Source organism: Engystomops pustulosus, chromosome 8 (genome assembly GCF_040894005.1).
Source record: "Engystomops pustulosus chromosome 8, aEngPut4.maternal, whole genome shotgun sequence".
In the NCBI taxonomy this organism is placed as follows: Eukaryota; Metazoa; Chordata; class Amphibia; order Anura; family Leptodactylidae; genus Engystomops; species Engystomops pustulosus.
In genome coordinates this window covers 31027291-31267851 of record NC_092418.1, presented here as the reverse complement: position 1 = coordinate 31267851, position 240561 = coordinate 31027291, and the positions used below count along the sequence as shown (strand labels likewise).

The window sequence follows — 240561 nt, the reverse complement described above, 5'->3', positions numbered from 1 at the left end:
TAGTGAAGCATTTTAAGAGTAAACAGAAAATAGGCTAGCAAGAGTCCCAAAGTCTGTACACATCGCACCACTACTCCTGCTCTATAACACACTACCTGCAGATAGGACACTATGTATAATCTGCTCAGCTCCTCTTGATCTATATCATACTGACTGCAGAAGGACACTATGTACAAGCTGCTCCTTCTGTTCTATAACACACTACCTGCATATAGGACAATATGCACAATCTGTTCATCCTGCTCTATAACATGATTCCTGCAAGTAGGACACAATGTGCAATCTGCTCAGCTTCTCCTGCTCTATAACAATCTGTCTGCAGATAACACATGTTTTATTGTGACAAGTTTACTTTAGGTTCTCTTGCTAGGTTAGTTGTTGATAGAGAAAATGTATTTGTTGTTCATGAAATATTACAATGCTATTATCATCTGACCATCACAGATTTTTTTTTAATGACTAAAAGTAAATGATAGATATTCCTACTAAATATCAGAAATCATAGATCTATATTCTTCAGAACAATATGTATACTTATACAGGCGGTCCCCTACTTAAGAACACTCGACTTACATACGACCCCTAGTTACAAACGGACCACTGGATATTGGTAATTTATTGTACTTTAGTCCTAGGCTACAATAATCTTCTGTAACAGTTATCACAGGTGTCTGTAATGAAGCTTTAGTGTTAATCCTGATTCTTATGACAACCCAACATTTTTAAAATCCAATTGTTACAGAGACCAAAAAAGTTCTGGCTGGGATTACAATGATAAAATATACAGTTCCGACTTACATACAAATTCAACTTAAGAACAAACCTACAGACCCTATCTTGTATGTAACCCGGGGACTGCCTGTATATTGCATTCATGTAATATACAGAGGATTATGTACTTTACAGTATGTAGCCCTATTTATGTGCTGTATAATAATATTCATCCTCACTGGCCACAGCATAAATAATTCCCTATAGAAGGGATGTCCTACTTCAATAGTCAGTGGTAGGAGGATCCTGCATACATTAGTAATACTCACAAGGCTATAGGTATCCAATGTTCTGCCTGTATGTAAATTTCGTAGAACATCACAGGAGCAGGAGGACTAGAGAAATAAACAGGGACTGGTGGACTCGTGGCCTAGGAGGTAGTGTCAGTAACTATTAACTATTGTTCTGCTGCAAAGTTAATAATAGTAAATAGCTAACACTCGGGGTGAATAAATAATAATCTGGGTGATGTAGTATATTGCAAATCTTTTTTTTATTTAAGGCTACATTCAGATCTTTGGGCACGTATACATCAGGAAAGCTCCCGACATACATGCTGAACGGGTCCATAGACGTATACTGGTTGGTGGAGGTATCCTATTTATCTCTGCTTGATCAGTATATTCACTGAGGATTGTGGTGTATGGCAGTGATGTGTCATTCACAAAGGAGCCAGCTACCATGAGAGAGCCAGTGGCTCACTTAACCCCGCCCCCAACCGGCTCACCAAGCTTCCTTTAACCCCATACAATCAGGTTAGAAGTGGAGTGTTGTTGGGTGATTGACTGGCCAGCAGCTCCCTATTATATAATTAATAGGGAGCCGTTCAGGAGCCAGAAGAGGAGCCGGCTCTTCTTAGTCAGCGGAGATTAAAGAGCCATAATTCCCATCACTAGCGTATGGAGGGTTAAAACAGTTGGACCAACCTCTCGCTACTAACATGCCGCCTCTGGAGTGACGCCCCTATGAGTGTCACGATTGTATCCATATGCATATTAACAGCTGATGCACATTTGTGGCCAGCCTCCTGTGGTTCTCCTAATCCCACCCAATGAGCGAGCCAACAATGGACACCGGGTGCCCATGCACGGCTGACACACTTCCAGGCAGGTCTCACAAGATCTCTCACGGGTTCACCTGATTTGGGCATACGCCAGCATCTGGAATGACCAATTGGTCTCCTGGTGTTTTAGGAGTCGCTGCCTCCCTGGATGTGCCACCACATGAATTTATTTAAACTAGACCGTAGTATGCTCTGGTATGCCGGGGCAGAGGCGCTCCAAACCCGAGCACCCCTAACAGGACCACTGTGTGTAATGATGCTTTAGTTTGGAAGCGTTGGCACCGCTGCACTTTTAGTACCATTGCCAGCATTAGCAAAGTAAGATGAGTACATTTCCTAATGCACATTGGCACATTACCAGATTACTGGCATGGCCTATTCACTTTACACGACCTAATTCTACTCTATGGTTTGTTTTGTCATGTTTGGTGGACCTGACATTTATTTTGTGTCCCCTGATGAGCCTAAATTAAGGTGAAACGTGGCATGTCAGGACACGTGCCACCTACTCTTCTGAGATTTTATGTGCCTTCCCTTTCCCTTTTAGGCTTGTAATAGGTCAGTGAAAGGTTCCGCTCTGTGTGGCAGCCACTTTGGGCTGTGGCTCCTAGGTTCGGTTATATAGGGTGTATTAGCTGTCTGTCATATCAGGGTTGAGTAGGGATAGTACTTTACCCACTTATTACCCTCCTTTATTGCAGTTTGACTACACACCCCTTCCCCCAAAACGTATACACTTTGTTCTACCCTGACACTACATCCCAATTGATCCCAGAACAACTATTGCTCCCAATTCATCTACAGTTGTGGGGCTCTACATTGGTGAGAATAGTCTAGGAGACGGTGTTCCTTTTCCGAACTACGACCACTACAACAGATTACATGGCAAGTTTTCTTTTATTCAGGACCATACAAAATCTAAAAAAACCTATACTTTATGTACTTATATTTGCCTATTACATGTATTACTCACATACCTTATAACAGTGATGGCAAACCTTTTAGACACTGAGTGCCCAAACTCTAACCAAAACCCATGTATTTTTTGCAAAGTGCCAATGCGACAATTTAAGCAGTAACTTATTACTCCCTGTTCTTTCACAGGTTTGAATTGTATAGGCATCTGAGGACACCAATACAGTAGAAAGAAGGAGAAGAAGTTTGAATTAACATTGTAGCTTCCTTGGTAGGTAGGTGGATGGATGGGACGTGAAGATTAGCCCTTTTTTGGGCTAATCCTCACGTCCCGGGTGTCTTTTACAAAACTTTATTACATGTATATGCTAATTTTTTTATGCGGCAACTGGGGACGCGCCCTCGTCCGAGTCCCCCGGCTACTGCGCATGCGCAGTAGTTCCGGCCCCGGAGCCCAAAAAAGGGCTATCCTCACGTCCCACCCATCCACCTACCACCCCTTCTACCTTTATAGGTAGAATCGGGGTGGTAGGTGCCCTTTAAGTCCAGTCTGACAAACACTGCCCTGGGGTGATGGCAAGGGTGTCCATAGAGATGGCTCTGAGTGCCACCTCTGGCACCTGTGCCATAGGTTTGCCACCACTGCCTTATAGCCTAAGTAGTTGATGGTCAATTTGATTGTAGGTTCTTGTTTTAGATTGATATAGTCCAATTCATGTCTAGTCATTTTCCCATTGTCATTATTTTATATACATATGAATATTTTAACTAATTAAAGTAAAAGTTATATTTTATTCACCGCTTGTACTTGTTTTATATACGGATGGTGAATTAGTATTTTAGGTTCTGCCTATATGTAACTATTGCAGAACATCACAGGAGCAGGAGGACTAGAGAAATAAACAGGGACTGGTGGACTCGTGGCCTAGGAGGTAGTGTCAGTAACTATTAACTATTGTTCTGCTGCAAAGGTAATAGTAAATAATAGTAAATACCTAACACTCGGGGAGAATAAATTGTAATCTGGGTGATGTCTTAGATTTTAGATTTTATTTAAAGGAAATCTACCATTTGCTTTTATGCATTACAAAGCAAACTTACCCTGAGAATGCTGTAGCTACACTGAAGCAGAAACATATTTTGTTTAATCCCTGAACTGACTGGTTTTGCTGAAAAAAATGTCAAAAAAGAATTACGATAATGAGGTTCTGTTACTCCTGTGGCTGCCCTGATGGTCTCCTGTTACCCTAATTATGCACTGCTCCAGCCTTGTCCTGCCCAGCATAAGTTGAGAATATGTATTCACTGTGTTGTCCCTGACAGGCAGAAGTAATCAATAGCTACACCATCGCCCAGCTGCTGTGTATGAGTCATCCAGCTCAGTTGATTAGTCCTGTCTGGACAGTTCAGGCAGCTCCTGTGTATGTGGAAATGGTAGCCATCCTTCACCCAGCTTTCCAAAGGTCCTGAATTTTATTATTGTTTTTAAGCAAAATCAGGGATTAAACAAGATATATTCCTGCATCAGTGTAGCAAAAATTTATGTTTGGTTCACAATGCATAAAACAAATGGTAGATTTACTTTAAGGCTACATTCAGATCTCTGGGCACATATACATCAGGAAAGCTCCTGGCATACATGCTGAACCTGTCCATAGACATATACTGGTTGGTGGGGGTATCCTATTTATCTCTGCCCGACCAGTATACATCTAATCCAGCATGAAACACTGGATGAAGAAGAGCAGAAGTCTGCAAGAAGGAGCAGTTGTGTTGAGTGTACACTGGTGATGTCACAGTTCATGTAAGGACAGTTGAGTCATTCGGGAGAGACTTGGAACATCAGCAGCTTTCAATCACTTCCTCCTGCCGATGCTCACGCCCACTTTTGGGGAGGAGCTAAACTGAAGGACGAATCCAACTGTATCAGCACACAGAGGATATTCGGCTTCCCCATGTTGTAAGGACCCTCCTGTAAGCCCCCTCAAGCAAGGCCCCCATTCCTATTATTTCATATGGCCAAAGGAAAAAAGCAGCACACCAAAAATAAGGTGAAAAAATGTTGTGGTGGATTTATCCCATATACAAACAGTGAGCCTTCCCCCAAGCTAAATATAAGTGACTATAAACAGGTTTTTATACAAATTGGAGGTCATCACATGACATAACAAACTCCACCCCTATACAAGTTCAAAGTGCAATAGTGTTGACAAAAATGCCTGACATACAGAATACATGTACACCGATCATATTTATTAGCGCCCAATAGTGAGATATATCTAATAACCAGTGTTTGCTCGTGATCAGACTGCGTACACTTTAAAAACAACTATTCAGCACATAATGGATGCTCACCCTGTCGTCTGGAGAATCCAAAAAAACTGTAAAGGCAATAGATGATGTGATCCCCAAGAAAAAAATCTTTAATTGTTACAGAAAAATATGAACAATATATGAAAAAAAGTAATGGTTATAATTAAAGAGACGAAGAGGAAACAGTATCTACAAGCTTGATAATGATCTCATGGGTTTCTATATATGTGTGTGTGTGTATAAATAACTAGAAAAAATATTCACAATATTTAATGTATTTCACCTAAACTCGCTTAGATAAATCAGTATTCACCAAGTTAAATTAAGGGAATAATACCAGATCATATAGTACTCAGTGTTTAATTCTCTGTGCTTAAGTATAAGTTCATGATCTCCTCCTCTATGTAAGGGAGGAATATGATCAATGAATTTGAATCTGAGATGCATCCAAAAAATGTTTGAGGACAGGTAAATTCTTTCTTCTAGAATGAATACTGTAAAAATGTTGTGTGAATCGTACTTTATATTCTTCATAGAGGAGACCACATTTAACAAGTAGATCACATAATTACTTGTACAGTACACATCAGGGGCGTAACTAGGAGAGGCAGGGCCCCCTTTACCCCTTTAAAAGATATACATATTTATATACTTACACATGGGAGTTACAATCACACACATTTATACACTCACTTATATATACACACATGTATTTACCTTATATAGATACACATATAGCATATACACGCCACATACAGTATAAGCATATATACAGTATATATACACACCACATATACATACAGCATAAACATACATACAGTATTTACACAGCACATACACATATATTATAAACATGCATACAGTATTTACACAGCACATACACATACAGCATATAAAAACATATATACAGTATATACACAGCACATACACATACAGCATAAACATACATACAGTAAACACACCACATATACATACAGCATAAACTTACATACAGTATACACACCACATATACATAAGCAAATACACATATTCACACAGCACCATATACACCCGTGCAGAATATACACATCACATATGCACACACATATAAAGTATATACACATTGTAACATACATCCTGTAAATACACAAATAGATACAAAGACTTAAAGTTATACAGAAACATATATCATATACACCCAGTACTTCAGATTCCAAGGCCCCGGACACTGTGGGCCCCATTGGGACTGCTATGGCTGCTAACCCTGTAGTTATGGTCCTGCTATAAATACTCTTCTAATATTGTATGTCAGATTCTACATCATTATTGTGTGATATTATTGTACAATGTTACTAGGATTACTAAAAAGAACTGAATACTACTGAAAATTTGTTTATGTAGATCCATGCCAGTTTTTACCATTGATACCGTTCCAGTCTTTTTAACTCCTTCGTACTCCGGTCTGAAGTTTACCGGACACTGAGCGCAGTGACTTCCAGGTTCTGTGGTTTGCGAGACAGGGTGACGAGTGCATGAGGTGGGTGGGGATCGCAAGGGGAAACCTGTGATGTTGATCACTGACCAATAAGACTGGCCAGTGACAGTGATCTCAGTCATGACATATTGAAGTCAGAACAGATCCCCTCCCCCGTTCTCCATCGCCACCATTCTGCATTTGGTGGTGTTGGAGAACTACATGTGATGTGTCCTGTAGGTAATGCTGCACAATCACCATTACACCCCCCCCCCCCCATCAACCATTTTCCTTGTGTTATTTCCAGCACCGTCCATTTTTCCTTGCATTATGCCCCCCATTGTTCTCCCCCCCGCGCCCAAGCGGACATGTAAGTGCATTGTGATAGTAGAAGTAGGAGTAGTGCACGCGGTGTGTGGATTCATGATTTCTGGCGCACGTTCTTAATGAATCTGGCGCAGCATCATACACTGGCAGAGAACATTTAGTGCAGTTTGCTACATTCTTAGTAAATGTGCCCCACACATATGGGGGTTATTTATCAACGCCAGCGCTCTTGCAGCCTGATACATCCTCCCGATCTATACGGTGGGGTCCTGCGCAGCGTTTGAAAATTTGCCGGCTGCAGCAAGTGCGCAGGCGTGGGGACGATACAGCCGCAGTAGAGGGACAGTAAAACCTCTGCACGTCTGGTGCCCCCCCCCCCTCCCTCCCCTCTTCACGGTCCTCTGGTGTAAAGGTGGCGGATTGGAGAAAATAATCGTAAGTGCTTGCAATAAGCTAGAATTTGCAATTATTTCAGGGCTTCTACACCAGTGACGTGGCGCAGAGGCCCTGATACATATCCCCCATATAGTATATATACATCTTATACTTAGACATGAAGTATATAAAGACCGGCCAACCCGGCACTTTCTTAGGCAATAAAACTCTGTTATCCCAATAACATAATATCCCCACATAATACTTAAATATGTAAATCAGTAAACACCGAGGCTCATGTTGGGTGGTAGAAAACCAGTCACAGCATTTATTAGCATAATATTTTCTTTAACAATTTTCAAAACACGTAAATCTTAAAACGGTAGGCACTTGTATTGTGCATCTCTCTATCCAAAGGAAAAACGGCTCAGGACTGCACTACACCCATCTGGACTCCCAGGTGACAAGTCGGCCAGACGAGCAAAGCAGCATTCTCTCATCTTCAATTTTACTCCGCCAGCTGTGACTTCAGAACTATAAGACACAGATACTAAAAACCGTAAAAGGAAACAATAAATTAGGGAGGGAGGGAGGTTCTGCTTCCGGTGAGTGCCACAGTCCACAGAGGGAGAGGAGGAGACCTGCTAAACAGGAAAAGGGGGAGGAGGAAAGTGCACTGCAGCAAACACTCTCTTAATAAACTGCATGGCCTCAAATTAACCCCTTCCACCACTACCCGCCTCCACCACATCCAGGGGAACCCTTCATATACAGTTGGGCGTACACATACTATGTATAGAACATATACACACATATACAGCCAATACACACACATCCAGCATATGCATATACGTGTATACACACATCATATTCACACATACAGCGTATCCACACACACCTACAGAAAATAGACACACACTTACAGCAGATACAGACATAGGGCATATACATACACATACATGGATGTAGTCATTGTCAGCCGGTCTTCTCATCCCATGGGGACTGTCACAGATCTGGCTCCATGCAGTCCAGTAACTTGTGACCTCATGGGGAAGTTGTTCCTCCGTCCTGCAGCCCCTTCCATGACATTTCCCATCTGGGCTGATGGCTCCGCTCTGTGCTGTGAGGATGTGCCCTGTTATATACATATTATACTGTACAATGCGCAGCATGTAACATGGGGCAGGGGGAGACGGCCTTCCCAGCATGTGATATGGAGGTACTGAGGTCTCACACTACTGGCTGAGTAAGTGACACCACCACCTTATTGTCACCACATGGAAAGACTTATCTCCAGCATCACCTACAGTACTTACCTAATCATCATCTGCATATGGAAATCTATCTCTATCCCCAGGAATAATATATCCCATCATGTCTGTATATACTACTAGATGTGACTATGTGTGAGCACAGACAGAGGTTGTATCATTGGAGCTTTTGTGCACACTTTATACTTACACTATAACAGACATTATCCCCCGTCCAAATCTGACTTTTACCTTGTGGTTTATACATCATGGGCCCAGATTTACTGAAGCCCCTGTGCCAGTTTTCGGTCGGACTTTGCAGCTTCTTTATGTGTAAACTTCTTCCACATGTATATAAGAAGTGTTTGCCGCTGAAATGGGCGTCCGGTGCTCAGTCGGGCCATGCGCCACATTTATAATGCAAAGTCTGACAGAAATGTGTTGCAATGCCTAAGTTAAAGGTGCACCAAAAAAAATGGTGCACTCTGCCGGAGCAGTGCAGGGGGCACCAGACTCATGAAAAACGGGCGAAAGAAATCCTGAATCTGGCGCCCCCTGAACACTACACAGGACACTGCACATAGTACAGACTGCACTGGTTCTATAAGCAGCAATCACTGGCTGATTACCAACCGCTCTATACTTATTCTGTTTTATAGCTTTAAGGTTTTTATTTTACGTTATTTTATTCATACCAAATCAGCTCATCCTGTGCAGCGCATGTTCCAGTATTCTATGTACATAACGACTAGAAAGATCTACAGACCCAGAAGTTACTGGAACCAGTTCTGGAGAACATCATGAGAACATTTCTTATCCTGCTAAAAGACTAAAACTGCAACAAAAACAATAGAGGAATGAGCACCTACCTCCTGTCAGCAAGGGATGACACTCTGCAGCAGACATCTTCTTATCTCCTCTTTTTATTTTATTTTTACTTTCTTTTCTTTCTTAGTCCATGAAACACTTGATGGTGTTGTATTTCATTGACTGAAAACTGCCTCAGATACAGGTGGAGGATATACTTTATCTCTAGGTGACAGTAAGATGATCTCTATTTTTACATTTTCCTTTCTTTTTAGTTACTCTCTTTGTGTTTCTTTTCGTTATTTTTCTCAGTCCATGAAACACTGGATGGTTTGGATGGTGGTTGTATTCCATGGACTGAAAACTGGCCCAGGTACAGTAGGAGGATAATATACTTTATTTCTAGTTGACAGTAAAATATTCTACAGAAATTACATGATTAAGGCTTCTTTCTTTTGACTTTTTTTCTGATTCTCTATTTTTACATTTTCTTTTCTTTTTATTTTCTCTCTTTGTTTTTCTTTTCGTTATTTTTCTCAGTCCATGAAACACTGGATGGTTTGGATGGTGGTTGTATTCCATGGACTGAAAACTGGCCCAGGTACAGTAGGAGAATGATATACTTTATTTTTAGTTGACAGTAAATTATTCTGCAGAAATTACATGATTAAGGCTTCTTTCTTTTGACTTTTTTTCTGATTCTCTATTTTTACATTTTCTTTTCTTTTTATTTTCTCTCTTTGTTTTTCTTTTCGTTATTTTTCTCAGACCATGAAACACTGGATGGTTTGGATGGTGGTTGTATTCCATGGACTGAAAACTGCCCCAGGTACAGTAGGAGGATAATATACTTTATTTCTAGTTGACAGTAAATTATTCTGCAGAAATTACATGATTAAGGCTTCTTTCTTTTGACTTTTTTTCTGATTCTCTATTTTTACATTTTCTTTTCTTTTTGTTTTCTCTCTTTCTTTTTCTTTTCGTTATTTTTCTCAGTCCATGAAACACTGGATGGTTTGGATGGTGGTTGTATTCCATGGACTGAAAACTGGCCCAGGTACAGTAGGAGGATGATATACTTTATTTTTAGTTGACAGTTAATTATTCTGCAGAAATTACATGATTAAGGCTTCTTTCTTTTGACTTTTTTTCTGATTCTCTATTTTTACATTTTCTTTTCTTTTTATTTTCTCTCTTTGTTTTTCTTTTCGTTATTTTTCTCAGTCCATGAAACACTGGATGGTTTGGATGGTGGTTGTATTCCATGGACTGAAAACTGCCCCAGGTACAGTAGGAGGATGATATACTTTATTTCTAGTTGACAGTAAATTATTCTGCAGAAATTACATGATTAAGGCTTCTTTCTTTTGACTTTTTTTCTGATTCTCTATTTTTACATTTTCTTTTCTTTTTGTTTTCTCTCTTTCTTTTTCTTTTCGTTATTTTTCTCAGTCCATGAAACACTGGATGGTTTGGATGGTGGTTGTATTCCATGGACTGAAAACTGGCCCAGGTACAGTAGGAGGATGATATACTTTATTTCTAGTTGACAGTTAATTATTCTGCAGAAATTACATGATTAAGGCTTCTTTCTTTTGACTTTTTTTCTGATTCTCTATTTTTACATTTTCTTTTCTTTTTCTTTTCTCTCTTTGTTTTTCTTTTCATTATTTTTCTCAGTCCATGAAACACTGGATGGTTTGGATGGTGGTTGTATTCCATGGACTGAAAACTGCCCCAGGTACAGTAGAAGGATAATATACTTTATTTCTAGTTGACAGTAAATTATTCTGCAGAAATTACATGATTAAGGCGTCTTTCTTTTGACTTTTTTTTCTGATTCTCTATTTTTACATTTTCTTTTCTTTTTGTTTTCTCTCTTTCTTTTTCTTTTCGTTATTTTTCTCAGTCCATGAAACACTGGATGGTTTGGATGGTGGTTGTATTCCATGGACTGAAAACTGCCCCAGGTACAGTAGGAGGATGATATACTTTATTTCTAGTTGACAGTAAATTATTCTGCAGAAATTACATGATTAAGGCTTCTTTCTTTTGACTTTTTTTCTCTGATTCTCTATTTTTACATTTTCTTTTCTTTTTATTTTCTCTTTTTGTTTTTCTTTTCTTTATTTTTCTCATTCCATGAAACACTGGATGGTTTGGATGGTGGTTGTATTCCATGGACTGAAAACTGCCCCAGGTACAGTAGGAGGATGATATACTTTATTTTTAGTTGACAGTAAATTATTCTGCAGAAATTATATGATTAAGGCTTGTTTGTTTTGACTTTTTTTCTGATTCTCTATTTTTACATTTTCTTTTCTTTTTCTTTTCTCTCTTTGTTTTTCTTTTCGTTATTTTTCTCAGTCCATGAAACGCTGGATGGTTTGGATGGTGGTTGTATTCCATGGACTTACAACTGCCCCAGGTACAGTAGGAGGATGATATACTTTTTTCTAGTTGACAGTAAATTATTCTGCAGAAATTACATGATTAAGGCTTCTTTCTTTTGACTTTCTTTTTCTGATTCTCTATTTTTACATTTTCTTTTCTATTTTCTCAGTCCATGAAACACTGGATGGTTTGGATGGTGGTTGTATTCCATGGACTGAAAACTGCCCCAGGTACAGTAGGAGGATGATATACTTTATTTCTAGTTGACAGTAAATTATTCTGCAGAAATTACATGATTAAGGCTTCTTTCTTTTGACTTTCTTTCTCTGATTCTCTATTTTTACATTTTCTTTTCTTTTTATTTTCTCTTTTTGTTTTTCTTTTCTTTATTTTTCTCATTCCATGAAACACTGGATGGTTTGGATGGTGGTTGTATTCCATGGACTGAAAACTGCCCCAGGTACAGTAGGAGGATGATATACTTTATTTTTAGTTGACAGTAAATTATTCTGCAGAAATTATATGATTAAGGCTTGTTTGTTTTGACTTTTTTTCTGATTCTCTATTTTTACATTTTCTTTTCTTTTTCTTTTCTCTCTTTGTTTTTCTTTTCGTTATTTTTCTCAGTCCATGAAACGCTGGATGGTTTGGATGGTGGTTGTATTCCATGGACTTACAACTGCCCCAGGTACAGTAGGAGGATGATATACTTTTTTCTAGTTGACAGTAAATTATTCTGCAGAAATTACATGATTAAGGCTTCTTTCTTTTGACTTTCTTTTTCTGATTCTCTATTTTTACATTTTCTTTTCTATTTTCTCAGTCCATGAAACACTGGATGGTTTGGATGGTGGTTGTATTCCATGGACTGAAAACTGCCCCAGGTACAGTAGGAGGATGATATACTTTATTTCTAGTTGACAGTAAATTATTCTGCAGAAATTATATGATTAAGGCTTCTTTCTTTTGACTTTCTTTTTATGAGTCTCTATTTTTACATTTTCCTTTCTTTTTATTTTCTCTTTTTGTTTTTCTTTTCTTTATTTTTCTCAGTCCATGAAACACTGGATGGTTTGGATGGTGGTTGTATTCCATGGACTGAAAACTGCCCCAGGTACAGTAGGAGGATGATATACTTTATTTCTAGTTCACAGTAAAATATTCTTCAGAAATCACATGATTAAGGCTTCTTTCTTTTGACTTTTTTTCTGATTCTCTATTTTTACATTTTCCCATTTCTCAGTCCATGAAACACTGGATGGTGGTTGTATTTCATGGTCTGAAAACTGGGCCAGGTACAGGAGGAGGAGGATGATATACTTTATTTCTAATTGACAGTAAGATACTCTAGATACTATAGTTTGTATCTAGTTGACTCCCAACAGTAAGTGTAGGAGGAAGAGGTTTTTTTCTTTTCTTTTATTTCTATTTTTTAGTTTGTCTTTTTTCTGTCATTTTATTATTTTCTTTGTTTCTTTCTTTCCTTCTGCCTTATTTTTCTTGTCTCTGTTTCCTCCTTCCTATCCTCCTTCCTTTCATTCCTCCTCGCTTTCTTTCTTCCTTTCTCCCTTCCATTCCTCCTTCCTTTCCTCCTTTTTTTTCTCCTTCCTTTCCTCCTTTCTTTTCTCCTTTCTTTCCACCTTCATTTCCTCCTTCTTTTCTTCCTTCCTTTCCTCCTTCCTTTTCTCCTTCCTTTCTTACTTCATTTCCTCCTTCCTTTCCTCCTTCCTTTCCTCCTTCCTTTTCTCCTTCCTTTTCTCCTTCCTTTCCTCCTTTCTTTTCTCCTTTCTTTTCTCCTTTCTTTTCTCCTTCCTTTCCTCCTTCCTTTCCTCCTTCCTTTTCTCCTTCCTTTTCTCCTTTTTTTTTACTTCATTTCCTCCTTTCTTTCTTCCGTCCTTTCCTCCTTCCTTTCCTCCTTCCTTTCCTCCTTCCTTTCCTCCTTTCTTTTCTCCTTTCTTTCCTCCTTCATTTCCTCCTTCTTTTCCTCCTTCCTTTCCTCCTTCCTTTCCTCCTTCCTTTTCTCCTTCCTTTCTTACTTCATTTCTACTTTACTTTCCTCCTTTGTTTCTTTCTGTTTCCCCATGTGTGAGCATGGCCAAAAAGAACAAATTACATAAATAGTAGGACTTATATCAACCTTTGCTCTGTATAATGTCTACCTCTTGTAACACATCCTTCTGTTGAGCTGTTTGATGTCATAGCTATGGCTACTCATGTTCAAATATTCTATTACATCAATAGTGTCGCCATGTAAAAATTGCAGCCTTTAATAATCACTGGCTGACTAAGACCGGGCTGTGCTCTAATACATCCTGGGTGTTACAGGATATAGTGGGAGGATGTGTTACACTACTGTATTGGCACTAGTAGTGTCCATAACTATTTGGAAGAATAAAAATGTACATTGCAAATCAGTGTTCAGTCAATCCTACAGCAAAATGAATCTATCAGTATAATTAGTACAATAAGTTCAGGGCCTTGCACTTAAATATTCCTAATTTGCACAGTATGAGCCAATTCAATATGGATAAAATAACATAAATTAAATAAACGGTGTTAACACAAAATTAATATAGAGCAGTTGCTAAACAGACAACAATTGGCTGAATATAATAATTTTGCATCACATCATAAAGGCCACATTGCACCGGATAATCTGGCGATTCACAAATTTTTGTAATTATTCCAGGGCTTGTAGCTGGATAAAGCTCTTATATATATATTCCCCATTATGTTTTATAAGACATTGGGTGAAAGTCAGATTTGTACATTGGATACAGTCAGTTATCATCTACCTATAAAGCCTGCATGACAGTAACAATGATTTCCCCTGTGGCTGTGATCACTAATAGTCACATCTAGTAGTATATAAACACTATATATGTAATGGTGAAGGTTTAGACTTGTGACTGTAGGGGCTATTCTGTCACCAAGGTCCTGTGCTCTGGTGTAAATGATGGGCGGTGGATTTGGAAGGAAGGGGCCTATTGTCTTATCACCCTGGATAAGGGGCCAATGCTTCCGGATGATTCATTCCATCTTGTTATGTTTATTCTTAAATTGTAGTAAAAGTTTTGTTTCTCTTAGAGTTTTACATTTCCCATCTGTTCTATGGAAGAAGGATGAGCTCTCCGATCACCACGTCTAAACCTTTACCATTCACAATGTGACTTTCTCTGAAGGAGCAGCTGTAACTGCACATCCTTATAGGAAGAGAGAAAATCCACTGGAAATGAACATAAAACAGATGAATTCCTTACCTGTTCCTCCCGGGGGTCGTCTGCTTTGTAGAATGTACCTGCAAAATGTAATCCATGGGGCGCACCAGGAGACGCCTCAGACATCACATTAATGACCATATTGTGATCATTGGGGAGGGTTTTAAGAAACTTTCTCACTTCACTATAAAAAGTCCATAACTGCATCCCAAATCTCTCAGGATCCATGTTATATCAATTAGTGATAACAGAATGGGGGGGTCTTTTTTATCCAAAACGTCTACGGGGGAATCTCACATTATTTTATTGATTCGCTGTCACAAAAGGGTCTTGATACTGATTTAGGGACCTTTGGTTTTCTTTAAAGAAGACCTCTCACCCTTAGAAAATGCACTAGGATCTGCTTAACAAAATCAGCAGTTTCTAGCGCTTCCCCTTTTTGAAAACCCTCCGATAAATCTAGAAGACTATGCAGCGCCGTATCCTCAAATAACCGAATCGAGCCCACAGTGGTCCGACATATTCATGAGGGGGCGGTCCGAGGCGCTACCTTTTCCCCGGACTGCTCCTCCCACGCCATAGGCTGGTGGTGACTGCCGGGCTTCATGCTGCAGTCACCACCTTCACAGACCATCTTATAAATCCGCCGGACCACTGTACGCTCAATCCGGCTTATACTCGAGTATATACGGTAATATAATATTTATATATATGTATGTAGTTTGACACAGAATGGGAAATTTAAAAAGACTACTCAGTTTTAAAATTCCCCACTGCAGCACCCATCTCTACTAAGGGTGATGCCACACATGGCGTTTTGAACCCGTTTTTGGTCCGTTTTTAAGCAGTCCGCTAAAAAAAGTATGCGTTAAAAAATGCATCCGTTCTTTAAACACGCATGCGTTTTTTGAAAACGGATCCGTTTTTGACCAGTTTTAATTAAGACAATTGGTAAAACCTGTCAAAAACGGATACGTTTAACAGACTGCTTAAAAACGGATCCAAAACGGGTTCAAAATTAAGGGTGCAGCCACACATTCAGTTTTTCAGACGCAGTTTTTCAAGCCAAAAGCAGGTGTGGATGATAATGGTTGAGGACTTAACATTGAGGGTGCGGTCACACGTCGCGTTTACCGCATGCGTTAAAAAACGCATTGGAATAGCTGGAGAGTGATTTGCCTAATTAAACACCTCTTAACACTTGTGTTTACAAAACGCATGCGTTAACCGCGATGTTAATGCATGCGTTAACAATGCATTAACAACCGCATGCGTTAACCGCGATGTTAACGCATGCGTTAACAATGCGTTAACGGTTGCGTTTTGTAAACACAGGTGTTAGCAGCTGTTTAATTAGGCAAATCACTCTCCAGCTATTCCAATGCGTTTTTTAACGCATGCGGTAAACGCGACGTGTGACCGCACCCTCAGGGTGCAGTCACACACCGCGTTTAAAAACACATTGCAACAGCTGAAGAGAGATTTGCCTACTTAAACAGCTGTTAATGCATGTGTTAACATCGCGTTAATGCATGTGTTTGTTAACACAATGTTAACACATGCATTAACACAAGTGTTAACATTGGAGTTTTGTAAACGCACGTGTTAACAGCTGTTTAATCAGGCAAATCTCTTGTTAAATGCGGCGTGTGATTGCACCCTTAAAGGTCGGGCTGTGGCGCACCCCAGTGAGCATTGATTCAGCTTCTAAATTGAAGCAATGCAGTGTGTGTGACCACATCCTTAGGGCGCTGTCACTAAGTACGTTCTTTGACACGCGTTTTTGTTTGTGTACCATGCGTTTGGTTTGGTTTAACCCTGTTTTATATTCATTTCTAGGCAGCTGTGAAACAGATTGAAACCAGCCAAACGCATGGTAAACATACAAAAACACATGCGTTTTCAGTCCGTCAAAAAACGGTCCAAAATATTTTATCTGTGTGTATGGGTGCAGCGCACTTTATATATATGTGGATAATTATAGGTAAATGTGTAAGGTGGCCACTGACTGTATATAGATCTATGAGTAAGGGTACATTCACACTAACGTGTGCTCGCCCAGCCGTAGTGCGCTGCTCACCCCTCCCCTCTCCATAGGAAGCAGCGCCGCACGGCCAATCTTACAGCCAGTGATAGAGCTTCTTCTATCATATCTGCAGTGACGGCAGAGTACAGTGACCATATGTTGTACTCCCCGTACCGCGCCATAAGCGTCTATGCCGATGTATATCATACGTCCTTACAATGTCTGAATGTGGCCTCTTACTGTTTATAGGTATTTAAAGGAAACCTACCACCACAGATATACCTATTAAAGTATGTAAGGAGAGCCCTTTTAAGCACTTTTTCCCTTTATCTTTTTTAATCTTTAATTGTGGTAATATGCTAATATACCAAAGAGGCTACTGGGACGTGGAGTAGCTGGAGCTGAGGCTACATGGTGCGCTACTCCAGGCCCCAGTAGCCACCTTGATCCTCCTACCCGGATGTCTTCAGGGCACAGCTACGAGAAGCAGCACTCCCTCATCCACGAAACCGGCTTACTGCGCATGTGCAAATTGGCAAATTAGCATATTACCACAATTAAAGATTAAAAAAGATAAAGGGGATTAAAGGATTAGCCCTTAAAAGGGCTCTCCTTACATACATTAGAGTGACCTACCACCGGATCTACCTAATAGGTAGATCCATGGTGGTAGGTCTCCTTTAAGGGGGCTCTGACTGTCTACGTGTATATACACTGTCTTTATATACATAAGTACAATGGGGCCACTGATTATATATAGGTGATTGTATATAGGTATATATGTATTGGGGCCACTGAGTGTATATAGGTATATATGTATTTGGGCCACTGATTGTATATAGGTATATATGTATTGGGGCCACTGAGTGTATATAGGTATATATGTATTGGGGCCACTGATTGTATATAGGTATATATGTATTGGGGCCACTGATTGTATATAGCTCTATATATATATATATATATATATATATACACCTGTATATATGTATTTAGGATATATATATATATATATATATATATATATATATATATATATACAGGGTTATATACAGGGCACATACCATATACAGTCTTGCGGAGAGTCCCAAATCTGTCCCTCAGTTTATATGTTCACAAAATTGAAATATAAAACCGTCTGTAACTTTACGCTTACGATCTTCGCTCTTCTATGAACCAGCGCTCTCCCCGTGTGGTAAAGCAGGAAGACTTCATCCAGGAATAGGCTCACATTCACACCTCCGGATACTGGCGCTTTTCTTCCCTCCAGCGATCACACGGACATGTATCAGTGTCCTCACTATAGGAGATAATACACAGATAGCGCAGCCTGTACGGGGGAAAGCTTCTTTACTAGTCGTATAATCACATCTGGTACAAAGAGCAGAACTTTTATATCCCCCTCAATGTGACAGCCAGTCATCCACGCCCGGCCCTGGGTTACCCCAATATGGCTTCTCCCGGGGGCTGCGCTATTATCAGAATAACATTACATTGGGGAAAACATTATTTATAATAAGTCATTGGGATTGTCCTTCATACACTGCACTATGTACATATGGAGGCAGTGGGTTTAATATTTGTAATTTTTGTGGGTGGGTTGTTTATGAATAATTAATTTAGGGGGGGTTGTAAATATATTAATGACATTGGGGGATCATAATTTGGGACAAAAAGTCAGGAAATCGGCAAAGATAAAATAATGTAAAACCAAATAGGGAGATTTTTTTTTAAAAAAGAGTTTTAGCCGCACTTTTCTATTCCAAAATCTATGAGCCCCTCTGGAGGGGTAAATGTAGAGCGGATAGTCTCACCCTGCATCAGCCTCCTCCTCCAGCATTAGACATCACTACAACTAAGGCGTTTTATTACCTTACACTGACTTGTAGATAATGTTAGTAAACCTGCCCATCACCTACAACCTAGAGAGATATTTCTGCCTGATAATTGTAATAAATGCCCAGATAATCACAGCACAAACACATAGTATACATGCGGTTTCCCCCAGCGATGTGTGAACAAGGCCAAAAAGAGCAGATCCCATGCGCAGCAGGACTTCCATGGAGCCGTCTCCTCCCAGATGTCTCCTCTAGTAACACATTCTGCTTCTGTTCAGCCGTTGTGATGTCACAGCTCCGGCTCCACGTGTCCCAATATTCCATCACGTGACTTATGTAGCCCTGGTAGAAGTGCAGCCCACAATCATTATTACTATTATTTTATCACAAGTTTTACATTAAAATGAAACATCTAATTTTGTAATTTCTTCTGTCACTCATACAACCGCTGTCTAAGATTCATTTCCCTGATAACTTGATGTTTAATCAATAAATAAATAATTACACTTTTATGCTGATAATTTGGTTACATCTTGGTGTCAGGTGGATGAATAAATCTCACTACTAGATGGTGATTTGGGGCTTTCTACATTTATATGGGAAATGCAATAATACAACAGTTTGCAGTAAGATTTTAAAGTTCTTCTAGAGCAGGGGATTCATTTCCAATTTGGATTGGTTTTAGTGGTCCGGACTGATATACATAACTCTACCCAATAACTACCCTGTTTCCCTGAAAATAAGACCTAGTGCAATTTTTTTCACCCTTATTAATATAAGACCTCCCCTGAAAATAAGACTTAGCGGCAGCCAATACTACGGCTCAGCACACGCCATACATTAGCATTAGTAGATCATTTAGATACTGCAAGCAGAATGGCGGCTTCACGGACGAGGGTGTGCAGCTCCTCATAGCTCCGTGCTGAAGATATCCGGGTAGGAGGATCAAAGACGCCACTGGGGCGTGGAGTAGCAGCGCAGTGTAGTCTCAGCTCCGGCTACTCCACGCCCCAGTAGCCTCTTTGGCAAATTAGCATATTACAACAATTAAAGATTAAAAAAGATAAAGGGGACTAAAGGATTATCCCTTAAAAGGGCTCTCCTCACATACATTAGAGGCACCTACCACCGGATCTACCTCAATAGGTAGATCCATGATGGTAGGTTTCCTTTAAGGAGGCTCTGACTGTCTACATGTATATACACTGTCTTTATATACATAAGTACAATGGGGACACTGAGTGTATATAGGTATATATGTAATGGGGTCACTAATTGTATATAGCTATATATATTTATACCTGTATATATGTATTTAGGATATATATACAGGGTACCTGATACTGTTGCTGTATTGTGTTGGTACATACCTATATACAGTCTTGCGGAGAGTCCCAAACCGGTCCCTCTGCTCATATGTTCACAAAATTGAAATATGAAAATGTCTGTAACTTTATGCTTACGATCTTCGCTCTTCTATGAACCAGCGCTCTCCTCGTGTGGTAAAGCAGGAAGACTTCATCCAGGAATAGGCTCACATTCAGACCTCCGGATACTGGCGCTTTTCTTCCCTCCACCATCCACACGGACAAGTATCAATGTCCTCACTATAGGAGATAATACACACATAGCGTAGCCTGTGTATCATCCACGCCCGGCTTTGGGTTACCCCAATATGGCTTCTCCCGGGGGCTGTGCTATTATCAGAATAACATTACATTGGGGAAAACATTATTTATAATAAGTCATTGGGATCGTCCTTCATACACTGCACTATGTACATATGGAGGCAATGGGTTTAATATTTGTAATTTTTGTGGGCGGGAGTTGTTTTGCTAAGATTGAATAATTAATTTAGGGGGGATTGTAAATATATTAATGACATTGGGGGATCATAACTTGGGACAAAAAGTCAGGAAATCAGATAAGATAAAATAATGTTAAACAGCATTACTCCAACATTCTACTCCAAAATATCTGAGCCCCTCTGGAGGGGTAAATGTAGAGCGGATCGTCTTACCCTGCATCAGCCTCCTCCTCCAGCATTAGACATTACTACAACTAAGGCATTTTATTACCTTACACTGACTTGTAGATAATGTTAGTAAACCTGCCCATCACCTACAACCTAGAGAGATATTTCTGCCTGATAATTGTATAAATGCCCAGATAATCACAGCACAAACACATAGTATACATGCGGTTTCCCCCAGCGATGTGTGAACAGGGCCAAAAAGAGCAGATCCCATGCGCAGCAGGACTTCCATGGAGCCGTCTCCTCCCAGATGTCTCCTCTAGTAACACATTCTGCTTCTATTCAGCTGTTGTGATGTCACAGCTCCGGCTCCACGTGTCCCAATATTCCATCACGTGACTTATGTAGCCCTGGTAGAAGTGCAGCCCATAATCATTATTACTATTATTTTATCACAAGTTTTACATTAAAATGAAGCATCTATACAAGTAATCTTAAATCTCTTATTTGCTGTAGAATATAAACTGTAGAAAAGAAACAATAAAAAAAGGATATACCGTATATTCCGGCGTATAAGACGACTTTTGAAGACAGAAAAATCTTCTGTCTTGTCTGGGGTCGTCTTATACGCTGGTAATCGCGACCGCCCGCCGTGTATTCACGGCGGCGGTCGGTTCGCGCTGCATGGAGAGGGCTCACGGGCTGAGTCCTCTCCATAGCCGGTAACTCTTTGCTGCATATTGCAGCAAAGGCTTACCCGTAACACCCGCGATCGGTGCTAGCACCGATAGCGGGTGTTTTCACAGCGATGGCTGCCGTCAGCCTCAAAAAGATAGCGCCGCATGGGCGAATACTCACCCTCCGGTGGCCCCGATGTCTGCGCGGCTCGTCTTCAGTCTTCCGCGCCGTCTTCTTTCTTCTGCCTAGTATGACGTCAGCAGCGGCGCGTCATACTAGGCGCCTGCCGGGGAAGATCAATGGCGGCGCCCAGCAGAAGAAAGAAGACGGAGCGGAACACTGAAGACGAGCCGCGCGGACATCGGGGGAGCAGCGCAGCACATCGGGGCCACCGGAGGGTGAGTATATAAGTTTATTTTTTTTTTAATGCTGGGCTGGGCTGTGCTGTATACTACTGGGGACAGTGCTGTATACTACTGGGGGCAGTGCTGTATACTACTGGGGGCAGGCTGTATACTACTGGGGGCAGTGCTGTATACTACTGGGGGCTGTGCTGTATACTACTGGGGGCTGTGCTGTATACTACTGGGGGCTGTTCTGTATACTACTGGGGGCTGTGCTGTAATGGTAATGTTGTTGTTGCATGCCTTATGTTTATGAGCGACAGTTTTCCTGCTATATACCTGCATGTCATAAGAATTTAAATTAAAAAAAGGACCATGTTAAATTCAAATCTGTTTTTTTTTTAATTTTTACCGATGTTTTGTATGCGTTGGAAAAGGGGTAGTCTTATACGGCGAATATATCTTAAACTCTATATTTTAAACAGGAAAGTAGGGGGGTCGTCTTATACACCAGGTCGTCTTATACGCCGGAATATACGGTATATATTGAAGCCAATTGGAGGCATTTATCAAGCCTTGTATGCAATTTTTCTGGCGTACAAGGCAAGTCCGAAATCCCGTATATACTACACCCTCATAGCTCAAACATTCCTACCCCTGCTCAGTGCATTTACTATAGCCCTATACAAAACAATACAATGTAGTATCCCCCATACCACTTTGGTTGACAGGGTCCTTGAATTCATATTACATACCAACCGTCATCTAATGGTCACCAATAGAACCGAATTATCAGGGATAAACAGGAATTACAGGGAGAGAGTGTATTTATTATAGGTCAATATATGAATGGTCCAAATCAAAAGACCCGGGGACACTGTCTCCGTTTGGAGAAAACAAGGTTTAATCACCAGAGGTCAATCTGTGGAATAGCCTGCCTCAGGCGCTGGTCACAGCAGGGACAGCAGAGAGCTTCAAGAAGGGTCTTGATGCCTTTTTACACATAAATAACATTGATGGTTATGTTATATAGAATTGTGTGGTATAGCCCCGATACCCCCTGATGATGTTACAAATTTGTGAAACATGTTGAAGGGCTGTCTCTTTGTGTGAAATCTTTAATTGCACCAGTGTGTTGCTAAGTAGGAATAGTAACTGAATATAAAATAGACAAGTAGACAGTGTGTAACTTATCAGGATGTATTGTCCCCTTCATTAGGGGTATATAATTATTGCGCTTTATATAACAACTCTTAGGAGTAATAGCTAGAGTTTTGCCTGGCATTCGCCCCTCCCCATTGACCTATAATAAACACACTCTCTTCCTGTAATGCTGATAAATATTAAGGAAAACATAGTTTACTACAATACTATCGCTGCTGCATAACTTTAACCATATCTCGGGTATATATTCCCACTTTGAATAGTGTTGTATTAAAGACTTATAACAAAGGTTATATTTTAATTTTGACTAATGGGTTGTATTAGTCATCATTAGGTGACTATAGGTATGTACTATACCCCTCGTACAGGTTATGGCAGAATCCTATGCCAGGCAGAACCTGATGTCAAATGTATCCAGATATACTAATAGAATAGTCTATCTTAGTATATAGTATACGGTGCGTCATGTGACAATGGGGGGAGTGTCAAGACTGGCGCATGATGTAGTTCATGATGCATGACCTACAGTATAAGAGAACATTTCTAACATGGCAGTTTAGATACAGAAGTTCATCTAGACGTACTTTATGTTGTATAGATATGTGATATTGTTTAGGTAAAAGTTATATACAGGCAGTTCCTGAGTTATGGACATGATAAGGTTTGTTCTTAAGTTGAATTTGTATGTAAGTCAAAACTGTATATTTTATAATTGAAGATCCAGACAAAAAAATTCTTTGCCCCAGTGACAAGCGGAGACCAAGGAGTATCAATAAAACTTCATAACAAGCACCTTACAGCTGAACATTACAGCCAGGGAGTAAAGTAAAGCATCTAGAGAGATTCACCAGAGGTCACAGTGGGCAGAGGGGTCCATCTTTAACTAGGGGTCGTCTGTAAGTCGGGTGTCCTTTGGATAGGGGATTGCCTGTACAGTCAAATGATTTTACAGTCCAGTTACATCCAGTGAATGGAGTAAAATCTCCTTTATGGCTCAGAAGTCTCATCCATACAGACATCTACTGAGAAAAATAGTCTAACTTTTTCAGTTTCATTTTCCTCCACAACCTCCCTTAATTGATGACATACTGTAATTACTAGAGATGAGCGAGCACTAAAATGTCGAACTTTTCCCGATGCTCGAGTGCTCGTATCGAATAACGAACCCCATTGAAGTCAATGGGAGACCCAAGAATTTTTCACATTGAAAGAACACTGAAGAACACATTGCAGATGTTTGCAGATGTTTTCACTGAAAGAAAACATTGAAAGAACACAGTGAAGAACACACTGCAGATGTTTCCGTACATCTGCTAACATATCCGAAGTTACGCACGCCGAACGGTGTTCTTCACAATAGTATATGAAGAACAATATGTGTGAAGAATACATTGCAGATGTTTCCATACATCTGCAATGTGTTCTTCACACATAATGTTCTTCACATACTATTGTGAAGAACACCGTTCGGCGCGCATGTCTTCCGATAAGTTAGCACTGTTGGTCCTGCTCCAGCCCGCTGCGCTCCAGCCTCCACTTCAGCCCCTGCTCCTCTCCTCCAGGCCCGCTCCGTGATGCCTGCTCCAGCCCCCGCTCTGCTCCTCCATGCCCGCTCCTTGATGCCCACTCCTCCATGCCCGCTCCAGCTGCCGCTCCGCTCCACTTCAGCCTCCCCTCCTGCATGCCTGATCCAGCATTGGTGCTCATGTCTTCGGATAAGTTAGCAGATGTTCGGAACATCTGCAATGTGTTCTTCTCTTAAATGATCCTGTGTTCACTGTGTTTTCTTAATTAAATGCTCAATCTCGAGCAGGGGAAATACTCATCCGAGCAACGAGCCGTTCCGAGTACTCTTAAACTCGAACGAGCATCAAGCTCGGACGAGTATACTCGCTCATCTCTAGCAATTACCTACTGCTACCTTTTTTAAAAGATTAATGATCTTCTGGCAGGCAAGGCTTCGCTAAGCCCTCTGCTGCACGAAATAAAAAGACAAATGGCAACCTCCACCTGTGCTGTATATATAGGTATATACACACACAGATCTGGTTATATACATATAGCTGACATTTAACATTCTACATACCACTCATTTCAATAGTACACATTGAGGTAAGGGTTTTACACATGCAATACAAAGATGCACACCAAAACAGTTGAATTATGTAAAGTTGAATGGGATGGAACATAAAACTTGGACCATTTTAGTATTACTTGTCGGGACTTTTAACTAGTCATGTGACCTGAATTAGCAGGACTTGGCTCTAATTTACTGCACACTGCCACCCTTAGACCAAAGGCTCAACTAGCCTCAGTGTGGAGGTGTACCTGCTGAAAGGTAAGGAGGACTTAGTAGGTAAATATCAGATTGATGGGTTCCTTTACCTGACACTCTTGCACATCAATTGTTCTTCTTTGCCTCCAATGCCAGGACTAACACATAGAATGGATCTTATGGTAGGGGCCAGACAAGGCATGTGTACATCCTTGCTTACGTTTACTCTTAGCTGGGTATTATTGGTCAAGATTAGAAGTCATCACGTTTATTTTTCACAGCAACAAAGCGATATATATATTTCCTGGTTTTTCATTTCCATTTTTCACTCCCCACCTTCAAAAATCTATAACTTTTTTTTTTTTAAACGTAAAGAGCTGTGTGATGGTTTGTTTTCTGCGCAACAGATTGCACTTCATAGTGATGGTATTGAATATTCCATGCCATGTACTGGGAAGCGGGAAAAAATTCCAAATGCAGTGAAAATGGTGAAAAAACGCATTTGCGCCATTTTCTTGTGGGCTTGGATATTACGCCTTTCACTGTGCACCCCAAATGAAATGTCTACTTTATTTTTTGGGTCGGTACAATCACATGGATACCAAATTTGTATAGGTTTTATAATGTTTTCATACATTTACAAAATTTAAAACCTCCTGTACAAATTTTTTTTTTATTTTGCCATCTTCTGGCGCTAATAACTTTTTTATACTTTGGTGTACGGAGCTGTGGGTGGTGTCATTTTTTGCGACATTTGATAATATTTTCAATGATATCATTTTTAGGACTGTGCGACCTTTTGATCGCTTTTTATAATTTTTTTTTATATTTTTCAAAATGGCAAAAAAGTGCTTTGGGAGCTATTTTCCGTTACGGGTTTAAATGCACTGAAAATCCGTTATGATATTTTGATAGATCAGGCATTTTCGGACGCGGCGATACCTAATGTGTTTATGATTTTTACTGTTTATTTATATTTATGTCAATTTTAGGGAAAGGAGGGTGATTTGAATTTTTAGGTTTTTTTATTATAATTTTTTTTTAAACTTTTTTTTATTTTTATTTTTACTATTTTTCAGACTCCCTAGAGTACTTTAACACTAGGTTGTCTGATCGATCCTATCATATACTGCCATACTACAGTATGGCAGTATATGGGGATTTTCCTCCTCATTCATTACAATGTGCTATCAGCACATTGTAATGAAGGGGTTAAAACGAAAGACCCTGGGCTACCATAGAGACCCATGAGCCGCCATCTTTTTGAGGCTGCCGGCAGCGATTGCTGTAATAACACCCGCTATCGGTGCTGGCAGCGATTGCGGGTGTTACCGGTAAGTCTTTACAGTATCCACTGTATCTTACAGATAGATACTCAGTGTAAGTAACCTGGAAAACCCCTTTAACTCCTCCTCCCCTTGTGCCCTGCATAGAATCATGGGATAGACATGTTCTTTTTTCTCTTTTTCTTGATTACAGTTTAGGTTGAATTTACAGAAGGTTAAAATAATAGCTAAATTAAGAAATGTAGTTGAAGAGAAGCAGCAGCACTCTCATAGTGAATCAAAGCTGGGTGATCTTTATTTCAAGGGTGTGACGTTTCGGTGTGCCCACCTTTTTCAAGCATTGATTTCCTTGGATTTCCTGTCTTTAAATTAAGAAATAAATACACATTATCTTGCTTTTTGGAAGATTGAATCTTTCATCTAATCTTCAAACATAGAATTGATGTGGCAGTGCAGCTTTTAATATATGCTGTCTTATATTTTATATAATTTTAATGTTTAAAATGTTCCGATAAACTAATCTCACATACAGCGGAAAAGGGAAATGATGACTTCTATTCAAAGCGAAGACACCTTGCAGAACTTGCAGCAAAGGGAAGCCTGCCTTTACATCCGGTCCGTGTGGAACAAGAAAGATCCTACAGCCCTGAAGGTGGTACTCTTAGTGGCACAATGAGTGGCACTTTAGGTGACACTCTCGGAGGCTCAATTGGAGGTACACTTGGTGGGTCATTAGGAGGCACCCTTGTTGGCACGATGGGTGGCACACTTGGTGGGTCACTGGGTGGAACCATTGGTGGTGGTACACTGGGTGGCACACTTAGTGGTGGTACGTTAGATGGCACACTGAAATTAAATGGACACATATCTAAAGTCACCAAAATACATAATCATCCACTGGCCTCATCATACAACCCTGACTACAAAACCTGGGAGCACACTGAGCATTCCCTGCGGAGGCAGGCCTATGCAACAAAGAAACATTGCCCGGTGGAGTCAGTAAATGAACAAATGCCATCGGAAAATCGGCACCATGTTCCTCCACAGCCATACTTTGTAACAAACAGCAAAACAGAAGTAACTGTCTGAAAAATAAAAAATTTACCCTACTGGAATCAAACACCATTGAGGGTATAGAAATGGAGGTCCTTGTATGCTGAAGATCGTGAAGAGCAGATTGGGTTTTTTCGTGTGCAGCAATACAGTAGAGGAAAGCAATTAGGGACTGCATTTTTTACTTCACAATGAAGGATAAGAAAAAAAAACCTTTTGCCTATGCTTTTCTAAAGGAAAAAAAACAAAAGATTTCAATTTTATGTTATGGAGTAGCACAACAGAGTCTTCATCTCTGCAAAAATTAACACGGTTGTTCTTAATTGCTGAAGAGGATGTGCTGAAGTGGAAGTTACCAAGGGGGTGGGGCAATATTTTTGTAAAAAAAACAAACAAAAAAAACAAAAAGCCTAAAAAAAGGGAAAATGTTAAAAGAGTGATTACTTTCATTATCATCTCTTTGCACATCTGTGAAAATCCATCCGAACCAAGGCCTTTCCATCTATAAGAAGCAAAAAAAAAAAAACAAATGGTCAAGAACCTCAATAAGACTGTTACATAAAAATGGGAATGGAGCCTTTCTTATTGATGGAAAGTTCGGGTAGGTTTAAAAATGGACAATTTTACATGTTAAGGTGAGAAAAACTTTCAGCAAAAAAAAAAAAAAGACAATAAAAGTTTCTCCATTTGAGAAGAGATTTCGGAAGAGGAAAAAAAAATCAATATGTTCTTCCTTTCCTTGCGTTCCACATGTAAGCAGTTGGGGGAAAGTTTTCTGCACTGTCTGTTCTAACTTCTAATTCTTCTAATTTTACATGTTAAGGTGAGAAAAACTTTCAGCAAAAAAAAAAAAAGACAATAAAAGTTTCTCCATTTGAGAAGAGATTTCGGAAGAGGAAAAAAAAATCAATATGTTCTTCCTTTCCTTGCGTTCCACATGTAAGCAGTTGGGGGAAAGTTTTCTGCACTGTCTGTTCTAACTTCTTTATCAGTCTCTGTTTGCCTATTTTCACTTGCTTATGACTGGAAAAAACATACAAAGTGGGCGGTGCCTTTAATGTATTTCTATTGTTGCAATGAAAAGTCTCGTTTGTTCCTTTTATCTTTTGGCTGAACTCCTTACATTTTACTAGTCTTTTCTTTGTAACATAGTTTAAAATGTGTTCTTCTTTAGTTATGTTGTGCATAAATATAATTGCAGTGTTTTAGGTTCATGTTTTATTCATTTTTTTTTTTTACTTTACCTTTTTGTCCTTATTACAGTTTTTTTTTCATTTTGGATCAGCAAAAAAATTGATAAAAAAGGAAAAAATATCAAATATAGTTTACCTCTTTGGGTCATTATGTGAATGTTTTGCTTCAAAATGCATGGGGCTGCCACATCTGATATATTCAGTGTACACACATCCCTTGGATATAAAATCATATAATAACAAATCAAGAGTATAAATCACAGTCATACAGTGTATTATATTCCCTGCATATGCCAGTATAGTAAAAATGGAAATATAGCTATACAATATATATAATATAGCTATATAATAAACATTTGTGTTGTGCTGTCAAATAATGCAAATGTGTTAACCCATTAGATGAACTTGTTCTTGTACAGGCAGTCCCCGGGTTACGTACAAGATAGGGTCCGGAAGTTTGTTCTTAAGTTGAATTTGTATGTAAGTCGAAACTGTATATTTTATAATTGTAGATCCAGAGTGACAATTGTAGCTTCAAATTTTTTTGCTGTAATGGGACCAAGGATTATCAATAAAGCTTCATTACAGACCCCTTACAGCTGATTATTGCAGTCTGGGACTATAGTAAAGCATTCAGAAAGCTTCACCAGAGGTCAGAGGGGTCTGTCTGTAACTATGGGTTGTCTGGTGTCCTTAAGTAGGGGAGCACCTGTATTGTCTTTTTTTAGACATTTGTGCACTTAATGTGCCTTAAATTATGTAAACATTAGAGTTGTTCGTATACTTCTTCCCACCAACCATATGGAGAGATGTTAGAAGGTGTTATTTAAAAAAAAAAAAATATATATATATATATATATATAGAGGATAGACCTGTCTACTGTTGTCATTCGGCTACATTACTAATGAAGGAAATAAACAATTTGACACTTTTGGTTCCCTTTTGATGAAGCAACTGTGTGAACAAATCATTTCCAAATCATATATTTCCACTCATTGACTTGTGCGACATGTTCTCTATAACAGCAGTAGGGAATGGGGTATAAAATGTTCTACTATTTCCTCTTTTATGTGAAATGTCATGTTTATCTATAAAAAAAGTAACCTCCAAAATCATATGCAAATGAACACATGCTTATTTTGCCTGAGATGAGTCACTTTTAGAGGCTGAAGGGGGAGCATCTCTTCATATGCCTCTATCTTCGGATCTGTAACACCTTGAATAATGCTTTTGGTGTAATATTAAAGATACGGATCTCTAATACATGACCTATTAATGTATATGCTCTTTTTGAAAGGACATCTTCTTCCTGGCCCTCAGATGCCCTAGAGCTCTGGATATCTTAGTATTAGTATAAAACATTTTCTATGCAAAGGTAGACTAAGCTTTCCCTTCATGTGGCCATACTTTGCATTTCAGCAGCTAGCAGCTAGTGGTAATGGGGACATCATTCCATACAGATATGTAAAGTTCTATTTGAATTTGACAATCCATTTGCAGTAAGCTCCCTCCAGTGGGGGCTGTAGGCCAGCCTATAGACATAACAATAACCTAAAATAGTGGTTCAACCCTCAGATTTAAAAAATGACCAAACATAATTTTATTATAATCCGATGTTCGAGCCAACAATGGACACCAGCCCATGCACGGCTGACACACTTCCAGGCAGGTCTCACAAGATCTCTCACGGGTTCACCTGATTTGGGCATGCGCACAGTGGTTTATCATACGCCAGCATCTGGAATGACCAATTGGTCTCCTGGTTTTTAGGAGTCGTGGCCTCCCTGGATGTGCCACCACATGAATTTATTTAAACTAGACCACAGTATGCCTCGGTATGACCCACTGGTCACACAGGGCAGAGGCGCTCCAAACCCGAGCACCCCTAACAGGACCACTGTGTGTAATGATGCTTTAGTTTGGAAGCGTTGGCACCGCTGCACTTTTAGTACCATTGCCAGCATTAGCAAGGTGAGATGAGTACATTTCCTAATGCACACTGGCACATTACCAGATTACTGGCATGGCCTATTCACTTTACACGACCTAATTCTACTCTATGGTTTTTTTTGTCATGTTTGGTGGCCCTGACATTTATTTTGTGTCCCCTGATGAGCCTAAATTAAGGTGAAACGTGGCATGTCAGGACATGCTCCACTTACTCTTCTGAGATTTTATGTGCCATCCCTTTCACTTTTAGGCTTGTACTAGGCCAGTGAAAGGTTCTGCTCTGTGTGGCAGCCACTTTGGGCTGTGGCTCCTAGGTTAGGTTATATAGGGTGTATTAGCTATCTGTCATATCAGGGTTGAGTAGGGATAGTACTTTACCCACTTATTACCCTCCTTTATTGACAGTTTGACTACACTCCCCCCCTCCCCCCAAACGTATACACCATGTTCTACCCTGGCACTAAATCCCAATTGATCCCATAACAACTATTGCTGTGAATTCATCTACCGTTGTGGGCATCTATATTGGTGAGAATGATCTCGGAGACGGTGTTCTGAGCTACGACCACTACAACAGATTACATGGCGAGGTTTCTTCATACAAAATCTAAAAAACCTATACTTTATGTACTTATATTGGCCTGTTACATCTATTACTCACATACCTTGTAGGCTAAGTAGTTGATGGCCAATTTGATTTTGGGTTCTTGATTTAGATTGAAATAGTCTAATTCCTGTCTAGTCATTTTCCCATTGTCATTATTTTATATACGTATGAATATTTTAACTAATTGAAGTAAAAGTTATATTTTATTCACTGCTTGTACTTGTTTGATATACGGATAGTGAATTAGTAACACAAGACTATAGGTATCCAATGCCGATTTGCTGTTCTGCCTATATGTAACTTTTGCAGAACATCACAGGAGCAGGAGGACTAGAGAAATAAACAGGGACTGGTGGACTCGTGGCCTAGGGGGTAGTGTCTGTAACTATTAACTATTGTTCTGCTGCAAAGGTAATAGTAAATTATAGTAAATAACTAACACTCGGGGTGAATAATTTGTAATCTGGGTGATGTCTTAGATTGCAAATATTTTTTTATTTAAAGGAAATCTACCATTTGCTTTTATGCATTACGAAGCAAACATACCTTGAGAATGCTTTAGCTACACTGATGCAGAAACATATTTTGTTTAATCACTGAACTGACTGGTTTTGCTGAAAGAAATGTAAAAAAAAATTATGATAATGTGGCTGCCCTGACGTTCTCCTGTTACCCTAATTATGCACTGCTCCAGCCTTGTCCTGCCCAGCATAAGTTGAGAATATGTATTCTGACAGGCAGAAGTAATCAATAGCTACACCATCGCCCAGCTGCTGTGTATGAGTCATCCAGCTCAGTTGATTAGTCCTGTCTGGACAGTTCAGGCAGCTCCTGTGTATGTGGAAGTAATGTGTTAATGGTAGCCATCCTGCACCCAGATTTCCAAAGGTCCTGATTTTTATTATTGTTTTTTAAGTAAAATCAGGGATTAAACAAGATGTATTTCTGCATCAGTGTAGCAACAGCATTGTTAATTTATGTTTGGTTCACAATGCATAAAATCAAATGGTAGATTTCCTTTAACCCCTTAAAGAGAACCCGTCATGCAAAATAACCCCCCTAAACTAAATATATTTTCATAAACTGCCATTAGAGAGCATTGCCTCTATCCCTGCATTGTCCCTCTACATGCCTGTAAACCTAAGCAATGAGGTCCTAAAGCTGTATGCAAATGACCTGTGAAATGTCCAATGAAGCATTAGCATATTCAAGCTGTCCACCTTATTCATGAGTGGGAGGCACAGCCACACCCCCAGTGCATGACTGACAGCCTGTGTAATGGTGTGAGGCTGTATAATGATGTGCTTCCTGGTGCTGGTGGCCACGCCCCCTGCAGCCTGTGTGTGCATGTGTGTGTGTATAGGAGAGATACAGCAGCTCCAGGTTGCAGCCATGTTATAGCAGAACATGTCAGATTCATGTGTAGCTGATGTCTGTGTCTCACAGGACGCAGTCTGTTTGTACGTTAAGGCTCGGTCCTTTTTTTAAAAATTTGACCAGTGTCTCTTCCTGTGGTAATAACTTTTCAATGCTTTAAGATATCCTTGTGATTTTGAGATTGTTTTCTCGTGAGACATTGTAGTTTATGTTAGTAGTTTCATTTTGGTCATCCGTTCCTTTTTTGGGGGGTAAAAATTCACAAATTTAGGAAAAATGTGAAAAAAAATTACAATTTTCAAAGTTTCAAATGTTATACTTTTTAGACAAAAAGTGACACCGCAAATTTTTTTTTTTGTAGAAACCTTTTGCCATTGGTCTTCTTTTTATTTCCATTATTTGTTTTACGTTTCCATTTTTTTTTACGGATCTGAGAAGGTTTAAAGTTTTAGTAGCAAATTCTCAGATTTTCTTGAAATTTGAAAAACGCTAAATTTTTGGTGACCTATTCAGTTTGGAAGTGCCCTATAAAGGCTTATGTACTATATACCCCCACAAGTAACACCATTTTATGAACCTAACATCTCAACCTATTCATATCAGCATTTAGGAAGTCTGTTAACCCTTTTATTATTTTTCTGGAAGCAAACAAAAATGGATTGGAAATTTTGAAATTTCAATTTTTGATTACGAGTTTTCTCATTTAACCCTATAGTGGACACATTCAGAAGAAATTTGAGGTAAATATACATCCCAAAATTATTGCCCTTCTTCCTCCGAGTACGGCAATACCAGACACGTGTATGTCAACTGCTGCTTTGTCGCACAGCGATGTCCAGAACAGAGTATGTACTATTGCGTTTTTGGAGGGCCAATTTGGCTGCAAATGTTTTGTGGTGCCACATTGTAATTGAAGAGCCCCTGAAGTAACAGTACAATAGAAAACCCCCAAAGATGTCACCATTTCAGAAACTATTCGGGTTGTGGTGAGAATTTTAACCCCCAACATGCAGGTCAAAATTGAATGCAAAGTAAATGGTGCATAGTAAAAATGGCGTTTTTATCACAAAAATGTCATTTTAGTGCCTAATATATTGTGACCAACCCATGGCAATTTAGACAAACACCCCAAAAATCATTCTGCGGGTTGTTCCGAGTACGGCAATATCACCCATGTGCCAATAGTTGACAGGCTGGGCACACGGTAGGGCTGAGAAGGGAAGGAGTGAAATTTAGATTTTTCAGCTCTGTTTTCACACGTTTGGATTTGGAGTGCCATGTCATGTGCGCAGGGCCCGTGAGGTACCAGTGCAATAGAAACCCCCGAGAAATTATACGATTTTGGAAACTACACCCCTCAAAGAATTCATCTAGAGTTGTGGAGAGAATTTTAACCCCCAACATGCAGGTCAAAATTGAATGCAAAGTAAATGGTGCATAGTAAAAATGGCATTTTTATCGCAAACATATAATTTTAGTGCCTAATATATTGTGCCCAACCCATGCCTCTTTAAACAAACACCCCAAAAATCATTATGCAGGTTATTACAGGTATGGCAATGTGTTGCAATAATCTACAGGCTGGGGACACGGCAGGGCTGAGAAGGGACAAGCAAAATCGAGCTTTTGGAGCACCTTTTCAATAGACTGATGTTTGGGTGCCCCTAAGGCACCAGTGCAATAGAAACCCCCGAGTTGTGACCCCATTTTTGGAAAGGGCACACCTCAAAGAATTGATATAGGGTTGTATGAGCATTTTAACCCCTGAAATGCTGGCCGAAATGTAATACAAAGTGAATGAGTCAGTTTAAAAATTGCATTGTTTTCTCAAATGTGTCATTGTAGTGAGAAATGAAATCAGCCCAACTCATGCCACTGTGGATAAGCACCCCAAAAATCATTATGCGGGTTATTACGGGTATGGCAATACCCCATGTGTGGCAATAATCTACCGGCTGGGGACACGGCAGGGCTGAGAAGGGACAAGCAAAATCGAGCTTTTGGAGCACCTTTTCAATAGACTGATGTTTGGGTGCCCCTAAGGCACCAGTGCAATAGAAACCCCCGAGTTGTGACCCCATTTTTGGAAAGGGCACACCTCAAACAATTGATATAGGGTTGTATGAGCATTTTAACCCCTGAAATGCTGGCCCAAATGTAATACAATGTGAATGGGTCAGTGTAAAAATTGCATTGATTTCTCAAATGTGTCATTTTAGTGACAAATGAAATCAGCCCAACTCATGCCACTGTGGAAAAGCACCCCAAAAATCATTTTGCGCGTTATTACGGGTATGGCAATATCCCATGTGTGGCAATAGGCTACAAGATGGAGACACGGCAGGGCTCGGAAGAGAATGGTATTTGGAGCACAGACATGTAAAAAATTTTTGGCATCATAAAACAATTGTGGATGCCCTTAGGGATCAGAACAGTAGAAACCCCTGAGAACTGATCCTATTTGAAAACTACAACCCTCCATGAATAAATCTGGGGGTGTAGTAAGCATTTTAACCCCACAGGTGGACCCCAAGGATGATGCATAATGGATAGTGCATAGTACAAATGATCCATTATGTCATCTTGTGCCCAGCTCCTGCCACGGGAGATAAACACCCCAAAAATCATGATGCGGGTTCTCCCGGGTACGGCAATACCCCATATGTGGCAATAATCTACAGGCTGGACACACGGCAGAGCTCAGCAGGGAAGGTACGGCATGCGGCATGATGTATAAGCTGTGTGAGCTGTGTGCATCAGGGTACAATTATACATCCAGGGATGTGTGGTATATGTGGAAACAATCTTTCATGCATAACCCTGGTTTCTCGGGGCATGTGTCACAATGGTAGATAGTTTGTTTTTTTATACCCCTTTTTGAGCACACCCTGCATCTCTTCTGTGTCCTTCCCTTGCTGGCAGTTTGGGGAACTTCTCCTGGAAAGTGCTGCCCTGGTACAATACGTGATGTGGCCTCGCTTCCAGATGTGCTAGCACTCCCCCCTTCCTGGTCTCTAAAAATCAACTGCTTCACTACCACCTCTTGAAATTCCAGGAAAGTTCCCCTCTTGCTGGCACATCGATGTAGCACGTAAGCATTATACAATGCCATCTGCATGATGTGCACGGCCAGCTTCTTGTACCACACCCTCGACTTCCACATGGCGTTATATGGCTGAAGCAACTGGTCCGACAAATCCACCCCTGGATTGTTAGTACAAGGACGTCCCTCTTGTTCTTGTACCTAACACACAATACTGAGTCGCTGCTCAGTGCTCGGCTCTCGTGCCTCCTGAGCTTTTCCCCTAGCAGCGACTTTGGGAGACCTCTCTGATTTCTGTGTACAGTGCCGCATGCCGCATTTTGTCTGGAAGCGAGGCACTTGAACAGGGTAGTACTAGTATAAAAATTATCCAGGTAGAGATGGTAGCCCTGGTCCCATAGTGGGTGCACCAAATCCCAAACTATCTTTCCAGCTATTCCCAAGAAGGGTGGGGCATTCAGGGGGCACTATCCTAGAGTCCTTCCCTTCATATACCCTGAACCTAAAAGTGTACCCTGATGCACTCTCACACAGCTTATACATCTTCATGCCATACCTTGCCCTCTTATTGAGCAGGTACTGGCGGAACTGAAGTCTCCCTTTGAAATGTACCAGGGACTCGTCCACTGATATGTGCCTCTCTGGAGTATACACATCCATAAATTGGGCACTCAGGTAGTCTAATATGGGTCGGACCTTATACAGCCTATCATAACTAGGGTCATCTCTGGGTGGGCACTGAGAATTAACGGCAAACTGCAAAAACCTATGGATGGCTTCAAAGCGCATCCTACTCATCGCCATGCGAAACATCGGGGTGTGGTACAGTATGTCTGTGCTCCAATAGTCCCTAATAGAGGGCTTTTTGATGAGTCCCATAAGAAGTACTTTGCCCCAATACTTCTCCATCTCTGCTGCACTAACAGGGGTCCACCTGTGGGGTTGCGCATAAAAAGAAGTGGGGTTTTGGGCAATGTATTGTGCAGCGTAAAGATTGGTCTGGGACACCATCAAACTAATTAGCTCCTCACTAGAAAAGTCCACTAGTAGTCCACTGGTCCGAGCCCTGCCGTGTCTCTGCATATCCCAGGACTGGCCGTAAAATCAGGGACCTGAGGGGCATAACTACTGGGGGTCACCCATGTGGGGTCAGAAGTCTCGGGCACTCCAGCAGAAGTCCCGGACACTCCAGCAGAAGTCCCGGGCACCTCGGCACTACGTAAGCGCCTTCTCGGGGGTTCCTCAGAGTCGCTTTGTGAGGAAGGAGGACAAATAAAGCGGACACTCGTCCCCACTAGCTGACTCCGTATCGGAGGCCATATAGTTGTAGACCTCCAAGTCAGTGTATGTTTTCTGTGACATGATGGGGGGATAGTACAGAACCTACACTACACTACACCTACTCCACTACACTACACCTACTCCTCTGCAGAACAACGCCTACTACACTACACTCCACTACTCCACTCCACTACTCAACTCCACTCCACACCTTCTCCTCCTCACTCCTTCTCCTGCACACAACGCCTGTTCCTCCACACAACGCCTTTTCCTACTCCACACAACGCCTGCTCCTCCTGCACACAACGCCTTCTCCCCCTGCACACAACACCTGCTCCTCCACACAACGCCTGCTCCTCCACACAACGTCTTCTCCTTCACACGCCTGCTCCTCCACACAACGCCTTCTCCTCCTCCACACGCCTGCTCCTAAACGCTACTCCTACTCCTAAATGCTACTCCTCCAACTCCTAACTGATCGCACTGAAAAGTGCGGTTGTGGGAGATAGAGAAAACGTAAAGGGAGGGGGGTAAGTGAGTGTTTTTAGGATACAGTAAGGAACAGCACACTAGCACAACTCCAACACCAAAATGGAGCTGTTAGAGAGGGTTGTGTGAGCTAGATCAGCCCCCCAGCATCACAGATCACTGTCATTGACCAATGGCAGCGATCGATGTCACAGGACCAATCAAAACGGTCCTGTTCTGTCATCGGTGGGGTGTCGGCAAGTGATGCCAACACCCCACCGCTGTGTGAGCCCGGGAATGAACGGATCGCTGTCATTGGCAAATCGCGATCGATTGGCCAATGGCGGCGATCGACATCACAGGACCAATCAAATAGGTCCTGTGATGTCATCGGTTGGGTGTCGGCTAGCGATGCCGACACCTCCCACCGACGTGTCACCCTGTCTCGCGACAGGGTGACGTCCTAAATGCAGGAAGCGCTCGCATTCGATATATCGGATGCGGAGCGTTAAGTCACCTCGCTCTGCGTCCGATATATCGGACGTGGATCGCTACAGGGTTAAGGCTACATTCAGATCTTTGGGCACATATATATCAGGAAAGCTCCTGACATACATGCTGGACTTGTCCATAGACATATACTGGTTGTTGGGGGTATCCTATTTATCTCTGCCCGACCAGTATACATCTAATCCAGCAGGAAACACTGGATGAAGAAGAGCAGAAGTCTGCCAGAAGGAGCAGTACAGTTGAGTTTACACTGGTGATGTCACAGTTCATGTAAGGACAGTTGAGTCATTGGGGAGAGACTTGGAACATCAGCAGCTTTCAATCACTTTCTCCTGCCGATGCTCCCGCTTTTGGGGAGGAGCTAAACTGGAGGATGAATCCAACTGTATCAGCACACAGAGGATATTCCGCTTCCCCATGTTGTAAGGACCCTTCTGTAAGCCCCCTCAAGCAAGGCCCCCATTCCTATTATTTCATATGGCCAAAGGAAAAAAGCAGAACACCAAAAATAAGGTGAAAAAATGTTGTGGTAGATTTATTCCATATACAAGAGCCACAGTTCGGCTCAAACAGTGCGCCTTCCTCAAGCTAAGTATAAGTGACTATAAACAGGTTTTTTTTTTTTCACATAACAAACTCCACCCCTATACAACTTCAAAGTGCAATAGTGTTGACAAAAATGCATGACATACAGAATACATGAACAACGATCATATTTATTAGCGCCCAATAGTGAGATATATCTAATAACCAGTGTTTGCTCGTGATCAAACTGCGTACACTTAAAAAACAACTATTCAGCACATAATGGATGCTCACCCTGTCGTCTGGAGAATCCAAAAAAACTGTAAAGGCAATAGATGATGTGATCCCCAAGAAAAATATCTTTAATTGTTAAAGAAAAATATGAACAATATATGAAAAAAAGTAATGGTTATAATTAAAGAGACGAAGAGGAAACAGTATCTGCAAGCTTGATAATGATCTCATGGGTTTCAGGGGAAAAAAAAAAAAAATATATATATATATACACTCACCGGCCACTATATTAGGTACACCATGCTAGTAACGGGTTGGACCCCCTTTTGCCTTCAGAGCTGCCTCAATTCTTCGTGGCATAGATTCAACAAGGTGCTGGAAGCATTCCTCAGAGATTTTGGTCCATATTGACATGATGGCATCACACAGTTGCCGCAGATTTGTTGGCTGCACATCCAGGATGCGAATCTCCCGTTCCACTACATCCCAAAGATGCTCTATTGGATTGAGATCTGGTGACTGTGGAGGCCATTTGAGTACAGTGAACTCATTGTCATGTTCAAGAAACCAGTCTGAGATGATTCCAGCTTTATGACATGGCGCATTATCCTGCTGAAAGTAGCCATCAGATGTTGGGTAGATTGTGGTCATAAAGGGACGGACATGGTCAGCAACAATACTCAGGTAGGCTGTGGCGATGCTCAATTGGTACCAAGGGGCCCAAAGAGTGCCAAGAAAATATTCCCCACACCATGACACTACCACCACCAGCCTGAACCGTTGATACAAGGCAGGATGGATCCATGCTTTCATGCTGTTGACGCCAAATTCTGACCCTACCATCCGAATGTCGCAGCAGAAATCGAGACTCATCAGACCAGGCAACGTTTTTCCAATCTTCTACTGTCCAATTTCGATGAGCTTGTGCAAATTGTAGCCTCAGTTTCCTGTTCTGAGCTGAAAGGAGTGGCACCCGGTGTGGTCTTCTGCTGCTGTAGCCCATCTGCCTCAAAGTTCGACGTACTGTGCGTTCAGAGATTCTCTTCTGCCTACCTTGGTTGTAACGGGTGGCGATTTGAGTCACTGTTGCTTTTCTATCAGCTCGAACCAGTCTGCCGATTCTCCTCTGACCTCTGGCATCAACAAGGCATTTCCGCCCACAGAACTGCCGCTCACTGGATGTTTTTTCTTTTTCGGACCATTCTCTGTAAACCCTAGAGATAGTTGTGCGTGAAAATCCCAGTAGATCAGCAGTTTCTGAAATACTCAGACCAGCCCTTCTGGCACCAACAACCATGCCACATTCAATGGCACTCAAATCACCTTTCTTCCCCATACTGATGCTCGGTTTGAACTGCAGGAGATTGTGACCATGCCTTATGCCTAAATGCACTGAGTTGCCGCCATGTGATTGGCTGATTAGAAATTGAGTGTTAACGAGCAGTTGGACAGGTGTACCTAATAAAGTGGCCGGTGAGTGTATATACTGTATATGTGTGTGTGTATAAATAACAAAAAAAAAATATTAACAATATTTAATGTATTTCACCTAAACTCGCTTAGATAAATCAGTATTCACCAAGTTAAATTAAGGGAATAATACCAGATCATATAGTACTGGTAATGTTTAATTCTCTGTGCTTAAGTATAAGTTCACAATCTCCTCCTCTATGTAAGGGAGGAATATGATCAACGAATTTGAATCTGAGATGCATCCAAAAAATGTTTGAGGACAGGTAAATTCTTTCTTCTAGAGTGAATACTGTAAAAATGTTGTGTGAATCGTACTTTATATTCTACATAGAGGAGACCACATTTAACAAGTGGATCGCATAATTACTTGTATACATCATATTCTTTATCGTTTTGTGTAAACTGTGAACCTTTATCCATATTGACATAGTTGCAGCCAGGAAAGATTCCCTTTCTACATTTTCAAAATGTAGAATTTGCATGTTTTGTCACAGATGTCACCCTAAGAAATTCCTTTCAAACACAGATATTTTTTCTTATAACAGGGATCTCTCTGGATTCATTTTTTTACCAATTTCTTTATTTCAGTTTTCACTTAAAGGGGGTTTCCAAGGTCTAAAAAAGTGATATGTGGCCGGGATGGGGCTGCTTAAAACAATAAACTATTACTTCCCTCTGCGGTCCCTCTCGTTGTCCCACACTGTCGTTTTTTTACAGGGGCACGGAAGCCAGCCGAGGTGGCTGATCATCCCCAGCCATCCCTATTCCCAGCACTGTATCATTGGCCAAGGTATGGGGACGGGAGGGCACTGCTTCCTTACCCCTGTAAACAATTGCAACACCCATGCCGATGCAAGGCAGAGGGGTTGTTGCGAATACATCCCACCATGTAGCTTGCAGCCTGTATCAAGGGTGATATCTGAAGCAACGCAGGACAAGCTGAAGCATCCTACTAGGACACAGCTACCTCCCAGCCTGCCCTTGCATCCAGGCTGGTGATCTACTCCTGTGGCTCTCTCCAACTGCATCTCCAACATTCTACTATTTGTCAAGGCACGTTGCTACTGTTCCAATAAAGAACTGTAAGTTATTTTTGTTCAACGTCTGCCTCCGTCTGGTCCCTGCTACTACAGCTGTCACCATCACAGGCACCCTATCCACCACACAGAGACTCATACTTTAGACATCAAAGGGTTGCCCCAGGGAGAACCGCTATAGCTGCCTCTCCCTCATCATTTCTTGCCAACACCACCCTGCTGGAGACCTGCCAGGGTGTAGGACAGCCCTCCGGTTCCCCATACCAAGCACCGTGACACTAGCGTGCCTAGGCCGCAATCGCCAGCCACTCAGGTACTGCGGGCCCAGGCTGTCTCTAGGCCCCAAGAAAAGGCTAGGCCCCGGTGGGGGATGTTGCACAGTCAGGACCAGAGAGACAGTGGTGCAGGACACCGGGAGGGACCGCTGAGGTAAGTAGTAGTTTATTGTTTTAAGAAGCCACATCCCGGCCACATGATACTTTTTTTAGGACTCGGACAACCCCTTTAAACGACAAAAATGGAAGCCTAATGGACAGTAACAAAAAACATCAAAAGTCCATTCAAATGAATGGACATTGTAATGGCTTCCGACTTCCATTATCATCCTATATACAAGATTTATCCACAGTGAATCAGAAAATATGTCAATTTGATTCGTACTAATTCTACAATCAAACGATAAGACCATTTGGTACAATTTGATCCATTGTGCAGGAACAATTAGACTACAAAGCAGATTTTGTTTATCCTCAATATGTGGACAGAATATCTGGAGCATATCCATTCTATGTAGAAATAATAAAGCTTGGGTTTTGTTTGTTTTCTATGTAGTTTTTATTTTACAGTTGTTTTATGTTAAAAGTTTTCCACTTTGTTTTTTTATAGTCTTCTTGAGTATAAGCCTACTATATGATCCTGACTGAGATTACTGAAAATCCAATTTTTATTTTCAGGCAAACCTTCAGCTTTTGATATTTTCTCGATGTTAGGACTCCTGCTATTGAACAAAATACTTCTGTAAAGAACCTGAACTTCCTTTTATACAGCTACCGGCATTAGAATTGTGAATCTACAAATTAACATTATTGTATTTATGGGTTTAAAATTTGGAAAATGTTAATTTTAAATTTCAAGTAGTAAAATTGTTGTTTTGAATCTGTTTCCATAGTTTCCTCTTTGCTATTGTATCGATATAGTAAAGTTATAATTCACTGAGTGGATCACAGAGTACAATGTGATGCAAATCTCAGCATGAATATTATAACATTACAGGTCATTAGGAAATATCTTCTCTTTTGTATTTGTATTGTCTTATTTAGTTGGTAAAATGGTTTATAATTGAAAAACATTTTTTTTGTTTTGTTTTTATTAATTTTCCTTATAAACAAACTCTTGATCACTGATTAATAACGATAATGTACTGCAGTGTAAAGCATTTCACCTGCGGCTATACCACTAACAGCCACCAATGGAACTCCCACCATTCACCCTTCCATCCATACTGCTTCATCATGTTGTGGTAGTTGTGACTAACCCCCCACTCCCATTTCATGTCACAGGGTAGTATTATAGTAGTTATATTCCTGTACATAGGGGGCAGTATTATAGTAGTTATATTCCTGTACATAGGGGGCAGTATTATAGTAGTTATATTCTTGTACATAGGGGGCAGTATTACAGTAGTTATATTCCTGTACATAGGGGGCAGTATTATAGTAGTTATATTCTTGTACATAGGGGGCAGTATTATAGTAGTTATAGTCTTGTACATAGGGGGCAGTATTATAGGAGTTATATTCTTGTACATAGGGGGCAGTATTATAGTAGTTACATTCTTGTACATATGGGTCAGTATTATAGTAGTTATATTCTTGTACATAGGGGGCAGTATTATAGTAGTTATATTCCTGTACATAGGGGGCAGTATTATAGTAGTTATATTCTTGTACATAGGGGGCAGTATTATAGTAGTTATATTCTTGTACATAGGGGGCAGTATTATAGTAGTTATATTCCTGTACATAGGGGGCAGTATTATAGCAGTTATATTCCTGTACATAGGGGGCAGTATTATAGTAGTTATATGCCTGTACATAGGGGGCAGTATTATAGTAATTATATTCTTGTACATAGGGGGCAGTATTATAGTAGTTATATTCCTGTACATAGGGGGCAGTATTATAGTAGTTGGCTTGCATATGGGAGAAAGTATTGTAGTACTTTTATTTTGTATATAGAAGGCAGGATTAAATGTGTTATTGTAGCATTATTCCTGTACATAGGAGGCAGTATCAATATATTCTTTCTCTGAATTGTACATGTATGGCACAGGGGAAAGGTATTTAAGGCTTATCCGGTCATGTGTTTGCATCATTTACTGATCGACAGGTCACATTCTTTGCGCATTAGATTTACTTACTAGTAAAAGATGTTCTTGTTTTGCATTAAGGCCATCTACCAACAATTTGTCTGCAAGAACCCCACCCACATTATCTGAAGAACTCCCACTTGTTTTGACTCCGCCCATAAAATGGGGCCACTTTTATAGTTTTTTCTAGGGCCATTTTAAATTCCCAGTCCGCCCCTGTACTTGGGCTCCTGGAACAGCTGTAAAGTCAAATACTTGGGGGACATAGGAGTTTGTGGGAAGCCAGTAACTTTCACGTGGAGGTAAAACTGGATTTATGGCCCTCCTAGCCCTGCGAGGAGGTTATTCACTATCAGATGAGGAAGAAGAAGTGGAGGACAGAACAGATTCTGATTCTGTGTCTGAGGATAACATAGCATACGCCTCTTCAGCACTGTATGTTCTTTGTGTCATTTTGTCTAATGCACTTTATTTGCTACTGTAACAATGTGTAATGTACTTTACTTGGGACTGTAACAAGCGTACACACTGACAGCTGGAGTGACACTGACGAACTGTCACTGCTCAAAACTGTCAGTCCGACAATGGATAACGCTGTGGGACTTACGCTGACAGTGACGTACGCTGACTGACTCTCACTGACTCTGACTGACACTGATACTAACTAGCACTGACTTTTATTTAATTAGTTTTTTAGACAAAAAAAAAAGAAACTGGGAACTCCCTTAAAGTGTGGGAGAAATCTATCACAGAGGAGCAGCTGTGATCAAGGGGTAAAAATGGCAGGTTCTAACTCTTAGGGGATTGCATGAGGACACAGGCTCCGTTCTCTTCACTTCACAACACGGACTGAGGAGAACGGGGCGTGTAGCCCTCCTCTGCCCTCCTCTTGCCACTTGATCGCTGTCTGATTGGCCATTCTGTACAGATTGCAAGGGCCCGCTATGATAGGTCCCTTGCCGGTTACTAGGTTACCGGACCCAAAATCGCAAGTTCTGCCGTAACTCTACGTCAAGGTGAGGGAACTACACGCGTCCTATGATGTAGAGTCAGGAAGGAAGGAGTTAATATGTACTTGTTTATACACTGACCTTCTCACTAATACCTATTAATGAGGGGCGTAACTAGGAGTGGCAGAGCCCCATAGCTGACTTCTTAATAGGGCCCCGTTTACCCCTTTAAAAGATATACATATTTATATACTCACACATGTGAATTACAATCACACACATTTATACACTCACTTATATATACACACATATAGCATATACACAACACATACAGTATAAGCATATATACAGTATATATACACACCACATATACATACAGCATAAACATACATACATTATATACACACAACATATACATATAGTATAAACATACATACAGTATATACACAGCACATACAGCATATAAAAACATACATACAGTATATACACAGCACATACAGCATATAAAAACATACATTCAGTATATACACAGCACATACAGCATAAACATACATACAGTATATACACAGCACGTACACATGCAGCATAAACATACATACAGTATACACACCACATATACATACAGCATAAACATACATAAAGTATACACACCACATATACATACAGCATACACATACATACAGTATAAACACCACAGACACATACAGCATAAACATACATACAGTATACACACCACATATACATACAGCAAATACACATATTCACACAGTACCATATACACCCATGCAGTATATACACATCACATACATATAAAGTATATACACATTGTAACATACATACTGTAAATACACAAATAGATACAAAGACATAAAGTTATACAGAAACATATATCATATACACCCAGTACTCCAGATGCCACGGCCCCCGGACACTGTGGGCCCCATGTGCTAACCCTGTAGTTATGATCCTGTTATAAATACTCTTCTAATATTGTATGTCAGATTCTACATCATTATTGTGTTATATTATTGTACAATGTTACTAGGATTACTAAAAAGAACTGAATACTACTGAAAATGTGTTGATGTAGATCAATGCCAGTTTTTACCATTGATAGCACTCCAGTCTTTTTAACTCCTTCGTACTCCGGTCCGATATATATTGGACCCTGAGCGCAGTGACTTCCTGGTTCTGTGGTTTGCGAGACAGGGTGACGAGTACATGAGGTGGGTGGGGATCGCAAGGGGACACCTACCCACTGAAATTTGATTGGTCCTGTGATGTTGATCAGTGACCAATCAGACTGGCCAGTGACAGTGATCGCAGTCATGACTGATCACGTCATGACATATTGAAGTCAGAACAGATCCCCCCCCTCTCTCCCATTCTGTATTTGGTGGTGTTGGAGAGATACGTGTGATATGTCCTGTAGGTACACATTGTTGCACAATCACTATTACAACCCCCCCCCCCCATCAACCATTTTCCTTGTGTTATTTCCAGCACCGTCCGTTTTTCCTTGCATTATTCCCCCCATTGTCCTCCCCCCCCCCCTAGTGGACATGTAAGTGCATTGTGATAGTAGAAGTAGGAGTAGTGCACGCGGTGTGTGGATTCATGACTTCTGGCGCACGTTCTTAATGAATCTGGCGCAGCATCATACACTGGCAGAGAACTTTTAGTGCAGTTGGCTACATTATAAGTAAATGTGCCCCTCTATATACACATATGGGTCGTTATTTATCATACGCCAGCGCTCTTGCAGCCCGATACATGAAGAGGCTCCGGCTACGGTGGGGTCCTGCGCAGCGTTTAAAAATTTGCCGTCTGCAGCAAGTGCGCAGGCGTGGGGACAATACAGCCGCAGTAGAGGGACAGTAAAGCCCCTGCACGTCTGGTCGCCCCCCCGCCCCCCCCCCCTTCACGCCACACTGGGGTAAAGGTGGCAGATTTGGGAAAATAATCGCAATTTGGGAAAATAAGTTAGCATTGGCAATTATTTCAGGGCTTCTACACAACTGATGTGGCGCAGAGGCCCTGATAAATATCCCCATATAGTATATACACATCTTATACTTAGACATGAAGTATATAAAGACCGGCCAACCCGGCACTTTCTTAGGCAACAAAACTCTGTTATCCCAATAACATAATATCCCCACATAATACTTTAATATGTAAATCAGTAAACACCGAGTCTCATGTTGGGCGGTGAAAAACCAGTCACAGCATTTATTAACATAATATTTTCTTTAACAATTTTCAAAACACGTAAATCTTAAAACGGTAGGCACTTGTATTGTGATCTCTCCATCCAAAGGAAAAACGGCTCAGGACTGCACTGTACCCATCTGGACTCCCAGGTGACAAGTCGGTCAGACGAGCAAAGCAGCATTCTCTCATCTTCAATTTTACTCCTCCAGCTGTGACTTCAGAACTATAAGACACAGATACTCAAAACAGTAAAAGGAAACAATAAATTAGGGAGGGAGGGAGGTACTGCTTCTGGTGAGTGTCGCAGTACACAGATGGAGAAGAGGAGACCTGCTAAACAGGAAAAGGGGGAGGAGGAAAGTGCACTGCAGCAAAACCTCTCCTATTAAAGTGCATTGCCTCAAATTAACCCCTTCCACCACTACCTGCCTCCACCAGTCCAGGTGAACCCTTCATATACAGTTGGGCGTACACATACTATGTATAGAACATATACACACATATACAGCAAATACACACACATCCAGCATATGCATATACGTGTATACACACATCATATTCACACATACAGTATATCCACACACACCTACAGAAAATAGACACACACTTACAGCAGATACAGACATACGGCATATACATACACTGACATGGATGTAGTCACTGTCAGTCAGTCTTCTTATGGCATGGGGACTGTCACAGATCTGACTCCATGCAGTCCAGTAACTTGTGACCTCATGGGGAAGTTGTTCTTCCGTCCTGCAGCCCCTTCCATGACATTTCCCATCTGGGCTGATGGCTCCGCTCTGTGCTGTGAGGATGTGCCCTGTTATATACATATTATGCTGTACAATGTGCAGCATGTAACATGGGGCAGGGGGAGACGGCCTTCCCAGCATGTGATATGGAGGTACTGAGGTCTCACACTACTGGCTGAGTAAATGACACCACCACCTTATTGTCACCACATGGAAAGACTTATCTCCAGCATCACTTACAGTACTTACCTAATCATCATCTGCATATGGAAATCTATCTCTATCCCCAGGAATAATATATCCCATCATGTCTGTATATACTACTAGATGTGACTATGTGTGAGCACAGACAGAGGTTGTATCATTGGAGCTTTTGTGCACACTTTATACTTACACTATAACAGACATTATCCCCCGTCCAAATCTGACTTTTACCTGATGGTTTATACATCATGGGCCCAGATTTACTGAAGCCCCTGCGCCAGTTTTCTGCCGGACTTTGCACCTTCTTTCATGTGTAAACTTCTCCCACATATATATAAGAAGTGTTCGCCACTGAAATGGACGTCCGGTGCTCAGTCGGGCCGTGCGCCACATTTATAACGCAAAGTCTGACAGAAATGTGTTGCACGGCCCAAGTTAAAGGTGCACCAAAAAAAATGGTGCACTCTGCCGGAGCAGTGCAGGCAGCGCCAGATTCATGGAAAACCGGCAAAAGAAATCCTCAATCTGGCGCCCCCTGCACAGTACCCAGGACACTGCACATAGTACAGACTGCACTGTTCTTGGTAAATGTGCCCCATAATATTTCTATAAGCAGCAATCACTGGCTGATTACCAACCGCTCTATACTTATTCTGTTTTACAGCTTTAAGGTTTTTATTTTACTTTATTTTATTTTATTCATACCAAATCAGCTCATCCTATGCAGCGCATGTTCCAGTATTCTATGTACATAACAACTAGAAAGATCTACAGACCCAGAAGTTACTGGAACCAGTTCTGGAGAACATTATGAGAACATTTCTTATCCTGCTAAAAGACTAAAACTGCAACAATAACACTAGAGGAATGAGCACCTACCTCCTGTCAGCAAAGGATGACACTCTGCAGCAGACGTCTTCTTATCTCCTCTTTTTATTTTCTTTTTCTTTCTTTTCTTTCTCAGTCAATGAAACACTGGATGGTTTGGATGGTGGTTGTATTCCATGGACTGAAAACTGCCCCAGGTGCAGTAGGAGGATGATATACTTTATTTCTAGGTGACAGTAAGATGATCTCTATTTTTACATTTTCCTTTCTTTTTAGTTATTCTCTTTGTTTTTCTTTTCGTTATTTTTCTCAGTCCATGAAACACTGGATGGTTTGGATGGTGGTTGTATTCCATGGACTGAAAACTGCCCCAGGTACAGTAGGAGGATGATATATTTTATTTTTAGTTGACAGTAAAATATTCTGCAGAAATTACATGATTAAGGCTTCTTTCTTTTGACTTTTTTTTTTCTGATTCTCTATTTTTACATTTTCTTTTCTTTTTATTTTCTCTATTTGTTTTTCTTTTCGTTATTTTTCTCAGTCCATGAAACACTGGGTGGTTTGGATGGTGGTTGTATTCCATGGACTGAAATTACATGATTAAGGCTTCTTTCTTTTGACTTTTTTTCTGATTCTCTATTTTCACATTTTCTTTTCTATTTTCTCTCTTTGTTTTTCTTTTCTTTATTTTTCTCAGTCCATGAAACACTGGATGGTTTGGATGGTGGTTGTATTCCATGGACTGAAAACTGCCCCAGGTACAGTAGGAGGATGATATACTTTATTTTTAGTTGACAGCAAAATATTCTGCAGAAATTACATGATTAAGGCTTCTTTCTTTTGACTTTTTTTCTGATTCTCTATTTTTACATTTTCTTTTCTATTTTCTCTCTTTGTTTTTCTTTTTGTTATTTTTCTCAGTCCATGAAACACTGGATGGTTTGGATGGTGGTTGTATTCCATGGACTGAAAACTGCCCCAGGTACAGTAGGAGGATGATATAATTTATTTTTAGTTGACAGTAAAATATTCTGCAGAAATTACATGATTAAGGCTTCTCTCTTTTGACTTTTTTTCTGATTCTCTATTTTTACATTTTCTTTTCTATTTTCTCTCTTTGTTTTTCTTTTCTTTATTTTTCTCAGTCCATGAAACACGGGGTGGTTTGGATGGTGGTTGTATTCCATGGACTGAAAACTGCCCCAGGTACAGTAGGAGGATGATATACTTTATTTTTAGTTGACAGTAAAATATTCTGCAGAAATTACATGATTAAGGCTTCTTTCTTTTGACTTTTTTTTTTCTGATTCTCTATTTTTACATTTTCTTTTCTTTTTATTTTCTCTATTTGTTTTTCTTTTCGTTATTTTTCTCAGTCCATGAAACACTGGGTGGTTTGGATGGTGGTTGTATTCCATGGACTGAAATTACATGATTAAGGCTTCTTTCTTTTGACTTTTTTTCTGATTCTCTATTTTCACATTTTCTTTTCTATTTTCTCTCTTTGTTTTTCTTTTCTTTATTTTTCTCAGTCCATGAAACACTGGATGGTTTGGATGGTGGTTGTATTCCATGGACTGAAAACTGCCCCAGGTACAGTAGGAGGATGATATACTTTATTTTTAGTTGACAGCAAAATATTCTGCAGAAATTACATGATTAAGGCTTCTTTCTTTTGACTTTTTTTCTGATTCTCTATTTTTACATTTTCTTTTCTATTTTCTCTCTTTGTTTTTCTTTTCTTTATTTTTCTCAGTCCATGAAACACTGGATGGTGTGGATGGTGGTTGTATTCCATGGACTGAAAACTGCCCCAGGTACAGTAGGAGGATGATATACTTTATTGTTAGTTGACAGTAAAATATTCTGCAGAAATTACATGATGAAGGTTTTTTTCTTTTGACTTTTTTTCTGATTCTCTATTTTTACATTTTCTTTTCTTTTTATTTTCTCTCTTTGTTTTTCTTTTCTTTATTTTTCTCAGTCCATGAAACACGGGGTGGTTTGGATGGTGGTTGAATTCCATGGACTGAAATTACATGATTAAGGCTTCTTTCTTTTGACTTTTTTTTCTGATTCTCTATTTTTACATTTTCTTTTCTATTTTCTCTCTTTGTTTTTCTTTTCTTTATTTTTCTCAGTCCATGAAACACGGGGTGGTTTGGATGGTGGTTGTATTCCATGGACTGAAAACTGCCCCAGGTACAGTAGGAGGATGATATACTTTATTTTTAGTTGACAGTAAAATATTCTGCAGAAATTACATGATTAAGGCTTCTTTCTTTTGACTTTTTTTCTGATTCTCTATTTTTACATTTTCTTTTTTTTTTATTTTCTCTCTTTGTTTTTCTTTTCATTATTTTTCTCAGGCCATGAAACACTGGATGGTTTGGATGGTGGTTGTATTCCATGGACTGAAAACTGCCCCAGGTACAGTAGGAGGATGATATACTTTATTTTTAGTTGACAGTAAAATATTCTGCAGAAATTACATGATTAAGGCTTCTTTCTTTTGACTTTATTTCTGATTCTCTATTTTTACATTTTCTTTTCTATTTTCTCTCTTTGTTTTTCTTTTCTTTATTTTTCTCAGTCCATGAAACACTGGATGGTGTGGATGGTGGTTGTATTCCATGGAATGAAAACTGCCCCAGGTACAGTAGGAGGATGATATACTTTATTGTTAGTTGACAGTAAAATATTCTGCAGAAATTACATGATGAAGGTTTTTTTCTTTTGACTTTTTTTCTGATTCTCTATTTTTACATTTTCTTTTCTTTTTCTTTTCTCTCTTTGTTTTTCTTTTCATTATTTCTCTCAGTCCATGAAACACGGGGTGGTTTGGATGGTGGTTGTATTTCATGGACTGAAAACTGCCCCAGGTACAGTAGGAGGATGATATATTTTATTTTTAGTTGACAGTAAAATATTCTGCAGAAATTACATGATTAAGGCTTCTTTCTTTTGACTTTTTTTTTTCTGATTCTCTATTTTTACATTTTCTTTTCTTTTTATTTTCTCTCTTTGTTTTTCTTTTCGGTATTTTTCTCAGTCCATGAAACACTGGGTGGTTTGGATGGTGGTTGTATTCCATGGACTGAAATTATATGATTAAGGCTTCTTTCTTTTGACTTTTTTTTCTGATTCTCTATTTTTACATTTTCTTTTCTATTTTCTCTCTTTGTTTTTCTTTTCTTTATTTTTCTCAGTCCATGAAACACTGGATGGTTTGGATGGTGGTTTTATTCCATGGACTGAAAACTGCCCCAGGTACAGTAGGAGGATGATATACTTTATTTTTAGTTGACAGCAAAATATTCTGCAGAAATTACATGATTAAGGCTTCTTTCTTTTGACTTTTTTTCTGATTCTCTATTTTTACATTTTCTTTTCTTTTTATTTTCTCTCTTTCTTTTTCTTTTCAATATTTTTCTCAGGCCATGAAATACTGGATGGTTTGGATGGTGGTTGTATTCCATGGACTGAAAACTGACCCAGGTACAGTAGGAGGATGATATACTTAATTTTTAGTTGACAGTAAAATATTCTGCAGAAATTACATGATTAAGGCTTCTTTCTTTTGACTTTTTTTTCTGATTCTCTATTTTTACATTTTCTTTTCTATTTTCTCTCTTTGTTTTTCTTTTCTTTATTTTTCTCAGTCCATGAAACACGGGGTGGTTTGGATGGTGGTTGTATTCCATGGACTGTAAACTGCCCCAGGTACAGTAGGAGGATGATATAATTTATTTTTAGTTGACAGTAAAATATTCTGCAGAAATTACATGATTAAGGCTTCTTTCTTTTGACTTTTTTTCTGATTCTCTATTTTTACATTTTCTTTTCTATTTTCTCTCTTTGTTTTTCTTTTCTTTATGTTTCTCAGTCCATGAAACACTGGATGGTTTGGATGGTGGTTGTATTCCATGGACTGTAAACTGCCCCAGGTACAGTAGGAGGATGATATAATTTATTTTTAGTTGACAGTAAAATATTCTGCAGAAATTACATGATTAAGGCTTCTTTCTTTTGACTTTTTTTTCTGATTCTCTATTTTTACATTTTCTTTTCTATCTTCTCTCTTTGTTTTCCTTATTTTTCTTTTCTCTGTTTCCTCCTTCCTATCCTCCTTCCCTTCGTTCCTCGCCCCTTTCTTTCTTTCTTTCTTTCTTTCTCGCTTCCTTTCCTCCTTCCTTTCCTCCTTCCTTTCATCCTTCCTTCATCCTTTCTTTTGTTTTGTTTCCCCATGTGTGAACATGGCTAAAAAGAACAAATTACATAAATAGTAGGACTTATATCAACCTTTCCTCTGTATAATGTCTACCTCTTGTAACACATCCTTCTGTTGAGCTGTTTGATGTCATAGCTATGGCTACTCATGTTCTATATATTCTATTACATCAATAGTGTCTCCATGAATAATTGCAGCCTTTAATAATCACTGGCCGACTAAGGCCGGGCTGTGCTCTAATACATCCTGGGTGTTACAGGATATAGCGGGAGGATGTGTTACACTACTGTATTGGCACTAGTAGGGTCCATAACTATTTAAACTATTTAAACTTTAACTTAAATAGTCCTAATTTGCACAGTATGAGCCAATTCAATATGGATAAAATAACACAAAATGAATATAGAGCAGTTGCTAAACAGACAACAATTGTCTAAATATAAAAATTTTGCGTAACATCATAAAGGCCACATCGCACCGGATAATCTGGTGGTTCATAAATTTTTGTGATTATTCCTGGGCTTGTAGCCATATAAAGCCGTTATATATATATCCCCCATTATGTTTTATAAGACATCTGGTGAAAGTCAGATTTGTACAAAAATACATAGATACAGTCAGTTACCATCTACCTATAAAGCCTGTATGATAGTAACAATGATTTCCCCTGTGGCTGTGATCACTAATAGTCACATCTAGTAGTATATAAACACTATACATGTAATGGTGATTGTTTAGACCTGTGACTGTAGGGGCTATTCTGTCACCAAGGTCCTGTGCTCTGGTGTAAATGATGGGCGGTGGATTTGGAAGGAAGGGGCCTATTGTCTTATCACCCTGGATAAGGGGCCAATGCTTCCAGATGATTCATTCCATCTTGTTATGTTTATTCTTAAATTGTAGTAAAATTTTTGTTTCTCTTAGAGTTTTTCCTTTTCTCATCTGTTCTATAGAAGAAGGATGAGCTCTCCGATCACCACGTCTAAACCTTTACCATTCACAATGTGACTTTCTCTGAAGGAGCAGCTGTAACTGCACATCCTTATAGGAAGAGAGAAAATCCACTGGAAAAGAACATAAAGCAGATGAATTCCTTACCTGTTCCTCCCGGGGGTCGTCTGCTTTGTAGAATGTACCTGCAAAATGTAATCCATGGGCCGCACCAGGAGACGCCTCAGACATGACATTAATGACCATATTGTGATCATTAGGGAAGGTTTAGAGAAACAATTTCTCACTGCACTATAAAAAGTCCATAACTGCAGTCCCAAATCTTTCAGGATCCATGTTATATCAATTAGTGATAACAGAATGGGGGTGGGGGGGACAATTATATATCCAAGACGTCTACGGGGGAATCTGACATTATTTTATTGATTCGCTGTCACAAAAGGGTCTTGACACTGATTTAGGGATCTTTGGTTTTCTTTAAAGAAGACCTCTCACCCTTACAAAATGCACTAGGATCTGCTTAACAAAGTCAGCAACTTCTAGCGCTTCCCTTTTTTGAAAACCCTCCGATAAATCTAGAAGCCACTGCAGCGCCGTATCCTCAAAAAAACGAACTAAGCTCACAGCAATCCGGCATATTCATGAGGGGGCGGTCCGAGGCGCTGCCTTTTCCCCGGACTTCTGCTCCCACGCCATAGACTGGTGGTGACTGCCGGGCTTCATGCTGCAGTCACCGCCTTCACAGATCCCCTTATAAATCCGCCGGACCACTGTAAGCTCAGTCCGACGTTTTGAGGGTACGGTGCTACAGTGTGCGCTAACTTTATTGGAGGGTTTCAGTAAAGCTAGCAGTTTATCACTGCTAATAATGGGGTAGCGCTAGCAGCTCCTTACTTTAGGAAGCTGCTCCTAGTGCGATTTTTAAGGGTGACAGGTCCTCTTTTCTTATTATTTGCAACTTTCCATAATTATTACATGAGTCTTTATGTTACTTTATCATTATTTTTCTCAGTGTTTGTTGATCCCTGTAATTTTTACCATAATATTTGTATCATATTGTATTTTATTATTCTTTACACAAATGTTATCATTCAGAAAAATCTTTAGTACATTCTGATACACTGAACTACTGATAATTTCTTACTAACATTTAGTAATACTGATCTAATATTGTATGTCAGAATAAATGTCATTATTGTTTGCCAATATTGTATAAAATTTCTAGTATAACCCAATAGAACAGATTACTGCCGAAAATGTGTCTATTTTATCATTATAATCCTGCTACCATCTGGATTGGCCGATCCTGAGCTCTGCCTAATCATAGTTCTTGCTGCTGTTATTGAAATATCTACAACAAGGATTAGGGTCATAGGAAGCCATTAATCACAAGAGCGGCTAATTTGGAGACTGTCTGCCCAACACCATAGACCACTTTGCCCTTAAAGGGGCACCCACCAAGTGTGGGCGAATCACTGCCTATAGGTTCAGGTCCAGCTCTGGCTCCCCAGGTTTCTACTCCAACTGTTCAGAAGTTCCATGCTCTGCCATAGACTGTGTATTACTTTGTGCTGTATAATATAATATTATATATATATATATATATATATATATATATATATATATATATATATATATATATATTACATAGCCCCCAGTAATATATATATACCCCCCTGTAATATATATTTATTACAGGGGGCTGTATATATAGTACTGGGGGCTGTATATATAGTACTGGGGGCTGTATATTTATTACTGGGGGGGTGTATATATTTATTACAAGTAACATTTACTTTTTTGAAAACAATCGTGTGTGCACCAGAGCCCTCCACCACCCTTATTCCATCACTTCCCAATGTATCATCTCTAGGACCCTGCACATTTTCTTGGTTTGAGGATGCAAAGCGCAAGGATCTTTATGCTGTATATGTTTATGTGTACTGTATATTTTCATATGTATATGTTCATGTGTATAATGTGTATTTGTATCTGTGTATAGTGCATTCGCTTTAAATGTTCATGTGTATAATGTGTATGCAGTATGTTTTAATCAGGAAATTGTGTGTCAATAATTTATAGATGTGCATGTATATGGATATGTATGTATATGTGTATATAATGTGTTAGTAATCCACAATTTAGTGTTCAAAAAAGTTTGGGGCTGCAACATTACATGAACCTGGGTATATAAAGTAGGTGACTTTTTCATCACAAAGTTTTGACTTTATTGAAGTCTTAGGATCTAAACTCGATAAGATCCTATCGAGTATAAGCCAACTCGGGTATAAGCCGAGGGTGGGAAATGCATTGGTCACAGCCCCCCCCCCAGTATATAGCCAGCAAGCCCCCAGTAGTATATAGCCAGCAGCCCCCCAGTATATAGCCAGCCAGCCCCCAGTAGTATATAGCCAGCCAGCCCCTGCCCCAGTATATACCCTGCCAGCCCCTGACCAGTACATAGCCAGCCCCTGTGCCCCAGTATATAGCATGCCAGCCCCTGTGCCCCAGTATATAGCCTGCCAACCGCTGTGCCCCAGTATACAGCCTGCCAGCCCCTGTGCCCCAGGATATAGCCTGCAAGCCCCTGTGCCCCAGTATATACCCTGCCAGCCCCTGACCCAGTACATAGCCAGCCAGCCCCGGCCCCAGTATATAGCCTGCCAGCCCCTGTGCCCCAGTATATAGCGTGCCAGCCACTGCCAACCCCAGTATATAGCCTGCCAGCCCCTGTGCTCCAGTATACAGCCTGCCAGCCCCCGTGCCCCAGTATATAGCCTGTCAGCCCCTGTGCCCCAGTATACAGCCTGTCAGCCCCTGTGTCCCAGAATACAGCCTGTCAGCCCCTGTGCCCCAGGATATAGCCTGTCAGCCCCTGTGCCCCAGTATATACCCTGCCAGCCCCTGTGCCCCAGTATATAGCGTGCCAGCCCCTTCCCCAGTATATAGCCTGCCAGCCCCTGTGCCCCAGTATATAGCATGCCAGCCCCTGTGCCCCAGTATATAGCCTGCCAACCGCTGTGCCCCAGCATACAGCCTGCCAGCCTCTGTGCCCCAGGATATAGCCTGCAAGCCCCTGTGCCCCAGTATATACCCTGCCAGCCCCTGACCCAGTACATAGCCAGCCAGCCCCGGCCCCAGTATATAGCCTGCCAGCCCCTGTGCCCCAGTATATAGCGTGCCAGCCACTGCCAACCCCAGTATATAGCCTGCCAGCCCCTGTGCTCCAGTATACAGCCTGCCAGCCCCCGTGCCCCAGTATATAGCCTGTCAGCCCCTGTGCCCCAGTATACAGCCTGTCAGCCCCTGTGTCCCAGAATACAGCCTGTCAGCCCCTGTGCCCCAGGATATAGCCTGTCAGCTCCTGTGCCCCAGTATATACCCTGCCAGCCCCTGTGCCCCAGTATATAGCATGCCAGCCCCTTCCCCAGTATATAGCCTGCACGCCCCTGTGCCCCAGTATATAGCATGCCAGCCCCTGTGCCCCAGTATATAGCCTGCCAACCGCTGTGCCCCAGTATACAGCCTGCCAGCCCCTGTGCCCCAGGATATAGCCTGCAAGCCCCTGTGCCCCAGTATATACCCTGCCAGCCCCTGACCCAGTACATAGCCAGCCAGCCCCGGCCCCAGTATATAGCCTGCCAGCCCCTGTGCCCCAGTATATAGCGTGCCAGCCACTGCCAACCCCAGTATATAGCCTGCCAGCCCCTGTGCTCCAGTATACAGCCTGCCAGCCCCCGTGCCTCAGTATATAGCCTGTCAGCCCCTGTGCCCCAGTATACAGCCTGTCAGCCCCTGTGTCCCAGAATACAGCCTGTCAGCCCCTGTGCCCCAGTATATAGCATGCCAGCCCCTTCCCCAGTATATAGCCTGCCAGCCCCTGTGCTCCAGTACATAGCCTGTCAGTCCCTGTGCCCCAGTATATGGCCTGTCAGCCCCTGTGCCCCAGCATACAGCCTGGCAGCCCCTGTGCCCCAGTATATAGCCTGCCAGCCCCTGTGCCCCAGTATACAGCCTGTCAGCCCCTGTGCCCCAGTATATAGCCTGCCAACCGCTGTGCCCCAGTATACAGCCTGCCAGCCCCTGTGCCCCAGTATATAGCCTGCCAGCCCCTGTGCCCCAGTATATAGCGTGCCAGCCACTGCCAACCCCAGTATATAGCCTGCCAGCCCCTGTGCTCCAGTATACAGCCTGCCAGCCCCCGTGCCCCAGTATATAGCCTGTCAGCCCCTGTGCCCCAGTATACAGCCTGTCAGCTTCTGTGTCCCAGAATACAGCCTGTCAGCCCCTGTGCCCCAGGATATAGCCTGTCAGCCCCTGTGCCCCAGTATATACCCTGTCAGCCCCTGTGCCCCAGTATATAGCATGCCAGCCCCTTCCCCAGTATATATCCTGCCAGCCCCTGTGCCCCAGTATATAGCCTGTCAGTCCCTGTGCCCCAGTATATGGCCTGTCAGTCCCTGTGCCCCAGTATACAGCCTGCCAGCCCCTGTGCTCCAGTATACAGCCTGCCAGCCCCCGTGCCCCAGTATATAGCCTGTCAGCCCCTGTGCCCCAGCATACAGCCTGTCAGCCCCTGTGCCCCACTATATAGCCTGCCAGCCCCTGTGCCCCAGTATACAGCCTGTCAGCCCCTGTGCCCCAGTATATAGCCTGCCAGCCCCTGACCCAGTACATAGCCAGCACCTGCCCCAGTATATACCCTGCCAGCCCCTGACCCAGTACATAGCCAGCCCCTGACCCAGTATATAGCCTGCCAGCCCCTGTGCCCTAGTATATAGCATGCCAGCCCCTGCCCTAGTATAAAGCCTGCCAGCCCCTGTGCCCCAGTATATAGCCTGCCAGCCCCTGTGCCCCAGGATATAGCCTGCCAGTCGCTGTGCCCCGGTATACAGCCTGCCAGCCCCTGTGCCCCAGGATATAGCCTGCAAGCCCCTGTGCCCCAGTATATACCCTGCCAGCCCCTGACCCAGTACATAGCCAGCCAGCCCCGGCCCCAGTATATAGCCTGCCAGCCCCTGTGTCCCAGTATATAGCGTGCCAGCCCCTGCCCCCCCCAGTATACAGCCTGTCAGCCCCTGTGCTCCAGTATACAGCCTGTCAGCCCCTGTGCCCCAGTATATAGCCTGCCAGCCCCTGTGCCCAAGGATATAGCCTGCCAGCCCCTGTGCCCCAGTATATACCCTGCCAGCCCCTGTGCCCCAGTATATAGCGTGCCAGCCCCTGCCCCAGTATATAGCCTGTCAGCCCCTGTGCCCCAGTATATGGCCTGTCAGCCCCTGTGCCCCAGTATATGGCCTGTCAGCCCCTGTGCTCCAGTATATGGCCTGTCAGCCCCTGTGTCCCAGTATATAGCCTGCCAGACCCTGTGCTCCAGTATATAGCCTGTCAGCCCCTGTGCCCCAGTATATGGCCTGTCAGCCCCTGTGCCCCTGTATATAGCCTGTCAGCCCCTGTGCTCCAGTATATAGCCTGTCAGCCCCTGTGCCCCAGTATATGGCCTGTCAGCCCTTGTGCCCCAGTATATGGCCTGTCAGCCCCTGTGCCCCAGTATACAGCCTGTCAGCCCCTGTGCCCCAGTATATAGTCTGCCAGCCCCTGTGCCCCAGTATATGGCCTGTCAGCCCCTGTGCCCCAGTATATAGCCTGTCAGCCCCTGTGCTCCAGTATATAGCCTGTCAGCCCCTGTGCTCCAGTATATAGCCTGTCAGCCCCTGTGCTCCAGTATATAGCCTGTCAGCCCCTGTGCTCCAGTATATAGCCTGTCAGCCCCTGTGCTCCAGTATATAGCCTGTCAGCCCCTGTGCTCCAGTATATAGCCTGTCAGCCCCTGTGCCCCAGTATATGGCCTGTCAGCCCCTGTGCCCCAGTATATGGCCTGTCAGCCCCTGTGCTCCAGTATATAGCCTGTCAGCCCCTGTGCCCCAGTATATGGCCTGTCAGCCCTTGTGCCCCAGTATATGGCCTGTCAGCCCCTGTGCCCCAGTATACAGCCTGTCAGCCTCTGTGCCCCAGTATATAGTCTGCCAGCCCCTGTGCCCTGGGTCATTTTTTTTTTTTACTCGAGTATATACTGTAATATAATATTTATATATATGTATGTAGTTTGACACAGAATGGGAAATTTAAAAAGAGTACTCAGTTTTAAAATTCCCCACTGCAGCACCCATCTCTACTAAGGGTGATTCTACACATGGCGTTTTGAACCTGTTTTTGGTCCGTTTTTAAGCAGTCCGTTAAAAAACGCATGCATTAAATAATGCATCAGTTTTTGACCAGTTTTAATTAAGACGATTGGTAAAACCTGTCAAAAACGGATGCATTTTCAAAAAACGCATGCGTTTAACAGACTGCTTAAAAACGGACCCAAAACGGGTTCAAAACTAAGGGTGCAGCCACACATTCAGTTTTTCAGATGCAGTTTTTAAAGCCAAAAGCAGGTGTGGATGATAATGATTGAGGACTTAACATTGAGGCCGCGGTCACACGTACCGCTACACGCTGCTAGCGCACAGGGGGAGGTCCTCAGCCCGAACGCACATGCGTTTCCAGAGAAACGCATGCGATCGGCTTAACAATCGCATGCGTTTCCCTGGAAATGCATGTGCGTTCGGGGCGAGGACCTCCCCCTGTGCGCTAGCGTCGCGTTATGACGGACGCTTAGCGGTACGTGCACAAGTTCAGTTTTTCAGTTGCAGTTTTTGATGCCAAAACCTGGAGTGGAGTGAAAATAAAGGAGGAGTAGCACCTCTCAGGGTGCGGTCACACACCGCGTTTAACGCATGCGTTTAAAAACACATTGCAACAGCTGAAGAGAGATTTGCCTAATTAAACAGCTGTTAATGCAAGTGTTAACATTGCGTTAATGCATGTGTTTGTTAACACAATGTTAACACAAGAATTAACACAAGTGTTAATTAACATTTGTGTTTTGTAAACGCACGTGTTAACAGCTGTTTAATTAGGCAAATCTCTCTTCAGCTGTTGCAATGCGGTTTTAAACGCAATAGTTTAAAACGCGGCGTGTGACTGCACCCTGAGAGGTGCTACTCCTCCTTTATTTTCACTCCACTCCAGGTTTTGGCATCAAAAACTGCAACTGAAAAACTGAACTTGTGCACGGACCCTCAGGTGTATTCACACATGGCACTAAAGTTGCATTTACAAACGCAATGCTAGGACCCAGGTGCAGGTCTTCGCCAGAATGCATAAGCGTTTTCAGTAGTTACCAATCACAGGCGTTTCCACAGAAATGCATATGCGATCGGGCTATAGCGCGCCCCCGTGCGCATTGATTCAGCTTCTAAACCGAAGCATAGCAGTGTGTGTGACCACATCCTTAGGGTGCTGTCACAAAGTACGTTCTTGGCCATGCGTTTTTGTATGTTTACCATGCATTTGGCTGGTTTGACCCTGTTTTATCTTAATTTCTAGGCAGCTGTGAAATGGATTGAAACCAGCCAAGCGCATGGTAAACATACAAAAACGCATGCGTTTTCAGTCCATCAAAAAACGGTCCAAAATATTTTATCTGTGTGTATGGGTGCAGCGCACTTTATATAAATTTGGAATATTATAGGTAAATGTGTAAGGTGGCCACTGACTGTATATAGATCTATGAGTAAGGGTACATTCACACTAACGTGTGCTCGCCCGGCCGTAGTGCGCTGCTCACCCCTCCACTCTCCATAGGAAGCAGCGCCGCACGGCCAATCCTACAGCCGGAGATAGAGCTTCTTCTATCATATCTGCAGTGACGGCAGAGTACAGTGACCATACGTTGTACTCCCCGTACCGCGCCATAAGCGTCTATGCCGATGTATATCATACGTCCTTACAATGTCTGAATGTGGCCTCTTACTGTTTATAGGTATGTATTTAAAGGAAACCTACCACCACGGATCTACGTATTAAAGTAGATCCGGTGGTAGGTGCCTCTCATGTATGTAAGGAGAGCCCTTTTAAGCCCTTTTCCTCTTTACCTTTTTTAATCTTTAATTGTGGTAATATGCTAATTTGCCAAAGAGGCTACTGGGACGTGGAGTAGCTGGAGCTGAGTCTATTCGGCGTGCTACTCCACGCCCCAGTAGCCTCCTTGATCCTCCTACCCCGATGTCTTCAGGCGCAGCTATGAGAAGCAGCACCACCTCATCCGCGAAACCGGTGTACTGCGCATGTGCAGAACGCAGGCCGCCGGCTGTGTGATCTCGGGTCCAAAGCCGGAGCTACTGTGCATACGCAGAACGGCGGCTTCACGGACAAGAGCGCGCAGCTCCTCGTAGCTGCGTGCTGAAGATATCTGGGTAGGAGGATCAAAGAGGCTACTGGGGTGTGGAGAAGCAACGCAGTGTAGCCTCAGCTCCGGCTACTCCACGCCCCAGTAGCCTATTTGGCAAATTAGCATATTACCACAAGGGGACTAAAGGATTAGCCCTTAAGATTGCTCTCCTTACATACATTAGAGGCACCTACCACCAGATCTACCTTAATAGGTAGATCCATGATGGTAGATTTCACTGTCTTTATATATATAAGTACAATGGGGCCACTATTTGTATATAGGTATATGTTTAACGGGGCCACAGATTGTATATAGCTATATATATACCTGAGAAAAAGGAAAAGAGCAGCACTCCAGATCGTTGATTCAAAAAAACGTGGTCATTTATTTCATGTGTAGCAGCGACGTTTCGGCTCGCTTTGAGCCTTTCTCAAGCCAAATCATCAGTGTATTACATGGACATATATACAAACACTTATTAGTCACGTGATTAAATGGGCTCCTCCCCTTACATGCTATAGCCAATAAAGTGGTGTCTTACATATATCCAGTGATATTCATACATATGTATACAAAATAAAGTGCAAATGCTATATTCACAAAATTATGTTAGTGCCGAACATTTTTGTTTATAATTACAATAATTGTGACAATAGTAAACCATCTAACATATACATGATTCCAGTGTTAAAGTGCATCGTATTAAAAAACCACCTCCTCCGGTGGTTAGACGTACCCCCGTATGTTTCAAATCCTCCGATCTTCACTCCGAATGTCCGCTAAGTGTGCACAGTGTCCAGCATATAGCTGGAACGCATCTTTGGAACGCAAACCCTGGTTCCCGGCCGCACTTCCGTTCAAGGTGCCGGAAGTACCTCACCGTTGCCATGGGTACGTATGCGCTTATCATTTCGCAAACCCCAAGCGCTTGTCTGCGATCATCATGGGGTAAGTATCTATGTACAAGGATCCTTATAGATCCATAGGAACATCATGGTTGGCACACAATTGGTTATCAATGAATACACAGTGTCTCCAATATAAGGAGGGTTTATTAAAAAACAGTGTCTATGGGGTCTGGGTGACCACTGTATCAGTGGTCCCAACTTTATGACCTCCCTTTGTAGCTTAAGTACCACTCCTGGTAGGCACTGGTAAGGGACAAAATTAACCTCTACTTGACACAATTGTGGCCCATATAATACAAAAATGGTGATCAGGCATATCAGGCATTAATATGTGCACACCTTTATAGCGTAAGAGATGAGTGATCCAGTCGGGGAATAGAACACACTGAGGCCGTCGTAAAGCTTAAGAACTCTTTGTAATTCATTATCTGAAAGAATAGAAGAAGAGATTTTAGTTTGTATTAGTATACATACATAATATACACCAATTATGATTATTTGCGTAAACCTCCAGGGCCGCGGAGAACCGCAGGATCCAATGGGACCCTCGCAAGCCTCCCATTCCCTAAATTGCATTTAGTTTGTAATCTACATTCAATCCATTTGGTTTTAGTGCATTGAGCGTAAAGATCCATTGTAACTCCCGTCTTTTTAATAAGCGTTCCCTATCACCACCACGTCTTAAAGCTGGAATATGATCAATTAACCTAAAACGTAGGTGTCTTTCTGTGTGACCAGCTTCATGGAAATGTTTGGGAACCGGGAGGTCCCTCCGACCTGACCTTATCGTGTACCTGTGTTGATTGAAACGTATTTTAAAAGCTAGGGTTGTTTCACCAACATAAATCAGCCCGCATGGGCAATACAAGATGTAAATTACATATGAACTGTCGCAAGTTAAAAAGTGTTTGATGGTGTATTGAACACCCTTATGTGTGAAGTTCGGCCCCTTGTCCATCAATTTACAATTAATACAGTTACAACAGGGGTAACAGCCGCGTCGGCTGCTTCCTGTTAGTGTTAACTGTCTGCCCGTTTTGGATGGGCCTACATCAGATCTCACTAATCTGTCTCGAATACTTTGAGACCTGCGGTACGAGAAAAGAGGAGGATTTTCAAGCTCTGGGATCATTCTGTCACTTCCTAATAGTTTGGACCAATGCTTTCGGATGATTCCTGCTATTGCATCACTCTGATCACTGTAAGTGCTCACAAAAGGTACTCTTTGAATATCGGTTCTCTTTCTTTTGTCCTTAAGTAGAACCTCTCTTGTTCTTGTTTCTGTCTTGTGTAAATTGTGTGCAATTACAGTATCTGGGTACCCCCGTCTTTTAAATTTATGAGCCATTTTGTGCATGTTGTTCGTCAATTTTGTCGGGTCACTGGTTATTCTTTTAACTCTCAACATTTGGCTATACGGCAAGGATTTAATGGTACTTCGGGGATGGTTGCTCTCGTATCTTACTAGAGTGTTCCTGTCCGTTGGTTTAGTATAGATGTCTGTATCAAAGTGATTGTCTTGTCTGGTTACTAATACATCTAGAAATTGGAGGGAGGTCTCAGAGGATACAACTGTAAACTTGATGGTCCTGTCTATGGTGTTCAGAAAGGTATGGAACTCCTCTAATTGAAATTGTGTGCCTGTCCATAAGAGGAAGACATCGTCTATAAACCTCCACCACTCCAAGCAGTGCTCAAAGAGTGGGGAGGCATAGATAATGTTCTCCTCCAGATGTCTCATTACGATATTGGCGTATGTGGGCGCCATGTTAGCGCCCATGGCCACTCCTACTTTCTGAAGAAAAAAATCATCTCTGAATAAGAAATAATTGTTTCTAAGGACAAAATCTAGTAATGTCATAATCAATTGTTGTGTATCTAGAGACAATTGTTTAGTGCCAAGCAACCCGCGAACTGCTTCTAGACCCATTTCGTGGTTAATTGAAGTGTATAAAGAAACAACGTCAAAAGAGACTAAAAGCACCCTATCGTGTGCCAAGATGTTTACTGCATTTAATTTGTTAATAAAATCTGCCGTGTCCCTTATATATGACATTCCACTAGTTGCCAAATCTCTCAGTGCCTTGTCCAAAAATGTAGCAATATTGGAAAAGATAGACCCAGTCCCTGACACAATTGGCCTGCCAGGGGGTGAAATTAAGGACTTATGGATTTTGGGTAAAACGTAAAAAACAGGGGTAGTAGGATGTTCTATTATAAGGTATTTGTATAGATCTTCATCTATAATTTTTCTACCTAACGCATCATTCAAAATCTGTTTAATCTTTTTACATAAAGAAAATTTTGGATCAGAAGGGATTTTTTCATAAGTATTCATATCAGAGAGTTGTCTCAAGATCTCTGCAAGGTATGAGCTGGTATCCATGACGACGACTGCTCCGCCTTTATCGGCTGCTTTGATGGTAATGCCGTCGTCATGGGCCAGCTCATCCAATGCAGTGATCTCCCCAGTGGTGAGGTTAGCACGCTTCAATGGGGTATCTAGGTTAGCTAAACGCAACCTTTTCAGGTCATTTTTCACAGATGAAACGAATGCAGTGATTTGTGGAACTTCAACCTCAGGAGTGAAGGTGCTCCTATTGAATAATCCAAAGTCTCTTAACCTTAATTCAGATTGGACGGGTAATGGACATGACATTTGATTAGAAAAATGATATTTCAATTTAATTGCACGAAAAAACTGATGTAAATCTATTTCTAATTGAAACCAATCAGGTCTAGCACATATACAATAGGAAAGTCCTTTCGATAACACTGATATTTGATCGTTAGTTAGATTCTTAGAGGAAATATTTACCACCAAATGAGTCAGTTCCGTTTCCTCAGGGCCATTTTGGGTATTGTCCCACTCGATTTGTTCTGAGTTGATCTTCCTACTTCGGTGATACCTTCTCCCTCCTCGCCGTGTTTTAGCTCTCTTGTGGTCATATTTTGTGGTGTCCCTAAAAAAGCAGCATCGTCCTCCGTTTCGTTGGATGTAGAAGTTGGTCTCTGTGCAGATCGTTTGTGGAAAACTTTATTCCGTTGTCTGGAATTCTCCCTCTGATTTGGCTGTGAGCGGGCTCCCTGCCAATGATATACGTGGCCACTTTTATAATCCTCGGAGTCTCTCAACCACTTACTCCTTTTTATAGCCTCTTGTTCTTCTTTAACTGTTTTGTTAGAAGATTGGATCCGTGTCATGAACTTGGTGAATTCCTCAGCTGTTAAGGCATCTTGTAATAGGGTCTCGGTTTCTTGCAATTTGGTTTTCAAGGAGGTGACTTCATTCCTGATGAACTCGATATTTAGCAACATTAAATCCATGGCATATTTATTAGAAATTTTAGCAAATTTGGTACAAAAGTCCTGGTCATGGGCAAAGAAAGTCGGTGTGATTCGGGATCGCATCCCTCTCGGGACCATGTGAGCCTTGTAATATTCACTTAGTGTGACAAGGTGTAATTGTAGTGTCACCAACCTCTTGGAGTCATTGCCGTACTTCTTCTTTAATTCTGGTATAGCTGGGGTCGTGAGGAATGCGGCGTCTCCCTCTAGGTCCTGCAGGATTCTCTCGCCGTCCTCGGCGGTGTACGCAAATACATGAAATTGATCCACAAGTGCGGCGGTGTCCATCTTGTCACGAAAAAATCTTGTGCAGTGCAAGCCAATAGGTACCCAAAAAGTACAAGTAGAAAGTCCAGGCAGCACGTGCAAGTCAGTACGGGTGCTAGCTAATCAGGATTGGGTAAGCGATCCTCCATATATAAGAAAAAGGAAAAGAGCAGCACTCCAGATCGTTGATTCAAAAAAACGTGGTCATTTATTTCATGTGTAGCAGCGACGTTTCGGCTCGCTTTGAGCCTTTCTCAAGCCAAATCATCAGTGTATTACATGGACATATATACAAACACTTATTAGTCACGTGATTAAATGGGCTCCTCCCCTTACATGCTATAGCCAATAAAGTGGTGTCTTACATATATCCAGTGATATTCATACATATGTATACAAAATAAAGTGCAAATGCTATATTCACAAAATTATGTTAGTGCCGAACATTTTTGTTTATAATTACAATAATTGTGACAATAGTAAACCATCTAACATATACATGATTCCAGTGTTAAAGTGCATCGTATTAAAAAACCACCTCCTCCGGTGGTTAGACGTACCCCCGTATGTTTCAAATCCTCCGATCTTCACTCCGAATGTCCGCTAAGTGTGCACAGTGTCCAGCATATAGCTGGAACGCATCTTTGGAACGCAAACCCTGGTTCCCGGCCGCACTTCCGTTCAAGGTGCCGGAAGTACCTCACCGTTGCCATGGGTACGTATGCGCTTATCATTTCGCAAACCCCAAGCGCTTGTCTGCGATCATCATGGGGTAAGTATCTATGTACAAGGATCCTTATAGATCCATAGGAACATCATGGTTGGCACACAATTGGTTATCAATGAATACACAGTGTCTCCAATATAAGGAGGGTTTATTAAAAAACAGTGTCTATGGGGTCTGGGTGACCACTGTATCAGTGGTCCCAACTTTATGACCTCCCTTTGTAGCTTAAGTACCACTCCTACCAGCCGCATTATACTCTAACATCCCCCACCAAAAAGGCATAGAAGCAGTCAAACATTTTCTATACAATGATCCCAACATGCCTGAGATACAAAGTGATTTCATTTTAGAAGCCATCCAATATATATTGACTCATAATTATTTTATGTTCCAAAACACCACCTATAGACAAGTTAAGGGAACAGCTATGGGGACACGTTTTGCCCCGAGCTTCGCCAACTTATATATGGGGAAATTTGAGGAGGAATACATCTACAACAATGAGCTATGGAAACACAATATCATCCTCTATAAGAGATATATAGACGATCTCTTACTAATTTGGAATGGTTCACCCACTTCTATCGAAGAATTCATCAAGTACCTCAACAACAATGACTGCGGTCTATCTTTTACAGCTAACTTTTCTCCAGTTGAATTAGAATTTCTCGATCTCCATCTTTCTTCAACCAATAACCAGATTTCCACTAGCACATTTTTTAAACCAGTCAATACAAACAGTTATCTGGACTTTAAAAGCGCACACCACAACAAATGGAAGTCCAATATTCCATTCAGTCAATTTAGAAGGATCCGCAGAAACTGCACAGACACGAATATGTATAAACAACAAAGCCAACTGTTAAAAAAGAGATTCAAAGAGAAAAATTTTCCTAAACCCTTGGTTGAGGCAGCTTTCGATAGAGCTCTTTCCCTCACCCAAGAAGACTGCTTGAAACCATCCACTAATAAAACAAAAAATGACTCCACTAATACCACCAATATTCCAGCTTTTATCACTAATTACAATACGAACCACCACACCCTCACCAATATTTTCAAAAAACATTGGCCGATCCTTCTAAATGACCCCTTTTTGAAAAAAGATCTACCGAAACAACCAAAGATTATCTACAGAAGATCCCAAACACTCAAAGGTCTAATTGCTCCCACCAAACTACGGGAAAAAAGGGATACCACTAAACAACTGAGCCTCTTTCCACATACAGTAGGCAGCTACAAATGTGGCCGTGCAAACTGTAAATGCTGTCTCAACATTCAGCATAGGAAAAAAACATTCACCAGCAACCAAACTGGGGAGGTATTTAAAATCCAACAATTTATAAATTGCTCCTCCACATTTGTAATTTATCTCCTAGAATGCACTTGCGGACTTCAATACGTTGGTCGGACCTGTCAGAATTTAAATTTAAGAATGAACGGACATAGAAGCAAGGTGACCAACGGATACACAAAACATAGTGTCTCCAGACACGCTTTAACATGCCACAATAAAGACTTCACCACATTCTCTGTTATACCGATCGAGAAAATTATAGAAACACAACATGACCGACATCAACAGTTAAGAAAAAGGGAGATGTTCTGGATCTATAAACTTAATAGCCTACACCCAGCAGGCTTGAAGGAGATGTTTGAAGATAACTTTTAGTAATTTTCAATAATCTTTTAACAACATTTATTACCTTTTATTTCTATATATTTTTATATATGCTCTACATTTATGTCATCACTTTTTAACCTATAAGCTTACAGTCATTCCCAATTATATATATATTTTTATAATCTTTTTTATTCCTAACAAACATCCCCCCTCCTCTAATAAATAAAAATATTTATTCCCCCGTTTTATGACTTTTGTATTATACTAAAAAAGGGAAAACCCTTTCCCCCACTTCCTATCTTATTAGCTAGTTACACATCAACCTGACTCCAAAATTTCCTTATTCAATACCCCCTTTCTCAGCGGTATCCCATACACCGCTCTTCGTTCCACTACTATCCGTCCCCCTTGGTATCGCTTTTTCTGTTTACATCACCAGGGCAACGGCCCCACGTGCTGACACACTTACTGAACGGCTCCCGTCATATTGCCAGCCTCTATCACGCAGTGCGCACGCGCGCTTTCTCTCCCTGCAGGTATATAACTCAGTGCGCCGCTACGCGCGCTCACACTCCGGACACACGCCTCATTAGCATCCGGAGACCGGTAAGAGAAACATCGCTACTCTCACCTCTTATCAATTACAGGCACATCATTTCTCTCACCACCATGCCGTCCCACAGGGAATCCTTTATCCTACAACTCAGGCTTATATGTGTATTTTTATATATATACTTTCTCAATTACCAAAGGATTATTTACAACTAATGAATTCATCATTTTACATTTATATTTATGTTTATTACTTTTACTTAGGTTGATATATATATATTGTATATATATAACTCTCTACTTGAATTTTGATAAATTATTTTATTTACGATGAACTTATTAACTATTTATTATTAAGTATATTTATATTCAATTTCACATCTATTCATAGTCATGTTTATATGTATTTGTTCTATTCACATATATATGCAATTCAGCTACTACAGTCCTCTCATTATGTTATGCATTTCTGTGATATACTAGTACATTGTATATTTTGACCACTACTTTACACTTTTATTCTCTTTTTATGTATATACACATTTTTATCCTACTTTTGATGTATTACAGAATTTTCTTTCATTTGAAAAAGGGGATCTGTATTCCCCGAAACGCGTTGTGATGTTTTTTGTGACCTTATATACCTTCTAATAAACCATTTTGGAGAATATCCACATCCGGTCCTTTGTGCGCCAATCGCTTCTATCCTCCCTTACCCGATCCTTAGACTCCAAACAGCCTAGTCCCCTGCGACTGGAGACCATATCGAAGCACCGGCAGCCACTGACCTTGATATTGCACACTATCACTGGAGTTGTGCCCTACTAAGCACAACCCGACCAGGTGAGCAAATTCCTTAACCATATAAGTGATATACCACCTTACAATATTACCCTATGAGCGCTTCTTGTTCCTACTATCACCCTCTGCATAGAATCATGGGATAGACGTGTTCTTTTTTCTCTTTTTCTTGATTACAGTTTAGGTTGAATTTACAGAAGGTTAAATTAATAGCTAAATTAAGAAATGTAGTTGAAGAGAAGCAGCAGCACTCTCATAGTGACGTTTCGGTGTGCCCACCTTTTTCAAGCATTGATTTCCTTGGATTTCCTGTCTTTAAATTAAGAAATGAATACACATTATCTTGCTTTTTGGAAGATTGAATCTTTCATCTAATCTTCAAACATAGAATTGATGTGGCAGTGCAGCTTTTAATATATGCTGTCTTATATTTTATATAATTTTAATGTTTAAAATGTTCCGATAAACTAATCTCACATACAGCGGAAAAGGGAAATGATGACTTCTATTCAAAGCGAAGACACCTTGCAGAACTTGCAGCAAAGGGAAGCCTGCCTTTACATCCGGTCCGTGTGGAACAAGAAAGATCCTACAGCCCTGAAGGTGGTACTCTTAGTGGCACAATGAGTGGCACTTTAGGTGACACTCTCGGAGGCTCAATTGGAGGTACACTTGGTGGGTCATTAGGAGGCACCCTTGTTGGCACGATGGGTGGCACACTTGGTGGGTCACTGGGTGGAACCATTGGTGGTGGTACACTGGGTGGCACACTTAGTGGTGGTACGTTAGATGGCACACTGAAATTAAATGGACACATATCTAAAGTCACCAAAATACATAATCATCCACTGGCCTCATCATACAACCCTGACTACAAAACCTGGGACCACACTGAGCATTCCCTGCGGAGGCAGGCCTATGCAACAAAGAAACATTGCCCGGTGGAGTCAGTAAATGAACAAATGCCGTCGGAAAATCGGCACCATGTTCCTCCACAGCCATACTTTGTAACAAACAGCAAAACAGAAGTAACTGTCTGAAAAATAAAAAATTTACCCTACTGGAATCAAACACCATTGAGGGTATAGAAATGGAGGTCCTTGTATGCTGAAGATCGTGAAGAGCAGATTGGGTTTTTTCGTGTGCAGCAATACAGTAGAGGAAAGCAATTAGGGACTCCATTTTTTACTTCACAATGAAGGATAAGAAAAAAAAACCTTTTGCCTATGCTTTTCTAAAGGAAAAAAAACTAAAGATTTCAATTTTATGTTATGGAGTAGCACAACAGAGTCTTCATCTCTGCAAAAATTAACACGGTTGTTCTTAATTGCTGAAGAGGATGTGCTGAAGTGGAAGTTACCAAGGGGGTGGGGCAATATTTTTGTAAAAAAAACAAACAAAAAAACCAAAAAGCCTAAAAAAAGGGAAAATGTTAAAAGAGTGATTACTTTCATTATCATCTCTTTGCACATCTGTGAAAATCCATCCGAACCAAGGCCTTTCCATCTATAAGAAGCAAAAAAAAAAAAACAAATGGTCAAGAACCTCAATAAGACTGTTACATAAAAATGGGAATGGAGCCTTTCTTATTGATGGAAAGTTCGGGTAGGTTTAAAAATGGACAATTTTACATGTTAAATTTTCCTTGCGTTCCACATGTAAGCAGTTGGGGGAAAGTTTTCTGCACTGTCTGTTCTAACTTCTAAAATTCTTCTAATTTTACATGTTAAGGTGAGAAAAACTTTCAGCAAAAAAAAAAAAAGACAATAAAAGTTTCTCCATTTGAGAAGAGATTTCGGAAGAGGAAAAAAAAATCAATATGTTCTTCCTTTCCTTGCGTTCCACATGTAAGCAGTTGGGGGAAAGTTTTCTGCACTGTCTGTTCTAACTTCTTTATCAGTCTCTGTTTGCCTATTTTCACTTGCTTATGACTGGAAAAAACATACAAAGTGGGCGGTGCCTTTAATGTATTTCTATTGTTGCAATGAAAAGTCTCGTTTGTTCCTTTTATCTTTTGGCTGAACTCCTTACATTTTACTAGTCTTTTCTTTGTAACATAGTTTAAAATGTGTTCTTCTTTAGTTATGTTGTGCATAAATATAATTGCAGTGTTTTAGGTTCATGTTTTATTCATTTTTTTTTTTACTTGACCTTTTTGTCCTTATTACAGTTTTTTTTTCATTTTGGATCAGCAAAAAAATTGATAAAAAAGGAAAAAATATCAAATATAGTTTACCTCTTTGGGTCATTATGTGAATGTTTTGCTTCAAAATGCATGGGGCTGCCACATCTGATATATTCAGTGTACACACATCCCTTGGATATAAAATCATATAATAACAAATCAAGAGTATAAATCACAGTCATACAGTGTATTATATTCCCTGCATATGCCAGTATAGTAAAAATGGAAATATAGCTATACAATATATATAATATAGCTATATAATAAACATTTGTGTTGTGCTGTCAAATAATACAAATGTGTTAACCCATTAGATGAACTTGTTCTTGTACAGGCAGTCCCCGGGTTACGTACAAGATAGGGTCCGGAAGTTTGTTCTTAAGTTGAATTTGTATGTAAGTCGAAACTGTATATTTTATAATTGTAGATCCAGAGTGACAATTGTAGCTTCAAATTTTTTTGCTGTAATGGGACCAAGGATTATCAATTAAGCTTCATTACAGACCCCTTACAGCTGATTATTGCAGTCTGGGACTATAGTAAAGCATTCAGAAAGCTTCACCAGAGGTCAGAGGGGTCTGTCTGTAACTATGGGTTGTCTGGTGTCCTTAAGTAGGGGAGCACCTGAATTGTCTTTTTTTTAGACATTTGTGCACTTAATGTGCCTTAAATTATGTAAACATTAGAGTTGTTCATATACTTCTTCCCACCAACCATATGGAGAGATGTTAGAAGGTGTTATTTAAAAAAAAAAAATATATATATATATAGGATAGACCTGTCTACTGTTGTCATTCGGCTACATTACTAATGAAGGAAATAAACAATTTGACACTTTTGGTTCCCTTTTGATGAAGCAACTGTGTGAACAAATCATTTCCAAATCATATATTTCCAATCATTGACTTGTGCGACATGTTCTCTATAACAGCAGTAGGGAATGGGGTATAAAATGTTCTGCTATTTCCTCTTTTATGTGAAATGTCATGTTTATCTATAAAAAAAATAACCTCCAAAATCATATGCAAATGAACACATGCTTATTTTGCCTGAGATGAGTCACTTTTAGAGGCTGAAGGGGGAGCATCTCTTCATATGCCTCTATCTTCGTATCTGTAACACCTTGAATAATGCTTTTGGTGTAATATTAAAGATACGGATCTCTAATACATGACCTATTAATGTATATGCTCTTTTTGAAAGGACATCTTCTTCCTGGCCCTCAGATGCCCTAGAGCTCTGGATATCTTAGTATTAGTATAAAACATCTTCTATGCAAAGGTAGACTAAGCTTTCCCTTCATGTGGCCATACTTTGCATTTCAGCAGCTAGCAGCTAGTGGTAATGGGGACATCATTCCATACAGATATGTAAAGTTCTATTTGAATTTGACAATCCATTTGCAGTAAGCTCCCTCCAGTGGGGGCTGTAGGCCAGCCTATAGACATAACAATAACCTAAAATAGTGGTTCAACCCTCAGATTTAAAAAATGACCAAACATAATTTTATTATAATCCGATGTTCGAGCCAACAATGGACACCGGGTGCCCATGCACGGCTGACACACTTCCAGGCAGGTCTCACAAGATCTCTCACGGGTTCACCTATTTTGTGTCCCCTGATGAGCCTAAATTAAGGTGAAATGTGGTATGTCAGGACATGCTCCACTTACTCTTCTGAGATTTTATGTGCCTTCCCTTTCACTTTTAGGCTTGTACTAGGCCAGTGAAAGGTTCTGCTCTGTGTGGCAGCCGCTTTGGGCTGTGGCTCCTAGGTTCGGTTATATAGGGTGTATTAGCTATCTGTCATATCAGGGTTGAGTAGGGATAGTACTTTACCCACTTATTACCCTCCTTTATTGACAGTTTGACTACCCCCCCCCCCCCCAAACGTATACACCTTGTTCTACCCTGGCACTAAATCCCAATTGATCCCATAACAACTATTGCTGTGAATTCATCTACCGTTGTGGGCATCTATATTGGTGAGAATGATCTCGGAGACGGTGTTCTGAGCTACGACCACTACAACAGATTACATGGCGAGGTTTCTTCATACAAAATCTAAAAAACCTATACTTTATGTACTTGTATTGGCCTGTTACATCTATTACTCACATACCTTGTAGGCTAAGTAGTTGATGGCCAATTTGATTTTGGGTTCTTGATTTAGATTGAAATAGTCTAATTCGTGTCTAGTCATTTTCCCATTGTCATTATTTTATAAACATATGAATATTTTAACTAATTGAAGTAAAAGTGATATACGGATAGTGAATTAGTAACACAAGACTATAGGTATCCAATGCCGATTTGCTGTTCTGCCTATATGTAACTATTGCAGAACATCACAGGAGCAGGAGGACTAGAGAAATAAACAGGGACTGGTGGACTCGTGGCCTAGGGGGTAGTGTCTGTAACTATTAACTATTGTTCTGCTGCAAAGGTAATAGTAAATAATAGTAAATAACTAACACTCGGGGTGAATAATTTGTAATCTGGGTGATGTCTTAGATTGCAAATATTTTTTTATTTAAAGGAAATCTACCATTTGCTTTTATGCATTACGAAGCAAACATACCTTGAGAATGCTTTAGCTACACTGATGCAGAAACATATTTTGTTTAATCACTGAACTGACTGGTTTTGCTGAAAGAAATGTAAAAAAAAATTATGATAATGTGGCTGCCCTGACGTTCTCCTGTTACCCTAATTATGCACTGCTCCAGCCTTGTCCTGCCCAGCATAAGTTGAGAATATGTATTCTGACAGGCAGAAGTAATCAATAGCTACACCATCGCCCAGCTGCTGTGTATGAGTCATCCAGCTCAGTTGATTAGTCCTGTCTGGACAGTTCAGGCAGCTCCTGTGTATGTGGAAGTAATGTGTTAATGGTAGCCATCCTGCACCCAGATTTCCAAAGGTCCTGATTTTTATTATTGTTTTTTAAGTAAAATCAGGGATTAAACAAGATGTATTTCTGCATCAGTGTAGCAACAGCATTGTTAATTTATGTTTGGTTCACAATGCATAAAAACAAATGGTAGATTTCCTTTAACCCCTTAAAGAGAACGCGTCATGCAAAATAACCCCCCTAAACTAAATATATTTTCATAAACTGCCATTAGAGAGCATTGCCTCTATCCCTGCATTGTCCCTCTACATGCCTGTAAACCTAAGCAATGAGGTCCTAAAGCTGTATGCAAATGACCTGTGAAATGTCCAATGAAGCATTAGCATATTCAAGCTGTCCACCTTATTCATGAGTGGGAGGCACAGCCACACCCCCAGTGCATGACTGACAGCCTGTGTAATGGTGTGAGGCTGTATAATGATGTGCTTCCTGGTGCTGGTGGCCACGCCCCCTGCAGCCGGTGTGTGCATGTGTGTGTGTATAGGAGAGATACAGCAGCTCCAGGTTGCAGCCATGTTATAGCAGAACATGTCAGATTCATGTGTAGCTGATGTCTGTGTCTCACAGGACGCAGTCTGTTTGTACGTTAAGGCTCGGTCCTTTTTTTAGAAATTTGACCAGTGTCTCTTCCTGTGGTAATAACTTTTCAATGCTTTAAGATATCCTTGTGATTTTGAGATTGTTTTCTCGTGAGACATTGTAGTTTATGTTAGTAGTTTCATTTTGGTCATCCGTTCCTTTTTTGGGGGGTAAAAATTCACAAATTTAGGAAAAATGTGAAAAAAATTACAATTTTCAAAGTTTCAAATGTTATACTTTTTAGACAAAAAGTGACACCGCAAATTTTTTTTTTGGTAGAAACCTTTTGCCATTGGTCTTCTTTTTATTTCCATTATTTGTTTTACGTTTCCATTTTTTTTTACGGATCTGAGAAGGTTTAAAGTTTTAGTAGCAAATTCTCAGATTTTCTTGAAATTTGAAAAACGCTAAATTTTTGGTGACCTATTCAGTTTGGAAGTGCCCTATAAAGTCTTATGTACTATATACCCCCACAAGTAACACCATTTTATGAACCTAACATCTCAACCTATTCATATCAGCATTTAGGAAGTCTGTTAACCCTTTTATTATTTTTCTGGAAGCAAACAAAAATGGATTGGAAATTTTGAAATTTCAATTTTTGATTAAGAGTTTTCTCATTTAACCCTATAATGGACACATTCAGAAGAAATTTGAGGTAAATATACATCCCAAAATTATTGCCCTTCTTCTTCCGAGTACGGCAATACCAGACACGTGTATGTCAACTGCTGCTTTGTCGCACAGCGATGTCCAGAACAGAGTATGTACTATTGCGTTTTTGGAGGGCCAATTTGGCTGCAAATGTTTTGTGGTGCCACATTGTAATTGAAGAGCCCCTGAAGTAACAGTACAATAGAAAACCCCCAAAGATGTCACCATTTCAGAAACTATTCGGGTTGTGGTGAGAATTTTAACCCCCAACATGCAGGTCAAAATTGAATGCAAAGTAAATGGTGCATAGTAAAAATGGCGTTTTTATCACAAAAATGTCATTTTAGTGCCTAATATATTGTGACCAACCCATGGCAATTTAGACAAACACCCCAAAAATCATTCTGCGGGTTGTTCCGAGTACGGCAATATCACCCATGTGCCAATAGTTGACAGGCTGGGCACACGGTAGGGCTGAGAAGGGAAGGAGTGAAATTTTGATTTTTCAGCTCTGTTTTCACACGTTTGGATTTGGAGTGCCATGTCATGTGCGCAGGGCCCGTGAGGTACCAGTGCAATAGAAACCCCCGAGAAATTATACGATTTTGGAAACTACACCCCTCAAAGAATTCATCTAGAGTTGTGGAGAGAATTTTAACCCCCAACATGCAGGTCAAAATTGAATGCAAAGTAAATGGTGCATAGTAAAAATGGCATTTTTATCGCAAACATATAATTTTAGTGCCTAATATATTGTGCCCAACCCATGCCACTTTAAACAAACACCCCAAAAATCATTATGCAGGTTATTACGGGTATGGCAATGTGTTGCAATAATCTACAGGCTGGGGACACGGCAGGGCTGAGAAGGGACAAGCAAAATCGAGCTTTTGGAGCACCTTTTCAATAGACTGATGTTTGGGTGCCCCTAAGGCACCAGTGCAATAGAAACCCCCGAGTTGTGACGCCATTTTTGGAAAGGGCACACCTCAAACAATTGATATAGGGTTGTATGAGCATTTTAACCCCTGAAATGCTGGCCGAAATGTAATACAAAGTGAATGAGTCAGTTTAAAAATTGCATTGTTTTCTCAAATGTGTCATTGTAGTGAGAAATGAAATCAGCCCAACTCATGCCACTGTGGATAAGCACCCCAAAAATCATTATGCGGGTTATTACGGGTATGGCAATACCCCATGTGTGGCAATAATCTACCGGCTGGGGACACGGCAGGGCTGAGAAGGGACAAGCAAAATCGAGCTTTTGGAGCACCTTTTCAATAGACTGATGTTTGGGTGCCCCTAAGGCACCAGTGCAATAGAAACCCCCGAGTTGTGACCCCATTTTTGGAAAGGGCACACCTCAAACAATTGATATAGGGTTGTATGAGCATTTTAACCCCTGAAATGCTGGCCCAAATGTAATACAATGTGAATGGGTCAGTGTAAAAATTGCATTGTTTTCTCAAATGTGTCATTTTAGTGACAAATGAAATCAGCCCAACTCATGCCACTGTGGAAAAGCACCCCAAAAATCATTTTGCGCGTTATTACGGGTATGGCAATATCCCATGTGTGGCAATAGGCTACAAGATGGAGACACGGCAGGGCTCGGAAGAGAATGGTATTTGGAGCACAGACATGTAAAACATTTTTGGCATCATAAAACAATTGTGGATGCCCTTAGGGATCAGAACAGTAGAAACCCCTGAGAACTGATCCTATTTGAAAACTACAACCCTCCATGAATAAATCTGGGGGTGTAGTAAGCATTTTAACCCCACAGGTGGACCCCAAGGATGATGCATAATGGATAGTGCATAGTACAAATGATCCATTATGTCATCTTGTGCCCAGCTCCTGCCACGGGAGATAAACACCCCAAAAATCATGATGCGGGTTCTCCCGGGTACGGCAATACCCCATATGTAGCAATAATCTACAGGCTGGACACACGGCAGAGCTCAGCAGGGAAGGTACGGCATGCGGCATGATGTATAAGCTGTGTGAGCTGTGTGCATCAGGGTACAATTATACATCCAGGGATGTGTGGTATATGTGGAAACAATCTTTCATGCATAACCCTGGTTTCTCGGGGCATGTGTCACACTGGTAGATAGTTTGTTTTTTTATACCCCTTTTTGAGCACACCCTGCATCTCTTCTGTGTCCTTCCCTTGCTGGCAGTTTGGGGAACTTCTCCTGGAAAGTGCTGCCCTGGTACAATACGTGATGTGGCCTCGCTTCCAGATGTGCTAGCACTCCCCCCTTCCTGGTCTCTAAAAATCAACTGCTTCACTACCACCTCTTGAAATTCCAGGAAAGTTCCCCTCTTGCTGGCACATCGATGTAGCACGTAAGCATTATACAATGCCATCTGCATGATGTGCACGGCCAGCTTCTTGTACCACACCCTCGACTTCCACATGGCGTTATATGGCTGAAGCAACTGGTCCGACAAATCCACCCCTGGATTGTTAGTACAAGGACGTCCCTCTTGTTCTTGTACCTAACACACAATACTGAGTCGCTGCTCAGTGCTCGGCTCTCGTGCCTCCTGAGCTTTTCCCCTAGCAGCGACTTTGGGAGACCTCTCTGATTTCTGTGTACAGTGCCGCATGCCGCATTTTGTCTGGAAGCGAGGCACTTGAACAGGGTAGTACTAGTATAAAAATTATCCAGGTAGAGATGGTAGCCCTGGTCCCATAGTGGGTGCACCAAATCCCAAACTATCTTTCCAGCTATTCCCAAGAAGGGTGGGGCATTCAGGGGGCACTATCCTAGAGTCCTTCCCTTCATATACCCTGAACCTAAAAGTGTACCCTGATGCACTCTCACACAGCTTATACATCTTCATGCCATACCTTGCCCTCTTATTGAGCAGGTACTGGCGGAACTGAAGTCTCCCTTTGAAATGTACCAGGGACTCGTCCACTGATATGTGCCTCTCTGGAGTATACACATCCATAAATTGGGCACTCAGGTAGTCTAATATGGGTCGGACCTTATACAGCCTATCATAACTAGGGTCATCTCTGGGTGGGCACTGAGAATTAACGGCAAACTGCAAAAACCTATGGATGGCTTCAAAGCGCATCCTACTCATCGCCATGCGGAACATCGGGGTGTGGTACAGTATGTCTGTGCTCCAATAGTCCCTAATAGAGGGCTTTTTGATGAGTCCCATAAGAAGTACTTTGCCCCAATACTTCTCCATCTCTGCTGCACTAACAGGGGTCCACCTGTGGGGTTGCGCATAAAAAGAAGTGGGGTTTTGGGCAATGTATTGTGCAGCGTAAAGATTGGTCTGGGACACCATCAAACTAATTAGCTCCTCACTAGAAAAGTCCACTAGTAGTCCACTGGTCCGAGCCCTGCCGTGTCTCTGCATATCCCAGGACTGGCCGTAAAATCAGGGACCTGAGGGGCATAACTACTGGGGGTCACCCATGTGGGGTCAGAAGTCTCGGGCACTCCAGCAGAAGTCCCGGACACTCCAGCAGAAGTCCCGGGCACCTCGGCACTACGTAAGCGCCTTCTCGGGGGTTCCTCAGAGTCGCTTTGTGAGGAAGGAGGACAAATAAAGCGGACACTCGTCCCCACTAGCTGACTCCGTATCGGAGGCCATATAGTTGTAGACCTCCAAGTCAGTGTATGTTTTCTGTGACATGATGGGGGGGTAGTACAGAACCTACACTACACTACACCTACTCCACTACACTACACCTACTCCTCTGCAGAACAACGGCTACTACACTACACTCCACTACTCCACTACACTTCACTACTCCACTCCACTACTCAACTCCACTCCACACCTTCTCCTCCTCACTCCTTCTCCTGCACACAACGCCTGCTCCTCCACACAACGCCTTTTCCTACTCCACACAACGCCTGCTCCTCCTGCACACAACGCCTTCTCCCCCTGCACACAACACCTGCTCCTCCACACAACGCCTGCTCCTCCACACAACGTCTTCTCCTCCTTCACACGCCTGCTCCTCCACACAACGCCTTCTCCTCCTCCACACGCCTGCTCCTAAACGCTACTCCTACTCCTAAATGCTACTCCTCCAACTCCTAACTGATCGCACTGAAAAGTGCGGTTGTGGGAGATAGAGAAAACGTAAAGGGAGGGGGGTAAGTGAGTGTTTTTAGGATACAGTAAGGAACAGCACACTAGCACAACTCCAACACCAAAATGGAGCTGTTAGAGAGGGTTGTGTGAGCTAGATCAGCCCCCCAGCATCACAGATCACTGTCATTGGCCAATCGCGATCGATTGACCAATGGCAGCGATCAATGTCACAGGACCAATCAAAACGGTCCTGTTCTGTCATCGGTGGGGTGTCGGCAAGTGATGCCAACACCCCACCGCTGTGTGAGCCCGGGAATGAACGGATCGCTGTCATTGGCAAATCGCGATCGATTGGCCAATGGCGGCGATCGACATCACAGGACCAATCAAATAGGTCCTGTGATGTCATCGGTTGGGTGTCGGCTAGCGATGCCGACACCTCCCACCGACGTGTCACCCTGTCTCGCGACAGGGTGACGTCCTAAATGCAGGAAGCGCTCGCATTCGATATATCGGATGCGGAGCGTTAAGTCACCTCGCTCTGCGTCCGATATATCGGACACGGATCGCTACAGGGTTAAGGCTACATTCAGATCTTTGGGCACATATACATCAGGAAAGCTCCTGACATACATGCTGGACTTGTCCATAGACATATACTGGTTGTTGGGGGTATCCTATTTATCTCTGCCCGACCAGTATACATCTAATCCAGCAGGAAACACTGGATGAAGAAGAGCAGAAGTCTGCCAGAAGGAGCAGTACAGTTGAGTTTACACTGGTGATGTCACAGCTCATGTAAGGACAGTTGAGTCATTGGGGAGAGACTTGGAACATCAGCAGCTTTCAATCACTTTCTCCTGCCGATGCTCCCGCTTTTGGGGAGGAGCTAAACTGAAGGATGAATCCAACTGTATCAGCACACAGAGGATATTCCGCTTCCCCATGTTGTAAGGACCCTTCTGTAAGCCCCCTCAAGCAAGGCCCCCATTCCTATTATTTCATATGGCCAAAGGAAAAAAGCAGCACACCAAAAATAAGGTGAAAAAATGTTGTGGTAGATTTATTCCATATACAAGAGCCACAGTTCGGCTCAAACAGTGCGCCTTCCTCAAGCTAAGTATAAGTGACTATAAACAGGTTTTTTTTTTTTCACATAACAAACTCCACCCCTATACAACTTCAAAGTGCAATAGTGTTGACAAAAATGCATGACATACAGAATACATGAACAACGATCATATTTATTAGCGCCCAATAGTGAGATATATCTAATAACCAGTGTTTGCTCGTGATCAAACTGCGTACACTTTAAAAACAACTATTCAGCACATAATGGATGCTCACCCTGTCGTCTGGAGAATCCAAAAAAACTGTAAAGGCAATAGATGATGTGATCCCCAAGAAAAATATCTTTAATTGTTAAAGAAAAATATGAACAATATATGAAAAAAAGTAATGGTTATAATTAAAGAGACGAAGAGGAAACAGTATCTGCAAGCTTGATAATGATCTCATGGGTTTCAGGGGGAAAAAAAAATATATATATATACACTCACCGGCCACTATATTAGGTACACCATGCTAGTAACGGGTTGGACCCCCTTTTGCCTTCAGAGCTGCCTCAATTCTTCGTGGCATAGATTCAACAAGGTGCTGGAAGCATTCCTCAGAGATTTTGGTCCATATTGGCATGATGGCATCACACAGTTGCCGCAGATTTGTTGGCTGCACATCCAGGATGCGAATCTCCCGTTCCACTACATCCCAAAGATGCTCTATTGGATTGAGATCTGGTGACTGTGGAGGCCACTTGAGTACAGTGAACTCATTGTCATGTTCAAGAAACCAGTCTGAGATGATTCCAGCTTTATGACATGGCGCATTATCCTGCTGAAAGTAGCCATCAGATGTTGGGTAGATTGTGGTCATAAAGGGACGGACATGGTCAGCAACAATACTCAGGTAGGCTGTGGCGATGCTCAATTGGTACCAAGGGGCCCAAAGAGTGCCAAGAAAATATTCCCCACACCATGACACTACCACCACCAGCCTGAACCGTTGATACAAGGCAGGATGGATCCATGCTTTCATGCTGTTGACGCCAAATTCTGACCCTACCATCCGAATGTCGCAGCAGAAATCGAGACTCATCAGACCAGGCAACGTTTTTCCAATCTTCTACTGTCCAATTTCGATGAGCTTGTGCAAATTGTAGCCTCAGTTTCCTGTTCTGAGCTGAAAGGAGTGGCACCCGGTGTGGTCTTCTGCTGCTGTAGCCCATCTGCCTCAAAGTTCGACGTACTGTGCGTTCAGAGATGCTCTTCTGCCTACCTTGGTTGTAACGGGTGGCGATTTGAGTCACTGTTGCTTTTCTATCAGCTCGAACCAGTCTGCCGATTCTCCTCTGACCTCTGGCATCAACAAGGCATTTCCGCCCACAGAACTGCCGCTCACTGGATGTTTTTTCTTTTTCGGACCATTCTCTGTAAACCCTAGAGATAGTTGTGCGTGAAAATCCCAGTAGATCAGCAGTTTCTGAAATACTCAGACCAGCCCTTCTGGCACCAACAACCATGCCACATTCAAAGGCACTCAAATCACCTTTCTTCCCCATACTGATGCTCGGTTTGAACTGCAGGAGATTGTGACCATGCCTTATGCCTAAATGCACTGAGTTGCCGCCATGTGATTGGCTGATTAGAAATTAAGTGTTAACGAGCAGTTGGACAGGTGTACCTAATAAAGTGGCCGGTGAGTGTATATACTGTATATGTGTGTGTGTGTGTGTATAAATAACAAAAAAAAAATATTAACAATATTTAATGTATTTCACCTAAACTCGCTTAGATAAATCAGTATTCACCAAGTTAAATTAAGGGAATAATACCAGATCATATAGTACTGGTAATGTTTAATTCTCTGTGCTTAAGTATAAGTTCACAATCTCCTCCTCTATGTAAGGGAGGAATATGATCAACGAATTTGAATCTGAGATGCATCCAAAAAATGTTTGAGGACAGGTAAATTCTTTCTTCTAGAGTGAATACTGTAAAAATGTTGTGTGAATCGTACTTTATATTCTACATAGAGGAGACCACATTTAACAAGTGGATCGCATAATTACTTGTATACATCATATTCTTTATCGTTTTGTGTAAACTGTGAACCTTTATCCATATAACCACAGTTGACATAGTTGCAGCCAGGAAAGATTCCCTTTCTACATTTTCAAAATGTAGAATTTGCATGTTTTGTCACAGATGTCACCCTAAGAAATTCCTTTCAAACACAGATATTTTTTCTTATAACAGGGATCTCTCTGGATTCATTTTTTTACCAATTTCTTTATTTCAGTTTTCACTTAAAGGGGGTTTCCAAGGTCTAAAAAAGTGATATGTGGCCGGGATGGGGCTGCTTAAAACAATAAACTATTACTTCCCTATGTGGTCCCTCTCGTTGTCCCACACTGTCGTTTTTTTACAGGGGCACGGAAGCCAGCCGAGGTGGCTGATCATCCCCAGCCATCCCTATTCCCAGCACTGTATCATTGGCCAAGGTATGGGGACGGGAAGGCACTGCTTCCTTACCCCTGTAAACAATTGCAACACCCATGCCGATGCAAGGCAGAGGGGTTGTTGCGAATACATCCCACCATGTAGCTTGCAGCCTGTATCAAGGGTGATATCTGAAGCAACGCAGGACAAGCTGAAGCATCCTACTAGGACACAGCTACCTCCCAGCCTGCCCTTGCATCCAGGCTGGTGATCTACTCCTGTGGCTCTCTCCAACTGCATCTCCAACATTCTACTATTTGTCAAGGCACGTTGCTACTGTTCCAATAAAGAACTGTAAGTTATTTTTGTTCAACGTCTGCCTCCGTCTGGTCCCTGCTACTACAGCTGTCACCATCACAGGCACCCTATCCACCACACAGAGACTCATACTTTAGACATCAAAGGGTTGCCCCAGGGAGAACCGCTATAGCAGCCTCTCCCTCATCATTTCTTGCCAACACCACCCTGCTGGAGACCTGCCAGGGTGTAGGACAGCCCTCCGGTTCCCCATACCAAGCACCGTGACACTAGCGTGCCTAGGCCGCAATCGCCAGCCACTCAGGTACTGCGGGCCCCGGCTGTCTCTAAGCCCCAAGAAAAGGCTAGGCCCCGGTGGGGGATGTTGCACAGTCAGGACCAGAGAGACAGTGGTGCAGGACACCGGGAGGGACCGCTGAGGTAAGTAGTAGTTTATTGTTTTAAGAAGCCACATCCCGGCCACATGATACTTTTTTTAGGACTCGGACAACCCCTTTAAACGACAAAAATGGAAGCCTAACGGACAGTAACAAAAAACATCAAAAGTCCATTCAAATGAATGGACATTGTAATGGCTCCGACTTCCATTATCATCCTATATACAAGATTTATCCACAGTGAATCAGAAAATATGTCAATTTGATTCGTACTAATTCTACAATCAAACGATAAGACCATTTGGTACAATTTGATCCATTGTGCAGGAACAATTAGACTACAAAGCAGATTTTGTTTATCCTCAATATGTGGACAGAATATCTGGAGCATATCCATTCTATGTAGAAATAATAAAGCTTGGGTTTTGTTTGTTTTCTATGTAGTTTTTATTTTACAGTTGTTTTATATTAAAAGTTTTCCACTTTGTTTTTTCATAGTCTTCTTGAGTATAAGCCTACTATATGATCCTGACTGAGATTACTGAAAATCCAATTTTTATTTTCAGGCAAACCTTCAGCTTTTGGTATTTTCTCGATGTTAGGACTCCTGCTATTGAACAAAATACTTCTGTAAAGAACCTGAACTTCCTTTTATACAGCTACCGGCATTAGAATTGTGATTCTACAAATAAACATTATTGTATCGATATAGTAAAGTTATAATTCACTGAGTGGAATGAGTACAATGTGATGCAAATCTCAGCATGAATATTATAACATTACAGGTCATTAGGAAATATCTTCTCTTTTGTATTTGTATTGTCTTATTTAGTTGGTAAAATGGTTTATAATTGAAAAACATTTTTTTAGTTTTGTTTTTATTAATTTTCTTTATAAACAAACTCTTGATCACTGATTAATAACGATAATGTACTGCAGTGTAAAGCATTTCACCTGCGGCTATACCACTAACAGCCACCAATGGAACTCCCACCATTCACCCTTCCATCCATACTGCTTCATCATGTTGTGGTAGTTGTGACTAACCCCCCACTCCCATTTCATGTCACAGGGTAGTATTATAGTAGTTATATTCTTGTACATAGGGGTCAGTATGATAGCAGTTATATTCCTGTACATAGGGGGCAGTATTACAGTAGTTATATTCCTGTACATAGGGGGCAGTATTATAGTAGTTATATTCCTGTACATAGGAGGCAGTATTATAGTAGTTATACTCTAGTACATAGGGGGCAGTATTATAGTAGTTATATTCCTGTACATATGGGTCAGTATTATAGCAGTTATATTCCTGTACATAGGGGGCAGTATTATAGTAGTTATATTCCTGTACATAGGGGGCAGTATTATAGTAGTTATATTCTTGTACATAGGGGGCTGTATTATAGCAGTTATATTCCTGTACATAGGGGGCAGTATTATAGCAGTTATATTCCTGTACATAGGGGGCATCTGTGTCTGAGGATAACATAGCATACGCCTCTTCAGCGCTGTATGTTCTTTGTGTCATTTTGTCTAATGCACTTTATTTGCTACTGTAACAATGTGTAATGTACTTTACTTGGGACTGTAACAAGCGTACACACTGACAGCTGGAGTGACACTGACGAACTGTCACTGCTCAAAACTGTCAGTCGACAATGGATAACGCTGTGGGACTTACGCTGACAGTGACGTACGCTGACTGACTCTCACTGACTCTGACTGACACTGATACTAACTAGCACTGACTTTTATTTAATTAGTTTTTTAGACAAAAAAAAAAGAAACTGGGAACTCCCTTAAAGTGTGGGAGAAATCTATCACAGAGGAGCAGCTGTGATCAAGGGGTTAAAATGGCAGGTTCTAACTCTGAGGGGATTGCATGAGGACACAGGCTCCGTTCTCTTCACTTCACAACATGGACTGAGGAGAACGGGGCGTATATACACAGCACATACAGCATATAAAAACATACATTCAGTATATACACAGCACATACAGCATAAACATACATACAGTATATACACAGCACGTACACATGCAGCATAAACATACATACAGTATACACACCACATATACATACAGCATAAACATACATAAAGTATACACACCACATATACATACAGTATAAACACCACAGACACATACAACATAAACTTACATACAGTATACACACCACATATACATACAGCAAATACACATATTCACACAGTACCATATACACCCATGCAGTATATACACATCACATACATATAAAGTATATACACATTGTAACATACATACTGTAAATACACAAATAGATACAAAGACATAAAGTTATACAGAAACATATATCATATACACCCAGTACTCCAGATGCCACGGCCCCCGGACACTGTGGGCCCCATGTGCTAACCCTGTAGTTATGGTCCTGCTATAAATACTCTTCTAAAATTGTATGTCATATTATACATCATTATTGTGTTATATTATTGTACAATGTTACTAGGATTACTAAAAAGAACTGAATACTACTGAAAATGTGTTGATGTAGATCCATGCCAGTTTTTACCATTGATAGCACTCCAGTCTTTTTAACTCCTTCGTACTCCGGTCCGATATATATTGGACCCTGAGCGCAGTGACTTCCTGGTTCTGTGGTTTGTGAGACAGGGTGACGAGTGCATGAGGTGGGTGGGGATCGCAAGGGGACACCTACCCACTGAAATTTGATTGGTCCTGTGATGTTGATCAGTGACCAATCAGACTGGCCAGTGACAGTGATCGCAGTCATGACTGATCACGTCATGACATATTGAAGTCAGCACAGATCCCCCCCACCCCGCTCCCCAACGCCACCATTCTGTATTTGGTGGTGTCCCCCCCCAAGCGGACATGTAAGTGCATTGTGATAGTAGAAGTAGGAGTAGTGCACGCGGTGTGTGGATTCATGACTTCTGGCGCACGTTCTTAATGAATCTGGCGCAGCATCATACACTGGCAGAGAACTTTTAGTGCAGTTGGCTACATTATAAGTCAATGTGCCCCTCTATATACACATATGGGGGTTATTTATCAACGCCAGCGCTCTTGCAGCCCGATACATGAAGAGGCTCCGGCTACGGTGGGGTCCTGCGCAGCGTTTAAAAATTTGCCGGCTGCAGCAAGTGCGCAGGCGTGGGGACAATACAGCCTCAGTAGAGGGACAGTAAAGCCTCTGCACGTCTGGTCGCGTCCCCGTCCCCGTCCCCCTTCACGCCACACTGGGGTAAAGGTGGCGGATTGGGGAAAATAATCGCAAGTGCTTGCAATAAGTTAGCATTGGCAATTATTTCAGGGCTTCTACACCAGTGACGTGGCGCAGAGGCCCTGATAAATATCCCCCATATAGTATATATACATCTTATACTTAGACATGAAGTATATAAAGACTGCCCAACCCGGCACTTTCTTAGGCAATAAAACTCTGTTATCCCAATAACATAATATCCCCACATAATACTTTAATATGTAAATCAGTAAACACCGAGTCTCATGTTGGGCGGTGAAAAACCAGTCACAGCATTTATTAACATAATATTTTCTTTAACAATTTTCAAAACACGTAAATCTTAAAACGGTAGGCACTTGTATTGTGATCTCTCCATCCAAAGGAACAACGGCTCAGGACTGCACTGTACCCATCTGGACTCCCAGGTGACAAGTCGGCCAGACGAGCAAAGCAGCATTCTCTCATCTTCAATTTTACTCCGCCAGCTGTGACTTCAGAACTATAAGACACAGATACTCAAAACAGTAAAAGGAAACAATAAATTAGGGAGGAAGGGAGGTACTGCTTCTGGTGAGTGTCGCAGTACACAGATGGAGAAGAGGAGACCTGCTAAACAGGAAAAGGGGGAGGAGGAAAGTGCACTGCAGCAAAACCTCTCCTATTAAAGTGCATGGCCTCAAATTAACCCCTTCCACCACTACCTGCCTCCACCAGTCCAGGTGAACCCTTCATATACAGTTGGGCGTACACATACTATGTATAGAACATATACACACATATACAGCCAATACACACAGCATATTCACACATACAGTATATCCACACACACCTACAGAAAATAGGCACACACAGCAGATACAGACATAGGGCATATACATACACTTACATGGATGTAGTCACTGTCAGTCGGTCTTCTTATGGCAGGGGGACTGTCACAGATCTGACTCCATGCAGTCCAGTAACTTGTGACCTCATGGGGAAGTTGTTCCTCCGTCCTGCAGCCCCTTCCATGACATTTCCCATCTGGGCTGATGGCTCCGCTCTGTGCTGTGAGGATGTGCCCTGTTATATACATATTATGCTGTACAATGCGCAGCATGTAACATGGGGCAGGGGGAGACGGCCTTCCCAGCATGTGATATGGAGGTACTGAGGTCTCACACTACTGGCTGAGTAAGTGACACCACCACCTTATTGTCACCACATGGAAAGATTTCTCTCCAGCATCACTTACAGTACTTACCTAATCATCCATCTCTATCCCCAGGAATAATATATCCCATCATGTCTGTATATACTACTAGATGTGACTATGTGTGAGCACAGACAGAGGTTGTATCATTGGAGCTTTTGTGCACACTTTATACTTACACTATAACAGACATTATCCCCCGTCCAAATCTGACTTTTACCTGATGGTTTATACATCATGGGCCCAGATTTACTGAAGCCCCTGCGCCAGTTTTCTGTCGGACTTTGCACCTTCTTCAATGTGTAAACTGCTTCCACATGTATATAAGAAGTGTTCGCCACTGAAATGGGCGTCCGGTGCTCAGTCGGGCCGTGCGCCACATTTATAATGCAAAGTCTGACAGAAATGTGTTGCACGGCCCAAGTAAAAGGTGCACCAAAAAAAATGGTGCACTCTGCCGGAGCAGTGCAGGCGGCGCCAGATTCATGGAAAACCGGCAAAAGAAATCCTTAATCTGGCGCCCCCTGCACACTACACAGGACACTGCACATAGTACAGACTGCACTGGTTCTATAAGCAGCAATCACTGGCTGATTACCAACCGCTCTATACTTATTCTGTTTTACAGCTTTAAGGTTTTTATTTTACTTTATTTCATTTTATTCATACCAAATCAGCTCATCCTGTGCAGCGCATGTTCCAGTATTCTATGTACATAACGTCTAGAAAGATCTACAGACCCAAAAGTTACGGGAACCAGTTCTGGAGAACATTATGAGAACATTTCTTATCCTGCTAAAAGACTAAAACTGCAACAATAACACTAGAGGAATGAGCACCTACCTCCTGTCAGCAAGGGATGACACTCTGCAGCAGACGTCTTCATATCTCCTCTTTTTATTTTCTTTCTTTTTCTTTCTTTTCTTTCTCAGTCAATGAAACACTGGATGGTTTGGATGGTGGTTGTATTCCATGGACTGAAAACTGCCCCAGGTACAGTAGGAGGATGATATACTTTATTTTTAGTTGACAGTAAAATATTCTGCAGAAATTACATGATTAAGGCTTCTTTCGTTTGACTTTTTTTCTGATTCTCTATTTTTACATTATCTTTTCTATTTTCTCTCTTTGTTTTTCTTTTCTTTATTTTTCTCAGTCCATGAAACACGGGGTGGTTTGGATGGTGGTTGTATTCCATGGACTGAAATTACATGATTAAGGCTTCTTTCTTTTGACTTTTTTTCTGATTCTCTTTTTTTACATTTTCTTTTCTTTTTACTTTCTCTCTTTGTTTTTCTTTTCATTATTTTTCTCAGTCCATGAAACACTGGGTGGTTTGGATGGTGGTTGTATTCCATGGACTGAAATTACATGATTAAGGCTTCTTTCTTTTGACTTTTTTTCTGATTCTCTATTTTTACATTTTCTTTTCTATTTTCTCTCTTTGTTTTTCTTTTCTTTATTTTTCTCAGTCCATGAAACACTGGATGGTGTGGATGGTGGTTGTATTCCATGGACTGAAAACTGCCCCAGGTACAGTAGGAGGATGATATACTTTATTTTTAGTTGACAGCAAAATATTCTGCAGAAATTACATGATTAAGGCTTCTTTCGTTTGACTTTTTTTCTGATTCTCTATTTTTACATTATCTTTTCTATTTTCTCTCTTTGTTTTTCTTTTCTTTATTTTTCTCAGTCCATGAAACACTGGATGGTGTGGATGGTGGTTGTATTCCATGGACTGAAAACTGCCCCAGGTACAGTAGGAGGATGATATACTTTATTTTTAGTTGACAGTAAAATATTCTGCAGAAATTACATGATTAAGGCTTCTTTCTTTTGACTTTTTTTTCTGATTCTCTATTTTTACATTTTCTTTTCTATTTTCTCTCTTTGTTTTTCTTTTCTTTATTTTTCTCAGTCCATGAAACACTGGATGGTGTGGATGGTGGTTGTATTCCATGGACTGAAAACTGCCCCAGGTACAGTAGGAGGATGATATACTTTATTTTTAGTTGACAGTAAAATATTCTGCAGAAATTACATGATTAAGGCTTCTTTCTTTTGACTTTTTTTTCTGATTCTCTATTTTTACATTTTCTTTTCTATTTTCTCTCTTTGTTTTTCTTTTCTTTATTTTTCTCAGTCCATGAAACACGGGGTGGTTTGGATGGTGGTTGTATTCCATGGACTGAAATTACATGATTAAGGCTTCTTTCTTTTGACTTTTTTTCTGATTCTCTATTTTTACATTTTCTTTTCTATTTTCTCTCTTTGTTTTTCTTTTCTTTATTTTTCTCAGTCCATGAGACACTGGATGGTGTGGATGGTGGTTGTATTCCATGGACTGAAAACTGCCCCAGGTACAGTAGGAGCATGATATACTTTATTTTTAGTTGACAGTAAAATATTCTGCAGAAATTACATGATTAAGGCTTCTTTCTTTTGACTTTTTTTTCTGATTCTCTATTTTTACATTTTCTTTTCTTTTTATTTTCTCTCTTTGTTTTTCTTTTCATTATTTTTCTCAGGCCATGAAACACTGGATGGTTTGGATGGTGGTTGTATTCCATGGACTGAAAACTGACCCAGGTACAGTAGGAGGATGATATACTTTATTTTTAGTTGACAGTAAAATATTCTGCAGAAATTACATGATTAAGGCTTCTTTCTTTTGACTTTTTTTCTGATTCTCTATTTTTACATTTTCTTTTCTATTTTCTCTCTTTGTTTTTCTTTTCTTTATTTTTCTCAGTCCATGAAACACTGGATGGTGTGGATGGTGGTTGTATTCCATGGACTGAAAACTGCCCCAGGTACAGTAGGAGGATGATATACTTTATTTTTAGTTGACAGTAAAATAATCTGCAGAAATTACATGATTAAGGCTTCTTTCTTTTGACTTTTTTTTCTGATTCTCTATTTTTACATTTTCTTTTCTATTTTCTCTCTTTGTTTTCCTTATTTTTCTTTTCTCTGTTTCCTCCTTCCTATCCTCCTTCCCTTCGTTCCTCGCCCCTTTTTTCTTTCTTTCTTTCTCGCTTCCTTTCCTCCTTCCTTTCCTCCCTCCTTTCCTCCTTCCTTTCCTCCTTCCTTTCCTCCTTCCTTTCCTCCTTCCTTTCATCCTTCCTTTCATCCTTTCTTTCATCCTTTCTTTCGTTTTGTTTCCCCATGTGTGAACATGGCTAAAAAGAACAAATTACATAAATAGTAGGACTTATATCAACCTTTCCTCTGTATAATGTCTACCTCTTGTAACACATCCTTCTGTTGAGCTGTTTGATGTCATAGCTATGGCTACTCATGTTCTATATATTCTATTACATCAATAGTGTCTCCATGAATAATTGCAGCCTGTAATAATCACTGGCCGACTAAGGCCGGGCTGTGCTCTAATACATCCTGGGTGTTACAGGATATAGTGGGAGGATGTGTTACACTACTGTATTGGCACTAGTAGGGTCCATAACTATTTAAACTATTTAAACTTTAACTTAAATAGTCCTAATTTGCACAGTATGAGCCAATTCAATATGGATAAAATAACACAAAATGAATATAGAGCAGTTGCTAAACAGACAACAATTGGCTAAATATAAAAATTTTGCGTAACATCATAAAGGCCACATCGCACCGGATAATCTGGTGGTTCATAAATTTTTGTGATTATTCCTGGGCTTGTAGCCATATAAAGCCCTTATATATATCCCCCATTATGTTTTATAAGACATCAGGTGAAAGTCAGATTTGTACAAAAATACATAGATACAGTCAGTTACCATCTACCTATAAAGCCTGTATGATAGTAACAATTTCCCCTGTGGCTGTGATCACTAATAGTCACATCTAGTAGTATATAAACACTATACATGTAATGGTGATTGTTTAAACCTGTGACTGTGGGGGCTATTCTGTCACCAAGGTCCTGTGCTCTGGTGTAAATGATGGGCGGTGGATTTGGAAGGAAGGGGCCTATTGTCTTATCACCCTGGATAAGGGGCCAATGCTTCCGGATGATTCACTCCATCTTGTTATGTTTATTCTTAAATTGTAGTAAAATTTTTGTTTCTCTTAGAGTTTTACATTTCCCATCTGTTCTATAGAAGAAGGATGAGCTCTCCGATCACCACGTCTAAACCTTTACCATTCACAATGTGACTTTCTCTGAAGGAGCAGCTGTAACTGCACATCCTTATAGGAAGAGAGAAAATCCACTGGAAATGAACATTAAACAGATGAATTCCTTACCTGTTCCTCCCGGGGGTCGTCTGCTTTGTAGAATGTACCTGCAAAATGTAATCCATGGGGCGCACCAGGAGACGCCTCAGACATGACATCAATGACCATATTGTGATCATTAGGGAAGGTTTAGAGAAACAATTTCTCACTGCACTATAAAAAGTCCATAACTGCAGTCCCAAATCTTTCAGGATCCATGTTATATCAATTAGTGATAACAGAATGGGGGTGGGGGGGACAATTATATATCCAAGACGTCTACGGGGGAATCTCACATTATTTTATTGATTCGCTGTCACAAAAGGGTCTTGACACTGATTTAGGGATCTTTGGTTTTCTTTAAAGAAGACCTCTCACCCTTACAAAATGCACTAGGATCTGCTTAACAAAGTCAGCAACTTCTAGCGCTTCCCTTTTTTGAAAACCCTCCGATAAATCTAGAAGCCACTGCAGCGCCGTATCCTCAAAAAAACGAACTAAGCTCACAGTGGTCCGGCATATTCATGAGGGGGCGGTCCGAGGCGCTGCCTTTTCCCCGGACTTCTGCTCCCACGCCATAGGCTGGTGGTGACTGCCGGGCTTCATGCTGCAGTCACCGCCTTCACAGATCCCCTTATAAATCCGCCGGACCACTGTAAGCTCAGTCCGACGTTTTGAGGGTACGGTGCTACAGTGTGCGCTAACTTTATTGGAGGGTTTCAGTAAAGCTAGCAGTTTATCACTGCTAATAATGGGGTAGCGCTAGCAGCTCCTTACTTTAGGAAGCTGCTCCTAGTGCGATTTTTAAGGGTGACAGGTCCTCTTTTCTTATTATTTGCAACTTTCCATAATTATTACATGAGTCTTTATGTTACTTTATCATTATTTTTCTCAGTGTTTGTTGATCCCTGTAATTTTTACCATAATATTTGTATCATATTGTATTTTATTATTCTTTACACAAATGTTATCATTCAGAAAAATCTTTAGTACATTCTGATACACTGAACTACTGATAATTTCTTACTAACATTTAGTAATACTGATCTAATATTGTATGTCAGAATAAATGTCATTATTGTTTGCCAATATTGTATAACATTTCTAGTATAACCCAATAGAACAGATTACTGCCGAAAATGTGTCTATTTTATCATTATAATCCTGCTACCATCTGGATTGGCCAATCCTGAGCTCTGCCTAATCATAGTTCTTGCTGCTGTTATTGAAATATCTACAACAAGGATTAGGGTCATAGGAAGCCATTAATCACAAGAGCGGCTAATTTGGAGACTGTCTGCCCAACACCATAGACCACTTTGCCCTTAAAGGGGCACCCACCAAGTGTGGGCGAATCACTGCCTATAGGTTCAGGTCCAGCTCTGGCTCCCCAGGTTTCTACTCCAACTGTTCAGAAGTTCCATGCTCTGCCATAGACTGTGTATTACTTTGTGCTGTATAATATAATATTTATATATATATATATATATATATATATATATATATATTACATAGCCCCCAGTAATATATATATACCCCCCTGTAATATATATTTATTACAGGGGGCTGTATATATAGTACTGGGGGCTGTATATATAGTACTGGGGGCTGTATATTTATTACTGGGGGGGGGGTGTATATATTTATTACAAGTAACATTTACTTTTTTGAAAACAATCGTGTGTTCACCAGAGCCCTCCACCACCCTTATTCCATCACTTCCCAATGTATCATCTCTAGGACCCTGCACATTTTCTTGGTTTGAGGATGCAAAGCGCAAGGATCTTTATGCTGTATATGTTTATGTGTACTGTATATTTTCATATGTATATGTTCATGTGTATAATGTGTATTTGTATCTGTGTATAGTGCATTCGCTTTAAATGTTCATGTGTATAATGTGTATGCAGTATGTTTTAATCAGGAAATTGTGTGTCAATAATTTATAGATGTGCATGTATATGGATATGTATATACCCTGCCAGCCCCTGTGCCCCAGTATATAGCGTGCCAGCCCCTTCCCCAGTATATAGCCTGCCAGCCCCTGTGCCCCAGTATATAGCATGCCAGCCCCTGTGCCCCAGTATATAGCCTGCCAACCGCTGTGCCCCAGTATACAGCCTGCCAGCCCCTGTGCCCCAGGATATAGCCTGCAAGCCCCTGTGCCCCAGTATATACCCTGCCAGCCCCTGACCCAGTACATAGCCAGCCAGCTCCGGCCCCAGTATATAGCCTGCCAGCCCCTGTGCCCCAGTATATAGCGTGCCAGCCACTGCCAACCCCAGTATATAGCCTGCCAGCCCCTGTGCTCCAGTATACAGCCTGCCAGCCCCCGTGCCCCAGTATATAGCCTGTCAGCCCCTGTGCCCCAGTATACAGCCTGTCAGCCCCTGTGTCCCAGAATACAGCCTGTCAGCCCCTGTGCCCCAGGATATAGCCTGTCAGCCCCTGTGCCCCAGTATATACCCTGCCAGCCCCTGTGCCCCAGTATATAGCATGCCAGCCCCTTCCCCAGTATATAGCCTGCACGCCCCTGTGCCCCAGTATATAGCATGCCAGCCCCTGTGCCCCAGTATATAGCCTGCCAACCGCTGTGCCCCAGTATACAGCCTGCCAGCCCCTGTGCCCCAGGATATAGCCTGCAAGCCCCTGTGCCCCAGTATATACCCTGCCAGCCCCTGACCCAGTACATAGCCAGCCAGCCCCGGCCCCAGTATATAGCCTGCCAGCCCCTGTGCCCCAGTATATAGCGTGCCAGCCACTGCCAACCCCAGTATATAGCCTGCCAGCCCCTGTGCTCCAGTATACAGCCTGCCAGCCCCCGTGCCCCAGTATATAGCCTGTCAGCCCCTGTGCCCCAGTATACAGCCTGTCAGCCCCTGTGTCCCAGAATACAGCCTGTCAGCCCCTGTGCCCCAGTATATAGCATGCCAGCCCCTTCCCCAGTATATAGCCTGCCAGCCCCTGTGCTCCAGTATATAGCCTGTCAGTCCCTGTGCCCCAGTATATGGCCTGTCAGCCCCTGTGCCCCAGCATACAGCCTGGCAGCCCCTGTGCCCCAGTATATAGCCTGCCAGCCCCTGTGCCCCAGTATACAGCCTGTCAGCCCCTGTGCCCCAGTATATAGCCTGCCAACCGCTGTGCCCCAGTATACAGCCTGCCAGCCCCTGTGCCCCAGTATATAGCCTGCCAGCCCCTGTGCCCCAGTATATAGCGTGCCAGCCACTGCCAACCCCAGTATATAGCCTGCCAGCCCCTGTGCTCCAGTATACAGCCTGCCAGCCCCCGTGCCCCAGTATATAGCCTGTCAGCCCCTGTGCCCCAGTATACAGCCTGTCAGCTTCTGTGTCCCAGAATACAGCCTGTCAGCCCCTGTGCCCCAGGATACAGCCTGTCAGCCCCTGTGCCCCAGTATATACCCTGTCAGCCCCTGTGCCCCAGTATATAGCATGCCAGCCCCTTCCCCAGTATATATCCTGCCAGCCCCTGTGCCCCAGTATATAGCCTGTCAGTCCCTGTGCCCCAGTATATGGCCTGTCAGTCCCTGTGCCCCAGTATACAGCCTGCCAGCCCCTGTGCTCCAGTATACAGCCTGCCAGCCCCCGTGCCCCAGTATATAGCCTGTCAGCCCCTGTGCCCCAGCATACAGCCTGTCAGCCCCTGTGCCCCACTATATAGCCTGCCAGCCCCTGTGCCCCAGTATACAGCCTGTCAGCCCCTGTGCCCCAGTATATAGCCTGCCAGCCCCTGACCCAGTACATAGCCAGCACCTGCCCCAGTATATACCCTGCCAGCCCCTGACCCAGTACATAGCCAGCCCCTGACCCAGTATATAGCCTGCCAGCCCCTGTGCCCTAGTATATAGCATGCCAGCCCCTGCCCTAGTATAAAGCCTGCCAGCCCCTGTGCCCCAGTATATAGCCTGCCAGCCCCTGTGCCCCAGTATATAGCCTGCCAGTCGCTGTGCCCCGGTATACAGCCTGCCAGCCCCTGTGCCCCAGGATATAGCCTGCAAGCCCCTGTGCCCCAGTATATACCCTGCCAGCCCCTGACCCAGTACATAGCCAGCCAGCCCCGGCCCCAGTATATAGCCTGCCAGCCCCTGTGTCCCAGTATATAGCGTGCCAGCCCCTGCCCCCCCCCCCAGTATACAGCCTGTCAGCCCCTGTGCTCCAGTATACAGCCTGTCAGCCCCTGTGCCCCAGTATATAGCCTGCCAGCCCCTGTGCCCAAGGATATAGCCTGCCAGCCCCTGTGCCCCAGTATATACCCTGCCAGCCCCTGTGCCCCAGTATATAGCGTGCCAGCCCCTGCCCCAGTATATAGCCTGTCAGCCCCTGTGCCCCAGTATATGGCCTGTCAGCCCCTGTGCCCCAGTATATGGCCTGTCAGCCCCTGTGCTCCAGTATATGGCCTGTCAGCCCCTGTGTCCCAGTATATAGCCTGCCAGACCCTGTGCTCCAGTATATAGCCTGTCAGCCCCTGTGCCCCAGTATATGGCCTGTCAGCCCCTGTGCCCCTGTATATAGCCTGTCAGCCCCTGTGCTCCAGTATATAGCCTGTCAGCCCCTGTGCCCCAGTATATGGCCTGTCAGCCCTTGTGCCCCAGTATATGGCCTGTCAGCCCCTGTGACCCAGTATACAGCCTGTCAGCCCCTGTGCCCCAGTATATAGTCTGCCAGCCCCTGTGCCCCAGTATATGGCCTGTCAGCCCCTGTGCCCCAGTATATAGCCTGTCAGCCCCTGTGCTCCAGTATATAGCCTGTCAGCCCCTGTGCTCCAGTATATAGCCTGTCAGCCCCTGTGCTCCAGTATATAGCCTGTCAGCCCCTGTGCTCCAGTATATAGCCTGTCAGCCCCTGTGCTCCAGTATATAGCCTGTCAGCCCCTGTGCTCCAGTATATAGCCTGTCAGCCCCTGTGCTCCAGTATATAGCCTGTCAGCCCCTATGCCCCAGTATATGGCCTGTCAGCCCCTGTGCTCCAGTATATAGCCTGTCAGCCCCTGTGCCCCAGTATATGGCCTGTCAGCCCTTGTGCCCCAGTATATGGCCTGTCAGCCCCTGTGCCCCAGTATACAGCCTGTCAGCCTCTGTGCCCCAGTATATAGTCTGCCAGCCCCTGTGCCCTGGGTCATTTTTTTTTTTTACTCGAGTATATACTGTAATATAATATTTATATATATGTATGTAGTTTGACACAGAATGGGAAATTTAAAAAGAGTACTCAGTTTTAAAATTCCCCACTGCAGCACCCATCTCTACTAAGGGTGATTCTACACATGGCGTTTTGAACCTGTTTTTGGTCCGTTTTTAAGCAGTCCGTTAAAAAACGCATGCATTAAATAATGCATCAGTTTTTGACCAGTTTTAATTAAGACGATTGGTAAAACCTGTCAAAAACGGATGCATTTTCAAAAAACGCATGCGTTTTTAAAAAACGGATGCATTTTTAACGCATGCGTTTAACAGACTGCTTAAAAACGGACCCAAAACGGGTTCAAAACTAAGGGTGCAGCCACACATTCAGTTTTTCAGATGCAGCTTTTGAAGCCAAAAGCAGGCGTGGATGATAATGATTGAGGACTTAACATTGAGGCCGCGGTCACACGTACCGCTACACGCTGCTAGCGCACAGGGGGAGGTCCTCAGCCCGAACGCACATGCGTTTCCAGAGAAACGCATGCGATCGGCTTAACAATCGCATGCGTTTCCCTTGAAATGCATGTGCGTTCGGGCCGAGGACCTCCCCCTGTGCGCTAGCGTCACGTTATGACGGACGCTTAGCGGTACGTGCACAAGTTCAGTTTTTCAGTTGCAGTTTTTGATGCCAAAACCTGGAGTGGAGTGAAAATAAAGGAGGAGTAGCACCTCTCAGGGTGCGGTCACACACCGCGTTTAACGCATGCGTTTAAAAACACATTGCAACAGCTGAAGAGAGATTTGCCTAATTAAACAGCTGTTAATGCAAGTGTTAACATTGCATTAATGCATGTGTTTGTTAACACAATGTTAACACAAGAATTAACACAAGTGTTAATTAACATTTGTGTTTTGTAAACGCACGTGTTAACAGCTGTTTAATTAGGCAAATCTCTCTTCAGCTGTTGCAATGCGGTTTTAAACGCAATAGTTTAAAACGCGGCGTGTGACTGCACCCTGAGAGGTGCTACTCCTCCTTTATTTTCACTCCACTCCAGGTTTTGGCATCAAAAACTGCAACTGAAAAACTGAACTTGTGCACGGACCCTCAGGTGTATTCACACATGGCACTAAAGTTGCATTTACAAACGCAATGCTAGGACCCAGGTGCAGGTCTTCGCCAGATTGCATATGCGTTTTCAGTAGTTACCAATCACAGGCGTTTCCACAGAAATGCATATGCGATCGGGCTATAGCGCGCCCCCGTGCGCATTGATTCAGCTTCTAAACCAAAGCATAGCAGTGTGTGTGACCACATCCTTAGGGTGCTGTCACAAAGTACGTTCTTGGCCATGCGTTTTTGTATGTGTACCATGCATTTGGCTGGTTTGACCCTGTTTTATCTTAATTTCTAGGCAGCTGTGAAATGGATTGAAACCAGCCAAGCGCATGGTAAACATACAAAAACGCATGCGTTTTCAGTCCATCAAAAAACGGTCCAAAATATTTTATCTGTGTGTATGGGTGCAGCGCACTTTATATAAATTTGGAATATTATAGGTAAATGTGTAAGGTGGCCACTGACTGTATATAGATCTATGAGTAAGGGTACATTCACACTAACGTGTGCTCGCCCGGCCGTAGTGCGCTGCTCACCCCTCCACTCTCCATAGGAAGCAGCGCCGCACGGCCAATCCTACAGCCGGAGATAGAGCTTCTTCTATCATATCTGCAGTGACGGCAGAGTACAGTGACCATACGTTGTACTCCCCGTACCGCGCCATAAGCGTCTATGCCGATGTATATCATACGTCCTTACAATGTCTGAATGTGGCCTCTTACTGTTTATAGGTATGTATTTAAAGGAAACCTACCACCACGGATCTACGTATTAAAGTAGATCCGGTGGTAGGTGCCTCTCATGTATGTAAGGAGAGTCCTTTTAAGCCCTTTTCCTCTTTACCTTTTTTAATCTTTAATTGTGGTAATATGCTAATTTGCCAAAGAGGCTACTGGGACGTGGAGTAGCTGGAGCTGAGTCTATTCGGCGTGCTACTCCACGCCCCAGTAGCCTCCTTGATCCTCCTACCCCGATGTCTTCAGGCGCAGCTATGAGAAGCAGCACCACCTCATCCGCGAAACCGGTGTACTGCGCATGTGCAGAACGCAGGCCGCCGGCTGCGTGATCTCGGGTCCAAAGCCGGAGCTACTGTGCATACGCAGAACGGCGGCTTCACGGACAAGAGCGCGCAGCTCCTCGTAGCTGCGTGCTGAAGATATCTGGGTAGGAGGATCAAAGAGGCTACTGGGGTGTGGAGAAGCAACGCAGTGTAGCCTCAGCTCCGGCTACTCCACGCCCCAGTAGCCTATTTGGCAAATTAGCATATTACCACAAGGGGACTAAAGGATTAGCCCTTAAGATTGCTCTCCTTACATACATTAGAGGCACCTACCACCAGATCTACCTTAATAGGTAGATCCATGATGGTAGATTTCACTGTCTTTATATACATAAGTACAATGGGGCCACTATTTGTATATAGGTATATGTTTAACGGGGCCACAGATAGTATATAGCTATATATATACCTGTATATATGTATTTAGGATATATATATATATATATATATACAGGGTACCTGATATTGTTGTTGAATGGTGTTGGCACATACCATATACAGTCTTGCGGAGGGTCCCAAACCGGCCCCTCTGCTCATATGTTCACAAAATTGAAATATAAAAATGTCTGTAACTTTACGCTTACGATCTTCGCTCTTCTATGAACCAGCGCTCTCCTCATGCAGGAAGCAGGAAGACTTCATCCAGGAATAGGCTCACATTCAGACCTCCGGATACTGGCGCTTTTCTTCCCTCCAGCGATCACACGGACATGTATCAGTGTCCTCACCATAGTAGATAATACACACATAGCGCAGCCTGTACGGGGGAAAGCTTCTTTACTAGTCGTATAATCACATTTGGTACAAAGAACAGAACTTTTATATCCCCATCAATGTGACAGCCAGTCATCCACGCCCAGGCCTGGGTGACCCCACTATGGCTTCTCCCGGGGGCTGCGCTATTATCAGAATAACATTACATTGGGGAAACATTGTGTATAATAAGTCATTGGGATTGTCCTTCATACACTGCACTATGTACATATGGAGGCAGTGGGTTTAATATTTGTAATTTTTGTGGGGGGGGGGGTTGTTTATGTTAAGATTGAATAATTCATTCATGGGGGATTGTAAATATATTTTTACATTGGGGGATCATAACTTGGGACAATAAGTCAGGAAATCAGCAAAGATAAAATAATGTAAAACAAAGTGGGGAGATTTTAAAAAAAAATAGAGTTTTAGATGCACTTTTCTATTCCAAAATATCTGAGCACCTCTGGAGGGGTAAATGTACAGCGGATAGTCTTACCCTGCATCAGCCTCCTCCTCCAGCATTAGACATTACTACAACTAAGGCTTTTTATTACCTTACACTGACTTGTAGATAATGGGGCAAATTTACTTACCCGGCCCATTCGCGATCCAGCGGCGCGTTCTCTGCTCTGGATTCGGGTCCGGCCGGGATTTAAGAAGGTAGTTCCTCCGCCGTCCACCACCGCTGAAAGTCATCTCATCGCGCCGGAATGCACCACCTCGGACCAGGTGAAGGTAAGCGCACCCCAAGCGACACTTTTTCGGTTTTTAAATGCGGCGGTTTTTCCGAATACGTCGGGTTTTCGTTTGGCCACGCCCCCCGATTTCCGTCGCGCGCATGCCGGCGCCGATGCGCCACAATCCGATCGCGTGCGCCACAATCCCGGGGCAATTCAGGTACAATCGGCGCAAATCGGAAATATTCGGGTAACACGTCGGGAAAACGCGAATCGGGCCCTTAGTAAATGACCCCCAATGTTAGTAAACCTGCCCATCACCTACAACCTAGAGAGATATTTCTGCCTGATAATTGTAATAAATGCCCAGATAATCACAGCACAAACACATAGTATACATGCGGTTTCCCCCAGCGATGTGTGAACAAGGCCAAAAAGAGCAAATCCCATGCGCAGCAGGACTTCCATGGAGCCGTCTCCTCCCAGATGTCTCCTCTAGTAACACATTCTGCTTCTGTTCAGCTGTTGTGATGTCACAGCTCCGGCTCCTCGTGTCCCAATATTCCATCACGTGACTTATGTAGCCCTGGTATAAATGCAGCCCATAATCATTGTTACTAATATATATCCCAAGTTTTACATTAAAATAAAGCCTCTAATTTTGTAATTTCTTCTGTCACTCATACAGCCGCTGTCTAAAATTCATTTCCCTGATAACTTGATGTTTAATAAATAAAAAATCCCAATTATCGGCCTAAATAGAATTACACTTTTATGCTGATAATTTGGTTACATCTTGGTGTCAGGTGGATGAATAAATCTCACTACTAGATGGTGATTTGGGGCTTTCTACATTTATATAAGAAATGCAATAATACAACAGTTTGTAGTAAGATTTTAAGGTTCTTCTAGAGCAGGGGATTCATTTCCAATTTGGATTGGTTTTAGTGGTCCGGACTGATATACATAACTCAGTTCTACCCAATACCTACCCTGTTTCCCTGAAAATAAGGCCTAGTGCAATTTTTTTCACCCTTATTAATATAAGGCCTCCCCTGAAAATAAGACTTAGCGGCCGCTATTACTACGGCTCAGCACACGCCATACATTAGCATTAGTAGATCATTTAGATACTGCAAGCAGAATGGCGGCTTCACGGACGAGGGTGTGCAGCTCCTCGTAGCTCCGTGCTGAAGATATCTGGGTAGGAGGATCAAAGACGCCACTGGGGCGTGGAGTAGCAGCGCAGTGTAGTCTCAGCTCCGGCTACTCCACACCCCAGTAGCCTCTTTGGCAAATTAGCATATTACAACAATTAAAGATTAAAAAAGATAAAGGGGACTAAAGGATTATCCCTTAAAAGGGCTCTCCTCACATACATTAGAGGCACCTACCACCGGATCTACCTCAATAGGTAGATCCATGATGGTAGGTTTCCTTTAAGGAGGCTCTGACTGTCTACATGTATATACACTGTCTTTATATACATAAGTACAATGGGGACACTGAGTGTATATAGGTATATATGTAATGGGGTCACTAATTGTATATAGCTATATATATATACCTGTATATATGTATTTAGGATATATATATACAGGGTACCTGATACTGTTGCTGTATTGTGTTGGTACATACCTATATACAGTCTTGCGGAGAGTCCCAAACCGGTCCCTCTGCTCATATGTTCACAAAATTGAAATATAAAAATGTCTGTAACTTTATGCTTACGATCTTCGCTCTTCTATGAACCAGCGCTCTCCTCGTGTGGTAAAGCACGAAGACTTCATCCAGGAATAGGCTCACATTCAGACCTCCGGATACTGGCGCTTTTCTTCCCTCCAGCATCCACACGGACAAGTATCAGTGTCCTCACTATAGGAGATAATACACACATAGCGTAGCCTGTGTATCATCCACGCCCGGCTTTGGGTTACCCCAATATGGCTTCTCCCGGGGGCCGCGCTATTATCAGAATAACATTACATTGGGGAAAACATTATTTATAATAAGTCATTGGGATCGTCCTTCATACACTGCACTATGTACATATGGAGGCAATGGGTTTAATATTTGTAATTTTTGTGGGCGGGAGTTGTTTTGCTAAGATTGAATAATTAATTTAGGGGGGATTGTAAATATATTAATGACATTGGGGGATCATAACTTGGGACAAAAAGTCAGGAAATCAGATAAGATAAGATAATGTTAAACAGCATTACTCCAACATTCTACTCCAATATATATGAGCACCTCTGGAGGGGTAAATGTAGAGCGGATAGTCTTACCCTGCATCAGCCTCCTCCTCCAGCATTAGACATCACTACAACTAAGGCGTTTTATTACCTTACACTGACTTGTAGATAATGTTAGTAAACCTGCCCATCACCTACAACCTAGAGAGATATTTCTGCCTGATAATTGTAATAAATGCCCAGATAATCACAGCACAAACACATAGTATACATGCGGTTTCCCCCAGCGATGTGTGAACAAGGCCAAAAAGAGCAGATCCCATGCGCAGCAGGACTTCCATGGAGCCGTCTCCTTCCAGATGTCTCCTCTAGTAACACATTCTGCTTCTGTTCAGCTGTTGTGATGTCACAGCTCCGGCTCCTCGTGTCCCAATATTCCATCACGTGACTCATGTAGCCCTGGTATAAATGCAGCCCATAATCATTGTTACTAATATATATCCCAAGTTTTACATTAAAATAAAGCCTCTAATTTTGTAATTTCTTCTGTCACTCATACAGCCGCTGTCTAAAATTCATTTCCCTGATAACTTGATGTTTAATAAATAAAAAATCCCAATTATCGGCCTAAATAGAATTACACTTTTATGCTGATAATTTGGTTACATCTTGGTGTCAGGTGGATGAATAAATCTCACTACTAGATGGTGATTTGGGGCTTTCTACATTTATATAAGAAATGCAATAATACAACAGTTTGTAGTAAGATTTTAAGGTTCTTCTAGAGCAGGGGATTCATTTCCAATTTGGATTGGTTTTAGTGGTCCGGACTGATATACATAACTCAGTTCTACCCAATACCTACCCTGTTTCCCTGAAAATAAGGCCTAGTGCAATTTTTTTCACCCTTATTAATATAAGGCCTCCCCTGAAAATAAGACTTAGCGGCCGCTATTACTACGGCTCAGCACACGCCATACATTAGCATTAGTAGATCATTTAGATACTGCAAGCAGAATGGCGGCTTCACGGACGAGGGTGTGCAGCTCCTCATAGCTCCGTGCTGAAGATATCTGGGTAGGAGGATCAAAGACGCCACTGGGGCGTGGAGTAGCAGCGCAGTGTAGTCTCAGCTCCGGCTACTCCACACCCCAGTAGCCTCTTTGGCAAATTAGCATATTACAACAATTAAAGATTAAAAAAGATAAAGGGGACTAAAGGATTATCCCTTAAAAGGGCTCTCCTCACATACATTAGAGGCACCTACCACCGGATCTACCTCAATAGGTAGATCCATGATGGTAGGTTTCCTTTAAGGAGGCTCTGACTGTCTACATGTATATACACTGTCTTTATATACATAAGTACAATGGGGACACTGAGTGTATATAGGTATATATGTAATGGGGTCACTAATTGTATATAGCTATATATATATACCTGTATATATGTATTTAGGATATATATATACAGGGTACCTGATACTGTTGCTGTATTGTGTTGGTACATACCTATATACAGTCTTGCGGAGAGTCCCAAACCGGTCCCTCTGCTCATATGTTCACAAAATTGAAATATAAAAATGTCTGTAACTTTATGCTTACGATCTTCGCTCTTCTATGAACCAGCGCTCTCCTCGTGTGGTAAAGCACGAAGACTTCATCCAGGAATAGGCTCACATTCAGACCTCCGGATACTGGCGCTTTTCTTCCCTCCAGCATCCACACGGACAAGTATCAGTGTCCTCACTATAGGAGATAATACACACATAGCGTAGCCTGTGTATCATCCACGCCCGGCTTTGGGTTACCCCAATATGGCTTCTCCCGGGGGCCGCGCTATTATCAGAATAACATTACATTGGGGAAAACATTATTTATAATAAGTCATTGGGATCGTCCTTCATACACTGCACTATGTACATATGGAGGCAATGGGTTTAATATTTGTAATTTTTGTGGGCGGGAGTTGTTTTGCTAAGATTGAATAATTAATTTAGGGGGGATTGTAAATATATTAATGACATTGGGGGATCATAACTTGGGACAAAAAGTCAGGAAATCAGATAAGATAAGATAATGTTAAACAGCATTACTCCAACATTCTACTCCAATATATATGAGCACCTCTGGAGGGGTAAATGTAGAGCGGATAGTCTCACCCTGCATCAGCCTCCTCCTCCAGCATTAGACATCACTACAACTAAGGCGTTTTATTACCTTACACTGACTTGTAGATAATGTTAGTAAACCTGCCCATCACCTACAACCTAGAGAGATATTTCTGCCTGATAATTGTAATAAATGCCCAGATAATCACAGCACAAACACATAGTATACATGCGGTTTCCCCCAGCGATGTGTGAACAAGGCCAAAAAGAGCAGATCCCATGCGCAGCAGGACTTCCATGGAGCCGTCTCCTTCCAGATGTCTCCTCTAGTAACACATTCTGCTTCTGTTCAGCTGTTGTGATGTCACAGCTCCGGCTCCTCGTGTCCCAATATTCCATCACGTGACTTATGTAGCCCTGGTAGAAGTGCAGCCCACAATCATTATTACTATTATTTTATCACAAGTTTTACATTAAAATGAAGCATCTATACAAGTAATCTTATATCTCTTATTTGCTGTAGAATATAAACTGTAGAAAAGAAACAATAAAAAAAGGATATACCGTATATAAGACGACTTTTGAAGATAGAAAAATCTTCTGTCTTGTCTGGGGTCGTCTTATACGCCGGTAATCGCGACCACCCGCCGTGTATTCACGGCGGCGGTCGGATCGCTCTGCATGGAGAGGGCTCACGGGCTGAGCCCTCTCCATAGCCGGTAAGTCTTTGCTGCATATTGCAGCAAAGGCTTACCCGTAACACCCGCGATCGGTGCTAGCACCGATAGCGGGTGTTTTCACAGCGATAGCTGCCCGCAGCCTCAAAAAGATAGCGGCGCATGGGCCCATACTCACCCTCCGGTGGCCCCGATGTCTGCGCGGCTCGTCTTCAGTCTTCCGCGCCGTCTTCTTTCTTCTGCCTAGTATGACGTCAGCAGCGGCGCGTCATACTAGGCGCCTGCCGGGGAAGATCAATGGCGGCGCCCAGCAGAAGAAAGAAGACGGAGCAGAACACTGAAGACAAGCCGCGCGGACATCGGGGGAGCAGCGCAGCACATCGGGGCCACCGGAGGGTGAGTATATAAGTTTATTTTTTTTTTAATGCTGGGCTGGGCTGTGCTGTATACTACTGGGGACAGTGCTGTATACTACTGGGGGCTGTGCTGTATACTACTGGGGACAGTGCTGTATACTACTGGGGGCTGTGCTGTATACTACTGGGGGCTGTGCTGTATACTACTAGGGGCAGTGCTGTATACTACTGGGGGTTGTGCTGTATACTACTGGGGGCTGTGCTGTATACTACTGGGGGCAGTGCTGTGTACTACTGGGGACAGTGCTGTATACTACTGGGGGCGGTGCTGTATACTACTGGGGGCTGTGCTGTATACTACTGGGGGCTGTGCTGTATACTACTGGGGGCTGTGCTGTATACTACTGGGGGCTGTGCTGTAATGGTAATGTTGTTGTTGTATGCCTTATGTTTATGAGCGACAGTTTTCCTGCTATATACCTGCATGTCATAAGAATTTAAATTAAAAAAAGGACCATGTTAAATTCAAATCTGTTTTTTTTTTTATTTTTACCGATGTTTTGTATGCGTTGGAAAAGGGGTAGTCTTATACGGCGAATATATCTTAAATCCCGTATATACTACACCCTCATAGCTCAAACATACTATAGCCCTATACAAAACAATACAATGTAGTATCCCCCATACCACTTTGGTTGACAGGGTCCTTGAATTCATATTACATACCAACCGTCACCTAATGGTCACCAATAGAACCGAATTATCAGGGATAAACAGGAATTACAGGGAGAGAGTGTATTTATTATAGGTGAATATATGAATGGTCCAAATCAAAAGACCCGGGGACACTGTCTCCGTTTGGAGAAAACAAGGTTTAACCCCTTAGCGCTCTGCGCCGTAGCTCTACGGCGCAGAGGTATAAGGGATGTATGAAGAGGGCTCACAGTCCTCTTCATACAGAGGTGGGGGTTTTTGCATTTTGCACAAAACCCCCACCGCTAATAACCGCGGTCGGTGCTTGCACCGATCGCGGCTATTAACCCTCTAAACGCCGCCGGCAAAGTCGCCGGCGGCGTTTAAAAGACGGCGGCGCGCGGGCGCCGCCATCTTTTTTTCGATCGCCACGCCCCCGAACGTCATCGGGGGGCGGCGATCGGTTACCATGGTAGCCTTGGGTCTTCTTTTGACACGAGGCTACATGGTTTATGCAGGTTCGTTACAATGAGCCAGTGGCTCATTGTAATGTATGACCTGCAAAAATGCCATATATTGCAATACTATAGTATTGCAGTATATGGTAGGAGCGATCTGACCATCTAGGGTTAATGTACCCTAGATGGTCTAAAAGATAGTGAAAAAAAAAAGAAAAAAAAAGTTTAAAAAATAAAAAAAATTAATAAAATATTAAAAGTTCAATTCACCCCCCTTTCCCTAGAACGGATATAAAACATAACAAACAGTAAAAATCACAGACATATTAGGTATCACCGCGTCCCAAAATGCCCGATCTATCAAAATATAAAAACCGTTACGGCCGGCGGTGACCTCCGAGACGGGAAATGGCGCCCAAATGTCCAAAATGCGACTTTTACACCTTTTTACATAACATAAAAAATGAAATAAAAAATGATCAAAATGTCGCACAGACCTCAAAATGGTAGCAATGAAAACGTCGCCTCATTTCGCAAAAAATGACCCCTCACACATCTCCGTGCGCCAAAGTATGAAAAAGTTATTAACGTCAGAAGATGGCAAAAATTTTTTTTTCTTTTTTGTACACATTCGTTTAATTTTTGAAAATGTATTAAAACACAATAAAACCTATATAAATTTGGTATCACCGCGATCGCACCGAACCAAAGAATAAAGTAGGCATGTTATTTGGAGCAAAGAGTGAAAGTCGTAAAAACTGAGCCCACAAGAACGTGACGCTCGTGCGTTTTTTTTTCAATTTTTCCACATTTGGAATTTTTTTTCAGCTTCGCAGTACACGGCATGTTAAAATAAATAACATTACGGGAAAGTAAAATTTGTTACGCACAAAATAAGCCCTCACACAGGTCTGTACACGTAAAAATGAAAAAGTTATGGATTTTTGAAGTTGGAGAGCGAGAAATTAGCCGCAAAACCCTCCGTCCTTAAGGGGTTAATCACCAGAGGCGAACTGTCAATCTGTGGAATAGCCTGCCTCAGGCGCTGGTCACAGCAGGGACAGCAGAGAGCTTCAAGAAGGGTCTAGATGCCTTTTTACACATAAATAACATTGATGGTTATGTTATATAGAATTGTGTGGTATAGCCCCGATACCCCCTGATGATGTTACAAATTTGTGAAACATGTTGAAGGGCTGTCTCTTTGTGTGACATCTTTAATTGCACCAGTGTGTTGCTAAGTAGGAATAGTAACTGAATATAAAATAGACAAGTAGACAGTGTGTAACTTATCAGGATGTATTGTCCCCTTCATTAGGGGTATATAGTTATTGCGCTATATATAACAACTATTAGGAGTAATATCTAGAGTTTTGCCTGGCATTCGCCCCTCCCCATTGACCTATAATAAACACACTCTCTTCCTGTAATGCTGATAAATATTAAGGAAAACATAGTTTACTACAATACTATCGCTGCTGCATAACTTTAACCATATCTCGGGTATATATTCCCACTTTGAATAGTGTTGTATTAAAGACTTATAACAAAGGTTATATTTTAATTTTGACTAATGGGTTGTATTAGTCATCATTAGGTGACTATAGGTATGTACTATACCCCTCGTACAGGTTATGGCAGAATCCTATGCCAGGCAGAACCTGATGTCAAATGTATCCAGATATACTAATAGAATAGTCTATCTTAGTATATAGTATACGGTGCGTCATGTGACAATGGGGGGAGTGTCAAGACTGGCGCATGATGTAGTTCATGATGCATGACCTACAGTATAAGAGAACATTTCTAACATGGCAGTTTAGATACACAAGTTCATCTAGACGTACTTTATGTTGTATAGATATGTGATATTGTTTAGGTAAAAGTTATATACAGGCAGTTCCTGAGTTATGGACAAGATAGGGTTCATAGGTTTGTTCTTAAGTTGAATTTGTATGTAAGTCAAAACTGTATATTTTATAATTGAAGATCCAGACAAAAAAATTCTTTGCCCCAGTGACAAGCGGAGACCAAGGATTATCAATAAAACTTCATAACAAGCACCTTACAGCTGAACATTACAGCCAGGGAGTAAAGTAAAGCATCTAGAGAGATTCACCAGAGGTCACAGTGGGCAGAGGGGTCCATCTTTAACTAGGGGTCGTCTGTAAGTCGGGTGTCCTTAGGTAGGGGATTGCCTGTACAGTCAAATGATTTTACAGTCCAGTTACATCCAGTGATGGTGTGAATGGAGTAAAATCTCCTTTATGGCTCAGAAGTCTCATCCATACAGACATCTACTGAGAAAAATAGTCTAACTTTTTCAGTTTCATTTTCCTCCACAACCTCCCTTAATTGATGACATACTGTAATTACTAGAGATGAGCGAGCACTAACTTTTCCCGATGCTCGAGTGCTCGTATCGAATAACGAACCCCATTGAAGTCAATGGGAGACCCGAGCATTTTTCACATTGAAAGAACACTGAAGAACACATTCCAGATGTTTGCAGATGTTTTCACTGAAAGAAAACATTGAAAGAACACAGTGAAGAACACACTGCAGATGTTTCCGTACATCTGCTAACTTATCCGAAGTTACGCACGCCGAACGGTGTTCTTCACAATAGTATATGAAGAACAATATGTGTGAAGAATACATTGCAGATGTTTCCATACATCTGCAATGTGTTCTTCACACATAATGTTCTTCACATACTATTGTGAAGAACACCGTTCGGCGCGCATGTCTTCCGATAAGTTAGCACTGTTGGTCCTGCTCCAGCCCGCTGCGCTCCAGCCTCCACTTCAGCCCCTGCTCCTCTCCTCCAGGCCCGCTCCGTGATGCCTGCTCCAGCCCCTGCTCCGCTCCTAGGTGCCCGCTCCAACCCACCCTCCACTCTGTGATGCCGGCTCCAGCCCCCGCTCCGTGATACCTACTTTAGCCCCCGCTCCGCTCGTCCATGCCCGCTCCGTGATGCCTGCTCCAGCCCCCGCTCTGCTCCTCCATGCCCGCTCCTTGATGCCCACTCCTCCATGCCCGCTCCAGCTGCCGCTCCGCTCCACTTCAGCCTCCCCTCCTGCATGCCTGATCCAGCATTGGTGCTCATGTCTTCCGATAAGTTAGCAGATGTTCGGAACATCTGCAATGTGTTCTTCTCTTAAATGATCCTGTGTTCACTGTGTTTTCTTAATTAAATGCTCAATCTCGAGCAGGGGAAATACTCATCCGAGCAACGAGCCGTTCCGAGTACTCTTAAACTCGAACGAGCATCAAGCTCGGACGAGTATACTCGCTCATCTCTAGCAATTACCTACTGCTACCTTTTTTAAAAGATTAATGATCTTCTGGCAGGCAAGGCTTCGCTAAGCCCTCTGTTGCACGAAATGAAAAGACAAATGGCAACCTCCACCTGTGCTGTATATATAGGTATATACGCACACAGATCTGGTTATATACATATAGCTGACATTTAACATTCTACATACCACTCATTTCAATAGTACACATTGAGGTAAGGGTTTTACACATACAATACAAAGATGCACACCAAAACAGTTGAATTATGTAAAGTTCAATGGGATGGAACATAAAACTTGGACCATTTTAGTATTACTTTTAACTAGTTATGTGACCTGAATTAGCAGGACTTAGCTCTAATTTACTGCACACTGCCACCCTTAGACCAAAGGCTCAACTAGCCTCAGTGTGGAGGTGTACCTGCTGAAAGGTAAGGAGGACTTAGTAGGTAAATATCAGATTGATGGGTTCCTTTACCTGACACTCTTGCACATCAATTGTTCTTCTTTGCCTCCAATGCCAGGACTAACACATAGAATGGATCTTATGGTAGGGGCCAGACAAGGCATGTGTACATCCTTGCTTACGTTTACTCTTAGCTGGGTATTATTGGTCAAGATTAGAAGTCATCACGTTTATTTTTCACAGCAACAAAGCGATATATATATTTCCTGGTTTTTCATTTCCATTTTTCACTCCCCACCTTCAAAAATCTATAACTTTTTTATTTTTAAACGTAAAGAGCTGTGTGATGGTTTGTTTTCTGTGCAACAAATTGCACTTCATAGTGATGGTATTAAATATTCCATGCCATGTACTGGGAAGCGGGAAAAAATTCCAAATGCAGTGAAAATGGTGAAAAAACGCATTTGCGCCATTTTCTTGTGGGCTTGTATATATTACGCCTTTCACTGTGCACCCCAAATGAAATGTCTACTTTATTTCTTGGGTCGGTACAATCACATGGATACCAAATTTGTATAGGTTTTATAATGTTTTCATACATTTACAAAATTTAAAACCTCCTGTACAAATGTTTTTTTTATTTTGCCATCTTCTGGCGCTAATAACTTTTTTATACTTTGGTGTACGGAGCTGTGGGTGGTGTCATTTTTTGCGACATTTGATAATATTTTCAATGATATCATTTTTAGGACTGTGCGACCTTTTGATCACTTTTTATAATTTTTTTTAATATTTTTCAAAATGGCAAAAAAGTGCTTTGGGAGCTATTTTCCGTTACGGGTTTAAATGCACTGAAAATCCGTTATGATATTTTGATAGATCAGGCATTTTCGGACGCGGCGATACCTAATGTGTTTATGATTTTTACTGTTTATTTATATTTATGTCAATTTTAGGGAAAGGAGGGTGATTTGAATTTTTAGGTTTTTTTATTATAATTTTTTTTTAAACTTTTTTTTATTTTTATTTTTACTATTTTTCAGACTCCCTAGAGTACTTTAACCCTAGGTTGTCTGATCAATCCTATCATATACTGCCATACTACAGTGGGGATTTTCCTCCTCATTCATTACAATGTGCTATCAGCACATTGTAATGAAGGGGTTAAAACGAAAGACCCTAGGCTACCATTGAGACCCATGAGCCGCCATCTTTTTGAGGCTGCCGGCAGCGATCGCTGTAATAACACCCGCTATCGGTGCTGGCAGCGATTGCGGGTGTTACCGGTAAGTCTTTACAGTATCCACTGTATCTTACAGATAGATACTCAGTGTAAGTAACCTGGAAAACCCCTTTAACTCCTCAGTTTGTGCCCTGCATAGAATCATCGGGTAAGGGAGGATAGAAGCGATTGGCGCACAAAGGACCGGATGTGGATATTCTCCAAAATGGTTTATTAGAAGGTATATAAGGTCACAAAAAACATCACAACGCGTTTCGGGGAATACAGATCCCCTTTTTCAAGTGAAAGAAAATTCTGTAATACATCAAAAGTAGGATAAAAATGTGTATATACATAAAAAGAGAATAAAAGTGTAAAGTAGTGGTCAAAATATACAATGTACTAGTATATCACAGAAATGCATAACATAATGAGAGGACTGTAGTAGCTGAATTGCATATATATGTGAATAGAACAAATACATATAAACATGACTATGAATAGATGTGAAATTGAATATAAATATACTTAATAATAAATAGTTAATAAGTTCATCGTAAATAAAATAATTCATCAAAATTTAAGTAGAGAGTTATATATATACAATATATATATATCAACCTAAGTAAAAGTAATAAACATAAATATAAATGTAAAATGATGAATTCATTAGTTGTAAATAATCCTTTGGTAATTGAGAAAGTATATATATAAAAATACACATATAAGCCTGAGTTGTAGGATAAAGGATTCCCTGTGGGACGGCATGGTGGTGAGAGAAATGATGTGCCTGTAATTGATAAGAGGTGAGAGTAGCGATGTTTCTCTTACCGGTCTCCGGATGCTAATGAGGCGTGTGTCCGGAGTGTGAGCGCGCGTAGCGGCGCACTGAGTTATATACCTGCAGGGAGAGAAAGCGCGAGTGTGCGCGCGTGCGCACTGCGTGATAGAGGCTGGCAATATGACGGGAGCCGTTCAGTAAGTGTGTCAGCACGTGGGGCCGTTGCCCTGGTGATGTAAACAGAAAAAGCGATACCAAGGGGGACGGATAGTAGTGGAACGGAGAGCGGTGTATGGGATACCGCTGAGAAAGGGGGTATTGAATAAGGAAATTTTGGAGTCAGGTTGATGTGTAACTAGCTAATAAGATAGGAAGTGGGGGAAAGGGTTTTCCCTTTTTTAGTATAATACAAAAGTCATAAAACGGGGGAATAAATATTTTTATTTATTAGAGGAGGGGGGATGTTTGTTAGGAATAAAAAAGATTATAAAAATATATATATAATTGGGAATGACTGTAAGCTTATAGGTTAAAAAGTGATGACATAAATGTAGAGCATATATAAAAATATATAGAAATAAAAGGTAATAAATGTTGTTAAAAGATTATTGAAAATTACTAAAAGTTATCTTCAAACATCTCGTTCAAGCCTGCTGGGTGTAGGCTATTAAGTTTATAGATCCAGAACATCTCCCTTTTTCTTAACTGTTGATGTCGGTCATGTTGTCTTTCTATAATTTTCTCGATCGGTATAACAGAGAATGTGGTGAAGTCTTTATTGTGGCATGTTAAAGCGTGTCTGGAGACACTATGTTTTGTGTATCCGTTGGTCACCTTGCCTCTATGTCCGTTCATTCTTAAATTTAAATTCTGACAGGTCCGACCAACGTATTGAAGTCCGCAAGTGCATTCTAGGAGATAAATTACAAATGTGGAGGAGCAATTTATAAACTGTTGGATTTTAAATACCTCCCCAGTTTGGTTGCTGGTGAATGTTTTTTTCCTATGCTGAATGTTGAGACAGCATTTACAGTTTGCACGGCCACATTTGTAGCTGCCTACTGTATGTGGAAAGAGGCTCAGTTGTTTAGTGGTATCCCTTTTTTCCTGTAGTTTGGTGGGAGCAATTAGACCTTTGAGTGTTTGGGATCTTCTGTAGATAATCTTTGGTTGTTTCGGTAGATCTTTTTTCAAAAAGGGGTCATTTAGAAGGATCGGCCAATGTTTTTTGAAAATATTGGTGAGGGTGTGATGGTTCGTATTGTAATTAGTGATAAAAGCTGGAATATTGGTGGTATTAGTGGAGTCATTTTTTGTTTTATTAGTGGATGGTTTCAAGCAGTCTTCTTGGGTGAGGGAAAGAGCTCTATCGAAAGCTGCCTCAACCAAGGGTTTAGGAAAATTTTTCTCTTTGAATCTCTTTTTTAACAGTTGGCTTTGTTGTTTATACATATTTGTGTCTGTGCAGTTTCTGCGGATCCTTCTAAATTGACTGAATGGAATATTGGACTTCCATTTGTTGTGGTGTGCGCTTTTAAAGTCCAGATAACTGTTTGTATCGACTGGTTTAAAAAATGTGCTAGTGGAAATCTGGTTATTGGTTGAAGAAAGATGGAGATCGAGAAATTCTAATTCAACTGGAGAAAAGTTAGCTGTAAAAGATAGACCGCAGTCATTGTTGTTGAGGTACTTGATGAATTCTTCGATAGAAGTGGGTGAACCATTCCAAATTAGTAAGAGATCGTCTATATATCTCTTATAGAGGATGATATTGTGTTTCCATAGCTCATTGTTGTAGATGTATTCCTCCTCAAATTTCCCCATATATAAGTTGGCGAAGCTCGGGGCAAAACGTGTCCCCATAGCTGTTCCCTTAACTTGTCTATAGGTGGTGTTTTGGAACATAAAATAATTATGAGTCAATATATATTGGATGGCTTCTAAAATGAAATCACTTTGTATCTCAGGCATGTTGGGATCATTGTATAGAAAATGTTTGACTGCTTCTATGCCTTTTTGGTGGGGGATGTTAGAGTATAATGCGGCTACATCCAGTGATAGCCACATATAGGAGGGTTCCCATTTAATTTCTTTCAGTGTGAGTATGACACTTGTGGTGTCGCGTAAATATGATCTGAGTTGGGTGACGTGTTTTTGGAGTAAAATGTCAACGTAATGAGATAAATTACAAGTCAAAGAGGAGATCCCAGAGATGATTGGTCTTCCGGGTGGGTTGTTGGCATCTTTGTGCACCTTCGGAAGGTGATAGAATGTCGGTGTGACCGGAGCTTCTATCCAAATATAAGATCTTTCTTTTTTGGTGATAATGTTCCTTGCTAGGGCTTTGTCTAGCAGGGTTTTCAGTTCTGAGGTGTACGTGTTGATGGGGTTATTTGAGAGTGTTTCATAGTAGTCAGTATCTGAGAGGATTCTGGATGCTTCAGATAGATAAGTTTCTCTCTATGGTAGAAAACGAGTTCAGAAATATTAACAACAATAAGAACTCTAAAATCTGCCACAACCTCAAATCCCAAGAGAGATCGGCCCTTAGAAAACTCACCAACAACTCCGACCTAGTCATCCGCAACGCAGACAAGGGCGGGGGCATTGTTATACAAAACAAAGAAACTTATCTATCTGAAGCATCCAGAATCCTCTCAGATACTGACTACTATGAAACACTCTCAAATAACCCCATCAACACGTACACCTCAGAACTGAAAACCCTGCTAGACAAAGCCCTAGCAAGGAACATTATCACCAAAAAAGAAAGATCTTATATTTGGATAGAAGCTCCGGTCACACCGACATTCTATCACCTACCGAAGGTGCACAAAGATGCCAACAACCCACCCAGAAGACCAATCATCTCTGGGATCTCCTCTTTGACTTGTAATTTATCTCATTACGTTGACATTTTACTCCAAAAACACGTCACCCAACTCAGATCATATTTACGCGACACCACAAGTGTCATACTCACACTGAAAGAAATTAAATGGGCTATCACTGGATGTAGCCGCATTATACTCTAACATCCCCCACCAAAAAGGCATAGAAGCAGTCAAACATTTTCTATACAATGATCCCAACATGCCTGAGATACAAAGTGATTTCATTTTAGAAGCCATCCAATATATATTGACTCATAATTATTTTATGTTCCAAAACACCACCTATAGACAAGTTAAGGGAACAGCTATGGGGACACGTTTTGCCCCGAGCTTCGCCAACTTATATATGGGGAAATTTGAGGAGGAATACATCTACAACAATGAGCTATGGAAACACAATATCATCCTCTATAAGAGATATATAGACGATCTCTTACTAATTTGGAATGGTTCACCCACTTCTATCGAAGAATTCATCAAGTACCTCAACAACAATGACTGCGGTCTATCTTTTACAGCTAACTTTTCTCCAGTTGAATTAGAATTTCTCGATCTCCATCTTTCTTCAACCAATAACCAGATTTCCACTAGCACATTTTTTAAACCAGTCAATACAAACAGTTATCTGGACTTTAAAAGCGCACACCACAACAAATGGAAGTCCAATATTCCATTCAGTCAATTTAGAAGGATCCGCAGAAACTGCACAGACACGAATATGTATAAACAACAAAGCCAACTGTTAAAAAAGAGATTCAAAGAGAAAAATTTTCCTAAACCCTTGGTTGAGGCAGCTTTCGATAGAGCTCTTTCCCTCACCCAAGAAGACTGCTTGAAACCATCCACTAATAAAACAAAAAATGACTCCACTAATACCACCAATATTCCAGCTTTTATCACTAATTACAATACGAACCACCACACCCTCACCAATATTTTCAAAAAACATTGGCCGATCCTTCTAAATGACCCCTTTTTGAAAAAAGATCTACCGAAACAACCAAAGATTATCTACAGAAGATCCCAAACACTCAAAGGTCTAATTGCTCCCACCAAACTACGGGAAAAAAGGGATACCACTAAACAACTGAGCCTCTTTCCACATACAGTAGGCAGCTACAAATGTGGCCGTGCAAACTGTAAATGCTGTCTCAACATTCAGCATAGGAAAAAAACATTCACCAGCAACCAAACTGGGGAGGTATTTAAAATCCAACAATTTATAAATTGCTCCTCCACATTTGTAATTTATCTCCTAGAATGCACTTGCGGACTTCAATACGTTGGTCGGACCTGTCAGAATTTAAATTTAAGAATGAACGGACATAGAAGCAAGGTGACCAACGGATACACAAAACATAGTGTCTCCAGACATGCTTTAACATGCCACAATAAAGACTTCACCACATTCTCTGTTATACCGATCGAGAAAATTATAGAAACACAACATGACCGACATCAACAGTTAAGAAAAAGGGAGATGTTCTGGATCTATAAACTTAATAGCCTACACCCAGCAGGCTTGAACGAGATGTTTGAAGATAACTTTTAGTAATTTTCAATAATCTTTTAACAACATTTATTACCTTTTATTTCTATATATTTTTATATATGCTCTACATTTATGTCATCACTTTTTAACCTATAAGCTTACAGTCATTCCCAATTATATATATATTTTTATAATCTTTTTTATTCCTAACAAACATCCCCCCTCCTCTAATAAATAAAAATATTTATTCCCCCGTTTTATGACTTTTGTACTATACTAAAAAAGGAAAACCCTTTCCCCCACTTCCTATCTTATTAGCTAGTTACACATCAACCTGACTCCAAAATTTCCTTATTCAATACCCCCTTTCTCAGCGGTATCCCATACACCGCTCTCCGTTCCACTACTATCCGTCCCCCTTGGTATCGCTTTTTCTGTTTACATCACCAGGGCAACGGCCCCACGTGCTGACACACTTACTGAACGGCTCCCGTCATATTGCCAGCCTCTATCACGCAGTGCGCACGCGCGCACACTCGCGCTTTCTCTCCCTGCAGGTATATAACTCAGTGCGCCGCTACGCGCGCTCACACTCCGGACACACGCCTCATTAGCATCCGGAGACCGGTAAGAGAAACATCGCTACTCTCACCTCTTATCAATTACAGGCACATCATTTCTCTCACCACCATGCCGTCCCACAGGGAATCCTTTATCCTACAACTCAGGCTTATATGTGTATTTTTATATATATACTTTCTCAATTACCAAAGGATTATTTACAACTAATGAATTCATCATTTTACATTTATATTTATGTTTATTACTTTTACTTAGGTTGATATATATATATTGTATATATATAACTCTCTACTTGAATTTTGATGAATTATTTTATTTACGATGAACTTATTAACTATTTATTATTAAGTATATTTATATTCAATTTCACATCTATTCATAGTCATGTTTATATGTATTTGTTCTATTCACATATATATGCAATTCAGCTACTACAGTCCTCTCATTATGTTATGCATTTCTGTGATATACTAGTACATTGTATATTTTGACCACTACTTTACACTTTTATTCTCTTTTTATGTATATACACATTTTTATCCTACTTTTGATGTATTACAGAATTTTCTTTCACTTGAAAAAGGGGATCTGTATTCCCCGAAACGCGTTGTGATGTTTTTTGTGACCTTATATACCTTCTAATAAACCATTTTGGAGAATATCCACATCCGGTCCTTTGTGCGCCAATCGCTTCTATCCTCCCTTACCCGATCCTTAGACTCCAAACAGCCTAGTCCCCTGCGACTGGAGACCATATCGAAGCACCGGCAGCCACTGACCTTGATATTGCACACTATCACTGGAGTTGTGCCCTACTAAGCACAACCCGACCAGGTGAGCAAATTCCTTAACCATATAAGTGATATACCACCTTACAATATTACCCTATGAGCGCTTCTTGTTCCTACTATCACCCTCTGCATAGAATCATGGGATAGACGTGTTCTTTTTTCTCTTTTTCTTGATTACAGTTTAGGTTGAATTTACAGAAGGTTAAATTAATAGCTAAATTAAGAAATGTAGTTGAAGAGAAGCAGCAGCACTCTCATAGTGACGTTTCGGTGTGCCCACCTTTTTCAAGCATTGATTTCCTTGGATTTCCTGTCTTTAAATTAAGAAATGAATACACATTATCTTGCTTTTTGGAAGATTGAATCTTTCATCTAATCTTCAAACATAGAATTGATGTGGCAGTGCAGCTTTTAATATATGCTGTCTTATATTTTATATAATTTTAATGTTTAAAATGTTCCGATAAACTAATCTCACATACAGCGGAAAAGGGAAATGATGACTTTTATTCAAAGCGAAGACACCTTGCAGAACTTGCAGCAAAGGGAAGCCTGCCTTTCCATCCGGTCCGTGTGGAACAAGAAAGATCCTACAGCCCTGAAGGTGGTACTCTTAGTGGCACAATGAGTGGCACTTTAGGTGACACTCTCGGAGGCTCAATTGGAGGTACACTTGGTGGGTCATTAGGAGGCACCCTTGTTGGCACGATGGGTGGCACACTTGGTGGGTCACTGGGTGGAACCATTGGTGGTGGTACACTGGGTGGCACACTTAGTGGTGGTACGTTAGATGGCACACTGAAATTAAATGGACACATATCTAAAGTCACCAAAATACATAATCATCCACTGGCCTCATCATACAACCCTGACTACAAAACCTGGGACCACACTGAGCATTCCCTGCGGAGGCAGGCCTATGCAACAAAGAAACATTGCCCGGTGGAGTCAGTAAATGAACAAATGCCGTCGGAAAATCGGCACCATGTTCCTCCACAGCCATACTTTGTAACAAACAGCAAAACAGAAGTAACTGTCTGAAAAATAAAAAATTTACCCTACTGGAATCAAACACCATTGAGGGTATAGAAATGGAGGTCCTTGTATGCTGAAGATCGTGAAGAGCAGATTGGGTTTTTTCGTGTGCAGCCATACAGTAGAGGAAAGCAATTAGGGACTCCATGTTTTACTTCACACTGAAGGATAAGAAAAAAAAAACTTTTGCCTATGCTTTTCTAAAGGAAAAAAAAACGAAAGATTTCAATTTTATGTTATGGAGTAGCACAACAGAGTCTTCATCTCTGCAAAAATTAACACGGTTGTTCGTAATTGCTGAAGAGGATGTGCTGAAGTGGAAGCTACCAAGGGGGTGGGGCAATATTTTGTAAAAAAAACAAACAAAAAAAACAAAAAGCCTAAAAAAAGGGAAAATGTTAAAAGAGTGATTACTTTCATTATCATCTCTTTGCACATCTGTGAAAATCCATCCGAACCAAGGCCTTTCCATCTATAAGAAGCAAAAAAAAAAAACAAATGGTCAAGAACCTCAATAAGACTGTTACATAAAAATGGGAATGGAGCCTTTCTTATTGATGGAAAGTTCGGGTAGGTTTAAGAATGGACAATTTTACATGTTAAGGTGAGAAAAACTTTCAGCAAAAAAAAAAAAAGACAATAAAAGTTTCTCTATTTGAGAAGAGATTTTGGAAGAGGAAAAAAAAAATCAATATGTTCTTCCTTTCCTTGCGTTCCACATGTAAGCAGTTGGGGGAAAGTTTTCTGCACTGTCTGTTCTGACTTCTAATTCTTCTAATTTTACATGTTAAGGTGAGAAAAACTTTCAGCAAAAAAAAAAAAAAGACAATAAAAGTTTCTCCATTTGAGAAGAGATTTTGGAAGAGGATAAAAAAATCAATATGTTCTTCCTTTCCTTGCGTTCCACATGTAAGCAGTTGGGGGAAAGTTTTCAGCACTGTCTGTTCTAACTTCTAATTCTTCTAATTTTACAAGTTAAGGTGAGAAAAACTTTCAGCAAAAAAAAAAAAAAGTCAATAAAAGTTTCTCCATTTGAGAAGAGATTTTGGAAGAGGAAAAAAAAAATCAATATGTTCTTCCTTTCCTTGCGTTCCACATGTAAGCAGTTGGGGGAAAGTTTTCTGCACTGTCTGTTCTAACTTCGAATTCTTCTAATTTTACATGTTAAGGTGAGAAAAACTTTCAGCAAAAAAAAATAAAAGACAATAAAAGTTTCTCCATTTGAGAAGAGATTTCGGAAGAGGAAAAAAAAATCAATATGTTCTTCCTTTCCTTGCGTTCCACATGTAAGCAGTTGGGGGAAAGTTTTCTGCACTGTCTGTTCTAACTTCTTTATCAGTCTCTGTTTGCCTATTTTCACTTGCTTATGACTGGAAAAAACATACAAAGTGGGCGGTGCCTTTAATGTATTTCTATTGTTGCAATGAAAAGTCTCGTTTGTTCCTTTTATCTTTTGGCTGAACTCCTTACATTTTACTAGTCTTTTCTTTGTAACATAGTTTAAAATGTGTTCTTCTTTAGTTATGTTGTGCATAAATATAATTGCAGTGTTTTAGGTTCATGTTTTATTCATTTTTTTTTTTACTTTACCTTTTTGTCCTTATTACAGTTTTTTTTTCATTTTGAATCAGCAAAAAAATTGATAAAAAAGGAAAAAATATCAAATATAGTTTACCTCTTTGGGTCATTATGTGAATGTTTTGCTTCAAAATGCATGGGGCTGCCACATCTGATATATTCAGTGTACACACATCCCTTGGATATAAAATCATATAATAACAAATCAAGAGTATAAATCACAGTCATACAGTGTATTATATTCCCTGCATATGCCAGTATAGTAAAAATGGAAATATAGCTATACAATATATATAATATAGCTATATAATAAACATTTGTGTTGTGCTGTCAAATAATACAAATGTGTTAACTAGAGATGAGCGAACATGCTCGTCCGAGCTTGATGCTCGGTCGAGCATTAGGGTACTCGAAACTGCTCGTTGCTCGGACGAATACTTCGCCCGCTCGAGAAAATGGCAGCTCCCGCCGTTTTGCTTTTTGGCGGCCAGAAACAGAGCCAATCACAAGCCAGGAGACTCTGCACTCCACCCAGCATGACGTGGTACCCTTACACGTCGATAGCAGTGGTTGGCTGGCCAGATCAGGTGACCCTGGGATAGACTAGCCGCTGCCCGCGCTGCTCGGATCATTCTGTGTCTGGATGCCGCTAGGGAGAGAGCTGCTGCTGGTCAGGGAAAGCGTTAGGGTGTTCTATTAGCTTACTGTTAGGCAGGAGTGATTCTCCAAGAACCCAACAGCCCTTCTTAGGGCTACAATAACGTTATACTTTTTTTTTTATTTGCAGCTAGTACCATATTGTGAGGAATTTGCAGGGGGACTTGCTACCGTTGTGTTTAGCTCTTAGTGACACACATATCCACCTCAAACACCAAAGTGGGAAAATTTATTAGGGGTTTGATTTCAATTAGGCACAGTCTGCCATTTACTTTTTATTTTACGTTTATTTTTTTAATAACTCAGTGCCATCTCATCTTGCATAGTAGTGTGCTTTCATACTTGGCTAGAAAATAGCCATAGGAGAATCCAAACGGCTTACTTACGCCTACAGTAGCGTTATATATATTTGATTTCTGGTTGATCTGCTGGTGGCTGAACTTGCTGCAGTGCATCTACTAGCAAATTGTAAGCAATTTGTAGTGAGACTTGCGACCGCTGTGTTTTGCGCTTAGTGACGCACATATCCATTGCAAAGACCGAAGTGGGAAAATTTATTAGGGGTTGGATTTCAATTAGGCACAGTCTGCCATTTCCTTTTTTATTTTACGTTTATTTTGTTTAATAACTCAGTGTCATCTCATCTGGCATAGTAGTGTGCTTTCATACTTGGCTAGAAAATAGCCATAGGAGAATCCAAACGGCTTACTTACGCCTACAGTAGCGTTATATATATTTGATTTCTGGTTGATCTGCTGGTGGCTGTACTTGCTGCAGTGCATCTACTAGCAAATTGTGAGCAATTTGTAGTGAGACTTGCGACCGCTGTGCTTTGCGCTTAGTGACGCACATATCCATTGCAAAGACCGAAGTGGGAAAATTTATTAGGGGTTGGATTTCAATTAGGCACAGTCTGCCATTTCCTTTTTTATTTTACGTTTATTTTGTTTAATAACTCAGTGTCATCTCATCTGGCATAGTAGTGTGCTTTCATACTTGGCTAGAAAATAGCCATAGGAGAATCCAAACGGCTTACTTACGCCTACAGTAGCGTTATATATATTTGATTTCTGGTTGATCTGCTGGTGGCTGTACTTGCTGCAGTGCATCTACTAGCAAATTGTGAGCAATTTGTAGTGAGACTTGCGACCGCTGTGTTTTGCGCTTAGTGACGCACATATCCATCGCAAAGACCGAAGTGGGAAAATTTATTAGGGGTTGGATTTCAATTAGGCACAGTCTGCCATTTCCTTTTTTATTTTACGTTTATTTTGTTTAATAACTCAGCGTCATCTCATCTGGCATAGTAGTGTGCTTTTATACTTGGCTAGAAAATAGCCATAGCAATAGGATAGCATCGTTTGGTTTTAAAAACTAAAAAACACAAAAAAAAACAAAAAAACACAAAAAAAAGTTAAAAAAAAATTAAAGTTATAACTCTCATTTTCAAAATGTTTAACCCGAGGGCTAGGGGTAGAGGACGAGGGCGGGGACGTGGGCGTCCAACTACTGCAGGGGTCAGAGGCCGTGGTCCTGGGCGGGGTGAGACACCACCTGCTTATGAGGGAGCAGGGGAACGCCCCAGAGCTACACTCCCTAGGTTCATGTCTGAAGTTACTGGGACCCGTGGTAGAGCACTGTTGAGGCCAGAACAGTGCGAACAGGTGATGTCGTGGATTGCCGACAATGCTTCGAGCAATTTGTCCACCAGTCAGTCTTCCACGCAGTCCACCCATGTCACCGAAATCGGCACTTTTCCAGCTCCCGCACCTCAGCCTCCTCCCCCCCAGTCTGCCCCCTCCCAGGAAAATTTGCCATTTGAACCGGCATACTCTGAGGAACTGTTTTCTGGACCCTTCTCACACTCACAAACCACTTGTCCGGTTGCTGCTGAGCAATTTTCCGATGCCCAGGTTTTCCACCAGTCGCAGTCTGTGGGTGATGATGACCTTCTTGACGTAGTGGAAGAAGTGTCTAAAGAGGTGTCCGACGATGAGGAGACACGGTTGTCAGACAGTGGGGAAGTTGTTGTCAGGGCAGGAAGTCCGAGGGGGGAGCAGACTGAGGGATCGGAGGATGATGAGGTGACAGACCCAAGCTGGGTTGATAGGCCGGGTGAACACAGTGCTTCTGAGACAGAGGAGAGTCCTCGACCAGAACAGGTTGGAAGAGGCAGTGGTGGGGCCAGACGGAGAGGCAGGGCCAGAGCTGGTGCATCAGCGCCAAATGTGTCAACTAGTGAAGCTCCCGTGGCGAGGGCTCTTGCGGCGAGGGCTAGATTTTCAGAAGTCTGGAGGTTCTTTAAGGAAACACCGGATGACCGACGGACTGTGGTGTGCAACATTTGCCAAACCAGGCTCAGCAGGGGTTCCACCACTACTAGCTTAACTACCACCAGTATGCGCAGGCATATGAATGCTAAACACCCCACTCAGTGGCAACAAGCCCGTTCACCTCCGGCCGTGCACACCACTGCTCCTTCCCCTGTGTCAGCTGATAGTCAGCCCCCTGCCCAGGACCCTGCCACAAAAACCCCATCGTCGCCTCCACGATCCTCCACAGCATCCACCAGCGTTCAGCTCTCCATACCCCAGACGCTGGAGCGGAAACGCAAATATAGTGCAACCCACCCGCACGCCCAAGCCCTTAATGTCCACATCTCCAGATTGCTTAGCCTGGAGATGCTGCCCTATAGGCTAGTAGAGACCGAGGCCTTTCGCAACCTCATGGCGGCGGCCGCCCCTCGGTATTCGGTCCCCAGCCGCCACTACTTTTCCCGATGTGCCGTCCCAGCCCTGCACCAGCACGTGTCAGACAACATCATCCGTGCCCTGACCAACGCCGTTTCTGACAAGGTCCACCTGACCACGGACACGTGGACGAGTGCTGCCGGGCAGGGCCACTATTTGTCGCTGACGGCACATTGGGTTAACTTGGTGGAGGCTGGGACCGGGTCTGGTCATATACTGCCGACGCCGAGGATTGCGGGGCCTACCTCGGTCCAGGTGTTTCAGGCCTACTATGCCTCCTCCTCCTCCCACCCCTCCTCCACTTCCTCCTCCTCCGAATTACCATCCGTGGGCATGGCGCCATCAGTCGGTAGCTCTAGGCACAGCAGCAGTGCCGTCGCTAAGCGACAGAAGGCGGTGCTCAAACTGCTGAGCCTAGGCGATAAAAGGCACACCGCCCAAGAGCTATTACAGGGCATCACGGCGCAGACTGATCTGTGGCTGGCACCGCTGAACCTGAAGCCAGGCATGGTTGTGTGTGACAACGGCCGTAACCTGGTGGCGGCTCTGCAACTCGGCAGACTGACACATGTGCCATGCCTGGCCCATGTGTTAAATCTGATAGTTCAGCGTTTCCTCAAGACATACCCCAATCTGTCTGATTTGCTCACGAAGGTGCGCCGCATCTGTGCGCATTTCAGGAAGTCCAGCACAGATGCTGCCACTCTCAGGGCAGCGCAGCGCCGCCTCCAACTGCCCGCTCACCGACTGTTGTGCGACGTGCCCACGAGGTGGAATTCAACACTGACCATGTTATCCAGAGTTTACCAGCAGCGCCGAGCGATTGTAGACTGCCAGATGTCAACTTCCACCAGAACTGGTAGTCAGGTCAGTCAGCTTCCTCAAGTCTACAATGAGGAGTGGACGTGGATGTCTGATATCTGTCAGGTGCTGAGTAACTTTGAGGAGTCAACACAGATGGTCAGTGGCGATGCCGCCATCATCAGCCTCACCATCCCGCTGCTTGGCCTGTTGAAAAACTCTCTGATCAGCATGAAGTCGGAAGCTTTGCGCTCGTCACAAGAGACGGGGGAAGAAGATTCCCTTGTTGATAGCCAAAGCACCCTTAGGTCTGTTTCTCAGCGCATATCGGAGGAGGTGGAGGTGGAGGAGGATGAGGAGGAAGAGGAGGAGAATGTTGGCGAGACACAAGAGGGGACCATTGTTGAGTCCTTCACTGTTCAGCGTGTATGGGCAGAAGAAGAGGAGTTGGAGGAGTTGGAGGAGGAGGAAATGGACAGTCAGGCCAGTGAGGGGAGTGAATTCTTACGCGTTGGTACTCTGGCGCATATGGCAGATTTCATGCTAGGCTGCCTATCCCGTGACCCTCGCGTTCAAAGAATTTATTCCAGCACCGATTACTGGGTGTTCACTCTCCTGGACCCACGGTACAAGCAAAATCTTTCCACTCTCATCCCTGGAGAGGAAAGGAGTGTGAGAATGCATGAATACCAGCAGGCCCTGGTTCACAAGCTGAAACAGTATTTCCCTTCTGACAGCGCTAGCGGCAGAGTGCGTAGTTCTGCGGGACAAGTAGCGAGGGAGAGTAGGCGAGCAGGCAGCTTGTCCAGCACTGGCAAGGGTACGCTTTACAAGGCTTTTGCCAGCTTTATGTCACCCCAGCAAGACACTGTCACCTGTCCCCAGTCTCGGCAGAGTAGGGCTGATCTTTACAGAAAGATGGTGAGGGAGTACGTAGCTGACCATACCATCGTCCTAAATGATCACACAGCTCCCTACAACTACTGGGTTTCAAAGCTGGGCATGTGGCACGAACTGGCGCTGTACGCCTTGGAGGTTCTTGCCTGCCCTGCCGCTAGCGTCTTGTCCGAGCGGGTTTTCAGTGCAGCTGGTGGCATCATCACCGATAAGCGTACACGCCTGTCGACTGACAGCGCTGACAGGCTGACGCTTATTAAGATGAATAAAGCATGGATTTCTCATAATTTCCAATCTCCACCAGGTGAAGGAAGCTCAACCTGAATAATTTATCCACTCCTCCTCCTCCTCATTTTCCTCCTTCTCCTCCTTTTTGTACAGTAAAGCAGAGGAAACTGGCTATTTTTTGACAGGGCCCACTGGCTCTAGCTATAGTACTTTATGCATTTAATTTTTCTGGAGGGCCACCTACCCGGTCCTCTGTTTTAAACAATTTTTGGGAGTGCCACATACAGGCACTCAATCTATTCAATTTTTCTGGAGGGCCACCTACCCGGTCCTCTGTTTTAAACAATTTTTGGGAGTGCCACATACAGGCACTCAATCTATTCAATTTTTCTGGAGGGCCACCTACCTGCTCCTCTGGTTTGAAAACTTTTTTGGACTGCCACATACAGGCACTCAATCTATTCCATTTTACTGGAGGGCCACCTACCTGCTCCTCTGGTTTGAAAAGTTTTTTGGACTGCCACATACAGGCACTCAATCTATTCAATTTTTCTGGAGGGCCACCTACCCGCTCCTCTGGTTTGAAAACTTTTTTGGACTGCCACATACAGGCACTCAATCTATTCCATTTTACTGGAGGGCCACCTACCTGCTCCTCTGGTTTGAAAAGTTTTTTGGACTGCCACATATAGGCACTCAATCTATTTCATTTTTCTGGAGGGCCACCTACCTGCTCCTCTGGTTGGAAAACTTTTTTGGACTGCCACATACAGGCACTATCCAAATTAAATTGTCTCCATAGCAGCCTCCACACGTTGTCTCCATTGCTACCTCCAAAAGTCGTCCATATAGCTGCCTGCATACATCGTCCCCTTATCAAACGAGGTGTGTCAGGCAGAAATTTGGGTTGTTTTCATGGATTCCACATCAAAGTTGTTAACTTTGTCGCCACCCTGCTGTGTTATCCACAAAATATACTGGCAAACTTTTATCATTTACCAATATTATTTCAGCGCTTCTTGCGCATCTGTTTACATTCCCCTCACCCGCCATATCCTAAACTTATAAGAACGCTACTACACTTGATCTTATACAAAAGGTTCTTAGAAGTGCTGTTTTGGGAGTAGCCTAGAGACAGGGGCTTGGATTGGCGAAAGCTCACCTGGCAGCGGAGCGCCAGCTCCATGCGCATCATGCGTTTCTTGCGCATCTGTTTACATTCCCCTCACCCGCCATATCCCAAACTTATAAGAACGCTACTACACTTGATCTTATACAAAAGGTTCTTAGAAGTGCTGTTTGGGGAGTAGCCTAGAGACAGGGGCTTGGATTGGCGAAAGCTCGCCTGGCAGCGGAGCGCCAGCTCCATGCCAAGATCCAACTAACATAGTTTTAACTGCAGCACCTTTAATCTACTACTAGTTCACTGCCTCCATACATGGTCCCCTTATCAAACGAGCTGTGTCAGGCAGAATTTTGGGTTGTTTTCATGGCTTCCATGTTAACTTTGTCGCCACCCTGCTGTGTAATCCACAAAATATACTGGCAAACTTTTATCATGTACCGATATTATTTGAGCGCTTCTTGCTCACCTCCTTTGGTTCCTCTCTGCCACCCATTGGTTTGAAGCCTGAGTCCATTTAGAGTATGTCGCCATGAGACTCTCTAGCCTGCCGCTGCTGCCGCTGCCTCTGCATGCCGTCCCCTATAGTGTCAGGGTCAATTATTGGATGTTTTAGATGCTATCTAGCTTCATTCTGTCACTCTGTCATGGCCATGCTGTTGCCCATAATTTTGGCATAATGGTGCGATTAAGCAGCCTCAGAGGCATCCATGCATGCTGCCCCTGCTGTTTCCTGTCCATTTCCGTGGTGTTTCCATCCTTTTCTGAGGTTCCCAGGTGTTTGGCCAAGCTTCCCTGTGCAGAGCCTTGGTCCCCTTGAAAAATGCTCGAGTCTCCCATTGACTTCAATGGGGCTCGTTATTCGAGACGAGCACTCGAGCATCGGGAAAAGTTCGTCTCGAATAACGAGTACCCGAGCATTTTAGTGCTCGCTCATCTCTAGTGTTAACCCATTAGATGAACTTGTTCTTGTACAGACAGTCCCCGGGTTACGTACAAGATAGGGTCCGGAAGTTTGTTCTTAAGTTGAATTTGTATGTAAGTCGAAACTGTATATTTTATAATTGTAGATCCAGAGTGACAATTGTAGCTTCAAATTTTTTTGCGGTAATGGGACCAAGGATTATCAATTAAGCTTCATTACAGACACCTTACAGCTGATTATTGCAGTCTGGGACTATAGTAAAGCATTCAGAAAGCTTCACCAGAGGTCAGAGGGGTCTGTCTGTAACTATGGGTTGTCTGGTGTCCTTAAGTAGGGGAGCACCTGAATTGTCTTTTTTTTAGACATTTGTGCACTTAATGTGCCTTAAATTATGTAAACATTAGAGTTGTTCATATACTTCTTCCCACCAACCATATGGAGAGATGTTAGAAGGTGTTATATAAATATATATATAGAGGATAGACCTGTCTACTGTTGTCATTCGGCTACATTACTAATGAAGGAAATAAACAATTTGACACTTTTGGTTCCCTTTTGATGAAGCAACTGTGTGAACAAATCATTTCCAAATCATATATTTCCAATCATTGACTTGTGCGACATGTTCTCTATAACAGCAGTAGGGAATGGGGTATAAAATGTTCTACTATTTCCTCTTTTATGTGAAATGTCATGTTTATCTATAAAAAAAATAACCTCCAAAATCATATGCAAATGAACACATGCTTATTTTGCCTGAGATGAGTCACTTTTAGAGGCTGAAGGGGGAGCATCTCTTCATATGCCTCTATCTTCGGATCTGTAACACCTTGAATAATGCTTTTGGTGTAATATTAAAGATACGGATCTCTAATACATGACCTATTAATGTATATGCTCTTTTTGAAAGGACAGCTTCTTCCTGGCCCTCAGATGCCCTAGAGCTCTGGATATCTTAGTATTAGTATAAAACATCTTCTATGCAAAGGTAGACTAAGCTTTCCCTTCATGTGGCCATACTTTGCATTTCAGCAGCTAGCAGCTAGTGGTAATGGGGACATCATTCCATACAGATATGTAAAGTTCTATTTGAATTTGACAATCCATTTGCAGTAAGCTCCCTCCAGTGGGGGCTGTAGGCCAGCCTATAGACATAACAATAACCTAAAATAGTGGTTCAACCCTCAGATTTAAAAAATGACCAAACATAATTTTATTATAATCCGATGTTCGAGCCAACAATGGACACCGGGTGCCCATGCACGGCTGACACACTTCCAGGCAGGTCTCACAAGATCTCTCACGGGTTCACCTGATTTGGGCATGCGCACAGTGGTTTATCATACGCCAGCATCTGGAATGACCAATTGGTCTCCTGGTGTTTTAGGAGTCGCTGCCTCCCTGGATGTGCCACCACATGAATTTATTTAAACTAGACCTTAGTATGCCTCGGTATGACCCACTGGTCACACAGGGCAGAGGCGCTCCAAACCCGAACACCCCTATCAGGACCACTGTGTGTAATGATGCTTTAGTTTGGAAGCGTTGGCACCGCTGCACTTTTAGTACCATTGCCAGCATTAGCAAGGTGAGATGAGTACATTTCCTAATGCACATTTCCACATTACCAGATTACTGGCATGGACTATTCACTTTACATGACCTAATTCTACTCTATGGTTTGTTTTGTCATGTTTGGTGGCCCTGACATTTATTTTGTGTCCCCTGATGAGCCTAAATTAAGGTGAAATGTGGTATGTCAGGACATGCTCCACCTACTCTTCTGAGATTTTATGTGCCATCCCTTTCACTTTTAGGCTTGTACTAGGCCAGTGAAAGGTTCTGCTCTGTGTGGCAGCCGCTTTGGGCTGTGGCTCCTAGGTTCGGTTATATAGGGTGTATTAGCTATCTGTCATATCAGGGTTGAGTAGGGATAGTACTTTACCCACTTATTACCCTCCTTTATTGACAGTTTGACTACCCACCCCTTCCCCCAAACGTATACACCTTGTTCTACCCTGGCACTAAATCCCAATTGATCCCATAACAACTATTGCTGTGAATTCATCTACCGTTGTGGGCATCTATATTGGTGAGAATGATCTCGGAGACGGTGTTCTGAACTACGACCACTACAACAGATTACATGGCGAGGTTTCTTCATACAAAATCTAAAAAACCTATACTTTATGTACTTATATTGGCCTGTTACATCTATTACTCACATACCTTGTAGGCTAAGTAGTTGATGGCCAATTTGATTTTGGGTTCTTGATTTAGATTGAAATAGTCTAATTCCTGTCTAGTCATTTTCCCATTGTCATTATTTTATATACGTATGAATATTTTAACTAATTGAAGTAAAAGTTATATTTTATTCACTGCTTGTACTTGTTTGATATACGGATAGTGAATTAGTAACACAAGACTATAGGTATCCAATGCCGATTTGCTGTTCTGCCTATATGTAACTTTTGCAGAACATCACAGGAGCAGGAGGACTAGAGAAATAAACAGGGACTGGTGGACTCGTGGCCTAGGGGGTAGTGTCTGTAACTATTAACTTTTGTTCTGCTGCAAAGGTAATAGTAAATAATAGTAAATAACTAACACTCGGGGTGAATAATTTGTAATCTGGGTGATGTCTTAGATTGCAAATATTTTTTTATTTAAAGGAAATCTACCATTTGCTTTTATGCATTACGAAGCAAACATACCTTGAGAATGCTTTAGCTACACTGATGCAGAAACATATTTTGTTTAATCACTGAACTGACTGGTTTTGCTGAAAGAAATGTAAAAAAAAATTATGATAATGTGGCTGCCCTGACGTTCTCCTGTTACCCTAATTATGCACTGCTCCAGCCTTGTCCTGCCCAGCATAAGTTGAGAATATGTATTCTGACAGGCAGAAGTAATCAATAGCTACACCATCGCCCAGCTGCTGTGTATGAGTCATCCAGCTCAGTTGATTAGTCCTGTCTGGACAGTTCAGGCAGCTCCTGTGTATGTGGAAGTAATGTGTTAATGGTAGCCATCCTGCACCCAGATTTCCAAAGGTCCTGATTTCTATTATTGTTTTTTAAGTAAAATCAGGGATTAAACAAGATGTATTTCTGCATCAGTGTAGCAACAGCATTGTTAATTTATGTTTGGTTCACAATGCATAAAAACAAATGGTAGATTTCCTTTAACCCCTTAAAGAGAACCCGTCATGCAAAATAACCCCCCTAAACTAAATATATTTTCATAAACTGCCATTAGAGAGCATTGCCTCTATCCCTTCATTGTCCCTCTACATGCCTGTAAACCTAAGCAATGAGGTCCTAAAGCTGTATGCAAATGACCTGTGAAATGTCCAATGAAGCATTAGCATATTCAAGCTGTCCACCTTATTCATGAGTGGGAGGCACAGCCACACCCCCAGTGCTTGACTGACAGTCTGTATAATGATGTGAGGCTGTATAATGATGTGCTTCCTGGTGCTGGTGGCCACGCCCCCTGCAGCCTGTGTGTGCATGTGTGTGTGTATAGGAGAGATACAGCAGCTCCAGGCAGCCATGTTACAGCAGAACATGTCAGATTCATGTGTAGCTGATGTCTGTGTCTCACAGGACGCAGTCTGTTTGTACGTTAAGGCTCGGTCCTTTTTTTAGAAATTTGACCAGTGTCTCTTCCTGTGGTAATAACTTTTCAATGCTTTAAGATATCCTTGTGATTTTGAGATTGTTTTCTCGTGAGACATTGTAGTTTATGTTAGTAGTTTCATTTTGGTCATCCGTTCCTTTTTTGGGGGGTAAAAATTCACAAATTTAGGAAAAATGTGAAAAAAATTACAATTTTCAAAGTTTCAAATGTTATACTTTTTAGACAAAAAGTGACACCGCAAATTTTTTTTTTGGTAGAAACCTTTTGCCATTGGTCTTGTTTTTATTTCCATTATTTGTTTTACGTTTCCATTTTTTTTTACGGATCTGAGAAGGTTTAAAGTTTTAGTAGCAAATTCTCAGATTTTCTTGAAATTTGAAAAACGCTAAATTTTTGGTGACCTATTCAGTTTGGAAGTGCCCTATAAAGGCTTATGTACTATATACCCCCACAAGTAACACCATTTTATGAACCTAACATCTCAACCTATTCATATCAGCATTTAGGAAGTCTGTTAACCCTTTTATTATTTTTCTGGAAGCAAACAAAAATGGATTGGAAATTTTGAAATTTCAATTTTTGATTGCGAGTTTTCTCATTTAACCCTATAATGGACACATTCAGAAGAAATTTGAGGTAAATATACATCCCAAAATTATTGCCCCTCTTCTTCCGAGTACGGCAATACCAGACACGTGTATGTCAACTGCTGCTTTGTCGCACAGCGATGTCCAGAACAGAGTATGTACTATTGCGTTTTTGGAGGGCCAATTTGGCTGCAAATGTTTTGTGGTGCCACATTGTAATTGAAGAGCCCCTGAAGTAACAGTACAATAGAAAACCCCCAAAGATGTCACCATTTCAGAAACTATTCGGGTTGTGGTGAGAATTTTAACCCCCAACATGCAGGTCAAAATTGAATGCAAAGTAAATGGTGCATAGTAAAAATGGCGTTTTTATCACAAAAATGTCATTTTAGTGCCTAATATATTGTGACCAACCCATGGCAATTTAGACAAACACCCCAAAAATCATTCTGCGGGTTGTTCCGAGTACGGCAATATCACCCATGTGCCAATAGTTGACAGGCTGGGCACACGGTAGGGCTGAGAAGGGAAGGAGTGAAATTTTGATTTTTCAGCTCTGTTTTCACACGTTTGGATTTGGAGTGCCATGTCATGTGCGCAGGGCCCGTGAGGTACCAGTGCAATAGAAACCCCTGAGAAATTATACGATTTTGGAAACTACACCCCTCAAAGAATTCATCTAGAGTTGTGGAGAGAATTTTAACCCCCAACATGCAGGTCAAAATTGAATGCAAAGTAAATGGTGCATAGTAAAAATGGCATTTTTATCGCAAACATATAATTTTAGTGCCTAATATATTGTGCCCAACCCATGCCACTTTAAACAAACACCCCAAAAATCATTATGCAGGTTATTACGGGTATGGCAATGTGTTGCAATAATCTACAGGCTGGGGACACGGCAGGGCTGAGAAGGGACAAGCAAAATCGAGCTTTTGGAGCACCTTTTCAATAGACTGATGTTTGGGTGCCCCTAAGGCACCAGTGCAATAGAAACCCCCGAGTTGTGACCCCATTTTTGGAAAGGGCACACCTCAAAGAATTGATATAGGGTTGTATGAGCATTTTAACCCCTGAAATGCTGGCCGAAATGTAATACAAAGTGAATGAGTCAGTTTAAAAATTGCATTGTTTTCTCAAATGTGTCATTGTAGTGAGAAATGAAATCAGCCCAACTCATGCCACTGTGGATAAGCACCCCAAAAATCATTATGCGCGTTATTACGGGTATGGTAATACCCCATGTGTGGCAATAATCTACCGGCTGGGGACACGGCAGGGCTGAGAAGGGACAAGCAAAATCGAGCTTTTGGAGCACCTTTTCAATAGACTGATGTTTGGGTGCCCCTAAGGCACCAGTGCAATAGAAACCCCCGAGTTGTGACCCCATTTTTGGAAAGGGCACACCTCAAACAATTGATATAGGGTTGTATGAGCATTTTAACCCCTGAAATGCTGGCCCAAATGTGATACAATGTGAATGGGTCAGTGTAAAAATTGCATTGTTTTCTCAAATGTGTCATTTTAGTGACAAATGAAATCAGCCCAACTCATGCCACTGTGGAAAAGCACCCCAAAAATCATTTTGCGCGTTATTACGGGTATGGCAATATCCAATGTGTGGCAATAGGCTACAAGATGGAGACACGGCAGGGCTCGGAAGAGAATGGTATTTGGAGCACAGACATGTAAAAAATTTTTGGCATCATAAAACAATTGTGGATGCCCTTAGGGATCAGAACAGTAGAAACCCCTGAGAACTGATCCTATTTGAAAACTACAACCCTCCATGAATAAATCTGGGGGTACGGCAATACCCCATATGTGGCAATAATCTACAGGCTGGACACACGGCAGAGCTCAGCAGGGAAGGTACGGCATGCGGCATGATGTATAAGCTGTGTGAGCTGTGTGCATCAGGGTACAATTATACATCCAGGGATGTGTGGTATATGTGGAAACAATCTTTCATGCATAACCCTGGTTTCTCGGGGCATGTGTCACACTGGTAGATAGTTTGTTTTTTTATACCCCTTTTTGAGCACACCCTGCATCTCTTCTGTGTCCTTCCCTTGCTGGCAGTTTGGGTAACTTCTCCTGGAAAGTGCTGCCCTGGTACAATACGTGATGTGGCCTCGCTTCCAGATGTGCTAGCACTCCCCCCTTCCTGGTCTCTAAAAATCAACTGCTTCACTACCACCTCTTGAAATTCCAGGAAAGTTCCCCTCTTGCTGGCACATCGATGTAGCACGTAAGCATTATACAATGCCATCTGCATGATGTGCACGGCCAGCTTCTTGTACCACACCCTCGACTTCCACATGGCGTTATATGGCTGAAGCAACTGGTCCGACAAATCCACCCCTGGATTGTTAGTACAAGGACGTCCCTCTTGTTCTTGTACCTAACACACAATACTGAGTCGCTGCTCAGTGCTTGGCTCTCGTGCCTCCTGAGCTTTTCCCCTAGCAGCGACTTTGGGAGACCTCTCTGATTTCTGTGTACAGTGCCGCATGCCGCATTTTGTCTGGAAGCGAGGCACTTGAACAGGGTAGTACTAGTATAAAAATTATCCAGGTAGAGATGGTAGCCCTGGTCCCAAGGTGGGTGCACCAAATCCCAAACTATCTTTCCAGCTATTCCCAAGAAGGGTGGGGCATTCAGGGGGCACTATCCTAGAGTCCTTCCCTTCATATACCCTGAACCTAAAAGTGTACCCTGATGCACTCTCACACAGCTTATACATCTTCATTAGAGATGAGCGAACACTAAAATGCTCGGGTACTCGTTATTCGAGACGAACTTTTCCCGATGCTCGAGTGCTCGTCTCGAATAACGAACCCCATTGAAGTCAATGGGAGACTCGAGCATTTTTCAAGGGGACCAAGGCTCTGCACAGGGAAGCTTGGCCAAACACCTGGGAACCTCAGAAAAGGATGGAAACACCATGGAAATGGACAGGAAACAGCAGGGGCAGCATGCATGGATGCCTCTGAGGCTGCCTAATCGCACCATTATGCCAAAATTATGGGCAACAGCATGGCCATGACAGAGTGACAGAATGAAGCTAGATAGCATCTAAAACATCCAATAATTGACCCTGACACTATAGGGGACGGCATGCAGAGGCAGCGGCAGCAGGCTAGAGAGTGTCATGGCGACATACCCTAAATGGACTCAGGCTTCAAACCAATGGGTGGCAGAGAGGAACCAAAGGAGGTGAGCAAGAAGCGCTCAAATAATATCGGTACATGATAAAAGTTTGCCAGTATATTTTGTGGATTACACAGCAGGGTGGCGACAAAGTTAACATGGAAGCCATGAAAACAACCCAAAATTCTGCCTGACACAGCTCGTTTGATAAGGGGACCATGTATGGAGGCAGTGAACTAGTAGTAGATTAAAGGTGCTGCAGTTAAAACTATGTTAGTTGGATCTTGGCATGGAGCTGGCGCTCCGCTGCCAGGCGAGCTTTCGCCAATCCAAGCCCCTGTCTATAGGCTACTCCCCAAACAGCACTTCTAAGAACCTTTTGTATAAGATCAAGTGTAGTAGCGTTCTTATAAGTTTAGGATATGGCGGGTGAGGGGAATGTAAACAGATGCGCAAGAAGCGCTGAAATAATATCCCTAAATGGTAAAAGTTTGCAAGTATATTTTGTGGATTACACAGCAGGGTGGCGACAAAGTTAACAACTTTGATGTGGAATGCCCTGTAATAGCTCTTGGGCGGTGTGCCTTTTATCGCCTAGGCTCAGCAGTTTCAGCACCGCCTGCTGTCGCTTAGCGACGGCACTGCTGCTGTGCCTAGAGCTACCGACTGATGGCGCCATGCCCACGGATGGTAATTCGGAGGAGGAGGAGGTGGAGGAGGGGTGGGAGGAGGTATAGTAGGCCTTTGAGACCTGGACCGAGGTAGGCCCCGCAATTCTCTGCGTCGGCAGTATATGACCAGCCCCAGGGTCAGACTCGGTCCCAGCCTGCACCAAGTTAAGTGTAGTAGCGTTCTTATAAGTTTGGGATATGGCGGGTGAGGGGAATGTAAACAGATGCGCAAGAAGCGCATGATGCGCATGGAGCTGGCGTTCCGCTGCCAGGCGAGCTTTCGCCAATCCAAGCCCCTGTCTCTAGGCTACTCCCCAAACAGCACTTCTAAGAACCTTTTGTATAAGATCAAGTGTAGTAGCGTTCTTATAAGTTTAGGATATGCCGGGTGAGGGGAATGTAAACAGATGCGCAAGAAGCGCTGAAATAATATCCCTAAATGGTAAAAGTTTGCCAGTATATTTTGTGGATAACACAGCAGGGTGGCGACAAAGTTAACAACTTTGATGTGGAATCCATGAAAACAACCCAAATTTCTGCCTGACACACCTCGTTTGATAAAGGGACGATGTATGGAGGCAGCTATATGGACGACTTTTGGAGGTAGCAATGGAGACAACGTGTGGAGGCTGCTATGGAGACAATTTAATTTGGATAGTGCCTGTATGTGGCAGTCCCAAACATTTTTCAAACCAGAGGAGCAGGTAGGTGGCCCTCCAGTAAAATGGGATAGATTGAGTGCCTGTATGTGGCAGTCCCAAAAATGTTTCAAACCAGAGGAGCAGGTAGGTGGCCCTCCAGTAAAATGGAATAGATTGAGTGCCTGTATGTGGCAGTCCCAAAAATTCTTCAAACCAGAGGAGCAGGTAGGTGGCCCTCCAGTAAAATGGAATAGATTGAGTGCCTGTATGTGGCAGTCCCAAAAATTGTTCAAACCAGAGGAGCAGGTAGGTGGCCCTGCAGTAAAATGGAATAGATTGAGTGCCTGTATGTGGCAGTCCCAAAAATTGTTCAAACCAGAGGAGCAGGTAGGTGGCCCTGCAGTAAAATGGAATAGATTGAGTGCCTGTATGTGGCAGTCCCAAAAATGTTTCAAACCAGAGGAGCAGGTAGGTGGCCCTCCAGTAAAATGGAATAGATTGAGTGCCTGTATGTGGCAGTCCCAAAAATTGTTCAAACCAGAGGAGCAGGTAGGTGGCCCTGCAGTAAAATGGAATAGATTGAGTGCCTGTATGTGGCAGTCCCAAAAATGTTTCAAACCAGAGGAGCAGGTAGGTGGCCCTCCAGTAAAATGGAATAGATTGAGTGCCTGTATGTGGCAGTCCCAAAAATTGTTCAAACCAGAGGAGCAGGTAGGTGGCCCTGCAGTAAAATGGAATAGATTGAGTGCCTGTATGTGGCAGTCCCAAAAATGTTTCAAACCAGAGGAGCAGGTAGGTGGCCCTCCAGTAAAATGGAATAGATTGAGTGCCTGTATGTGGCAGTCCCAAAAATTTTTTAAAACAGAGGACCGGGTAGGTGGCCCTCCAGAAAAATGGAATAGATTGAGTGCCTGTATGTGGCACTCACAAAAATTGTTTCAAACAGAGGACCGGGTAGGTGGCCCTCCAGAAAAATTAAATGCATGAAGTACTATAGCAAGAGCCAGTGGGCCCTGTCAAAAAATAGCCATTTTCCTCTGCTTTACTGTACAAAGAGGAGGAGAAGGAGGAAAATGAGGAGGAGGAGGAGGAGTGGATCAATTATTCAGGTTGAGCTTCCTTCACCTGGTGGAGATTGGAAATTCTGAGAAATCCAGCCTTTATTCATTTTAATAAGCGTCAGCCTGTCAGCGCTGTCAGTCGACAGGCGTGTACGCTTATCGGTGATGATGCCACTAGCTGCACTGAAAACCCGCTCGGACAAGACGCTAGCGGCAGGGCAGGCAAGAACCTCCAAGGCGTACAGCGCCAGTTCGTGCCACATGTCCAGCTTTGAAACCCAGTAGTTGTAGGGAGCTGTGTGATCATTTAGGACGATGGTATGGTCAGCTACGTACTCCCTCACCATCTTTCTGTAAAGATCAGCCCTACTCTGCCGAGACTGGGGACAGGTGACAGTGTCTTGCTGGGGTGACATAAAGCTGGCAAAAGCCTTGTAAAGCGTACCCTTGCCAGTGCTGGACAAGCTGCCTGCTCGCCTACTCTCCCTCGCTACTTGTCCCGCAGAACTACGCACTCTGCCGCTAGCGCTGTCAGAAGGGAAATACTGTTTCAGCTTGTGCACCAGGGCCTGCTGGTATTCATGCATTCTCACACTCCTTTCCTCTCCAGGGATGAGAGTGGGAAGATTTTGCTTGTACCGTGGGTCCAGGAGAGTGAACACCCAGTAATCGGTGCTGGAATAAATTCTTTGAACGCGAGGGTCACGGGATAGGCAGCCTAGCATGAAATCTGCCATATGCGCCAGAGTACCAACGCGTAAGAATTCACTCCCCTCACTGGCCTGACTGTCCATTTCCTCCTCCTCCAACTCCTCCAACTCCTCTTCTTCTGCCCATACACGCTGAACAGTGAAGGACTCAACAATGGTCCCCTCTTGTGTCTCGCCAACATTCTCCTCCTCTTCCTCCTCATCCTCCTCCACCTCCACCTCCTCCGATATGCGCTGAGAAACAGACCTCAGGGTGCTTTGGCTATCAACAAGGGAATATTCTTCCCCCGTCTCTTGTGACGAGCGCAAAGCTTCCGACTTCATGCTGACCAGAGAGTTTTTCAACAGGCCAAGCAGCGGGATGGTGAGGCTGATGATGGCGGCATCGCCACTGACCATCTGTGTTGACTCCTCAAAGTTACTCAGCACCTGACAGATATCAGACATCCACGTCCACTCCTCATTGTAGACTTGAGGAAGCTGACTGACCTGACTACCAGTTCTGGTGGAAGTTGACATCTGGCAGTCTACAATCGCTCTGCGCTGCTGGTAAACTCTGGATAACATGGTCAGTGTTGAATTCCACCTCGTGGGCACGTCGCACAACAGTCGGTGAGCGGGCAGTTGGAGGCGGCGCTGCGCTGCCCTGAGAGTGGCAGCATCTGGGCTGGACTTCCTGAAATGCGCACAGATGCGGCGCACCTTCGTGAGCAAATCAGACAGATTGGGGTATGTCTTGAGGAAACGCTGCACTATCAGATTTAACACATGGGCCAGGCATGGCACATGTGTCAGTCTGCCGAGTTGCAGAGCCGCCACCAGGTTACGGCCGTTGTCACACACAACCATTCCCGGCTTGAGGTTCAGCGGTGCCAGCCACAGATCAGTCTGCGCCGTGATGCCCTGTAATAGCTCTTGGGCGGTGTGCCTTTTGTCGCCTAGGCTCAGCAGTTTGAGCACCGCCTGCTGTCGCTTAGCGACGGCACTGCTGCTGTGCCTAGAGCTACCGACTGATGGCGCCGTGCCCACGGATGGTAGTTCGGAGGAGGAGGTGGAGGAGGGGTGGGAGGAGGAGGAGGCATAGTAGGCCTGAAACACCTGGACCGAGGTAGGCCCCGCAATCCTCGGCGTCGGCAGTATATGAGCAGCCCCAGGGTCAGACTCGGTCCCAGCCTCCACCAAGTTAACCCAATGTGCCGTCAGCGATATATAGTGGCCCTGCCCGGCAGCACTCGTCCACGTGTCCGTGGTCAGGTGGACCTTGTCAGAAACGGCGTTGGTCAGGGCACGGATGATGTTGTCTGACACGTGCTGGTGCAGGGCTGGGACGGCACATCGGGAAAAGTAGTGGCGGCTGGGGACCGAATACCGAGGGGCGGCCGCCGCCATGAGGTTGCGAAAGGCCTCGGTCTCTACTAGCCTATAGGGCAGCATCTCCAGGCTAAGCAATCTGGAGATGTGCACATTAAGGGCTTGGGCGTGCGGGTGGGTTGCACTATATTTGCGTTTCCGCTCCAGCGTCTGGGGTATGGAGAGCTGAACGCTGGTGGATGCTGTGGAGGATCGTGGAGGCGACGATGGGGTTTTTGTGCCAGGGTCCTGGGCAGGGGGCTGACTAGCAGCTGACACAGGGGAAGGAGCAGTGGTGTGCACGGCCGGAGGTGAACGGGCTTGTTGCCACTGAGTGGGGTGCTTAGCATTCATATGCCTGCGCATACTGGTGGTAGTTAAGCTAGTAGTGGTGGAACCCCTGCTGAGCCTGGTTTGGCAAATGTTGCACACCACAGTCCGTCGGTCATCCGGTGTTTCCTTAAAGAACCTCCACACTTCTGAAGATCTAGCCCTCGCCGCAAGAGCCCTCACCACGGGAGCTTCACTAGTTGACAGTGGCGCTGATGCACCAGCTCTGGCCCTGCCTCTCCGTCTGGCCCCACCACTGCCTCTTCCAACCTGTTCAGGTCGAGGACTCTCCTCCGTCTCAGAAGCACTGTGTTCACCCGGCCTCTCAACCCAGCTTGGGTCTGTCACCTCATCATCCTCCGATCCCTCAGTCTGCTCCCCCCTCGGACTTCCTGCCCTGACAACAACTTCCCCACTGTCTGACAACCGTGTCTCCTCATCGTCGGACACCTCTTTACACACTTCCACTACGTCAAGAAGGTCATCATCACCCACAGACTGTGACTGGTGGAAAACCTGGGCATCGGAAAATTGCTCAGCAGCAACCGGACAAGTGGTTTGTGACTGTGGGAAGGGTCCAGAAAACAGTTCCTCAGAGTATGCCGGTTCAAATGCCAAATTTTCCTGGGAGGGGGCAGACTGGGGGGGAGGAGGCTGAGGTGCAGGAGCTGGAGGAGTGGGGATTTCGGTGACATGGGTGGACTGCGTGGAAGACTGACTGGTGGTGGACAAATTGCTCGAAGCATTGTCAGCAATCCACGACATCACCTGTTCGCACTGTTCTGGCCTCAACAGTGCTCTACCACGAGTCCCAGTAACTTCAGACATGAACCTAGGGAGTGTAGCTCTGCGGCGTTCCCCTGCTCCCTCATCAGCAGGTGGTGTCTCACCCCGCCCAGGACCACGGCCTCTGACCCCTGCAGTAGTTGGACGCCCACGTCCCCGCCCTCGTCCTCTACCCCTAGCCCTCGGGTTAAACATTTTTAAAATGAGAGTTATAACTTTTTTTTTTTTTTTACTTCTTTTTGTTTTTTTTTGTGTTTTTTTTTTTTTGTGTTTTTTGTTTTTTTTTGAGTTTTTAAAACCAAACAATCCTATCCTATTGCTATGGCTATTTTCTAGCCAAGTATCAAAGGAAGCACACTACTATGCCAGATGAGATGACACTGAGTTAGTGCCTAATAGAAATCCAACCCCTACTGAATTTTGCCACTTCGGCCTTTGCTATGGATATGTGCGCCACTAAGCGCAGAACACAGCGGTCGCAAGTCTCACTACAAATTGCTCAGAATTGGCAAGTACATGCACTGCAGAAACTACAGCCACCAGCAGATCAACCAGAAATCAAATATATAGAACGCTACTGTAGGCTTCAAGAAGCTGTTTGTATTCTCCTATGGCTATTTTCTAGCCAAGTATCAAAGGAAGCACACTACTATGCCAGATGAGATGACACTGAGTTATTGCCTAATAGAAATCCAACCCCTACTGAATTTTGCCACTTCGGCCTTTGCTATGGATATGTGCGCCACTAAGCGCAGAACACAGCGGTCGCAAGTCTCACTACAAATTGCTCAGAATTGGCAAGTACATGCACTGCAGAAACTACAGCCACCAGCAGATCAACCAGAAATCAAATATATAGAACGCTACTGTAGGCTTCAAGAAGCTGTTTGTATTCTCCTATGGCTATTTTCTAGCCAAGTATCAAAGGAAGCACACTACTATGCCAGATGAGATGACACTGAGTTATTGCCTAATAGAAATCCAACCCCTACTGAATTTTGCCACTTCGGCCTTTGCTATGGATATGTGCGCCACTAAGCGCAGAACACAGCGGTCGCAAGTCTCACTACAAATTGCTCAGAATTGGCAAGTACATGCACTGCAGAAACTACAGCCACCAGCAGATCAACCAGAAATCAAATATATAGAACGCTACTGTAGGCTTCAAGAAGCTGTTTGTATTCTCCTATGGCTATTTTCTAGCCAAGTATCAAAGGAAGCACACTACTATGCCAGATGAGATGACACTGAGTTATTGCCTAATAGAAATCCAACCCCTACTGAATTTTGCCACTTCGGCCTTTGCTATGGATATGTGCGCCACTAAGCGCAGAACACAGCGGTCGCAAGTCTCACTACAAATTGCTCAGAATTGGCAAGTACATGCACTGCAGAAACTACAGCCACCAGCAGATCAACCAGAAATCAAATATATAGAACGCTACTGTAGGCTTCAAGAAGCTGTTTGTATTCTCCTATGGCTATTTTCTAGCCAAGTATCAAAGGAAGCACACTACTATGCCAGATGAGATGACACTGAGTTATTGCCTAATAGAAATCCAACCCCTACTGAATTTTCCCACTTCGGTCTTTGCTATGGATATGTGCGCCACTAAGAGCTAAACACAACGGTAGCAAGTCCCCCTGCTAATTCCTCACAAAATGGTAAAAGATGCAAATTAAAATAAAAAAAGTAGAACGTTATTGTAGCCCTAAGAAGGGCTGTTGGGTTCTTTGAGAATCACTCCTGCCTAACAGTAAGCTAATAGAACACCCTAACGCTTTCCCTGACCAGCAGCAGCTCTCTCCCTAGCGGCATCCAGAGACAGAATGATCCGAGCAGCGCGGCCAGCGACTAGTCTATCCCAGGGTCACCTGATCTGGCCAGCCAACCACTGCTATCGACGTGTAAGGGTACCACGTCATGCTGGGTGGAGTGCAGAGTCTCCTGGCTTGTGATTGGCTCTGTTTCTGGCCGCCAAAAAGCAAAACGGCGGGAGCTGCCATTTTCTCGAGCGGGCGAAGTATTCGTCCGAGTAACGAGCAGTTTCGAGTACCCTAATGCTCGACCGAGCATCAAGCTCGGACGAGCATGTTTGCTCATCTCTAATCTTCATGCCATACCTTGCCCTCTTATTGAGCAGGTACTGGCGGAACTGAAGTCTCCCTTTGAAATGTACCAGGGACTCGTCCACTGATATGTGCCTCTCTGGAGTATACACATCCATAAATTGGGCACTCAGGTAGTCTAATATGGGTCGGACCTTATACAGCCTATCATAACTAGGGTCATCTCTGGGTGGGCACTGAGAATTAACGGCAAACTGCAAAAACCTATGGATGGCTTCAAAGCGCATCCTACTCATCGCCATGCGGAACATCGGGGTGTGGTACAGTATGTCTGTGCTCCAATAGTCCCTAATAGAGGGCTTTTTGATGAGTCCCATAAGAAGTACTTTGCCCCAATACTTCTCCATCTCTGCTGCACTAACAGGGGTCCACCTGTGGGGTTGCGCATAAAAAGAAGTGGGGTTTTGGGCAATGTATTGTGCAGCGTAAAGATTGGTCTGGGACACCATCAAACTAATTAGCTCCTCACTAGAAAAGTCCACTAGTAGTCCACTGGTCCGAGCCCTGCCGTGTCTCTGCATATCCCAGGACTGGCCGTAAAATCAGGGACCTGAGGGGCATAACTACTGGGGGTCACCCATGTGGGGTCAGAAGTCTCGGGCACTCCAGCAGAAGTCCCGGACACTCCAGCAGAAGTCCCGGGCACCTCGGCACTACGTAAGCGCCTTCTCGGGGGTTCCTCAGAGTCGCTTTGTGAGGAAGGAGGACAAATAAAGCGGACACTCGTCCCCACTAGCTGACTCCGTATCGGAGGCCATATAGTTGTAGACCTCCAAGTCAGTGTATGTTTTCTGTGACATGATGGGGGGATAGTACAGAACCTACACTACACTACACCTACTCCACTACACTACACCTACTCCTCTGCAGAACAACGCCTACTACACTACACTCCACTACTCCACTCCACTACTCAACTCCACTCCACACCTTCTCCTCCTCACTCCTTCTCCTGCACACAACGCCTGCTCCTCCACACAACGCCTTTTCCTACTCCACACAACGCCTGCTCCTCCTGCACACAACGCCTTCTCCCCCTGCACACAACACCTGCTCCTCCACACAACGCCTGCTCCTCCACACAACGTCTTCTCCTCCTTCACACGCCTGCTCATCCACACAACGCCTTCTCCTCCTCCACACGCCTGCTCCTAAACGCTACTCCTACTCCTAAATGCTACTCCTCCAACTCCTAACTGATCGCACTGAAAAGTGTGGTTGTGGGAGATAGAGAAAACGTAAAGGGAGGGGGGTAAGTGAGTGTTTTTAGGATACAGTAAGGAACAGCACACTAGCACAACTCCAACACCAAAATGGAGCTGTTAGAGAGGGTTGTGTGAGCTAGATCAGCCCCCCATCATCACAGATCACTGTCATTGGCCAATCGCGATCGATTGACCAATGGCAGCGATCGATGTCACAGGACCAATCAAAACGGTCCTGTTCTGTCATCGGTGGGGTGTCGGCAAGTGATGCCAACACCCCACCGCTGTGTGAGCCCGGGAATGAACGGATCGCTGTCATTGGCAAATCGCGATCGATTGGCCAATGGCGGCGATCGACATCACAGGACCAATCAAATAGGTCCTGTGATGTCATCGGTTGGGTGTCGGCTAGCGATGCCGACACCTCCCACCGACGTGTCACCCTGTCTCGCGACAGGGTGACGTCCTAAATGCAGGAAGCGCTCGCATTCGATATATATCGGACGCGGAGCGTTAAGTCACCTCGCTCTGCGTCCGATATATCGGACGCGGATCGCTACAGGGTTAAGGCTACATTCAGATCTTTGGGCACAAATATATCAGGAAAGCTCCTGACATACATGCTGGACTTGTCCATAGACATATACTGGTTGTTGGGGGTATCCTATTTATCTCTGCCCGACCAGTATACATCTAATCCAGCAGGAAACACTGGATGAAGAAGAGCAGAAGTCTGCCAGAAGGAGTAGTACAGTTGAGTTTACACTGGTGATGTCACAGTTCATGTAAGGACAGTTGAGTCATTGGGGAGAGACTTGGAACATCAGCAGCTTTCAATCACTTTCTCCTGCCGATGCTCCCGCTTTTGGGGAGGAGCTAAACTGGAGGATGAATCCAACTGTATCAGCACACAGAGGATATTCCGCTTCCCCATGTTGTACAGACCCTCCTGTAAGCCCCCTCAAGCAAGGCCCCCATTCCTATTATTTCATATGGCCAAAGGAAAAAAGCAGAACACCAAAAATAAGGTGAAAAAATGTTGTGGTAGATTTATTCCATATACAAGAGCCACAGTTCGGCTCAAACAGTGCGCCTTCCTCAAGCTAAGTATAAGTGACTATAAACAGGTTTTTTTTTTTTCACATAACAAACTCCACCCCTATACAACTTCAAAGTGCAATAGTGTTGACAAAAATGCATGACATACAGAATACATGAACAACGATCATATTTATTAGCGCCCAATAGTGAGATATATCTAATAACCAGTGTTTGCTCGTGATCAAACTGCGTACACTTTAAAAACAACTATTCAGCACATAATGGATGCTCACCCTGTCGTCTGGAGAATCCAAAAAAACTGTAAAGGCAATAGATGATGTGATCCCCAAGAAAAATATCTTTAATTGTTAAAGAAAAATATGAACAATATATGAAAAAAAGTAATGGTTATAATTAAAGAGACGAAGAGGAAACAGTATCTGCAAGCTTGATAATGATCTCATGGGTTTCAGGGGGAAAAAAAAAAATATATATATACACTCACCGGCCACTATATTAGGTACACCATGCTAGTAACGGGTTGGACCCCCTTTTGCCTTCAGAGCTGCCTCAATTCTTCGTGGCATAGATTCAACAAGGTGCTGGAAGCATTCCTCAGAGATTTTGGTCCATATTGACATGATGGCATCACACAGTTGCCGCAGATTTGTTGGCTGCACATCCAGGATGCGAATCTCCCGTTCCACTACATCCCAAAGATGCTCTATTGGATTGAGATCTGGTGACTGTGGAGGCCATTTGAGTACAGTGAACTCATTGTCATGTTCAAGAAACCAGTCTGAGATGATTCCAGCTTTATGACATGGCGCATTATCCTGCTGAAAGTAGCCATCAGATGTTGGGTACATTGTGGTCATAAAGGGATGGACATGGTCAGCAACAATACTCAGGTAGGCTGTGGCGTTGCAACGATGCTCAATTGGTACCAAGGGGCCCAAAGAGTGCCAAGAAAGTATTCCCCACACCATGACACTAGCACCACCAGCCTGAACCGTTGATACAAGGCAGGATGGATCCATGCTTTCATGCTGTTGACGCCAAATTCTGACCCTACCATCCGAATGTCGCAGCAGAAATCGAGACTCATCAGACCAGGCAACGTTTTTCCAATCTTCTACTGTCCAATTTCGATGAGCTTGTGCAAATTGTAGCCTCAGTTTCCTGTTCTGAGCTGAAAGGAGTGGCACCCGGTGTGGTCTTCTGCTGCTGTAGCCCATCTGCCTCAAAGTTCGACGTACTGTGCGTTCAGAGATGCTCTTCTGCCTACCTTGGTTGTAACGGGTGGCGATTTGAGTCACTGTTGCTTTTCTATCAGCTCGAACCAGTCTGCCGATTGTCCTCTGACCTCTGGCATCAACAAGGCATTTCCGCCCACAGAACTGCCGCTCACTGGATGTTTTTTCTTTTTCGGACCATTCTCTGTAAACCCTAGAGATAGTTGTGCGTGAAAATCCCAGTAGATCAGCAGTTTCTGAAATACTCAGACCAGCCCTTCTGGCACCAACAACCATGCCACATTCAAAGGCACTCAAATCACCTTTCTTCCCCATAGTGATGCTCGGTTTGAACTGCAGGAGATTGTGACCATGCCTTATGCCTAAATGCACTGAGTTGCCGCCATGTGATTGGCTGATTAGAAATTAAGTGTTAACGAGCAGTTGGACAGGTGTACCTAATAAAGTGGCCGGTGAGTGTATATACTGTATATGTGTGTGTGTGTGTGTATAAATAACAAAAAAAAAATATTAACAATATTTAATGTATTTCACCTAAACTCGCTTAGATAAATCAGTATTCACCAAGTTAAATTAAGGGAATAATACCAGATCATATAGTACTGGTAATGTTTAATTCTCTGTGCTTAAGTATAAGTTCACAATCTCCTCCTCTATGTAAGGGAGGAATATGATCAACGAATTTGAATCTGAGATGCATCCAAAAAATGTTTGAGGACAGGTAAATTCTTTCTTCTAGAGTGAATACTGTAAAAATGTTGTGTGAATCGTACTTTATATTCTACATAGAGGAGACCACATTTAACAAGTGGATCGCATAATTACTTGTATACATCATATTCTTTATCGTTTTGTGTAAACTGTGAACCTTTATCCATATTGACATAGTTGCAGCCAGGAAAGATTCCCTTTCTACATTTTCAAAATGTAGAATTTGCATGTTTTGTCACAGATGTCACCCTAAGAAATTCCTTTCAAACACAGATATTTTTTCTTATAACAGGGATCTCTCTGGATTCATTTTTTTACCAATTTCTTTATTTCAGTTTTCACTTAAAGGGGGTTTCCAAGGTCTAAAAAAGTGATATGTGGCCGGGATGGGGCTGCTTAAAACAATAAACTATTACTTCCCTCTGTGGTCCCTCTCGTTGTCCCACACTGTCGTTTTTTTACAGGGGCACGGAAGCCAGCCGAGGTGGCTGATCATCCCCAGCCATCCCTATTCCCAGCACTGTATCATTGGCCAAGGTATGGGGACGGGAGGGCACTGCTTCCTTACCCCTGTAAACAATTGCAACACCCATGCCGATGCAAGGCAGAGGGGTTGTTGCGAATACATCCCACCATGTAGCTTGCAGCCTGTATCAAGGGTGATATCTGAAGCAACGCAGGACAAGCTGAAGCATCCTACTAGGACACAGCTACCTCCCAGCCTGCCCTTGCATCCAGGCTGGTGATCTACTCCTGTGGCTCTCTCCAACTGCATCTCCAACATTCTACTATTTGTCAAGGCACGTTGCTACTGTTCCAATAAAGAACTGTAAGTTATTTTTGTTCAACGTCTGCCTCCGTCTGGTCCCTGCTACTACAGCTGTCACCATCACAGGCACCCTATCCACCACACAGAGACTCATACTTTAGACATCAAAGGGTTGCCCCAGGGAGAACCGCTATAGCAGCCTCTCCCTCATCATTTCTTGCCAACACCACCCTGCTGGAGACCTGCCAGGGTGTAGGACAGCCCTCCGGTTCCCCATACCAAGCACCGTGACACTAGCGTGCCTAGGCCGCAATCGCCAGCCACTCAGGTACTGCGGGCCCCGGCTGTCTCTAGGCCCCAAGAAAAGGCTAGGCCCCGGTGGGGAATGTTGCACAGTCAGGACCAGAGAGACAGTGGTGCAGGACACCGGGAGGGACCGCTGAGGTAAGTAGTAGTTTATTGTTTTAAGAAGCCACATCCCGGCCACATGATACTTTTTTTAGGACTCGGAAACCCCTTTAAACGACAAAAATGGAAGCCTAACGGGCAGTAACAAAAAACATCAAAAGTCCATTCAAATTAATGGACATTGTAATGGCTCCGACTTCCATTATCATCCTATATACAAGATTTATCCACAGTGAATCAGAAAAGATTTGTACTAAATCTACTATCGAACGATAAGACCATTTGGTACAATTTGATCCATTGTGCAGGAACAATTAGACTACAAAGCAGATTTTGTTTATCCTCAATATGTGGACAGAATATCTGGAGCATATCCATTCTATGTAGAAATAATAAAGCTTGGGTTTTATTTGTTTTCTATGTAGTTTTTATTTTACAGTTGTTTTATGTTAAAAGTTTTCCACTTTTGTTTTTTCATAGTCTTCTTGAGTATAAGCCTACTATATGATCCTGACTGAGATTACTGAAAAGCCAATTTTTATTTTCAGGCAAACCTTCAGCTTTTGGCGTTTTCTCGATGTTAGGACTCCTGCTATTGAACAAAATACTTCTGTAAAGAACCTGAACTTCCTTGTATACAGCTACCGGCATTAGAATTGTGATTCTACAAATAAACATTATTGTATTTATGGGTTTAAAATTTAGAAAATGTTAATTTTAAATTTCAAGTAGTAAAATTGTTGTTTTGAATCTGTTTCCATAGTTTCCTCTTTGCTATTGTATCGATATAGTAAAGTTATAATTCACTGAGTGGATCACAGAGTACAATGTGATGCAAATCTCAGCATGAATATTATAACATTACGGGTCATTAGGAAATATCTTCTCTTTTGTATTTGTATTGTCTTATTTAGTTGGTAAAATGGTTTATAATTGAAAAACATTTTTTTAGTTTTGTTTTTATAAATTTTCCTTATAAACAAACTCTTGATCACTGATTAATAACGATAATGTACTGCAGTGTAAAGCATTTCACCTGCGGCTATACCACTAACAGCCACCAATGGAACTCCCCCCATTCACCCTTCCATCCATACTGCTTGATCATGTAGTGGTAGTTGTGACTAACCCCCCACTCCCATTTCATGTCACAGGGTAGTATTATAGTAGTTATATTCTTGTACATAGGGGGCAGTATTATAGTAGTTATATTCTTGTACACAGGGGGCAGCATTATAGTAGTTATAGTCTTGTACATAGGGGTCAGTATGATAGCAGTTATATTCCTGTACATAGGGGGCAGTATTACAGTAGTTATATTCCTGTACATAGGGGGCAGTATTATAGTAGTTATATTCTTGTACATAGGGGGCAGTATTACAGTAGTTATATTCCTGTACATAGGGGGCAGTATTATAGTAGTTATATTCCTGTACATAGGAGGCAGTATTATAGTAGTTATACTCTAGTACATAGGGGGCAGTATTATAGTAGTAATATTCTTGTACATATGGGTCAGTATTATAGCAGTTATATTCCTGTACATAGGGGGCAGTATTATAGTAGTTATATTCCTGTACATAGGGGGCAGTATTATAGTAGTTATATTCTTGTACATAGGGGGCAGTATTATAGCAGTTATATTCCTGTACATAGGGGGCATCTGTGTCTGAGGATAACATAGCATACGCCTCTTCAGCACTGTATGTTCTTTGTGTCATTTTGTCTAATGCACTTTATTTGCTACTGTAACAATGTGTAATGTACTTTACTTGGGACTGTAACAAGCGTACACACTGACAGCTGGAGTGACACTGATGAACTGTCACTGCTCAAAACTGTCAGTCGACAATGGATAACGCTGTGGGACTTACGCTGACACTGACGTACGCTGACTGACTCTCACTGACTCTGACTGACACTGATACTAACTAGCACTGACTTTTATTTAATTAGTTTTTTAGACAAAAAAAAAGAAACTGGGAACTCCCTTAAAGTGTGTACAGATTGCAAGGGCCCGCTATGATAGGTCCCTTGCCGGTTACTAGGTTACCGGACCCAAAATCGCAAGTTCTGCCGTAACTCTACGTCAAGGGGAGGGAACTACGCGCGTCCTATGATGTAGAGTCAGGAAGGAAGGAGTTAATATGTACTTGTTTATACACTGACCTTCTCACTAATACCTATTAATCAGGGGCGTAACTAGGAGTGGCAGAGCCCCATAGCTGACTTCTTAATAGGGCCCCGTTTACCCCTTAAAAAGATATACATATTTATATACTCACACATGTGAATTACAATCACACACATTTATACACTCACTTATATATACACACTAGAGATGAGCGAACATGCTCGTCCGAGCTTGATGCTCGTTCGAGCATTAGCGTACTCGAAACTGCTCGTTGCTCGGACGAATACTTCGCCCGCTCGAGAAAATGGCAGCTCCCGCCGTTTTGCTTTTTGGCGGCCAGAAACAGAGCCAATCACAAACCAGGAGACTCTGCACTCCACCCAGCATGACGTGGTACCCTTACACGTCGATAGCAGTGGTTGGCTGGCCAGATCAGGTGACCCTGGGATAGACTAGCCGCTGCCCGCGCTGCTCGGATCATTCTGTGTCTGGATGCCGCTAGGGAGAGAGCTGCTGCTGGTCAGGGAAAGCGTTAGGGTGTTCTATTAGCTTACTGTTAGGCAGGAGTGATTCTACAAGAACCCAACAGCCCTTCTTAGGGCTACAATAACGTTCTACTTTTTTTTTTTTTTATTTGCATCTAGTACCATTTTGTGAGGAATTAGCAGGGGGACTTGCTACCGTTATGTTTAGCTCTTAGTGGCACACATATCCATAGCAAAGACCGAAGTGGGAAAATTTAGTAGGGGTTGGATTTCAATTAGGCACAGTCTGCCATTTTTCCTTTTTTATTTTACGTTTATTTTGTTTAATAACTCAGTGTCATCTCATCTGGCATAGTAGTGTGCTTTCATACTTGGCTAGAAAATAGCCATAGGAGAATCCAAACGGCTTACGCCTACAGTAGCGTTATATATTTGATTTCTGGTTGATCTGCTGGTGGCTGTACTTGCTGCAGTGCATCTACTAGCCAATTGTGAGCAATTTGTAGTGAGACTTGCGACCGCTGTGTTTAGCTCTTAGTGGCACACATATCCACCTCAAACACCAAAGTGGGAAAATTTAGTAGGGGTTGGATTTCAATTAGGCACAGTCTGCCATTTTTCCTTTTTTATTTTACGTTTATTTTGTTTAATAACTCAGTGTCATCTCATCTGGCATAGTAGTGTGCTTTCATACTTGGCTAGAAAATAGCCATAGGAGAATCCAAACGGCTTACGCCTACAGTAGCGTTATATATTTGATTTCTGGTTGATCTGCTGGTGGCTGTACTTGCTGCAGTGCATCTACTAGCCAATTGTGAGCAATTTGTAGTGAGACTTGCGACCGCTGTGTTTTGCGCTTAGTGACGCACATATCCATTGCAAAGACCGAAGTGGGAAAATTTAGTAGGGGTTGGATTTCAATTAGGCACAGTCTGCCATTTGTCCTTTTTTATTTTACGTTTATTTTGTTTAATAACTCAGCGTCATCTCATCTGGCATAGTAGTGTGCTTTCATACTTGGCTAGAAAATAGCCATAGGAGAATCCAAACGGCTTACGCCTACAGTAGCGTTATATATTTGATTTCTGGTTGATCTGCTGGTGGCTGTACTTGCTGCAGTGCATCTACTAGCCAATTGTCAGCAATTTGTAGTGAGACTTGCGACCGCTGTGTTTTGCGCTTAGTGACGCACATATCCATTGCAAAGACCGAAGTGGGAAAATTTAGTAGGGGTTGGATTTCAATTAGGCACAGTCTGCCATTTGTCCTTTTTTATTTTACGTTTATTTTGTTTAATAACTCAGCGTCATCTCATCTGGCATAGTAGTGTGCTTTCATACTTGGCTAGAAAATAGCCATAGGAGAATCCAAACGGCTTATGCCTACAGTAGCGTTATATATTTGATTTCTGGTTGATCTGCTGGTGGCTGTACTTGCTGCAGTGCATCTACTAGCCAATTGTCAGCAATTTGTAGTGAGACTTGCGACCGCTGTGTTTTGCGCTTAGTGACGCACATATCCATTGCAAAGACCGAAGTGGGAAAATTTAGTAGGGGTTGGATTTCAATTAGGCACAGTCTGCCATTTGTCCTTTTTTATTTTACGTTTATTTTGTTTAATAACTCAGCGTCATCTCATCTGGCATAGTAGTGTGCTTTCATACTTGGCTAGAAAATAGCCATAGGAGAATCCAAACGGCTTACGCCTACAGTAGCGTTATATATTTGATTTCTGGTTGATCTGCTGGTGGCTGTACTTGCTGCAGTGCATCTACTAGCCAATTGTGAGCAATTTGTAGTGAGACTTGCGACCGCTGTGTTTTGCGCTTAGTGACGCACATATCCATTGCAAAGACCGAAGTGGGAAAATTTAGTAGGGGTTGGATTTCAATTAGGCACAGTCTGCCATTTGTCCTTTTTTATTTTACGTTTATTTTGTTTAATAACTCAGCGTCATCTCATCTGGCATAGTAGTGTGCTTTCATACTTGGCTAGAAAATAGCCATAGGAGAATCCAAACGGCTTACGCCTACAGTAGCGTTATATATTTGATTTCTGGTTGATCTGCTGGTGGCTGTACTTGCTGCAGTGCATCTACTAGCCAATTGTGAGCAATTTGTAGTGAGACTTGCGACCGCTGTGTTTTGCGCTTAGTGACGCACATATCCATTGCAAAGACCGAAGTGGGAAAATTTAGTAGGGGTTGGATTTCAATTAGGCACAGTCTGCCATTTGTCCTTTTTTATTTTACGTTTATTTTGTTTAATAACTCAGCGTCATCTCATCTGGCATAGTAGTGTGCTTTCATACTTGGCTAGAAAATAGCCATAGGAGAATCCAAACGGCTTACGCCTACAGTAGCGTTATATATTTGATTTCTGGTTAATCTGCTGGTGGCTGTACTTGCTGCAGTGCATCTACTAGCCAATTGTCAGCAATTTGTAGTGAGACTTGCGACCGCTGTGTTTTGCGCTTAGTGACGCACATATCCATTGCAAAGACCGAAGTGGGAAAATTTAGTAGGGGTTGGATTTCAATTAGGCACAGTCTGCCATTTGTCCTTTTTTATTTTACGTTTATTTTGTTTAATAACTCGGTGTCATCTCATCTGGCATAGTAGTGTGCTTTCATACTTGGCTAGAAAATAGCCATAGCAATAGGATAGCATTGTTTGGTTTTAAAAACTCAAAAACACAAAAAAAAAAAAAAAAACACAAAAAAAAGTTAAAAAAAAATTAAAGCTATAACTCTCATTTTAAAAATGTTTAACCCGAGGGCTAGGGGTAGAGGACGAGGGCGGGGACGTGGGCGTCCAACTACTGCAGGGGTCAGAGGCCGTGGTCCTGGCCGGGGTGAGACACCACCTGCTTATGAGGGAGCAGTGGAACGCCGCAGAGCTACACTCCCTAGGTCAGTGATGGCAAACCTTTTAGAGACCGAGTGCCCAAACAACAACAAAGACCTGCTTATTTATCGCAAAGTGCCAACACAAAATTTTAATTTGTGATATATACTCCTTTCTCTGTCACAGTTTTCATTGATACCAGCACCTGTGGACACCAATAAAGCAGAAAATAGTCTCAGGTAGAGCTGTCACTTTAAAATACCTCTGTTCACAGCAAGTCCTGGGCCGTCTGGGACTTCAGGAAGATACCTGGAGTCATCTCTGGTGATGGCCTGAGTGCCCACAGAAAGGGCTCCGAGTGCCACCTCTGGCACCAGTGCCATAGGTTAGCCATCACTGCCCTAGGTTCATGTCTGAAGTTACTGGGACTCGTGGTAGAGCACTGTTGAGGCCAGAACAGTGCGAACAGGTGATGTTGTGGATTGCTGACAATGCTTCGAGCAATTTGTCCACCAGTCAGTCTTCCACGCAGTCCACCCATGTCACCGAAATCGCCACTCCTCCAGCTCCTGCACCTCAGCCTCCTCCCCCCCAGTCTGCCCCCTCCCAGGAAAATTTGGCATTTGAACCGGCATACTCTGAGGAACTGTTTTCTGGACCCTTCCCACAGTCACAAACCACTTGTCCGGTTGCTGCTGAGCAATTTTCCGATGCCCAGGTTTTCCACCAGTCACAGTCTGTGGGTGATGATGACCTTCTTGACGTAGTGGAAGTGTGTAAAGAGGTGTCCGACGATGAGGAGACACGGTTGTCAGACAGTGGGGAAGTTGTTGTCAGGGCAGGAAGTCCGAGGGGGGAGCAGACTGAGGGATCGGAGGATGATGAGGTGACAGACCCAAGCTGGGTTGAGAGGCCGGGTGAACACAGTGCTTCTGAGACGGAGGAGAGTCCTCGACCAGAACAGGTTGGAAGAGGCAGTGGTGGGGCCAGACGGAGAGGCAGGGCCAGAGCTGGTGCATCAGCGCCAAATGTGTCAACTAGTGAAGCTCCCGTGGCGAGGGCTCTTGCGGCGAGGGCTAGATCTTCAGAAGTCTGGAGGTTCTTTAAGGAAACACCGGATGACCGACGGACTGTGGTGTGCAACATTTGCCAAACCAGGCTCAGCAGGGGTTCCACCACTACTAGCTTAACTACCACCAGTATGCGCAGGCATATGAATGCTAAGCACCCCACTCAGTGGCAACAAGCCCGTTCACCTCTGGCCGTGCACACCACTGCTCCTTCCCCTGTGTCAGCTGATAGTCAGCCCCCTGCCCAGGACCCTGCCACAAAAACCCCATCGTCGCCTCCACGATCCTCCACAGCATCCACCAGCGTTCAGCTCTCCATACCCCAGACGCTGGAGCGGAAACGCAAATATAGTGCAACCCACCCGCACGCCCAAACCCTTAATGTGCACATCTCCAGATTGCTTAGCCTGGAGATGCTGCCCTATAGGCTAGTAGAGACCGAGGCCTTTCGCAACCTCATGGCGGCGGCCGCCCCTCGGTATTCGGTCCCCAGCCGCCACTACTTTTCCCGATGTGCCGTCCCAGCCCTGCACCAGCACGTGTCAGACAACATCACCCGTGCCCTGACCAACGCCGTTTCTGACAAGGTCCACCTGACCACGGACACGTGGACGAGTGCTGCCGGGCAGGGCCACTATATATCGCTGACGGCACATTGGGTTAACTTGGTGGAGGCTGGGACCGAGTCTGACCCTGGGGCTGGTCATATACTGCCGACGCCGAGGATTGCGGGGCCTACCTCGGTCCAGGTGTTTCAGGCCTACTATGCCTCCTCCTCCTCCCACCCCTCCTCCACCTCCTCCTCCGAACTACCATCCGTGGGCACGGCGCCATCAGTCGGTAGCTCTAGGCACAGCAGCAGTGCCGTCGCTAAGCGACAGCAGGCGGTGCTCAAACTGCTGAGCCTAGGCGATAAAAGGCACACCGCCCAAGAGCTATTACAGGGCATCACGGCGCAGACTGATCTGTGGCTGGCACCGCTGAACCTGAAGCCAGGCATGGTTGTGTGTGACAACGGCCGTAACCTGGTGGCGGCTCTGCAACTCGGCAGACTGACACATGTGCCATGCCTGGCCCATGTGTTAAATCTGATAGTTCAGCGTTTCCTCAAGACATACCCCAATCTGTCAGATTTGCTCACGAAGGTGCGCCGCATCTGTGCGCATTTCAGGAAGTCCAGCACAGATGCTGCCACTCTCAGGGCAGCGCAGCGCCGCCTCCAACTGCCCGCTCACCGACTGTTGTGCGACGTGCCCACGAGGTGGAATTCAACACTGACCATGTTATCCAGAGTTTACCAGCAGCGCCGAGCCATTGTAGACTGCCAGATGTCAACTTCCACCAGAACTGGTAGTCAGGTCAGTCAGCTTCCTCAAGTCTACAATGAGGAGTGGACGTGGATGTCTGATATCTGTCAGGTGCTGAGTAACTTTGAGGAGTCAACACAGATGGTCAGTGGCGATGCCGCCATCATCAGCCTCACCATCCCGCTGCTTGGCCTGTTGAAAAACTCTCTGATCAGCATGAAGTCGGAAGCTTTGCGCTCGTCACAAGAGACGGGGGAAGAAGATTCCCTTGTTGATAGCCAAAGCACCCTTAGGTCTGTTTCTCAGCGCATATCGGAGGAGGTGGAGGTGGAGGAGGATGAGGAGGAAGAGGAGGAGAATGTTGGCGAGACACAAGAGGGGACCATTGTTGAGTCCTTTACTGTTCAGCGTGTATGGGCAGAAGAAGAGGAGTTGGAGGAGTTGGAGGAGGAGGAAATGGACAGTCAGGCCAGTGAGGGGAGTGAATTCTTACGCGTTGGTACTCTGGCGCATATGGCAGATTTCATGCTAGGCTGCCTATCCCGTGACCCTCGCGTTCAAAGAATTTATTCCAGCACCGATTACTGGGTGTTCACTCTCCTGGACCCACGGTACAAGCAAAATCTTTCCACTCTCATCCCTGCAGAGGAAAGGAGTGTGAGAATGCATGAATACCAGCAGGCCCTGGTGCACAAGCTGAAACAGTATTTCCCTTCTGACAGCGCTAGCGGCAGAGTGCGTAGTTCTGCGGGACAAGTAGCGAGGGAGAGTAGGCGAGCAGGCAGCTTGTCCAGCACTGGCAAGGGTACGCTTTACAAGGCTTTTGCCAGCTTTATGTCACCCCAGCAAGACACTGTCACCTGTCCCCAGTCTCGGCAGAGTAGGGCTGATCTTTACAGAAAGATGGTGAGGGAGTACGTAGCTGACCATACCATCGTCCTAAATGATCACACAGCTCCCTACAACTACTGGGTTTCAAAGCTGGACATGTGGCACGAACTGGCGCTGTACGCCTTGGAGGTTCTTGCCTGCCCTGCCGCTAGCGTCTTGTCCGAGCGGGTTTTCAGTGCAGCTGGTGGCATCATCACCGATAAGCGTACACGCCTGTCGACTGACAGCGCTGACAGGCTGACGCTTATTAAGATGAATAAAGCCTGGATTTCTCATAATTTCCAATCTCCACCAGGTGAAGGAAGCTCAACCTGAATAATTGATCCACTCCTCCTCCTCCTCATTTTCCTCCTTCTCCTCCTCTTTGTACAGTAAAGCAGAGGAAACTGGCTATTTTTTGACAGGGCCCACTGGCTCTTGCTATAGTACTTTATGCATTTAATTTTTCTGGAGGGCCACCGACCCGGTCCTCTGTTTTAAACAATTTTTGGGAGTGCCACATACAGGCACTCAATCTATTCAATTTTTCTGGAGGGCCACCGACCCGTTCCTCTGTTTTAAACAATTTTTGGGACTGCCACATACAGGCACTCAATCTATTCATTTTTTCTGGAGGGCCACCTACCTGCTCCTCTGGTTTGAAAACTTTTTGGGACTGCCACATACAGGCACTCAATCGATTCCATTTTTCTGGAGGGCCACCTACCTGCTCCTCTGGTTTGAAAACTTTTTGGGACTGCCACATACAGGCACTCAATCTATTCTATTTTTCTGGAGGGCCACCTACCTGCTCCTCTGGTTTGAAAACTTTTTGGGGCTGCCACATACAGGCACTCAATCTATTCAATTTTTCTGGAGGGCCACCTACCTGCTCCTCTGGTTTGAAAACTTTTTGGGACTGCCACATACAGGCACTCAATCTATTCAATTTTTCTGGAGGGCCACCTACCTGCTCCTCTGGTTTGAAAACTTTTTGGGACTGCCACATACAGGCACTCAATCTATTCAATTTTTCTGGAGGGCCACCTACCTGCTCCTCTGGTTTGAAAACTTTTTGGGACTGCCACATACAGGCACTCAATCTATTCAATTTTTCTGGAGGGCCACCTACCTGCTCCTCTGGTTTGAAAACTTTTTGGGACTGCCACATACAGGCACTCAATCTATTCTATTTTTCTGGAGGGCCACCTACCTGCTCCTCTGGTTTGAAAAATTTTTGGGACTGCCACATACAGGCACTATCCAAATTAAATTGTCTCCATAGCAGCCTCCACACGTTGTCTCCATTGCTACCTCCAAAAGTCGTCCATATAGCTGCCTCCATACATCGTCCCTTTATCAAACGAGGTGTGTCAGGCAGAAATTTGGGTTGTTTTCATGGATTCCACATCAAAGTTGTTAACTTTGTCGCCACCCAGCTGTGTTATCCACAAAATATACTAATAAACTTTTACCAATATTATTCAGCGCTTCTTGCGCATCTGTTTACATTCCCCTCACCCGCCATATCCTAAACTTATAAGAACGCTACTACACTTGATCTTATACAAAAGGTTCTTAGAAGTGCTGTTTGGGGAGTAGCCTAGAGACAGGGGCTTGGATTGGCGAAAGCTCGCCTGGCAGCGGAGCGCCAACTCCATGCCAAGATCCAACTAACATAGTTTTAACTGCAGAACCTTTAATCTACTACTAGTTCACTGCCTCCATACATGGTCCCCTTATCAAACGAGCTGTGTCAGGCAGAATTTTGGGTTGTTTTCATGGCTTCCATGTTAACTTTGTCGCCACCCTGCTGTGTAATCCACAAAATATACTGGCAAACTTTTATCATGTACCGATATTATTTGAGCGCTTCTTGCTCACCTCCTTTGGTTCCTCTCTGCCACCCATTGGTTTGAAGCCTGAGTCCATTTAGGGTATGTCGCCATGCCACTCTCTAGCCTGCTGCCGCTGCCTCTGCATGCCGTCCCCTATAGTGTCAGGGTCAATTATTGCATGTTTTAGATGCTATCTAGCTTCATTCTGTCACTCTGTCATGGCCATGCTGTTGCCCATAATTTTGGCATAATGGTGCGATTAAGCAGCCTCAGAGGCATCCATGCATGCTGCCCCTGCTGTTTCCTGTCCATTTCCGTGGTGTTTCCATCCTTTTCTGAGGTTCCCAGGTGTTTGGCCAAGCTTCCCTGTGCAGAGCCTTGGTCCCCTTGAAAAATGCTCGAGTCTCCCATTGACTTCAATGGGGTTCGTTATTCGAGACGAGCACTCGAGCATCGGGAAAAGTTCGTCTCGAATAACGAGTACCCGAGCATTTTAGTGCTCGCTCATCTCTAAATACACACATATAGCATATACACAACACATACAGTATAAGCATTTATACAGTATATATACACACCACATACACATACAGCATAAACATACATACATTATATACACACAACATATACATATAGTATAAACATACATACAGTATATACACAGCACATACAGCATATAAAAACATACATTTAGTATATACACAGCACATACAGCATAAACATACATACAGTATATACACAGCACGTACATATGCAGCATAAACATACATACAGTATACACACCACCTATACATACAGCATAAACATACATAAAGTATACTTACCACATATACATACAGCATACACATACATACAGTATAAACACCACAGACACATACAGCATAAACATACATACAGTATACACACCACATATACATACAGCATAAACATACATAAAGTATACACACCACATATACATACAGCATACACATACATACAGTATAAACACCACAGACACATACAACATAAACTTACATACAGTATACACACCACATATACATACAGCAAATACACATATTCACACAGTACCATATACACCCATGCAGTATATACACATCACATACATATAAAGTATATACACATTGAAACATACATACTGTAAATACACAAATAGATACAAAGACATAAAGTTATACAGAAACATATATCATATACACCCAGTACTCCAGATGCCACGGCCCCCGGACACTGTGGGCCCCATGTGCTAACCCTGTAGTTATGATCCTGCTATAAATATTCTTCTAATATTGTATGTCATATTATACATCATTATTGTGTTATATTATTGTACAATGTTACTAGGATTACTAAAAAGAACTGAATACTACTGAAAATGTGTTTATGTAGATCCATGCCAGTTTTTACCATTGATAGCACTCCAGTCTTTTTAACTCCTTCGTACTCCGGTCCGATATATATTGGACACTGAGCGCAGTGACTTCTTGGTTCTGTGGTTTGCGAGACAGGGTGACGAGTGCATGAGGTTTGGTGGGGATCGCAAGGGGACACCTACCCACTGAAATTTGATTAGTCCTGTGATGTTGATCAGTGACCAATCAGACTGGCCAGTGACAGTGATCTCAGTCATGACTGATCACGTCATGACATATTGAAGTCAGAACAGATCCCCCCCCTCTCTCTCCCATTCTGTATTTGGTGGTGTTGGAGAGATACGTGTGATATGTCCTGTAGGTACACATTGTTGCACAATCACTATTACACCCCCCCCCCCCTATCAACCATTTTCCTTGTGTTATTTCCAGCACCGTCCGTTTTTCCTTGCATTATGCCCCCCATTCTCCCCCCCCCCCAAGCAGACATGTAAGTGCATCGTGATAGTAGAAGTAGGAGTAGTGCACGCGGTGTGTGGATTCATGACTTCTGGCGCACGTTCTTAATGAATCTGGCGCAGCATCATACACTGGCAGAGAACTTTTAGTGCAGTTGGCTACATTATAAGTAAATGTGCCCCTCTATATACACATATGGGGGTTATTTATCAACGCCAGCGCTCTTGCAGCCCGATACATGAAGAGGCTCCGGCTACGGTGGGGTCCTGCGCAGCGTTTAAAAATTTGCCGGCTGCAGCAAGTGCGCAGGCGTGGGGACAATACAGCTGCAGTAGAGGGACAGTAAAGCCTCTGCACGTCTGGTCGCGTCCCCCCCCCCCCCCTTCACGCCACACTGGGGTAAAGGTGGCAGATTTGGGAAAATAATCGCAAGTGCTTGCAATAAGTTAGCATTGGCAATTATTTCAGGGCTTCTACACAACTGATGTGGCGCAGAGGCCCTGATAAATATCCCCCATATAGTATATATACATCTTATACTTAGACATGAAGTATATAAAGACCGGCCAACCCGGCACTTTCTTAGGCAACAAAACTCTGTTATCCCAATAACATAATATCCCCACATAATACTTTAATATGTTAATCAGTAAACACCGAGGCTCATGTTGGGTAGAAAACCAGTCACAGCATTTATTAACATAATATTTTCTTTAACAATTTTCAAAACACGTAAATCTTAAAACGGTAGGCACTTGTATTGTGATCTCTCCATCCAAAGGAAAAACGGCTCAGGACTGCACTGTACCCATCTGGACTCCCAGGTGACAAGTCGGCCAGACGAGCAAAGCAGCATTCTCTCATCTTCAATTTTACTCCGCCAGCTGTGACTTCAGAACTATAAGACACAGATACTCAAAACAGTAAAAGGAAACAATAAATTAGGGAGGGAGGGAGGTTCTGCTTCTGGTGAGTGTCGCAGTACACAGATGGAGAAGAGGAGACCTGCTAAACAGGAAAAGGGGGAGGAGGAAAGTGCACTGCAGCAAAACCTCTCCTATTAAAGTGCATTGCCTCAAATTAACCCCTTCCACCACTACCTGCCTCCACCAGTACAGGTGAACCCTTCATATACAGTCGGGCGTACACATACTATGTATAGAACATATACACACATATACAGCATATGCATATACATGTATACACACATCATATTCACACATACAGTGTATCCACACACACCTACAGAAAATAGACACACACTTACAGCAGATACAGACATAGGGCATATACATACACATACATGGATGTAGTCACTGTCAGCCGGTCTTCTCATCCCATGGGGACTGTCACAGATCTGGCTCCATGCAGTCCAGTAACTTGTGACCTCATGGGGAAGTTGTTCCTCCGTCCTGCAGCCCCTTCCATGACATTTCCCATCTGGGCTGATGGCTCCGCTCTGTGCTGTGAGGATGTGCCCTGTTATATACATATTATGCTGTACAATGCGCAGCATGTAACATGGGGCAGGGGGAGACGGCCTTCCCAGCATGTGATATGGAGGTACTGAGGTCTCACACTACTGGCTGAGTAAGTGACACCACCACCTTATTGTCACCACATGGAAAGACTTATCTCCAGCATCACCTACAGTACTTACCTAATCATCATCTGCATATGGAAATCCATCTCTATCCCCAGGAATAATATATCCCATCATGTCTGTATATACTACTAGATGTGACTATGTGTGAGCACAGACAGAGGTTGTATCATTGGAGCTTTTGTGCACACTTTATACTTACACTATAACAGACATTATCCCCCGTCCACATCTGACTTTTACCTGATGGTTTATACATCATGGGCCCAGATTTACTGAAGCCCCTGCGCCAGTTTACTGCCGGACTTTGTACCTTCTTTCATGTGTAAACTTCTCCCACATGTATATAAGAAGTGTTCGCCACTGAAATGGGCTTCCATGGTCAGTCGGGCCGTGCGCCACATTTATAATGCAAAGTCTGACAGAAATGTGTTGCACGGCCCAAGTTAAAGGTGCACCAAAAAAAATGGTGCACTCTGCCGGAGCAGTGCAGGGGGCGCCAGATTCATGGCGCCCCCTGCACAGTACCCAGGACACTGCACATAGTACAGACTGCGCTGGTTCTATAAGCAGCTATCACTGGCTGATTACCAACCGCTCTATACTTATTCTGTTTTACAGCTTTAAGGTTTTTATTTTACTTTATTTTATTTTATTCATACCAAATCAGCTCATCCTGTGCAGCGCATGTTCCAGTATTCTATGTACATAACAACTAGAAAGATCTACAGACCCAGAAGTTACTGGAACCAGTTCTGGAGAACATTATGAGAACATTTCTTATCCTGCTAAAAGACTAAAACTGCAACAAAAACACTAGAGGAATGAGCACCTACCTCCTGTCAGCAAAGGATGACACTCTGCAGCAGACGTCTTCTTATCTCCTCTTTTTATTTTCTTTTTCTTTCTTTTCTTTCTCAGTCAATGAAACACTGGATGGTTTGGATGGTGGTTGTATTCCATGGACTGAAAACTGCCCCAGGTACAGTAGGAGGATGATATATTTTATTTTTAGTTGACAGTAAAATATTCTGCAGAAATTACATGATTAAGGCTTCTTTCTTTTGACTTTTTTTTCTGATTCTCTATTTTTACATTTTCTTTTCTTTTTATTTTCTCTCTTTGTTTTTCTTTTCGTTATTTTTCTCAGTCCATGAAACACTGGATGGTTTGGATGGTGGTTGTATTCCATGGACTGAAATTACATGATTAAGGCTTCTTTCTTTTGACTTTTTTTCTGATTCTCTATTTTCACATTTTCTTTTCTATTTTCTCTCTTTGTTTTTCTTTTCTTTATTTTTCTCAGGCCATGAAACACTGGATGGTTTGGATGGTGGTTGTATTCCATGGACTGAAAACTGCCCCAGGTACAGTAGGAGGATGATATACTTTATTTTTAGTTGACAGCAAAATATTCTGCAGAAATTACATGATTAAGGCTTCTTTCTTTTGACTTTTTTTCTGATTCTCTATTTTTACATTTTCTTTTCTATTTTCTCTCTTTGTTTTTCTTTTCTTTATTTTTCTCAGTCCATGAAACACGGGGTGGTTTGGATGGTGGTTGTATTCCATGGACTGAAAACTGCCCCAGGTACAGTAGGAGGATGATATAATTTATTTTTAGTTGACAGTAAAATATTCTGCAGAAATTACATGATTAAGGCTTCTTTCTTTTGACTTTTTTTCTGATTCTCTATTTTTACATTTTCTTTTCTTTTTATTTTCTCTCTTTGTTTTTCTTTTCATTATTTTTCTCAGGCCATGAAACACTGGATGGTTTGGATGGTGGTTGTATTCCATGGACTGAAAACTGCCCCAGGTACAGTAGGAGGATGATATACTTTATTTTTAGTTGACAGCAAAATATTCTGCAGAAATTACATGATTAAGGCTTCTTTCTTTTGACTTTTTTTCTGATTCTCTATTTTTACATTTTCTTTTCTATTTTCTCTCTTTGTTTTTCTTTTCTTTATTTTTCTCAGTCCATGAAACACGGGGTGGTTTGGATGGTGGTTGTATTCCATGGACTGAAAACTGCCCCAGGTACAGTAGGAGGATGATATAATTTATTTTTAGTTGACAGTAAAATATTCTGCAGAAATTACATGATTAAGGCTTCTTTCTTTTGACTTTTTTTCTGATTCTCTATTTTTACATTTTCTTTTCTTTTTATTTTCTCTCTTTGTTTTTCTTTTCATTATTTTTCTCAGGCCATGAAACACTGGATGGTTTGGATGGTGGTTGTATTCCATGGACTGAAAACTGCCCCAGGTACAGTAGGAGGATGATATACTTTATTTTTAGTTGACAGTAAAATATTCTGCAGAAATTACATGATTAAGGCTTCTTTCTTTTGACTTTTTTTCTGATTCTCTATTTTTACATTTTCTTTTCTATTTTCTCTCTTTGTTTTTCTTTTCTTTATTTTTCTCAGTCCATGAAACACTGGATGGTGTGGATGGTGGTTGTATTCCATGGACTGAAAACTGCCCCAGGTACAGTAGGAGGATGATATACTTTATTTTTATTTGACAGTAAAATATTCTGCAGAAATTACATGATTAAGGCTTCTTTCTTTTGACTTTTTTTTCTGATTCTCTATTTTTACATTTTCTTTTCTATTTTCTCTCTTTGTTTTTCTTTTCTTTATTTTTCTCAGTCCGTGAAACACGGGGTGGTTTGGATGGTGGTTGTATTCCATGGACTGAAATTACATGATTAAGGCTTCTTTCTTTTGACTTTTTTTTCTGATTCTCTATTTTTACATTTTCTTTTCTATTTTCTCTCTTTGTTTTTCTTTTCTTTATTTTTCTCAGTCCATGAAACACTGGATGGTTTGGATGGTGGTTGTATTCCATGGACTGAAAACTGCCCCAGGTACAGTAGAAGGATGATATACTTTATTTTTAGTTGACAGCAAAATATTCTGCAGAAATTACATGATTAAGGCTTCTTTCTTTTGACTTTTTTTTCTGATTCTCTATTTTTACATTTTCTTTTCTATTTTCTCTCTTTGTTTTTCTTTTCTTTATTTTTCTCAGTCCATGAAACACGGGGTGGTTTGGATGGTGGTTGTATTCCATGGACTGAAAACTGCCCCAGGTACAGTAGGAGGATGATATACTTTATTTTTAGTTGACAGTAAAATATTCTGCAGAAATTACATGATTAAGGCTTCTTTCTTTTGATTTTTTTTCTGATTCTCTATTTTTACATTTTCTTTTCTATTTTCTCTCTTTGTTTTTCTTTTCTTTATTTTTCTCAGTCCATGAAACACTGGATGGTGTGGATGGTGGTTGTATTCCATGGACTGAAAACTGCCCCAGGTACAGTAGGAGGATGATATACTTTATTTTTAGTTGACAGTAAAATAATCTGCAGAAATTACATGATTAAGGCTTCTTTCTTTTGACTTTTTTTTCTGACTCTCTATTTTTACATTTTTTTTTCTATTTTCTCTCTTTGTTTTCCTTATTTTTGTTTTCTCTGTTTCCTCCTTCCTATCCTCCTTCCCTTCGTTCCTCGCCCCTTTCTTTCTTTCTTTCTTTCTTTCTTTCTCGCTTCCTTTCCTCCTTCCTTTCCTCCTTCCTTTCCTCCTTCCTTTCATCCTTCCTTTCATCCTTTCTTTCGTTTTGTTTCCCCATGTGTGAACATGGCTAAAAAGAACAAATTACTTAAATAGTAGGACTTATATCAACCTTTCCTCTGTATAATGTCTACCTCTTGTAACACATCCTTCTGTTGAGCTGTTTGATGTCATAGCTATGGCTACTCATGTTCTATATATTCTATTACATCAATAGTGTCTCTATGAATAATTGCAGCCTTTAATAATCACTGGCCGACTAAGGCCGGGCTGTGCTCTAATACATCCTGGGTGTTACAGGATATAGTGGGAGGATGTGTTACACTACTGTATTGGCACTAGTAGGGTCCATAACTATTTAAACTATTTAAACTTTAACTTAAATAGTCCTAATTTGCACAGTATGAGCCAATTCAATATGGATAAAATAACACAAAATGAATATAGAGCAGTTGCTAAACAGAAAACAATTGGCTAAATATAAAAATTTTGCGTAACATCATAAAGGCCACATCGCACCGGATAATCTGGTGGTTCATAAATTTTTGTGATTATTCCTGGGCTTGTAGCCATATAAAGCCCTTATATATATATCCCCCATTATGTTTTATAAGACATCTGGTGAAAGTCAGATTTGTACAAAAATACATAGATACAGTCAGTTACCATCTACCTATAAAGCCTGTATGATAGTAACAATGATTTCCCCTGTGGCTGTGATCACTAATAGTCACATCTAGTAGTATATAAACACTATACATGTAATGGTGATTGTTTAGACCTGTGACTGTGGGGGCTATTCTGTCACCAAGGTCCTGTGCTCTGGTGTAAATGATGGGCGGTGGATTTGGAAGGAAGGGGCCTATTGTCTTATCACCCTGGATAAGGGGCCAATGCTTCCGGATGATTCACTCCATCTTGTTATGTTTATTCTTAAATTGTAGTAAAATTTTTGTTTCTCTTAGAGTTTTACATTTCCCATCTGTTCTATAGAAGAAGGATGAGCTCTCCCATCACCACGTCTAAACCTTTACCATTCACAATGTGACTTTCTCTGAAGGAGCAGCTGTAACTGCACATCCTTATAGGAAGAGAGAAAATCCACTGGAAAAGAACATAAAACAGATGAATTCCTTACCTGTTCCTCCCGGGGGTCGTCTGCTTTGTAGAATGTACCTGCAAAATGTAATCCATGGGCCGCACCAGGAGACGCCTCAGACATCACATTAATGACCATACTGTGATCATTAGGGAAGGTTTAGAGAAACAATTTCTCACCGCACTATAAAAAGTCCATAACTGCAGTCCCAAATCTTTCAGGATCCATGTTATATCAATTAGTGATAACAGAATGGGGGGGACAATTATATATCCAAGATGTCTACGGGGGAATCTCACATTATTTTATTGATTCCCTGTCACAAAAGGGTCTTGACACTGATTTAGGGATCTTTGGTTTTCTTTAAAGAAGACCTCTCACCCTTACAAAATGCACTAGGATCTGCTTAACAAAGTCAGCAACTTCTAGCGCTTCCCTTTTTTGAAAACCCTCCGATAAATCTAGAAGACACTGCAGCGCCGTATCCTCAAAAAAACGAACTAAGCCCACAGTGGTCCGGCATATTCATGAGGGGGCGGTCCGAGGCGCTGCCTTTTCCCCGGACTGCTCCTCCCACGCCATAGACTGCTGGTGACTGTCGGGCTTCATGCTGCAGTCACCACCTTCACAGATCCCCTTATAAATACGCCGGACCACTGTAAGCTCAGTCCGACGTTTTGAGGGTACGGTGCTACAGTGTGCGCTAACTTTATTGGAGGGTTTCAGTAAAGCTAGCAGTTTATCACTGCTAATCATGGGGTAGCGCTAGCAGCTCCTTACTTTAGGAAGCTGCTCCTAGTGCGATTTTTAAGGGTGACAGGTCCTCTTTTCTTATTATTTGCAACTTTCCATAATTATTACATGAGTCTCTATGTTACTTATGTCATTATTTTTCCCAGTGATTTTTGATCCCTGTAATTTTTACCATAATATTTGTATCATATTGTATTTTATTATTCTTTACACAAATGTTATCATTCAGAAAAATCTTTAGTATATTCTGATACACTGAACTACTTATAATTTCTTACTAACATTTAGTAATACTGATCTAATATTGTATGTCAGAATAAATGTCATTATTGTTTGTCAATATTGTATAACATTTCTAGTATAACCCAATAGAACAGATTACTGCCGAAAATGTGTCTATTTTATCATTATAATCCTGCTACCATCTGGATTGGCCAATCCTGAGCTCTGCCTAATCATAGTTCTTGCTGCTGTTATTGAAATATCTACAACAAGGATTAGGGTCATAGGAAGCCATTAATCACAAGAGCGGCTAATTTGGAGACTGTCTGCCCAACACCATAGACCACTTTGCCCTTAAAGGGGCACCCACCAAGTGTGGGCGAATCACTGCCTATAGGTTCAGGTCCAGCTCTGGCTCCCCAGGTTTCTACTCCAACTGTTCAGAAGTTCCATGCTCTGCCATAGACTGTGTATTACTTTGTGCTGTATAATATAATATTTTTATATATATATATATATATATATATATATATATATATATATATATATAACATAGCCCCCAGTAATATATATATACCCCCCTGTAATATATATTTATTACAGGGGGCTGTATATATAGTACTGGGGGCTGTATATATAGTACTGGGGGCTGTATATTTATTACTGGGGGGTGTATATATTTATTACAAGTAACATTTACTTTTTTGAAAACAATCGTGTGTGCACCAGAGCCCTCCACCACCCTTATTCCATCACTTCCCAATGTATCATCTCTAGGACCCTGCACATTTTCTTGGTTTGAGGATGCAAAGCGCAAGGATCTTTATGCTGTATATGTTTATGTGTACTGTATATTTTCATATGTATATGTTCATGTGCATAATGTGTATTTGTATCTGTGTATAGTGCATTCGCTTTAAATGTTCATGTGTATAATGTGTATGCAGTATGTTTTAATCAGGAAATTGTGTGTCAATAATTTATAGATGTGCATGTATATGGATATGTATGTATATGTGTATATAATGTGTTAGTAATCCACAATTTAGTGTTCAAAAAAGTTTGGGGCTGAAACATTACATGAACCTGGGTATATAAAGTAGGTGACTTTTTCATCACAAAGTTTTGACTTTATTGAAGTCTTAGGATCTAAACTCGATAAGATCCTATCGAGTATAAGCCAACTCGGGTATAAGCCGAGGGTGGGAAATGCATTGGTCACAGCCCCCCCCCCAGTATATAGCCAGCAAGCCCCCAGTAGTATATAGCAAGCAGCCCCCCAGTATATAGCCAGCCAGCCCCCAGTAGTATATAGCCAGCCAGCCCCTGCCCCAGTATATACCCTGCCAGCCCCTGACCAGTACATAGCCAGCCCCTGTGCCCCAGTATATAGCATGCCAGCCCCTGTGCCCCAGTATATAGCCTGCCAACCGCTGTGCCCCAGTATACAGCCTGCCAGCCCCTGTGCCCCAGGATATAGCCTGCAAGCCCCTGTGCCCCAGTATATACCCTACCAGCCCCTGACCCAGTACATAGCCAGCCAGCCCCGGCCCCAGTATATAGCCTGCCAGCCCCTGTGCCCCAGTATATAGCGTGCCAGCCCCTGCCAACCCCAGTATATAGCCTGCCAGCCCCTGTGCTCCAGTATACAGCCTGCCAGCCCCCGTGCCCCAGTATATAGCCTGTCAGCCCCTGTGCCCCAGTATACAGCCTGTCAGCCCCTGTGTCCCAGAATACAGCCTGTCAGCCCCTGTGCCCCAGGATATAGCCTGTCAGCCCCTGTGCCCCAGTATATACCCTGCCAGCCCCTGTGCCCCAGTATATAGCGTGCCAGCCCCTTCCCCAGTATATAGCCTGCCAGCTCCTGTGCCCCAGTATATAGCATGCCAGCCCCTGTGCCCCAGTATATAGCCTGCCAACCGCTGTGCCCCAGTATACAGCCTGCCAGCCCCTGTGCCCCAGGATATAGTCTGCAAGCCCCTGTGCCCCAGTATATACCCTGCCAGCCCCTGACCCAGTACATAGCCAGCCAGCCCCGGCCCCAGTATACAGCCTGCCAGCCCCTGTGCCCCAGTATATAGCGTGCCAGCCACTGCCAACCCCAGTATATAGCCTGCCAGCCCCTGTGCTCCAGTATACAGCCTGCCAGCCCCCGTGCCCCAGTATATAGCCTGTCAGCCCCTGTGCCCCAGTATACAGCCTGTCAGCCCCTGTGTCCCAGAATACAGCCTGTCAGCCCCTGTGCCCCAGGATATAGCCTGTCAGCCCCTGTGCCCCAGTATATACCCTGCCAGCCCCTGTGCCCCAGTATATAGCATGCCAGCCCCTTCCCCAGTATATAGCCTGCCAGCCCCTGTGCCCCAGTATATAGCATGCCAGCCCCTGTGCCCCAGTATATAGCCAGCCAACCGCTGTGCCCCAGTATACAGCCTGCCAGCCCCTGTGCCCCAGGATATAGCCTGCAAGCCCCTGTGCCCCAGTATATACCCTGCCAGCCCCTGACCCAGTACATAGCCAGCCAGCCCCGGCCCCAGTATATAGCCTGCCAGCCCCTGTGCCCCAGCATATAGCGTGCCAGCCACTGCCAACCCCAATATATAGCCTGCCAGCCCCTGTGCTCCAGTATACAGCCTGCCAGCCCCCGTGCCCCAGTATATAGCCTGTAAGCCCCTGTGCCCCAGTATACAGCCTGTCAGCCCCTGTGTCCCAGAATACAGCCTGTCAGCCCCTGTGCCCCAGGATATAGCCTGTCAGCCCCTGTGCCCCAGTATATACCCTGCCAGCCCCTGTGCCCCAGTATATAGCATGCCAGCCCCTTCCCCAGTATATAGCCTGCCAGCCCCTGTGCTCCAGTATATAGCCTGTCAGTCCCTGTGCCCCAGCATACAGCCTGTCAGCCCCTGTGCCCCAGTATACAGCCTGTCAGCCCCTGTGCCCCAGTATATAGCCTGCCAACCGCTGTGCCCCAGTATACAGCCTGCCAGCCCCTGTGCCCCAGTATATAGCCTGCCAGCCCCTGTGCCCCAGTATATAGTGTGCCAGCCACTGCCAACCCCAGTATATAGCCTGCCAGCCCCTGTGCTCCAGTATACAGCCTGCCAGCCCCCGTGCCCCAGTATATAGCCTGTCAGCCCCTGTGCCCCAGTATACAGCCTGTCAGCCCCTGTGTCCCAGAATACAGCCTGTCAGCCCCTGTGCCCCAGTATATAGCCTGTCAGCCCCTGTGCCCCAGTATATACCCTGTCAGCCCCTGTGCCCCAGTATATAGCATGCCAGCCCCTTCCCCAGTATATAGCCTGCCAGCCCCTGTGCCCCAGTATATAGCCTGTCAGTCCCTGTGCCCCAGTATATGGCCTGTCAGTCCCTGTGCCCCAGTATACAGCCTGCCAGCCCCTGTGCTCCAGTATACAGCCTGCCAGCCCCCGTGCCCCAGTATATAGCCTGTCAGCCCCTGTGCCCCAGCATACAGCCTGTCAGCCCCTGTGCCCCACTATATAGCCTGCCAGCCCCTGTGCCCCAGTATACAGCCTGTCAGCCCCTGTGCCCCAGTATATAGCCTGCCAGCCCCTGACCCAGTACATAGCCAGCACCTGCCCCAGTATATACCCTGCCAGCCCCTGACCCAGTACATAGCCAGCCCCTGCCCCAGTATATAGCCTGCCAGCCCCTGTGCCCTAGTATATAGCATGCCAGCCCCTGCCCTAGTATAAAGCCTGCCAGCCCCTGTGCCCCAGTATATAGCCTGCCAGCCCCTGTGCCCCAGTATATAGCCTGCCAGTCGCTGTGCCCCGGTATACAGCCTGCCAGCCCCTGTGCCCCAGGATATAGCCTGTCAGCCCCTGTGCCCCAGTATACAGCCTGTCAGCCCCTGTGCTCCAGTATACAGCCTGTCAGCCCCTGTGCCCCAGTATATAGCCTGCCAGCCCCTGTGCCCAAGGATATAGCCTGCCAGCCCCTGTGCCCCAGTATATACCCTGCCAGCCCCTGTGCCCCAGTATATAGCGTGCCAGCCCCTGCCCCAGTATATAGCCTGTCAGCCCCTGTTCCCCAGTATATGGCCTGTCAGCCCCTGTGCCCCAGTATATGGCCTGTCAGCCCCTGTGCTCCAGTATATGGCCTGTCAGCCCCTGTGTCCCAGTATATAGCCTGCCAGACCCTGTGCTCCAGTATATAGCCTGTCAGCCCCTGTGCCCCAGTATATAGCCTGTCAGCCCCTGTGCCCCTGTATATAGCCTGTCAGCCCCTGTGCTCCAGTATATGGCCTGTCAGCCCCTGTGCCCCAGTATATGGCCTGTCAGCCCTTGTGCCCCAGTATATGGCCTGTCAGCCCCTGTGCCCCAGTATACAGCCTGTCAGCCCCTGTGCCCCAGTATATGGTCTGCCAGCCCCTGTGCCCCAGTATATGGCCTGTCAGCCCCTGTGCCCCAGTATATAGCCTGTCAGCCCCTGTGCTCCAGTATATAGCCTGTCAGCCCCTGTGCTCCAGTATATAGCCTGTCAGCCCCTGTGCTCCAGTATATAGCCTGTCAGCCCCTGTGCTCCAGTATATAGCCTGTCAGCCCCTGTGCTCCAGTATAAAGCCTGTCAGCCCCTGTGCCCCAGTATATGGCCTGTCAGCCCCTGTGCCCCAGTATATGGCCTGTCAGCCCCTGTGCTCCAGTACATAGCCTGTCAGCCCCTGTGCCCCAGTATATGGCCTGTCAGCCCTTGTGCCCCAGTATATGGCCTCTCAGCCCCTGTGCCCCAGTATACAGCCTGTCAGCCTCTGTGCCCCAGTTTATAGCCTGCCAGCCCCTGTGCCCTGGGTCATTTTTTTTTTACTCGAGTATATACTGTAATATAATATTTATATATATGTATGTAGTTTGACACAGAATGGGAAATTTAAAAAGAGTACTCAGTTTTAAAATTCCCCACTGCAGCACCCATCTCTACTAAGGGTGATTCTACACATGGCGTTTTGAACCTGTTTTTGGTCCGTTTTTAAGCAGTCCGTTAAAAAACGCATGCATTAAATAATGCATCAGTTTTTGACCAGTTTTAATTAAGACGATTGGTAAAACCTGTCAAAAACGGATGCATTTTCAAAAAACGCATGCGTTTTTAAAAAACGGATGCATTTTTAACGCATGCGTTTAACAGACTGCTTAAAAACGGACCCAAAACGGGTTCAAAACTAAGGGTGCAGCCACACATTCAGTTTTTCAGATGCAGTTTTTGAAGCCAAAAGCAGGTGTGGATGATAATGATTGAGGACTTAACATTGAGGCCGCGGTCACACGTACCGCTACACGCTGCTAGCGCACAGGGGGAGGTCCTCGGCCCGAACGCACATGCGCTTCCAGAGAAACGCATGCGATCGGCTTAACAATCGCATGCGTTTCCCTGGAAATGCATGTGCGTTCGGGCCGAGGACCTCCCCCTGTGCGCTAGCGTTGCGTTATGACGGACGCTTAGCGGTACGTGTGACCGCGGCCTGAGGGTGCGGTCACACACCGCGTTTAACGCATGCGTTTAAAAACACATTGCAACAGCTGAAGAGAGATTTGCCTAATTAAACAGCTGTTAACACAATGTTAACACAAGAATTAACACAAGTGTTAATTAACATTTGTGTTTTGTAAACGCACGTGTTAACAGCTGTTTAATTAGGCAAATCTCTCTTCAGCTGTTGCAATGCGGTTTTAAACGCAATAGTTTAAAACGCGGCGTGTGACTGCACCCTGAGAGGTGCTACTCCTCCTTTATTTTCACTCCACTCCAGGTTTTGGCATCAAAAACTGCAACTGAAAAACTGAACTTGTGCACGCACCCTCAGGTGTATTCACACATGGCACTAAAGTTGCATTTACAAACGCAATGCTAGGACCCAGGTGCAGGTCTTCGCCAGATTGCATATGCGTTTTCAGTAGTTACCAATCACATGCGTTTCCACAGAAATGCATATGCGATCGGGCTATAGCGCGCCCCCGTGCGCATTGATTCAGCTTCTAAACCGAAGCATAGCAGTGTGTGTGACCACATCCTTAGGGTGCTGTCACAAAGTACGTTCTAGGACATGCGTTTTTTTTTGTGTGTGTACCATGCATTTGGCTGGTTTGACCCTGTTTTATCTTAATTTCTAGGCAGCTGTGAAATGGATTGAAACCAGCCAAGCGCATGGTAAACATACAAAAACGCATGCGTTTTCAGTCCATCAAAAAACGGTCCAAAATATTTTATCTGTGTGTATGGGTGCAGCGCACTTTATATAAATTTGGATAATTATAGGTAAATGTGTAAGGTGGCCACTGACTGTATATAGATCTATGAGTAAGGGTACATTCACACTAACGTGTGCTCGCCCGGCCGTAGTGCTCTGCTCACCCCTCCACTCTCCATAGGAAGCAGCGCAGCACGGCCAATCTTACAGCCAGTGATAGAGCTTCTTCTATCATATCTGCAGTGACGGCAGAGTACAGTGACCATACGTTGTACTCCCCGTACCGCGCCATAAGCGTCTATGCCGATGTATATCATACGTCCTTACAATGTGGCCACTTACTGTTTATAGGTATGTATTTAAAGGAAACCTACCACCACGGATCTACGTATTAAAGTAGATCCGGTGGTAGGTGCCTCTCATGTATGTAAGGAGAGCCCTTTTAAGCCCTTTTCCTCTTTACCTTTTTTAATCTTTAATTGTGGTAATATGCTAATTTGCCAAAGAGGCTACTGGGACGTGGAGTAGCTGGAGCTGAGTCTATTCGGCGTGCTACTCCACGCCCCAGTAGCCTCCTTGATCCTCCTACCCCGATGTCTTCAGGCGCAGCTATGAGAAGCAGCACCACCTCATCCGCGAAACCGGTGTACTGCGCATGTGCAGAACGCAGGCCGCCGGCTGCGTGATCTCGGGTCCAAAGCCGGAGCTACTGTGCATACGCAGAACGGCGGCTTCACGGACAAGAGCGCGCAGCTCCTCGCAGCTGCGTGCTGAAGATATCTGGGTAGGAGGATCAAAGAGGCTACTGGGGGGTGGAGAAGCAACGCAGTGTAGCCTCAGCTCCGGCTACTCCACGCCCCAGTAGCCTATTTGGCAAATTAGCATATTACCACAAGGGGACTAAAGGATTAGCCCTTAAGATTGCTCTCCTTACATACATTAGAGGCACCTACCACCAGATCTACCTTAATAGGTAGATCCATGATGGTAGATTTCACTGTCTTTATATACATAAGTACAATGGGGCCACTATTTGTATATAGGTATATGTTTAACGGGGCCAAAGATTGTATATAGCTATATATATACCTGTATATATGTATTTAGGATATATATATATATATACAGGGTACCTGATATTGTTGTTGAATGGTGTTGGCACATACCATATACAGTCTTGCGGAGGGTCCCAAACCGGCCCCTCTGCTCATATGTTCACAAAATTGAAATATAAAAATGTCTGTAACTTTACGCTTACGATCTTCACTCTTTTATGAACCAGCGCTCTCCTCATGCAGGAAGCAGGAAGACTTCATCCAGGAATAGGCTCACATTCAGACCTCCGGATACTGGCGCTTTTCTTCCCTCCAGCGATCACACGGACATGTATCAGTGTCCTCACTATAGGAGATAATACACACATAGCGCAGCCTGTACGGGGGAAAGCTTCTTTACTAGTCGTATAATCACATCTGGTACAAAGAACAGAACTTTTATATCCCCCTCAATGTGACAGCCAGTCATCCACGCCCGGCCCTGGGTTACCCCAATATGGCTTCTCCCGGGGGCTGCGATATTATCAGAATAACATTACATTGGGGAAAACATTGTTTATAATAAATCATTGGGATTGTCCTTCATACACTGCACTATGTACACATGGAGGCAGTGGGTTTAATATTTGTAATTTTTGTGGGGGGGGGTTGTTTATGTTAAGATTGAATAATTCATTCATGGGGGATTGTAAATATATTTTTACATTGGGGGATCATAACTTGGGACAATAAGTCAGGAAATCAGCAAAGATAAAATAATGTAAAACAAAGTGGGGAGATTTTAAAAAAAAATAGAGTTTTAGATGCACTTTTCTATTCCAAAATATCTGAGCACCTGTGGAGGGGTAAATGTACAGCGGATAGTCTTACCCTGCATCAGCCTCCTCCTCCAGCATTAGACATTACTACAACTAAGGCTTTTTATTACCTTACACTGACTTGTAGATAATGGGGCAAATTTACTTACCCGGCCCATTCGCGATCCAGCGGCGCGATCTCTGCTCTGGATTCGGTTCCGGCCGGGATTTAAGAAGGTAGTTCCTCCGCCGTCCACCACCGCTGAAAGTCATCTCATCGCGCCGGAATGCACCACCTCGGACCAGGTGAAGGTAAGCGCTCCCCAAGCGACACTTTTTCGGTTTTTAAATGCGTCGGTTTTTCCGAATACGTCGGGTTTTCGTTCGGCCACGCCCCCCGATTTCCGTCGCGCGCATGCCGGCGCCGATGCGCCACAATCCGATCGCGTGCGCCACAATCCCGGGGCAATTCAGGTACAATCGGCGCAAATCGGAAATATTCGGGTAACACGTCGGGAAAACGCGAATCGGGCCCTTAGTAAATGACCCCCAATGTTAGTAAACCTGCCCATCACCTACAACCTAGAGAGATATTTCTGCCTGATAATTGTAATAAATGCCCAGATAATCACAGCACAAACACATAGTATACATGCGGTTTCCCCCAGCGATATGTGAACAAGGCCAAAAAGAGCAAATTCCATGTGCAGCAGGACTTCCATGGAGCCGTCTCCTCCCAGATGTCTCCTCTAGTAACGCATTCTGCTTCTGTTCAGCTGTTGTGATGTCACAGCTCCGGCTCCTCGTGTCCCAATATTCCATCACGTGACTTATGTAGCCCTGGTATAAATGCAGCCCATAATCATTGTTACTAATATATATCCCAAGTTTTACATTAAAATAAAGCCTCTAATTTTGTAATTTCTTCTGTCACTCGTACAACCGCTGTCTAAAATTCATTTCCCTGATAACTTGATGTTTAATAAATAAAAAATCCCAATTATCGGCCTAAATAGAATTACACTTTTATGCTGATAATTTGGTTACATCTTGGTATCAGGTGGATGAATAAATCTCACTACTAGATGGTGATTTGGGGCTTTCTACATTTATATAAGAAATGCAATAATACAACAGTTTGTAGTAAGATTTTAAGGCTCTTCTAGAGCAGGGGATTCATTTCCAATTTGGATTGGTTTTAGTGGTCCGGACTGATATACATAACTCAGTTCTACCCAATACCTACCCTGTTTCCCTGAAAATAAGGCCTAGTGCAATTTTTTTCACCCTTATTAATATAAGGCCTCCCCTGAAAATAAGACTTAGCGGCCGCTATTACTATGGCTCAGCACACGCCATACATTAGCATTAGTAGATCATTTAGATACTGCAAGCAGAATGGCGGCTTCACGGACGAGGGTGTGCAGCTCCTCGTAGCTCCGTGCTGAAGATATCTGGGTAGGAGGATCAAAGACGCCACTGGGGCGTGGAGTAGCAGCGCAGTGTAGTCTCAGCTCCGGCTACTCCACACCCCAGTAGCCTCTTTGGCAAATTAGCATATTACAACAATTAAAGATTAAAAAAGATAAAGGGGACTAAAGGATTATCCCTTAAAAGGGCTCTCCTCACATACATTAGAGGCACCTACCACCGGATCTACCTCAATAGGTAGATCCATGATGGTAGGTTTCCTTTAAGGAGGCTCTGACTGTCTACATGTATATACACTGTCTTTATATACATAAGTACAATGGGGACACTGAGTGTATATAGGTATATATGTAATGGGGTCACTAATTGTATATAGCTATATATATATACCTGTATATATGTATTTAGGATATATATATACAGGGTACCTGATACTGTTGCTGTATTGTGTTGGTACATACCTATATACAGTCTTGCGGAGAGTCCCAAACCGGTCCCTCTGCTCATATGTTCACAAAATTGAAATATAAAAATGTCTGTAACTTTATGCTTACGATCTTCGCTCTTCTATGAACCAGCGCTCTCCTCGTGTGGTAAAGCACGAAGACTTCATCCAGGAATAGGCTCACATTCAGACCTCCGGATACTGGCGCTTTTCTTCCCTCCAGCGATCACACGGACATGTATCAGTGTCCTCACTATAGGAGATAATACACACATAGCGCAGCCTGTACGGGGGAAAGCTTCTTTACTAGTCGTATAATCACATCTGGTACAAAGAACAGAACTTTTATATCCCCATCAATGTGACAGCCAGTCATCCACGCCCGGCCCTGGGTTACCCCAATAAGGCTTCTCCCGGGGGCTGCGATATTATCAGAATAACATTACATTGGGGAAAACATTGTGTATAATAAGTCATTGGGATCGTCCTTCATACACTGCACTATGTACATATGGAGGCAATGGGTTTAATATTTGTAATTTTTGTGGGCGGGAGTTGTTTTGCTAAGATTGAATAATTAATTTAGGGGGGATTGTAAATATATTAATGACATTGGGGGATCATAACTTGGGACAAAAAGTCAGGAAATCAGATAAGATAAGATAATGTTAAACAGCATTACTCCAACATTCTACTCCAATATATATGAGCACCTCTGGAGGGGTAAATGTACAGCGGATAGTCTCACCCTGCATCAGCCTCCTCCAGCATTAGACATCACTACAACTAAGGCTTTTTATTACCTTACACTGACTTGTAGATAATGTTAGTAAACCTGCCCATCACCTACAACCTAGAGAGATATTTCTGCCTGATAATTGTATAAATGCCCAGATAATCACAGCACAAACACATAGTATACATGCGGTTTCCCCCAGCGATGTGTGAACAAGGCCAAAAAGAGCAAATTCCATGCGCAGCAGGACTTCCATGGAGCCGTCTCCTCCCAGATGTCTCCTCTAGTAACACATTCTGCTTCTGTTCAGCTGTTGTGATGTCACAGCTCCGGCTCCTCGTGTCCCAATATTCCATCACGTGACTCATGTAGCCCTGGTAGAAGTGCAGCCCACAATCATTATTACTATTATTTTATCACAAGTTTTACATTAAAATGAAGCATCTATACAAGTAATCTTATATCTCTTATTTGCTGTAGAATATAAACTGTAGAAAAGAAACAATAAAAAAAGGATATACCGTATATAAGACGACTTTTGAAGATAGAAAAATCTTCTGTCTTGTCTGGGGTCGTCTTATACGCTGGTAATCGCGACCACCCGCCGTGTATTCACGGCGGCGGTCGGATCGCTCTGCATGGAGAGGGCTCACGGGCTGAGCCCTCTCCATAGCCGGTAAGTCTTTGCTGCATATTGCAGCAAAGGCTTACCCGTAACACCCGCGATCGGTGCTAGCACCGATAGCGGGTGTTTTCACAGCGATAGCTGCCCGCAGCCTCAAAAAGATAGCGGCGCATGGGCGCATACTCACCCTCCGGTGGCCCCGATGTCTGCGCGGCTCGTCTTCAGTCTTCCGCACCGTCTTCTTTCTTCTGCCTAGTATGACGTCAGCAGCGGCGCGTCATACTAGGCACCTGCCGGGGAAGATCAATGGCGGCGCCCAGCAGAAGAAAGAAGACGGAGCAGAACACTGAAGACAAGCCGCGCGGACATCGGGGGAGCAGCGCAGCACATCGGGGCCACCGGAGGGTGAGTATATAAGTTTATTTTTTTTTTAATGCTGGGCTGGGCTGTGCTGTATACTACTGGGGGCTGTGCTGTATACTACTGGGGGCTGTGCTGTATACTACTAGGGGCAGTGCTGTATACTACTGGGGGCTGTGCTGTATACTACTGGGGGCTATGCTGTATACTACTGGGGGCAGTGCTGTATACTACTGGGGGCAGTGCTGTATACTACTGGGGACAGTGCTGTATACTACTGGGGGCAGTGCTGTATACTACTGGGGGCAGTGCTGTATACTACTGGGGGCTGTGCTGTAATGGTAATGTTGTTGTTGTATGCCTTATGTTTATGAGCGACAGTTTTCCTGCTATATACCTGCATGTCATAAGAATTTAAATTAAAAAAAGGACCATGTTAAATTCAAATCTGTTTTTTTTAAAATTTTTACCGATGTTTTGTATGCGTTGGAAAAGGGGTAGTCTTATACGGCGAATATATCTTAAATCCTGTATATACTACACCCTCATAGCTCAAACATACTATAGCCCTATACAAAACAATACAATGTAGTATCCCCCATACCACTTTGGTTGACAGGGTCCTTGAATTCATATTACATACCAACCGTCACCTAATGGTCACCAATAGAACCGAATTATCAGGGATAAACAGGAATTACAGGGAGAGAGTGTATTTATTATAGGTGAATATATGAATGGTCCAAATCAAAAGACCCGGGGACACTGTCTCCGTTTGGAGAAAACAAGGTTTAACCCCTTAACGCTCTGCGCCGTAGCTCTACGGTATAAGGTATAAGGTATAAGGTATAAGTTATAAGGTATAAGGGATGTATGAAGAGGGCTCACAGTCCTCTTCATACAGAGGTGGGGGTTTTTGCATTTTGCACAAAACCCCCACCGCTAATAACCGCGGTCGGTGCGCATCTTTTTTTCAATCGCCACGCCCCCGAACGTCATCGGGGGGCGGCGATCGGTTACCATGGTAGCCTTGGGTCTTCTTTTGACACGAGGCTACATGGTTTATGCAGGTTCGTTACAATGAGCCAGTGGCTCATTGTAATGTATGACCTGCAAAAATGCCATATATTGCAATACTGTAGTATTGCAGTATATGGTAGGAGCGATCTGACCATCTAGGGTTAATGTACCCTAGATGGTCTAAAAGATAGTGAAAAAAAAAAGAAAAAAAAAAGTTTAAAAAATAAAAAAAAATTAATAAAATATTAAAAGTTCAATTCACCCCCCTTTCCCTAGAACGGATATAAAACATAACAAACAGTAAAAATCACAGACATATTAGGTATCACCGCGTCCCAAAATGCCCGATCTATCAAAATATAAAAACCGTTACGGCCAGCGGTGACCTCCGAGACGGGAAATGGCGCCCAAATGTCCAAAATGCGACTTTTACACCTTTTTACATAACATAAAAAATGAAATAAAAAATGATCAAAATGTCGCACAGACCTCAAAATAGTAGGAATGAAAACGTCGCCTCATTTCACAAAAAATGACCCCTCACACATCTCCGTGCGCCAAAGTATGAAAAAGTTATTAGCGTCAGAAGATGGCAAAATTTTTTTTTTCTTTTTTGTACACATTCGTTTAATTTTTGAAAATGTATTAAAACACAATAAAACCTATATAAATTTGGTATCACCGCGATGGCACCGAACCAAAGAATAAAGTAGGCATGTTATTTGGAGCAAAGAGTGAAAGTCGTAAAAACTGAGCCCACAAGAACGTGACGCTCGTGCGTTTTTTTTTAAATTTTTCCACATTTGGAATTTTTTTTCAGCTTCGCAGTACACGGCATGTTAAAATAAATAACATTACGGGAAAGTAAAATTTGTTACGCACAAAATAAGCCCTCACACAGGTCTGTACACGTAAAAATGAAAAAGTTATGGATTTTTGAAGTTGGAGAGCGAGAAGTTAGCCGCAAAACCCTCCGTCCTTAAGGGGTTAATCACCAGAGGCGAACTGTCAATCTGTGGAATAGCCTGCCTCAGGCGCTGGTCACAGCAGGGACAGCAGAGAGCTTCAAGAAGGGTCTAGATGCCTTTTTACACATAAATAACATTGATGGTTATGTTATATAGAATTGTGTGGTATAGCCCCGATACCCCCTGATGATGTTACAAATTTGTGAAACATGTTGAAGGGCTGTCTCTTTGTGTGACATCTTTAATTGCACCAGTGTGTTGCTAAGTAGGAATAGTAACTGAATATAAAATAGACCAGTAGACAGTGTGTAACTTATCAGGATGTATTGTCCCCTTCATTAGGGGTATATAATTATTGCGCTATACAGGCGGTCCCCTACTTAAGGACACCCGACTTACAGACAACCCATAGTTACAGACAGACCCCTCTGCCTACTGTGACCTCTGGTGAAGCTTTCTGGATGCTTTACTATAGCCCCAGACTGCAATGATCAGATGTAATGTGTCTGTAATGAAGCTTTATTGATAATCCTTGGTCCTATTACAGCAAAAATTTTGAAACTCCAATTGTCACTGGGACAAAAGAAAAAAAAATGTCCAGAACTTCAATTATAACATATACAGTTTCGACTTACATACAAATTCAACTTAAGAACAAACCTCCAGTCCCTATCTTGTATGTAACCCGGGGACTGCCTGTATATAACAACTCTTAGGAGTAATATCTAGAGTTTTGCCTGGCATTCGCCCCTCCCCATTGACCTATAATAAACACACTCTCTTCCTGTAATGCTGATAAATATTAAGGAAAACATATTTTACTACAATACTATCACTGCTGCATAACTTTAACCATATCTCGGGTATATATTCCCACTTTGAATAGTGTTGTATTAAAGACTTATAACAAAGGTTATATTTTAATTTTGACTAATGGGTTGTATTAGTCATCATTAGGTGACTATAGGTATGTACTTTACCCCTGGTACAGGTTATGGCAGAATCCTATGCGAGGCAGAACCTGATGTCAAATGTATCCAGATATACTAATAGAATAGTCTATCTTAGTATATAGTATACAGTGCGTCATATGACAATAGGGGGAGTGTCAAGACTGGTGCATGATGTAGTTCATGATGCATGACCTACAGTATAAGAGAACATTTCTAACATGGCAGTTTAGATACACAAGTTCATCTAGACGTACTTTATGTTGTATAGATATGTGATATTGTTTAGGTAAAAGTTATATACAGGCAGTTCCTGAGTTATGGACATGATAGGGTTCATAGGTTTGTTCTTAAGTTGAATTTGTATGTAAGTCAAAACTGTATATTTTATAATTGAAGATCCAGACAAAAAAATTCTTTGCCCCAGTGACAAGCGGAGACCAAGGATTATCAATAAAACTTCATAACAAGCACCTTACAGCTGAACATTACAGCCAGGGAGTAAAGTAAAGCATCTAGAGAGATTCACCAGAGGTCACAGTGGGCAGAGGGGTCCATCTTTAACTAGGGGTCGTCTGTAAGTCGGGTGTCCTTAGGTAGGGGATTGCCTGTACAGTCAAATGATTTTACAGTCCAGTTACATCCAGCGATGGTGTGAATGGAGTAAAATCTCCTTTATGGCTCAGAAGTCTCATCCATACAGACATCTACTGAGAAAAATAGTCTAACTTTTTCAGTTTCATTTTCCTCCACAACCTCCCTTAATTGATGACATACTGTAATTACTAGAGATGAGCGAGCACTAAAATGTCGAACTTTTCCCGATGCTCGAGTGCTCGTATCGAATAATGAACCCCATTGAAGTCAATGGGAGACCCGAGCATTTTTCACATTGAAAGAACACTGAAGAACACATTGCAGATGTTTGCAGATGTTTTCACTGAAAGAAAACATTGAAAGAACACAGTGAAGAACACACTGCAGATGTTTCCGTACATCTGCTAACTTTTCCGAAGTTACGCACGCCGAACGGTGTTCTTCACAATAATATATGAAGAACAATATGTGTGAAGAATACATTGCAGATGTTTCCATACATCTGCAATGTGTTCTTCACACATAATGTTCTTCACATACTATTGTGAAGAACACCGTTCGGCGCGCATTCAGCCCCCATTCACCGTTCAGCCCCTGCTCCTCTCCTCCAGGCCCGCTCCGTAATGCCTGCTCCAGCCCCTGCTCCGCTCCTTGGTGCCCGCTCCAGCCCACCCTCCGCTCCGTGATGCCGGCTCCAGCCCCCGCTCCGTGATGCCCGCTCCGTGATACCTACTTTAGCCCCCGCTCCGCTCATCCATGCCCGCTCCGTGATGCCTGCTCCAGCCCCCGCTCTGCTCCTCCATGCCCGCTCCTTGATGCCCACTCCTCCATGCCCGCTCCAGCTGCCGCTCCGCTCCACTTCAGCCTCCCCTCCTGCATGCCTGATCCAGCATTGGTGCTCATGTCTTCGGATAAGTTAGCAGATGTTCGGAACATCTGCAATGTGTTCTTCTCTTAAATGATCCTGTGTTCACTGTGTTTTCTTAATTAAATGCTCAATCTCGAGCAGGGGAAATACTCATCCGAGCAACGAGCCGTTCCGAGTACTCTTAAACTCGAACGAGCATCAAGCATCTAGCAATTACCTACTGCTACCTTTTTTAAAAGATTAATGATCTTCTGGCAGGCAAGGCTTCGCTAAGCCCTCTGCTGCACGAAATGAAAAGACAAATGGCAACCTCCACCTGTGCTGTATATATAGGTATATACGCACACAGATCTGGTTATATACATATAGCTGACATTTAACATTCTACATACCACTCATTTCAATAGTACACATTGAGGTAAGGGTTTTACTAGAGATGAGCGAGCACTAGAATGCTCGGGTACTCGTTATTCGAGACGAACTTTTCCCGATGCTCGAGTGCTCGTCTCGAATGACGAGCCCCATTGAAGTCAATGGGAGACTCGAGCATTTTTCAAGGGGACCAAGGCTCTGCACAGGGAAGCTTGGCCAAACACCTGGGAACCTCAGAAAAGGATGGAAACACAACGGAAATGGACAGGAAACAGCAGGGGCAGCATGCATGGATGCCTCTGAGGCTGCTTAATCGCACCATTATGCCAAAATTATGGGCAACAGCATGGCCATGACAGAGTGACAGAATGAAGCTAGATAGCATGTAAAACATCCAATAATTGACCCTGACACTATAGGGGACGGCATGCAGAGGCAGCGGCAGGCTAGAGAGTGGCATGGCGACATACTCTAAATGGACTCAGGCTTCAAACCAATGGGTGGCAGAGAGGAACCAAAGGAGGTGAGCAAGAAGCGCTCAAATAATATCGGTACATGATAAAAGTTTGCCAGTATATTTTGTGGATTACACAGCAGGGTGGCGACAAAGTTAACATGGAAGCCATGAAAACAACCCAAAATTCTGCCTGACACAGCTCGTTTGATAAGGGGACCATGTATGGAGGCAGTGAACTAGTAGTAGATTAAAGGTGCTGCAGTTAAAACTATGTTAGTTGGATCTTGGCATGGAACTGGCGCTCCGCTGCCAGGCGAGCTTTCGCCAATCCAAGCCCCTGTCTCTAGGCTACTCCCCAAACAGCACTTCTAAGAACCTTTTGTATAAGATCAAGTGTAGTAGCGTTCTTATAAGTTTGGGATATGGCGGGTGAGGGGAATGTAAACAGATGCGCAAGAAGCGCATGATGCGCATGGAGCTGGCGCTCCGCTGCCAGGTGAGCTTTCGCCAATCCAAGCCCCTGTCTCTAGGCTACTCCCCAAACAGCACTTCTAAAAACCTTTTGTATAAGATCAAGTGTAGTAGCGTTCTTATAAGTTTAGGATATGGCGGGTGAGGGGAATGTAAACAGATGCGCAAGAAGCGCTGAAATAATATCGGTAAATGATAAAAGTTTGCAAGTATATTTTGTGGATTACACAGCAGGGTGGCGACAAAGTTAACAAGTTTGATGTGGAATGCCCTGTAATAGCTCTTGGGTGGTGTGCCTTTTATCGCCTAGGCTCAGCAGTTTGAGCACCGCCTGCTGTCGCTTAGCGACGGCACTGCTGCTGTGCCTAGAGCTACCGACTGATGGCGCCATGCCCACGGATGGTAATTCGGAGGAGGAGGAGGTGGAGGAGGGGTGGGAGGAGGAGGAGGTATACTAAACCTTTGAGACCTGGACCGAGGTAGGCCCCGCAATTCTCTGCGTCGGCAGTATATGACCAGCCCCAGGGTCAGACTCGGTCCCAGCCTGCACCAAGTTAAGTGTAGTAGCGTTCTTATAAGTTTGGGGTGAGGGGAATGTAAACAGATGCGCAAGAAGCGCATGATGCGCATGGAGCTGGCGCTCCGCTGCCAGGCGAGCTTTCGCCAATCCTAGCCCCTGTCTCTAGGCTACTCCCCAAACAGCACTTCTAAGAACCTTTTGTATAAGATCAAGTGTAGTAGCGTTCTTATAAGTTTAGGATATGGCGGGTGAGGGGAATGTAAACAGTTGCGCAAGAAGCGCTGAAATAATATTGGTAAATGATAAAAGTTTGCCAGTATATTTTGTGGATAACACAGCAGGGTGGCGACAAAGTTAACAACTTTGATGTGGAATCCATGAAAACAACCCAAATTTCTGCCTGACACACCTCGTTTGATAAGGGGACGATGTATGGAGGCAGCTATATGGACGACTTTTGGAGGTAGCAATGGAGACAACGTGTGGAGGCTGCTATGGAGACAATTTAATTTGGATAGTGCCTGTATGTGGCAGTCCAAAAAAGTTTTCAAACCAGAGGAGCAGGTAGGTGGCCCTCCAGAAAAATGAAATAGATTGAGTGACTGTATGTGGCAGTCCAAAAAAGTTTTCAAACCAGAGGAGCGGGTAGGTGGCCCTCCAGAAAAATGAAATAGATTGAGTGCCTGTATGTGGCAGTCCAAAAAAGTTTTCAAACCAGAGGAGCAGGTAGGTGGCCCTCCAGTAAAATGGAATAGATTGAGTGCCTGTATGTGGCAGACGGCAGTCCAAAAAAGTTTTCAAACCAGAGGAGCGGGTAGGTGGCCCTCCAGAAAAATTGAATAGATTGAGTGCCTGTATGTGGCAGTCCAAAAAACTTTTCAAACCAGAGGAGCAGGTAGGTGGCCCTCCAGTAAAATGGAATAGATTGAGTGCCTGTATGTGGCAGTCCAAAAAAGTTTTCAAACCAGAGGAGCAGGTAGGTGGCCCTCCAGAAAAATGGAATAGATTGAGTGCCTGTATGTGGCACTCCCAAAAATTGTTTAAAACAGAGGACCGGGTAGGTGGCCCTCCAGAAAAATTAAATGCATAAAGTACTATAGCTAGAGCCAGTGGGCCCTGTCAAAAAATAGCCAGTTTCCTCTGCTTTACTGTACAAAGAGGAGGAGAAGGAGGAAAATGAGGAGGAGGAGGAGTGGATAAATTATTCAGGTTGAGCTTCCTTCACCTGGTGGAGATTGGAAATTATGAGAAATCCAGGCTTTATTCATCTTAATAAGCGTCAGCCTGTCAGCGCTGTCAGTCGACAGGCGTTTACGCTTATCGGTGATGATGCCCCCAGCTGCACTGAAAACCCGCTCGGACAAGACGCTAGCGGCAGGGCAGGCAAGAACCTCCAAGGCGTACAGCGCCAGTTCGTGCCACATGTCCAGCTTTGAAACCCAGTAGTTGTAGGGAGCTGTGTGATCATTTAGGACGATGGTATGGTCAGCTACGTACTCCCTCACCATCTTTCTGTAAAGATCAGCCCTACTCTGCCGAGACTGGGGACAGGTGACAGTGTCTTGCTGGGGTGACATAAAGCTGGCAAAAGCCTTGTAAAGCGTACCCTTGCCAGTGCTGGACAAGCTGCCTGCTCGCCTACTCTCCCTCGCTACTTGTCCCGCAGAACTACGCACTCTGCCGCTAGCGCTGTCAGAAGGGAAATACTGTTTCAGCTTGTGAACCAGGGCCTGCTGGTATTCATGCATTCTCACACTCCTTTCCTCTCCAGGGATGAGAGTGGAAAGATTTTGCTTGTACCGTGGGTCCAGGAGAGTGAACACCCAGTAATCGGTGCTGGAATAAATTCTTTGAACGCGAGGGTCACGGGATAGGCAGCCTAGCATGAAATCTGCCATATGCGCCAGAGTACCAACGCGTAAGAATTCACTCCCCTCACTGGCCTGACTGTCCATTTCCTCCTCCTCCAACTCCTCCAACTCCTCTTCTTCTGCCCATACACGCTGAACAGTGAAGGACTCAACAATGGTCCCCTCTTGTGTCTCGCCAACATTCTCCTCCTCTTCCTCCTCATCCTCCTCCACCTCCACCTCCTCCGATATGCGCTGAGAAACAGACCTAAGGGTGCTTTGGCTATCAACAAGGGAATCTTCTTCCCCCGTCTCTTGTGACGAGCGCAAAGCTTCCGACTTCATACTGATCAGAGAGTTTTTCAACAGGCCAAGCAGCGGGAGGGTGAGGCTGATGATGGCGGCATCGCCACTGACCATCTGTGTTGACTCCTCAAAGTTACTCAGCACCTGACAGATATCAGACATCCACGTCCACTCCTCATTGTAGACTTGAGGAAGCTGACTGACCTGACTACCAGTTCTGGTGGAAGTTGACATCTGGCAGTCTACAATCGCTCGGCGCTGCTGGTAAACTCTGGATAACATGGTCAGTGTTGAATTCCACCTCGTGGGCACGTCGCACAACAGTCGGTGAGCGGGCAGTTGGAGGCGGCGCTGCGCTGCCCTGAGAGTGGCAGCATCTGTGCTGGACTTCCTGAAATGCGCACAGATGCGGCGCACCTTCGTGAGCAAATCAGACAGATTGGGGTATGTCTTGAGGAAACGCTGAACTATCAGATTTAACACATGGGCCAGGCATGGCACATGTGTCAGTCTGCCGAGTTGCAGAGCCGCCACCAGGTTACGGCCGTTGTCACACACAACCATGCCTGGCTTCAGGTTCAGCGGTGCCAGCCACAGATCAGTCTGCGCCGTGATGCCCTGTAATAGCTCTTGGGCGGTGTGCCTTTTATCGCCTAGGCTCAGCAGTTTGAGCACCGCCTGCTGTCGCTTAGCGACGGCACTGCTGCTGTGCCTAGAGCTACCGACTGATGGCGCCATGCCCACGGATGGTAATTCGGAGGAGGAGGAGGTGGAGGAGGGGTGGGAGGAGGAGGAGGTATACTAAACCTTTGAGACCTGGACCGAGGTAGGCCCCGCAATTCTCTGCGTCGGCAGTATATGACCAGCCCCAGGGTCAGACTCGGTCCCAGCCTGCACCAAGTTAAGTGTAGTAGCGTTCTTATAAGTTTGGGGTGAGGGGAATGTAAACAGATGCGCAAGAAGCGCATGATGCGCATGGAGCTGGCGCTCCGCTGCCAGGCGAGCTTTCGCCAATCCTAGCCCCTGTCTCTAGGCTACTCCCCAAACAGCACTTCTAAGAACCTTTTGTATAAGATCAAGTGTAGTAGCGTTCTTATAAGTTTAGGATATGGCGGGTGAGGGGAATGTAAACAGATGCGCAAGAAGCGCTGAAATAATATTGGTAAATGATAAAAGTTTGCCAGTATATTTTGTGGATAACACAGCAGGGTGGCGACAAAGTTAACAACTTTGATGTGGAATCCATGAAAACAACCCAAATTTCTGCCTGACACACCTCGTTTGATAAGGGGACGATGTATGGAGGCAGCTATATGGACGACTTTTGGAGGTAGCAATGGAGACAACGTGTGGAGGCTGCTATGGAGACAATTTAATTTGGATAGTGCCTGTATGTGGCAGTCCAAAAAAGTTTTCAAACCAGAGGAGCAGGTAGGTGGCCCTCCAGAAAAATGAAATAGATTGAGTGACTGTATGTGGCAGTCCAAAAAAGTTTTCAAACCAGAGGAGCGGGTAGGTGGCCCTCTAGAAAAATTGAATAGATTGAGTGCCTGTATGTGGCAGTCCAAAAAACTTTTCAAACCAGAGGAGCAGGTAGGTGGCCCTCCAGTAAAATGGAATAGATTGAGTGCCTGTATGTGGCAGTCCAAAAAAGTTTTCAAACCAGAGGAGCAGGTAGGTGGCCCTCCAGAAAAATGGAATAGATTGAGTGCCTGTATGTGGCACTCCCAAAAATTGTTTAAAACAGAGGACCGGGTAGGTGGCCCTCCAGAAAAATTAAATGCATAAAGTACTATAGCTAGAGCCAGTGGGCCCTGTCAAAAAATAGCCAGTTTCCTCTGCTTTACTGTACAAAGAGGAGGAGAAGGAGGAAAATGAGGAGGAGGAGGAGTGGATAAATTATTCAGGTTGAGCTTCCTTCACCTGGTGGAGATTGGAAATTATGAGAAATCCAGGCTTTATTCATCTTAATAAGCGTCAGCCTGTCAGCGCTGTCAGTCGACAGGCGTTTACGCTTATCGGTGATGATGCCACCAGCTGCACTGAAAACCCGCTCGGACAAGACGCTAGCGGCAGGGCAGGCAAGAACCTCCAAGGCGTACAGCGCCAGTTCGTGCCACATGTCCAGCTTTGAAACCCAGTAGTTGTAGGGAGCTGTGTGATCATTTAGGACGATGGTATGGTCAGCTACGTACTCCCTCACCATCTTTCTGTAAAGATCAGCCCTACTCTGCCGAGACTGGGGACAGGTGACAGTGTCTTGCTGGGGTGACATAAAGCTGGCAAAAGCCTTGTAAAGCGTACCCTTGCCAGTGCTGGACAAGCTGCCTGCTCGCCTACTCTCCCTCGCTACTTGTCCCGCAGAACTACGCACTCTGCCGCTAGCGCTGTCAGAAGGGAAATACTGTTTCAGCTTGTGAACCAGGGCCTGCTGGTATTCATGCATTCTCACACTCCTTTCCTCTCCAGGGATGAGAGTGGAAAGATTTTGCTTGTACCGTGGGTCCAGGAGAGTGAACACCCAGTAATCGGTGCTGGAATAAATTCTTTGAACGCGAGGGTCACGGGATAGGCAGCCTAGCATGAAATCTGCAATATGCGCCAGAGTACCAACGCGTAAGAATTCACTCCCCTCACTGGCCTGACTGTCCATTTCCTCCTCCTCCAACTCCTCCAACTCCTCTTCTTCTGCCCATACACGCTGAACAGTGAAGGACTCAACAATGGTCCCCTCTTGTGTCTCGCCAACATTCTCCTCCTCTTCCTCCTCATCCTCCTCCACCTCCACCTCCTCCGATATGCGCTGAGAAACAGACCTAAGGGTGCTTTGGCTATCAACAAGGGAATCTTCTTCCCCCGTCTCTTGTGACGAGCGCAAAGCTTCCGACTTCATGCTGATCAGAGAGTTTTTCAACAGGCCAAGCAGCGGGATGGTGAGGCTGATGATGGCGGCATCGCCACTGACCATCTGTGTTGACTCCTCAAAGTTACTCAGCACCTGACAGATATCAGACATCCACGTCCACTCCTCATTGTAGACTTGAGGAAGCTGACTGACCTGACTACCAGTTCTGGTGGAAGTTGACATCTGGCAGTCTACAATCGCTCGGCGCTGCTGGTAAACTCTGGATAACATGGTCAGTGTTGAATTCCACCTCGTGGGCACGTCGCACAACAGTCGGTGAGCGGGCAGTTGGAGGCGGCGCTGCGCTGCCCTGAGAGTGGCAGCATCTGTGCTGGACTTCCTGAAATGCGCACAGATGCGGCGCACCTTCGTGAGCAAATCAGACAGATTGGGGTATGTCTTGAGGAAACGCTGAACTATCAGATTTAACACATGGGCCAGGCATGGCACATGTGTCAGTCTGCCGAGTTGCAGAGCCGCCACCAGGTTACGGCCGTTGTCACACACAACCATGCCTGGCTTCAGGTTCAGCGGTGCCAGCCACAGATCAGTCTGCGCCGTGATGCCCTGTAATAGCTCTTGGGCGGTGTGCCTTTTATCGCCTAGGCTCAGCAGTTTGAGCACCGCCTGCTGTCGCTTAGCGACGGCACTGCTGCTGTGCCTAGAGCTACCGACTGATGGCGCCATGCCCACGGATGGTAATTCGGAGGAGGAGGAGGTGGAGGAGGGGTTGGAGGAGGAGGAGGCATAGTAGGCCTGAAACACCTGGACCGAGGTAGGCCCCGCAATCCTCGGCGTCGGCAGTATATGACCAGCCGCAGGGTCAGACTCGGTCCAAGCCTCCACCAAGTTAACCCAATGTGCCGTCAGCGACATATAGTGGCCCTGCCCGGCAGCACTCGTCCACGTGTCCGTGGTCAGGTGGACCTTGTCAGAAACGGCGTTGGTCAGGGCACGGATGATGTTGTCTGACACGTGCTGGTGCAGGGCTGGGACGGCACATCGGGAAAAGTAGTGGCGGCTGGGGACCGAATACCGAGGGGCGGCCGCCGCCATGAGGTTGCGAAAGGCCTCGGTCTCTACTAGCCTATAGGGCAGCATCTCCAGGCTAAGCAATCTGGAGATGTGGACATTAAGGGCTTGGGCGTGCGGGTGGGTTGCACTATATTTGCGTTTCCACTCCAGCGTCTGGGGTATGGAGAGCTGAACGCTGGTGGATGCTGTGGAGGATCGTGGAGGCGACGATGGGGTTTTTGTGGCAGGGTCCTGGGCAGGGGGCTGACTATCAGCTGACACAGGGGAAGGAGCAGTGGTGTGCACGGCCGGAGGTGAACGGGCTTGTTGCCACTGAGTGGGGTGTTTAGCATTCATATGCCTGCGCATACTGGTGGTAGTTAAGCTAGTAGTGGTGGAACCCCTGCTGATCCTGGTTTGGCAAATGTTGCACACCACAGTCCGTCGGTCATCCGGTGTTTCCTTAAAGAACCTCCAGACTTCGGAAAATCTAGCCCTCGCCGCAGGAGCCCTCGCCACGGGAGCTTCACTAGTTGACACATTTGGCGCTGATGCACCAGCTCTGGCCCTGCCTCTCCGTCTGGCCCCACCACTGCCTCTTCCAACCTGTTCTGGTCGAGGACTCTCCTCTGTCTCAGAAGCACTGTGTTCACCCGGCCTATCAACCCAGCTTGGGTCTGTCACCTCATCATCCTCCGATCCCTCAGTCTGCTCCCCCCTCGGACTTCCTGCCCTGACAACAACTTCCCCACTGTCTGACAACCGTGTCTCCTCATCGTCGGACACCTCTTTAGACACTTCTTCCACTACGTCAAGAAGGTCATCATCACCCACAGACTGCGACTGGTGGAAAACCTGGGCATCGGAAAATTGCTCAGCAGCAACCGGACAAGTGGTTTGTGAGTGTGGGAAGGGTCCAGAAAACAGTTCCTCAGAGTATGCCGGTTCAAATGGCAAATTTTCCTGGGAGGGGGCAGACTGGGGGGGAGGAGGCTGAGGTGCAGGAGCTGGAGGAGTGCCGATTTCGGTGACATGGGTGGACTGCGTGGAAGACTGACTGGTGGACAAATTGCTCGAAGCATTGTCGGCAATCCACGACATCACCTGTTCGCACTGTTCTGGCCTCAACAGTGCTCTACCACGAGTCCCAGTAACTTCAGACATGAACCTAGGGAGTGTAGCTCTGCGGCGTTCCCCTGCTCCCTCATAAGCAGGTGGTGTCTCACCCCGGCCAGGACCACGGCCTCTGACCCCTGCAGTAGTTGGACGCCCACGTCCCCGCCCTCGTCCTCTACCCCTAGCCCTCGGGTTAAACATTTTTAAAATGAGAGTTATAACTTTAATTTTTTTTTTACTTTTTTTTGTGTTTTTTTGTTTTTTTTTTGTGTTTTTTAGTTTTTAAAACCAAACGATGCTATCCTATTGCTATGGCTATTTTCTAGCCAAGTATGAAAGCACACTACTATGCCAGATGAGATGACGCTGAGTTATTAAACAAAATAAACGTAAAATAAAAAAGGAAATGGCAGACTGTGCCTAATTGAAATCCAACCCCTAATAAATTTTCTCACTTCGGTCTTTGCAATGGATATGTGCGTCACTAAGCGCAAAACACAGCGGTCGCAAGTCTCACTACAAATTGCTCACAATTTGCTAGTAGATGCACTGCAGCAAGTACAGCCACCAGCAGATCAACCAGAAATCAAATATATATAACGCTACTGTAGGCGTAAGTAAGCCGTTTGGATTCTCCTATGGCTATTTTCTAGCCAAGTATGAAAGCACACTACTATGCAAGATGAGATGACACTGAGTTATTAAACAAAATAAACGTAAAATAAAAAAGGAAATGGCAGACTGTGCCTAATTGAAATCAAACCCCTAATAAATTTTCCCACTTTGGTGTTTGAGGTGGATATGTGTGTCACTAAGAGCTAAACACAACGGTAGCAAGTCCCCCTGCAAATTCCTCACAATATGGTACTAGCTGCACTACTAGTGCCAGCAAGCCCAGCCACAAGCAAACAAAAAAAAAAAAGTATAACGTTATTGTAGCCCTAAGAAGGGCTGTTGGGTTCTTGTAGAATCACTCCTGCCTAACACTATTCTAATAGAACACCCTAACGCTTTCCCTGACCAGCAGCAGCTCTCTCCCTAGCGGCATCCAGACACAGAATGATCCGAGCAGCGCGGGCAGCGGCTAGTCTATCCCAGGGTCACCTGATCTGGCCAGCCAACCACTGCTATCGACGTGTAAGGGTACCACGTCATGCTGGGTGGAGTGCAGAGTCTCCTGGCTTGTGATTGGCTCTGTTTCTGGCCGCCAAAAAGCAAAACGGCGGGAGCTGCCATTTTCTCGAGCGGGCGAAGTATTCGTCCGAGCAACGAGCAGTTTCGAGTACGCTAATGCTCGACCGAGCATCAAGCTCGGACGAGCATGTTCGCTCATCTCTAGGTTTTACACATACAATACAAAGATGCACACCAAAACAGTTCAATGGGATGGAACATAAAACTTGGACCATTTTAGTATTACTTGTTGGGACTTTTAACTAGTTATGTGACCTGAATTAGCAGGACTTAGCTCTAATTCACTGCACACTGCCACCCTTAGACCAAAGGCTCAACTAGCCTCAGTGTGGAGGTGTACCTGCTGAAAGGTAAGGAGGACTTAGTAGGTAAATATCAGATTGATGGGTTCCTTTACCTGACACTCTTGCACATCAATTGTTCTTCTTTGCCTCCAATGCCAGGACTAACACATAGAATGGATCTTATGGTAGGGGCCAGACAAGGCATGTGTACATCCTTGCTTACGTTTACTCTTAGCTGGGTATTATTGGTCAAGATTAGAAGTCATCACGTTTATTTTTCACAGCAACAAAGCGATATATATATTTCCTGGTTTTTCATTTCCATTTTTCACTCCCTACCTTCAAAAATCTATAACTTTTTTATTTTTAAACGTAAAGAGCTGTGTGATGGTTTGTTTTCTGCGCAACAAATTGCACTTCATAGTGATGGTATTGAATATTCCATGCCATGTACTGAGAAGCGCGAAAAAATTCCAAATGCAGTGAAAATGGTGAAAAGACGCATTTGCGCCATTTTCTTGTGGGCTTGGATATTACGCCTTTCACTGTGCACCCCAAATGAAATGTCTACTTTATTTTTTGGGTCAGTACAATCACATGGATACCAAATTTGTATAGGTTTTATAATGTTTTCATACATTTACAAAATTTAAAACCTCCTGTACAAATGATTTTTTTATTTTACCAACTTCTGGCGCTAATAACTTTTTTGTACTTTGGTGTACGGAGCTGTGGGTGGTGTCATTTTTTGAGACATTTGATAATATTTTCAATGATATCATTTTTAGGACTGTGCTACCTTTTGATCACTTTTTATAATTTTTTTTTATATTTTTCAAAATGGCAAAAAAGTGCTTTGGGAGCTATTTTCCGTTACGGGTTTAAATGCACTGAAAATCCGTTATGATATTTTGATAGATCAGGCATTTTCGGACGCGGCGATACCTAATGTGTTTATGATTTTTACTGTTTATTTATATTTATGTCAATTTTAGGGAAAGGAGGATGATTTGAATTTTTAGGTTTTTTTATTATAATTTTTTTTAAAACTTTTTTTTATTTTTCTTTTTACTATTTTTCAGACTCCCTAGAGTACTTTAACCCTAGGTTGTCTGATCGATCCTATCATATACTGCCATACTACAGTATGGCAGTATATGGGGATTTTCCTCCTCATTCATTACAATGTGCTATCAGCACATTGTAATGAAGGGGTTAAAACGAAAGACCCTAGGCTACCATGGAGACCCATGAGCCGCCATCTTTTTGAGGCTGCCGGCAACTTTGCCGGCAGCGATCGCTGTAATAACACCCGCTATCGGTGCTGGCAGCGATTGCGGGTGTTACCGGTAAGTCTTTACAGTATCCACTGTATCTTACAGATAGATACTCAGTGTAAGTAACCTGGAAAACCCCTTTAACTCCTCAGTTTGTGCCCTGCATAGAATCATGGGATAAACGTGTTCTTTTTTCTCTTTTTCTTGATTACAGTTTAGGTTGAATTTACAGAAGGTTAAATTAATTGCTAAATTAAGAAATGTAGTTGAAGAGAAGCAGCAGCACTCTCATAGTGAATCAAAGCTGGGTGATCTTTATTTCAAGGGTGCGACGTTTCGGTGTGCCCACCTTTTTCAAGCATTGATTTCCTTGGATTTCCTATCTTTAAATTAAGAAATGAATACACATTGGGGCACATTTACTTACCCGGCCCATTCGCGATCCAGCGGCGCGTTCTCTGCACAGGATTCGGGTCCGGCTGGGATTTAAGATGGTAGTTCCTCCGCCGTCCACGAGGTGGCGCTGCAGCGCCGAAAATAATCTTAATGCCCCGGAATGCACCATCCCATAGAAGGTGAAGGTGAGCGCTCCCCAAGCGACACATTTTCGGTTTTTAAATGCGGCGGTTTTTCCGAATACGTCGGGTTTTCGTTCGGCCACGCCCCCCCGATTTCTGTCGCGCGCATGCCGGCCCCGATGCGCCACAATCCGATCGCGTGCGCCAAAAACCCGGGGCAATTCATGTACAAGCGGCGCAAATCGGAAATGTTCGGGTAACACGTCGGGAAAACGCGAATCGGGCCCTTAGTAAATGACCCCCATTATCTTGCTTTTTGGAAGATTGAATCTTTCATCTAATCTTCAAACATAGAATTGATGTGGCAGTGCAGCTTTTAATATATGCTGTCTTATATTTTATATCATTTTAATGTTTAAAATGTTCCGATAAACTAATCTCACATACAGCGGAAAAGGGAAATGATGACTTCTATTCAAAGCGAAGACACCTTGCAGAACTTGCAGCAAAGGGAAGCCTGCCTTTACATCCGGTCCGTGTGGAACAAGAAAGATCCTACAGCCCTGAAGGTGGTACTCTTAGTGGCACAATGAGTGGCACTTTAGGTGACACTCTCGGAGGCTCAATTGGAGGTACACTTGGTGGGTCATTAGGAGGCACCCTTGTTGGCACGATGGGTGGCACACTTGGTGGGTCACTGGGTGGAACCCTTGGTGGTGGTACACTGGGTGGCACACTTAGTGGTGGTACGTTAGATGGCACGCTGAAATTAAATGGACACATATCTAAAGTCACCAAAATACATAATCATCCACTGGCCTCATCATACAACCCTGACTACAAAACCTGGGACCACACTGAGCATTCCCTGCGGAGGCAGGCCTATGCAACAAAGAAGCAACGTGTGCAGCAATACAGTAGAGGAAAGCAATTAGGGACTCCATTTTTTACTTCACAATAAAGGATAAGAAAAAAAAAATTTTGCCTATGCTTTTCTAAAGGAAAAAAACCTAAAGATTTCAATTTTATGTTATGGAGTAGCACAACAGAGTCTTTATCTCTGCAAAAATTAACACGGTTGTTCTTAATTGCTGAAGAGGATGTGCTGAAGTGGAAGTTACCAAGGGGGTGGGGCAATATTTTTGTAAAAAAAACAAACAAAAAAAACAAAAAGCCTAAAAAAAGGGAAAATGTTAAAAGAGTGATTACTTTCATTATCATCTCTTTGCACATCTGTGAAAATCCATCCGAACCAAGGCCTTTCCATCTATAAGAAGCAAAAAAAAAAAACAAATGGTCAAGAATAGAGATGAGCGAGCACTAAAATGCTCGGGTATTCGTTATTCGAGACGAACTTTTCCCGATGCTCGAGTGCTCGTCTCGAATAACGAGCCCCATTGAAGTCAATGGGAGACTCGAGCATTTTTCAAGGGGACCAAGGCTCTGCACAGGGAAGCTTGGCCAAACACCTGGGAACCTCAGAAAAGGATGGAAACACCACGGAAATGGACAGGAAACAGCAGGGGCAGCATGCATGGATGCCTCTGAGGCTGCTTAATCGCACCATTATGCCAAAATTATGGGCAACAGCATGGCCATGACAGAGTGACAGAATGAAGCTAGATAGCATCTAAAACATCCAATAATTGACCCTGACACTATAGGGGACGGCATGCAGAGGCAGCGGCAGCAGTGGCAGGCTAGAGAGTGTCATGGCGACATACCCTAAATGGACTCAGGCTTCAAACCAATGGGTGGCAGAGAGGAACCAAAGGAGGTGAGCAAGAAGCGCTGAAATTATTTCCTCTGTGAACAAAAGGTTGACGGTATATTTAGTCGATAACACAGCATGGTGGCGACATAGTGATCAAGTTACATAACGTATCTGGTGAAACACCCGAAAAATGAGCCTGACACAGCTCGTTTGATAAGGGGACGACATTTGGAGGCAGCCATGGAGAGGACTTCCATGATTAAGAGCGACAGTATGGGGCATCCATATTGCGCTTCTATGATTGCAACTGCAGGTCTCCAGCATGGCGGCGACAGACGCGCCGAGTTCCACTATGTATGTGGTGAAACACCTGAAAATTCTGCCTGACACAGCTCGTTTGATAAGGGGACCATGTATGGAGGCAGTGAACTAGTAGTAGATTAAAGGTGCTGCAGTTAAAACTATGTTAGTTGGATCTTGGGATGGAGCTGGCGCTCCGCTGCCAGGCGAGCTTTCGCCAATCCAAGCCCCTGTCTCTAGGCTACTCCCCAAACAGCACTTCTAAGAACCTTTTGTATAAGATCAAGTGTAGTAGCGTTCTTATAAGTTTGGGATATGGCGGGTGAGGGGAATGTAAACAGATGCGCAAGAAGCGCTGAAATAATATCGGTAAATGATAAAAGTTTGCCAGTATATTATGGGGATTACACAGCAGGGTGTGGTACTTTGATGTGGAATGCCCTGTAATAGCTCTTGGGCGGTGTACCTTTTATCGCCTAGGCTCAGCAGTTTGAGCACCGCCTGCTGTCGCTTAGCGACGGCACTGCTGCTGTGCCTAGAGCTACCGACTGATGGCGCCATGCCCACGGATGGTAATTCGGAGGAGGTGGAGGAGGGGTGGGAGGAGGAGGAGGTATAGTAGGCCTTTGAGACCTGGACCGAGGTAGGCCCCGCAATCCTCGGCGTCGGCAGTATATGACCAGCCCCAGGGTCAGACTCGGTCCCAGCCTCCACCAAGTTAAGTGTAGTAGCGTTCTTATAAGTTTGGGATATGGCGGGTGAGGGGAATGTAAACAGATGCGCAAGAAGCACTGAAATAATATCGGTTTATCATAAAAGTTTGCCAGTATATTTTGTGGATAACACAGCAGGGTGGCGACAAAGTTAACAACTTTGATGTGGAATCCATGAAAACAACCCAAATTTCTGCCTGACACACCTCGTTTGATAAGGGGACGATGTATGGAGGCAGCTATATGGACGACTTTTGGAGGTAGCAATGGAGACAACGTGTGGAGGCTGCTATTGAGACAATTTAATTTGGATAGTGCCTGTATGTGGCAGTCCAAAAAAGTTTTCAAACCAGAGGAGCAGGTAGGTGGCCCTCCAGAAAAATTGAATAGATTGAGTGCCTGTATGTGGCAGTCCAAAAAAGTTTTCAAACCACAGGAGCAGGTAGGTGGCCCTCCAGAAAAATGAAATAGATTGAGTGCCTGTATGTGGCAGTCCAAAAAAGTTTTCAAACCAGAGGAGCAGGTAGGTGGCCCTCCAGAAAAATGGAATAGATTGAGTGCCTGTATGTGGCAGTCCAAAAAAGTTTTCAAACCAGAGGAGCAGGTAGGTGGCCCTCCAGAAAAATGAAATAGATTGAGTGCCTGTATGTGGCAGTCCAAAAAAGTTTTCAAACCAGAGGAGCAGGGAGGTGGCCCTCCAGAAAAATGGAATAGATTGAGTGCCTGTATGTGGCAGTCCAAAAAAGTTTTCAAACCAGAGGAGCAGGTAGGTCGCCCTCCAGAAAAATGAAATAGATTGAGTGCCTGTATGTGGCAGTCCAAAAAAGTTTTCAAACCAGAGGAGCAGGTAGGTGGCCCTCCAGAAAAATGGAATAGATTGAGTGCCTGTATGTGGCACTCCCAAAAATTGTTTAAAACAGAGGACCGGGTAGGTGGCCCTCCAGAAAAATTAAATGCATAAAGTACTATAGCTAGAGCCAGTGGGCCCTGTCAAAAAATAGCCAGTTTCCTCTGATTTAGTGTACAAAGAGGAGGAGAAGGAGGAAAATGAGGAGGAGGAGGAGTGCATAAATTATTCAGGTTGAGCTTCCTTCACCTGGTGGAGATTGGAAATTATGAGAAATCCAGGCTTTATTCATCTTAATAAGCGTCAGCCTGTCAGCGCTGTCAGTCGACAGGCGTGTACGCTTATCGGTGATGATGCCACCAGCTGCACTGAAAACCCGCTCGGACAAGACGTTAGCGGCAGGGCAGGCAAGAACCTCCAAGGCGTACAGCGCCAGTTCGTGCCACATGTCCAGCTTTGAAACCCAGTAGTTGTAGGGAGCTCTGTGATAATTTAGGACGATGGTATGGTCAGCTACGTACTCCCTCACCATCTTTCTGTAAAGATCAGCCCTACTCTGCCGAGACTGGGGACAGGTGACAGTGTCTTGCTGGGGTGACATAAAGCTGGCAAAAGCCTTGTAAAGCGTACCCTTGCCAGTGCTGGACAAGCTGCCTGCTCGCCTACTCTCCCTCGCTACTTGTCCCGCAGAACTACGCACTCTGCCGCTAGCGCTGTCAGAAGGGAAATACTGTTTCAGCTTGTGCACCAGGGCCTGCTGGTATTCATGCATTCTCACACTCCTTTCCTCTCCAGGGATGAGAGTGGAAAGATTTTGCTTGTACCGTGGGTCCAGGAGAGTGAATACCCAGTAATCGGTGCTGGAATAAATTCTTTGAACGCAAGGGTCACGGGATAGGCAGCCTAGCATGAAATCTGCCATATGCGCCAGAGTCCCAACGCGCAAGAATTCACTCCCCTCACTGGCCTGACTGCCCATTTCCTCCTCCTCCAACTCCTCCAACTCCTCTTCTTCTGCCCATACACGCTGAACAGTGAAGGTCTGAGCAATGCTCCCCTCTTGTGTCTCGCCAACATTCTCCTCCTCTTCCTCCTCATCCTCCTCCACCTCCTCCGATATGCGCTGAGAAACAGACCTGAGGGTGCTTTGGCTATCAACAAGGGAATCTTCTTCCCCCGTCTCTTGTGACGAGCGCAAAGCTTCCGACTTCATGCTGATCAGAGAGTTTTTCAACAGGCCAAGCAGCGGGATGGTGAGGCTGATGATGGCGGCATCGCCACTGACCATCTGTGTTGACTCCTCAAAGTTACTCAGCACCTGACAGATATCAGACATCCACGTCCACTCCTCATTGTAGACTTGAGGAAGCTGACTGACCTGACTACCAGTTCTGGTGGAAGTTGACATCTGGCAGTCTACAATCGCTCTGCGCTGCTGGTAAACTCTGGATAACATGGTTAATGTTGAATTCCACCTCGTGGGCAGTCGGTGAGCGGGCAGTTGGAGGCGGCGCTGCGATGCCCTGAGAGTGGCAGCATCTGTGCTGGACTTCCTGAAATGCGCACAGATGCGGCGCACCTTCGTGAGCAAATCTGACAGATTGGGGTATGTCTTGAGGAAACGCTGAACTATCAGATTTAACACATGGGCCAGGCATGGCACATGTGTCAGTCTGCCGAGTTGCAGAGCCGCCACCAGGTTACGGCCGTTGTCACACACAACCATGCCTGGCTTCAGGTTCAGCGGTGCCAGCCACAGATCAGTCTGCGCCGTGATGCCCTGTAATAGTTCTTGGGCGGTGTGCCTTTTATCGCCTAGGCTCAGCAGTTTGAGCACCGCCTGCTGTCGCTTAGCGACGGCACTGCTGCTGTGCCTAGAGCTAGCGACTGATGGCGCCATGCCCACGGATGGTAGTTCGGAGGAGGAGGTGGAGGAGGGGTGGGAGGAGGAGGAGGCATAGTAGGCCTTTGAGACCTGGACCGAGGTAGGCCCCGCAATCCCCGGCGTCGGCAGTATATGACCAGCCCCAGGGTCAGACCCGGTCCCAGCCTCCACCAAGTTAACCCAATGTGCCGTCAGCGATATATAGTGGCCCTGCCCGGCAGCACTCGTCCACGTGTCCGTGGTCAGGTGGACCTTGTCAGAAACGGCGTTGGTCAGGGCACGGATGATGTTGTCTGACACGTGCTGGTGCAGGGCTGGGACGGCACATCGGGAAAAGTAGTGGCGGCTGGGGACCGAATACCGAGGGGCGGCCGCCGCCATGAGGTTGCGAAAGGCCTCGGTCTCTACTAGCCTATAGGGCAGCATCTCCAGGCTAAGCAATCTGGAGATGTGGACATTAAGGGCTTGGGCGTGCGGGTGGGTTGCACTATATTTTCTTTTCCGCTCCAGCGTCTGGGGTATGGAGAGCTGAACGCTGGTGGATGCTGTGGAGGATCGTGGAGGCGACGATGGGGTTTTTGTGCCAGGGTCCTGGGCAGGGGGCTGACTATCAGCTGACACAGGGGAAGGAGCAGTGGTGTGCACGGCCGGAGGTGAACGGGCTTGGTGCCACTGATTCGGGTGTTTAGCATTCATATGCCTGCGCATACTGGTGGTAGTTAAGCTAGTAGTGGTGGAACCCCTGCTGATCCTGGTTTGGCAAAGGTTGCACACCACAGTCCGTCGGTCATCCGGTGTTTCCTTAAAGAACCTCCAGACTTCTGAAAATCTAGCCCTCGCCGCGGGAGCCCTCGCCACGGGAGCTTCACTACGTGACACATTTGGCGCTGATGCACCTGCTCTGGCCCTGCCTCTCCGTCTGGCCCCACCACTGCCTCTTCCAACCTGTTCTGCTATAGGACTCTCCTCCGTCTCAGAAGCACTGTGTTCACCCGGCCTCTCAACCCAGCTTGGGTCTGTCACCTCATCATCCTCCGATCCCTCAGTCTGCTCCCCCCTCGGACTTCCTGCCCTGACAACAACTTCACCACTGTCTGACAACCGTGTCTCCTCATCATCGGACACCTCTTTACACACTTCTTCCACTACGTCAAGAAGGTCATCATCACCCACAGACTGCGACTGGTGGAAAACCTGGGCATCGGAAAATTGCTCAGCAGCAACCAGACAAGTGGTCTGTGACTGTGGGAAGGGTCCAGAAAACAGTTCCTCAGAGTATGCCGGTTCAAATGCCAAATTTTCCTGGGAGGGGGCAGACTGGGGGGGGAGGAGGCTGAGGTGCAGGAGCTGGAGGAGTGCCGATTTCGGTGACATGGGTGGACTGCGTGGAAGACTGACTGGTGGACAAATTGCTCGAAGCATTGTCGGCAATCCACGACATCACCTGTTCGCACTGTTCTGGCCTCAACAGTGGTCTACCACGAGTCCCAGTAACTTCAGACATGAACCTAGGGAGTGTAGCTCTGCGGCGTTCCCCTGCTCCCTCATCAGCAGGTGGTGTCTCACCCCACCCAGGACCACGGCCTCTGACCCCTGCAGTAGATGGACGCCCACGTCCCCGCCCTCGTCCTCGTCCTCTACCCCTAGCCCTCGGGTTAAACATTTTGAAAATGAAAGTTATATAACTTTAATTTTGTTTTTAACTTTTTTTTGTGTTTTTTAGTTTTTTTTTGTGTTTTTTAGTTTTTAAAACCAAACAATGCTATCCTATTGCTATGGCTATTTTCTAGCCAAGTATGAAAGCACACTGCTATGCCAGATGAGATGACGCTGAGTTATGAAAAAATAAACGTAAAATAAAAAGGAAATGGCAGACTGTGCCTAATTGAAATCCAACCCCTAATAAATTATCCCACTTCGGTCTTTGCGATGGATATGTGCGTCACTAAGCGCTAAACACAGCGGTCGCAAGTCTCACTCCAAATTCCTCACAATTGGCTAGTATATGCACTGCAGCAAGGACAGCCACCAGCAGATCAACAAGAAATAAAATATATATAACGCTATTGTAGGCGTAAGTAAGCCGTTTGGATTCTCCTTTGGCTATTTTCTAGCCAAGTATGAAAGCACACTGATGAGATGACGCTGAGTTATGAAAAAATAAACGTAAAATAAAAAGGAACTGCCAGACTGTGCCTAATTGAAATCCAACCCCTAATAAATTATCCCACTTCGGTCTTTGCGATGGATATGTGCGTCACTAAGCGCTAAACACAGCGGTCGCAAGTCTCACTCCAAATTCCTCACAATTGGCTAGTATATGCACTGCAGCAAGGACAGCCACCAGCAGATCAACCAGAAATAAAATATATGTAACGCTATTGTAGGTGTAAGTAAGCCGTTTGGATTCTCCTTTGGCTATTTTCTAGCCAAGTATGAAAGCACACTGATGAGATGACGCTGAGTTATGAAAAAATAAACGTAAAATAAAAAGGAAATGGCAGACTGTGCCTAATTGAAATCCAACCCCTAATAAATTTTCCCACTTCGGTCTTTGCGATGGATATGTGCGTCACTAAGCGCTAAACACAGCGGTCGCAAGTCTCACTCCAAATTCCTCACATTTGGATAGTATATGCACTGCAGCAAGGACAGCCACCAGCAGATCAACCAGAAATAAAATATATATAACGCTATTGTAGGCGTAAGTAAGCCGTTTGGATTCTCCTTTGGCTATTTTCTAGCCAAGTATGAAAGCACACTGATGAGATGACGCTGAGTTATGAAAAAATAAACGTAAAATAAAAAGGAACTGCCAGACTGTGCCTAATTGAAATCCAACCCCTAATAAATTATCCCACTTTGGTCTTTGCGATGGATATGTGCGTCACTAAGCGCTAAACACAGCGGTCGCAAGTCTCACTCCAAATTCCTCACAATTGGCTAGTATATGCACTGCAGCAAGGACAGCCACCAGCAGATCAACCAGAAATAAAATATATATAACGCTATTGTAGGCGTAAGTAAGCCGTTTGGATTCTCCTTTGGCTATTTTCTAGCCAAGTATGAAAGCACACTGATGAGATGACGCTGAGTTATGAAAAAATAAACATAAAATAAAAAGAAACTGGCAGACTGTGCCTAATTGAAATCAAACCCCTAATAAATTTTCCCACTTTGGTGTTTGAGGTGGATATGTGTGTCACTAAGAGCTAAACACAACGGTAGCAAGTCCCCCTGCAAATTCCTCACAATATGGTACTAGCTGCACTACTAGTGCCAGCAAGCCCAGCCACAAGCAAACAAACAAAAAAAAAAGTATAACGTTATTGTAGCCCTAAGAAGGGCTGTTGGGTTCTTGTTGAATCACTCCTGCCTAACACTATTCTAATAGAACACCCTAACGCTGTCCCTGACCAGCAGCAGCTCTATCCCTAGCGGCATCCAGACACAGAATGATCCGAGCAGCGCGGGCAGCGGCTAGTCTATCCCAGGGTCACCTGATCTGGCCAGCCAACCACTGCTATCGACGTGTAAGGGTACCACGTCATGCTGGGTGGAGTGCAGAGTCTCCTGGCTTGTGATTGGCTCTGTTTCTGGCCGCCAAAAAGCAAAACGGCAGGAGCTGCCATTTTCTCGAGCGGGCGAAGTATTCGTCCGAGCAACGAGCAGTTTCGAGTACGCTAATGCTCGAACGAGCATCAAGCTCGGATGAGTATGTTCGCTCATCTCTAGTCAAGAACCTCAATAAGACTGTTACATAAAAATGGAAATGGAGCCTTTCTTATTGATGGAAGGTTCGGGGAGGTTTAAAAATGGACAATTTTACATGTTAAGGTGAGAAAAACTTTCAGCAAAAAAAAAAAAAGACAATAAAAGTTTCTCCATTTGAGAAGAGATTTTGGAAGAAAAAAAAATCAATATGTTCTTCCTTTCCTTGCGTTCCACATGTAAGCAGTTGGGGGAAAGTTTTCTGCACTGTCTGTTCTAACTTCTTTATCAGTCTCTGTTTGCCTATTTTCCCTTGCTTATGACTGGAAAAAACATACAAAGTGGGCGGTGCCTTTAATGTATTTCTATTGTTGCAATGAAAAGTCTCGTTTGTTCCTTTTATCTTTTGGCTGAACTCCTTACATTTTACTAGTCTTTTCTTTGTAACATAGTTTAAAATGTGTTCTTCTTTAGTTATGTTGTGCATAAATATAATTGCAGTGTTTTAGGTTCATGTTTTATTCATTTTTTTTTACTTGACCTTTTTGTCCTTATTACAGTTTTTTATTATTAAGTAGGGAACCGTCTGTATTGTCTTTTTTTAGACATTTGTGCACTTAATGTGCCTTAAATTATGTAAACATTAGAGTTGTTCATATACTTCTTCCCACCAACCATATGGAGAGATGTTAGAAGGTGTTATATAAATATATATATATAGGATAGACCTGTCTACTGTTGTCATTCGGCTACATTACTAATGAAGGAAATAAACAATTTGACACTTTTGGTTCCCTTTTGATGAAGCAACTGTGTGAACAAATCATTTCCAAATCATATATTTCCAATCATTGACTTGTGCGACATGTTCTCTATAACAGCAGTAGGGAATGGGGTATAAAATGTTCTACTATTTCCTCTTTTATGTGAAATGTCATGTTTATCTATAAAAAAAATAACCTCCAAAATCATATGCAAATGAACACATGCTTATTTCGCCTGAGATGAGTCTATTTTAGAGGCTGAAGGGGGAGCATCTCTTCATATGCCTCTATCTTCGGATCTGTAACACCTTGAATAATGCTTTTGGTGTAATATTAAAGATACGGATCTCTAATACATGACCTATTAATGTATATGCTCTTTTTGAAAGGACATCTTCTTCCTGGCCCTCAGATGCCCTAGAGCTCTGGATATCTTAGTATTAGTATAAAACATCTTCTATGCAAAGGTAGACTAAGCTTTCCCTTCATGTGGCCATACTTTGCATTTCAGCAGCTAGCAGCTAGTGGTAATGGGGACATCATTCCATACAGATATGTAAAGTTCTATTTGAATTTGACAATCCATTTGCAGTAAGCTCCCTCCAGTGGGGGCTGTAGGGCAGCCTATAGACATAACAATAACCTAAAATAGTGGTTCAACCCTCAGATTTAAAAAATGACCAAACATAATTTTATTATAATCCGATGTTCGAGCCAACAATGGACACCGGGTGCCCATGCACGGCTGACACACTTCCAGGCAGGTCTCACAAGATCTCTCACGGGTTCACCTGATGTGGGCATGCGCACAGTGGTTTATCATACGCCAGCATCTGGAATGACCAATTGGTCTCCTGGTGTTTTAGGAGTCGTGGCCACCCTGGATGTGCCACCACATGAATTTATTTAAACTAGACCGCAGTATGCCTCGGTATGACCCACTGGTCACACAGGGCAGAGGCGCTCCAAACCCGAGCACCCCTAACAGGACCACTGTGTGTAATGATGCTTTAGTTTGGAAGCGTTGGCACCGCTGCACTTTTAGTACCATTGCCAGCATTAGCAAGGTGAGATGAGTACATTTCCTAATGCACATTTCCACATTACCAGATTACTGGCATGGCCTATTCACTTTACATGACCTAATTCTACTCTATGGTTTGTTTTGTCATGTTTGGTGGCCCTGACATTTATTTTGTGTCCCCTGATGAGCCTAAATTAAGGTGAAACGTGGTATGTCAGGACATGCTCCACCTACTCTTCTGAGATTTATGTGCCTTCCCTTTCCCTTTTAGGCTTGTACTAGGCCAGTGAAAGGTTCTGCTCTGTGTGGCAGCCACTTTGGGCTGTGGCTCCTAGGTTCAGTTATATAGGGTGTATTAGCTGTCTGTCATATCAGGGTTGAGTAGAGATAGTACTTTACCCACTTATTACCCTCCTTTATTGACAGTTTGACTACACCCCCCCCCCCCCCCAACGTATACACCTTGTTCTACCCTGGCACTAAATCCCAATTGAAACCATAACAACTATTACTGTGAATTCATCTACCGTTGTGGGCATCTATATTGGTGAGAATGATCTGAACTACGACCACTACAACAGATTGCATGGCGAATTTTCTTCATACAAAATCTAAAAAACCTATACTTTATGTACTTATATTGGCCTGTTACATCTATTACTCACATACCTTATAGCCTAAGTAGTTGATGGCCAATTTGATTTTGGGTTCTTGATTTAGATTGAAATAGTCTAATTCGTGTCTAGTCATTTTCCCATTGTCATTATTTTATAAACATATGAATATTTTAACTAATTGAAGTAAAAGTTATATTTTATTCACTGCTTGTACTTGTTTGATATACGGATAGTGAATTAGTAACACAAGACTATAGGTATCCAATGCCGATTTGCTGTTCTGCCTATATGTAACTTTTGCAGAACATCACAGGAGCAGGAGGACTAGAGAAATAAACAGGGACTGGTGGACTCGTGGCCTAGGGGGTAGTGTCTGTAACTATTAACTATTGTTCTGCTGCAAAGGTAATAGTAAATAATAGTAAATAACTAACACTCGGGGTGAATAATTTGTAATCTGGGTGATGTCTTAGATTGCAAATATTTTTTTATTTAAAGGAAATCTACCATTTGCTTTTATGCATTACGAAGCAAACATACCTTGAGAATGCTTTAGCTACACTGATGCAGAAACATATTTTGTTTAATCACTGAACTGACTGGTTTTGCTGAAAGAAATGTAAAAAAAAATTACGATAATGAGGTTCTGTTACTCCTGTGGCTGCCCTGATGGTCTCCTGTTACCCTAATTATGCACTGCTCCAGCCTTGTCCTGCCCAGCATAAGTTGAGAATATGTATTCTGACGGGCAGAAGTAATCAATAGCTACACCATCGCCCAGCTGCTGTGTATGAGTCATCCAGCTCAGTTGATTAGTCCTGTCTGGACAGTTCAGGCAGCTCCTGTGTATGTGGAAGTAATGTGTTAATGGTAGCCATCCTGCACCCAGATTTCCAAAGGTCCTGATTTTTATTATTGTTTTTTAAGTAAAATCAGGGATTAAACAAGATGTATTTCTGCATCAGTGTAGCAACAGCATTGTTAATTTATGTTTGGTTCACAATGCATAAAAACAAATGGTAGATTTCCTTTAAAGGGGAACTACCACCACGATTCTACCTATAAAGGTAGAACGGGTGGTAGGTGGATGAATGGGACGTAAGGATAGCCCTTTTTGGGCTAATCCTTACGTCCCGGCTATCCTTTTGTAAACTTTAATCAGTTGATATGTTAATTTAATTAAGCGGCTACTGGGGCGTGGAGTAGCCGGACATGAGGCTACTAGTCGCGGCTACTCCACGCCCCAGTAGCCTTGTTCCTCCGCCTACCGGGTAATCTTCGGCGCGCAGCTCCTCGTAGCTGCGCGCCCTCGTGCGAATATCCTGCGTTCTGCGCAATTTCTGGAAGCAAACAAAAATGGATCGGAAATTTTGAAAATTTCAATTTTTGATTACGAGTTTTCTCATTTAACCCTATAATGGACACATTCAGAAGAAATTTGAGGTAAATATACATCCCAAAATTATTGCCCTTCTTCTTCCGAGTATGGCAATACCAGACACGTGTATGTCAACTGCTGCTTTGTCGCACAGCGATGTCCAGAACAGAGTATGTACTATTGCGTTTTTGGAAGGCCAATTTGGCTGCAAATGTTTTGTGGTGCCACATTGTAATTGAAGAGCCCCTGAAGTAACAGTACAATAGAAAACCCCAAAAGATGTCACCATTTCAGAAACTATTCGGGTTGTGGTGAGAATTTTAACCCCCAACATGCAGGTCAAAATTGAATGCAAAGTAAATGGTGCATAGTAAAAATGGCGTTTTTATCACAAAAATGTCATTTTAGTGCCTAATATATTGTGACCAACCCATGGCAATTTAGACAAACACCCCAAAAATCATTCTGCGGGTTGTTCCGAGTACGGCAATATCACACATGTGCCAATAGTTGACAGGCTGGGCACACGGTAGGGCTGAGAAGGGAAGGAGTGAAATTTTGATTTTTCAGCTCTGTTTTCACACGTTTGGATTTGGAGTGCCATGTCATGTGCGCAGGGCCCGTGAGGTACCAGTGCAATAGAAACCCCCGAGAAATTATACGATTTTGGAAACTACACCCCTCAAAGAATTCATCTAGAGTTGTGGTGAGAATTTTAACCCCCAACATTGAATGCAAAGTAAATGGTGCATAGTAAAAATGGCATTTTTATCGCAAACATATAATTTTAGTGCCTAATATATTGTGCCCAACCCATGCCACTTTAAACAAACACCCCAAAAATCATTATACGGGTTATTACGGGTATGGCAATGTGTTGCAATAATCTACAGGCTGGGGACACGGCAGGGCTGAGAAGGGACAAGCAAAATCTAGCTTTTGGAGCACCTTTTAAATAGACTGATGTTAGGGTGCCCCTGAGGCACCAGTGCAATAGAAACCCCCGAGTTGTGACCCCATTTTTAGAAAGGGCACACCTCAAAGAATTGATATAGGGTTGTATGAGCATTTTAACCCCTGAAATGCTGGCCGAAATGTAATACAAAGTGAATGAGTCAGTTTAAAAATTGCATTGTTTTCTCAAATGTGTCATTGTAGTGAGAAATGAAATCAGCCCAACTCATCCCACTGTGGATAAGCACCCCAAAAATCATTATGCGGGTTATTACGGGTATGGCAATACCCCATGTGTGGCAATAATCTACCGGCTGGGGACACGGCAGGGCTGAGAAGGGACAAGCAAAATCTAGCTTTTGGAGCACCTTGCAATAGACTGATGTTGGGGTGCCCCTGAGGTACCAGTGCAATAGAAACCCCCAAGTAGTGACCCCATTTTTGGAAAGGGCACACCTCAAACAATTGATATAGGGTTGTATGAGCATTTTAACCCCTGAAATGCTGGCCCAAATGTAATACAATGTGAATGGGTCAGTGTAAAAATTGCATTGTTTTCTCAAATGTGTCATTGTAGTGACAAATGAAATCAGCCCAACTCATGCCACTGTGGAAAAGCACCCCAAAAATCATTTTGCGCGTTATTACGGGTATGGCAATATCCCATGTGTGGCAATAGGCTACAAGATGGAGACACGGCAGGGCTCGGAAGAGAATGGTATTTGGAGCACAGACATGTAAAAAATTTTTGGCATCATAAAACAATTGTGGATGCCCTTAGGGATCAGAACAGTAGAAACCCCTGAGAACTGATCCTATTTGAAAACTACAACCCTCCATGAATAAATCTGGGGGTGTAGTAAGCATTTTAACCCCACAGGTGGACCCCAAGGATGATGCATAATGGATAGTGCATAGTACAAATGATCCATTATGTCATCTTGTGCCCAGCTCCTGCCACGGGAGATAAACACCCCAAAAATCATGATGCGGGTTCTCCCGGGTACGGCAATACCTCATATGTGGCAATAATCTACAGGCTGGACACACGGCAGAGCTCAGCAGGGAAGGTACGGCATGCGGCATGATGTATAAGCTGTGTGAGCTGTGTGCATCAGGGTACAATTATACATCCAGGGATGTGTGGTATATGTGGAAACAATCTTTCATGCATAACCCTGGTTTCTCGGGGCATGTGTCACACTGGTAGATAGTTTGTTTTTTTATGCCCCTTTTTGAGCACACCCTGCATCTCTTCTGTGTCCTTCCCTTGCTGGCAGTTTGGGGAACTTCTCCTGGAAAGTGCTGCCCTGGTACAATACGTGATGTGGCCTCGCTTCCAGACGTACTAGCACTCCCCCCTTCCTGGTCTCTAAAAATCAACTGCTTCACTACCACCTCTTGAAATTCCAGGAAAGTTCCCCTCTTGCCGGCACATCGATGTAGCACGTAAGCATTATACAATGCCATCTGCATGATGTGCACGGCCAGCTTCTTGTACCACACCCTCGACTTCCACATGGCTTTATATGGCTGAAGCAACTGGTCCGACAAATCCACCCCTGGATTGTTAGTACAAGGACTTCCCTCTTGTTCTTGTACCTAACACACAATACTGAGTCGCTGCTCAGTGCTCGGCTCTCGTGCCTCCTGAGCTTTTCCCCTAGCAGCGACTTAGGGAGACCTCTCTGATTTCTGTGTACAGTGCCGCATGCCGCATTTTGTCTGGAAGCGAGGCACTTGAACAGGGTAGTACTAGTATAAAAATTATCCAGGTAGAGATGGTAGCCCTGGTCCCATAGTGGGTGCACCAAATCCCAAACTATCTTTCCAGCTATTCCCAAGAAGGGTGGTGCATTCAGGGGGCACTATCCTAGAGTCCTTCCCTTCATATACCCTGAACCTAAAAGTGTACCCTGATGCACTCTCACACAGCTTATACATCTTCATGCCATACCTTGCCCTCTTATTGGGCAGGTACTGGCGGAACTGAAGTCTCCCTTTGAAATGTACCAGGGACTCGTCCACTGATATGTGCCTCTCTGGAGTATACACATCCATAAATTGGGCACTCAGGTAGTCTAATATGGGTCGGACCTTATAAAGCCTATCATAACTAGGGTCATCTCTGGGTGGGCACTGAGAATTAACGGCAAACTGCAAAAACCTATGGATGGCTTCAAAGCGCATCCTACTCATCGCCATGCGGAACATCGGGGTGTGGTACAGTATGTCTGTGCTCCAATAGTCCCTAATAGAGGGCTTTTTGATGAGTTCCATAAGAAGTACTTTGCCCCAATACTTCTCCATCTCTGCTGCACTAACAGGGGTCCACCTGTGGGGTTGCGCATGACTGCCTGCATATCCTTTCCCCAAAACCCAGATAGGCCCACCCAAATGTCCCCTTTAACTCAGCCAGAAAAGACCACAGACACGTTTTAACCTTAAACTTTGTGGTATGACGACTAGAGAGTCGGCCACAGCTTTATTTAACTTATAACATGTAACTCCAACTCGTAGAGTAGCACTGTCAAATATAACAAATAAACCCGGGCACCTGTGAGCCCACCTTTCAGAGGGCATGTAGGTCACAAACCCGATATAAAAACCGCCACGGAGGATGACATGTACCCCTTACATGTCACTCCGACCCCCCAAAAACAACTGTAAAGCCCTATCAATACCATCCTGCAAATCCGATAGGAAAATATCCAAACCTATATCAGACAAATGGACCCCATCAGGTAGCAGCAGGCCCCTGTTATCCCCCTCCAACTCTCGATGCCTGACCACAACACCGCCTCTTTCGGTAACAAAACGCGACACTCTGATGTTCAGAAGTCGCCTCCCTCGCTCGATGGCGGCCACATCCCTGGCGTCTTCCCATACTGCACAAGGGAGAATTTCAGACCATACCAAAATGAATCGAGAGAAGAATGAGGAGAAACGCTCTAAACAGACTGAATAAGGGCTATCAGTTCTCCAAAATGCACAAAACATAAATCGTTACCCCCCAAACGTAAAACCAAGATGGAAGGGGCTTCGGCGTAGCGGCTGATGTCCACGAGTTCTGGTAGGGCCTGCAGCCATCGCAGGCCTCGAATTCCCCGCCAGTGGACATCCGCATTGTAAAAACCCATTGATCTGCCACCAGGTCATATCATGGCTCTTTGCTCGACCCAATAGACGTGAGATTGCCCCAGGATCCACACGTTCGGACGTGAATCTATAATGAAAAAACAATTTATTAATAACCAGATCGGGGCGAATATAACCTGCAAAGCAATCAGAACGCCAGCGCCCTATCTTCTGCACGTCAGCATCTGACAGGCCTAACTCACTGGCAGTGGTCGCAGCGCCAATACGAAAAGAGTGAGTACCGAACTCACCCGATGGAAGGCCTACTTCCTCAAGCACCCTTTTAAATACGGATGTAAATTGAAAACGAGTCAGAGGCAAACTCTCAGCATAACCTCCATAAATTCCGTTGCAGCGGCCACCGGGCAAGCAGAACCCCTTACCTGACACAGCGCTACCCAACAGCCCTTACCAAACACATCCGTCTTGGAATGACAAATCCGAAACCTCAATCCTCCTGCCGAAACTGACACATCCTCACAAAGCAGACCCCCAGGACGCGCTGCGCTAGGTGAAACTAACTCCGACACTCTCAATGCCCCGAGGAAAGCAAAAACAAAAGCGGCCCGAAACAAAAGGACCTCAAAGGAATCCTTACACACTGCATATAAGCAAGGCAAAAGGCGCCATAGAATTGAGAACGAGACAGGACGACGTGCCTCCCGCCGCACAGAGCCCTTTTCCAACCCTTCACCACCAGCCTGATGAAAAACACTGCGTTACATCAGACCACCCGTAAAGCTCGAAGAAGAAGGAAACACCTGCCAACCACCGTTGTGCCCCTACACCCGATACCCCTTGGGCCCACAAACCTTCCAAGAACTTCAGGGTAATTTCAAGCCTCGGCCCTGAAACTGAATTCCAACTCCTCCCACCCGCTGCAGCACACCACTCGCCCCAAGCTTTACCATGAGCATTCCATGTAGATGGTGCGACTGATGATCTCAGCAGCGGGAGAAGCTGGCTTCCAGGGTTGACCATGGGGAGCCTGGGCATGGGGTTCCCTCCGCGTCCGCCAAAGGACATAGCCTCCGAAAAAACCTAAAACAAGTCTGCGCAACAAACAGAGAACCGGAGGGGAAGAAGAGGAAAGGCAGTTAACTACATGCACCACGCTCATGTTATCAGTCCAGAAGATTATGGATTTGTTGGACATGGCCGAACCCCACAATTCCACCGCTGCTACTATTGGGAATAACTCTAAAAGCGCCAAATTCCCACACCAACCCCTCACTCGCCAGCACTCGGGCCAGGGCTCGGGACACCAGACAGAGCCAAAAAGCACACCAAAACCCAAACTTTTAGACGCATCAGAGAAAAGGTGCAAATCAGGGCTAGAAACGGCAGGCTCCCGCCAACAAGTCCTCCCATTATAAGAGGACAAAAACAGATCCCAAACCCGCTGGTCATCTTTTATGTTGTGTGTAATCCCGGATGGGGACCTGATCCCGGCGGTAGCCAAGGAAAGGTGGCGCGAGAAGCCCCGACCCATGGGCATAATCCGGCACGCAAAAACCAAGAGACCCAGCAAAGACTGAACCTCACGCAGCGTCACTTTTGATGCTGCTAAACAAGCTGCAAGCGCTAAACGAAATTTTAGCAATTTTTTCTCAGGCAGCCGAAATATCATAGCTAATGAATCGATTTCAATGCCTAGAAAAGATAACACTGCACATGGGCCAACCGTTTTTTCATCTGATAGAGGCACCCCAAAGCGCTGTGCCAAATCCTGGAAAGAAGTCAGGAGGAGAGAGCAATGAGAAGAATCATGCGGACCAACAAACAAAAATCGTCCAAATAATGAGTAACCAGTCTGGAGGAAGTGAAAAAGCGTAGGGACCACTCCAAAAATGTGCCAAACTCTTCAAAGTAATAGCATGAAATGGAGCAGCCCATAGGCAAGAAGATGTCGCAATAAAAACACTCCTCCAGATGGCAACCCAAAAGATGGAAACAATCTTCATGAACTGGTAACAATCTGAATGCGGACTCGATATCAAACTTTGCCAGGAGGGCGCCTGGGCCCGCGGCATGCACTAACTCAACGGCCCAGTCGAAGGAAACATAAGAAACCGACACTTATGTATGCCATCATTAACAGACGAGCCGATGGGATAGGACAGGTGTTGAATCAAACGGAATTTGCCCGGCTCCCACATGTGGACCACCCCTAAAGGGGAAATCCGCAAGTTAGAAAGGGGCAAAACCCGGAAGGGGCCCGCCATCCTACCCAGCTCTACCTCTTTGGACACCTTACTCCTCGCTATCCCAGGAAAATCCCGGACCGACTTCAGATTATGTGAAAAAACGGGTAAACTACTAGGCTTGAAAGGGACGAAGAAACCAAAAGTGAAACCCGTCCTAAGCCGGGTGGCTTCCCATTTCTTGGGATAACGGTTTAGCTAGGGGAGCATCTCTAGCACGCGAACTGGGGTCCTCCTGGCGACCACCACCCTGGGGGAGGGCGGTAGCAGGGCGGGAACCGCAGATGGCAGAATGGGTGCCCCGCAGCTGGAGCACTCATGCCGGAACTTACAGGACCCGTAGAAGCGACAGTGTCCGTCTTTGAACATAAAACACGTTCCCGACCTGCGAGCCGCCCCCACCCCCTGGGAGGCTGATGGGACCGTGGACGAGGAGGAGGAGGCGGTCGGAAAGGGCTTCTGAGCAGTCATTAAGCGCAACCAGGGATCAGTTGCTTTTGGGTCCCAGCCGATCTCAGGATTTATAGCAATACGCCTCCTGAACTCCTCGTCATAACGCCACCATGCAGCGCCCCCGTGGGTGCGAAAGGCATAGAAAATGGTATCTAAATAAACAAACAGTTGAGGCGCCCTTTTCTGGCATTTTTTGAGTTAACACACAGCCTAACACTGAAAGGTCTTGGCGACTTTTGGCTTCCGTTCCACACCGCGCTCATAACGGCGCTCCTTGTCGACCGTCACCATGTCCACGGAAACCAGAGACCAAATATCGACATAATCGTTTCGTAAAATACGGTCCCTGGTATCCTCAGAAAGGTGAGAACCAAGAGGTAAAACCCCACAGAAATAAGTATCCCTGAAAACAGGAACAGAAGGGGTAAATGTGGAAGTGGAAACCTCTGCCGTGGTTTTACCTGATGGGGCCGGCGCAGCGAGAGCCGCCGTCGCCGATCCCAGCAGGGAACGAATTGAAGCTAGAAGAGAGCAGAATCAGTCACTCCCCCCCCCCCCCAAGCCGGCGGACTCACCGACAGCCGGAGATGACGGGATCGCGTCTGGGTTCCCTGCAGGTGCAACCGGAGCCGGCGTGGCAGGAGAAGACGTTGGTGGAACCACCTACCGATTGGGCCTGGACGTCTCCCAAGTGGATCGGCGACTGCGACGATGACGCCGTGGCGATGGACTCCTAGAGGAATCAGAGCTTCGTCCCCGGGATGATCTAGACGAGAACGAGGGAGACGTAGCGCTCCGGCTGCGCGATCGGTGCCTTTTCCCTCGGGTTGACCGGGATGCAGACTGGCGCCCGGAGGATGTCCTGCGGTAACTGGCCCTTGAGTGGGCGGACGGCGAACGCCTGGCGGCTACGGGGACTATGTAACCCGGACCCAAACCCCCGGACAGCATTGGGGTGACTAGCGGGGGCGGGACCACAAGGGGTACCAGCGCCCAGCGGAGCAAGGTCAGCACCCAGTAAGTCCTCGGCGGAATTAATTTGACCTAGGGAAGGCATAGAAGGGGAATTAACAGCCATAGGTGGGAGCCGGGTGAGTGGTGTTGTCATTACCGCACTCCCACCACTAGATGGCGCCAGAGTACTGAGGGATGTCTGGACGGGAAGGGAAGCCTCACTGACCAAGGTGAGTACATCTACTCGGCCTGTCAATTCTACTGAACGGGAGGCAGAGCAACGGTCCCCGCTGCTCCCGACAGTAGCATTAGCTAGGGGCTGCAGGTGCCGGACCGAGGAGGAGGAGGCCGGCATCGGCGTGGGCGGGATGCAGTCCGGGGAAGCTGCTCTCACCACAGCCATGATTGCAGGCTGGGCCAGCGCAGCACCAGCCCCCGAGCCTGACGGGGGAGGGGTTGCAGGGAAATTATGCACGGCCGCCTGTGCTGATGGAGACAAGCGCTGAGGCGGCCGTGATTGCCTACCGAACGACGAAAACCACACTGGTTGCTGGGGGAGCAGCATTCGCCGGGCCAGAGCTTCAGCCAGCAGTGAAGCCAGCCATCCAGGTCCCTCTTCCATCAGAAGCCATGGTGATGTACACACTCCAGAAGATCCGCAGGAAAGAGGGTGAGCTCAGGCTTGCAGCCTGCTTTATCACTTTTGCCCACCCCTAGATACCACCCACACCAGTAGCCCACCCCCAGTCACGTAGCCCATGTACTCAGGGGATAAACAACTTTTCTTAAAGGGGCCATGCTCACCTGCTAAAACCCTTGCTAAATTTTCACGCCTAAACCTGCAGGCAGTCATTAGCCCCACGGCTAAGCGCCTGCGGGCTATCAAAAAAAGAAGTGGGGTTTTGGGCAATGTATTGTGCAGCGTAAAGATTGGTCTGGGACACCATCAAACTAATTAGCTCCTCACTAGAAAAGTCCACTAGTAGTCCACTGGTCCGAGCCCTGCCGTGTCTCTGCGTATCCCAGGACTGACCGTAAAATCAGGGACCTGAGGGGCATAACTACTGGGGGTCACCCATGTGGGGTCAGAAGTCCCGGGCACTCCAGCAGAAGTCCCGGACACTCCAGCAGAAGTCCGGGGCACCTCGGCACTACGTAAGCGCCTTCTCGGGGGTTCCTCAGAGTCGCTTTGTGAGGAAGGAGGACAAATAAAACGGACACTCGTCCCCACTAGCTGACTCCGTATCGGAGGCCATATAGTTATAGACCTCCAAGTCAGTGTATGTTTTCTGTGACATGATGGGGGGATAGTACAGAACCTACACTACACTACACTACACCTACTCCACTACACTACACCTACTCCTCTGCAGAACAACGCCTACTACACTACACTCCACTACTCCACTCCACTACTCAACTCTACTCCACACCTTCTCCTCCTCACTCCTTCTCCTGCACACAACGCCTGCTCCTCCACACAACGCCTTTTCCTACTCCACACAACGCCTGCTCCTCCTGCACACAACGCCTTCTCCTCCTGCACACAACACCTGCTCCTCCACACAACGTCTTCTCCTCCTTCACACGCCTGCTCCTCCACACAACGCCTTCTCCTCCTCCACACGCCTGCTCCTAAACGCTACTCCTACTCCTAAACGCTACTCCTCCAACTCCTAACTGATCGCACTGAAAAGTGCGGTTGTGGGAGATAGAGAAAACGTAAAGGGAGGGGGGTAAGTGAGTGTTTTTAGGATACAGTAAGGAACAGCACACTAGCACAACTCCAACACCAAAATGGAGCTGTTAGAGAGGGTTGTGTGAGCTAGATCAGCCCCCCAGCATCACAGATCACTGTCATTGGCCAATCGCGATCGATTGACCAATGGCAGCGATCGATGTCACAGGACCAATCAAAACGGTCCTGTGATGTCATCGGTTGGGTGTCGGCTAGCGATGCCGACACCTCCCACCGACGTGTCACCCTGTCTCGCGACAGGGTGACGTCCTAAATGCAGGAAGCGCTCGCATTCGATATATCGGACGCTGAGCGTTAAGTCACCTCGCTCTGCGTCCGATATATCGGACGCGGAGCGCTAAGGGGTTAAGGCTACATTCAGATCTTCAGGAAAGCTCCTGACATACATGCTGGACTTGTCCATAGACATATACTGGTTGGTGGGGGTATCCTATTTATCTCTGCCCGACCAGTATACATCTAATCCAGCAGGAAACACTGGATGAAGAAGAGCAGAAGTCTGCCAGAAGGAGCAGTACAGTTGAGTTTACACTGGTGATGTCACAGTTCATGTAAGGACAGTTGAGTCATTGGGGAGAGACTTGGAACATCAGCAGCTTTCAATCACTTTCTCCTGCCGATGCTCCCGCTTTTGGGGAGGAGCTAAACTGGAGGATGAATCCAACTGTATCAGCACACAGAGGATATTCGGCTTCCCCATGTTGTACAGACCCTCCTGTAAGCCCCCTCAAGCAAGGCCCCCATTCCTATTATTTCATATGGCCTTAGGAAAAAAGCAGAACACCAAAAATAAGGTGAAAAAATGTTGTGGTGGATTTATTCCATATACAAGAGCCACAGTTCGGCTCAAACAGTGTGCCTTCCTCAAGCTAAGTATAAGTGACTATAAACAGGTTTTTATACAAATTGGAGGTCATCACATAACAAACTCCACCCCTATACAACTTCAAAGTGCAATAGTGTTGACAAAAATGCATGACATACAGAATACATGAACACCGATCATATTTATTAGCGCCCAATAGTGAGATATATCTAATAACCAGTGTTTGCTCGTGATCAGACTGCGTACACTTTAAAAACAACTATTCAGCACATAATGGATGCTCACCCTGTCGTCTGGAGAATCCAAAAAAACGGTAAAGGCAACAGATAATGTGATCCCCAAGAAAAATATCTTTAATTGTTAAAGAAAAATATGAACAATATATGAAAAAAAGTAATGGTTATAATTAAAGAGACGAAGAGGAAACAGTATCTGCAAGCTTGATAATGATCTCATGGGTTTCAGGGGGAAAAAATATATATATATATATATACACTCACCGGCCACTATATTAGGTACACCATGCTAGTAACGGGTTGGACCAACTTTTGCCTTCAGAGCTGCCTCAATTCTTCGTGGCATAGATACAACAAGGTGCTGGAAGCATTCCTCAGAGATCTTGGTCCATATTGACATGATGGCACCACACAGTTGCCGCAGATTTGTCGGCTGCACATCCATGATGCGAATCTCCCGTTCCACCACATCCCAAAGATGCTCTATTGGATTGAGATCTGGTGACTGTGGAGGCCATTTGAGTACAGTGAACTCATTGTCATGTTCAAGAAACCAGTCTGAGATGATTCCAGCTTTATGACATGGCGCATTATCCTGCTGAAAGTAGCCATCAGATGTTGGGTACATTGTGGTCATAAAGGGATGGACATGGTCAGCAACAATACTCAGGTAGGCTGTGGCGTTGCAATGATGCTCAATTGGTACCAAGGGGCCCAAAGAGTGCCAAGAAAATATTCCCCACACCATGACACTACCACCACCAGCCTGAACCGTTGATACAAGGCAGGATGGATCCATGCTTTCATGCTGTTGACGCCAAATTCTGACCCTACCATCCGAATGTCGCAGCAGAAATCGAGACTCATCAGACCAGGCAACGTTTTTCCAATCTTCTACTGTCCAATTTCGATGAGCTTGTGCAAATTGTAGCCTCAGTTTCCTGTTCTGAGCTGAAAGGAGTGGCACCCGGTGTGGTCTTCTGCTGCTGTAGCCCATCTGCCTCAAAGTTCGACGTACTGTGCGTTCAGAGATGCTCTTCTGCCTACCTTGGTTGTAACGGGTGGCGATTTGAGTCACTGTTGCTTTTCTATCAGCCCGAACCATTCTGCCGATTCTCCTCTGACCTCTGGCATCAACAAGGCATTTCCGCCCACAGAACTGCCGCTCACTGGATGTTTTTTCTTTTTCGGACCATTCTCTGTAAACCCTAGAGATGGTTGTGCGTGAAAATCCCAGTAGATCAGCAGTTTCTGAAATACTCAGACCAGCCCTTCTGGCACCAACAACCATGCCACATTCAAAGGCACTCAAATCACCTTTCTTCCCCATACTGATGCTCGGTTTGAACTGCAGGAGATTGTGACCATGCCTTATGCCTAAATGCACTGAGTTGCCGCCATGTGATTGGCTGATTAGAAATTAAGTGTTAACAAGCAGTTGGACAGGTGTACCTAATAAAGTGGCCGGTGAGTGTATATACTGTATATGTGTGTGTGTGTGTGTGTGTGTATAAATAACAAAAAAAAATATTAACAATATTTAATGTATTTCACCTAAACTCGCTTAGATAAATCAGTATTCACCAAGTTAAATTAAGGGAATAATATCATATCATATAGTACTGGTAATGTTTAATTCTCTGTGCTTAAGTATAAGTTCCTGATCTCCTCCTCTATGTAAGGGAGGAATATGATCAATGAATTTGAATCTGAGATGCATCCAAAAAATGTTTGAGGACAGGTAAATTCTTTTTTCTAGAGTGAATACTGTAAAAATGTTGTGTGAATCGTACTTTATATTCTACATAGAGGAGACCACATTTAACAAGTGGATCGCATAATTACTTGTATACATCATATTCTTTATCGTTTTGTGTAAACTGTGAACCTTTATCCATATAACCACAGTTGACATAGTTGCAGCCAGGAAAGATTCCCTTTCTACATTTTCAAAATGTAGAATTTGCATGTTTTGTCACAGATGTCACCCTAAGAAATTCCTTTCAAACACAGATATTTTTTCTTATAACAGGGATCTCTCTGGATTCATTTTTTTACCAATTTCTTTATTTCAGTTTTCACTTAAAGGGGGTTTCCAAGGTCTAAAAAAGTGATATGTGGCCGGGATGGGGCTGCTTAAAACAATAAACTATTACTTCCCTCTGCGGTCCCTCTCGTTGTCCCACACTGTCGTTTTTTTACAGGGGCACGGAAGCCAGCCGAGGTGGCTGATCATCCCCAGCCATCCCTATTCCCAGCACTGTATCATTGGCCAAGGTATGGGGACGGGAGGGCACTGCTTCCTTACCCCTGTAAACAATTGCAACACCCATGCCGATGCAAGGCAGAGGGGTTGTTGCGAATACATCCCACCATGTAGCTTGCAGCCTGTATCAAGGGTGATATCTGAAGCAACGCAGGACAAGCTGAAGCATCCTACTAGGACACAGCTACCTCCCAGCCTGCCCTTGCATCCAGGCTGGTGATCTACTCCTGTGGCTCTCTCCAACTGCATCTCCAACATTCTACTATTTGTCAAGGCACGTTGCTACTGTTCCAATAAAGAACTGTAAGTTATTTTTGTTCAACGTCTGCCTCCGTCTGGTCCCTGCTACTACAGCTGTCACCATCACAGGCACCCTATCCACCACACAGAGACTCATACTTTAGACATCAAAGGGTTGCCCCAGGGAGAACCGCTATAGCAGCCTCTCCCTCATCATTTCTTGCCAACACCACCCTGCTGGAGACCTGTCAGGGTGTAGGACAGCCCTCCGGTTCCCCATACCAAGCACCGTGACACTAGCGTGCCTAGGCCGCAATCGCCAGCCACTCAGGTACTGCGGGCCCCGGCTGTCACCAGGCCTCAAGAAAAGGCTAGGCCCCGGTGGGGGATGTTGCACAGTCAGGACCAGAGAGACAGTGGTGCAGGACACCGGGAGGGACCGCTGAGGTAAGTAGTAGTTTATTGTTTTAAGAAGCCACATCCCGGCCACATGATACTTTTTTTAGGACTCGGACAACCCCTTTAAACGACAAAAATGGAAGCCTAACGGACAGTAACAAAAAACATCAAAAGTCCATTCAAATGAATGGACATTGTAATGGCTCCGACTTCCATTATCATCCTATATACAAGATTTATCCACAGTGAATCAGAAAATATGTCAATTTGATTCGTACTAATTCTACAATCAAACGATAAGACCATTTGGTACAATTTGATCCATTGTGCAGGAACAATTAGACTACAAAGCAGATTTTGTTTATCCTCAATATGTGGACAGAATATCTGGAGCATATCCATTCTATGTAGAAATAATAAAGCTTGGGTTTTGTTTGTTTTCTATGTAGTTTTTATTTTACAGTTGTTTTATATTAAAAGTTTTCCACTTTGTTTTTTCATAGTCTTCTTGAGTATAAGCCTACTATATGATCCTGACTGAGATTACTGAAAATCCAATTTTTATTTTCAGGCAAACCTTCAGCTTTTGGTATTTTCTCGATGTTAGGACTCCTGCTATTGAACAAAATACTTCTGTAAAGAACCTGAACTTCCTTTTATACAGCTACCGGCATTAGAATTGTGATTCTACAAATAAACATTATTGTATTTATGGGTTTAAAATTTGGAAAATGTTAATTTTAAATTTCAAGTAGTAAAATTGTTGTTTTGAATCTGTTTCCTCTTTGCTATTGTATCGATATAGTAAAGTTATAATTCACTGAGTGGATCACAGAGTACAATGTGATGCAAATCTCAGCATGAATATTATAACATTACAGGTCATTAGGAAATATCTTCTCTTTTGTATTTGTATTGTCTTATTTAGTTGGTAAAATGGTTTATAATTGAAAAACATTTTTTTAGTTTTGTTTTTATTAATTTTCTTTATAAACAATCTCTTGATCACTGATTAATAACGATAATGTACTGCAGTGTAAAGCATTTCACCTGCGGCTATACCACTAACAGCCACCAATGGAACTCCCACCATTCACCCTTCCATCCATACTGCCTGATCATGTAGTGGTAGTTGTGACTAACCCCCCACTCCCATTTCATGTCACAGGGTAGTATTATAGTAGTTATATTCTTGTACATAGGGGTCAGTATGATAGCAGTTATATTCCTGTACATAGGGGGCAGTATTACAGTAGTTATATTCCTGTACATAGGGGGCAGTATTATAGTAGTTATATTCCTGTACATAGGAGGCAGTATTATAGTAGTTATATTCCTGTACATAGGGGGCAGTATTATAGTAGTTATATTCCTGTACATAGGGGGCAGTATTATAGTAGTTATATTCCTGTACATAGGGGGCAGTATTATAGTAGTTATATTCCTGTACATAGGGGGCAGTATTATAGTAGTTCTATTCTTGTACATAGGGGCAGTATTATAGTAGTTATATTCCTGTACATAGGGGGCAGTATTATAGTAGTTATATTCTTGTACATAGGGGGCAGTATTATAGTAGTTATATTCCTGTACATAGGGGGCAGTATTATAGTAGTTATATTCTTGTACATAGGGGGCAGTATTATAGTAGTTATATTCTTGTACATAGGGGGCAGTATTATAGTAGTTATACTCTAGTACATAGGGGGCAGTATTATAGTAGTTATATTCCTGTACATATGGGTCAGTATTATAGCAGTTATATTCCTGTACATAGGGGGCAGTATTATAGTAGTTATATTCCTGTACATAGGGGGCAGTATTATAGTAGTTATATTCTTGTACATAGGGGGCTGTATTATAGCAGTTATATTCCTGTACATAGGGGGCAGTATTATAGCAGTTATATTCCTGTACATAGGGGGCATCTGTGTCTGAGGATAACATAGCATACGCCTCTTCAGCGCTGTATGTTCTTTGTGTCATTTTGTCTAATGCACTTTATTTGCTACTGTAACAATGTGTAATGTACTTTACTTGGGACTGTAACAAGCGTACACACTGACAGCTGGAGTGACACTGACGAACTGTCACTGCTCAAAACTGTCAGTCCGACAATGGATAACGCTGTGGGACTTACGCTGACAGTGACGTACGCTGACTGACTCTCACTGACTCTGACTGACACTGATACTAACTAGCACTGACTTTTATTTAATTAGTTTTTTAGACAAAAAAAAAAGAAACTGGGAACTCCCTTAAAGTGTGGGAGAAATCTATCACAGAGGAGCAGCTGTGATCAAGGGGTTAAAATGGCAGGTTCTAACTCTGAGGGGATTGCATGAGGACACAGGCTCCGTTCTCTTCACTTCACAACACGGACTGAGGAGAACGGGGCGTGTAGCCCTCCTCTGCCCTCCTCTTGCCACTTGATCGCTGTCTGATTGGCCATTCTGTACAGATTGCAAGGGCCCGCTATGATAGGTCCCTTGCCGGTTACTAGGTTACCGGACCCAAAATCGCAAGTTCTGCCGTAACTCTACGTCAAGGTGAGGGAACTACGCGCGTCCTATGATGTAGAGTCAGGAAGGAAGGAGTTAATATGTACTTGTTTATACACTGACCTTCTCACTAATACCTATTAATCAGGGGCGTAACTAGGAGTGGCAGAGCCCCATAGCTGACTTCTTAATAGGGCCCCGTTTACCCCTTTAAAAGATATACATATTTATATACTCACACATGTGAATTACAATCACACACATTTATACACTCACTTATATATACACACATATAGCATATACACAACACATACAGTATAAGCATATATACAGTATATATACACACCACATATACATACAGCATAAACATACGTACATTATATACACTCAACATATACATATAGTATAAACATACATACAGTATATACACAGCACATACAGCATATAAAAACATACATTCAGTATATACACAGCACATACAGCATAAACATACATACAGTATATACACAGCATGTACACATGCAGCATAAATATACATACAGTATACACACCACATATACATACAGCATACACATACATACAGTATAAACACCACAGACACATACAACATAAACTTACATACAGTATACACACCACATATACATACAGCAAATACACATATTCACACAGTACCATATACACCCATGCAGTATATACACATCACATACATATAAAGTATATACACATTGTAACATACATACTGTAAATACACAAATAGATACAAAGACATAAAGTTATACAGAAACATATATCATATACACCCAGTACTCCAGATGCCACGGCCCCCGGACACTGTGGGCCCCATGTGCTAACCCTGTAGTTATGGTCCTGCTATAAATACTCTTCTAAAATTGTATGTCATATTATACATCATTATTGTGTTATATTATTGTACAATGTTACTAGGATTACTAAAAAGAACTGAATACTACTGAAAATTTGTTGATGTAGATCCATGCCAGTTTTTACCATTGATAGCACTCCAGTCTTTTTAACTCCTTCGTACTCCGGTCCGATATATATTGGACCCTGAGCGCAGTGACTTCCTGGTTCTGTGGTTTGTGAGACAGGGTGACGAGTGCATGAGGTGGGTGGGGATCGCAAGGGGACACCTACCCACTGAAATTTGATTGGTCCTGTGATGTTGATCAGTGACCAATCAGACTGGCCAGTGACAGTGATCGCAGTCATGACTGATCACGTCATGACATATTGAAGTCAGCACAGATCCCCCCCACCCCGCTCCCCAACGCCACCATTCTGTATTTGGTGGTGTCCCCCCCCAAGCGGACATGTAAGTGCATTGGGATAGTAGAAGTAGGAGTAGTGCACGCGGTGTGTGGATTCATGACTTCTGGCGCACGTTCTTAATGAATCTGGCGCAGCATCATACACTGGCAGAGAACTTTTAGTGCAGTTGGCTACATTATAAGTCAATGTGCCCCTCTATATACACATATGGGGGTTATTTATCAACGCCAGCGCTCTTGCAGCCCGATACATGAAGAGGCTCCGGCTACAGTGGGGTCCTGCGCAGCGTTTAAAAATTTGCCGGCTGCAGCAAGTGCGCAGGCGTGGGGACAATACAGCCTCAGTAGAGGGACAGTAAAGCCTCTGCACGTCTGGTCGCGTCCCCGTCCCCGTCCCCCTTCACGCCACACTGGGGTAAAGGTGGCGGATTGGGGAAAATAATCGCAAGTGCTTGCAATAAGTTAGCATTGGCAATTATTTCAGGGCTTCTACACCAGTGACGTGGCGCAGAGGCCCTGATAAATATCCCCCATATAGTATATATACATCTTATACTTAGACATGAAGTATATAAAGACCGGCCAACCCGGCACTTTCTTAGGCAACAAAACTCTGTTATCCCAATAACATAATATCCCCACATAATACTTTAATATGTAAATCAGTAAACACCGAGTCTCATGTTGGGCGGTGAAAAACCAGTCACAGCATTTATTAACATAATATTTTCTTTAACAATTTTCAAAACACGTAAATCTTAAAACGGTAGGCACTTGTATTGTGATCTCTCCATCCAAAGGAAAAACGGCTCAGGACTGCACTATGCCCATCTGGACTCCCAGGTGACAAGTCGGCCAGACGAGCAAAGCAGCATTCTCTCATCTTCAATTTTACTCTGCCAGCTGTGACTTCAGAACTATAAGACACAGATACTCAAAACAGTAAAAGGAAACAATAAATTAGGGAGGGAGGGAGGTTCTGCTTCTGGTGAGTGTCGCAGTACACAGATGGAGAAGAGGAGACCTGCTAAACAGGAAAAGGGGGAGGAGGAAAGTGCACTGCAGCAAAACCTCTCCTATTAAAGTGCATGGCCTCAAATTAACCCCTTCCACCACTACCTGCCTCCACCAGTCCAGGTGAACCCTTCATATACAGTTGGGCGTACACATACTATGTATAGAACATATACACACATATACAGCCAATACACACAGCATATTCACACATACAGTATATCCACACACACCTACAGAAAATAGGCACACACAGCAGATACAGACATAGGGCATATACATACACTTACATGGATGTAGTCACTGTCAGTCGGTCTTCTTATGGCATGGGGACTGTCACAGATCTGACTCCATGCAGTCCAGTAACTTGTGACCTCATGGGGAAGTTGTTCCTCCGTCCTGCAGCCCCTTCCATGACATTTCCCATCTGGGCTGATGGCTCCGCTCTGTGCTGTGAGGATGTGCCCTGTTATATACATATTATGCTGTACAATGCGCAGCATGTAACATGGGGCAGGGGGAGACGGCCTTCCCAGCATGTGATATGGAGGTACTGAGGTCTCACACTACTGGCTGAGTAAGTGACACCACCACCTTATTGTCACCACATGGAAAGACTTATCTCCAGCATCACCTACAGTACTTACCTAATCATCGTCTGCATATGGAAATCCATCTCTATCCCCAGGAATAATATATCCCATCATGTCTGTATATACTACTAGATGTGACTATGTGTGAGCACAGACAGAGGTTGTATCATTGGAGCTTTTGTGCACACTTTATACTTACACTATAACAGACATTATCCCCCGTCCAAATCTGACTTTTACCTGATGGTTTATACATCATGGGCCCAGATTTACTGAAGCCCCTGCGCCAGTTTTCTGTCGGACTTTGCACCTTCTTCAATGTGTAAACTGCTTCCACATGTATATAAGAAGTGTTCGCCACTGAAATGGGCGTCCGGTGCTCAGTCAGGCCGTGCGCCACATTTATAATGCAAAGTCTGACAGAAATGTGTTGCACGGCCCAAGTAAAAGGTGCACCAAAAAAAATGATTCATGGCGCCCCCTGCTCAGTACCCAGGACACTGCACATAGTACAGACTGCACTGGTTCTATAAGCAGCAATCACTGGCTGATTACCAACCGCTCTATACTTATTCTGTTTTACAGCTTTAAGGTTTTTATTTTACTTTATTTCATTTTATTCGTACCAAATCAGCTCATCCTGTGCAGCGCATGTCCCAGTATTCTATGTACATAACGTCTAGAAAGATCTACAGACCCAGAAGTTACTGGAACCAGTTCTGGAGAACATCATGAGAACATTTCTTATCCTGCTAAAAGACTAAAACTGCAACAATAACACTAGAGGAATGAGCACCTACCTCCTGTCAGCAAGGGATGACACTCTGCAGCAGACGTCTTCATATCTCCTCTTTTTATTTTCTTTCTTTTTCTTTCTTTTCTTTCTCAGTCCATGAAACACTGGATGGTTTGGATGGTGGTTGTATTCCATGGACTGAAAACTGCCCCAGGTACAGTAGGAGGATGATATATTTTATTTTTAGTTGACAGTAAAATATTCTGCAGAAATTACATGATTAAGGCTTCTTTCTTTTGACTTTTTTTTTTCTGATTCTCTTTTTTTACATTTTCTTTTCTTTTTACTTTCTCTCTTTGTTTTTCTTTTCATTATTTTTCTCAGTCCATGAAACACTGGATGGTTTGGATGGTGGTTGTATTCCATGGACTGAAATTACATGATTAAGGCTTCTTTCTTTTGACTTTTTTTCTGATTCTCTATTTTTACATTTTCTTTTCTATTTTCTCTCTTTGTTTTTCTTTTCTTTATTTTTCTCAGTCCATGAAACACTGGATGGTGTGGATGGTGGTTGTATTCCATGGACTGAAAACTGCCCCAGGTACAGTAGGAGGATGATATACTTTATTTTTAGTTGACAGCAAAATATTCTGCAGAAATTACATGATTAAGGCTTCTTTCTTTTGACTTTTTTTTCTGATTCTCCCTTTTTACTTTTTCTTTTCTTTTTCTTTTCTCTCTTTGTTTATCTTTTTGTAATTTTTCTCAGTCCATGAAACACTGGATGGTTTGGATGGTGGTTGCATGCCATGGACTGAAAACTGCCCCAGGTACAGTAGGAGGATGATATACTTTATTTTTAGTTGACAGTAAAATATTCTGCAGAAATTACATGATTAAGGCTTCTTTCTTTTGACTTTTTTTCTGATTCAATATTTTTACATTTTCTTTTCTTTTTATTTTCTCTCTTTGTTTTTCTTTTTGTTATTTTTCTCAGTCCATGAAACACTGGATGGTTTGAATGGTGGTTGTATTCCATGGACTGAAAACTGCCCCAGGTACAGTAGGAGGATGATATACTTTATTTTTAGTTGACAGTAAAATATTCTGCAGAAATTACATGATTAAGGCTTCTTTCTTTTGACTTTTTTTCTGATTCTCTATTTTTACATTATCTTTTCTATTTTCTCTCTTTGTTTTTCTTTTCTTTATTTTTCTCAGTCCATGAAACACTGGATGGTGTGGATGGTGGTTGTATTCCATGGACTGAAAACTGCCCCAGGTACAGTAGGAGGATGATATACTTTATTTTTAGTTGACAGCAAAATATTCTGCAGAAATTACATGATTAAGGCTTCTTTCTTTTGACTTTTTTTTCTGATTCTCCCTTTTTACTTTTTCTTTTCTTTTTCTTTTCTCTCTTTGTTTATCTTTTTGTAATTTTTCTCAGTCCATGAAACACTGGATGGTTTGGATGGTGGTTGCATGCCATGGACTGAAAACTGCCCCAGGTACAGTAGGAGGATGATATACTTTATTTTTAGTTGACAGTAAAATATTCTGCAGAAATTACATGATTAAGGCTTCTTTCTTTTGACTTTTTTTTCTGATTCTCTATTTTTACATTTTCTTTTCTATTTTCTCTCTTTGTTTTTCTTTTCTTTATTTTTCTCAGTCCATGAAACACTGGATGGTGTGGATGGTGGTTGTATTCCATGGACTGAAAACTGCCCCAGGTACAGTAGGAGGATGATATACTTTATTTTTAGTTGACAGTAAAATATTCTGCAGAAATTACATGATTAAGGCTTCTTTCTTTTGACTTTTTTTTCTGATTCTCTATTTTTACATTTTCATTTCTATTTTCTCTCTTTGTTTTTCTTTTCTTTATTTTTCTCAGTCCATGAAACACGGGGTGGTTTGGATGGTGGTTGTATTCCATGGACTGAAATTACATGATTAAGGCTTCTTTCTTTTGACTTTTTTTCTGATTCTCTATTTTTACATTTTCTTTTCTATTTTCTCTCTTTGTTTTTCTTTTCTTTATTTTTCTCAGTCCATGAGACACTGGATGGTGTGGATGGTGGTTGTATTCCATGGACTGAAAACTGCCCCAGGTACAGTAGGAGCATGATATACTTTATTTTTAGTTGACAGTAAAATATTCTGCAGAAATTACATGATTGATGCTTCTTTCTTTTGACTTTTTTTTCTGATTCTCTATTTTTACATTTTCTTTTCTTTTTATGTTCTCTCTTTGTTTTTCTTTTCATTATTTTTCTCAGGCCATGAAACACTGGATGGTTTGGATGGTGGTTGTATTCCATGGACTGAAAACTGCCCCAGGTACAGTAGGAGGATGATATACTTTATTTTTAGTTGACAGTAAAATATTCTGCAGAAATTACATGATTAAGGCTTCTTTCTTTTGATTTTTTTTCTGATTCTCTATTTTTACATTTTCCTTTCTATTTTCTCTCTTTGTTTTTCTTTTCTTTATTTTTCTCAGTCCATGAAACACTGGATGGTGTGGATGGTGGTTGTATTCCATGGACTGAAAACTGCCCCAGGTACAGTAGGAGGATGATATACTTTATTTTTAGTTGACAGTAAAATATTCTGCAGAAATTACATGATTAAGGCTTCTTTCTTTTGACTTTTTTTTCTGATTCTCTATTTTTACATTTTCTTTTCTATTTTCTCTCTTTGTTTTTCTTTTCTTTATTTTTCTCAGTCCATGAAACACGGGGTGGTTTGGATGGTGGTTGTATTCCATGGACTGAAATTACATGATTAAGGCTTCTTTCTTTTGACTTTTTTCTGATTCTCTATTTTTACATTTTCTTTTCTATTTTCTCTCTTTGTTTTTCTTTTCTTTATTTTTCTCAGTCCATGAGACACTGGATGGTGTGGATGGTGGTTGTATTCCATGGACTGAAAACTGCCCCAGGTACAGTAGGAGCATGATATACTTTATTTTTAGTTGACAGTAAAATATTCTGCAGAAATTACATGATTAAGGCTTCTTTCTTTTGACTTTTTTTTCTGATTCTCTATTTTTACATTTTCTTTTCTTTTTATTTTCTCTCTTTGTTTTTCTTTTCATTATTTTTCTCAGGCCATGAAACACTGGATGGTTTGGATGGTGGTTGTATTCCATGGACTGAAAACTGCCCCAGGTACAGTAGGAGGATGATATACTTTATTTTTAGTTGACAGTAAAATATTCTGCAGAAATTACATGATTAAGGCTTCTTTCTTTTGACTTTTTTTCTGATTCTCTATTTTTACATTTTCTTTTCTATTTTCTCTCTTTGTTTTTCTTTTCTTTATTTTTCTCAGTCCATGAAACACTGGATGGTGTGGATGGTGGTTGTATTCCATGGACTGAAAACTGCCCCAGGTACAGTAGGAGGATGATATACTTTATTTTTAGTTGACAGTAAAATAATCTGCAGAAATTACATGATTAAGGCTTCTTTCTTTTGACTTTTTTTTCTGATTCTCTATTTTTACATTTTCTTTTCTATTTTCTCTCTTTGTTTTCCTTATTTTTCTTTTCTCTGTTTCCTCCTTCCTATCCTCCTTCCCTTCGTTCCTCGCCCCTTTTTTCTTTCTTTCTTTCTCGCTTCCTTTCCTCCTTCCTTTCCTCCTTCCTTTCCTCCTTCCTTTCCTCCTTCCTTTCCTCCTTCCTTTCATCCTTCCTTTCATCCTTCCTTTCATCCTTTCTTTCGTTTTGTTTCCCCATGTGTGAACATGGCTAAAAAGAACAAATTACATAAATAGTAGGACTTATATCAACCTTTCCTCTGTATAATGTCTACCTCTTGTAACACATCCTTCTGTTGAGCTGTTTGATGTCATAGCTATGGCTACTCATGTTCTATATATTCTATTACATCAATAGTGTCTCCATGAATAATTGCAGCCTGTAATAATCACTGGCCGACTAAGGCCGGGCTGTGCTCTAATACATCCTGGGTGTTACAGGATATAGTGGGAGGATGTGTTACACTACTGTATTGGCACTACTAGGGTCCATAACTATTTAAACTATTTAAACTTTAACTTAAATAGTCCTAATTTGCACAGTATGAGCCAATTCAATATGGATAAAATAACACAAAATGAATATAGAGCAGTTGCTAAACAGACAACAATTGGCTAAATATAAAAATTTTGCGTAACATCATAAAGGCCACATCGCACCGGATAATCTGGTGGTTCATAAATTTTTGTGATTATTCCTGGGCTTGTAGCCATATAAAGCCCTTATATATATATCCCCCATTATGTTTTATAAGACATCAGGTGAAAGTCAGATTTGTACATTGGATACAGTCAGTTATCATCTACCTATAAAGCCTGCATGACAGTAACAATGATTTCCCCTGTGGCTGTGATCACTAATAGTCACATCTAGTAATATATAAACACTATATATGTAATGGTGAAGGTTTAGACCTGTGACTGTAGGGGCTATTCTGTCACCAAGGTCCTGTGTTCTGGTGTAAATGATGGGCGGTGGATTTGGAAGGAAGGGGCCTATTGTCTTATCATCCTGGATAAGGGGCCAATGCTTCCAGATGATTCATTCCATCTTGTTATTTTTATTCTTAAATTGTAGTAAAAGTTTTGTTTCTCTTAGAGTTTTACATTTCCCATCTGTTCTATAGAAGAAAGATGAGCTCTCCCATCACCACCTCTAAACCTTTACCATTCACAATGTGACTTTCTCTGAAGGAGCAGCTGTAACTGCACATCCTTATCGGAAGAGAGAAAATCCACTGGAGATGAACATAAACCAGATGAATTCCTTACCTGTTCCTCCCGGGGGTCGTCTGCTTTGTAGAATGTACCTGCAAAATGTAATCCATGGGGCGCACCAGGAGACGCCTCAGACATCACATTAATGACCATATTGTGATCATTGGGGAAGGTTTTAAGAAACACTTTCTCACTTCACTATAAAAAGTCCATAACTGCAGTCCCAAATCTCTCAGGATCCATGTTATATCAATTAGTGATAACAGAATGGGGGGGTCTTTTTATTCAAAACGTCTACTGGGGAATCTCACATTATTTTATTGATTCGCTGTCACAAAAGGGTCTTGATACTGATTTAGGGACCTTTGGTTTTCTTTAAAGAAGACCTCTCACCCTTACAAAATGCACTAGGATCTGCTTAACAAAATCAGCAGTTTCTAGCGCTTCCCCTTTTTGAAAACCCTCCGATAAATCTAGAAGACTATGCAGCGCCGTATCCTCAAATAACCGAGCCCACAGTGGTCCGACATATTCATGAGGGGGCGGTCCGAGGCACTACCTTTTCCCCGGACTGCTCCTCCCACGCCATAGGCTGGTGGTGACTGCCGGGCTGCATGCTGCAGTCACCACCTTCACAGACCACCTTATAAATCTGCCAGACCACTGTAAACTCAATACGGCTTATACTCGAGTATATACGGTAATATAATATTTATGTAAATGTATGTAGTTTGACACAGAATGGGAAATTTAAAAAGACTACTCAGTTTTAAAATTCCCCACTGCAGCACCCATCTCTACTAAGGGTGATGCCACATATGGCGTTTTGAACCCGTTTTTGGTCCGTTTTTAAGCAGTCCGCTAAAAAAAGTATGCGTTAAAAAATGCATCCGTTCTTTAAAAACGCATGCGTTTTTTGAAAACGGATCCGTTTTTGACCAGTTTTAATTAAGACAATTGGTAAAACCTGTCAAAAACGGATACGTTTAACAGACTGCTTAAAAACGGATCCAAAACGGGTTCAAAATTAAGGGTGCAGCCACACATTCAGTTTTTCAGACGCAGTTTTTCAAGCCAAAAGCAGGTGTGGATGATAATGGTTGAGGACTTAACATTGAGGGTGCGGTCACATGCCGCGTTTAAAAACACATTGCAACAGCTGAAGAGAGATTTGCCTACTTAAACAGCTGTTAATGCATGTGTTAACATCGCGTTAATGCATGTGTTTGTTAACACAATGTTAACACATGCATTAACACAAATGTCAACATTGGAGTTTTGTAAACGCACGTGTTAACAGCTGTTTAATCAGGCAAATCTCTCGTTAAAAGCGGCGTGTGACTGCACCCTGAAAGGTCCGGCTGAGGCGCACCCCCGTGAGCATTGATTCAGCTTCTAAATTGAAGCAATGCAGTGTGTGTGACCACATCCTTAGGGCGCTGTCACTAAGTACGTTCTTGGACACGCGTTTTTGTTTGTGTACCATGCGTTTGGCTGGTTTAACCCTGTTTTATCTTCATTTCTAGGCAGCTGTGAAACAGATTGAAACCAGCCAAACGCATGGTAAACATACAAAAACACATGCGTTTTCAGTCCGTCAAAAAACGATCCAAAATATTTTATCTGTGTGTAAGGGTGCAGCGCACTTTATATATATGTGGATAATTATAGGTAAATGTGTAAGGTGGCCACTGAATGTATATAGATCTATGAGTAAGGGTATATTCACACTAACGTGTGATCGCCCGGCTGTACTGCGCTGCTCACCCCTCCCCTCTCCATAGCAAGCAGCGCAGCACGGCCAATCTTACAGCCGGAGATAGAGCTTCTTCTATCATATCTGCAGTGACGGCAGAGTGCGGTGACCATACATTGTACTCCCCGTACCACGCCCGGCACCATAAGCGTCTATGCCGATGTATATCATACGTCCTTACAATGTCTGAATGTGGCCTCTTACTGTTTATAGGTATGTAAGGAAACCTACCACCACAGATATACCTATTAAAGTAGATCCGGTGGTAGGTGCCTCTCATGTATTTTAGGAGAGCCCTTTTAAGCACTTTATTTTTTAATCTTTAATTGTGGTAATATGCTAATTTACCAAAGAGGCTACTGGGACGTGGAGTAGCCAGAGCTGAGGCTACACGGTGCGCTACTCCACGCCCCAGTAGCCACCTTGATCCGCCTACCCGGATGTCTTCAGGGCACAGCTACGAGAAGCAGCACTCCCTCATCCACGAAACCGGCGTACTGCGCATGTGCAAATTGGCAAATTAGCATATTACCACAATTAAAGATTAAAAAAGATAAAGGGGACTAAAGGATTAGCCCTTAAAAGGGCTCTCCTTACATACATTAGAGGCACCTACCTTAATAGGTAGATCCATGATGGTAGGTTTCCTTTAAGGGGGCTCTGACTGTCTACATGTATATACACTGTCTTTATATACATAAGTACAATGGGGCCACTGATTGTATAAAGGTATATGTGTAACGGACCACTGATTGTATATAGGTATATAAGTAATGGGGCCACTTTATATAGCTATATATATACCTGTATATATGTATTTAGGATATATATATATATATATATATATATATATATATATACAGGGTTATATACAGGGCACATACCATATACAGTCTTGCGGAGAGTTCCAAACCTGTCCCTCAGTTTATATGTTCACAAAATTGAAATATAAAAACGTCTGTAACTTTACGCTTACGATCTTCGCTCTTCTATGAACCAGCGCTCTCCTCGTGTGGTAAAGCAGGAAGACTTCATCCAGGAATAGGCTCACATTCACACCTCCGGATACTGGCGCTTTTCTTCCCTCCAGCGATCACACGGACATGTATCAGTGTCCTCACTATAGGAGATAATACACACATAGCGCAGCCTGTACGGGGGAAAGCTTCTTTACTAGTCGTATAATCACATCTGGTACAAAGAACAGAACTTTTATATCCCCATCAATGTGACAGCCAGTCATCCACGCCCGGCCCTGGGTTACCCCAATATTGCTTCTCCCGGGGGCTGCGCTATTATCAGAATAACATTACATTGGGGAAAACATTGTGTATAATAAGTCATCGGGATTGACCTTCATACACTGCACTATGTACATATGGAGGCGATGGGTTTAATATTTGTAATTTTTGTGCGGGGGGGTTGTTTATGTTAAGATTGAATAATTCATTAATGGGGATTGTAAATATATTAATGACATTGGGGGATCATAACTTGGGACAATAGGTCAGGAAATCAGCAAAGATAAAATAATGTAAAACCAAATAGGGAGATTTTTTTTTGAAAAAGAGTTTTAGCTGCACTTTTCTATTCCAAAATATATGAGCACCTCTGGAGGGGTAAATGTACAGCGGATAGTCTTACCCTGCATCAGCCTCCTCCTCCAGCATTAGACATCACTACAACTAAGGCGTTGTATTACCTTACACTGACTTGTAGATAATGTTAGTAAACCTGCCCATCACCTACAACCTAGAGAGATATTTCTGCCTGATAATTGTATAAATGCCCAGATAATCACAGCACAAACACATAGTATACATGCGGTTTCCCCCAGCGATGTGTGAACAAGGCCAAAAAGAGCAGATTCCATGCGCAGCAGGACTTCCATGGAGCCGTCTCCTCCCAGTTGTCTCCTCTAGTAACACATTCTGCTTCTGTTCAGCTGTTGTGATGTCACAGCTCCGGCTCCTCGTGTCCCAATATTCCATCACGTGACTCATGTAGCCCTGGTATAAGTGCAGCCCACAATCATTATTACTATTATTTTATCACAAGTTTTACATTAAAATGAAACATCTATAATCTTAATTCTCTTATTTGCTGTTAGAAAATAGAATATAAACTGTAGAAAAGAAACAATAAAAAAAGGATATATATTGAAGGCAATTGGAGGCACTTATCAAGCCTTGTTTGCAATTTTTCTGGCGTACAAGGCAAGTCCAAAATCCCGTACATACTTCACCCTCATAGCTCAAATATTGCTACCCCTGCCCAGTGGATTTACTATAGCCCTATACAAAACAATACAATGTAGTATCGGAACCCTAACGGTAGCAAACACTGCTGCGAAGTACAATAGTGGTCGGGCATATTCGTGAGGGGGCAGGGCTAGGGGCGGTGACTTCAGCATGAAGCTCAGCAGTCACCGCCAGCCTATGGAGAGGGAGGAGCGGTTTAGGGAAGAGGCAGCGCTTGGACCCCCCTCATGAATACACTAGGAGCAGTGTCTGATAACGCTAGCATTGTAACACTGCTGCATCTGAGATAGCGCTAGGAGCTGCTTACTTCAGTAAATCAATGTAGTGCTTTTTATATCCAGACACAGGAAACAAAGTGACCTTGGCTCGTGTCAACTAAGCAAAAATTTCCCTGATGAAATACATGGCATACTACCAATTTCCTCAAATGCTCCAAAAGTCCAACTTGAGGTTAACCAATCTCTGTGATAGTGACTCTACATAGGTTCTGTCACTTCTTATGATCTCGACCCTTCCCTAAAGTGCACCATTAGAGCCTGACCCCCTGGAAATCGGACCGTGAAAAAAAAAAAACAAATGGGGTGATTGGGACCCTACCCATACAGAGTCTTCAGCTAAGAAAAA

General features: G+C 43.5%; 3 long non-coding RNA genes across 6 annotated transcripts; all 3 read right to left on the bottom strand.

Annotated features, from left to right (window-relative positions):
• Window positions 1-9336: 9336 nt before the first annotated feature.
• On the bottom strand, window positions 9337-50571 carry LOC140075059 (uncharacterized). 2 transcript variants are annotated; one of them, XR_011849338.1, is made up of 3 exons: window positions 50451-50571; window positions 48595-50225; window positions 9337-13739 (listed from the first exon to the last, which is right to left on the bottom strand). It is a non-coding gene; the product is annotated as an uncharacterized lncRNA (long non-coding RNA). The 2 variants fall into 2 exon arrangements; XR_011849337.1 differs by lacking the exon at window positions 50451-50571 and having other exon boundaries at window positions 48595-50441.
• Window positions 50572-50649: 78 nt separating this feature from the next.
• Window positions 50650-233945, bottom strand: LOC140075058 (uncharacterized). Of its 2 annotated transcripts, XR_011849336.1 has the most exons (5): window positions 231218-233945; window positions 165477-168296; window positions 91733-92467; window positions 90126-91507; window positions 50650-52806 (listed from the first exon to the last, which is right to left on the bottom strand). It is a non-coding gene; the product is annotated as an uncharacterized lncRNA (long non-coding RNA). The 2 variants fall into 2 exon arrangements; XR_011849335.1 differs by having other exon boundaries at window positions 90126-92467.
• A 59-nt stretch (window positions 233946-234004) lies between these two features.
• Window positions 234005-239584, bottom strand: LOC140075060 (uncharacterized). Of its 2 annotated transcripts, XR_011849340.1 has the most exons (3): window positions 239498-239579; window positions 238653-238826; window positions 234005-234913 (listed from the first exon to the last, which is right to left on the bottom strand). It is a non-coding gene; the product is annotated as an uncharacterized lncRNA (long non-coding RNA). The 2 variants fall into 2 exon arrangements; XR_011849339.1 differs by having other exon boundaries at window positions 238653-239584.
• Window positions 239585-240561: the final 977 nt, after the last annotated feature.